We start from the raw sequence: 288,358 nt of genomic DNA on the forward strand, positions 1-288,358 counted from the left end.
GTTAGGAGGATAAAAAAGAGACATTTGTAAAGATCTTTGTAAACATCAAAGGACCCTATCCATGTTACCGTTCTCCTGATGATTGTGTCAGGTTCTGGAGCCTGCAGAACCTCCTAAATGAGATCTGTAACGTCTCTGAAAAGTTGTTCCTAACCTTCCACACAGGGGAACTAAGGGGACTGAAGAATGCCTGTTTTCCAGATGATAATGCGCAGTTAAATGGACAAACCACCAGAACTTAGAGCCTGGACAGAGGTGCCAATCAACACTGCACTCATTCATTCAATCCCTGGCTCATTCACTCATTCCTTCATTTATTCCTTCACTGGCTCATTCGCTCATTCACTCATTCATTCACTCATTCCTTCGCTCATTCTTTCATTTGCTCATTTCTGGTTTGGACTTAGCATTTCAGTGGTATAAAGGACCACCAGTGAGGAGAGTCGGGGTGCAGATCTCCAGTTTTTCTAGAGCTTAAGGTTTTAGAGTTGTCTGGAGCACTGACTCAGGGGAGTAAGGGATTTGCTTAACTAAGGTCATTCAGTCAGTATTTGTCACCAAGGGGACTTGAGCTCAAGTATTCCCACAGATAAGTAAAAACTCCTCAATGGCAGGTATGGTTTCACTCTCCTACTTGTGTCTCCATTGCCTGGCACTGTGACTGACTAATAACAGATGCTTGATTGACAGATTGACTCCTAATTCTAGAGCTTGTCTTTTAATAATGATGATGATGATGATGATAATTAATTAATAATAGCACTGGGCTTGGAATCAAGAAGACTCATCTTCCTGAGTTCAAATCTAGCCTCAGATGGTTACTTTACTAGCTGTGTGACCCTGGGCAAGTCACTTAACTTCTTTGCCTTAATTTCTTCATCTGTAAAATGAACTGGAGAAGGAAATGGCAAACCACTCTAGTATCTTTGCCAAGAAGAGCCCAAATGGAGTCATGAAGAATCAGATATGACTGAAAACAACTGAATAATAAAAAACATTTGTATAGCACTACTATGAGTTGGGTACGGTACTAATACTTTGCAATTAATATCTCATATAAAATAATAGTTCAGGGTCCCACAGTGCTTTACAATCTACAAGATATTTTGAGGTAGGTAATACCAATATTATTGTCTCTATTTCCGAGAAAGGAAAATTGAGCAAACTTGAGAGGAGGGAATTGACTTGGTGGCGTCTGCTCTCAGGACTGTGACACAGTCCCAAGTCTTCTGAAACCACCATCATGCTTCTCCAAGTGGGTTAGCCAGCACATAATCATCTGAAATATTGTACTGTTATGGAAATGTTTGTTTTATTCCAAAAATTTAAGATAAAATAAAAAAAATGGTTAGTCTTACAGTGGTGACCTTGGTGGCTTTTTTTCTTCCCATTTTCTACTGAATAAAACTCACACTGACTGTGGAGGGTCAACTCCAAAAGCTCAGGATATGACTTTACTGAGTATGTCCAGATCACAGATTAACCAGAGGGGGCTTTGTGCTTCTTGGAAGAAAAGGACAGTATTCTTCTGGCTGCCTTCTCCTCAGCTGGCCTTTCTTAGGGTTCCAGGACTGAATGCTCCCACTGTGTTTCAAGATAGGATAGGGAAGATAGACCAGCTTCTCCCTGGCTCACCACTTCATTGGCCCTCCAAGGCTGAAGTACCTCCATCTTCAACAGTTCCACGTTGTAAGGGTCCTGGTGGTGGTGAAGTTGTTTTCCTTTCCATTAACTGAAGAGTTTTAGAAATCTCACCTCCTTTCCTTAGGATTGAAGCAGGTTTTCAAAAGAAGCACCAGGCCTCAAAAGGCATGAGAGTCAAGTCACTAGCTAGGGAGGTGAAAGGCCTGTGTTTTCTTCTAAAGTTTTTGGGTCTATCTGGTGAGAATGAAGCAGTTCATATCTTTGTGTCCTGAGTGTACCAGGTAACCTCCTTTCTTGAATTTGACACCCATCATGCAACAGCCAAAAAAAAAAAAAAAGAGCAAGAACACAGGCTTAGTCCTCAAATGGAACTGTTTGTCCAGGCCAATTGTATGACATTTTCAATGTAGTTACAGTTTTGCCCTCAAAATATATGCTTGACGATTTCTGAGAAAAATGATTCAGGGAAGAGAGTTGGAGACTACTCCAGGCCTACAGTGACCAAGGAGGGAGGAGAAAGACTTTTTATGGAAGGAAAAAAAATTCTCAGCATCGACCATCCACTTTAAATTTAATCATTTTAAGCTGTTTCTTTTCCTGCTTTCTTGGAACACAGCCCAGAGGGGGAGGAGCCTTTAGCATCTAACTTTTCCCTGAAAAAAGAATCTGTCAGTGTTCATTTTCTAGACAGATTCCAAATATGTTCTCACCACCTAGTGGCCTGCAAAAATCTCCTTCAATGAACTTTATTAGCCTACATGTACAGTTTAACTATTCTAGGAGGCTGGGAATACTGTCTTCTGGTTTATTGTTTAACTCAGGTATTCATCTCATTTGTCAAATGCAACTTGGTGTTAAGCAATTTCAGAAAAATGGGATTTTTGAAGGAATATCCCTGCCCCTTTGTTTCTTGGTGCCTGTTGTAACATGCAGGTTTTAAAGGTCTGTCCTTCCCTTGAGGGGGTTGGGGAAATTCAGGAGATCAGATACACTATAGGGGTTAAGTTGTTGAGGCTTGTGGCCCTTAATCCTGACTCCATGGCTAAACTGTATGATCCTCTACCGCTGACTATGGCAGAATTTGAAGATAATCTGTCAAGCATTTATTAAGTACCTACCATGTCCATCAATCATTTGTTAAATACCTACTGTGTGCCAGGCACTGTGCTGGTCACCGGGGCTATGGAGACAAAAATGAAAAAAAAAAAGTCCCTGCCCTAAAGGAACTTATATTCTATTGAAGGGAGACATGTTCATGTATAAATATGCATTGTTGTGCAGAGTTTTCAGTTGTGTCTGACTCTTTGTGACCCCATTGGGGTTTTCTTGGCAGAGATCCTGGAGTGGTTTGCTATTTTCTTCTCCAGATCATATTACAGATGAAGAAACTGAGGCAAACAGGGTTAAGTGACTTGCCCAGGGTCACATGGCTAGTAAGTGTGAAGCGTCTGAGGCCACATTTGAATTCAGATCCTCCTAACTCCAAGGCCTGTGCTCTGTCCACTACGCCACCTAGCTGCCCTTTCTGGGATATTCTTTTGGCATCTGTGTGGAGGATGGTTTGGGGAGACAAACTCCCCTCCAAGCAGTCAGACAGGTAGGAGAGCCAGGAAGACAGAGCCACAGTGTATCTAGCAAAAATCATTGCCTTCATCTTGTTATGGGGATCTCAGGTCACAGCAAAGAGATGAGAGAGAGTGGAACTGGGGATAGAAAGCCTGGAATTTGGCTAGTCCTGAAGGTTAGAAGCTTGCTTGGGTGGGAAAGAGTGTTCCCCTTTCCTTTCCTTTAATTTTTTGAATCTCTACCCTCAAATCCTCAGCTTCTTCAGACCCAGAACTCATTCTCTTCCCTATGGCCCTTTACTTCCCTAGCTCCACTATCAATGAGGACCTGGGTCTCCTTATTGCCCTACAGAATGGTGGTCTGGTTATGACCTGGGCCACGTGCCCTGATTTTTGGTGTTCCTGTTGCCTAAAGCTCTCCAAGGATCCAGGTTACCTAGCACCCAGACTGAGAGTTGGAAATATGGGCCCATTAGATGTTGGCAAAAAAGGGGTAAGGAGAACTTTAGCCCCAGGTGATGGGTGTGCACCGCATTTTTTTTTCCTATGGGGTAAGATTGGGAACGCATGAGAACTCCACTGGACTATTAGAAAGTTAAGGTCCAAGAACAGGGCTGACCCAGAGCACAGGATTCAGAGATGGAAGGGACCTCAATCAATCAGCAGGACTTTTGGGACCCCTTGGCAGTTTGGGAAAGCTTAGGGGCCACTTCGGAGAACCATGTTTGCTTTCATAATTGAAGGAAACAGTAAATTTCAGTTTGAGGTTAACTAACATTAAAGATATAATTTTTTTCCCTACCCAAGTTCATGAAGCCCTTGAAAATCTATCCACAGGCATCTGTGGACCCCAGATTAGGAAACCCTGGTTTTACAGAAGAGAAAACTGCAGCCAGGAGAGACAAAGGGAAGGGGTCCAGGACAGTCAAGTTAAGTAATAAATCATAAAATGGGAATTCAAGCCCATGTCTTTTCACTCCAAGGTCAGGGCCTTCTCCACTATAGGCTGCTTAATTCAATGGCATGTAGTATCAGGGTAAATTGTTAAATTGAAACAGATTATAATGCCCTAGAGAACAAAATTAGAGGAAAACCAGAGATTTGCTTTGGCTGTTTAATGGTAATGCTAATTACAGTCATTTCTGTGAACTACTTCCTATTTCCATTTGTGCCTAATTACCATGCAGTACGGTAAAAATCACACACACACATATATGTGTATGTGTGTGCGTATATGCATATACATAATTAAATGTGTCAGATTAACTTTGTTCTAAGTTTAATGTGGTTATGACAGCAAACTATAAAAGCTTAGCTTAGTAGGATCACTAGGACGGGTAGCACAGGACAGTTCAATGCTGGTCATCAGCATCTTCAGCCTGTCTCTGAATTCTTCCTCATCCTCAGATGTTTTCCAGTTCTCTTTCCAAATTTACTTAGTACAACATTTTGACCAACAGACTTATGAAAATGATGGTGATAATGGAGAATACAATGAGCTCCCCACCCCACACTTTTCTCAGGTTGTTTCAATAATTCCTTTGGATTATTTCGCACATAGATTGAATTTACTTCTGCGTCTTCCTAAACCCCCCGCATTGTAGTTTGAAGGCAAAGATGAATTCATTTTTGTCTTTGGATCTCCATAGTGCTTAGTGATATCAGCCTTGCATAGAGCAGGTACTTAATAGATGTTTGAAGGCCCAACTCAGATGGCCGCCCCCCCCCCCCGCCCCCATTTCCCTTTCCTTTAAATTTTAATATCTTTTGTTTGCTTCTTTTTCCTATATCCTTTTCTTACCGGTGATATGCTTCTTAGGGTACACACTGTACACGCTTCATCTTCAGTAAACCCTTTAAGGGCAGGTATTACATCATTTTTAACCTCTGTACCTAGCACACCACAGGTCCTTAATAAATGATTGAGTTGAAATGCAATTTCTTTCCTTCTCTAGGCTTCTTTCCTAGAGAGGAACTGGAGAGAATATTTGCATGCAAGTGTACTTTGTAAAAAGTCATATAAGCTTTAAGACATTGTTATTGCCTATCTTAAAAAAACCCAGCCATTGTCTAAGAAGCTGCTGGGCCTCTGGCCTGAGCCCTTCCCTCTCTGCTCAGAGGCCAGGCCTAGGACAGGAAGAGGCTACTCCTCAGCCCTGGGTCCTGAGGGAGCTGGAAATGTAGAGAAAGGGCAGAGGCTGGGTGGACACACACAAGTAAAGAGGAGGGATGGGGTCTCATCCCATCAGACATTGGATTTTGCTTGAACTGCTGGCTCACTGCCAGAATTCTTGTCCTGGTCTCTCATGACAGGAACTGGGCTGCCTGCCAGCTCTAAATGACCCATGAGCCAATTCCCTTCAAGGGGTCTGGCTATTCCTCTCCTTGGTGGGGGGTGGGTAGTAGGGGTGAAGAGGGTTCTGTAGAGTTGTTCCCCAACCCCATGGGCATCTTGGTCCTGTAATAGATTTCTTTTTAACTTTACTGGTCTTTTGAGTTGGCAGAAGATTCTTCCAGTGCCTCATTGCTGGTATGGGAGGTGATGCTAGGTTCTTGAAGGCTCTAACAGGTCCTAGCACACCAGAAAGGTCATGAGCTGTGCCACCAAGTCTGAGGACCAGGCAGAGAGGGACTCGAGAGGTTGCTTACTTGGTGGTTCATCGGTTTGGGTTACTAGTAAATACAGTCTACTAAGGTGTGAAGGGGGTGGAACATGGTAATGCTGATGACATGTCACATCTTCTGAAGTAAATCATATTGAGTTCCAGGGAAACAAGTGAGCCTTACTCTGTTTCTCCAGCCTGGAGAAGCATGGGAGCTCCAAAGGCTATCCCAGTCCACCCTCAGGCCAGGGCAAGCAAGGGAAACTAACCCTTCTTTTCCCTTCCCTTCTAAGGAAACCATTGTTAATTCTTACTTGGAAAAAGTAGTATAAGTCCTCTTTACAGCCTAAACCAAACTTGAAGAAATGCAATGTCTAGTCTAGATTCCATGGGAAAGTTGTGGAGGTGGGGTAGGTAGGTAGAAACCTTCATCATTCATCCTGACTCTTTTAGGCAGGTACACGTCATCTTGAGAAATGGTAGAGAAGGAATGGGGGTAGAGAAGAGACTTGATTCTCAGAAGGGGTAACTTTTCAGCTAAGATGGGGGCTCACTCCCTCTACCCCACACTTGTAGCCTTGGCCTAACCTCTGTGCTTGTGCACCCTGTGATCAACTCAGTGGCCTTAGGTTTCCTCCCTGGGAATCATGTCAACATTCCGAAGGCAGGGTCCCTCCTTATGCTGTGGGTCTGGCAGGCTCTGCTAGGCCTTGTTCTTCCCACTCCAGGCTCCCCTTCTGCCTCCTGTTCTACTCAGGTGATCCATGTCCTGTCAGGGTTCTGCTCATCTAATGGCACATCTGGGCCCCAAGACTGGATGATTCCTCCCTGCCCCATCCTTAACAATAAATATCTTGGCAGTCATGGCTGTATTAATGGGAGTCTAAATAAATGTGTGCTGAAAAAAAATCCAACTGATGCACAATTCATTTATATCAAGGGAAGAAGAGGGTGTTTTTTCAGTGCTGGAGAAGGGAAGATAGGATGGCAAAACTGACTCCTTTCTTTGTGAAATCTATGGGATATGTAGATATACGTGAACATGTTATTATTTGTTATGTTTAGTATTTGTAGAAAACACCAATAAACCAGAAACTAAATCAAACGTGGGGGCAAATCTTCAGGAAAAACTCTCAAATGTGGAGTATTTTGACAAAATAGAAAAAAAATTACTAACATTTTAGCAAACCAAACCAAATCTACATACTTCTACATAATTGTAGTCAACATGTAAGCTACTTACTCCATTGACTTCTTTTTCTACCATTTGAGGTCTATTTTCTTATACTCTTCCTTAGGTCATCACAGTATTTCATAATATTGATACTCTTCATTCAATCATTCCCATTGTTGGTTGCAATAACTGCTTATTAAAAACCAGCTGTATTTTTGTATAGACAGAGTAGAATATTGATGTTATTTTTCTATGCATTAAGCTCCCCCCACCCCTACTCTCACCCATCCTTACAGCTCTCTTTGGGCCATAGAGATTTTCCAGGGTGTCCCAAAAGTCTTAGTGCAGTCGTTCGTTTTTAAGCTATTAAGGAACTTTTCAAAAAATCCCCAGCGGTCCCCAGGCCTGCAGTCTCCCTGAAGATCTGTCACTGTTTTGCTGTTTGTTAACTGTTGTACATGAAACAGTATTTCAAAATCTTGATTTGTACTTCTTTTCATTAGGGTATCTGAACTTCTTTTCATGGAGCTATTAACAGTATGAATTCCATCCTACAGAAATCATCTGGGGTCTCTGGCCATTTCTCTAATAAGGAATATTTACTGAAAGCTGTCAAGTAGGTACAGCCCCAACCTCCCCATCCCTAAGTCAGAAGCTGAGTGGTGATACACCCTCCCTAACTTCTACAGTCCTTCTTAACTCTGTATTTTGATGATATCACATTAAGTCCACATATATTAAGATGACTCTGTAAGTTCATTAGGCAGCAAAGTATAAAGTTACAAATGAAACAAATTAAGTACTTTCACTGGAAAAATTGAAAATGTTTATAGGCCCTTAGAAAATCAGCCAAGCTCTTAGAAAAATTTTCCTTGGTAATTTTTAGAAGTTTTGATGCTAATATGTAAAATCTATTTAGAAACTCAATTGCTTTCTAAATATGAAACTTTAGTTGAGAAAAATAAATATGGAAGCAGGTTTGTCTGCAGTCTGGCACTTGGGTTTTTTGGTTTGGTTTCATGGCTAGAACAGCGGTTTCAGTTAAAGAGCCACTTGTGGTCTGATTCCAAGGTCCTCTACTCTACCGACTGAGCTCTGTGACCTGAGCAGCGCTCTAAGAGTACTGTACTCAGCTTCACAGTTACTAAACAGGGTCAACACCAAGTACCAGCTAATATTTATTAGGCATTCAGAACTCATGAAATCAAAGACAATCAGTACTAGGATTTTACTTATTTATTAATTTGGTCTAACTAGGTCAAATTAAGTCATTAAAAAACAAAAAAACAAAAGCCCAACCCAAAACAACAAAGATGCTTTCTAAAAATCAAAATTTGCACATGGTCCAATAATGATATCTGCAACTCTGGGACCTCGGGAGGGACAGCAGGACTTAGCTGTTCATTTTTAGGCTTTCCTTACCACTGGAGAACCTGTGCTGGCTTTGGTGAGAAAACTTCATACATCTGTACACAGACAAATCCATCTGTTGCAAAGTGAAATATGCCACCATTTGCTTATGAGAAATGGTTTTGTTTCCTTATTCACAACAAAGCAATTTAACCTCCTCCCTCTTCTCAAATCCCTGAGACTTTGATAGGATAAAGAAACCAATTTGAAACTCTTTGAAAGGATTCCTTTGCCGCAGAACAGCTTGAGTCCAGCACTGAGAAGGGCCCTAGATTTCTGGGTTTAAAAGAATCCTGCTGTGTCACTTCTATACTGTGCCAACATGAAAATGGCAGTCCCTTTCCAAGCATTCAACATGCAGTCAACAAGGTCATGTCACAAAGCTGAACTCAACAGTGCTGAGGTATCTAATGACAGAAAATACAGCTAATGGTTTTTTTTTCCTGTTCTTTATTTGGACCTGTCTTCATAAGGAACTGCTATCTTTCGGACCTCTTTATTCTGATCATGACTTGGTGAGGTGCTCTAGGTCCAGAATGACTGACAAGGTGGACTCTTCTCAAGTGGAACATTTTGGGCACACACACTGCTTGGTGAGTGAAGTTTCCTAAAAACCCCCCAAACCCCACACGGATACCTTCCAATTCTCTGAAACTGATTGTCTCACTTACCCCAATCTCCAGTGGGTTCTTAGGGAAGAAAAATGTTCCCCTGTCAGATAACGTAGTTAAGTTGTAGTTGTTTTTTCCCCCCAAAGGCTTTCTAGCTTACATGGAATGTTTATTACAGAGGCACCAAGTGTGAATATGAGCAAATCATTTCATATTTGGTTCTGACTCCCTGGATCCCAGAGGCTGTGCAGAAAGACCCTCCCCAGCTATGTCCTTGCTTGTGTTCCAGAGGTAATCCCAGCATTGTCAGCCAGAGGAGGGTGTAAAGCCCAGCAGCTGTTCAATGGGTTTGTATCGCCATTCATCTGCCTCGAGCTCTTCTACCAAGCCAGCCAGCTTTTCCATCCGAGCAACTTGCTGATCTGGAAGGAAATGAAGAAGTAATATGTGGCATGACAATATATCTTATATTAAATACTCAACAACCACAGAGATGCTCCTTAATAAAATCAATAAACAATTTTCAGTCAGCCTTATTGTAGTCATTAAAAAGAAGCTTTATTTTGTGCTGGTTTGACATTCTACAAAGTTTTAATTTGCACAACTGATGCTTCCTAGCAAACACACAACAATTCTCATGACAACAAAACCACTAGGTCTTTGCTCTGTTTTCAATTTTATTAGTCTGCTACAAGTCAGAAGGTCTAGAAAGACACAGCACATATTTTCTTTTCCATATATCAATCCTATTTAATCTCAATGAGTCATTGTATGTTTAGAGCTCAGGCTGGGAGGGTAAGGGAGTCAGCCTAACTGGCCTGTATTCAATGAATACTCATGTTAACATATTTGATTCATACATGTGAAAGCAACAACAATGATGAGGTTTCTCTTCAAAAGTCATCATTTATAGTTCACTCTTGAGGAATTCTAAGTCTTTGCTTCATCTCACACTACTCTGAATGCTCATGAGCCTAATGTCAGAGGTAACAGGTGCCTGATACTGTTCAAATCTAATTCTCTTGGTGGAGAAATAGCCTGGGGGGTGGGGTGGGGAAGAAGTATCATAATGATGATGTTTACTGTGGATAATGTGACACTCAGATAAAGGTCAATAACCAACGACATAAAGAAACATAAATGAAGTGACCAGGACTTAAATTACTAGCATCTCAGGCTTTCTACACCAGAGAGTCTCAGTAAATGGTAATCAAGATTATGATAATTAAATCAGGATTCCACAGATAGAAGAGCATGGAAACGAATGGAAGAGAAAAAAAAACCTAAGGTGCAGACTACATCAGTGCCCTAAGAAAATCTGACTTACTCCAACTTTAGCTTTGGGCATTCATTATGTTTGGATCAAGACCTCAGAATGCCCTTGCTGACTGGTAACTGAAGAAGTCTGATTATAGCCCTCTTGGCTTCTGCTGACGTGTCACAGAATGCCCTGACCTTGGGAGTTCTCTTTCTCTGTGGCCTCCACAGTCAACTGACTCTCATATAGTCAAGCATGTCACACTCCATCTGTGCACTTACCATGTTTCACCTGTTTAAGTGTAGATGCCACTTGATAGCTGAAAACAGACTCACAAAGGAATCTCTCTGAGCCATCTGTGAACAGGAAAAGAACACACTTTATCTGACCCCAAGACTGTTATAGTTCTTGACAAACTGAAGAAAAGTTGCTGATCTGTTCATGGTTTTCTATCCCAGAGCTAATTTCTATGTGTCTTTCTGGAGCTTCTACATTTTTCAATTTCTTCACCTTTGGTCAGTCTTAAAAACATTTCTTAAAAAAGCAAAAGCAAATAACCCAACCCTGATGCCCTGGTCAACAGCTTTCTCTCACAGATGAACAGATTCTAAAGGACACCCAAGTGACTAATGGACCCTCAGGATATCTCTATCCCACCATCCTGTAAAGCTTCCTGAGACACAAAGAGCACAGGGGTGGTACCTTAAGTTCAATTCCCTTTCATTCTAAGAAAAATAAGGCTGGAAAAACAGCTGTTGTTGACCTCTGAGATGACACTACTACCCCTCCCCCTGACCATCACAACACACTATTGGGTAATTTTATCCTTTAAACGAAGACTGTGACCTTGTTTCTCCAAATGAACCAAAACACGACAATTTTGATGGAGATAAGAATATGGTGTAATTTCTGAAACTAGCACTATGCCAGTCCCAAGAAACAACATACAATGGAGTGGCTGACTCATTCATGAAGTCAGTACAGAAATTGGTCTTGCAATGACATAGGACTTGGAAACAGATTATGAAACTGGTATGAGTGCTTGCTATCCTGTAGGGGCTGTCAAAGAATACAACCCTAACACATGTATATGAAGTAGAATATGACATTCCCATTCCTTCCCAGGAGAGCTGAAAGTATTTGCTGCAATTATTTTATTGCTAAATCCTAAGCTGTGTGAAGGTGGGGGTCCAGGTGTGTTTTATTAGATGGCCATTCATAACAGCATCCCAGGGTCACCAACTCAAACACAGATCAATATTATGCTGTTGCATCAACCTGGTATCACATGACAAAGAGATGGGGCTCATCTACTCTGTTTCACATGTCATTTTTACCTTATTTAAAAAACTCAAAGAAACAACAAAGAAATCAGCACATGATATAGCTTGACTACACAATGAAAACGTGTAAAAGAATTTCTGAATTGGAAAATTATGAAGCATGGGTGTTAAAGGCAACCTCTTCCCTGCATACTGTGCAGCAGACTGAACCCCTTTTTCCTTCCATTCTCAGCAGCCAGCACAGCACCCTGCACACAAAAGGCAATACATGCCTCTTGGACTGACTTCAACACTACTACTCTTCTATTCTTTTGACTGTATGCAGACTACTCATGAACTACAATGAATCAACAAGCATTTACGAGGTCCCTATGTCTTAAGTGGTAGGGATACAGATACTTCTATTGGAGTCTTTTGACTAATTTGGGTAAAATACTGCAGTACTTATAGATCTTTTATGAAAATGAACTTAAAAGCTAACATAATCCTCCAAAAAGCAGAACAATCCCATTCCAACCATCACTACTCCTCTACACTAATATATCAGAAAGAGTTGCTGAGATCTGCAACTCAGTATTAAACCTTTACAAAGTCCATCACTGGGGGGGCGGAGCCAAGATGGCGGAGTAGAAAGACGCACATACACATAGCTCCGAACCCACAACCCACAGAACGGCTAGAGGGGACCAACTCACGGTGAATTCTGCACCCAGAGGCCACGGAATATTGGAGCGAGGGAGATTTCTGTTCCGGAGAGACCTGCAAACCTCTCGCGCTGCGGACTGGGTGCCGGGACTGGGAGCAGAGGGCAGCCCTCCAGCGGCCGCGACACCGTGAGGAAAAGATCCGAGTGGGCTACGGGGACAGGATCTCCAGAGGCCACGCGGGTCCCTCCACCCACAGAGGGACCTGCAAACCTCTCGCAAAAGGTCTGTCGCGCTGCAGACGCGGAGCCCAACCCAGACCTGCGGCGGCCGCGGCTCCGAGAGGTACAGATCCGAGCAGGCTTCAGGGATGGGATCTCCAGCGGCGGCACAAGCCCCTCCACCCACAGGTGATGGGGGTCGGTGAGAGAGTCTCTTTGGCGGGTCGAGAGGGGAGTGGGGTGCCCCCATGGCTCGGGCCCCCCCCCGGGAGATAGAAGCTGAGAGGCGGCTACAGACAGCGGCTCCCCAAGCAGGCGGGAGCCTGGATCCATTGTGGAAGGTCTGTACATAAACCCCCTGAGGGAACTGAGCCTGAGAGGCAGCCCTGCCCCGACCTGACCACCTGAACTTAATTCTCACACTGAATAGCAGCCCTGCCCCGACCTGACCACCTGAACTTAATTCTCACACTGAATAGCAGCCCTGCCCCTGCCAAAAGCCCTAAGGCGGGAAGCAGTATTTGAATCTCAGTCCCCAAACGCTGGCTGGGAGGACCAGGAGGCGAGGTGGGTGCGAGGAGAATATTCAAAGGTCAAGTCACTGGCTGGGGAGAATGCCCAGAAAAGGGAAAAGAAATAAAACTATTGAAGGCTACTTTCTTGGAGAACAGACATTTCCTCCCTTCCTTTCTGATGAGGAAGAACAATGCTTACCATCAGGCAAAGACACAGAAATCAAGGATTCTGTGTCCCAGCCCACCCAATGGGCTCAGGCCATGGAAGAGCTCAAAAAGAATTTTGAAAATCAAGTTAGAGAGGTGGAGGAAAAACTGGGAAGAGAAATGAGAGGGATGAAAGAGAAGCATGAAAAGCAGATCAGCTCCCTGCTAAATGAGAACCAAAAAAATGTTGAAGAAATTAACACCTTGAAAACTAGCCTAACTCAATTGGCAAAAGAGGTTCAAAAAGCCAATGAGGAGAAGAATGCTTTCAAAAGCAGAATTAGCCAAATGGAAAAGGAGATTCAAAAGCTCACTGAAGAAAATAGTTCTTTCAAAACTAGAATGGCACAGATGGACGCTAAGGACTTTATGAGAAAGACAGATATCACAGAACATAGCGAGAAGATTGGAAAAATGGAAGATAATGTGAAATATCTTACTGGAAAAACAACTGACCTGGAAAATAGATTCAGGAGAGACAATGTAAAAATTCTGGGACTACCTGAAAACCCTGATCAAAAGAAGAGCCTAGACATCATCTTCCATGAAATTATCAAGGAAAACTGCCCTGAGATTCGAGAACCAGAGGGCAAAATAAATATTCAAGGAATCCACAGAACACCGCATGAAAGAGATCCAAAAAGAGAAACTCCTAGGAACATTGTGGCCAAATTCCAGAATTCCCAGGTGAAAGAGAAAATATTGCAAGCAGCTAGAAAGAAACAAGTCAAGTATTGTGGAAATACAATCAGGATAACACAAGATCTAGCACCCTCTACATTAAGGGATTGAAGGGAATGGAATAGGATATTCCAGAAGTCAAAGGAATTAGGACTAAAACCAAGAATCACCTACCCAGCAAAACTGAGTATAATACTTCAGGAGAAAAAATGGTCTTTCAATGAAATGGAGGATTTTCAGGTTTTCTTGATGAAAAGACCAGAGCTGAAAAGAAAATTTGACTTTCAAACACAAGAATGAAGAGAACCATGAAAAGGTGAACAGCAAAAAGAAGTCATAAGGGACTTACTAAAGTTGAACTGTTTACATTCCTACATGGAAAGACAATGTTTGTAACTCTTGAAACATTTCAGTATCTGGGTTCTGGGTGGGAGTACACACACACACATGCACACACACACACACACACATACATAGAGACAGAGTGCACAGAGTGAATTGAAGAGGATGGGATCATATCTTAAAAAAAAAAAATGAAATCAAGCAGTGAGAGAGAAATATTGGGAGGAGAAAGGGAGAAATTGAATAGGGCAAATTATCTCTCATAAAAGAGGCAAGCAAAAGACTTATTAGTGGAGGGATAAAGAGGGGAGGTGAGAGAAAAACATGAGGTCTACTCTCATCACATTCCACTAAAGGAAAGAATAAAATGCACACTCATTTTGATAGGAAAACCTATCTCACAATACAGGAGAGTGGGGGACAAGGGCACAAGCAGGGTGGGGGGGAGAATAGAGGGGAGGGCATGGGGAGGAGAATGCAATCCGAGGTTGACACTCATGGGGAGGGAAAGGATCATAAGAGAATAGAAGTAATGGGGGACAAGATAGGATGGAGGGAAATATAGTTAGTCCTATACAACACAACTAGTATGGAAATCATTTGCAAAACTACACAGATTTGGCCTATATTGAATTGCTTGTCCTCCAAAGGGAAGGGGTGGAGAGGGAGGGAGCTAAAGAAGTTGGAACTCAAAGTGTTAGGATCAACTGTAATGTTCTTACCACTAGGAAATAAGAAATACAGGTTAAGGGGTAAAGAAAGCTATCTGGCCCTACAGGACAAAAGAGAAGACGGAGACAAGGGCAGAGAGGGAGGATAGAAGAGAGAGCAGATTGGTCACAGGGGCAATTAGAATGCTTGGGTTTGGGGGGGAGGGGATAAAAGGGGAGAAAATTTGTAACCCAAAATTTTGTGAAAATAAATGTTAAAAGTTAAAAAACAAAACAAAACGAAACAAAAAAAAAACAAAGTCCATCACTTCCTACCCACATCCTATTAGATATAATGACTATACCAATCTTAAGCCTGGAATTTCTCCAGAGAGGAGCTTGCCTATAATTCTCCAGCCCTGATTTAGAAATAACAATCAAATTCCCATATTACATACCAAGTAGAGATAAATTAGCTTTCTTCTTAAGGAACAGGAAAGGTTATGAAATAGGGAAAAAACCTCAGCTAATTCTAAGAGAGTACTAAAATATTGATTTAGGAGAGTATCATCTGATAATAGGAAACTAAACAATAACTAACAATTTTTGTTTGCCTTGTATCTTGATACAACATTATATAGTGTTCCAAAAAAGCAGCCACTTCTGGGCTAGGATATAAAAGGGAAGGAAGAATTAGAGCTTGGGGCATTGGAGAGCCCACTCCTGTACATTTTATGGGAGGTTTCAGAAGTCAGACAGTAGGTAAGGATATCTCACCTTTTCCCAAAGGACAAACTGCAAGATATCTGTCTTGTCTTACAGAAGGATATAAGATTTCAGTAGAACCTGGGAAGCCATAATGACTTAGTGGAAAGTAAACTGAATGTGGAGTCAAGATATTTGGGGTCTAGACCTCACTCTGCCACTAAGTCACTGGTTGAGTTTGGCCAAATTACTTCCCTCCCAGGCCTATTTTCTCATCTTCAAAATGAAGGTGCTAGATGAGAAGATTCCCAAGGCTCTTCCTAATTTCTAACCATCTACTGGACGTTTCTATTGAGATTTTAACCCATACTTCTGACATCAGTCCTTGCACTTTTATTCAAGAAACAGACAAATCTCATTCATACATTCTGTGATATTAAAGCAAAAAAAAAACCATGGGTGACTATAGATGAAGACTAATAATTTTACTTATTTAAAAAGCTAAATGAAAGAAACATGTGAGAAGATTCTTATAAATTCCTTCTTAGCCCCTATTTATAGGTGCTGTCTTCATTCTAATGCTCTCAATTTGGCTTTTTTTCAATTCACAAAAATTTATTTTCTGTCCTCCCCCCTCATCACTGAAAAAGAGAAAAACAAAACTCTAAAATAAAGGCCAAAAAATGTCTCAATTTATACTGTGAGTCTATCACCTGTCAGGAGGGGAGTAGTTTGCTTCTTTGTCAGTCTTTTGCAGTCTGAGTTCTTAAGTCTTTCCAAGTTGATGTCTTTACAATGTTGTTACTGTGTAAATTGTTCTTCTGTTTCTGATCACTTCATTTATTCTGCATTTACTCCTGTGTCTCTCTGAAATTGTCTCTAACATCAATATTTACAACATAATAGTATTCTAATACATTTATATGTCATAATTGTTAAGCTACTTCCCAAATGATGGGTGTTTTCTGAGTTTCCAGTTCTTTTCCACTACGAAATGAGCTGCTAAGAACACTTCTGTGCATGTGGGTCCATGGTGGCTTTCTTTGATGTCTTTGGGTTATTGGTCTACTAGTGAATTGTATTGCTAGGTTAAAGGGTATATGCACTGTTCATTCACTTTTCTTTCCAGAAGGGCTCTGCTAATTCACAGCTCCACCAGAAGTGTGTTAATGTACCTGTTTTCCCACAATTCCTCTAACATTTGTGACTTAAGGTGCTCAAACTGGCAAAAAACCATCTTCTGATTAATTCTAACAGTTTGCTCTCTGAAGTTTTACAACTAAGAAAATGAACTACTAACACACTATGAATGGAAACTTAATGGAATTAGTTTACTTAAATTCTGAGACTCATAAATTTTATATTAGAAAACAACCAAACCTTTCTATAAAGTGTAATGGGATGGGAGAGGCCCTGATGAAACCATAACTTAGAAAAGCATCAACATTTAAACTCAATTTAGAGGGCTTTCTTTCCTCTTGTTAATACTTGAGGGTAAAATGATGCTAATGATCTTAAGTACATGAAGATATTGTCTTTATTAAAAATTGTTTTTTTCTCTTCTTGGCTAGAATGAAATGCTGCCAATTAGACTTACTTATTTCTAAATCTAAATGGAACCTCTTCTGCCCACATGGAAGCTACTGAGCAATTAAATTTTTAATTTGTTTTGAGGCCAAACTCCTTCATTCCACATAACTCATACTAGCATATGGGGTACTGTGCTTAACATAACAGAACACTAGCTCCAAGCTGCCTACAGGGTCAATGGTGCTAACACGTGCATCCTGGTACACAGCTCTTCTTCTCGCTCCAGATCTCTGTAAGACTAGAAGGACAGAAGCCCACATCAGAACTGTTATTAATTACAATCCCGGAACAAATAGAAATTCTGCTGCTTGACATTTAGAGATCTTCATGACCTGGCTCCTTCTCCATGCTCTGACAACCAGCCCCATAAGCTGGTCTTTGTACAGGCATTTTCCCTGGAATTTCCTTCTTCCTCATCTATGCCTCCTCCTCCTCCTGAAGTTTCAGCTAAAATCTCACTTTGTACAATCCTCCTAATTCTAGCATCTTCCCTCGGCTGATCATTTCTGAATTACCCTGCTTATGTCTCATTTGCCTGTCATCTCCCCTGCACTGGACTGTCACTGAGAGCAGGGATCATGTTTTTGCCATTCTTTATATTCTCAGAACTTAGCAGTGCCTGGCACAGAGTAGGGGCTTAGTAAAGACTGTTCACTGGACTATACTGCTAAGTTATCCACTATATTAATAATACAAACCAAGTCTAGAAGTCTTCATGGGCTTCACAGTTAACCCTCCTGCATTTTTCTTTCACAAATTACCTCTCTGCTTCCCCAGGTTAAAAGCACTGATTCCACAAGCAGATTCCTCAAGCGGCAGATTTCACCTTTCTCATGTGTGTAAGCAAAGAGAAATATCCAGATAAGTTTATAAATGTGAATACTGAAGGCTGTAATAGCCAAAAGGATGATGAACTGCTTTGGGAGGGGGAACAACTCTGCACCAGATAATAACCTTACGCATTTGCTTACATTGTGCTTTAAGGTCTACAAAGTACTTTTCTCATACCAACTCTACAGACGTAGCTAGGACAAGCACAATTATCCCCATTTTACATATGGAGAGAATGTGACAAGAAAGGTAGAGTGAATAGCCACACTGCCACTAGGTAGCAGAATCAGAATGGGAATTGAGGTCTTCTGATTCCAAGTTGAGCCCTTTTTTACAGACTATATAAAGCCTGCCTCTCATACATACTAACACTTCCAAGGGTCTGCCAAGGGGCCCAGATGCACTGGTGAGATTAGAAATAGAGAGATAAAGGGCCAATATCCTATATATAAGCAAGAGGTTAGCGGTGATCAGAATGGTTCCCATACCCCCAAGGGATTAGCTCAGTTGGTTACTGCATTATGCGAAAAAGGCTGAGATCCAGGGTTGGTTTTCCCATATGTAGAGTTACCTTTGCTCTTTTCCATGGCCACAGACTGCATCCCTAACCTTGGCCAGCTGTTTTGCAAATGTCTGTTGTTGGTCACAAGGAGGTCTGAATGAGAGAGTGAGGATGGTTCAATGCAAATCCATCTCTACCACTGGAAAAACTCAAAGCACATGCCCTGGCAGTGGAGTTAGTAATGTTAATTTTACATTTAGTCTATTTTAAAATTAAGTTTATATATACATAATTAAGTCTATATTAAGATTATTTTCATCTCCTAGAAACTAGGTAATGGGGTTTATTTTTCTTTAGTATGGTAAGCTAAAAAAAAAAAAAAGATACAACCTGCTAACTAGAGGACAGAGAGTTCCTTGGACATTAGGGACAAAACAGGGAACGTGAAAAAGAGGTTATTCTGTTTTGAGGCTGGTATACTTCTATCTACATTCCTTTTAATAGATACTTTACTATTTTATTATAAATTTGAATCTAATTATTCAGCAAAAAGCAGAGTATGTTCACCTTCTAACATTTCTCCAGCTCCTTTGGGGTAGGTGAAAAGGGCTTTCCGTGGTGGGGCAAGGTCTGAGACACTAAAGCCAGATCCAGTTACAGAACTTCCACTGACCCCTCCAGCTGAGGACGAGGATGAAGAGGCAGCCATTTTCTTTCTAGTCAATGAGAGAAAAAGAAAAAGAAAAACACAACAGCAGTTAGCAGGTTTATGGAAACAGAACCAGACAAGACTGAATTCAGTTCTGGGCAGCAGTCAGATCTCTCACAACCTCCCCATTCCTTATGTCCTGGGTGAAATCCTGACTCTAGTTCGGAAGAGAAAATAAATTTGCTGGTAGTTGGCTTTCTCAAAAATAACAAAAACAACAAACCACCACTACACCAAAAAAACACAACCACCCCCCAAAAAAACTTCCCACCTTTTAAAAAGTATCATTACTGATGTTAAAAGGAAGCTCCAGACAGAAGGTGTGAACAGTTTATAGGCTATAACCCAGGTGCCAAGGCAGGCAGTGCTGATGCAACAATGTGACTGGAGAAGAAACCAAACTATGTCACTGAGACAGCAAGTATGCCAGAAAGAACAATCTGTCCTGGACACACACTTATCACTCTGTGCCAAAACCAAATGTTATCAGAACTTCCAAGTAAACCTTTAGCCTCCCAGGTGAACACTGGGTTTCATTCCTGAGGTGAGGCAATCAGTCTGAAACACAACTTTTCATTTTTTGAGCTTTGCACACATTTAAAGCAAATGTAGTACTCAAAGTCATCACCTGGTGGCGTCTCCAAACTAAAAATACTCCCTAAAATCCATCAATTCAATAGCCTGGTTATGTTTAATATGGCTCCCAATGAGAATTTTCTACTTAAATTCACTACTCACTAACGGTATATGTAAAAAAAATAATTTTTGCTAGGCATATTTCCATAGTGCGTTGCATATAGTTGGTATCTAAATGTTTGCTACTGGAACTGAATTGCATTTAATCTAAATAACCCTGGAGAAAAGGTAGGAAGTTTGCCTATTTTCTGAAAAAGACTGTCTACTTTCTGGTTTTCCACATGAGGAAAAAAAGCCCAACAATCACCTCTGAGATACCATTCTGCTTCCTCACTGCTCTGATGTCCAAAACAAGAAGCCTGGTTTCTGGTTTATATGTGCAAGGGATACTGAGAAAGGTTACAGGTCTGTAGGCTAGGGGCTGTAGAGAAACTGGTACAGCCGGGAGCTCCTTAAAAGTGTCTCAATGGAATTAGCAATCTTACTATACCCTACATCAAAACCCTTCCTTACTTCTCACTAAGTTGATGACAATCAGTCATAAGGAGAAATTCATATGATCCTAAGTTTCAGAGTTTGAAAGAACGTTGAAAAGGAAGGGAAGGAAACCAGCATTTATAAAGTACCTTCTATGTGCACAGTGCTAGGCACCAGGCTAAGTGCTTTTCACAAGTATCTCATCTGGTTCTCACAACAACCCAGCAAAGTAGATACAATTATTACCTCTAGTTCACAGCTGAGGAAACTGAAGCAAACAGAGGTTAAGTGACTTGCCCAGGGTCACCCAGCTACTAGGTGTACTAAGTGTCTGAGGTAGCATTTGAACTCAGCTCTTCCTGACTCCAGGTTCATCATTCTATCCACTGTACCACCAACAGGTTCTGGTCATTTTGTCTAATCTTCTCATTTTACAGATGAGAGGGGAAGAGGGGGTCATGTGGAACTGAGGCCCAGAAAGTGTAAATGAAATGTCAAAAAGGTAAGTAGCCAAGCTAGAAGTAGAACCCAGGTGTTTTCCCTGTAAATCTATTCTCTTTTGACAACACCACTGCCACCTTCTTAGTAATGCTGATGTATTGATAATAAGAAGGATAATGATGGATGATGAAAATGATGTTTATGAGGTATATAATTTAAAGCAGAAATCTTAGCTAGCCTGCACAAAAGCTGGGTTGGCAAAAAGTTACTGGATCAAAAGAGGGCTTCACAATATGTTTTGAATGCCATTGTCCTAACACAGAGCCTCAACAGACCAAGTCTAAATCTCCAAGTGGTCTTGATGTTAGTTTGGATAATATGTACAAACAGGAAATAAGAGTCCTTAATTTTCCACTGGTTCCACAACCACACCCACTGTATATAAAATATTTTTTGTGTAAAGGTCACAAAAATTCAGAATTTTTATCTAACCTTTTTTGAATCATCCAGGTGAATACTTTATTCTCCAAAAGCAAAAAAAGGAGCTTCTACTTGCAGATCAGGGCACCCAAATGACTACTATGCATATAGCTTCTAAAGCTTGCCAGTGAATTTTTAACTGAAAATAATCAAAAGGGATTCCTTTTCATCTAGTGTATTTCCAAATGAGTAACAGTCCTACTATCATCTAATTCAAATGACAAACAATAGGTCCCATGTGCATTCCTAACAATCATTACTGAAGAGAGGGCATTCATTTAAGTAAATTCTAACTCTTTAATAATAAGGGTTTTTTTGAATGCTATTATTTATATTAGAAGAAAAATTTAATTAAGAGTGGATTTCATAATTCTCATATCTCATATAAGTCATAGTATTTTGGAGCCCTTCATTTTTCAAAACTGAATTTATCTTTTAAATTGCTGAAAACATGCCTTTTTTTCTTTCCATTGACCCTCCCCTACCAATGGAGAAAGAACAAAGAATAAAATCTGTTATAAATATTGAGCAAAACAAATTCCTGCACTGAGCATATGCACAGAAATTTGTCTCAATCTGCACTCTGAGTCCATCACTCCTTTAGATGGAAGCATACAGCATGTTTCATCCTGCGTCCTCCGAAATTGTGTTTGGTCAATGCATTTATTATAGAGTTCCTAAGTCTTTCAAAGTTATTTGTCTTTACAATATTGTACTGAGAACAATAAAAATTGTTCTCCTGCTTCTGATGACTTCACTCTTCATCAGTTCACAAAAGTCTTCCAAGTTTCTCTGAAACCATTTCCTTCATCATTTCTTACAGCATGATAGTATCCCATCACATTCATATATCGTAACTTGTTCAGTGATTCCCCAATTGATGTTCACCCCTAAATCTTTTTCACTAAAAAAAAAGTTGCTATTAATATTTTTGTATATATGTGGTCCTGTCCTTTTCCTCTTTTTCTGATCTCTTTGGGAGTTAGTAATTGTCAAAGAGTATATGAAGTTTAAAAGCTTTTTGAGCCTAATATCAAACTGCTTTCCAGAGTGGCCAGACCAACTTCCAGCTCCACCAACAGTGCATTTGTTAATGAGCCTGCTTTCCCCTTGCCTCTCTTTGTTTAGTCATTTCATTCATGTGTAGCTTTTTGGGTATCCAACAGATCTTCCTAATGCACAGGTCGGACCATGTCACTCCTCTATTCAATAAACTCCAATGACTCTTTACTGACTACAGAATCAAATAGGATATCTGGTTTGGCTTTTAAAGCCCTTTATGACAGTGCCTTCCTCCCTTTCCAGTTTCTTACACTTAACTTCCCTCTCTATACTCTATGATGCAGTGACTTTAGTTTCCTCACAAAAGACACTCAATCTCATGCATTTTCACTAGCTGTCCTCTCCATGCTTAGGAATGTTCCCCCTTTAGGCCTTGTCCTCCTGGCTTCAAGTCTTCACTAAAATACTACCTTTTTGGGGGGGGGGGGGGGGGGAGGGGAGGGAAGGGAGGAGGCAATTATGGTTAGGTGATTTGCCCAGGGTTACACAGCTAGTGTGTCAAGTGTCTGAAGCCAAATCTGAACTCAGGTCCTCCTGACTCCAAGGTTGGTGCTCTATCCACTGGGCCACCTAGCTGCCCCAGAATACTACCTTCTGCAAGAAGCTTGCCCATATGAAGTTCTGAGTCACAGTTTCAGGGTAGAGCACTTGTGATCTATCACAAAGGAGTAGGGGCCCTAGTCACAGTCCCAAAGCAAAGAGGAGCACTTGTGGCTGCAGGGGAGCAGTAACGCTTCCTGGGTAAAGACCAAAAGGCAGATAGAAGGGCAATGACCATACCCTGGATCATACCACCTTAAAAGCACTGAAAACAACTACAGGAAAAGGCCTCAAGTTTGGAATAATGTCTCCCCACATTCAGGTGAGCAAAGTCCAAATTTAATATAAAGTTCAAAGTCAAGAAATAGGCTGGCAAAGGAGTAAACAACAACTTGACCATAAAAAAAAAAACAAACCAAACTACTGCAGTGGCAAGGAAGACCAAGACATAGACTAAGAAGACATCAATGTGAAAATAGCTACAATGAAAGCCTCAAAGAAAAATGCCAACTGGACCTAAGTCCAACAAGATTTCCTGGAAGAGTTAAAGAAAGAGATAAGAGTGGTGGAGGAAAAAGAGGGAAAAGAAATGACAGTGATACAAGAAACATATGAAAAGAGAGCTAAAAGGCTGAGAAAAGAAGTCCTTAAAAGGTAGAATAGGTCAAATAGAAAAAAAGAGGTACAAAAGCTAACTGAAGAAAAAATTACTTAAAAATTAGAATTGGGAAAGTGAAAACTAATGACCCCATGAGACATCAAGAAACCATAAAACAAATTCAAAAGAATGAAAAAAAAAAAGAAAATGTGAAATATCTCACTGGAAAAACAACTAACTTGGAAAAGAGACTGAGGAAAGATAATTTGAAAATTAATTGAACTACCTGAAAGCTATTATCAAATAAACAGCCTAGACATCATATTTCAAGACATTATGAAGGAAAACTGCCCTGATATGTTAAAACCAGAAGGGAAAACAAATGGAAAGAACCCACTGATTACTAACTGAAAGAGATTCCCAAATCCCATGTCCAAGAGAAAATACTGCAAGCAGCCAGAAAGAAAACAATTCAAATATTGTGGAACCACAGTCAGTATTACATGAGATTCAACAGCTTCTACATTAAAGGACTGGGAGACTTGAAATATGATATTCTGGAAGGCAAAGGAGCTCGGATTACAGCCAAGAATCACTTACCCAAGCCAAACTGCGTATAATCTTCCAGAAAAAAAATGGGCATTAAATGAAATAGAGGACTTTCAAGCATTTCTGATAAGACCAGAGCTAAACATAAAATCTGACATTCAAACACAAGACTAAAGAGAAGCATAAAAACGTGATTAAAGAGTAATCATGAGGGGCTCCATAAAGTGGATGTTTACATTACTATCTGGGAAGAAGATACCTGTAACTCTAAAGAACATTATCAATATTAGGGCAGTTAAAAGGAGTTTACATAGACAGAGGGCATGAGTATAAGATATTATGCTGGCATCATCTCCAAAAAAAAAAAAAAATGAAGGGGTGAGAAAGAGGGATGCATTGGGAAAAGGGGGAACGGAGAATAGAATGGAGAAGAGCTTTTATGCTAGAGATGCAATGGGGGTAGTGGTGGCAGGCAACACTCATCAGAATTTGTTTAAAGAGAGAAGAAAATACACACACACACACACACACACACACACACACACACACACACTCTCTCTCTCTCTCTCTCTCTCTCTCTCTCTCTCTCTCTCTCAGTTGAGCCTAGAAATCTATCTTCCCAATAGGGAAACAGGAGTGGAAGGGGATAAAAGAAGTGGGGAGGGGTGATGACCAAAAAGGAGGGCAGATTAAAGGAGAGAGCGGTCAGAAGCAAAACAAACTTTTGAAGAGGGACATGATAAACAGAAGATGATACGATATAGGGAAATACACGGTTAGTCATCATAACCATGAATGTGAATGGGATAAGCTCATCAATAAAAAAGCAGATAGCAGAATGGATTAGAAACCAGAACCCAACAATATGTTGTTTACAAAGAGACATATTTGAAACAGAAAAACCCACAGAGTTAAAATAAAATAAAGCAGAATCTATTTTGCTTCAGCTGAAATAAAAAAGGCAGAGGTAGCAATCATGATTTCAAACAAAGCAAAAGCAAAAACAGACCTAACTAAGAAATAGTCAGGGAAACTTCATTTTGCTAAAAGACACCACAGACAGTATTAAATATTTTAACAGTAAGTTTCTCTGATAAAGGCCTAATTTCTCAAATATATAGGGAACTGAGTCAAATTTATAAAAATAAGAGCTATTCCACAATTGATAATGGTCAAAGGATATGAATAGGTAGTTTTCAGAAGAAAAATCAAAGCTATCTATACTTATATGGCAAAATGCTCTAAATCACCAGTGATGAGAGAAATACAAATTAAAACTGAGGTTCCACCTTACACCTATCAGAAATGACAAATGCTGGAAGGGATAAGGAAAAATAGGTACACCAATAAACTCTTAGTGGAATTGTGAATTGGTCCAACCATTCTGGAGAATAATTTGGAACTATGCCCCAAGGGTGATAAAACTGCACACACCCTTTGATCCTGCAATACCACTACTAGTCTGTATCCCAAAGAGAGCAAAAGAAAAAAAAGGAAAAGGACTATACGTACAAAGATATTTATAGCAACTCTTTTTGCGTTGGTAATGAATTGGAAATTTGAGAGGATGTTCATCAATTGGGGAATGGTTGAATAACTGTGGCATATGATTGTGATGGAGTACTATAAGAAATAACGAGGGTGGTTTCAGAAACACATGGCAACACCTGTATGAACTGATGCTAAGTGAAGTGAGAAGAATTGGGAGATCATTGTGCACAGTAACAGCAACGTTGTAATAATGATCAACTGTGAAAGACTTGGCTACTCTGATCAATATAGTGATCTAAGAAAATTCCAAAGGACTTATGATGAAAAAAAAGCTATCCACCTTGAGAGAAAGAAATGATGAATTCTGAGTGTGAATTGAAGTATAATTTTCTTGCTTTTTTTGGAATTGTGTGATATGGCTAATATGGAAATATTTTCCAAGATCTCGCAGCTATAATGAATTGAAGTCACATTGCTTACCTTCTTAGTGGGTAGGGAAGGAGGGGGAGGAGGAGAATTTGGAACTGAAAGTCTAAAAAAACCCCAAACCACTAAAAATAAATAAATAAGCAATTGGAAACAACATCATCATCATTGTCAGGTTTCATGACTCTCAAAATGATTTTTTATCTCCTCTCCCCACTCCAAAATTAAGAAGCTCTGTATTATGAACAGGCATTGTGCTAAGCATTAGAGAACAATTCAATTCTAGCTGAAATATTTCTCAAAAATGTGCTGAAACTTTGTCGTATATAACTAATTATATCTGCTTACTTTGTTGACATATGAATCATCACATGGAACAAATTTTCACTGTTCTTATTTTTTCCCCCTATGAGAAGCCTCAAAGCCCTTCACATATTTTTCAACACATTTATAGGAAAACATTTATTCCTTTTGAACTCCAGACTTTCTCTACCAGAGCCCAGAAACCTTTCATCCTGGAAGCTCACTCTAGCCCTAGAATTCATGCAAGTACCCACTGCCCCTGTAGCCTCTCACTTGGATTGGGTGGCTCACCTCACAACCTCCATGTAAAGAGGGTACCTGGGCCAGATAGGTCTGATTTCTTTCCAGGCTGTACTAAGGACGCTCTACAATCCTGCCTAGAGGGCATCCAGTCTGAAACGTGGTGCTTAGAGTAGTGTTTGTCCTTCGTTTTCGAAGAGGACCATGACATCAAAGAGATGATGACATGACTTGCACTTGACTTTGTTTTGAGTGAGGTAGGGCTATGCAAGGCCACACTCACTTTTTCCTCCTACCCCATCTGTATCCAGTGACCAAATATTCATCAGGATGACTAGAGATGGCCCAGGATGCAATGGGAGACCTTGGCTTTTTAGGTTAAGGCTTTTTCAGGTACTCACTTAAAGTGAGGTAATGCACATTCAGTGAATAGGCCTCTTTAAAAGGAAGTCAGGGGGATGGTCCCTGGAGAATGGAGTACTAATAGGAAGTTAAGGAAGCAGGCATAGGTTGGGTACCACAATTCAGAATGAAACAACATAAGGGTGAAAGTGGTTTAAAGAGGAGGGAAGCTGTCAAAAAAGATGGTAGCCAATTTCAGGTTTTCAGAGTGGAAAGAATTATCCAGTTCATAATTTTATCTAAAGCTAGTCCAATCCACCTTTTTCTCTACTGATAGGATCTCTCAACATTTCTTCAAAGTACTTGCTAAATTTGCGTTTTGATTCTAAGCTTAGGAGTAAGACTAGGGCTAGATACATGAATCTGGGGGTCATCTGATAAGGTGATCAAGTAAGAAAGTACCGAGACAGAAGAGAAAGAATCCTGGGAAAGAACCTTCAGGTACATTCATAAATAGGTCAATATATGGAGGATGGTTCAGCAAAGGAAAGTGAGGTCTGGTCTGATAGGAGGATAATAAGAGTGTCAAAAATTCCAAAGACAGGAAAGGATCCAGGAGGAAAGGGTGGTCAATTTTATTAAAGGCAATAGAGAGATTAAGAAAGATAATGACTAAGAAAAGGCAGGAGCGGAGTAGGATTTAAGGGACGCATAGGAATTTAACAGTTAAACTAGTCTACTTCTGATTTCCTTTAGATATGTCCCATCTCCTGCTTCTAGGCCTCTGTACAATTGGTCACTGGATGGAAGTTATGTGCTGTTGTTCTTCCTGTATAAGGTACTAAAAAACTGTATGAGGGGGTGGGGACAGAGTACGTTCTGGAGGGTTTTAAATGCCAGAGAACTTTGTATTTCGTCTTGGAGGCAATAGGGAGCCACTGGAGTTTACTGAATTGGGGGTGGAAGTGACATGGTCAGATCTGTGCTTTAGGAAAATCACTGTGGTGGCTGAATGGAAGATGTATTGGAACAGGGAGAGACTTGGGGCAGACTGACCCACCAGTAGCTATTACAATGATTCAGGTGTGAAGTGATGTGAAACTGCACTAGAGCGGTGACTGTATCAGAACAGAGAAGCGGAATATTTGAGAGATGCTGCAAAGGTGAAATCAACAGACCTTGGCAATAGGTGAGATATGGGGAGTGAGAGACAGTGAGGAGTCCATTATGAGTTTGTGTGACTGGGATGACAGTGTTCTTGACAGTAATAGGAAACTTAGGAAGAGAGGAGGGGTTGGGGAGAAAGATATTAAGTTCAGTTTTAGCCATAAGGTGTCTACCAGATGGACTGGATGGTAGATTTGGGAATTATCAGCATAAAACAGATGAGATCACCAACCTGAGTAGTATAGAGAGAGAAGAGGGCCCAGGAGAAAGCCCTGGAGACAACCAAGGCTAGTGGGTGTGACCAGGGTGAAAATCCAGTAAAAGAGGCTGAGGAGTGGTCAGAGGGGTAGGAGAACTGGGAGAGGACAGCATCACAGAAACCTGGAAAAGAGAGTATCAAGGAGAAGAGGAGGATCCACATCATTAAAGGCTGCAGAGAGGTAGAAAGGATGGATGAGGGTTGAGTACAGGCCATGAGAGGGACAATTAAGAGATTTCTGGTAACTTTGGAGAGAGTAGTTTCAGTTGAATGATGAGATCAGAAACCAAACTACAGAGATGAAGAAAAGAATGAGAGGCATGCAAGTGAAGGCACCACTTACAGACTAGCCTTCCTATAGCCAAAGGAAAGATGGATTAAGTAAGGCAGATACTGATGTATTTGTGTGGATTGGAGGTAAGCAAGCAGTGGCAAGACTTTCAGGAACCTTTCAGTTGCTAGCTCTCTTCCCCTCTGGAAATTTTGATTTTTCCCTATTTGTTTAAATGTCACATTTCTCCCCTCTCCCAGTAGAGCAAAAACTCCTCCAGGGCAGGGTTTTTTTTTTTGTATGCTCCAAGCCTAGCACAGCATTTGCACCTGTTTGTTTAGATGAATCTGTTGAATAAGGAGAAGAGGTAGGCAAAGACCCAAAGCACAACAGGACCTAGGGCAGGGAGGTGGGGGAAATGTGAAGCTGAGAGGGAAGCAGTAAGAGGAAAAAAAGACAGGAAAGTCTCAGAGGAGAGTCTGCGCTTTCGGAACTTTCATAGAAGAGTAACGGATAGCCAGGTAAGAGTTGTGCGCAAAAGAGGAACAAGTTTACTTCGTGGAAGGATGCATGAGGGAGGAGGGCGGAAGCCAGGGCAGGGTTTTTTGTTTCTTTTTCTTCACTAATTATGATGGATAGCCTGTACTAGGATATAAAGGATATTTCTGTTGGAGAGGCACTGGAGAAATACCCTGGGGTTCTGACCTCAGAGCAACACAAGGTCCCAAGGACTCTTAATGGAGCTAACGAAGGGGCATCTTCTTAAAGGACTTAAAGCTCTGTGACTTCAATGGGCAAAGGCCACGCAAGCCAGGGCCACAGGCAAGGGATCGTTCAGCCATCAGGAACCACGTGGCAGAAAACGTGGAGCTCGGGGACAAATGAATAAAGCACCTGGGGCAGAGCAGATACTACCACAGGGAGGTGAAGAGGTAGGGGTTGAACTTCTAGCTACACAGCCCTCCTAAAGGTGCTGGAGTTTAAGGCGGTGCCACGCCCTCCCCGTCTCCCTAGGGGCAGGACACAGGGAGCACATCGCGCACGCGCCAACTGACGGGGAGGGGAAAGAACGGGTCTGACTCCGCATGCGCAGTAAGAGTAGCGCGGCCTGAAAAAAATGTAGCTTAACACCCGCCGTTGGGACGGGTTTCCTCCTCTCAACCCATTCTCCTTCCACTTCTCCCTCGTTTCCATCTGGACGGTTAAAGCTCCCGGGATCTCCGTCTCTCCTCCCCCCATTTCCCACCGTCCCTCTTCGCTCAAGCTCCCGAACACGCCTCCGTTAGCCAGGCCACTCACCTCAGCCACTGGCCTGACGGCCGCTCCGGCGCTCGCTGCTCCGGCCCCTCCCCCGGGGGCCGCGGGCGGTAGTGACGACAGCGACGTAGGGTAGCGCTCGCTTCCGTGCTCGCGCCCGCGCGGAGAGCTGGAGGCAGCGGCGGCGTGCTTGCGCCCGTGCTGGGAGCGCGGCGGGGGCGCGCACGTACAGGACGCGGTCTCTTACGAGGCGTTGCGCGCCAGTACCGGTCCGCCGTAGGTGTTCTCTTCCCGATTTTCCTTCCCCTGTCGACTTTCCTCCCTTCCCGGCTTTGGCTCCTGTGGCGCGGCTCACTGGGTCGCCTCGGGTCTTCTCTCCTCTTCCCGCCCCTGCTGGGCCTCAGACTCGGAGGTCCCTTGTAGAGGAGAGCCGTCCCCCTGAGGGGAGGAGGGGGAGGGGAGGCCGCGGCCTGCCCAGGTTCGGGAGAACTCCTCCCCCACCCGGCCCGCGAATCGCGGGGACGCGGTGCCAGGGTTCCGTGCTGGGCTCCGGCCAGCGAGAGGGGTAGATGGTCCGACAACGTCACGGCCACGACATGGTGCCCGGGAGCGGGCTCCCCTCCCCCCAAGGCCCCACCACTCACTTGGCTTAGCAGCTTCTTTAGGCCTCGGCCTTCTAAAAGGGGAGGATAAGCCTGGAGAAGGCAGGGTCCCCCCTCAGCGATTAGACTTGGTATAGAAAGTGAATTATTGACCCGGGGCAGGTAGACCCCAGCGTGGACCTGTTTCTACTAGGTTTTTCGATATAGTGTGCTCTTCTGTAATACTGGGGGATGACCACGCATGGATCTAGTGAGAACCCTGGTTAAAGTACTCATTGGTTAAGTGGAAAGCCAAGTGACTCCATGGTGTGAATGTAGCTGTTTAGAAGCCCCACAGAATGGTGTTGGAGTCTCCTTACCTCATGGTTACAGAGAAGGATGCGAGAAAAGGCACCAATTAAAGTGTAGTGAGGTGGCAGAGAGCTTTATGTCAGTCCCAAGATAACGTTTTGGCTAATTTCCTTTTAGTTTACATGGAGAAGATGGTAATCCTTTGAAATATTTAATTATTCCTGGTGACCTGGGCTGGGATTATGTTTAGGGAGGATGAATTTTTCCCTGTAATAAGAATAATAAATACAAATGGTGTATTTTTTTAGGTTAATAATACCCCTGGGACCATCTCATTTTATTTTTTAAACAAAGGAACTGTACTAGATACAGTTACCCTCTTATTGGGGTAGTAATTGAAGATACAGATAAGCTGTTTACAGCAGAGCGGAAATACAGGATATGTTGACAAAGTTAGGAAATAAAAGTGACAACGTTCAAATGTTAGATATCTAATGGGAGTGGTGGGGCTTTTTTGTTTCTAATGGTCAGATGTATTTGAATGGATATTTATTAAAATTCTCAACTTTCCTCTGTTGTATACAGGGAAGAGTATGGGTTTCTTTCTTTCTTGGTGAGAGAGTGATTTATTTTCCAGAATTTTCCTGGAAGATCTTTTGGAAGAAGCATTATGGAAGTCCTCCGTCCACAGCTTATAAAAATTGAAGGGCGCATTTACAGGAAGAACTTTATACAAGAACAGACCTATCTGCATGAAGATGAAGATGAAGATTTCTATGGAGGTAATAATACGGTATACCCTGTAGTCAGGTTAGACATAAGCTATTCTTTCACTTTCTAGATTCAAGGGAAGACTATTTCATATCAAAAGCAGTGACTCTTTGTTTTAGATATTTTGTTAGCACCTAGGTTTGAGGATAGGACTTAGCTAGGTAGCCTAATTCTTCAGGCTTTAATCCTTTAGGGGATTGTTGTCAGGTTTCACATAGATCTGTGATCTGAACAGTTAGGAGTACTTAATCTTGGTGGAGGCTGACTATATTGTTTATAAATAAAGTTGTATTTCGTGTTTGGTAATTCAGCAAAGGATAGTTTCTTCAGACCCCTATTGATATTCTTTAACGAAATTGGGTTTCCTGAAATGTTCAGTATTTACTAAGTAACTATGATGTATGGAGTACTGTTCTAGATTCTGGGGGAGATGACAAAGGTTAGGTTAGATGTTGATCTAATGTTCATCTGTGAACATTTATTAAATATTTAGTATATACCAGGCACGCTGTAAGATCTGGAGGTACAAATATGAAAAAACAAAGATAGTCCCCATTTTCAAAGGGCTTGCAATCTAATGGATGAAGATATCCTAAAAGGGAGCTGGAGGGTGGGGGAAAGGCACCTAATGAGGTCAGAGATATCCCAGCATAGGGTAGCCACATGAGGAATTATCTATGTCTATATCTCTCTGTCTGTCTAACTATCTGTATATCTGTATGTATGCCAATAATTATAGTATAACATCTTAGATATTGTTTAGGATTAGGATACTCTTGAAGGTGACTACCATTGTAGGATTTGGAGCCAGGTGAGGCATTAGGATTCTAGCCCCTCATTTTACAATATATAAGTACATTGGGGCAAATGTTCTGTGAAAAAGGAATGAAAGGCCATTACCTAATTTTGGGATGACATTGTTTAAAACTTTAAGGTGTGTTGGAACACTCCAAGAATAGGATTCAACATGAGCAAAAGCATGGAGAGAGAAAAATGTGCCCTGAAATCTACTTTTTGACTGTAACTAACAACATATGGTAGGAGAATAAAGTAGTATGAGAACACTGGAGTGCTAGGGTAGTCCCAAATTCTGAAGTATCTTCTTTACCTGGCACAGGAATCTGAACTTTACTCAGTAGAAAATAGGGAGCCAGTGAGAGAAGAAGAAGGGGCTATCACATGGTTAAGTGGATAAAGTACTGGACTTGGAGTCAAGATGTGGGTGCAAATCCCTCCTCAGATGCAGATGCTGTGTGTGTTAGCATTGGCAAGTAGCTGTTCTCAGCCCCAGTACCTTACCTCTAAAATGGAAATAGGAATAGCTGTGGCATTTGCCTTGTTAGAGTGGTGAGGATCCCAAGAGAAAATGTATATAAAATTCTTTGCAAACTTTAAAAAAGTGCTGCATAAATATTAGCTGATATTCTTATTATGGAGAAAGTGGTGTGAGCCTGTGTCTCTTCTGTTCCCTTCTTCTGCTGGGAGCCTTACCTTTTGGAGAGCATCATGGGTCCCTTTGGTAGTCTGGTGAAGCCTGTGGATCCCTTCTCAGGATGATGATTTTAAATAAATAGTTGAAGAGAATGCTTAATTTCAGTTAAAAGTTAGGGAAAATGTGTAATTTTTTTTCCTATCCATGTTCACAAATTCCTGAAGTCTATCTCTGAAAATCTTGGGAGTCTGTGGACCCCAGTTTAAGAACCCCTGAATTTGAGAAGCTGGATTTGAGTCCTAGTTCTGGTACTTAATAAACTACACGATTTTGGACAATTCTCTTTTCTTTCTTTTTTATAAAAATTAAATTATTTTATTTGTTTTCAGTGTTCTACAATCAATTCCATACATCTTAGATTTTTTCTTCTCTCTCCTCCTCCTTCCCCCATCCCTCCCCACTTGCTCCCTGAGAAGGCATACAGTTTTATATAGGTTCTATACATACATTCCTATTTAATATATTTTCACCTTAGTCATGTTGCATAGAAGTATTAAAATGAATGGGAGAAATCATAAAACAAAACAAAACATACAAAAGAAAATGGTCTGCTTCATTCTGCAATCAAATTCCAGTTCTTTCTCTGGATGTGGAAGGCATTTTGCCTCAAGTTCATTGGGAATTTTTTAAGTCTTTGCATTGTAATGAAGTACAAAGTCTACCAGAAAATTTCCTTACACATTGTGATTGTTGCTGTGTACAAAGTTCTCCTGGTTCTGCTCCTTTCACTCAGCATCAGTTCATGTAAGTCCTCCCAGGTCTCTCTGAAGTCTTCCTGTTCATCATTTCTTATGGCACAATAGTATTCCATTGCATTTATATACCACAGTTTGTTCAACCATTCCCCAATTGATGGACATTCCCTTGATTTCCAGTTCTTGACCACCACAAAGAAAGCTGCTATAAATATTTTTGTCCATGTGGGACCCTTTCCCATTTTTATGATCTCTTTGGGATACAGTCCCAGAAGTGATGTAGTTGAATCAAAAGATATGCACATTTTTATAGCCCTTTGGACATAGTTCCAAATTGCTCTCCAGAATGGTTGGATCCGCTCACAGCTCCACCAGCAATGCATTAGTGTTCTAACTCTCCCACATCTTCTCCAACATTTATCATCTTCCTGTTTTGTCATGTTAGCCAATCTGATAGGTGTCATGTGGGACCTCAGAGTTGTTTTGATTTGCATCTCTCTAATCAGTAGTGATTTAGAGCATTTTTTTTATATGACTATAGATAGCTTTAATTTCTTCCTCAGAAAACTGTCTGTTCATATCCTTTGACCATTTGTCAATTGGGGAATGACTTGTATTCTTGTACACTTGACTCAGTTCTCTATATATTTTAGAAATGAGGCCTTTATCATAGACACTAGTTGCAAAAATTCTTTCCTAGTGTTCTGCTTTCCTCTTAATCTTGGTTGCATTGGGTTTGTACAAAAACTTTTCTGTTTAATGTAATCAAAATTATCATTTTTGCACTTCATAATGTTTTTTATCTCTTGTTTAGTTGAAAATTTCTCCATTCTCCGTAAGTCTGACAGATACACTATTCCTTGCTCCACTAATTTGTTTATAGTATTAATCTTTATACCTAGATCATGTACCCATTTGGACTTTATTCTTGTGTATGGTGTCAGGCATTCTTCTTTGCCCAGTTTTGCAGTTATCCAGTTTTGTAATTCCCTTTTTTTTCTCTAGTCCTTAGTTTCCCTGTTTATAAAATAAGAGCACTGCATTAATGTGCCCATGTTATTTCTGTGGTTCCTTGCTGCTATGAGGATAAACTACCACCTCTTCTGTTGGACATTTGAAGTCCTCCGTAGTCTGACTGACTCCAGCTCACTTTTGCTGGTTCATCATGCATTGCTTTCCTTCCTGCACTGTCTTACTCACTCTCCATTTATAGTCTCTATATCTTTGCACAGACACTCTCTCATGCCTAGGTTGCATTCCTTCCTCTTAGGGCTCCTGGCTTCCATCAAGGCTTAACTCAAGTGCTGTTTTCTAATTCTAATTATATGAAACCCTCCCTCCCACCATCCCGTTGTTAATGTCCTCTTCTTCTGCCTTCCTCAAGTTACTTTATGTACATTTTTTTTGTTTATTTATTATTTCTCCCTAAAGAATGTCTGCCTCTTGAAGGCAAAAATCCCTTCATTTTTATCTTTGCATCCCTCAATTAGAGGATGCTTAATATTTGTTTACTGAATGAAAAAATATTGAATGAATGAATGACTTTTAAAGTCCCACTCAACTCTAAATCCTGCAGTCCTTTCAGCATCTTAGAACATTTTGAGGTATCAACTTTTTGAAGCTGTGGTATGTTGCAGGTGTGGTTTTAGAGAGGCTCTTGGGGAAAGAGTTTTAAACTCAGACTCTGGAGAATCCACAATTTGAATCCTGCCTCTGACAGTAGCTGTGTGACTTTGGATATATGACTTAACCTCTGTTTCTTTCTCTATAAAATGAAAATAATTTCCATAGTTTCCACCCCGGAACTGTAATTTTTCAAACTTTTGGTTTTTTTTTTTAACTGCTTGATTTATCTCATAGTCATTCAGTTCCCAGAACTCAGTTCTCTCTTTCAAAGAACTATTTTGTTCAGTGAGCTTTTGAACCTTCCCCTCCATTTGGCTAATTCTACTTTTTAGAGCCTCCTTCTCCTCATTGGCTTTTTGAACCTCTTTTTCCAGTTGAGTTAACCTCTTTTTAAAGGTGTTATTTTCCTCAGCATTTTTTTGGTTCTCCTTTAGCAAGCTGCTAATTCGCTTTTCAAGCTCTTCTATTGCCTGAGCCTAGTTTATGTTCACTTTGGAGGTACTGGAGGCAGGGGCCTTGACTTCCTGTGACAGTATGCCTTGTTGTTCCTCATCTGAAAGGATGGGAGGAGACACCTGTTCACCAAGAAAGTAACTTTCTGTGGTCTTATTTTTTTTCTCTTTTTTGGATATTTTCCCAGTCAGTTACTTGACTTCTGAATTCTTTGTCAAGAGGATGGTCCTATTGCCCCTCCTCTCCCCAATATTATGTTTAAGGCTGAGTTTCGACTCAGCTGCTCGATTCCTGGGGCTTTGGGTGGGGGAGTGACTGTCACTCAGGGCTGAGATTTAGATCAGCTGCTCCCTATCACCAAAGGCTTTAAGTTGAGCTACCTGGACAGTGAACCCAGGTTGCTTCCTGGCCACCATAGCTGCTTGCAGTCTGTTGCTGCCATCACCTGGGGCTATTGCTGGAAGAACCCTGTTCCTCTCTCACTTAGCTGGGAAAGCCCTCCCACACTGACCTTTGGAGCTTTCTTTGTGGCTTGTGGGTTGAGAGGTCTGGGACCCTCCCTGCTGGGAACTCTGCCGTGGAGGTCTGTTCAGGTCCTGTTTCTCCCAGTGCTGTGTGACCAGGGCTGGGCTCTGCTCAGCTCAGTGTCCTGGGAGATAAACCTTTCCTGTCAGCCTTCCAGGTTACCTTTGGCTGGAAACCTCTTTTGCTCTGTTGTTCTGTGGCTTCTGCTGCTCTAGAATTTGTTGAGAGTCATTTTTTACAGGTATTTTGTGGGCTGTGGGGGAAGTGCTAGAGTATATGCGTCTTTCTACTCTGGCTTACCTTGGAACTGTTATGAAGATCAAATAAGACAAAATATGTAAAGTATTTTTTAAATTTTAAAGCACCACATATGTATCAGCTGGGATTATGATTATATTTAGTTAGATTTGAATCACCAAACAGTATCATTCAGGCACTTTGATGTTTTCCATTAGTCTGCAGGTCCTTTCATTAGGCCTGTGATATACTAGTCAAAACTCCTTCTTCCCATTGGTCCCCTGGGTCCTTTTCTAGACTTTCACTCCTAGAGTTAGGCCCCCTTGAATCTTGAGCTTCAGAGTGCTAGATGATCAGGGCCTTTGTACGGTGTCTCAGGACAGAGTGCTAAAGACCTTGGAACCCTCGGGTGCCTGGGCTGTCCTGGTCTGAGCATTGTTGTGCTGTGTTGGTCACTACTGCTCCTTGGGCTTTTCAGAGTCCTCACACTGTAGCTTTTTTATTACTCTGGGATTTTCCATCCTCCTTAGAGATTTTTTTAAGGGAGCCCTTGACTCTTGCTGCCTCATACACATGGTTTCTCTGATTACTCTGGGAAGCTGTTGACTTGGTTGCTTGCAGTGACTGTATTGCCATACTCATTTGGCATGCTTTCCTGTTGCCTGTGGGCTTCTGGCTGACTTTTTGTGCAGTTTGTGGGTGGAAGAAGTCACATACTGTAGTTTCTTGTTGGATTTCTTGTAAACAGCATGTTTTTGGATTCTGGTTTCTAATACATTCGGCTATCTGCTTCTGTTTTATGAGTTCATCCAATTCACATTCACAGTTATGCTTACTAACTGTACCTTTCCTTCTATCATTTTCTTCTGTTTATCCTTCTCTCATTTTATCCCGTCTCTCCTCTAAAATCTGTTTGTTTTTTTTTTTTTTTTACCATTTCCTTCTTTTATCTGTCCTCCCTTTTATCACTTTCTCTTTTCCTTGTCCCCTTCCTTTCTTACTGGGGCCATGTCCAGTTGTCCTGATCTTTATCTGGTCACTGTCGGAGATGGCTGTGGAGGAGAAAGTAAGGTTGATGACTTTACACAACCCTCTCTCACTTAAAACTAGTTCAAAAGTCGTGACTTTATCGTCCTGATATCATGGTCCTCTTTGAAAATGAAGGACAATCCACAACCTTTTAGTAGTCCAAGCTACCCCACTGGGGACCCAACTGATCAGTTCCAGTTGGCCAACTCTCCTCCCTTTCCCTCCCCTCTCCTCATCTCTCCTCTCCATCATGCCCTTACCTGAGGGTGCCCTCCCTAAAGAAAGATAAATTTTGAAGACTGAAACTGACCTAGATATCTTGGGGATTACTGCCTAGATTTCTTTCTTAAAGACCATGCCTTAACACTCTGCCTCTCATAGATTGGCCAATAACAGGTTCCTACCCAGGCACTGTTTAATGGTTATTGTTTGGGCCCTGGTGGATCAGAGTGAGTGTAAATAGTAATTGTTTCTTCTTTGGTCAGAAACCCTGAGGATCTCCTCCTGGATTATTTATTTATTTTAGATTAAAGGGGCTCACTTCTTAAATAGCCCTAATCACTGAAAGGGCATTGCCTTAGTCAAAGTGAGAACTCAGACCTTAATTTAAAAAGGTCAAGGTCTCCCACTGCATCCTGGGCCATCCCAGTTGTCCTAATCTATATCTGGCCACTAGATACAGTTGGCTGTGGAGGAGAAAGTAAGGTTGGTGACTGTGCACAGCCCTCCCTCACTTAGAACCAATTTACTTGCAAATCATGGGATCACCTTCCTGATGTCATGGTCCTCTTCGAAAATGAAGGACAAACTACAATCCTCTCCTACTTCTCTGTTGAAAGGAATGGCTTTCTGTTATCAGTGCAGTGTGTGTGTGTGTGTGTGTGTGTGTGTGTGTGTGTGTGTGTATTTTTTCCCCCTTTTTGAACCATTTTAGATGTCAGTGAGGTTCAAGTTTTTCCCATCTTTGGGGGGAACCCCCCATCTCATTATTTCCTCCTCCACTGTAAAAGCTCTTCCTTGTGTGCCTCTTTTATGTGAGATAATTTTCCCCATTCTTCTTCTCCCTTTCCCCTTCTCCCAGGGCATCTCTTGTCCTCACCTATCCTCTTTTTTTGCATCATCCCAATGTAACTCATTCTCTCACTCTCAATGTAGCTCCTTCTAACTGCTCCAATAATGATAAATTCTTAGATGATGCATGTATCATCTTCCCATATGGAAAGGTACACAGTTTAATTTTGAGTCTCTTATGATTTCTCTTTCATGTTTAGTGTTCTGTGCTTCTCTTGAGTCTTGTATTTGAAAGTCATATTTTTTTATTCAGCTCTGACCTTTTCATCAGGAATACTTGACAGACCTTTATTTCATTAAATATCCATTTTTTTCCTTGAAAGATTATATTTGCTTTTGCTGGTTAGGTTATTCTTGGTTGTAATCCAATCTCTTTTACCTTCCAGAATATCCTGTTCCAAGCCCCTCACTTGTTTAAGGTGGTAGTTGCTAAATTTTTTGTGATCCTGACCTTGACTCCATGGTATTTGAATTGTTTTTTTCTGGGTGCTTTAAGTTTTTTTCTTTGAACTGGGAGCTCTAAAATTTGGATATAATATTCCTGGAAATTTTCATTTTGGGATCTCTTTCAGATGATGATTGGTAGATTCTTTCAATTTCTGTTTTACCTTTTGGTTCTAGGATATCAGGCAGTTTTTCTTGGTAATTTCTTGCAATGTAATGTCTAAGCTTTTTCTTTCATCGTGGCTTTCAGGTAATTAAATAATTATTAAATCTTCTCTCCATCTGTTTCCTAAGTTAGTAGCTTTTTCCAATGAAATATTTCACATTTTCTTTTCTTTTTTTTATTCTTTTGACTTTGTTTTATTGTTTCTTGAAGTTTCATGGAATCATTAATTGCATTTTTCCAGTTCTAATTTTTAAGAAATTATTTCATTCAGTGTACTTTTGTACCTCTTTTTCTATTTGACCAATTCTATTTTTTTAAGGTGTTATTTTCTTCAGTATTTTTTTGGTATTATTTTTTACCAAGCTGTTAATTATGTGTTCATGATTTTCTTCCTTTAGTTTTGTTTCCTTACCTAATTTTTCCTCTACTACTTACTTGATTTTTGAAAATAAATTTTTAACTCTTCCAGGAATTTTTGTTCTGCTTTATGTCCAATTTACATTCTTTTCTTTGAGGCATTGCTTGTAGCTTCTTTGACTTCATTGTCTTCTTCTGAGTTTGTGTCTTGATCTTACTTGTCACCATATCACCAATTTATGGTCAGGTTCTTTTTGTTGTTAATTTACTTATTTTTCTACCCTGTTTCTTTATTTGGAATTTTATGTTAATGTTGGGCTCTGTTACTGGTGTGGAAGGGGACTCTGTCTCAGCCTTCAGGTTTTTTTCCCCACCATTGTTTTCATAGCTAGTTCTAGGGTTTTGGAGTTTTCAGTGCTTCCAAAGTGGTGTGGTTTGAGGAGAGGTGTGGTTATTGCTCCCTTGATCTTCACTCTTGTCCCTCCCCTGGAAGGGCCTTTCTTCCCTTGGTACTGGAAGTGATACTGCCCCTCAGGTTTCAGATGTAAAGTGCTACTGTATAGGCAGTGGAGTTGCCAAATAGCATCTTGTAGTACGGGGTCTCTGTAGTCTCTTTCTGACCAGTTGCCAGGTCCGCATTCTGTCTTTGGCTTGAGAGCTCCTGAAGCTGTTGTTGCTTCTGTCATCACCACTTAGTTCCACCACTGGTATTTCATCCACATGGACTCCAAGCCAACCTCCTCCTTTGTGTTACAGATCTCCCTTTCTGACCCTTGTTGCCTCAGACTGGAAGAATGTGTCACTCTGGCCCTTTGTTGGGTCTGCCACTCAAGAATTCTGTTTGAGCTATTATTTTATGAAAGAAATCGTATAACAAATCAGAACATGGTACACAAACACATACACATACACAAACATGATCTGCTACAATATGTGAGTTACTTCCACATTTCTCTCTCTGAGTGTGGCAGGCATTTTGCCTTGAGATCCTCCATTGGGATTTTTTTTTTTTTTTTTTGGTAAGAAGTTCTTGTGTTATTACAAAAATCTAAGTCTACCAGAAAAAACTCTCACACACTGTGGTTGTTGCTGTGCATAAAGTTCTCCTGGTTCTGCTCCTTTCACTCAGCATCAGGTCATATAAGTCCTTCCAGGCCTCTCTGAAGTCTTCTTGTTCATCATTTCTTATGGCACAATAGTACTCCATTACATTCGTATACCATAATTTATTCAGCCATTCCCCAATTGATGGACATCCCCTTGACTTCCAGTTTTTGGCAACTACATAGAGTGCTGCTATAAATATTTTTGTACATGTGGGACCCTTTCCCATTTTTATGATCTCTTGGGGATATAGTCCTAGTAGCGATATTGCTGGGTCAAAGGGTATGCACATTTTTGTAACCCTTTGGGCATAGTTCCAAATTGCTCTCCAGAATGGTTGGATGCGCTCGCAGCTCCACCAACAATGAATTAGTGTTCCAACTCTCCCACATCCTCTCCATTGAGCTATTATTTTAAAATTGTTTGGAAGGGGTATGTTGAGAGATCTCAGCTGAGTGCTTCTCTATTCCACCTTCTTGGCTCTGTCTCCATTTCATTGGTTTTCTTGATCATTATTTAGCCTAATGTGAATTTCAGGTTTTTTCTGGAGTGGATATATGTGAGCTGGGAAGTTTGCAGAAAGGTTTCTCTCTTGGCCAGAAGTCCCTGTAGATCTTTTAATATTTCATGTATGCCATTGTAACTCTTGTTTTTTCTCTTGCAATGATAATAATAGGTAGTACTTTTAAGTTTTGAAAGTGCTTTACATGTGCTCTCTTATTTAATTCTTATAACTGTGAGGCAGGTGCTATTATCTCTATTTTACAGATAAGGAAACTGAAGCTGAGAGAAATTGAGTGACTTGTCTAGGGTCACTTAGCTAGTAAATGTTAGACGCAGGATTTGAATTCAGGTTTTCCCAACTCCAAGTTTAGCATTCTTTACACTACTCCAACCAGCTGCCTCAAGACTAAATCATCTTTTCTGTCATGCATGTCTTTATGTGATGTATTTTACATCATTTTTTGTTGCAAGTCATTGTTAGTAATATGCTACAGCCTATTTACATCCATTATAAGTTTTTTCCAATGCACTTGTTTGACTGTAATTTTGAGTCTTCTGTTTGATGACATGTAGCCATGTGACATCACTGGAATGTTGAAAGATGGGCTTTTGTGGCAGAGAGTAGCTTGTAATCTCTAAAAGCTCTTCCTCCTGGATGCAATCCACCCAGTTCACCTCCTTAATTTGAGGTCTAATTTGTTCACTTTTAGTGTATATCTGAGGTATATGCACTTAGAGAGTAACTTGCGGGGCTGATCTTCCAACTGCATGTCAAAATCTAGGTAATATGGATTCTTCCTCCATTTGGTTTTTCCTTTATAGCTAGTTAGGCTGATCTCTTAGGTGACTATGGGCCTTATTGAGATGGCCTGTAGTGTTCTGGAGCTTAATGTACTTAGCACAACTCCTTCCATGTGCCAGAGTCTCAGTAGTCATCATCCATAAGGCTAATTCCATTTCCATTTGTACATCACATGGGGAATTCTTCATGTTTGTGGCTAACACTTTTGTTGAGCATTTGTCATTGTATTTCCCATCTCATAATAATCAGAGGTTCATTGAACAACTTATCTCTTATTGCATTACTCAGAATCTTGCATGACCTTAACATATGCATGGGAGACAGCATGTTGGAAAAGAGCTTTTAAGATGATTTTTTGCTTTATCAAGTCAAATATTTTTTGTAATCAACAGCTAGTAAACCTAGCAGTGTATTGCATTCTCTTTCAGTTGTACAACTCTAATTATGTGCTCTTCTATAGAAAATCATCTGAAAGTTTGCCAGTTCTCTTTTTGTGTTTTTATTAGTATTACCCTGACCCATGAATAGTCCACTCCATAAACGTTTTATAAAAGCTTATGGGTCAGTAGCTGCTGATGTTTTTCATTTGCCTTTGTGGTATTTGAAGGTCTGCTGTTTGTCAGGCACTGTGCTAAGTGCTTAGGATACAAAGACAAGAAGGAAAGAGTTCCTGACCTCAGTGTGTTTACATTCTATAGGGAGGGGGACACCATTCACACACAGTATATACAAAATAAATACGAAGTACTTTTTTGGGGGAGAAGATTATTGATGATAGGGAGCTTGGGAAACGTTTCTTGTAGGAGTAATACTCTGATCTTTTCCAATCTTTGGAATTCTCCCCTTTTTGTGAAATTTTGAAAACTAAGTGCTTTTAAGATTATGTTGCTTCCTGCAGAGATTTCTTCTATCAGATCTAGCCATCCTTCCTTATTTCATCTTCTTAAAATGAAGCATTTACTTTGGGGACTGAATTATTAGAATCTGAAAGCAGAGGTTTTAATGTTTTGTTTTTTTTTTCTTTTTGGCCTTTTTTGGTATACCTGGTGTTCATCACAGTGACTGGCACACAGTAGGTGCTTAAAAATGTTTATAGACTTGATGAGAGTATAGAATTGCTGGCAGATGTGTTCCATTTTGGGTTTATGTGTTATTTCCCTTTTGTTTTCTTCTATAAATGCCTTTGGGATAATTTTGCTTTTTGGATTTCAGTGGCGCACTGGCTGTTGGCTGGTTTTCTACTCCACTGCTTTTCCACTGCTTCGTGAAATAATTCTGTTAGTATCAAAGATTCAGAGCTGGAGGGAACTCTAGAGCTCATCTGGTCCAACTTCCTTATTTGACAGTTTAGGAAATTTGAGATTCAGAGAGATTAAATGATTTGCTTCAGATCTCACAGGTGGTCAGTAGCAGGTCTAGGATTCAAGTATAGATTCTTTAACTTGAGTCCAGGGCTTTTCCCACCACACTCTATCATCCATCACCCTCCTCCATAATGTTTTGTACAGAAGCCTATTTTTTAAACTAGCTTGTATTCCATTTGACAAGGAAATTGAATTTACTGCCTAAGGTGGTTTAGGACTCTTAGATTCCTCAGTATGGAGAATATTTTGTATAAATTGTGTGTTTAGACCTGTGAAATCATTGGTATGAACTGGTGAGTCCACCCCCTGGGGCATTGACAGGTTAAATGACTAGCCCAGGGTCATAAGGCCAGTATGTCAGAGGCAGAACTTGAACTCACTGCTTCTTGACTCAGTTCTTTACTCACTATTCTATGCTAGTTTTTTTTTTTAAAATCAGTTAAATTTCTATAATAAATCATGATAATTAGCGTGAATTTCTTTACTTTTTTCTGTTTCTGGCTTTCCATTTCCATCTTTCTGTTTCAACAGCTTATTTAAGTAAGGCTGTCATAATTGAATATAGCTTTCTTTTAATTTGGTACTGATTTTTAACCTTTTACTCTAACCAGTTAATGATCTGACTGCAAATAGATATCTGTTTTTGAAATAATACCTGGATTAGTAACTTTTTTTCTTTATAGTTTGTAGTTGGAAGTATATAATGTGGTTTAAAAGCTAGTCCATTGACTTAATACAACAGGACATATGCATATCTGGACCTGGCAATAGATCTGGACAATGAATTGGCCCTTGAAAGAAGATTGCTGCCTGGACTACATTTGGGAAATTGCACATTCATTTTAACAGTCCCAATCTGCTTCCCAGTGCAAAAGTCCTGTCATTTTAACTCATTCGTTCTGGTTGATACTGTATGCTTGTAAATCTTACAATATCCCTATATCCAAGGAATCATGTGGATGACTCAAAGTTCATTGGAGAACTTATGGTATAGTTGAACGTAGGCTGAAGTGAATTTTCAGTGATGACATGCATTAAAATTGGCATAAGGACTATCATTCAGAAATGGATGATCAGAAAAAGGGAGTGAGCTGGTCATAAGAGTCATCATGGTTTGGTGGGTAGAATGTTGAGCTTGGAGTATGAAAACCTAGACCCTAATCCTACTTCAAATTCCTACTTGTTGTGAGAAGCCATAGGCAAGTCATTTAGCGTATCATAGCTTCAGTCTCCTAGATATAAAATGGGTATATTTCAGAGCTGAAAGGAACTCTAGTGCTCAACTAGTCCAACTTCCTCATTTGACATTTTGATAATGTCAAATTATCTAAGATAGAGTTGTGAGGAACGCAGGTTGCAAACCTCAAAGTGTTATATAAATGTGAATGATTACAGTGATGTTTGATGGTGTTGCAAGATTAAGGCATTAACAGGTGGAAAGCCTGAGTACAGACACTGATAAATATAAATAAATAAAGGTAGAGGAATTCTTCCAGTGTATTAAGTAAATCCTCTGTGGCGGATCTGTAGGACAACATGGACATGAATCATACAGGATGAAAAGACTTGGGTGAGTTGTGATCTCTGATGGAGGGATGAGATCTCAGGTCCACAGGAGCATTTAAGATAGAGTCAGTTTCATTTTTTTGGGTAGTCATCAGAGTTCTGTGTCCAGTACCTTTTAATTCTATTCTTTTTTAAATAGTGTTTTATTTTTTTGAATTACATGTAAAGACAATTTTTAACATCCCATTTTTAAAAATTTGAGTTTCAAATTTTTCTCCTTCCCTCCACTCCCTTCCCTAAAATGGTAAGCAATTTGATATTGGTAGTTCTATTCTCAAAGAAGGTATTGATGATATATAAGACTTGACCCTTCTTAGTCTTTTATAATCCTTTGCTTTCTTTTTTTTTTCTTCAGCCCAAGTCACTATTTTGTTGTACTGATCTTAAATGTTGAAATCATCAAGAATCAAATTACACCTTGAATTGGTTTGGAGTAACTCATCAATTTCTTTTTAGAATTTCTCAACGTCTTCCTGTTAAGTGAATAAAGTAGAATTCTCTTCATGGTGACATTTTAGCTTTTGCTTATCATTAACACTGCAACTCAAAATGATCCAAATATCTTAGGAAATTGTTTCTTCTTACCTTTGATTGTGTAATGAGAGGAACCAATTCTACCAAATGTATTCACAGAGGAGAATCTGTGAGTGGCCTTCCATTTAGCTACAACTTTGTTTTCCTTATGTCCTGATAATATAGGTATAGTTTGGTTTGTCCAGTGGCCAAAAAGTTGATACACTGGTAAAGTTCTTACATTTAAAGTACATTTAAAGTTAAAAGTACATTTAACATAAAGTTAAAGTACATTTAAAGTAAAAAAAAAATTAATGTTTACAACTGGTTTAAAAGCTTTGTTGTTCCTCAAACCCTTATCCTCCCTTTCCTTTCCATCAGTAACCATTGTCATTGCAGATTGAGATGGAGCCACAGCAGACTGAGGGGGGATTTATGTATTTTTATTTGTTTCATGAGTTACTATATCAGTTTTTCATGTGGCTAATCTGGGATATTTCTAATCTGATTTATTTTCCATTGATATTTTTTAGGATATTCTACTTTGTTAAGATTTCCATAACATGTGTAGCCAGTACTTGGAATGCTAAATGCTTTGTAATGTAATCACAGCATTGTTTTTGGGACCATGCTTTGGAATGAAAAAGCCTTTTATAGTGAGATCTTTTTGATCCTTCCTTATCCCCAGGATAAAACTTTCTTATACCAAACTCTACTCTATATGAAACTGTGATAGAAAGTTCTGATGAATAAGTACAGTTATTGAGTCTATCATACTTATACTCCATGGAGAATATAAGAGCATAAAACATGTTTTCTGCCATGAAGGAGATTACTATCTATATGAGAAAATACAACAGATGTAAAGTTAAATTACTTTCAAGACAGGATGGAAAGTGCTTAATGAGTGGTAGTGAACACTTATTTAGGAGAGATGAGAGAGGTCACTACTACCTGGGATAATTAAAGGAAGCATCACAATGTCAGGTGGATTTCTTTGACCTGAAAGAGAGAAAGAAGTTTAGCTTCACAGGTAACCCCATAAGCAAAAATGTATGGATAGGGTAATAAAAGCTGTATTTGGAGAGCCATGAGTAGACCATGGAACAGTTTGTATGGTGGAATGGTGAGAAATTAAACTACAATGATAAATTAGGTCCAGATTGTAGAGAATAACTTGAATATTTGCCCTCATGGGGCTAGTCAGTATATATTTCTCAAAGGATCTTTCATGAGTTTTGGGGAGGTGTACCATGAAACTATCAGTCCCTGTCCAAAAACTGGCTCTTCTACTGTGAGTCCTGGTGAAGTAAAGAAAGAGAAAGGAGAGGAAGAGGAAAAGATAAAGGAGAAGTGGGGAATCTTAAAGCCCAGCTAATGGGTCTGGAAGCCTAACTGGAATCCTTTGTTGACACTTTAATTGTTCAGTGTGCTGCAGTTCCTCACTGAAAAGAATAGTTTTGAGCAAAAAGTAGTTTTTGAGAACTCCTCTTCTCAAGGGATAAGGTCGGGGGAGGACTCTTTTTTAAGACTATTCCGTAATTTTTCCAGTGTCTGACTTTCATCTTGAGTAACAAGACTCCCCTCTAGATCCTCAGGCCCATTTCTCCCTTTCAAATGCTCCAGTGGGGCAGACACGTAGATGAATTCCAAGGACTAATAGACCTTCCTTTCTGTCCTGTAGCTATACCCTTAAGCCTTCTGGACCTTTTGATTTGTGATGCAGCTGAATTCTCCTACATGTCTGTTGCCCCATTTAGAGGGTGACCTCCTTTAGAGCAAGGACTATCTTTTTCTTTTGTGTCCCCTATGCTTATCACAGTGCTTGGCACAAAATGAAAGTTTTTTTGAAAAATGCTTTTCATTCATTCATTTTGGGAATCAAAGCATCTTATTTGATATTAAATATTATCTCCACCCCCATTCCCAATGCATTATAGAGTGTTCATAACCGTAAAAATAGTACACGTTTGAGAGCAACTTTTACAGTGTTCTTTTTGAAAATTGAAGACATTCTAAGTTATCATCAACACTAATATAAAGCACAAATGTAGCCATCTTTTGTGATGAAAAAGTGTGCTGCCACCAGAACTACTGAATTTGGTGAGAAAATGTAAAATCTAAAATAACTAAGTTTCCCATTAGTGAATTGGAGATCCTCTTAAAACTACTGTTGGCCCATCTCACATTTCTATATTGAGAAAATTCTAAGCTAGTATTTGATAAGGCTATTAATACCTGTGATTAATTTTTAGAAGGATTTTAATACTACTATTTCAGTTCAATGCCTTCCCTAACCCCTTCTCACTTTCTTTGAGAGAATTTTTTGATCTTAGCATCTAAGATGAATATACTTCAGTTTTGAGCTGTTTTTGTCAGTATGTAGTCATTTCAGTCACATCTGACTCTTTGTGACCTTATTTGGGGTTTTCTTGTCAAAGATTCTGGTGTGATTTGCCATCGTTTCCTTCTCCAGCTCATTTTACAAATGAGAACTGAGGCAAACAGAGTTAAGTAACTTGTCCAGGGCCACATAGCTAGTAAATATCTGAGGTTGGATTTGAACTCAAGTCTTCCTGACACCAGGCCCAAATGGTCTATCCAATCTATACCATATTGCTGCTCTCTAGAAGACTTACAAGTATTTAAATTTTTTTTTTGAATTGCATGATAGTCTGTAAAGAATGTATTTACTATTTCTGCCTTTTTACATTTGTTTGCAGTATTTCTGTGCCCTAACGCATGACCAATTTTATAAAAGTTTCATGTGTTACTAAGAAATACATATTTTTAGTAATCCCTTTAGTAGATAATAATGTTTTTAAACTCTAGTTTCTTCATCAGTTTATTCACTTTTATATTTTTGTTTATCTTTCTGTTAGACTTATCCAAAACTGAGATATTTAAATCTCTTGTCACTATTGTGTTACTGACTGTCTTTTTGTAGTTCATTTAATATTTCCTTTATGAATTTAGAGACTGATGTTTAGAGCATGTAATTTCAATATCGATATTTTTGTTGTTGTTGTTTGTGGTTCTTTCAGCACAATATAATTACCTTGTTTATTTCTTGTATCAAATGTTTGTTTGCTTCTTCTACTTCTTTTCAGTCACATGATACATAGTAAATTTTTTCCCCAGCTCCTCATGATTTTGTGTATAGTAGGTTTTTTCTTATTTAATCTGTTACTTTCTTTCATTTTAATAGATTGTTTAATATATTCACATTTAAAATCATGAGAGTTAGGTTTATATTTTCCTCCATTTGTCTTTATTATGATTTGTTTTTTCAAATTAGGATTTTTTTCCCCATCTTCTTCCTAAAGAAAGTGCTTTGTCTCTTATTTTAGCTCAATCTATTTTAAGGCCATCCTTTTCACGCTAGCTTGGCTGTCTTCTGTTTACCCTCAAACCCTCCTGCTCCCTTGTTACCCTTTTCTCTAATTTTGCAGTTTTGCTTATTAGTTCATTTTTCTTTTTTTCTTTTATCTATTCATTTCTTCCTCTCTTTCCCCCTCTCAGTTAAATAGTCAAATAATATTCTTCTTTGACTCTTCCCCTTCAACTTTTGTTTATAAGTTTTAAAAATTTCATTTTCTTCACTTTTTTCTAAAAAAAAAAAAAAGATAAACCTTATTATATCGTCATCATTTATCTTCCCTTTCTATCTGTTGTAAAATTTTATTCTTTTGATTCATGGCCCATATGTTTATTAGTCTTTTAGCATCTATGTTCTTTATGGAATTAAAGCTCCTAAGATATCTCTTTTGGATTCCTTCTTCTGAACACTTGGTATTTTATAGTTTTGTTTTGTAGATCTTGTTCCCCTGACCCCCTTTTTCCTTTTGCACTTCTTTTGAGAAATACTAATTCTTGTAGATGAGAAAGAAAATATTGCTTCTTGTTAGAAATTTTCCTGTGGTCCTGATTGTTTATTATTGACCTCTGCCCTGAGCAGACTGAGTTGGAATAAGCTGTGCTATGCTTTAGAAAAATAAAATAAAAAATGTGAAGATGGGGAAAAAGTTTGTTGTTCGTACGGTTACTTAAAGATTTAATTGTCTCTGTGTAGAGTCCATGGAGTGTTCAGAGGAACTCAGTGACTCCTGTGTGGTGGAGCAGACAGAAAGAGGCTTCCAGTGTGCAGTGGCTGTCCCTAGTCCACTGTTCAAGTAAGTTCATTTAGTTTTGTGTAAGTCGCTGCTCATAGGAAATATGGCAGAAGGTAGAAATGTGATTCTTCCCTGCTACTTCCATTTCATCTGAGATACCTAATGGCCAATTATGTGTTAGTTTACCTGTATTCATTGTTTTAGGAGTGAGCATTATATTACCACCATTCTTTCTGATGCAGACTTCTTCATAGTTAGGCAAACATCTCTTCTGGGGCACTGGATAGTATGCTTTTCCCAGAACCATCTTTGTAGATATCTTCTAATCTTTATATAATAGTCACACTGATAAATCTAATGTGCCATACTAAAATATTTACTTTGCATATTGAATATTTTTATAGATATAATTATGAATATAATTTCATGTTAGAATGCAAGATAATTTGAGATTTCCTCTCGTGAGGTAAGCGTCTTTCTAATTTTGAGCTTCCTCTAAACTTAGAAATAAATTTTTTTTTTTTTTTAGAAAAGGAAAACTATTAAATAAGTCTTTTGACAGATTTCTTTCCTGATGTCATTCTTTGCATGGTTATTAACCTAGAATCTTAGGTTCTCAGGGTGGGTAATACCACCCCCTGTGGGGCATTGGAACGCTCTCGGAAGAGTAGTAGTTTCCTCTGGTGAAGTTGGGGGGTGTTTAATAAAAATAAGGGTTAACCTAACTGCTTGCATTTTTTTTTTTTTTGAAAAGGGGGTGGTAGGCCAAATGAGCTTGCCAATCTCTGACCTGGATGTTCCTTTCTCTTTTCATCTGCTTAATGGCTCTACCTTTTCTTGGTCATATCCTAGTTATATCATTGTTTTACCTCGTAAGTCACGTATTAAGACACATATTTCTTGGTAGAGAAAAGAACATTGTCAGATCTTTCTTTTGTAAATTCCATAATGCCAAACTATTGCCATTTTCTTAGGTTCTGGGGCCCTACGGCAACACCATTTTTTTTTTTTTACTTTCTTTGGTATTTCTACTAGTATCAGTGTCAGTGACCATAAATAGAATGCTCATCATGTTGAGGGCTTTGTGGTAGGTGTTGAGAACACAAAGTCAGTCTAAAAGTCTTTGCCTTCTTACATCTCATAATCTAGATGGGGAGCTAGAAAGTATGCAGTATGCATAATTAATAACTAACAATACAAGGTGGCATATCCTCGGACACAGATAAGTAGCCCAGAACTTTTTTTGTTTTGCTTTGCTTCAGCCTTATCATAACAATAATAGCTAGTATTTATGTAGTGCTTACAGTGTGTCAGGTACTGTGCTGAGGACTTTACAGCTATGATGTCTATTGATTCTCCCTACAACTCTGGGAGGTAGGTGCAATTAGTATCCTCATTGTGCAGATGAGAAAACTGAGACAAACAGAGGTTAAATGACTTGTCCAGAGTCACACAACCAGTACATGTCTGAGGCTGGATTTGGACTAAGGTCTTCCTGATGCTAGGCCCAGCCCTCTGTCTGCTGAGCCACCTCGCTCCTTAAGTTACAAAACAAATCAGTTCTTTCACTAACATTTTCTTTTTTTTTATAATCTTTCATGTGCTTTAAGTATCTTTCTGTTCTTCCCTTTTGTCCCTACATAAATCAGTTACTCAGAGGCCTCTCAAAGTGATGACGGAAAGTTGATTTACTAGATTCTCGAGAATTGGGACAGTCCTACACCAGTTCATCTGGAGTAGGAAAGACAAAGACAAAGAAAAGGGCAGTGATTTATATAGACCCTAATGCAAGTCCCTCCTCCCCCCACTGACCATTATCCTCATTAGCTGAGAATATGATCTTACAGTCTAGACACGAAATCTAACCAATCCCTTTTGAAATGAAGACATCGAGGAATTATGTAAGTTTTATCCAATTATTGAGACCCTAATACACTACACAGTTTTATATCCTTATATGGAACTATTCTATTCTAAAAATATTGTAACCTTGAGCCTCTGGGTCTTACCTCACCCCTGGGAGAAGAATTACAATCTGAGAAGTCTTCACTAAACCTATCCCATTCAGTCCCTCCTCTTATTTATTAACCTGAAGACTTCTCACGGATATTTCAACCAAAGTTCTGTAACATGATCTCACACTGTTAATCTCCTCATCCCAATCAGGGTCATTCCTGTCTTTTGTCTCCACAGATGCCCATCCTTCCTTCTTTAGTATCATCAACCGAGAATTTCTAACTATTTTAGTAATAAGTGAAATCAAACGGTAAACAAATAGGAAGTAATATGATATCACTAATTGCTATGAGGCCAAACCACAGTAATCTCTTCCACCAGCTCCCTTCAAACCAGGACCACCAAGACATACTGAAAAGGGAGTTCCAAATTTGTACAGGAACGTGGACAGCTTTCCTGATATTCTTGGTGATCTCTTTCACTATCCTTCCATTATCATCAATTTTTAAGCAACATATAGGTATATTGAGTTTCCCACAAACTCCCCTTTCTTCTGCAAGTAAATAATCTAAGATCATTCTATGTTGCAGTACTGCTTCCCTAGTTTGTGTGGCTTGATCAGCCAGTAAGTCCAAAGCCTTTGCTGTTTGATTGGTTATAATTTCAACTACTGCTTGGAGTCTGATTAATCTATTTAATAGATATATCTGGGCCTAATGGTCCGCCTTACATGATCTCTGACTTACCCTTCCATAGTTGTTGTTTCCTCTTCCATATACAATGTTGATAATTCTCCCCAGTTCTATTGATTACACTCCAGAAAGTATCAAACATCATCCTATGTGTTCCATTCTCTCACTTTCATACCCATTCTTTATATTCTGTGTTATTCTTAGTACTATTCATATATATACAACTCCACAAATAGTCATGGTTGTGGCCCCCTTCACATGGTTTTCTGGGATCAGAGGGGTTGTAAAACTTATACCCACAACTTTTGTGATATTCCCCTTTTGTTCTCTCTTTGTACGAAGAGGATGGGAAAAATGAATGGGTACAGGGAATCACCCTACCATCTGAGCAGGTAATACTGTTCTGATCCCATCTGTTTGCATACTGGGCACAATCAATACGAGCCAGGGTTTCTGGTCTTCGTGTGAATGTCCACTTACAATTACTTTCTCCCAGCCATGTCTCCTGCAATTCAGGTCCTGTTTGGTTTAAACAATGTTCACCTGGAACTGATTTGGACAAAGACCATTGGTGTTTCTCTTGGCTTGTCCAGAATCTTGTTCCATCATGTACTACAGATCTATTACTTAAAATGTAGACTGAACTCAGCGGTACTGCTATCCATGGCCATTGACTTAATGGCTGAGGTCCCCCACAAATCCAATAATTGGACACTTCAAAGGTATCCACAATGGTCTGAATTAGGTCCAGGAAACTATTTTCAAGAGGGGGGGCGGTTGATAACTGGGGCCTGGTGTCCTAGCAGTGGGAGCAGGATCATGCCTAAAAGGGACATTCCCAAGGTATTACATTTTGGTTGCATTGTTCCCAAGGTTTGTCAAGTCCACACAATCTTAATAGAAGAGTCCTGTTTAGATATTGTGATAATGGCTTAGGACAATTGCTGAGCAGAGAATCCTGTTAAGAACAAACAATAATAATCCTAGTATAGTTCCCCAAATAACAAACTTATAATGAATTTGCCTCATTGGCTATCCCTTTCCAAATTCTGTGTGTTCTCACACATGCTTCAAACAGAGCTTTTAATACTGACAAAGTGTGTCTCCCAAGCATGAGGCTTGGGAGTTTAATAACTAATAGTAATAATTATAAATGACAGTAAACAACTTTGAAATTTTTAAATGCAATAACCTTCCATAACTTTGTCTACTGGCTTCCCATTCATACTAAACATTTTCTGAATTGGGATGGGGGAATAGATAGTTCAAGGTTCAATCTTACCCATATTCCTCTCCTCCTCTTATTTGTTCCTGTTTGCACACCTAAATCCAATCAATAAATACCTCTTCACATTCTTTCCCTTATGAATCCTTCCCTTCATCTATCTCCCTTTTATATGAATATGGGAAGGAAGCAAAGTTGACTGACACATTAGCAAATTACAGGGGGCAGTCCCCTTGTCATAAGTACAGATACAGAGATTTAAATTAATGAACTGTCCATTTAGAGGTTCCATCTCATACAGCAGTCTGGGGAAAAATATCATCTTATGCAGTTTTCTGATCTGGTTGCTCCTTCAAACAGTCGTCAGCACAGCATCTCAGCATCTTCTTCTCTTTATCTTCTTGTAGAAATCCAGATGTCCACTCTCCTACAGAACTGAACTTAATACCATCTTAGATTACCATTCCTATCATTCTTACAAAAATCAAAATTGAAACTTTGACAAATTGTCAATTTTTTTTTTTTAGAAAAAAAAAGAAAATTCACATTAAAATGCGGCTTCTACATTTCACAGTAAGTCATTATTCATTCCCTCATTAGGAAGATGAGATTTCATTAAGGAGTCAATACCAGGCTCCAGTACTTATATAAATACAATAAATAATCATTTTTAACACAGTGCATATCATATCATAAAACAATTCCAACTTCTGATCATTTGATGCTTCTTTTAAAGCATTTACAATATAGTCCACAAACCATTTTTCATTTAGCATTAACCAAGACAAAATAATAACTATGCATGCTAGTCTCATAAGCCCTTGACCTGATTGTCTTCACACTATTACTAAGAATTAGAGGACCCTAACTTGTTGTTGGTCTAAAGTCCTAAACCTGTTAGCTCAATTTTAGACTTAACCTCAAATGTTCCCCTACCAACAATCTATTATTCAACAGATCTGGTGTTATTACTTACAAAACTTCTGATTTTAGGAATTTGCCACTAAGAGTAGGGACATTGCAGGGAAACAACATCTCCCTCACTTCATGTCAGTTCCAGGCAGGAGTAGATTGTCAACTGGCATTCAGCCAGGCTTCAAGTCTGCCAGGTGTCAGTGGGGAAATTGAGTCAGGAGAATCCTACCTCAGCTCAGGCTGAACAGCTGCTGTCCTGACCTTCCCATGAGATCACCTTTTTGCAGTTCATACCAGCATCTCACAGGCTTACTGGCATCATGGATCAGTGGCTCAGACCGCCTCTCTTGCTATCCACACCTGGAGTTAGACTCAGAAGAACAGTCAGTTAATAGTCCCACAAAAATCTTAAAATAGCAAGCTCCAACAATCAGTTTCAAACATGACTAATTTCACATTGGCCAGGGAACATCTTTTGAAGCAAGTCTTAAGTAGCTTACATGCCTTTCTATACATTCTAGCTCCTGATTGAATAACAATCATAAGTCATTGCTCTAATAGATTTATATGTTTCCCAAACTACTTTATCCCTTTCTAACCCTGCTCAATCTAAAGGAATGAGCTACACATGTGATAAGTTCAGACATTAACTTGAATTTTTATGTTCATGTAATGAATTCAAATCAAAACAATCACTTAACTTTCAATGCCAAATATTACCAGAGGCTACCTACCTCTAAGAAAATTAGACTGAAATTCTTTTTCCCAAACTGAAGATGCCTTTGATTTAGTCTCAGTATTTAATTCAGTCAGTTGTTTTAATACTAATTGCTTTTACATCGTTTTGTAACATGTAAAGATCTTGTTCCAAGTTGGGACCTTTATCCATTACCCCAAAAGAGTTTTAGTCCCATTTGTCTAAAGGCCTTGGAAAACCTCACCTTGAAAACTCCTTGGTTTTTTTCCATGTGAACCGGCTCTCCTAAGGTCCACTCTGTCACTATGCCCAAGTCTATTCTACTTCCCACTCTTAATTCTATCAGTCCAAATCTCCAGTTTACTGGCCACTCCCATCAAGACCATTCCTGGAGCTCCCAGACCACCTGGGACCACCCCCCCCTTTTTTGTGTGTGTGTAAGGGATTCCTTTCCCTGAATCCCCCTGTAAATAAAATACAATTACAGTTAACTTTAAATCCCAGTCTTGTTCTATGTAACAATGATACAATATCTACTTATTCCCATTAGATTTAGAAAGAATGTTCCCAGAGATTTTATTTACCTCTTAGATCTTAAATTTGCCCTAAAGAGCCAATCACTGAAGATCATTTCTTGTACATTTTCAGATTCTCACCAAAGCAAGTTCTATATACAATCTCCTCAGCTGCTGGGGCTGTACTTGTTACTAGCCTGAGGACTGCTTCTTTTCCCCACATATACACACAGTGTACCCCTATTAGAGAAACTAAATTCTTCCCACTTTTGTAACTTACAAATACAAATTGGATAGGTAGGCCTTCCAAAAACCCATACAAAAGATTTTACAAAGTATTTCTTAATACAGCAAATATTTCCTCACTTATGAACAGTTTACATTTTATCACAATCCCCTTGAAACTACTTGACAGAAATCATAAGAAAAGCCCTAAACCCAAAGCCTTTTCACATTTGCCCATAAACTTTCTTTTACAAACATAACTTTAGAGTAAATGCTTGATTCATGGCAAAAACAATTTTAGCTAAAATTTCCTTTTCAACAGCAGAAATAAACTTTTAACATAATACATCCTCAGATGGAACAGGCTGACAATCACACCTATATATATACACACATACATGTACATTTTTAAAGCGTTCTCATTTTCTTAATAAGAATGCTACAACAAGGAAACTCTTACAAAAAAATTCATAACAGCTCTTTTTTAACCAATTCATTAATGAACTTAACAATGCAATTTCTAATACACTATTTAGATGAATTACCTAAAAATTTAAACTTATTTAAGTTTACTTAAAACTTAAAATAAGCCATTAACCTATTCAACTCCTTTTTTATATAACAAATATGTTTCAAATTATCAAATTTCTATCACATCTTTTTAAAACCCCAATCTATATGTAATAAATTACAAAATTTAAAAATTGTGTAACAGTTACATTAGATTAATGTTGCATCTAACAAATACCTATCCTTTTGTTACTGGATCTAACATTTTTGGCAGAAATGCCACTGGGTGTCTCTGCCCTCCTCTTATTTGTGCCAGGATTCCCAAGGCCACCCCTTTCTGGCCCTCCCACTCTGCAAAGAAAAAGAAAAACCTAAACTTATTTTTTTACTTTAAGTACATTGTCTGGTGTCAAATATATATATTGATCTAATTAAACCTAAATCCAAAACTCTCAGCTCTAAGTTGCTTATTTGAGATTTTTTTACTTTCTAATCTTCTGCTTTCTTCCACCAAACTTTAATAAATTCTAACCTATCTGAAACATTAAATTAAGAATGACACATTTCACCTATTTACAATTCCAAATATGACCAGAATAAATTCACTTAACTTTCTGTTATTTCCCATTACACTAAAATTTCTTCTTTTGGGTGAGGCAGGAAATGGTTAAATGCTTGCTAGCATGCCTCTTTGGTCTGAGGGACAAAGATAAATTCCCTCTCTCCCTTTTTTTTTTTTTTCAAGTCTTCTGATTACACAGTACCCATGCTCCTTTCATCATCTCTACCTGCTTAAATTCTCTTGCCTTTCCCTCAAGCCACTTTGAAACTGCACATAACTTATTTCTTTCTACTCCTAACCTGACACTTCTCCTACATTCTTTTACTTGCTGTTACCAACCATATAAACTGAACAGTAAAATAATATTATTTTTTTTTTTCCCTTTCTCTCCCTCCTTGTCCCTCCGCCCCTCTGAAACTAGTCTGGAGGGGTTGAAGAAAGGGAGTCACAGGAATTTCAAGGACAGTTCAGCTCAGCCTTTCTGCTCCTGCTGGCTGGCTGGCTAAATTTATAACCTTATCAGATAAAAACAGAGACACACAGACTTTCATTCACACAGAAATACCAACACAACATATACAGACAAAACATTTAGCAGAATAGAATAATATATATAGGTTTAAATTTTTGGCAAACCCAATCCTGGAGGAACCATATTTGGGCCAGATTGTGCCTCCTCCTCCTATATCTTTTCACCCCATATGATACAACATTACTTAATCATCTTCTTCTACATTCTTTTTTCTATAATTTGGTAATTCATGCCAATTTGTAATCGGTTTCCCAAGGGACTATTTACTAGTATTTCTTCCTGACTCCACTTCGAAGCTCTATTCTTGGACTGCTTTTGTCCCATTTTGGACTAGGCTTGTCACCAACACCTCCGAGTCTAAGACTCAACAAATTATGCTAGCTCTCTTGCTGGCTGTCCTGCTAGCTTTTTTGGACGAGGGTTGTCACCAACACCTCCGAGTCTAAGACTCAACGAATTATGCTAGCTTCTTTGCTAGCTCTCTTGCCAGCTCTCAAGTGGGGGTCGCCCCCCACCAGCAGTCACCCAGCAAATGTTTTTGGGGGGGCCCTTCACCCTGGGGTCCCGCAGTCCACTAATTTGGTTGGGAGTCGTCACCTTCTCCCCCAGTCTATCTAAGACTCAACGAATTGACCCCCAGACCCGCCGCCCTCCCCCCCCGTGCTTACCGCTGGGTCATATACGCGTACAAGTTGCCTGACTGCAAACTTCAGCACCAACCAGTTGGCATTTTTACACACTTCGTGGCTTCGGAGCCTTTGGAGTCCTTATCTCTATTCTGTCCTCACTGAGTTCCTCTGCTTCGGGTCGTTACCTTGCGGAGAGGGAGTCCTGGCAGCCCTTTTCAAGGACCATGGGGGAATCTCCCCACGGGTGCCCAGTCTTTGAACTGAGCTGTCAGCCTTCTCTCAGAAAGGTCACAGATCCTGGGCGAAAGCCCCCAAACTGTGTGGGATGGCTCAGGTCCCTACATAAATCAATTACTCAGAGGCCTCTCAAAGTGATGACAGAAAGTTTATTTACTAGATTCTCGAGAATCAGGACAGTCCTATACCAGTTCATCTGGAGTAGGAAAGACAAAGAAAAGGGCAGTGATTTATATAGACCCTAATGCAAGTCCCTCCTCCCCCCACTGACCATTATCCTCATTAGATCTTACAGTCTAGACACGAAATCTAACCAATCCCTTTTGAAATGAAGACATCGAGGAATTATGTAAGTTTTATCCAATCAATGAGACCCTAATACACTACATAGTTTTGTGTCCTTATATGGAACTATTCTATTCTAAAAATATTGTAACCTTGAGCCTCTGGGTCTTACCTCACCCCTGGGAGAAGAATTACAATCTGAGAAGTCTTCACTAAACCTATCCCACTCACTTTCAATTTTGTTGTTGATATTTTTTCAGTTTCTGATATCTGGTATCTATCTATACTGACTTTCAGTAAGTTAGAGCCTGGGATTATAAAGGAAAATCCTACCATACCTTCTTTACTGCAGCACAAATGAAAAAGGAAGATAACTCAGTAAATGCACAGAAGGACCTGTGAAGATGGTAAGGTAGGGGGCATACCTTCAAGAGTGACATTAGTTGAGTCCAGGGTAATAATCCCACTTTCTCATGTCTTTAAGACTTATGTGAAATCTGTGTATAGATTGTATTATATTATGTTATGTTATATTAATTATAGACTTTTTGACTCTTGTTAACTTTTTTTTTTTTTTTTACTAATACAGAGTTTAGGATATTGAGTGAAACAGGATTTCTGAAACTTTTTCTGGTTTAAAACATTTTAGCCACTTATTTTGCAAACATTTGAATTAGTTTCTAATCACTATTAAATTTTTCTTTATGTTGTAGATATATAATTGGAAAGAAAGGTGAGACCAGAAAGAAACTAGAAATGGAAACTCGAACTTCTATTAACATTCCTAAACCTGGAATGGAAGGAGAAATTGGTGAGATTTAGCATGCATGTGTAACAGTCATTTTCACTTTTGTGTATATGTGAAAATAAGGTACATCCAGGAGAATGTAGCTATATTCTTTTTTGTCATTTTTAAAAAATTAAAGATTTTTTAAAAGTAACAAAAATCTATTTTCTCTCTTTACTCCACCCTCATAGAGGAACAGTAGAAAAACCAAAGATTTGTAACAAATATTTAGCAAATATGTAACAAATATAGTCAAACAAAGCTAATTCCTGCATTGGACAAGTCCAAAAAACATGTTTCAGTCTGTATCCTTAGTTCATCAACCTCTCTTTCACAAGGCGAGTTTCATCATGTTTCATCATGGATATCTGGATTCCTTGGCTGATCATTGTGTTGATCAGAGTTCTTAAGACTTTCAGAATTGTTTTTGTCTTTACAGTGTTGTTGTTATTGTACATAAAGTTGTTCTTCTAGGTCTGCTTACTTCATTCTATCAGTTCATATGAGGCTTTCTAGGCTGAAATTGTCCCTTTCGTCAATTTTTACAACACAGTAATATTTCATTACATCAGTATGCCCTATTTGTTCAGCCATTCCCCAGTTGATTCCTCCTTTAGCTTTCAGTACTTTTTTACCACAAGAAAAACTGCTATATTTTTGTACATATGGGTCTTTTTCTTCTTTATTTGATCTTTTTGGGGTCTAGGCCTAGTAGTTGTATTACTAGATCGAAGGATAAGCATAGTTTAGTAATTTTTGGGCATAGTTCAAAATTGTTTTCCAGAATAGCTGTAGCCATTCACAGCTCCACCACTAGTGCAGTAATGTGCCTGTTTTTCTATAGCTCTTCCAATTTTTTTTTTCTTTTTGGTGGACTTTGTTAATCTAATGAGTATGAGTCACTCTATTACTGATTAAGAGCTTTTTCTTTTTTTAACATGGCTATTGATAGCTTTGATTTCTTCCTTAGAGTACTACCTATATGTATCTTTTGACTATTTTTCAGTTGGGAAGTGGCTCTTATACTTATAATTTGAATCAGTTCTTTATATATCTTAGAAATGTAACCCTTATCAGAAAAACTTAGTACAAAGATTTCACCCTCCCCCCCCCAGTTATCTCTTTCCCTTTTAATTTTAATGGCATTGGTTTTTGTTTGTGCAAAAATTTTAAAAATTTTATGTAATCAAAATTGTCTATTTTATCTTCTGCAATTCTCTCTGTCCCTTATTTGATCATGAAATCTCTACTTATATGTATAAAGGAAGGATAATTTCTTCCTTGCTCCTCTAATTTGTTTATGATGTCACTGTTAATGTTTAAGTCATGCATATTTTTAGAGCCTGTATCGTGTGAGATACTGGTCTGTATCTAGTGTCTGGCAGACTAATTTCTAGGCTTCCCACCAGTTTTTAACCAAATATTTATTGCCTTGTTAGTCTTACTTCAGGAGCTGGTGTTTTTGGGTTGATCATATGTGAGGAGGCTATTGTGTTCATTTGCTTTTTTATATTGTTTACCTTCTCTGTTCACTGACCAACCTCTGTTTCATAGCCTACTAAGTCATTTGGATAATTACTGCAATGTTTAAGATCTGGTACTTCTAAACTCGTTTCCTTCCCACTTTTTTCATTATTTTCCTTGAGATTCTTGATCTTTTGTTCTTTCAGAGGAATTATCATTTTTCTTAGCTCTGCAAAGTAATACTTAGGCAGTTTGAAGTGTCACTGAATTAATTTTTATTGTATTTACTTAGCTTATCTATGAAGAATTAATATTTCTCCTATTTTTTATTTGTATGAAGTGTTTTGTGGTTGTTTTCATGTAGTTTTTATGCTGTCATATTATTGCCTAGTGTTCTTCTCTTCAGAGATTTAACAAAATAGTGTATTTTAAAGAAAAAAAAGAAAAAAGAGAAAAAATCAGCACAACTGATCAATAGATTGGAAAAGTCTGAGAACATGTGCAGAGTGCAACACCTTTGCACCTCTTCTTATTACCAAGAAAGGGTGAATTGGGAATGTTCTCTCTTATCTCTTCTTTTGAGCTGTTGTTGTCCTTTCTAATTTTATAGCATTCACTTTTGATTTTTTATGTGTATGTATGGTTGTCCTGTTCATTTACATTGCCATTTTTGTATTGTTTTCTCAACTCTGCTTACTGCATTCTACGACAGTACATATATATCTTTTCATACTTCTCTAGCTTTATCACATTCATCATTTTTTTACAGGATAGAAAGATTCCTTTATATTCATATACTGTAACTTGTTTAGCCATTCCCCATTTGATGGACATCTGCTTTGTTTCCAATTCTTTGCTATCACAATTAGTCAATCAATAAACATTTATCAAGCTCCTATTATGTGTCAGAATGTGCAAAGCACTTGAGATATAGAGAGGAAAAAGGTAGTCCCTGCCCTCAAGGAGCTTAACTGTATGGGAGAGATAACATGTAAACAGATATATACAAAACAAACTTTATGCAGGATAAATAAGAGAGAATTAATAGAGGGCAGACACTAGAATTAAGAGGAGTTGGGAAAGGCTCCCTGTAAAACATGAGATTTTACTTGGGACGTCAGAGAAGTCTGTGGGCAGAGGAGGGAGAGCATTCTAGCTATATAGATCAGCCAGAGAGAATGCCCAGAGTTGAGAGATAGAGTGTCTTGTTTGTGGAACAACCAGGAGGCCAGTGTTATTGGACTGAAAAATTTGTATTGGGGACTAAAGTCTAAGGGACTAAGACTGGAAAGGTAAGAGGGGGCTAGGTTATTCTGGGCTTTGAATGTCAAACAGAACATTTTATATTTGCTCCTGGAAACAATAGGGAGCCACTGGAGTTTATGGAGAGTAGGGCAGTGCATGGTTGGACTTGTGCTTTTGGAAAATCACTTTAGTGGTTAAATGGAGGATTTGATTGGAGTGGAGAGAGACTTAAGGCAGTCTGACCCTCCATTAGGCTATTGTAATAATTCAAATGTGAAGTGATAAGAAACTGTACTAGAGTGGAAGCTGTATCAGAAGAGAGAAGAGGGCATATTTGAAAAATGCTGCAAAGGTGAAACAGATTAAACATAGAGAAGTGAGAAGTTCAGGGTGAGGATTCCTGGGTTATGAGCCTGGGATGTTCTTGATAGTAATAGGAAACTTAGGAAGAGAGGAGGGTTTGGGGAGAAAGATATTTAAGTTCAGTTTTAGCCATAAGCTGTCTTACCAGATGGACTGGATGGTAGATTTGGGAATTATCAGCATAAAACTGATGAGGTAACCAACCTGAGTAGCATAGAGAGAGAAGAGAAGAGGGCCCAGGAGAGAGTCTTGGAGACAACCAAGGCTAGTGGGTGTGACCAGGGTGAAAATCAAGTAAAAGAGACTGAGGAGTGGTCAGAGGGGTAGGAGAACTGGGAGAGGACAGCATCACAGAAACCTGGAAAAGAGAGTATCAAGGAGAAGAGGGGGATCCACATCATTAAAGGCTGCAGACAAGTAGGAAGGATGGATGGATGAGGGTTGAGTACAGGCCATGAGATGGATAATTAAGAGATTACTGGTAACTTTGGAGAGAGTAGTTTCAGTTGAATGATGAGATCAGAAACCAAACTACAGAGATGAAGAAAAGAATGAGAGGCATGCAAGTGAAGGCACCACTTACAGACTAGCCTTCTCAAGCAGTCTAACCACAGTAAGGAGGAGAGACAAGGGATGATAGCTATAGGAGTGATGGATTAAGTGAGGCAAGTGTATTTGTGGGTAGTAAGGAAGCAACCAGTGAACAAGAAGGCACTGAAGACCTTTCAGGAACTTTTCAGTTGTTCTCTTTCCCTCTGGAAATTTTATTTTTCCTTATTTGTGTAAATGTCACATTCTTTTCTTCTCCCAGTAGGAGTTTTGCTGTTTAAGTTATTCTTGACTTGCCTTCTGAAATTCCATGTTCTAAGTTCTCTTTCCTGTAGTGGCTGCTAAATCATGTGTGATCTTGACTGTGGCTCCTCAGTATTTGAAGTCTTTCTGACTGCTTGCATTGTTTTTTTCTTTGACTTGGAATTTCTGGATTTTGGCTATTACTTTCATGGAAGTTTTCATTTTTTTTTTCAGGAGGTGACTTGATGGATTCTATTTCCACTTTGCCCTCTGTTTCTAAGATGACGGGCAGTTTTAAGATTTCTTTAAGCAGGATATCTAGGCTCTTTTTTTGTTATGGCTTTCAAGTAGTGCAATGGTTCTTAAGTGTTTTCTTTTTGTTCTGTTTTCAGTTGCTTTTGCTATATGATACTTCACATTTTATTCTATTTTTTTCATACTTTTGACTTTGTTTTAATACTTTGTGTCTCATATGGTCACTGTCTTCTCGTTGATCCATTCTAATTTTCTAAGAGTTTGTTGTTCAGGCAAGGTTACAAAGTTACTTTTGTACCAAGTTAGTTCTTTTCCAGTTCTTCCATAGCTCTCATTTCTTTTCCAGTTTTTCCCTTTAACACACTCATTTCACTTACAAAAAGATTACAAAACTCTTATTTCATTTCTTCTAGTAATTCTTGTTCAATTTATTATGCTTGAGCTATGTTTTGCTTTGAAACTTTGCTTATAGATGTTTTGGAGTCTTTCTCTTGTTCTGGGTTTGTGTCTTCAGTGTCCCTTTGACTATCATAGCTTTTTATGGTGAGATTCTATTTTTGTTTGCTTGTTCTTGCAGCCTGCTTCCTGACTTAAAACTTTATGACATAGGGACAGACTCTGCCACTTCTGTGGGAAATGTCTGAGTTGAGTTTATTTTGCTTTCTCAGGATATTGAGTGTTGTATTATTCCAGTATCAGAAACAGCTTGGGCTAGGGACCTGCAGGCTTTCAAAAATGTGCTTTCCAGATGGTCTGATCCAAGGTAAATTCTGATCATTGTCCTGCTTTGAGCTCTATAAATTCTTGGACTAGGTTGAGCTTGCCCTATTTGAATTTCAGTAGATTGCTGCTGGATTCAGCCATTGTCAGTGAACTGGAAAGTTCTGTTGGTTCAGAGGGACAGAATTTTCCTTTTGTAGATTTCCTTTTGATCTGAGATTCCTACGCTGGATATTCTACTGCAGACTTCAGACAGGGCTGGAGGCTGGAACTGAGACCTTGCTGTATTCCTGGCGTCAGAGTCAACACAGCTCCTGCTTGCTTTTGACCATCCTCCTCTCTTGGTACAAGCCTTAGGTCCTGCAACCATTAATTATCCCGGAGTGCCACCTCTAGGTTTATATCTTCTTCTTACTCACCCTGGATCTGTGACCCAGCACTGGAAAGCTACCAGTTGATAGCCATCAAAGCTACCGCATCTCTTACTCTGGTGCACAGCTGTGTTGAAACTCTGTCCCCAGTGTCCACACACTTCTCTTTGTCTCCCTATACCTGTCTGGTTTGGAGCAGTTTTGTCGGAGGGAGCTCACTTTTCTTGCCATTCTCTAGCTCGTCTGTAATTATTTTAAATGGAATTTCTCCTTTTATCTCTTTGGTTTTTGTTGGTAATGCACAGAAAAGCTGACATTTATATGGATTTATTTTTTGTCCTACAACTTTGCTGAAGCTATTTAAATTAATTTTTTAGTTGGCTCTCTAGGGTTCTTTTAGTAAAACACTATATTATCAGCAAAAAGTGATAATTTTATTTTCCCCTTGCTTATGCATATTCCTGTTTTTCTAGTATTGTGTCAAAAAAGAGTGATGATAACATACATCCTTGCTTTATCCCTGATCTTACTGGAAAGTTTGTTTTTGATCATTACTATATATAATGATGGCTCTTAGTTTTCAATGGATGCAACTTATATTAAGAAAAGGTCTCTTTTGATTGTGATTATATTCTTTTTTTTTAGAAGGCCAATGCAATAATTTTTTTCTTATTTAATATTTTTTCCCAATTACATCTCAAAACAAGTTTAACATTTTTTTCTTCAAATTTTGAGTTCCAGATTCTCTCCCTCCCTTCCCCCATTAAGAAGGCAAGCAATTTGACATAGGTTATATATGTGTAGTAATGCAAGACACATTTCCACACAAGTCATTCAGTGAAAGAAAACACAGACAAAAATAATCCAGGAAAAGTAAAGTACAGGAAAAAGTATCTTGGTTTTGCCCTCATTCTCTACCAGTTTTTTCTCTGGAGATGAACAGCACTTTTCATCATAAGTCCTAAAGACTTATTGCTGAGAATAACTAAGTAGATCATCATACCATATAGTTGTTACTGTGTACAATGTTCTCCCAGCTCTCATTTCACTGTGCATCAGTTCATGTAAGTCTTGATTGTGATTATATTCTTAAAGTGTTTCTAGAATCAGTTGATTTCATCTCGGTGTCACTAGTTTTTTCCAAATGTGAAAAACTTACAGGTATATCACCTATATTTTGGTTATATATCTTAGCCTTAGTTTCTCTCTAAATAAAGACTACCAGAATCAGGTTCCTAGCTCTCCTTGCATTTTATATTTCTGTTACGTTTAGCAGCTTGAAATTAAGTGTGTGAATTGATTTCTGTCATACCTAGATAAACCCAGTGAGGTCAGTAGGTTTGAATTAGATCGTATCCCTTTTGATAAATATTCTCTTAAGTTTATTCGTCTCAAATTGAGGAGCAGATAGTAAAATGTCATAATAGTGATGACTCGAATGACATAATCTGACTATACTAGTTCAGACCAAAATAGAAATATGTTTGCATTTGGAGATCCTTTGACCTTTTGGAAATATGTGTCTAGTACTGGTATTGCTGGATCAAAAGTCATATTAATGACTTCCAAATTGTTTCTTGGAATGGTTGAAACAATTAGCTTCACCAGCATGCATTAATGTGACTCTTATCTCTCAGCCCCTCCAGAAGTAGTCGTTTTTTTTGGTTACATAGCATATTGACCAAATCAGACTGCATATACAGCACCCAACATGCATAGTCCTTCATTTTGGCAATGAGGGCAGGGAGGTATAATTTTTTAGCTCTTTTCTGTTGCCAGACTTGGTCACTGTGTAGTTTTTTTAAATCGTTTTTCCTATTACATTGTTGTAATTACAGATGTTATTTTTCTAGTTCTGCTTATTTCATTTAATAGCAGTCAATTTTAAGTCCTTTCTCTGCATTATTCATATTTAATGTTTCTTATTATACAGTAATTTTCCAATACATTAATGTATCACCATTTGCTTAGCTATAATCCAGTTAGTACCTACTTTTCTTTTAGTTATTTGGTGTCACGAAATAATGCCATAATTAATATTTTAGTTTATGTCAAACTTTATTATCTGTCTTTGACTTCCTAACGGTATATGCCTAGCAACGGGATTTCTGGATCAAAGAATATGAATATTTTATTTCATTTTGGGGAGAGGGGAGACGTAATTCCAAATTTCTTTTTAGAATAGGTGGACCAATTCACAGCTTCAAATGTATTAGTAAGGTTTCTTCTATCCCTTTAAACATTGATCATTTCCATCTTTGTTGTCCTTGATAATTTACTGTGTGAGAGGTGAAACCTCAGAGTTGTTTTCATGTGCATTTCTTATTGTCAGTGATTTGAAGCAGTTTTGTCACGTAATTGTGATAGTCTCCTTTGAAAACCATTCACATATTTTGGCCATTTATGTATTGGGGAATAGCTATTGAATTAAATATTTGTGTAAAATTTCTGTATGATTTGGATATCAGACTTTTATTAGATATATTTTATGCAGAGATTTTTTTGAAACTTGTTTCTTCACAACAAAAGGGACATTACTTTTGTTTCCCAGGGTAGTTTGAGAATAAAAGGGCAGTGTTTCTATTATTAACTGACTTGGGAAAATGTGTTAGAATAAGTACATGAAATTATTTCTCATATATCTCATTTGAGTATGTTACAAATTTCTGTAAAGAAAGGAAAATATTTCTGTTAAAACCTAATCATTTAATACTTTTAATATTCTTCCTATTTATTGAGATTCCCTCATTTCATCAGTATGTGGAAACTTCTACTGCTGATGTTTATTGACCACTTTTCTGAAACTGAGAGTCTTAGAAACGTGCTTCTGCTGGGAGACAGTTGTTATAGCCAGTGTCTCTGATAAAGGCCTCATTTCTAAAATATATAAAATATATATATTTATATATAAAAATCTATGTAAACATATAAATCTATAAAAATATATATATTTATATATAAAAATCTATATATAGTGTAGAACTGAGTCAAATTTATAAGAACACAAGTCATTTCCCAGTTGATAAATGGTCAAAGAATATGAACAGGCAGTTTTCAGGGGAAGAAATTAAAGCTATCTATAGTCACATGAAAAAATGCTCTAAATCATTATTGATTAGAGAAATGCAAATCAAAACAACTCTGAGATACTACCTCACACCTGTCAGATTGACTAACATAACAAAACTGGAAAATGAAAAATGTTGGAGAAGATATGGGAAAATGTGAACACTAATGCATTGTTGGTGGAGTTGTGAACTAATCCAGCCATTCTGAAGAGCATTTTGGAACTATGCCCAAAGGGCTATAAAACTGCATACCCTTTGTCTCATCAGTACCACTTCTATGTTTTTTTTCCCCACAGCTTCCAAGATTCTATCAGGGTAGACCAGTTGTAAAAATAAATATATACAAAAGAGATTTACAGTAACTCAGAGATGGGAGTGGATTGGGGGAAAGCCTCATGTGAAGAGGTGGCATCTTATGTCTCTGCCAAGCCAAGTTCCACTTCTCCATTGAAAACTGCCCACTCTACATCTCTATCTAGCTGTTTCACAAGTATATCAAACTCAACACATATCCAAAGAACTCTGGTTGAGGGGCTCACCACCTTTCCATCCCTTGGTTTCAGGACCTTGGAGTTATCCTCATCTCATATGCACTTAAGAGAAGCCAGACACGAAACTAAGACCTGGAGATCTCAAAAAGTGAGGAAGTCCTTACCCATGTGGAATTAGTCCACCAGGAAAGTAGTAAGGCAGCTCAGCCTAGCAGCTGGCTCACATCCCACTTCCTGCCAAAGCTTTTTGAGGTTTTCTTCCATTTATACTTTATATATTCTGTAGATACTTAGTTTTGCCAGCAATGACTAAGAGAGAGATCTCCCTGTGATTGTCACAGGATAATCTATTCCCTTTACCTTTAAAGAGATGGTCAGTGGAGGCATCCTTGAACTCCTGGGGGATAGCCTCCTCTTGCCATATAACCTGGAAAATTTCAGTCAGCTTTTGTATGATCAATGGTCCCCCTACCTTGTAAATCTCACCTGGAATAGAATCAGCACCAGGTGCTTTGCCGCATGAAAGGAGCCTAATGACCCCTCAAAACCTCTTCTTCAGTTGGAACTTCAGCTAAGGAGGGATTGACTTCAACCTGAGGTAAATGGTTAATGGCCTTATTGATGATGGTCTGTTGAGAACACTTTGGAAGTGTTCAGCCAATCCCTCTAGGATCATGTCCTTATCACTAATCAATTTGGCTCCATCAGCCCTGAGTAGTTGTGGTGCACGTTAGGTTTTTGGTCCATAAGTAGCTTTCAGGGAATCATAAAAGTGCTTTGGATTGTTACTATCAGCACAAAACTGAATTTCATCTGTCTTCTTACTGAGCCAGGAATCCTGCATCTCTGTAAGCTTTGCTTGTACTTTGCTTTTGATGGAATTAAATGCTGCCTTCTTAGAGGTGGATGAACTATCCTGCTGGTAAACCCTGTGGAGTTCTTGTTTTTCATTTAGCAGCTTCTGAATTTCCCCATCATTTTCATCAAACCAGTCTTGGTGTTTGCAAGTGTTCTGACACAAGTGAACAAATGCAGTGCTGCACACCAAATGTCTGAAAACCAACCTCTCCTTTTCTGCTCCACTGTTGCCGACTGTGTGTGCTAGAGTCCTCCTTAATAAGCTGAGCCTTCATTTGGAAGATGGTCATATACCTGAGAGCCAGTGTGGCTTCAGAAAGGGACAAGGAACAGTTGATATGGTGTTTGCTGCCCGACATCTCCAGGAGAAATGCCAGGAACAGAACAGAGGTCTGTATACAATGTTTGTAGATCTGACCAAGGTCTTTGACACTGTTAGTTGTGAGGGCTTATGAAAAATTATGTTAAAATTTGGTTGCCTGGAGAAGTTCATCAGTATTGTATGTCAGTTTCATGATGGCATGTTTGCCAGGGTTCTGGATAATGGACAATGCTTGATGCCTTCCCAGTCACCAGTGGAGTGAAATGGGGCTGTGTGCTAGCTCCCATGCTTTTTAACATGATGTTTTCAGCCATGTTGACAAATGCTTTCAATGAGGATGAACATGGCATCAAGGTCATCTACCATACTGATGGTAAGTTATTCAATTTGAAAAGGCTACAGGCCAAGATCAAAGTGGAAGGAGTGTTGATGCATGATTTTCTGTTTGCAGATGATTGTGCAAACAGCCCAATTATGCAGCCTCTGAAGCTGAGATGCAACTAAGTATGGACCAGTTCTCTTCTGCCTGTGCTAATTTTGGCCTAATAATCAACATCAAGAAAACACAGGTGTTCCGTCAGCCACCACCACACCATCCAGGGGCAGCTAGGTGGTGCATTGAATAGAGCACCAGTGCAGGAGTCAGGAGGACCTGAGTTCAAATCTCACCTCAGACATGTGACACTCAGTAACTGTGTGACCTTGGGCAAGTCACTTAACCCCAATTGCCTCATCCTGGGTCATCTCCAGTCATCCTGAGGAATATCTGGTCACTAGATTCATATGGCTCTGGAGGAGAAGTGAGACTGATGACCTGCACAGCCCTCCCGCTCTCAGAACAGAGTCAAGTGCGAGTCATGTCATCATTTCTCTGATGGCATGGTCTTCTTAGGCAATGAAGGATGAACATACCACAACATCCATATGTGAATCGTCGGTTTCAACAAATGGAGAAGTTTTGAATGCTGTGGATAAGTTCACTTACCTTGGTAGTGTACTTTCCAGGGATGTACACTTTGACAATGAGGTTGATGCACAAATTGCCAGACCTAATTCAGTGTTTGGGAGGCTCCCCAAAGAAAAGTTTGGGAGAGAAGAGGTATTAGACTGACTACCAAACTGAGGGTCTGCAGAGCTGTTGTGCTGATCTCATTGTTATATGCTTGTGAAACATGGACAGTCTACCAGCGCCATGCCAGGAAACTGAATCACTTTCATTTGAACTGTCTTAGGAAGATTTTGAGGATCATCTGGCAGGATAAGGTACCAGACACTGAAGTCTTTGCTTGAGCTGAACTGCCAAGTATTCAAACTATGCTTCAGAGAGCACAGCTCCCATGGGCTGGCCATGTTGTTTGAATGCAAAATGTATGCTTGCCAAAAAGACTGTTTTATGGAGAACTCGCATAGGACAGGTGATCACATGGTGGCCAGAAGAAACGATACAAGGACACTCTTAAAGTCTCTCTCAAGGACTTTGAATTTGATTGTGCACCATGGGAGACACTTGCATAGGACCTCTTAGCACGGCGTGCCCACATCAGAAAGGGTGTTGCGCTCTTTGAGCAAAGCAGAATTGAGACAGCACAAAGTAAACATAGGATGCATAAATTTGGGATATTCACTCCAAATAATCACACAGACTATCTGCCCAACCTGTGGTAGAGCGTTCCAAGCTCGTATTGGTCTGATCAGCCATAGTTGGACACACTGAAATTTCACTTTATAATGGTGATGTCATTTTGATCCTCTTCAAAGATGGACAACAGCAACTAGCCAACCAGATATGTACTTATTTGCATATTCCTTCCTCCATTAGAATGTGGGCGCTGCTTGTAAGCAGGAACCCTGGTTTTGCCTTTCTTTATATTCCCAAGTGCTTAGCGCAGTTCCTGGCACATAGTTATCATTTAATAAATGATTGTGGACTGACTGAAGATAACACTTTAGGTGTTCACAGTGCCCTATGCAATGACATAAAGTGGGAACTAGTCCTTGAAAACTTCAAGGACTACTCTGTAATGAGGGGAGCTAGGTTTTGTCTCTGTCATGAGAGAAGGTACAAATGGTAGGATCCAGATAGTCCAAAGGAAATTCTTTTGTCTTCAAAATGACACTGCTTGACATCATTTATTTATTATTTATTAATAAATGTAGTAAAAGTAGTAAATAGTAACTGCTTATCTTTTGAGCAGGAACCTTGAGGGTCTTCCCTTCCCAGTTTGAGTTTTTTTTTTTTTAAATTATGGGGGCTGACCCTTGATTAACTTCTCCCTCCCCACATTCATTAATTTATTTGTTTTCAATTTTTAACAATCACTTCCATAAATTCCAAATTTCTCTCCCTTCCCTCACCTCCCTCCCCAAGATGGCATGCAATGGGTTCTACACATACATTCCTATTAAACACATTTTCACATTAGTCATGTTGCATAGAAGAATTTAAACAAATGGGAGAAACCATGAGAAAAACAAAACAAAACAAAACATAACAAAGGAGAAAATTGTCTGCTTCATTTTGCGTTCTGACTCCATAGTTCTTTCTCTGGATGTGGATGGCATTTTGCATCTTGAGTCCTTTAGAAATGTTTTAGGTCCTTGTGTTGCTGTGAAGGGCTATTTATCGAAAACAGTCCTCACACACTGTGGCTGTTACTGTGTATAATGCTCCCCTGGCTCTACTCACTTCACTCGGCATCAGTTCATATAAGTCTTTCCAGGTTTTTCTGAAGTCTGCCTTTTTGTCATTTCTTATAACGCAGTAGTATTCTATTACATTCATATACCACAACTTGTTCAGCCATTCCCCAGTTGATGGGCATCCCTTTGGTTTCCAGTTCTTGGCCACCACAATAAAGAGATGCTATAAATATTTTTGTACATGTAAGAACTTTTCCCATTTTTATGATCTCTTTGGGATAAAGAAGCAGTATTGCTGGGTCAGAGGGTATGCACATTTTGATGCCTTTTGGGCATAGTTCCAGATTGCTCTCCAGAATGGTTGAATCAGCTCACAGCTCCGCCAGCAATGAGTTAGTGTTCCAACTCTCCCACATCTTCTCCAACATTTATCATTTCCCTATTTTTTGACTAACTCCTTAAAGAGGCCTATTCCCTGAATGGGTGTTACCTCTCTCAAAGTGAGAACCTAAAAAGATCTTAACCGAAAAAGGTCAGGGTCTCCCATTGCATCCTAGGCCATCTCCAGTTCTGATGAATATCTGGCCACTGGATCCAGTTGGCTCTGGGGGAGAAAGTGAGGCTGATGACCTTGCAAAGCCTTCCCTCCCTCAAATCAAAGTCAACTGCAAGTCATGTCATCATTTCCCTGATATCATGATCCTCTTCAGGAACAAAGGACAAACACAACAGCAACCACTTCTCAGTCTGTATCCCAAAGAGGTTATAAAAACAGGAAATGGACCCGCATATACAAAAATATTTACAGCAACTCTTTTTGTGATGGCCAAGAACTGGAAATCAAAGAGATGCCTATCAGTTGGGGAGTGGCTTAGCAGATTGTCGTGTACGAATGCAATGGAATACTATTGTGTTATAAGAAATGATGAGCAGACTTCAGAAAAATCTGGAAAGCCTTATATGAACTGACACTGAGTGAAGGGAGCAAAACCAGGAGAACAGAAATTACTGTACACAGTAACAGCTGCACTGTGCAATGACTGACTTTGATAGACTTAGCTCTTCTCAGCAGTGCAAGGATCTAAGATAACTCCAAAAGACTCATACTGGAAAATGCCATCCACATCCAGAGAAAGAATGACAGAGTCTGAATGCAGATTTAACCATATTGTTTGCTCTGTTTTTGTTATTGTTATTTTGTTTCTTCTTTCTTGTGGTTCATTAGTTCTGATTCTTCTTTACAACATGACTAATGTGAAAATATGTTTACTATGGATGCAAATGTAGAGTATCAGATTATATGCTGTCCTGGGGAGGAGGAGAAAATTTAAAACTCAAAATCTTATGGAAGTGACTGTTGAAAACTAAAAATAAGTTAATTATTAAAAAAAGGAAAAAAAAACTGTCCCAGAGAGGTGAAGGCACTTGCCCTGCTCACACAGTTGGTATGTGGCTGAGGCAGGGTTTGAATATAGGTCTTCTTTTCTGGTTGATCTTTCATCTACTTCATTATGCATCTTCCTGTCTTAATGTTCTTTATTTATCATATCTTCATTTAGAGTGTAGTGGATAGAAAACTAGCTTAAAGCCAAGAAGACCTGGGTTTAAGGCTTGCTTCTGATCCATCCTGCCTGTGTGACCTAGATGTATCATTTATTCTCTCAGTGCTCTAGGCGGCTATGACTGTGAGTTACCTACATTGGTAGAGGGGGTGTGCTACATTAGTGGCATTGCCCCTATCCTTATATCTATCCCTGTCCTTTAGTCAGGGTCTTATCATTAAGCCTTTTAAAATGGTATCTGGGAGCTGTCTGCTGATTTTTGATTTAATTGTTCACATTTCTTCTTTCTTCTTTTAGATTTTCTTCCTTTCCGATCTATGCAGGTTGTGGAGCCAGGAGGGTTCCATGTACCATCTGCTTAAACAGTGGCTATGACCTGTTCACCTTCATCAGAAAAGATGTTCCAGTATTTTTTGACTTCTGCACACTTTTCTATCTCACCGGCTTGTCTCCAAGATACTCTCTTTGTAGTCTCACTTTTCTCAGATTGATTTTGTTGTCTTCTAATCCATGACATGTTGCTGTCCTAAATTCTTTGAACAGGTGGATAATATTAAAAGCAGTTGGACTTGTTAATTAGTTTTAGCTCTGTATCACCACAGGCAGATACTGTATATTTTACACATCCTAGGACAGTCCATTTAAAAATGCATCTAATTGCAAGCATTGTGATGTAGTCAGGAAGACTTGAAATCATATTCTGCCTTGCACTCTTATTAAATGTGTTACCCTGGGCAAGTGTGTTAGCCTCTGTTTCCTCATCTGTAAAATAAGGGTAATAGGATCTACCTCACAGGATTCTGAGGGTCAAATGGTATAACATAAGTAAAGTGCTTTGTAGATCTTAGAGGACTTTATAAATGCAAATTATCATTGTCATTATCATCATCATCACGTTTTTTTAAAAAATGTTTTTCTGTTTGCCCACAGTAATCACGGGCCAGCAACGAGGTGGTGTCATCTCAGCGAAAACTCGAATTGATGTCCTTGTGGAGAGTTTCCGAAGAAAACAGCCCTTCACTCACTTTCTTTCTTTCTCCCTCAACCAACCTGATGTTCAGGAAGGGTTCTTGAAGTTCCAGGAGAAAGTCTTGGAGAAGTGCTCAATGGTAAGCAGCAGCTGAGATGTTAGCATGATGCTGTTCATTTTAGGGCTTCTGTCTTGAGGAGATCAAGGCTTATTGCATGAGAAGACTGATTTTCTCCAAAGGTGGAAAAAAATGTGTGATAGTGAAGTAGCTTTAGGGCATGTTAAATTAGTTCATCTATATTAAAAAATAACTATGAAACTTACCTGGATAGACTGTACTAAATAGTACTCCTGGGTCATTTAAAATAAATATCTTTCAGGTTAAAACTTCAAAGAGGCTCTTGAATTTATGTAGAGAAGAAATTAATGAAACAGAAAGTAACTGAATTCAGACAGAGGTTAATTACATATTCTGGTTATGGAGAATATATATAAAAATAAGGATCAGGTCTTCAAATTGAAGTTATATTATGTTGGAGATCTAACAGCATGAGGTAGGAGACCTTGAATAAGTTTTATTTTTAAAGTAAATTTTTATCAGTACCTTTTGTTTTCACATTACTTACATTTTCCATTATATCTCCTTCCATTCCAAGTGAGCTATCCTTAAAGAACAAAAAAGAAAAAAAAAACCCAAGGTAGCAAAACTAACCAAAACAGCAAAATAATTTGACAGTGTCTGCAGTGGCATACACCTGTGATCACTCACTTCTACGTAGAGGGGAGGGGTGTGCTTTCTCACATGTCCTTGCTGCTGAGTTGTTGATCCTTATAATTTCATAATACCCCGTTTTGATTCTTTTGTTTTTTCCATTTATATTTTACAGTTGTGTACAGTCTTCTTGGTTTTGCTTACTTCATATCCATTCATAAATCTTTCCATGTCTCTCTGTATTCATCATACTCATTGTTCCTTATAATACTGTAATATTCCTTTACATTCGTCTCAGTTTGTTTAGCTGTTCCCAAATTGGTGAGCATCTATTTTGTTTCTAATTCTTTATTGCTATAAAAAGTACTATTATAAATATATTGGCTTATATAGGGGCTTTTTGTGATTGACCTCCTTAGCGGTATATGCATAGCTTTGGACATTGTGGATCAAAGGATACGGACATTTTAGTCACTTTCTTTGCATGATTCCAGATTACTTTCCAGAATAGTTGTACAAGTTCATAGCTTCACATGAGTGTATCTATCCATAAATTGCTCCAACACTATTTCTGTATTTTATCATTTTGCCAATTTGCTGAATGTGAGGAGAAACTTGAGGTTTGTTTTGATCTGCATTCTCTTATTATTAGTGATTTGGGCATTCTTTTATATGATTGTTAATAATTTGCAAGTCTTTTTTTGAGAAATGTTTGTCATTCTGACCACTTATCTGTTGGGAATAACTTTTTCTACAACATATTTCTATTAGTTGTTTATATATATTGTCAATCAGACTCTTGTCAGTCAGTTAACAAACATTTATTAAGCACTAACCATTGTAAGTGGGAGTTCTGGTACTGAGCAAAGCTTGGGGATACAAAAAAAGGCAAAAACTCAGTCCCTGCCCTCAAGAAATGCACATTTTAATGAAGGAGACAACATGCAAAAATGTACAAGATGTACCCAGTATAAATGGAAGGTAATTGCATTGGGGTTTGGGGTAGGATGGGATGGAGACTGGTAAAGGTTTTTGCAGAAGGCAGGATTTGAGCTTTCCTGGAGGAAACCAGAGAATCAAGGAGGGAAAACCCTTGAAGTGAGGTGAGTGGTGTATGTGAGGGTCAGCATGTAGGCCTGTATAACTGGATTGTTGAGTTCCTCTAGGCAGAATAAAATGTAAGAATGCAAAAGAATGAAGAGCTTTAAATGCAAAACAGATTTTATAATTGATCCTGAAGGTTCTAGGAATTGAAGGAGTTTATCCAGTGGGAAGTGATATGGTCAAATCTGCATTTTAGGAGAAGAGCTTTGGAGAATGGAGTGGATCATATGAGGTAGGGAAACCAATTAGAAAGCTATTGCAGTAGCACTGACAGTAGGTGATGGGGCCTGTGCTAGTGTGGTGGCTGTGTGAATTGAAAGAAGAGTATATATAGGAGAGATGTTGTGAAGGCAGAAATAACCCTTGAAATAACAGGATTTCACAAAAGATTAGATATGTGGAGTGAGTGGGAGTTGAGGATGATTAGGATTGTTGGCTTGAGTGACTGGAAGGTTGGTGAAACATATGATAGAAAAATTTTTTTCCCAGTCAGCTGCTTCCTGTCTTATTCTAAGTACATTAATTTAGTTCATGAAAAACTTTTTAAATTTAACATAACAAAAATTAACTAATTGCCTCTATCCTTTGTTTAGTTAAAAATTATTCATGCTCTAGCTGTAGATATGAAAGATACCTGATCTGATCCTTTTTTGATTTTTATGATGTTAATCTTTAACATGCAAGTCATGTAGCCATTTTAAATTTATTGTAGAATTTGGTACCAGGGGCTCACTTCTTAAATAGCCCTAATCACTGAATGGGCATTGCCTCAGTCAAAGTGAGAACTCAGAAAGACCTTAGTTTAAAAAGGCCAAGATCTCCCACTGCATTCTGGGCCATCCCAGTTGTCCTAATCTATATCTGGCTGCTGGATACAGATGGCTCTGGAGGAGAAAGTAAGGTTGGTGACTTTGCACAGCCCTCCCTCACTTAGAATCAATTCACTTGCAAGTCATGGCATCATCTTCCTGATGTCGTGGTCCTCTTCGAAAATGAAGGACAAACTACCAACTAGAAGATGTTATCTTAAACCTAATGGGAAGTTCTTACTTAAGAACTGTCGCCCTGAAAGTTTGATTAAAAGAGGCAAACAGGCTAGATTCATATTGTTTATTCCCTTAAAGTTAGCATTTACATGATCACGGAACCAGAAGAAAACTTCTGATTGTCTGATACAAGAATGACCAGTCTTAAATCTGTTTTAGGACAATCCAAGAATGTCTGTGTCCCTCAGATTTATGGTCTCTATAATTAACTATACCATGAGAAAGGAATTTCTTAATTGAAGTTGTAAATACAGTAGGAGAGTTGAGAAAGTGTCAACTGAAATTACGACACAGGATATCTGTTTTCTTTACCATTAATATGCCATAATATAATATATGTCCACAAAATATTAAGATAAGGAAAAAGTCCCATTATTCAAGATGGTGTCTCAGGTTAAGGGTCTCATGAAGTATGCTAAGTCAGCCCCATCTGGCCTTGTTGACATAAGTAGAGGAATTCTCTGAGTTTACTTCAGAGAACAAAGAGGCTGTTAGGTCTAGGCTCTTCTTCTGGTTGATTTTTTCAGGCTCTGGCACTTATTAAAGTCCAAAAATGATATTAAATGATTATCAGAACTTAAGTTAGTGTCCAGGTGTTTATTTAACACTAGGCTATGCTCAGTTAATGGTGTTTTGCTTACCTATTCTGTTACTTTTGTAAATACTTCTTTTTATCAAACCAGTTTCAATGATTATATTACTTTATACTATAGTTTGAGATTGGTGGTTGTCACAGATGATTTTCATGCTCTAAACCCTTTTATTTCCCTTGAGGTTCTCAACCTTTTTGTTCTTCCAGGTGAATTTTGGTATTTTCCCTAGTTTTAGAGGTTCTAACTCTTTAAGTGTCTATTATTTAAAGTGCCAGACGCTGTGCTAAGTGTTGAGGAGATAAAGACAACAAAGAGTCCTTAACTCTCCAGATGCTCACAGTATAATGAGGCAGAAAGCATACAAAAAACCGATGTAGACAAAATAAGATATACACAGGATTAATTGATGGTAGTGTCTGAGGGAAGGCACTAACATTAAGGAGGACTGAGAAAGGCTTCATGCCTTTCCATGCCTAAGTTCAGACTTTGGTTGAGATTTGAAGGAAGTCAAGGAAACTGGGAAGTAGAAATGAAGAAGGAGAGTCTTCTAGGCATGGGGTAAGCCAGCTAGTGAGAATGATTGTGGTTGGGAGGTAGAGTATGGCACCTGTAAATTATTTTAGTATCATCATTGTGTTGGCAAAACCAACCATGAGTATTGGCAAGCTCTCCTATTAACTTCCTATATTTCTGTAAACAGTGTTTTGTAGTTATGTTCATGTAAGTCTTAGGTAGGCTGAATTCAAGATAATTATGTATGTTATACTTAATTTTGAGTGGAATTTTTTTGTGTATTTCCTCTTACTGGCTTTTGTGAATATTACACAAAAAGGCTGATGTTTGTGGTTTTATTTTATACCCTGCTACTTTTCTGAAGTTACTAGTTGTTTTGATTATTTTTTCATTGAATCATTGAGATTCTTTAAGTAAACCATCATATTGTTTGTTTATAGAGATAATTTTGGCTTCCTCTCTACCTATGCATATTACCTCATTTTTTTCTGCTTATTTTCTGTAGCTAACATTTCTAAAGCAACATGTTTTGTCCTGATCTTATTGGAAAGTCTTCTAGTATTTATATGATTTTTGTGTTTTTAACAGAAGTATTATGTTTTTAAAAATTTGATGTTTTACTTCTGAACTTAAACATTAAAAAAGAAAATTTCCATATGCGTAGCAGAACACAAAAAAGATGTGTATGTGAAACTATGAATCCCATTTCATACTACTGGCTTTAAAAAGAATTAGGTAACAAATTGAGCAAGTTACTTCAAAATCTGTCCTGTTTATCATTCTTTCTGAATTTGCTTTTTTTTTTTGGTGCATTTAAAAAGTTTTAATGGCTCTGTTAAATTTCCCTCTTTACCAAACAGCCCACTCTCTCCTAAAAACATAAAGAAAAAACATAGTTAGGCAAAACAAATCCACAGAAAGGCTCTGTCCACCTTGAGTCTTTCATGTCTGTCAGGAAATGAGTAATGTACTTCATTCTAAGTCCTCTGAAAACATGATTAGTCATATTTATGAGAGCTCTGAAGTCTATCAGATTTGCTTTTCTTTACAATGTTATTGTCTTTGTATAAATTGTCCTCCTCCTTTTGCCCTTTTTGCTATTCTTCAATTTTTATGCTGCCCAAGATTCTGATATTATTTCTTTTGTCATTTCTTATGGCACAATAATATTGTAATTACATTCATATATCAATCAGTCAGTAAATATTAGGTACCTACTATGTTCTAGGCACTATGCTAAATGCTCGATATACAAATAAAGGTAAAAGACAGTTCCTATTCTCAGGGAGGTCACAACGTAATGAGAGACACCACATACCAATAGCTGTGTACAAACAAACCATAATCAGCCAAGGGAGAGCACTAGAATTAAGCATTAGGAAAGGCTTCCTGTTAAAGGTAGGATTTTAGCTGAGATTTAGCTGAGGAATCCAGGAGGTGAAGATAAAAAAGGAAAGCATTCCATGCCTGGAGGACAGCCTGGAAAAATGCCCAGAATTGGGAAATGTAGTATCTTGTTCAAGGGAGAGCAAGAAGGCCAGTATCGCTGGATTATAAAATATATAGTTGGGACTGGGGGGAGGGGTACTTCAAAGTATAAGAACATTGGAAAGGTAGAGTGGGGGAGAGGCAGATTATAAAGGTCTTTGAATGCTAAAGGATTTTATATTTGATATGGGAGGTGATAGGGAACCACTTTAGTTTTTTTGATTGTTGGGGTGGGGTGATATACTTAGACTTATGACTTGCAGAGATCACTTTGACAGCTGGATGGAGGATGGACTGGAGTAAGGAGAGACTTGAATCTGGGAGACCAATCAGCAGACTAGTTTAGGTGTGAGTTAGTGTCTGGCTCTTCAAAATGGCATGGGTGATAGAGGTATGGAAGTCATTACCTTCACAGAGGAAGTCATTCTCAGTACCAGCTGAGATATTGGAACAGAGGGTGCACTTTACACGTTCTGTAGTGGAAAAACACAACAGATAACTGTTTTGTTCCTAGTGATTTCCTGCTTTTGATTGTGCTTGAACTCAGCAATGGCATAATTAACTTTATTTTTGTCAAAGTCCTACTCTGTTCAAGTTGGTATCCCCAGCTATGGACTTAACTTCAAAGATGCCATTCTCCCTGGTGAGGAGTGGAGATATTGAAATGAAAGTACCACTTCTGAGGTCAAAAATCAGTGCATTTCTCTTATTATCAACCTTCTTGTTCAAGCTATTAGCAATATCAGCAGCAGTCAGCTCACTGAGAATTTGGAATATATTGAGGCTAATGATAGTTCTAGCATCTTTGTCGGCCTGATGTTAGGAGTCCCTGAAGTAGAATCATACTGTGACCACAGCATATGTAGCAAGTGTTCCCAAGAAAAGCTTCAGCATTTTCTTTTTTAAGTTATATTTTAAAAAAATCTGTTTCTTGGGGGGGTGGAGACAAGATGGCGGAGTGAAAGCAACGACTCACCTAAGCTCCTGGAAAAACTCCTCTGGATATCTCTGGGGGGAGAGTCTGACCAGACTTTGGAGGTGTAAAATCCAGTGGGTGACGGACTTTGACGGATTCGGAGCCCAGGCTGGACCGGAGGGTCCACGGGAGGGATCTGTTCCGCGGGGGTAAGACCCCGGCGCACAGCGCAGCGCGGTCGGCGCGGCAGGGCGGATGGGACTAGAGGAGCCGGAGAGTGGCGGGCGAGACCAGCGGAGCAGGAGATAAGCCAGGCCGAGCCGGTGAGAGCCGCTGAGTGCCAGACATCACCGCAGCAGCCCTTGAAATATTCAGCCTGAAGACGGACTTCGGTGGGTCACTACTTGAACTTCCAGGAACTGGGATGGCAGAGTGATCAGTAAGTGCTCTCTCCTCCCCCCTGATGACCGTGAGGGAACCATAAAATTCTTCCCCAGATTAATCCTGGATCAGCGGGAACAGCAGAAGGGGGCGGGTGGTCTCATAACACCAGAGGCTGGAAAAGTGGCAAAGGGGGATTCTTCCTACTGTGGTGGAGGCGATCTGGAGGGACAGACGACCCAGGGCAGAGAAAATTCGCACTGAGACCCAGGCAAGCCTCAGAGCCAGGAGACGAGCCCCAGGAGGGGCGGGAACACGCGTTAGCTTCTAGGCGTGCCCCAGCCCTCCAGGGGAAAAGGGAAGACAATAGGGAAGCTGGGATTACCATCCCCTGACCTTGCCTTTGCCTCAAGTCAGCTGAGGAGATAGCCTGAGACCAGACCACACCTCCCACACACCTAACAAGCTAACCCCAGGGTTGATCGGGGAAACAAAAAACAAAAGCCTGCTTTTAGCCCAGACACACATCAGCTCAACTTAAAGATCTGTACCTTCTGACTGAAAGAACCAAAAGCTACAACACTCAGCCAACATCATGAATCGGAAAAAGCAGACGAAAAGTGAAAAAACCATAGAATCTTTCTATGGGGATAAGGACCAAAACACAAACACCAAAGAGGTTAGGGCTGAGACTGTACTTCCATCTGAAACCTCAGATGGGACTATGAATTTCTCGCAAGCACAACTAGATTACCTGGAACGTCTGAAGAAGGATATAAAAGAAAAACTGGCCAATGATTTTAAAACTATAAAAAAAGAATTCACTGATGAGAACATCACCCTGAAAAAGAAAATTGAAGAAATGGAAAAGGAAGTTCAAAAATTAACTGGAGAGAATAACTCCCTAAAAGGAAGAGCTAATCAAATGGAAAAGGAAACCCAAAACCTAATTGGGAAAATTGATCAGATGGAAAAGGAAACCCAAAACCTAACTGGGAAAATTGGTCGATTGGAAAAAGAAGTACAAAAATTAAATGGAGAAAATAGCTCCCTAAAGGGAAAAATTGGTCAGATGGAAAAGGAGATGGAAAAGCTTACTGAAGAAAACACTACGATGAAGATTAGAATTGGGCAAGTAGAAACTAATGACTCAATGAGGCAACAAGAATCAGTCAAACAAAATCTAAAGAATGAAAAGATAGAAGAAAATGTAAAATATTTAATTGGAAAAACAACTGACCTGGAAAATAGATCCAGGAGAGAAAATCTAAGAATTATTGGCCTGCCAGAAACCCATGATGAAGAAAAGAGTCTGGACAATATCTTCCAGGAAATCATCAAGGAAAACTGTCCAGAAGTACTAGACTCAGAGGGCAAAATAGTCATTGAAAGAATCCACCGTTCCCCTCCCGAAAGGGATCCCAAACTCAAAACCCCAAGAAATATCGTTGCCAAATTCCAGAGCTATCAAGTGAAGGAGAAAATACTACAAGCAGCCAGAAAGAAACAATTCAAATATCAAGGACACACAGTCAGGATCACACAGGACCTTGCAGCTTCTACATTAAAAGATCGAAAGAATTGGAACCCAATATTCCGTAAGGCAAAGGAGTTGGGACTTCAACCAAGGATCAACTACCCAGCAAAGTTCAGCATAACATTTCAGGCAAGGAGAAAGTCATTCAACGAAATAAGGGATTTCCAGAGCTTCCTGACCAAAACACCAGAACTAAATAGACAATTTGATCTTCAAATGCAGGTCTCCAGAGAATCATAAAAAGGTAAACAGAGGGGAAAAAACAAAAACAAAAACTTGCTACTCAATTAGGGCAAACTGTTTACCTCCCTATAAGGGAAGATGATACCTGTTAATCTTGAGAACTGTGCAGCTATTATGATAAAAGGGATATATGTAGAGGGAACGGGCATAAAGTAAATGATGTCATGTCAAAAATATGATTTAAGTATGAGAAGGGAATGTAATAGGAGGTGTGGAAAGGGGGAAGCAGAAAATGGCAAATTATATCACAGGAAGAAGTACAAAACTATAGTAGAGGGAAGGAGGGGAGGGAGATGAGCATTGTTTGAGAGGTACTCTCATCTGATTTGTTCAAAGGAGGGAACAATAATCTTAAGTAGATAAGCCTAACTAGATCTATAGGTAGTAGGAGGGGAAGGGGGAAGAAAGGGGAGGGTGGCTAAAAGGGAGGAAAGAAGCAATAAGAGTAAAGGGAACTAAAAGGGAGGGGGGTCAAAAGAAGGAGGGGAAGGCTGCAGGAGGAGGGGGAGAAAAGTGAATACTATTGAGGAGGGGAAGGGAGACGGGAGAGCTAAAAGCACAAATGGTGGGAAAGAGGTTGGAGGGAAATACACAGATTGTAATCATAACTGTGAATGTGAATGGAATGAACTCTCCCATAAAACGGAGACGGATAGCAGAATGAATTAAAAGCCATAATCCAACAATATGCTGCTTACAAGAAACACATTTGAAACGGGGGGATACACATAGGATAAAGGTCAAAGGATGGAGCAGAATATATTGTGCTTCAGCTCATGTAAGAAAGGCAGGAGTAGCAATCCTAATCTCAGACAAAGCAAAAGCAGAAATAGATCTAATCAAAAGGGATAAGGATGGAAACTATATCCTGCTAAAAGGCACCATAGACAATGAAGCAATATCATTACTAAACATGTATGCTCCAAGTGGTATAGCATCCAGATTCTTAGAGGAGAGGTTGGGGGAGTTGAAGGAAGAAATTGATAGCAAAACTATACTAGTGGGGGACCTCAACCTCCCCCTCTCTGAACTCGATAAATCCAACCTCAGAATAAACAAGAAAGAGGTTAAGGAGGTAAATAAAACTCTGGATAAGGGAGATATGATAGATCTTTGGAGAAAATTAAATGGGAATAGAAAGGAATATACTTTTTTCTCAGTGGTACATGGAACATTTACAAAAATTGACCATGTACTAGGACATAAAAATCTCACAATCCAGTGCAGAAAGGTAGAGATAATCAATGCATCCTTTTCAGATCATAATGCATTAAAAATTACATGTAATAAAAGGCCATGGAAAGAGAAACCAAAAATCAATTGGAAACTAAATAATCTAATTCTAAAGAAGGGTTGGGTTAAAGAAGAAATCATAGAAACAATCAACAATTTCATTCGAGAGAATGACAATAGTGAGACAACATACCAAAACTTATGGGATACTGCAAAAGCAGTTATTAGGGGAAGTTTTATATCTCTGAATGCTTACATAAATAAAATAGAGAAAGAGGAGATCAATGACTTAGGCTTGCAGTTGAAAAAGCTAGAAAAAGAACAAATTGAAAATCCCCAAATAAATACCAAATTAGAAATACTGAAAACCAAAGGAGAGATTAATAAAATTGAAATTAAGAAAACTATTGAATTAATAAATAAAACCAATAGTTGGTTTTATGAAAAAACTAATAAAATTGATAAACCTTTGGTCAATCTGATTAAAAAAAAGAAAGAAGAAAACCAAATTACTAATATTAAAAATGAAAGGGGTGAACTCACCTCCAATGAGGAGGAAATTAAAACAATAATTAGAAACTACTTTGCCCAACTTTATGCCCACAAATTCGATAATCTAAATGAGATGGATGAATATTTTAAAAAATACAAATTGCCCATATTAACAGAAGAGGAAGTTGAATACTTAAACAACCCCATCTCAGAAAAAAGAAATTGAAGAAGCCATCAATGAACTCCCTAGGAAAAAATCTCCAGGGCCAGATGGATTCACAAGTGAATTCTATCAAACATTTAAAGAACAGTTAATTCCAATACCATATAGACTATTTTTGAAAATTGGGGAAGAAGGAGTCCTCCCAGATTCTTTCTATGATACAAATATGGTTTTGATACCCAAACCAGGAAGAGACAAAACAGAGAAAGAAAATTATAGACCAATTTCCCTAATGAATATAGATGCAAAAATTTTAAATAAGATTCTAGCAAAACGAATACAGCATCTTATCATGAGATTAATACATTATGATCAGGTAGGATTCATACCAGGACTACAGGGCTGGCTCAATATTAGGAAAACTATTAGCATTATCGATCACATCAACAACAAAGCTAACAAAAACCACATGATTATCTCAATAGATGCAGAAAAAGCTTTTGACAAAATACAACATCCATTCCTACTAAAAACATTGGAGAATGTAGGAATAAAGGGAACTTTCCATAAAATAATAAGCAGTATCTATCTAAAACCTTCAGCAAGCATTATATGCAATGGGGATAAGCTAGATGCATTCCCAATAAGATCAGGGGTGAAACAAGGTTGTCCGTTATCACCACTATTATTTAATATGGTACTAGAAATGTTAGCTGTAGCAATTAGACAAGATAAAGATATCCAAGGAATTAAAATAGCCAAAGAAGAAACTAAGTTATCACTCTTTGCAGATGATATGATGATTTACCTAGAGAATCCCAGAGATTCAAGTAAAAAATTACTAGAATTAATAAACAACTTTGGCAAAGTTGCAGGGTACAAAATAAACCCACACAAATCTTCTGCATTCCTATATATTAGCAACAAAGTCCAACAGCAAGAGATAGAAAGAGAAATCCCATTTAAAGTTAGGGTAGACAGTATAAAATACTTAGGAGTCTACCTGCCAAAACAAACCCAGGGATTATACGAACACAATTACAAGACACTTTTTGCACAAATAAAGTCAGATTTAAGTAAATGGAAAAACATTAGTTGCTCATGGGTAGGCCGGGCTAATATAATAAAAATGACAATTCTACCCAAATTAATATACCTATTTAGTGCCATACCAATTAAACTATCAGACAATTACTTTCTAGAGCTGGACAAAATAATATCAAAATTCATTTGGAAAAACAAAAGGTCCAGAATATCAAAGGGACTAATGAAAAGAAATGCTTGGGAAGGTGGCCTAGCGCTACCAGACCTCAAACTGTACTATAAAGCAGCAATTATCAAAACCACTTGGTATTGGCTAAGAAACAGAGAGGTAGACAAGTGGAATAGACTTGGCACTCAAGATGCAGTAGGCAAGGAATATAGCAACCTCCTGTTTGATAAACCCAAGGACCCCAGCTTCTGGGATAAGAACTCATTGTTTGACAAAAATTGCTGGGAAAACTGGATAACAGTGTGGTGGAAATTAGGCATAGACCCATACCTGACACCGTACACAAGAATAAAGTCCAAATGGGTACATGATTTAGGTATAAAGATTGATACCATGAATAAACTGGAGAAGCAAGGAATAGTGTATTTATCAGATCTATGGAGAAGGGAAGAATTCTTTACTAAAGGAGAGATAGAATGCATTATGAAATGCAAAATGGATAACTTTGATTACATTAAACTGAGAAGTTTTTGCACAACCAAACCCAATGCAACCAAAATCCGGAGGGATGTAGTAAATTGGGAAAGAATTTTTACAGCTAAGCTCGGGGATAAAGGCCTCATTTCTAGAATATATAGAGAACTGATCCAAATGTATAATCATACAAGTCATTCCCCAATTGATAAATGGTCAAAGGATATGAACAGGCAATTTTCAGAGGAAGAGGTTAAGGCTATCTATAATCATATGAAAAAATGCTCTAAATCACTATTGGTTAGAGAGATGCAAATCAAAACAACTCTGAGGTACCACATCACACCTATAAGATTGGCAAACATGACAGAACAAGAAAATGATAAATGCTGGAGAGGATGTGGGAAAGTTGGAACACTAATTCATTGTTGGTGGAGCTGCGAGCGCATCCACCCATTCTGGAGAGCAATTTGGAACTATGCCCAAAGGGCTACAAAAATGTGCATACCCTTTGACCCAGCAATATCGCTACTAGGACTATATCCCCAAGAGATCATAAAAATGGGAAAGGGTCCCACATGTACAAAAATATTTATAGCAGCACTTTATGTAGTTGCCAAAAACTGGAAGTCAAGGGGATGTCCATCAATTGGGGAATGGCTGAATAAATTATGGTATATGAATGTAATGGAGTACTATTGTGCCATAAGAAATGATGAACAAGAAGACTTCAGAGAGGCCTGGAAGGACTTATATGACCTGATGCTGAGTGAAAGGAGCAGAACCAGGAGAACTTTATGCACAGCAACAACCACAGTGTGTGAGAGTTTTTTCTGGTAGACTTAGATTTGTGTAATAACACAAGAACTTCTTACCAAAAAAAAAAAAAATCCCAATGGAGGATCTCAAGGCAAAATGCCTGCCACACTCAGAGAGAGAAATATGGAAGTCACTCACATATTGTAGCAGATCATGTTTGTGTATGTGTATGTGTTTGTGTATCATGTTCTGATTTGTTATACGATTTCTTTCATTTATCTTAGTCTGACTACATAGCATGACTATAGTGAAAATATACTCAATAGGAAAGTATATGTAGAATCTATACAGAATTGTATGCAGTCGTGGGGAGGGAGGGGGGGAGTGGGGGGTAGGTGGAGGGGGATAAAATCACAATTGTATGGCAGTGATTGTTAAACATTACAAAATAAAAAAAAAAAATCTGTTTCTTCCACTATCCTATGCCCTTTTTCCCATTGATCAATTTTTAAAAAAGAAATCCAAAACACAGGTCCCTCAGTACATATATACATAGTCTGGCAAAATAAATTTCCACATTAGTCATGGCGAAAAATATGTATTTCTTTCTGTATCTGATTTTCATCATCTCTGTTAGGATGTGAATGATGTGTTTCATCTTCATTCTTTTAGACTCATGGTAGAATTTCATCAGTTTCTTTCATTATCTTTATTAAAACCATAAGACAGAAACTTTTAGCTTTCCTTTTGTCTTCCACTTAGAGTGCCATTCACCACTATGAAGGATTAGTGCCTCATGTCTTACTGTACAGTTGCATCATCAAATCTGTGAACATATGCTTGGAATTAAAAACTTTTTTGGTATGATTCATAGCAACTAGATTCTTTGCAGCATTGACAATCAAGTACCTTGAGGGTGGTATAGCTCAGTATGGTCCTCTTTTCTTGGTCATTAACAATGGTCTTTTTTCAGTAGAAGTTTTTTATCATGATATGTTTCTGGGACAGACAATAAAAATGGACAAGTTGAGTCCAGAATTAAGCAAGAGGTTGAGAGTTGGTTATTACTGCCTTTAGGAAATTGCAAAGTACCTTTAATGATCGTTAAATCTCTTTCAGAGGCAATGGCCCATCTTTTTAAAACCTGTATTCTGCTACTATTGTTGTATGTCGTGAAGTGCTCTGAAGTAATAAAAATCAATTTTGTAGAGAGCAATGGAGAGGCTCATGGAGGGCATGAGCAAAATGTGTCCTATAAAAAGTGAGGATTTTTGAAGAAGAACTAGAAAACGAACTAGAGTACTAGAATACGAGAAGAACTAGAATCAGGAAAATATATGATTGAAAAAGAAGATGAGCTGTTCCAGGCAAGAATGAGAGATAACCGATGGATAATCCTTGTACTTCACTGGTATCCTCATGATGTCAGGAGAAATAAAGGAAGGCTTCTAACATATTTCATGGAACCACTGAAACAAACTTATGAGAAGACATGGAGAACAGTTGCACTGAATGGGGTGTCATAAATCATAGCTATAGATTAGGAAGGAATTTTGACAGAGGCCATGTGATCTACTTTATTTAATATGTGAGTAAGCAGGCCATAGAAGGTTAATAAATGAGTTCCTGTGGTCATACAGGTAGTGTCATAAAGGTTATTTGAATTCCTATCTTTTGATTCTGGAGCTAGTATTCTTTCCATTGTATTGTGCATAGATGAGTTGTGATTTTCATTATTGTGGGTGACATCTAAAGTAATGAGATCACTAATCTATTTGAATATTTCAGTGTCCCTTCCTTTAGTTATTTTTTTTTTAAATTCTGTTTGTACAGTTTTTTAAAAATGTATACTGAATTTGACATGGCTGTCCTGTGTGTATTCCCTTTTGAATATCTTTTTGTTTTCTTCTGTGTATTACAGAAAATTTTGACACTCTTTTCTCATCTATATTGTTCCCCTATTAACTCATCCCAATCCCTCTCCACCTTTATAGAATCCCTTTGCGGCAACAAATAAAAAGTAAAACAAATGAACACATTAGTGATACCTCTTTGTGGAAACCACCCTGGTCCTTGAGGAAATGGGAACAGAGAGATGTGATTGAGGGTTAGTATGAACTGAAGGCTTGATAGGAATCACCAGTATGACACAGCAACCAAAAACCCACAATTAAATCTTTTTTTTATATTTCTTTTTCTTAAATTTATTTTTAGTTTTCAACATTCATTTCCACAAGATTTTGAGTTCCAAATTTTCTCCCCATCTCTCCCCTCCTCCCACCTGAAGACACTGTGCATTCTGATTACCTCTTCCCCCAATCTACCCTTCCTTCTATCACACCCATTCCTTCCCTTATCCCCATCTTCTCTCATTTCTTGTAGGCCAAGATAGATTTCTATACCCCATTACCTGTATTTCTTATTTCCCAGTTGCATGCAAAAATAATTCTCAGCATTCATTCCTAAAACTTAGAGTTCCAACTTTTCTCCCTTCCTCCCTCCCCACCCATCCCCACTGAGAAGGCAATCAATTCAATATAGGCTATACATTTATAGTTATGCAAAAGACTTCCTCAATAATCATGTAGTGAAAGACCATATTTCCCTCCATCCTATCCTGCCCCCCATTTCTTCTATTCTTTCTTTTGTCCTTGTCCCTCCCCAAAAGTGTTTACTTATAATTGCTCCCTCTTCCCATTTGCCCTCCCTTCCATCATCCCCCTCACCCATTTTATCCCCTTCTCCCCTACTTTCCTGTAGTATAAGATAGATTTTCATGCCAAATTGAGTGTGCATGTTATTGTTCCCTCCTTAAGCCAAATATGATGAGAGTAAGCTTCACTTTTTCCCTCTCACCTCTCCCCTTCCCCCCTCCATTGAAAAAGCTTTTTCTTGCTTCTTTTATGAGAAATAATTTGCCCCATTCCATTTCTCCCTTTCTCCTTTTAATATATTCCTTTCTTACCCCTTAATTTTATTTTGATATCATCCCTTCCTATTCAACTGACTCTGTGCCCTCTGTCTATATGTATGTATGTATGTATGTATGTATATAATCCCTCCAACTCCCCAAATACTGAGAAAAGTTTCAAGAGTTACAAATATTGTCTTTCCATGAAGGAATGTAAACAGTTCAACTTTAGTAAATCCCTTATGATTTCTCTTTTCCTGTTTACCTTTTCATGCTTCTCTTGATTCTTGTGTTTGAAAGTCAGATTTTCTATTCAGCTCTGTTCTTTTCATCAAGAATGCTTGAAAGTCCTGTATTTCATTGAATGACCATTTCTTTCCTTGAAGTATTTTACTCAGTTTTGCTGGGTAGGTGATTCTTAGTTTTAATCCTAGTTCCCTTGACTTCTGGAATATCATATTCCAAACCCTTCTATCCCTTAATGTAGAAGCTCCTAGATCTTGTGTTATCCTGATTGTATTTCCACAATACCCAAATTGTTTCTTTCTGGCTGCTTGCAATATTTTCTTGTTGATCTGGGAACTGTGGAGTCTGGCTACAATATTCCTACGAGTTTTTCTTTTCAGATCTCTTTCATAAAGTGATAGGTGGAGTCTTTCAATATTTATTTTTCCCTCTGGTTCTAGAATATCAGGGCAGTTTTCCTTGAAAATTTCATGAAAGATGATGTCTAGGCTCTTTTTTTGATCATGGTTTTCAGATAGTTCCATAATCTTTAAATTGTCTCTCCTGGATCTGTTTTCCAGGTCAGTTGTTTTTCCAATGAGGTATTTCACATTGTCTTCTATTTTTTTGTTCTTTTGGTTTTAGTTTTATAATTTCTTGGTTTCTCATAAAGTCATTAACTTCCCTCTGTTCCATTCTAATTTTTAAAGAACAATTTTCTTCAATAAGCTTTTGAACCTCTTTTTGAACCTAGAATTTGGCTAATTCTGCTTTTAAAAGCATTCTTCTCCTCATTGGCTTTTTGGACCTCTTTTGCCATTTGAATTAGTCTATTTTTAAGGGTGTTATTTTCTTCAGCATTTTTTTGGGTCTCCTTTAGCAAGCTGTTGACTTGCTTTTCATGGTTTTCTTGCATTGCTCTCATTTCTCTTCCCAATTTTTCCTCCACCTCTCTTACTTGATTATCAAAATCCTTTTTGAACTCTTCCATGGCCTGAGACCATTGCATATTTATTTTTGAGGTTTTAGATGCAGAAACCTTGACTTTTATGTCTTCATCTGATGGTTATGCATTGTTCTTCCTCATCTGAAAGGATGGAAGAAAATACTTGTTCACCGAGAAAGTAACCTTCTATAGTCTTATTTTTTTTCCCCTTTTTTGGGCATTTTCCCAGCCAGTTACTTGACTTTTGAGTTTTTTGTCAAGTGGAGGGTATACTCTAGACGTGTTAAGTTTTTAGTTCCTCCAAGGTGGCTCAATCAAGGGAGAAGAATCTACTCCTCTCCTGGCCTGCGCTCTGGTCTGGGCATTTCTGCTCAGAATCTGTGAGTGGAATCTCCTTTTCAGAACCTCCACCAGTTTCACCACACCAGTACTCCTCCTCACCCCAGGGTGGCCACTCAGGACTGAGACTCAGCTCAGCTGCTTAATTCCCCTAGGTTCTTTAGCCTGAGGGCTCCCAAAATGGACACTGTCACTGCCTGGAGCTGGGACTAGGGCAGGACGCTGCTCCCTTCTCACCCAGGTGAAAGAACTTTCCCACTGACCTTTGAAGCTGTTTTTGGCATTTGTGGGTTGAGGAATCTGAGAACTTCAACTGCTACCGGAGATTACGCGCCCTGAAGCCTCTTCTGCTCCTCTCTGTGCTGCGCCCTGTATCCAAGGCTGAGCTGTGCTCTGCGGGCTGTGCTCCGCTCCGAGCCCGGCATGATAGACCTTTCCTGTTGGCCTTCCAGGCTGTCTTGGGCTGGAACTCTCTTTCACTCTGTCGTTTTACAGGTATTTTATGGGCTATGGGGAGAGAGCTTCTACAGGTCCATCCTTCTACTCTGCCATCTTGGTTCCACCCCCTCTCCCCCCTTTAAGTCTTAAAGCTTTTTGCTCACTTTAGGGATTTCTTGCATTAGTTTCATTCTAATGTCTAGGGAGTCATTCCTTGTACTTGAGGCTGTGTTGGGTAGGTCTGGTATCAGAAGTTATACTGCTTAGAAGTGGTGCCGAATCTGAATCTGAATTTCCTTTTCTGAGGGTGAGATTACTGGTGTCTAGAGCTGTGGCCCCAGGAAGAGGCCTGGGGGTGGGAGGTTTGGTGTTTTAGAATTTTGTCCTTGGTGGAGTTTGATCCAACAGTGGCATCTTCTCCCTCATCTTAGCTCATGGAAATATTGGAGGGCTTATTCTAATGAGCCAGGGCAAAATAGTTCTAGACTCTTAAGTCAGTGAGGATTGGGGAAAGAGGGTCTTCAAACACAGTCCTAGTGGATGGATCAGGGTAAGGCATCCATTCACATTGCTCAGTCTAAACTCCATTGATGGCAACTCTCAGGAGCAGTCCTTCCCTATGCCTTGTGATGGTGGTGTTTGCTCTCCTCTTGTCTAATGCATTACTTTATGTTTTCAGTCACATGTACTCTCTGGGAACCTTGCAGTTTTGATTGTGTTCTCGGAACCCCTATCTGGGGTCATTTTCCTCTTCTTCTTAGTAAGCTCTTTTTTTCTTTTCGTGTTTTTTTTTTTTTTGCTAGTACAAATTTTTCTATAATCTTATGCTTCAGAATATCTAAAATTCTTTTTAAAATCTGTATTACTTATTTATTAAGTCTTTGCTTCACTTGTTCCAAGTAATTCTTTTAATTGTATCTGGATTTTTCTTCAATTTGATTAATTTCCTAGTTGGTGATTTAAAAAAATTTAAATGGACCCATAGTCGTTTTTCTTTTTATATTTTTAAGGGGGGGATGTAAAGAGCCTGGCTATCCTGGAACCTCTCATTTCACTGTCTTCCCACAAAGTTCAAGTTTGTGTGATTTTTAAAAAAGCACATCATCATTTGCCTTTCAGAAGATTGAAGTTTTTTCTACTCACTTGTCCCCTGTTTTTTAAAAACAGTTCTAGCTTCTTTTGTTCTGTGTCTTTATTCTGCAAGGTATCATTACTAAATGTATAGTGTTCTTTTATAAAATGATAGTAGAAGATTATATATTTTTTCTTGCTGCTTTCTGCATTGATGACTGCTGTACTATCATATATTTCTCTGTCTAGGGAGAAGGTTCAAAATAACCTAAATGAACTATTTGCTTAAAAAACAGAAATTGTAGTTTTGTCGTTGGTGTTGTCAAATCAACAACAAACATTTATTAGCACTTGCTATGTGCCAGCTGTTGGGATAAGCATTTGGAATTCAAATACATGCCCAAAGAAAGGTATTCTTTGCCCTCAGCTTATGTTCCAGTAGAAGATAACATCTAAAAGGAGAAGAGGTGGAGGTAGAGGCTTCCCTGAGGGGGCGTAGTGGAGAAAGTCTAGGGGGTTAAGAGTAGAGTTCCAAGAGAAGTGAAGAAATGTGTCGTGGCATTTCCTTACAGTGGGGGAAGGGAGGTTTGGGAGGAGCCAATCAATCAGTAGAGAAGGCCACAAAGACATTCTGTACTTCCTGTTAGAAGGCCAGGGATTGAATGAATTTCCAGGGTGGGAAGGCTGCTTTGGCATAGTGAGAACAGTGCAGGGAATCAGGAATGGAACCTGGGGAGGCTCCAAACTATCCTGAAGTGCAGCTGACTTGCAGTGGTACTTGGGTGGCCTTGTAGCAGGAGTTCCTAGTGAGACAGAAATTGATTGAAATCATTAACCAGATCATTCAGATATCGTGAAGGGGCATTGTCTCAAGTGAAGGTAAAACTGCTGTAGACATTATAGCTAGTTCAGATTCACAGAACTTTTTGTAATAGTGTAATTTAGAATCTGTTTTCAGATTTCGCTGAAGGAATTTTCTTCTGATTGAGATTGCTTATTCTAGATAGTTTAATTTAGGGTTGGACTTTCTATCAGAATGCTTTCAGTTTTGCTTTTATGCATTTGTTCTTAAGGAATATATGAAAAATTATCTCTTTGTATAGTTCTACAATGTTTTCCAATGCTTTGGGAATTAGGGGTTCTATTGAAATGAACGAATTCATTTCACCTTTCACTAATCTGGTAGAGAGTTTGACATGATGTGCTCTGACCTTTAGTAGGGTTAAAGCTAATCAATATCTGTTCTAAGTCCCAAGCCAATTATGGTTAACCCTGGAGGGGAGGGGCACCAGGATCCCTAAGGAGGAACAAAAGAGCCCAGTTCAGAAACAAAGTAGGTCAAAGCTTTCCTTCTGGTCAGCAGTTGGTTTGACCCAATGAGAAATTAAGAAATAGGGAGACCTAGTCTCCCTTCCTTACCCCTCCCAAAAGGAAGTATAAGATAGTTGGAAGAGCATTGGATTTCGAATTGGAATGGTACTGTCTCAGGGTCTGCTGTGTGACTTGGGGATGTTCCTCATTTGTAAAATGAAGATAATAATACTATACTAACTTCTCACAGGGTTGTAAGGAGCAAATAAGATAATGCATATAGGAAACTATAACTCAGAAATGCACGTAAATGTGAGATTATCATCACTGAATTTATTTAGTAATAAATGAACACTATATATACCATAAAAATAAGAATTATTACTTTACTTCGTAGTCTGCAACTTCTAACATTATATCTCTAATTGTATATACTTTGAATATCCTTGAATTTGGACTGTACTTATGTAACATGAGTCACCTTCCCCGTCTCTCTTTGAAATGATAGGTCTGTATTATACTTCTTGGAGCAGTTGCTTCTAAAACTTTTCTAGTGTCTTAGATCACCTGTCTCCATACTCTCTTAGCAGGGACCCTTACCTGGTATTTTATTGAGAAGATAGATTTTCCCCTTCTCTGTATTTGAAAGCCCCTTGATATCATCCCCCCATTTTCCCTCTTTCTGATCTTCAGTCTCCCTTTGAGTGTGTGCAGGTTTTCTCTATCCTTAAAAAAGAAAAAAAAACTCGGTTTCACGGTACCTTCCCTTAAGTTGTCTACGTCTTAAGAGTTTGTGGCTTTTTTCCCTTTCATTGTAAGCTTCTAGAAATATCAAATCTACTCCCATTACCTCTGCTTCCGCTCCTCTTTTCAATTTGATGACCAATTTCATCATTCAACCAAAATTCCTATCTTTGTAGTTTGTCATGAAATTTTTTAAAAAATAAATTTTTCTCAATATCTTTTGTTTTTACATGGCCTAAATTTCTCCCAGTGTGCTTTTTCTACCTTCTCCCAGAGTCATACCATATAACAATATTTTTTTTAAGAATAGAAAAGAGGAAGAAGAGGGAAAAAAATCAGTCAAACCTAGTAATCCATTGATAAAATCTGAAAATTACATGCAGTGTTCCATATCCATGGACCTCCCACCTCTGCAAAGAAACGTGTCTTCTGGATATCTCTTTCTGGGGGGGTGGGGGGTGTCATATTTGTTCTTTGTAGTTTTGCATCATTTACTTTTGATTGCTTTGTGATTGTTGATCTTTCCATTTACATTACTGCAGTTATTGTGTATATTTTCTTGGTTCTGCTTAATTCAGTATAGCGGTTTACATATTTTCATGCTTCACTGTATTCTTTATTTTTTGTGGTAATATTTTATTACATTCATGTATGACAGTTTGTTTAACTTTTCCCAATTTCATGGGCATCTGTTTTGTTTACAATTCTTTGCTACTACAAAAAAGTGCATCTATAAATATTTTGGCATATATGGGAGTTTTCTTTTTATCAGTGGCATCCTTGGAGTATATGCCTAGTAGTAAAATCTCTGGGTCAAAGGGTTATAAATATTTTAGTCACTTTATTTCCATAATTCCAAATTGCTTTCTTACATGGTTGTACTAAATTGTAGCTCTACCACCTGGAGCCTACTGGTGTGCTTAGCTTCTTACAACCCCTCCAGCACTGATTATTTCCATCATTCCAGTGAGCTTTTCAATGAAAAATTTGATTTCCTTTTCTTAGTGGTCATTTTTCTTAACCATTGTAGCAGTTGACACTATTGACCACTTCTCCTGGTTACTTTCTCCTTTCAGGGTTTGGGGGACATTGCTCTTTTTTAATTTTGCCTTGCTGATATTCCAGCCAACAAGCATTTATCTTAAGCCCTTACTATGCCAGACACTGTCCTAAGCCATGAGGATACAAAGAAAGACAAAAACCAGTTCCTGCCCTCAAGGAAAGTAGATTCTAGGAGAGGAGACAACATGTAAATAATGAGGAATTCAGAATAGGTTTGGTGAATAGATGAAGGTAATTGAAAGGGGGGAGGCATTGGAATCTTGGGGGACTGAGAAGGGCTTCCTTTAGAAAGTGAGATTTGAGCTGAACCTTGAAGGAAGCCAGGGCAGCTGAGAAGTAGAAGTGAGGAAGGAGAGTATTCTAGGCATTGAAGATAGTCAATGCAAAGGTACAAGAGTTGAAAGATCAGAGTACTGTGTTTGAGGAACCTCAGGTAGGTCAGTGTAACTAGAGGGTATGGAGAGGAGAAAAGTAAAAGTTTAAATGGGAAGCAGAGAATTTTAAATTTTATTCTGAAGGTTATTTGAGGCCTTTGGTACTCATTGAGTTGGAGTGAGGAGTAAGTTATATGACATCTTACCTCCACTTTAGAAAAATTAAGTTAGCAGCTGACTAGAGGATAGATTGGAGTGGAGAGAAAGACTTGAGATAGGAAAACCAGCCATGTTTAGTTCAGTATTCCAGGTGTGAGGTGATCAGGGCCTGAACTAGTGCTGTGGCTGTTTTAAAGGATAAAAGGGAATGTGTAGGAGAAATATGAAGGTAGAAACTACACAAGATTTGACAATAAATTGGATTTGTGGGATGAGTGAAATTAAGGAGTTAAAGGTGACATTGAAGTTGTGAGACTGGCTGGTAGAGCAATATCAGTGCCCTCAAAAATAAAAAATGACATTGTGGTTTTAAGACTGGTTGATTGTGGGGTGGGGCAGGGAGCAGCATTAGGGAAGTTAGGAGGCAGAGAGGGATTGGGGGTTCAGTTTTGGATACATTGAGCTTAAAGTGGCTATGGAACTACCAGTCTGAGATGTCCAAAAAGCAGTTGGAGACTCATGACTAACTCAACAGAAGAATTGAGGCTAATAACTATGACCAGAAAAAGAGCCTAGATATCCAATTTCAAGAAATCTTAAAAAAAACTACCTAGATTTCTTAGAAACAGAGGACAAAGTGGAAATAGCTACGATTCTGTGATCTATTGGCTCCTGATTTATTCTAGGATCAATTTATCAACTCTTGCATTGTGAAGATCAAATGAAAACCTATATAGCATTTTGCAAGCATTAAATTGCTGTGTAAATGAAAGCTATTAGTGTTCTTTACGTCACTTTACAATGAACGCTGTTGTTATTGTTCTCCTGGTTCTGCACATTTTACTCTGTATCACTTTGTTAATGTCTTCTCAGGTTTCTCTGAAGCTGTCCTTTTCATAGCCTGCCATTACATTCATATAATTTGTTTAGCCATTCTCCAATTTATGGGTACCCTTTAATTTCCTTTTTTTTTTTTTGCCAGTACAAAAAGAGATGCTATAAATATTTATATGTACATACTCCTTTTTTCTCTTTTGTTGATCTCTTTGTAGTACAGACTTAGTAGTAGTGTTGTTGGGTCAAAGGGTATCTACAATTTTGCAACTTTTTGGACGTAGTTCCAAATTGCTTTCCACAGTAGCTATACTACTTAATAGCTTTGCTAACATTACATTAATGTGACTGTTTTCCCACAGCCTCTCCAGCATTTTTTGTTTTCTTTTCTTGTCCATTGTTAATGGTTTAAAGTTCACAGTTGCTTTAATAAGCATTTTTCTCATTATTAGTGGTTGGAAATATTTTTACATGACTATTGATAGCTTGAATTTCTTCCTGTGAAAAATCTGTTCATATGCTTTGACCATTTATGAACTGAGGAATCTTATAGACAACTTAAGATTCAGCTAAATGACCTTAAAACATTCCATCTTTCATCTTAGAATCTCTAGTTTCTTTCACTTTAAGACTCATCTTTTTTTAATATGTAGCTTTTTTGGTCACCTCCCATCTGTTAGTATCTTTCCCTCCTCCAAAATTGCTTATATTTTGTATGTATTTTGTAGCTACTTAAGTGTTCATTTTCTGTCTCTTCAAATAAAGTGTATATATTTTGAGAGCAGGGGTGGTTTTCATTTTTTTTCTTTATCCCCAGGTCTCAACATAGAACCTGGCCTATAGAAGGCATTTAATAAATGCTTGTTGACTTTTTATCCCTCTTTAGTATCTCCCTTGTCCTTGTTCTTTTTTCACTACTCCCATACCAGCAGATGTTTTCCTTTCTCTGTTTCTTTCCTCGAAATAATTTCTTTTCATACCTATCAGAGATATTACATGTTGTTTGTTTGTCTTCATTATCATACTTCGTCCTACTAAGCTTCTCTGTAAGGATTACTGTTTAATGCAGGATTCAGATTATCTTAGACTTTTATGGGATGTTTTTCATCTATGTGTGATCTGGACATGGATTGTACCATATTTCTCCCCTCTTCTCTAACATTAGAATTCATAGATGTTTCCTTTGCTGTTAGCTCAAGAGATATATTGCAACCCAGTATGTCTCTCAGTCATTCCATAGCTGCCAATACCACTTTATTTCCACTTTGTCTCACAGCAGGGTGCAGTAGAGAAAGCATATCAATGATGAAAAATAGTAATTCAAAACTATGTTTGGTGGAACATTGAGGAAGCTTAAAGATTTGTGAAGGAACGGGGATTTCTCAGGCAGCTTAGAGAACGTGAGTAGTTATAGTGAATAGAACTACATATCTCTGCCCCTCTTGTACCATACAGCTGTGGAATACAATAGAAAGAACTAATGTCCTTAATACCTTAAATAAGAATTTGTCACTGACAAAGAAAAACATTTCTAACAAAAGGCCTTGGTGTGCATTTCAGGATTTTTCTTGAGTAGGTAAAATTTTAGGATTTTTTATTTTAGTGGATATCTTGAGAATCTGAATATTTTAGATATTTGATTTTTGGTATAAGATTGGATAATTTTAGTTAATTAAAAGAAGAGTTCAGTTTGGTCAACATTTGTTGTTGTTGTTTTTTCTGAGTTGTGCCTGACTTTTCATGACCCTGTAGATCATCAAGCCCGTGGGGTTTTCTTGGCAAAGATACTGGAGTGGTTTGCCATTTTCTTCAGTGGATTAAGGCAAACAGGGTTAAGTGATTTACCCAGGGTCACACAGCTAGTAAGTGTCTGAGACTGGATTTGAGCTCAGATCTTCCTGACTCCAGGCCCAGTACTCTATCCACTGAGCTATCTAGCTGTGTTTGGTCTTTATAAACCTGTAATCATCTAAGCTGTGTGTGGCATTGGCTAAGAAAGCATAAGCAGAGGAAGGAGTCTTTTAAAAAGTATGTATTTCACTGAAGGGTTGGAGAAGATGATCATGAAGAGTCTGCTGTACAGGGCCTCAAATTGGTTAGAGTGATGGAAATAATCATCAGTCATCACTTATCAAGCAGTGCTATCTTTGGGAAAACTTGGGATCAGTTATGGAGGAAAATGTACATGTCAGAATGATGACTTTTAAATGCTCCTTGTATTCAGCAGCAGTGTGCTATCATGGCAAAAGCATTAGAATTAAAATCAGGAGACTTAGAGTGAGACCTGGGGCAAGTCGAGCCTTAGTTTCCTTACATGTAAATTTAAGAGAATAATAATTGTATTATTGCCCATCTCACTGAGATGAGGAGAGGATCAAATGAAGTCATATGTGCAAAGCACTGTTTAAAAATAAACTATTACTGTAGCAAAATTGAGGAAGACAAACCTTGATGAGATTCTCAGGCAGTATGATATGGTGGACATAGTGTTGGACTTGTAGTCAGGAAGACTTGGATTCAGATCTTGCTGTGGAAATTTACTAGATGTGTGATTGTGAACAAGAACTGTTTTTACCCTTAATTTCTTGATAGTGATGAGGGCTGAAAGGGGGGGCGGGGCGGGGGTACAGGAACTCCAAGACTGGAGCTCCCTACATGGGCCCTCGGGAGAAGAATTCACAGACTCAAGCATTGTTGAGGTCAAGCTAAAGGTTTATTATGCTTTTCAGCGGGCAAGAGTTCTTAGGGAACCTGCAACCTTGGAGGGGTATAGGTAAAGTTTATATAGGATATTCCATAGTAAAGCATGTGCCAAATATGCTAAATAAGTGATTCAGGGCAGAATTTAGGGAGTGGTTAGTTCTTAAAGGAACATGCACTTTTGTTATTTACTGCATAAGAATTTTACCCAGAGTTCATGAGGAAATAGCCCAAGGTGGGGGCTACATTGAGGTGTGGTTTTAGCCCTGAAACATCATTAAGTCAACTAATGATCAGGACTGACTGAAAATACCCAGGCTGCTCTCATCAGTGTCTTGTTAGATAAGATAAATGTAAGGGAATATATGTATGTCTAAGTCTAGGATACATATGATTGGTATGACCCAGTGCACAGTCCATTGACCCAGTGCACAGCTGGTTCAGACTAAGAATTTCTATAGGTGCAGCTGGCTACTGTATCAGGAATGGAGATAATGGTTGTTGCTGGGGCAGGGGCAGGCTGTGTCCTTGGGCTGGAGAGAAACTATCTGGGATAGTGTTTTGAGGCTAGGAAGAAATGTGATTTTTAGAGAGAAATGTGATTTTAGAATTGGGGTCCAGGCACCCCATTAGTAGTAGTGGATATTACATATCTCAGAGGAGTATATTTTGAGGCTCAAATGAGATAATGGGTAAAATGTTTTGTACTATGCTAGGTACTGGGGTTATACAAAGTTTAGATAAGACATGTTCCCTGCTCTTAAATGACTTACAGTCTGAGGGAGAGGGATGTAACATAAATACAGACAAGTAAGATACAGAATAATACATCCTGAGCACATAAGAGGGATGTAAAGTGTGCCTTATGAGCTGTAAGATGAGGAAAAGGACATTATTGTTCAGACAGGATCAAAGAAAACTTCATGAAAAAGGTTGAATTGAGCTAGTTTTTTATTTTATTTAATTTTGCCATTCTTAAGAAGAGAATGTTAAATAAACTAAAACAAACACTTCCATATACATAGAACAAAAATTATTACATGAAACTGAATCTCTATTATGCACAACTTTTTTTACTTTTAAATAATAAATTCCGCATATTTCAAAGTTGTCTTGCTTGTCAAGTTAATAAGCATTTATTATGTCTTACTACATCCAGACAAAGTACTAATCATTTGGGATACAAAGAAAGGCAAAATGATCCCTGATCTTAAGGCACTCACATCCTAATGAGGGAAGACAACATGCATACAACTATATATATACACAAGATGTACATGGGGTAAATTGAAAATAATTTCAGAAGCATTTCATGTGACTTCTGTTTTTTTCTGTGTATTTCAAAAACATGTTTCAATGACTTCTGTTTGGCAATCCTATCCTTATCTTTTCTCTTTCTTCCTACTTTCTTGCCCCCCCTTGAGAGAAAAAAAAAAAACCCCAAAGTTTCATAACACACTAGGCATAGTTAGGTAAAACAGATTTCATGTTGGCTGTGTCATAAAAAATGTCTCCTTCTTTGATTTGATTTCATTACCTCTCTGTAGTAGGTGAGCATCATTCTTAGTTACTAGTACTCTGGAATCGTGCTTGGTCATTTCATTGATCAGAATTCTTCAGTCTTTCATGTGGTCAATTTGGGATTTTGTTTTACTTGATTATACATGTTTCTGACAGAGGTTTGCTTTTCTTGCTTTCTCAATGTGGTTTGGGTAGGGTGAGAAGGAGAGAAGGTGGATCTTCCTTTGGAAAAAAAATAGAAATAAAAACAAGTTGTTTGTCTTTATTGTCATATAAATTTTCCTGTTTCTGCTCATTTCACTCAGCACCAGTTCATATAAGTATTTTCAGCTTTCTCTAAACCATTCCTTTCACCATTTCTTATGGTGCAGTGCTGTTCTATTACATTCATATACCTTAATTTGTTCAGCCATTTCCCAGTTGATGAGCACTCCCTTAGCTTGCAGAACTGCTATAAATATTTTTGTTCATATGAATTTTTTTTCTGTCTTTGATCTCTTTGGGGTATAATCCTATCATAAGTTCAAAGGATATGCATAGTTTAATGACTGTTTGAGCACAGTTCTAAATTGCTTTCCTGAATTGTTGGAGCAATTTGCAGTTCCACTATCAGTGAATTAGTGCACCTTTTTTTTTTTCCTGAAGCCACTCCCTCTGCCAGTTGTAGTTTTCCATTTTTTTGTTGAGTTAGTCTATTCAAAGGGTGAATTGGAATTCACCAGGCGATCTGAAGAGAAACAAAAAACTTTCAGGTCATAGGGAATATTGTGAGCAAGGATGTGGAGGCAGGAAAGTATTGGCTGTACATAGGGATGATGATGTCTAATCTGGCTGAAGTATAGGGTTTGTATGGGAGGGTAATAATTTGAGAATTAATCAATTGACAAGTATTTATTTAATGCTTACTATGTGTCTGACTTGTCCTAACTGCTAGTTAGTATACATATAGGCAAAATCTAACAGTTTCTGTGCTCAAAGAGTTTATAAGTTTTCTCTGGAGATACAACTTAACCTTATATAAATAGATACAAAATAAATGCAAGATCATTTTATTAGGGAGAGGCATTGTCAGCTTGTGGGATCAGGTATTACCATTCTTTTGGGTTTATAATCTTGTCCTTATCCTGACTTTCTTCTCCCCTCCCTCAAACTATTTCTCCCCACACAGATTTGGCTTTGTCCTTTCATATAGCTAAACCACCTTAGTTCAGACCCTTATCAGCTCTTGGGTAGACTATTTTAAATGTCTTCTCATTGTTCTCTCTTCTTCCAGTATCTCTGTACTCCAATCCATGCCACACATTGCTACTGAAATGTTTTTCCTAAGGTACGGATCTGATCAAGCCACTCTGTAGGCTTCCCTCTCTTTCTAGGATTGAATATAAACTTCTCTGTTTAATTTTTAAAGACTTTTACAACCATGCTCCAACCTGTCTTTATAGCTTCATTGTACATTCCTCCCCATTCTGCACTGTGATCCAAATGGTCTTTCTCTCTGTTCCTCACATATGAGCTCCATCTCCAGTCTTCGTGCATTTGCTGTACCTCAAGTTTGGAATGAGGTCTCGACTCTCATCTGCCTCATAGAAACCAAGCTCAGGCATCATCTTTTTGTGATATCCCTTTAACTGCTAGTGTCCTCTTTCTCAAACAACTTTTTAATTACCTTGTTACTTATACTATCCTCTTTATGTTCATTATGTGTATATGTATCTAGGTTCTTGTTTTTTATTCCTTTTTAGAATTTCTTTTGACACGTAGAAGCTTAGTTGATGTAGAAGATGAAACTTGATTGATCTTTAAAACTATGGAAGTGAGGACAAAGAACAAAACAGTCCCTGTGCCTACATGGCTTCTGGGTCAAGCATTTGATAGGTTGTTACAGAGCCTGGCTTCTTTTGGCTTCTGGGGACAGACTGAATAGCAATACCTAAAAGTTGCATAGAAACCAAATTGAGGCTAGATGTCAGGAAAAATCTCTTCACATTTTGATCAGTGGTAATTCTTTGTCTCCTTAGAGGTTTTCAATCAAAACTTCCATGATCATTTGTGAGTTACATTATAATGGGAATTTTATGTGTGCCTTAGACTGAATGGCTTCTGGGGTTCCTTACAGCTCTTAAATTCTCAGATTCTGTGAGAGTAAATTCCTGACATGGGAATGGCTTATACAGAGGCATGCAAATAAGACATGGAATTTTGTGTGAAGACCACCAAAGTGCTTTTGACTGGATTATTGAATGCATGAAGGAGTAATTTATAATAAACCTGAAAAGGTAGCTTTGAGCTGTGTTTTAAAGGGCTTCCAGTGGCAAACAGGAATTTGTAGTTGATCTTAAGAGTCATTTTGGAGTTTATTGAGCAGGGGAAAGGTGTAGTGATAATTGTGCTTTAGAAAGAATATCACTTTGCCAATTGTATGGAAGATGGAGCCCCATTTAGAGCTGTTTGCACTAGTCAGGGTGAAAGGTAAAGTGTACCTGAACTAACGTGTTAGAGAGATGGAGTAGAGGAATAGTCTACTAGATTTGACAACTGATAGGATTTTTGTGGAGAGGGTGGGATAGTTGAATATCATACTGAGTTTTTGAACTAGGAAGACTGAAGGATGGTAGTGTCTTTATTATAAATAATGATGTCTGGAAGAGGGGTGGGTTTTGGGGGAAAATTAATTCTATTTTGTACATGATGAGTTTGAGGTACATTCAGGATATCGGATTATGAATGTCCAGTAGACATTTGGTAATGTAGGGTAGCTAGGTGGTGCAGTGGATAGAGTGCTCTGCCCAAAAACTCATATCCCTTAGTTCATATCTGGCCTCAGACACTCACTAACTGTGTGAACCTGGGCAAATCACCGAACCTTGTTTGTCTCAGTACCTCATCTGTAATATGCATTGGAGAAGAAAATGGCAAACCACTGCAGTATCTTTACCAAGAAAGCCCTAATAGGGGTCGTGGAGAGTCAAACACAACTGAAATGACTGCACATTGACAACAGTTTAGGCCTGGAGATAAGAGAAACTAGGACTAGAGAGAAGGTTGAAAAGGTAGTGGGGTATCTGATGGTAAACTTCGAATGCCAGCCTAAGGAGTATTGAAGATCTTAAATATCTGACCACAGACTGGACTTGGGGTGAAGGTTAAAGTTACATTTGAGGAATCTGTCTTCTAGCTCTAGGCAGCTTTGTTAGAATGGGAAGGTAGGACCTTAGTGTACTTGCTTATCAGTGGTGAAGCAGACTAGGTATGTATGAAAACTCAAGGTGCTTTGCTTCTTCCAGATGTCTAGTCATGGTCAGCAGACTTGGGTTTATAGTCTAGAGTCTCTTCCAGAGAGGTTTTATCTGTGCACATTTCTGCTTGTTGGAGAGTAATGGGAAGTGACATAGCATTTTCTCTTTTGTAGTTTTGTATTATGCTACAGAAAAGCAGGTGACTCATTTAGTAGTTTGCATACCTTTGTCAGCAGCAAAAAAAAAGACTGTCTCATGTGAATAAGGATGATGTCACATGCCTAGAAGTGGTTATATGAGGCCTTTGAGATTAAATAAAGGGGGGGGGGGGGGGAAGTTAAAGCTATTTGGAGGAAGAGAAGACATACTACATTTTTCTCTTCTTATATAGTTCTCTCCTAAAATAGGGATGGTGAGTTTCTCAAAAAATAGGATTGGTTAAAACTGATTTACTTATATATTTACTAGGGATATTTAAAGGGGAGGAAAAATCATAGTATTTAAACTATTAACATAACATATTTTAGAGCAAAAAGGAATAAGAGATTAACTAGTTCTTTTATTTTACACAAGTTTAGTTTCAGATCATTTAGCTATGGCTTTCTTCTAGTAAGATGTTCTTTCTGTTATACTACATTGATTAGTGCTCTCAAAACTTTGGTTACACCTGGAATGCCTAAGAGGTGACAAAATGGTAGCCATATTTTGTAAGTTCATTTTTTGTCTCTGGCTCTTAGGATGATATATACCTCCATCACCCAGTCTTCTGAATTATTGACCTTTTAAGCTTTGTAAATTGTGATCTCTGTCCTTTGTAGTTCTACTCTTGAGTAATAGATTCCAGGGCTTGAAAAACTAACTAAATGAATTTAGCATTTATTAAGCATTCTCAAGCATTTATTAAGTACTTGCTATGTACAAAGCAATGTGCTTTTCCTGATCCTTCAACTGCTCATGCCATCCCTTCCAAATTATCTTAGATTTAACTACTTAATATATATGTATACTTAATAACTATAAATTTATTCTATACATATTTTTATATATATTTGCTTTCTCCTCCATTAGAATATAAGCTCATTCTAAATAGGGATTGTTTTATTCCTTACATTTCTATCCCTGGCACTCAGCATAGTGCCTGGTGCATATTTGCTAAATAAATGCTTGTTGATTGGTTGAATTGCCGGGCACTTAAGATACAAATAGAAAAGCAGAAATGATCTTTGCTTTCAAAGTGCTCATGTTCTAATATGGCAAGATAATCCATATCAAGACATTTACATATTGATCTCATGTTCTGTAGGGTGCAGTGGCAAAACAGATAGTAATGGATCTTTTAAAATGTCTTTTCAGTTGATAAAATCAAATCTATTTCTTGTGTTTAACCACTTCATGCTTGCAAGGACTTTGGTTGTCAAGAATTTTTTTTTTCAGGTCTTCAGTTGTTGTGGCTACCGTGGGAGTTGCCAGATTGTTTTCACTGGATGATGGCTGCCAGTTTGGAAACAGACTAGGTGGGGGGAGGAGAGACTCTTCCTAGAACTCTTGGGCTTTTTTGTTCATTGGTAACAGCTGGCTAGTGATTGGTGTTCACATTAATCAGAAGAGTCCTTTGCCATCAGACTGAAACATAAGGTTGTAAGCTACGTTTTAAAAATTGTGTATTTTCCCTGCTTTTGTGATATTGCTAGCCATCTGGATTGGAAGAATAGTGAAAGATATTTCTTTTGCTGGGTGTCAGCATTGGCTGAGCTATCTGGATTAGTTCTTGTTTGTGGTCAACAGGCAGCTGATTTCCAACTTGAATTTTATATCAGCTGTGATTGAAATGTAGAGTGAGGAGTGATCTATAACACCTTTCACAATCCCTATTTCAGGTTTGACTTTTTCAGTTTCTGCTGAGCTTTATTTCCTTATTAATTGTTCATGCTGATAGCAATGCCAGCAGTTCTGTCCCCAGTGGAGTGCAGAGTACTGGATTAAAAAATAAATCAATCAAGCATCTGTGATAACATGGTGATTGCTAATGGTACATCACAGAACTGAGGATATCAACAAGAAGGATGAAGTAGCAGTGTAGCCCTACACTGAGGACTTCAAAAGCAGGAAATAACCATTAACTTATTGCTGTGTTTTTTATTTCCTGGAAGATTTAGAAAAATGGCTTCTGCCTTTTACATTGTCTTCTATTTTTTCATTCTTTTGGTTTTGTTTTCTAATTTCTTGGTTTCTCATAAAGTCATTAGCTCCCATCTGCTCTATTCTAATTTTTAAAGAACTATTTTCTTCAGTAAGCTTTTGAACCTCCTTTTCCATTTGGCTAATTCTGCTTTTTAAAGCATTCTTCTCCTCATTGGCTTTTTGGACCTCTTTTGCCATTTGGGCTAGTCTATTTTTAAAGGTGTTATTTTCTTCAGCATTTCTTTTGGGTCTCCTTTAGTAAGCTATTGAATTGCTTTTCATCATTTTCTTGCATTGCTCTCATTTCTCTTCTCAATTTTTCCTTCACTGTCTTACTTGATTTTCAAAATCCTTTTTGAGCTCTTCCATGGTCTGAAACCATTGTATATATTTTTTGGAGGTTTTGGATGCAGAAGCATTGACTTTTATATCTTCCTCTGATGATATGCTTTGTTCTTCTCATCTGAAAGGATGGAAGAAAATACCTGTTTGCCTAGGAAGTAACCTTCTATAGTCTTATTCTTTTTTCCCCTTTTTGGGGCATTTTCCCAGCCAGTTACTTGACTTTTGAGTCCTTTGTCAAGTGGAGGGTATACTCTAGGGACTTGTAAGTTCTCAGTTCCTCCAAGGTGGCACAATCAAGGGAGAGGAGTTTACTACTCTCCTGACCTGTGCTCTGGTCTGGAAGCAACTACAAAGCTTTTCGGCCCAGGATTTGTGAATAGAATTACTTTTCCAGAGCCTCCACCAGCCCCACCACACCAGAGCTCTTCCTCACCCCAGAGCTGCCACTCAAGGCTGAGACTCAGATCAGTTGCTTAATTCCCCTAGGGTCTTTAGGCTGAGGGATGTGCTGCTGCAGTGGCTGCTGCTGGGGCTAGGGCAGGACCCTGCTCCCTTCTCACCCAGGTGAAAGAGCTTTCTCACTGACCTTTGAAGCTGTCTTTGGCATTTGTGGGTTGAGAAATCTGGGAACCTCAGCTGCTGCCCGGGATTCTGTGCTCTGAAGCCTGCTCCAGTCCTGTCTATGCTGTGCTCTGCTCTGAGCCGAGCATGATAGACCTTTCCTGTTGGCCTTCCAGTCTGTCTTGGGCTGGAAATCTCTTTCACTCTGTCGTGTTGTGGCTTCTGCTGCTCTAGAATTTGTTTAGTAATTTTTTTGCAGGTATTTTATGGGTTATGGGGGCAGAGCTAGAACAGGGTCCATCTTTCTACTCTGCCATCTTGGCTTCACCAGCATTTGCTTTTTCTTAGTTGATGGAGCTCTTAATGAACAGATTGAGCAAACTGAAATCCTAAGAAGTTGCTTATTTTATTTCCTTTACTTAGACAAAACTTCCTTGGTGGTCCATTTAGATAGCTATATGTTACCTCATCACTTATCTGATGGAAAACTCAGTAAGATCTTCAAGTGCAAGCCTTGGTAGACAGCATCCCCAGGTTGCTGCAGACGCCAGTCCCTCAGTAGTCACAATTACTAAAGACCTGGAAAAGGAAGTACTCACCAACCAAAGTCCTTGCAACCATGAAATGGTTTAACCCAAGAAACTGATTAAATTTTTACCAATTGAAGAGATATTTTATTTTTTTAAAATTAATTTGTTTTCAGTTTTCAACAAACACTTCCATAAGTCTTGAATTTTCTCCCCTTCCCTTCTCTCTACCTCCCCTCTCCCTCCCTGAGATGGCATGCTATCTTATATGGGTTCTACACATACATTCTTATTAAACACGTTTTAACATTAGTCATGTTGCATAGAAGAATTAAAATAAATGGGGGAAACCATGAGATAAGCCAAACCACAACAAAACATAACACAAGAGAAAATAGACTGCTTTGAAGTCCTCCTGTTCATCATTTCTTATAGCACAGTAGTATTCCATTACATTCGTATAGCACAATTTGTTCAGCCATTCCCCAATTGATGGGCATCCCCTCGATGTCTAGTTCTTGGCTACCACAAAAAGAGCTGCTATAAATTTTTTTGAGCATGACAGACCTTTTCCCATTTTTATGATCTCATTGGGATATAGTCCTAGAAGTGATATTGCTGAGTCAAAGGGTATGCACATTTTTGTAACCCTTTGGGCATAGTTCCAAATTGCTCTCCAGAATGGTTGGATGAGCTCACAGCTCCACCAACAATGAATTAGTGTTCCAACTCTCCCACATCTTCTCCAACATTTATCATCTTCCTGTTTTGTCATGTTAGCTGATCTGATAGGTGTGATATGGTACCTCAGAGTTCTTTTGATTTGCATCTCTCTAATCAATAGTTATTTAGAGCATTTTTCCATGTGACTATAGATAGCTTTAATTTCTTCCATTGAAAACTGCCTGTTCATATCCTTTGACCATTTATCAGTTAGGGAATGACTTGTATTCTTATAAATTTGACTCAGTTCTCTATATATTTTAGAAATGAGGTCTTTATCACAGACACTGGTTGCAAAAATTCTTTCCCAGTTTTCTGCTTCCCTCCTAATCTTGGTTACATTGGGTTTGTTTGTGCAAAAACTTTTCAATGTAATGTAATCAAAATTATTCATTTTGTACTTCATAATGTTCTCTATCTCTTGTTTGGTCATAAGCTTCATTGAAGAGATATTTTAAAAGATAACATTATTTTCTGCTTTGCCTCTGTACCCTGTCCTGGTTCTGGCCTGAACTCTTCTCTCTTCTCCTTTATACTGTTTCACTTGGTGATCATATTAGCTTCTAAGAATTCTATTATTATATACCAGTAATTCTCATTTTTTTTTGTTTTATTGATATGCTATGTTTTTAAATTACATTTACAGATTATCTCCCCTCAATGAGAGGTCTCTTGCAACAAAATAAAGTGATTAATTAAAACTAATAATATACCTGTGCATACAACACTACATATCTGTAGCACCCTCATCTCTGTTTCAAAAAATTAACAAATCTATTTTTCTCTTTTAGTCTTTACCCCGTTGGGAAAAAGAGAAGACAGATTCCTTGTAACAAATATATATAGTCAAGCAAGACAAATTCCCTCAGTTGTTATATCCTATACATATATGCACACACACATACCCATATATGGGTGGGTGGGTGTGTGTGTGTGTGTGTGTGTGTGTGTGTGTGTGTGTGTGTGTGTGTGTGTGTGTGTATATGTCTCATTATTTGCCCTGCATCCCAACCATCACCACTCTCTCGTAGGTAGAATGTTTTATCATTGGTCCCCTAAAGTTATGGATGGTTATTGTGTTGATCATAGTTCTTACAGCTTTCAGAATTTGCTTTTTATAGTGTTATTGTTTTCCTGTTATTATTGTACATTGTTTTCCTGGTTCTACTTGTTTCGTTCTTTATCAGTTTATAAAAGTCTTCAGATTTGCTCATTTTTACAATATTGATGTTATAGTATAAAACAGTAGTGTTAAACTCAAATAGTTCTGGAGGCCACTAAATTGTACATAAGGATCTGTGAGGGTGGCATATTGACTTAGAAAACCACATATTAATATCATCTAGGTTTTATTGTATTTTTATTTATTTTATTAAATATTACATTTGATTGGTTTTGTCATGTTGCAATCTTTATTAATTGTTCTTCTGGTTCTGCTTGCTTCAATCTGTAACAGTTCATGTGTGATTTCCATGTCTTTTTAAAAATTATTATTTCTTCATTTCTTACAGCGCAATAGAATTTCATCACATTCATGTGTTATAGTTTATTTACCTATTCTTCACATGATGGACATTGCTTTAGTTTGTAGAGTTTTGGGTTTTTTTTGCCCTCATGACTATGAATATTTTTGTCCAAATGAGGTTTTTTTCTGTTTTCTTTTATCTCTTTGGATTATAGGCCTAGTGGTGGTTTAGCTGGATCAATTAATAATTATAATTATTATCAACTAATAATTATAATTACAAATTGATTTCCAGACTAGTTATATCACTTCATAGGTTCACCAACAATGCTTTAATGCACCTGGTTTCCCCACAGATCCTGTTATGTTTATCATTTTCCTTTTTTATCATCTTTTTCATTGATGACTGTGGGGTGGAATCTCATAATTGCTTTAGTTTGCATTTATCAGATTAGTAGTATCTTGGAGCATTTTTTCATATGGCTTTAGATAGCCTGGGTTTCGCCCCTTGAGAATTGCCTGTTTGTAGTTTTCAGACGAAGAAATCAAAGCTATCTATAGGCATATGAAAAAATGCTCTAAATCACTACTAGAGAAAAGCAAGTCAAAACAGTTTTGAGTTACCACCTTATACCTATCAGATTGGCTAGTAGGACAGAAAAGGAAAGTGATAAAAGTTGGAGGGGATGTGGAAAAATTGGGATGCCATTGCACTATTGGTGGAGTTGTGAACTCATCCAGCCATTCTGGAGAGCAATTTGGAACTATACCCAAAGATTTATAAAACTGTTCCTACCCTTTGATCCAGCAATACTACTACTAGGTCTGTATCCCAAAGAGATTTTTAAAAAAGGGGGGGAAAAGCCTATTTGTACAAAAAATATTTGTAGTATCTTTTTTATGGTGATAGAGAATAGGAAAATGAAAGACTGCCCATCAAACTGGGGAGTGGCTGAACAAGTTGTGGTATGTGATTGTGACAGAATACTATTGTGCTATAAGAAATGATGAGCAGGATGATTTTAGAAAAAAACCTGGAAAGACCTACATGAACTTATGCAGAGTACTGATTGTTGCCGTTCATTTTCAAAGAGGACCAAAATAACATCACTATGCTAATGTCAGATTGCAGTGATCAGACCAATATGAGGTCAGAACATTCTGTCTACCACAGGTCAGGCACATGTCCATGTGAACATTTGGGGTGGATTCTCTAAATTTGTTCATCTTGTATGTCTTTTGAGCTACTTCAATTCTGCTTTGCTCATAGAGCACAGCACCTTCTTTGATGAGGGCATGCCGTGCTGAGCAGTACTGTGCTAGTGTCTCCCATTTCACAGTCAGTTCCAAAGTTGTAAAGTGACCTTGAGAGTGTCCTTGTACCATTTCTTCTGACCACTACATGAACACTTGGGCTGTGTGAGTTCTTCATGAGTTCTTTGGCAAGTGTATGTTTTACATTTGAACAATGTGGTCAGCCCGTCATGCTCTCTGGAGTAGAGTTTGAACGCTTTACATTGTAATATTGTAATGTAATGATGATCAACTGTGAATGACCTAGCTGTTTTCAGCAGTATAATGATCTAAGACAGGGGTAGGGAACCTGTGGCCTGGAGGCCACATTTGGCCTTCTAGGTCCTTGGGTGTAGCCTTTTAACTGAGTTCAAATTTTACAGAACAAATTCTTTTATTAAGGGGATTAATTAGATTCGAAGATAATTCAAAAAGACTCATGATGAAAAATGCTATCCACCTCCAGAGAAAGAACTGATGAGCTCTGAATGCAGATCAAAGAATGTTATATTAAATTTTTTTTTGTGGAATTTTTTTTTTGTTCTGTTTTCTTTCACAACATGACTAATATGGAAATACATTTTGCATAATTGTACATATATAACCTATATCAAATTGCTTACCATTTCAGGAAGAGAGGGAGAGAGAATTTAGGGAATTTAGAACTCAGAATTTGCAAAAATGAATGTTAAAATTGTTTTTACATGTAATTGTGGAAAAAATAAGATATTAAAAAATAAAACAAAAGAGAATTCTCTCTTCATATCCTTAGACCATTTGTCAATTATGGCTTTTTTTTCTCATAAATTTGAATCAGTTCCTTATATGTATTAGAAATGAGACCTTTATAACAGAAACTTGCAAAGATTTTTCCCTAGTCAATTGTTTCTCTTTTAATTTTAGCAAAATCTTGGGAGTTGTTTGGGTGAAAACTTAAATTTTATGTAATTAAGATTATTCTTTTTGTTTTCTGTAATAACTTTATCGCTTATTTGGTCATGAACTTTTCTCCTATTCATGGATAATTTTTTCCATGTTTTCCTCATTTGTTTATGATATGACCTTTTATGCCTAAGTTGCACAGTCATTTAGAGCTTATATATGTACAAGATGTATATTAGTCTAAATCTTTCATCCATATTCCATTTTCACAGAAATTTTTGTGAAATAGTCCTTATCCCAGTAGCTTAGGTCTTAACTTTTATCAAATACTGGGGTGCAAAATGCATTTTTTCTTATATTGTATAACTAATCTCTTCCACTGATTAATTTACTTTTTCAACCAGTACCAATTTTTTTTTTTAATTATTACTCTTGCAGTATAATGTGAGATCTGGTACTGTTAGATTCCTTTTATTCCCATTTCCTGTAATTATTTTTCTTCAGTTTCTTGACCCCTTTTAACCTCCTTAATGAGTTTTCATTGTTATTTTTTCTATTTCTAAACCATAATATTTTGGTAGTTTGATATAGCATTGAATAAATTAATGCAGTTAGTTTTTTCTTTTTTGTTATAGTGACTTATCCTAGTCATGAGCAATTAATACTTTTCCAGCTATTTAGGTCTTTATTTTTGTAAGCAGTTTGTACTTGTATTTATATAATTCTTGTAGGTATCTTGGAAAGTAACCTTTCCGGTATTTTATGCATTCTGTAGTATTTTAAGTGAAATTTCTTTTTCTCTCTCTGCTATGTTTAAATGCCATTATGTAAAAGCACTGATGATTTGTGTGAATTTATTTCATATCCTACAAGTTTCATGAAATTATTAATTGTACCAATTAATTTTTGAAGTTGACTTTTTAGGAGTCTTTAAGTACACCATCATATCATCTACTAAAAATGATCATTTTCTTTCTTTTTTACCATGTAAGCAAAGGATAAAAAGTTTCCTTATCTTATTGCTATTGTCAGAATTTCTAGCACAAGTGAAATGGAAACAATGGACATCCTTTTTTCACCCCTGGATATATTGGATTTATAGTAATGGACCTTTCATTAAAATAATAAATGATGTGTACTATTTATTATTTTAATGAAAGATCCATTTACTCTTATATTTTCTAGTGTTTTTGACAAAAATGGATGTTGTATTTTTCAAAATCTTTTTCTGTATCTATTGATATAACCATATGATTTTGGTTGATTTTTGTTATTAATATGGTTAAGTTTATAGTTTTCCTAATATTAAACTAATGCTACATTCCTGGTATAAATCCAGCCTGGTCATAGTGTATAACTTTATGGTATGTTGTTTTAATCTTTTTGCCAATATTTTATTTAACATTTTGCATTTATATTCATTAGGGATACTGGTATATAATTTTCATTTTCTGCTTTATTCTTTCTGATTTATGTATTAAGACCATATTGCATCATAGAAGGAATTTGATATCCCTTCTTTTGCTATTTTTGTACCAATTTATGTAATATTGGAATTAATCATTCTTTGAATGGTAGAATTCAATTGTGAATACAACTGGTCCTAGAGCTTTTTCCCTTTGGAAATTAATTTATTGCTCTTTCACTTTAATCTTCTGAAATTATATTGTTTAAATTCTTTATTTCTTGTTCTGTTAAGTATTTCAGATTTTTGTAAATACTCATTTATTCATTTAAGTTGGTATTTTAATTGGCATGTAGTTGGACAAGATTGTTTCTAACAATATCCTTTGTATTTTCATTTGTTATTAATTTTTTTATATTGGTGGTAATGTGATTTTTTTGCTTTTTTGTTAAATTGGCGTATCTATTTGTTTGTTTTCAAAAAACCAGCTCCTATTTTCATTTATTAATTCAGTGTTTTTTGTTTTTTTAATTTTGTTAATTTCCCTAATTTTTAAGATTTCTATTTTAGTATTTAATTGAGGTTTTAAAATTTGTTGTTTTTCTAGTCTTTTTTGTTTATTCCCAATTCATTGATATTTTTCCTTTCTCTTTTTGTTAATCAAAGGATTTAGACACCCAATTTTTTTTTCCTTTGAGGACTGTGAAATGTTGTCTGATTATTGTCATTCTCAATAATGAAGTTATCCTTTCCGTGATTTGTTACTTGATGTGCCAGTCTCTAGGATTAAGTTAGTCTCCAATTGACTTTTAATACTTTTTGAAATAATCCTTTAATATAATTTTTTGCATTACGGTAAGTAAGGACGTGTATAATACTTCTGCTTTTCTGAATTTGTTTGTGAAGCTTTTATTTCTTAAGATATGATCAGTTTTTGTAAAGATGCTATGTGTAGCTGAGAAATATCTATATCCCTTTCTAGTTCTATTCATTAATCACCAGAGGTTTATTATATCTAGTTTTTCAAAAATTCTGTTCAGATCCCTAACATCTTTATTTATTTTTTGTTAGATTTATCTGCAGTTGATGGGGATAAATTTAGAATCCTGCCATTATAATTTCATTTTTTACTTCTTATAATTAATTTAGTTTTTCCTTTAAATGTTTAGAAGTTAGGCCCTTGGATGCATATATAGTAAGTATTAAAATCAGCTCACTATTACTTTAAGCAAAATATAATTTCCCTTTTTATCTCTTTTAATAAAGTTTATTTTCACTGTTGATTTGTCTGAAGTCACAGTTACTACCCCACTTTGGGTTTTTTTTGTGTGTATGTTTAGTTGTGGCATAATTGATTTTGGGTTGATTTCTTATTTTAACTGAATCTTTTTATTTCAATTTTGTTTTCTGTGAATAATATGTTGGATTTTTTTTCTTTCTCATCCATTTTACCAACCTCTTTTATGGGTGAGTTTATCTAATTTACATTTATAGTTATGATAGTCAATTATTTCCTTCCATTCTACTCTCTTGTACTTTATACTCCTTTCTCCCTTTTGATTTCAAGTTATTGCCCTCCTTTCCCCACCCGTCTCCCTTTCACCTTCTATATCTAGACTTAGAGTTTGTTTTGCTTTTGCTTATGGCTAATTCTTCCTTGAATCTATCCTTCCTTTTATATTCCCCTCTTCCTCTTCATATCCCTGCTGGGTTAAATATGCTTCTATGTCAAACTCTTGGGGGTGGGGTTGGGGCTAGGGGGTGTGTTTGTGTGTGTTGCCCCCTTTTGACTAGTTTAAATGAAATTGAAGTTGACAGTCCCCTCCCCCATTTCTTCTATATCTGTATCTATTTCTATTTGTCAACCCAATTATGTTAACAGAAGCCCCCCCATCTTTTCTTTTTGCCCTGAGTGTATCATTCCCTCCCTCTTCTTATTTCTTATATCTTCAAAACATAACAAAACTATTTATAGGTCTTCTGTCTCAATTGACTACAATTAGGTTAACCCTAACCTCTATCCATTAGAATGTAAACAGTTTATCCATAGAAGGTCCCTTCTTATCATTTTGTATCATTATAAATTATACGTATTATATATAATGATATATAGCATTTTAGTTTCTTTTTTCTTTTTCTTCTTGTCTTCTATATTTCTATTTCAGAATTCCTTTTCAGCTCTGATATTTTCATCAGAAATATTAGAAAATTCTTTATTTCATTAAAGATCCATATTTTTTCCTTTTAGGATTATATTCAATTTTGCTGATTAAGGTATACTTGGTTGTAGACTTTTTTCTTTTGTCTTTTGGAATATCTCATTTCAGTTTCCTACTTTTTTATGATAGCTGCTAAATCTTGTGCAATTCTGATTGGATTTACTTGCTATTTGAATTCCTTCTTTTGGGCTGCTTATGGTATTTTTTTCTTTTCTTTGGAAGCTGTGATTTGGCAGTGACACTCCTGGAAGTTTTCATTTTGAGGTTTCTTTCAGGAGGTGATCAGTAGTTTTTTCTATTTTCACCATTTTCTCTCTTTTTAATATTTCTGGAATATTTTCCTTAATAATTTTTTGAAATAAAATATCCAGTCTTTTTTTGGCATAGATTTCAGGTAACCCTATGATTCTTAAGATATCTCTTCTTGATCTGTGTTTTAGGTGAGTACATATTCCTTTATTTTCTCATTCTTTTGATCTTGTATTTAAGTATTCTTGTCTCTTGGAGTTATTAATTTCTTTTTGGGTCATTCTGATTTTTAAGGAGTTTGTTAATAGGGTAAGGTTTTATACCTTTTTGTTAAACTGTTAACCCTTCTCCTAGTTCTTTTCTGTTGCACTTATTTCTTTAATAATGCCCTTTTAAAGCTCTTGCATCATTCCTTTGAACAATTCTAATAGTTCTTGTGGGCAGGCTGTTTTTTTCTTTTATGTTTTGATTAATAGTGTTTTTGAGTAGCTCTTCTGTTCTGGGTGTGCGTCTTGATCATCCGTGGCTTCATAAAAGACATTTATTCATTCAGTTCATTCATTTATTTAGCTGCTCATTTTTGTTGCTGAGGCCTTAGGAGTTGAGTTCTAGGTCTCCCTTACTTTGGGGATCAAATTTAAGTAGAAGACGTTTCCTTTGCCTCAGTGTCCTTTCTTTAGGTCAGAGTCTTTCTTTAGTTGGGTTAGGCATAGTTTCAGTCTGACTTTTTCTTCACCATGGACACCAAGTTCTCTTTTCTCACTTCCTAAGTTGAAGCCCTTTCCTTTGGATGAGGTGAGAAAGGAATTAGAGGACTTTTCTTTAATCCTTTGTTGAATCTGAGGTTGCCTGCCTCTGGTGGTAGCTGAGTTCTTTTCTTTAGGAGAGACAGGGGAGGGAGGGGGAAGAAGAGGAAAAAGGAACTTTTTTATTTTTATTTACCTCTGTGTATTAAGGTGCTTTTCCAGTCAACTGTCACCTTGAGTTGTAGGCTTTTTTCTTCAAGTTGAGACATTTTTTCCCTTTAAAGCATGTATGAGGTTTATATATATATGAAATGCAAGTCTTTCAGTTTTGTTTTAGTCTCTCAGAGGAGTTCTTCCTTTAGTCTTCCCTTTCATCCCTCATGAGATCTGAATCATATTTGCAGTTTGTATAAGGTGTGAATTGTTTAGTTTAATGTTGAGATGAAGCTGAGCTATACTATTTTCTTCTCTGCCATCTTGGTTTTGTGTCCAGTTAGGTAATAAAATGATTCCAAAGTGTAATTAAATCTCCAGAGTAAAGAATTGGAAATTGGTCTTTACTCATTGCAGCAAATAGGTTTACCAGTGTAAATATTATATATTCTTAGCAAAGGAAAGTAGTGACTCCAGAGACTTATACATAAAGAAATTACTTATAAGCCATTTCCTCACGCGTTAAATGTTTGAATCTGTTGTATATCTGGAGAATTCAATCAGAGGTAAGTTTTTGGTGAATGATTATGGCAAGCAGGATAAAAATTAGGGTGTTATATGAATATTCTGTAACTCGTTACTTATTGAGATTTCATAACCAAGAGCTAAAAGTTGAAGGATATTTTGACTTTTTAGGACTCAAGAATTCTCCGAAAAGCTTCAGTTTGTGTGGCTTCTCCATTGTGCTTCCTCTTTGAATATTCCATTTTTTCCACTTTTATATTCCTTCTCACTTGTTTTTTTTGTTGATCTTTCTCTGGGTGTTTTTTGCAGTGAGCTGAAACTGACTAGATGTATAGGTTTCCAGAGCCCCAGAAGGTCATAGTTTCAGAGTTGACCTTTTTTTGTTCTGGTATAAGACAGTCTTTGTAGAGTGAACAGGGAAGAAGAAGAGAAGAGGAAAAAAGAAGGCAATAGGCAGCGTGAAAATAGCTGAAATAATAAACTGGCCATGATAGGTTTTTTTTGTTTTTCTGGATTTCTGTTTAGTCATTTTTATGTATCTCCACTACTAGTGTACTTATGTTGATATAGGGAAAGTCTATGAAAATGTATTATCAGGAATTTGGAGTAATAAGTGGTCTTTCTTTCCTTTCTTGGAGAAGAATCATTTTCCCTAAAGTATAAGTCTGACCATTTTAATTCCAACCCCCTTCCCATTTAATAAATTGCAGTGGGTTCCTTTTATTTTAGATAGAAAATATTAAATCCTTTGTTTGGCATTCAAAGTTCTTCACAACCTGGCTTAATCCTGCCTTTCTCTTCACAGACTTTTTTTAAAAGAAAATTTTTTTCATTCATCCATTCGTTTTTATTTTTCACTTATATAAGATTTTGAGTTCCAAATTTCTTGCCCCTCCTTCCCCTTACCCCTTCTCAAGATGATATGTGATCTGATATAATCTATACATGCAACATCATATTAAACGTATTTTCACATTAGTCATGTTTTGAAAGAAGAATCCAAACAAAAGGGAAAAACTGCAAGCAAGAAAACAAAAAGCAAATCAAAAAAGTAAAAATAGTATGCTTCAATCTGCATTCAGACTCCATAATTCTTTCTGTGAATATAAATGGCATGTTGCATTATGAGTCTTTTGGAATTTGCTGAGAAGAGCTGAGTCTAGTTGGTCATCAAATAATGTTGCTGTTGCTGTGTATGATATTGTCCTGGTTCTTCTCACTTCACTCAGCATAAGTTCATGTAAGTGTTTACAGGTTTTTCTGAAATCTGCCTGCTCATCATCTCGTATAGAATGATAGTATTCTGTTACATTCAGCTTGTTGCATCCAACGCAACTTGTTCAGCCATTCTCCAATTGATGGGCCTCCCCTCAATTTCTAATTCTTTGCCTCTACAAAAAGAGCTGCTATAAATATTTTTGCACATGTAGGTCCTTTTCCCTTTTTTATGATCTCTTTGGGATATAGATCTAGTAGTAGTATTGCTGGATCAAAGGGTTTGCACAGTTTTATAGTCGTTTGGGCATAGTTCCAAATTGAAGTAATTTTTGATACTTGTTGGTGATTTCTCTGATTTCTTCCTGTCTCCAGCTTTAGTTCCTAAGTTGGGACTGTGTGCCAGGGTTTTCTTTGACTCTCCTGCTTCACTTTTGAGGATGGTCCTTGATCTCAATGTGGGTCTCCTCGATCCTTGCATTGACTTTCACCTTCCATGTTAAGTCTTTGTGAGATACTTCAAAGGAATTGATAATTCTGTGTAGTAGAGATGAAAGATTTCATTAAAGATATGACAGGAACCATTATTCAGAGTCATGAATGCAGGTGATGGAATGTCACAAAGTGAAAATAGCTAGCAGGCCAGTTTGAATAGAATATAAGATATATGAAGAGTAATATTATGAAATTAGACTAGAAAGATAGATTCAAATAAGATGGCTAGGCCAAGGAATTTATATTTTATTCAGGGCCAGTAGGGAGCCACTAAAGATTTTTGTGTAGAGAAGTGATGTGTTCAGGATTGTGTTTTAGGAATATCAGTTTAGCATCTGTGTAGAGGATAGTTTTGCAAAGGGAAAGACTGAAGACAGGGATACCAAAATTAGTATATTCTTAGAGATAATGAGGATTTGAAATAGGGTATTGTGGAGAGATGTGACATATTTGTGAAAGTGGAATTGACAAAATTTAATTTAACTAGAATTTAAAATTGTGTACCTGGGTAACTGAAAAGATGGTGGTGCAAATGTTGTGTTCATCCTTCCTTGCCAAAGAAGACCATGCCATCAGAGAAATGATGACATGACTTGTGCTTGACTTTGTTTTGAGTGAGGAAAGGCTGTGCAAGGGCACCAGCTCACTTCTCCTCCTGAGCCATCTGAATCCAGTGACCAGATAGTCATCAGGATATTCACTAAAGGGGCCATACCCTGGCTACTTCTTAAAGAGGCCTATTCACTGAGTGGGCGTTATCTCCCCCTAAGTGAGTTCCTGAATAGACCTTTACCTAAAGGGACCAAGGTCTCCTATTGCATCCTGGGTCATCTCCAGTTATGCTGATGAATGGATTTGGACATAATGAGTTTGAAATGCCTGTGGGACATCCAGATAGAGATGGACAGTAGCTAGCAGTTAACAATAGATTGGAGAATCATCAGCATAAAGATGATAATTGAACCAGTAGGAGCTAGTGAGTCATCACCAAGGGAGAAGGTACATAGAGAGAAGAGGCCAAAGGACAGATCCTTGGGGAAGTCTACTCAGTGAACAGTAGAAGGAAGAAAGCCCAGCAAAGGAGATGAGGAGTGGCCAGGCAGAAAGAAAATCAAGAGAGTAGTATCACAAAAGTGAAGGGAGTACAGAGAATATTCAGAAGGAGAGAGGTAGTGAACAATATAAAAAGCTGCACAGAAATCAAGTAGAATGAGAACTGAGCAAAAGTCATTGGATCAAACAATTAAGATGTTGTTAGTAACCTTGAGAGAGCAGTTTCATTGGTGTGAAAGCTTGATGCAGGGGTTTGGGAAGTGAATGAGAAATGAAGTGGAGACAGGAAATGCAGACAATCCTTTCTAGGAGTTTGGCTGTGAAAGGAAAAAGAAAGAATTACGGCTTTCAAGAATGACAAAGTCAAATGAAGACTTGTCCATGTTTATAGGAAAGGGTGATCGAGTGGAAAGCAGCCAGTGGATAAGGAGACATTAAAGATGAAAGAGGAGAAAAATAATAGAAGATGGGAAGTGTTGGGATTTGGAGCCCAAGTGATAGGGTTAGCTCTGGTAAGGAGGAAGTCCCTTTCTTCATCAGAGAACAATTCAAAGGAGGAGAGAATGGAGAATAAATAGGACAGATTTTTGAGGTGTGGAGTAAAGGGAGAAAAGGAAACCTGAAACAGATGGCCTCTCTTTTCCTCTTCCTCAGTAAAATATGAGATACAGTCTGGGAGGGGACAAGGGAGGGGTCTGGGAGATCTAAAGAGATAGGAGGTTTGGTTATCGCTGTTGAAGAGGCTGTGATAGTCATTCAGGAAGAATAAAATCTGTGCTGTGCATCAGTTTAGATAACAGATTTGTTGCAAATCCACACAATAGACTTGTAATTTTTTCCAGGATTTTTTCACAGCCTGTGAGTAGGAATGAGACTAGTGATGACTAGAGGTGAAGAGCAGGCCCTCATTTACCTCTCACCTGGATTTTTTATTTCAGTTGCCTTTTCATTGGTCCATCCTCCACTCAACTTCCAAAGTGATTTTCCTAAAGTCTGACTAGGTCAGCCCCAGCCCCTCAATCCTTCCTCCTTCTCAAGTCACAGTAAACTCCAGCGACTCCTTATTACCTCCTGACCAAATCTTCTGTTTAACATTTAAAGCTTTTCACAACCTAGCCCCTTCTTATATTTCCGATCTGAGAAAGTGCATTCTGGGGAGGGGAGAAACTTATGTTACTGCATAGAAGTGGGAGATTAGAGTGCTGAGTTTGGTGAATGGCTGACAATTTGGGCAGTGTGAAATGTGTAAAATAAGTCTGGAAAGGTAGGTGGAAGCTCAATTGTGGAGGGTCTTAAATATCATACTTTAATTGTTTTTATTTTATTCTATGAGGGGTAGCTATTGAAAGTTTTTAACAGAGAGTGACATTGTCAAACCTGTTACTTAGAAAGAGTCTTTGACAGTTTTATGGAGAACGTATTGTGGAAGAGAGACTGAAAACAGGGAGACCATTTAAGAGGCCTTTATTACATAGTTCAGACGAGGTAATAAAGGCTTGATGGAGAGTAATGGCTCTGTGAGTGACTGTAGAGAAGGGGACAGATGTAAGAGATACTGTGACAACCTACTGGATGTAGGGAATGAGATAGAGAAAAGAATCAGGGATCATCCCAAGTTTAGAAGTTTGGGAGAGTGGGAAGATGGTGCTGCTCTGAACAGAAGTAGGGAAGCTTTTGGTGTCAAGATGGTGAATTTGAGACAATCACAAGATACCCAGGAGAAGATATCTACCAGTTGACATTGTGAGATCACAATTTATAAGAGAGATTAGGACTAGACAGGGCTTTATGTAGAGATAATATTTGTACATGAGGTCACAAGGGAGAGCCATGTGGAGCATAGAGAAAAGAAAGCCCAGGACAGTGTCTTAGTAGACATTTACCCTAAGGGGGCAGAAGATGAATGATGATGTAGTAAAGGAGCCTGAGAAAGAGTGTTAAGAGGAGAGCTGGAAGAGAACAAGAAGCCAAGGGATTAGAGTTTCCAGGAAAAATGGGACTGTCCAACAGAAGAGAAGTAAACCAGGATGAAGACAAAAAAGGCAATCAGATTTAATAGTAAGTCTGAAATTCCATGGTAAGGTGTCCTTAATTGGTATCAGGAGAGTGGTAGCCGTAAGTATAGATGATTCTGTTCTTTTTTAGGTACAATGGATAATTCACCTAATAGGTATTAAAGGTATTCCTGGATCGCCAAAATTGGTTAAGAGCAAAAGATTTTTAGAAGCTACATTTGGTATATTATCCACCTTCACATAGAGAGCTAATGGATTCAGAGTACAAATTGAAGCATAATTCCTTCCTTCCTTCCTATTCCCATAGGTTCAACAGAGGGAGTCCACCTAATGTGTTAGTGACCTTCTTCACTTTTCTCCTGACATCATGGGTATACCAATGAAATTGTCCACTGCTTATCCCTTGTTTTTGCCACATAACTGGTCCATTTTTTTTCAGTCTTGTATTTCTTTGATAATATCCTTTATTTCATTTCTTCTTCATAGTTTCTGGTTTGGCCTGTGTTACAGACTGCTTACACCCATTGTACTTTGCTCTTTTAGTAGTAGTAGTAGAGACTAGTAGTCTTATTATGCATAGTTAATAAAAGAAAGGGGGTGGAAAATTGGCATGATATATTTTTCTTTTAGCCTAGGTGTCATTTGGTAAATTTCTCGAGTGCAACCCATTTTCTCATAATACCATTCAATTTCCATATTGATAAGGCTTTTTCCTTTCCTTCCTTTGGCAATAGGATCGTGGGGTCAGCAGTTGCCTTTTCCAGAATCCAGCAAAGCTTCATCTAACTGTTGGAACTCTGGTACTTCTCAGTGATCAAGAGATCCAGTGTGCATGTGAACTACTGCAACAGTGTAAAGAAGATTTTATCAAGTAAGTAATCTAAATGTGTTAGGGGAAGGATGGTCTTTGAGTATACTCTCTTTTCAGAGAGCCATAGTATAAGGGAGAACAGTATTAATTGATTCACTCCTCTGTAGTATCTGAACTTTGAATCACTAAACTGTGATTCACTAATTTACTAATGAAGTAAATTTTAAATATACATACATTATTAAACATTTTGGTTATATCTGGAGTATGAGCAGTGTTTTAAAGTTGAGAAATTTAGTTCATATGATGCAAAGTACACTTTCTCTGAAGTAATTTTCTTGTGTCTACCAGAATTTGTCTGTTATCTTATCCAGAAATCTTTCCATTACCTTTCACCGAATTCATTCTGTTCTAGGAGAATCAAATATAACTTTCTCAGTAAAATCTTTTCTTCTTCCTCAAAAGACTCAGGTGTCTAGATACAGGTAGCTATGTGTGACATGCTAGGTAAGTGACATACTAGATAAGATACTAAGGAGAACTGTCCAAAGAATTGGATTTGTCTAAGGAGGTTGGGATGCCTTCATTTCAGGACTGTCCTTTTATTGATGTTCCAGTTCAGATGTAAATGTAGCATAATAGTTTTCACTTTTGAGTAACTAATCTCCCTCCCTCCCTACCTTCCCCTGCCCTACCCCATCCAGTGGTGGGTAAAGAGGGTTTTGAAAATAGACTCAAAATAGTTTCATTTATTCCTTTATAATTTCATTTTCTCTTTTTCCCACCCTCATAACTTGGTGTTATAGAACTGAACTTTGGTCTTGAGTTGAAGAAGGTGAAGGTTTAAAATTTGGTTATATAAAAGGCCAAACTCTGTAATGTTGGTTGGTTTTGGACCTTGTCTGGTTTTTTCCCCCTTTATTAGTTTTCCATATCAAGACAATTTTCTTAAAAATAATCACAAGCTGACTTTGTTTGCATTATGCATTTCATTTGTAGTCTCCAGAGATAAAATAGACCCTGTATGTTGTGCTTCATTCAGTTAAGGCTGGGTAAAACTGCTTTTTTTGAGCTCTTTACCTAGAATTCATAACAGCTTGATAATTCTCAATTCAATATTTGCAAACTTCTAGTTCATATATATGCTTTTGCTGTAAAGAATAAGATAGATTTTAGCAAGTTGAAAGAATCATTTTTTACTCTTTAATTTTTACCTAGAACAACTACCCTTAATCCAAACAAATAAAATCCAATAACATAAATTTCTGGTCACAGATTTATTTTGCAGCCTCTTTCACAACTGTTATAAGTGAGCCCATCTAACAAGCCCCCAACATACTCACCTTAAACAAAGAACAATGCCTGTAGTGAAATCAGGAAAGACTTTATTAATCTTTACTTCCATTCCCCCTGAATGGAGGAGTAGCCTCCCTAGTAAGGTTACAGGAAGACTACAACACAACAGAAAGATGGGGCTTCTTATACTGTTTTCTGAACTTTGGATCTCCCATGATACTGTTTGTTGGCCATGTGACTCCATGTTCTCCTCTTTGATAGGCCCTTCCTCACACAGCTCCTTGAACCTGCGCATTAATTTCTGACCTCTAACCTGTCCATGCTAGATCACAACCCTTATCACCTAGAAATGCACTTTCTTGCCTCCCACAAAATCCCCCCTTTTTTCTTTATAAAAATTTCTCTTTCCACACCTAAATTTAATCCATACCTCCTCTATGAATTTTTCCCCCCATCTTTCTCCCCTTTATATGAATATGGGAAGGGAGCAAAGTTGACCAGTGCACTGACAAATTATAAGGGGGCAATCTCCATTCATAAGTACAGATACAGAGATTCAAAAGGAAAAGGCAAATTAATGAATTGTCCATTTAGAAGTTCTATCTCATACAGCAGTCTGCAGAGAAATGTCATCTGATGCAGTTTTCTGGTGTGGATGCTCCTTCAAACCGTCTTCAGCATATCATCTCAGCATCTTCTTTCCTTTGTCTTCTTGTAGAAATCCAGATGTCCACTCTCCTACAAAACGAACCTTGATACAATTTTAGATTACCATTCTTAAGCTTTGTACACTTATCACTGTTACAAAATCAAATTGGAACTTTGGCCAATTGTCATGTTTAAGAAATTCACGTTAGAACCCAACTTTTACATTTTACATTAATTCACTATTCATTTTCCCCATCAGGAGGATGAGATTTCACTAAGGAGTCAATAACAGGCTCCAGTACTTACATAAATACAATAAATAATCATTTTTAACGCAGTACATATCTCATCATAAAACAATTCCAACTTCCGATCATGTGATGCTTCTTTTAAAGCATTTACAATATAGACCACAAACCATTCCTCTTTTAACATTAACCAACTGAGACAAAATAATAACTGTTTATGCTAACTTCACAAGCCCTTGACCTGATTGTCTCCATACTGTTTCTAAGAATTAAAGAACCCTAACTTGTTGTTAAGTCTGAAATCCTAAACCTAATAGCTTAATTTTAGACTTAACCTCAGATATTCCCCTACCACCAATCTATTATTTAATAGATCTGGTATTGTGCTTACAAAACTTTTGATTATAGGAAATTGCCACTGAGAGTAGGGACATTTCAGGAAAACAACATCTCCCTAACTTCATGTCAGTTCCAGGCAGGAGTAGATTGTCAACTGGCATTCAGCCAAGCTTAAAGTCTTCCAGGTATCAGTGGGAAAATTGAATCAGGAGAATCCTACCTCAGCCCAGGCTGAACAGCCACTTTCCCAACCTTCCCATGAGATCACCTTTTTGCAGTTCATACCAGCATCTCACAGGCTCACTGGCATCATGGATCAATGGTTCAGACAGTCTTTCTTGCTATCCACACCTAGAGGTAGACTCAGAAGAACAGTCAGTCAATAGTCCCATAAAACCTTAAAATAGCAAGCTCTAATAATCAGTTTCATATATGACTATAATTTCACATTGGCTAAGGAACATCCTTTGAAGCAAGTCTTAAGCAGCTTACATGCCTTTCTATACTCTTCCAGTTCCTAATTAAATAACAATCATAAAATCAATTTTTCCATTAAAACCATAAGTTATTGCTCTAATAACACCTATTTCCCAAACTGCTCTGTCTCTTTTTAACCCTGCCCAACCTAAAAGAATGACCTATACATATAAGTTCAAGCACTAACGTCAACTTATGTTCATGAAATGAATTCATATCAAAACAGAAACATTTAACTTTTCCATCAATGCAAAATATTACCAGAGCTTACCTGCCTCTAAGAAACTTAGAATGAAATTCTTTTCCCCAAACTTACAGTGTCTCCGATTTAGTCTCAGTAACTTGATTCAGTCAATTGTTTTTACTCAATTGGTCTTTGAAACATGTAAAGATCCTGTTCCATTTTGGGAGCTTTGTCCATTACCCCAAAAGAGTTTTAGTCCCATTTGTCTAAAAGGACCCTCAAAAACCTCACCTTGTCCCATGTGAACTGGCCCTCTAGAGGCTCATAAACTTTTCCCTATCACTTTGCCCTATTAGTCCAATTTACCAGGTTACTGGCCACACCCATCAAGACCATTCCTGGAACCCCCAGACCACCTGGGGCACCCTGGACTCCTTCCCCAGAGTCCCTCTGTAGGTAAGATAACAAACTTTGACCTTCTTTAGCTGAAAGAAGGCTTGAGTTGAATTCATTTGAGCAGGAGCCAGCAAATTATTATTTTGGGGTCTCAAGTACCCCTAAACCTCAACAGTTCCATACAATTACAGTCAACTTTAATCCCAGTCTTGTTCTATGGAACAGTGAATACAACATCACATTTATACTTCGGTTTCCTTTGCTTTATCTAATTATTCCCATTACATTCAGAATGAAAGTTCTGTTTCAAGGATTTTATCTTTCACAGGACCATACCAGAGTACCTATTTACCCAATTAATTGAAAACAGCAAGATTCCACTACTTGCGTTGTGCTTACGTTTTAAATTATCTCCTTTGATTATACAAACATGCCATGTAGATGAAAAGCAAGGAGTTAATTAGATATCATCTCCACTTTATGGTCAGACTTAGAAATAGTCAAGTAGGAAAACATTCCTTTTCAAAGGAACACAATGGGGAAACTGAGCCAGAAGATTCCCATCCCAGGCTAAGGACACAATTGTCTCCTGAGGCTTGTACATTAGATGGCAGGTTTCACTAATCAAAAATTTTACTAGGATTCACATCTTAAATTTGTCCTAAAAACCATTCACCAGAGATTATTTATCATCAATACAAATTCTTTGTTTAGGAACTGCATAGTCAAACAGTTTACACTTTACATAGAAGATTACAATTCTAACAAAGTGAGGAGCCATACCCCTTGGCCTTTTCAAGTCTATAGGGGTCCCTGGGTGGGGCTGGTGCACTCCTCTTGTTCAGTAATAGGAAATAGTTGATATCTCTTCTCTAAGCATCTCCAGTTCACATTAGATCTTTAAAAGTCCTTCTGTAATGACTGGACTTCAAAAGGAAGGAGGGATGGGGCCAGGAGACTGTCTTAAAATTTATCATAGGGCTTCCTGGAGCTGTAAAATTCCTGGTCTCCCTTATCTTGTCCCTTACCTTTCAGCTCCTCATAAAACCTCAAGTTATACCAAATTAACTTAGAAATATAAATTTGATAGGTAGGCCTTTCAGAAATCATACAAAAGATTTTACAAAACACTTCTTCATACAACAAATATTTTCCTGTTCTAAGAATAGTTTACAATTTGTCACAGAACCCCCATGTACCTAATTGGCGAAAATTACAAAAGATCTAAAAACCAAGGCCTTTTCACATTTGCCCATAAGCTTCCTTTTACAAACATACTTTTGTAAATGCTTGATTCATAGCAAAAACAATTTTTGTTACAACTTCCATCTTAACAGCAGAAATAAACTTTTTAACTTGCTTAATACATCCTTAGATGGAACAGGCTTGGAAAATCACACCCATATATAAAAATATATGTGAATTTTTTTTCAAGGATTCTCATTTTCTCAGTATGAATTCTACAACACAGAAACTCTTACACAGAATTCATAACACCTTTTTTAAACCAATTCATCATTAATTTAAAAATGCAATTTCCAATATAACAACATTTAGATTTATTTAAAAATTGAAACTTCTTTAAGTTTCCTTAAAACTTAAAATACGCCATTACCCATTCAGCTGAATGCATTTCCACATCACCTTGCACAGTAATTCATCTCCTTACCACCCACATGAGCATAGAGTCATCTCAAATTTGATTGAGCTATTAATCCTCAAATCCAGTTACATTATTTTTCTGTCTTCTTAAAATACTTTCTCACACCCTCACTACTTACTAAAACCATCTGAAACTGACTCATCCAGAACTACTCAAATCTTCTTACCTGACTTACATGTCTTCAAACTTTTTATCTTTCCAAGTCTCTCAATCCCATTACTCAGAATATCCAGTTCCTCCACATCTGAACTATAACTATCTGCACTGGAATCCCCTTCTAGCTTAAAGCAAAGAAGTTAACTCTACCATTATATAGCAGATATTAGCATTTTCACTGCTTATAACAAAATATAAGTTTCAAGTTATCAAATTTCCACACATCTTTTTAAAACTCCAATCTATATATAACAAACTCCAAATTTAAAAATTGTGTAATGTTGCATCTAATATATACCCATCCTTATGTTAAGCACTTTACAATCATAAATGCCAAATAATAATGTCTTTTCTGCTTAATTCTGATAGGAAGAGTATTCTCAGAAGCTGTTCTGTATTCCTTCAGGACAGATTTTAATTTGAATCATATCAAACCTGGATTTATAATTGCTAATGATAAACATTTTAGTCCTTTTTTAAAATTTTTATTTATTTTTTTGTTCTTCAATGTGAATCTTTTTTTTTATTTTTTAAATTTATTTGTTTTCAATGTTCATTTCCACAAAATTTTGAGTTTCAAATTTTCTCCCCTCCCCCCACCCCAAAATGCCAAACATTCTAATTGCCCCATCACCAATCTGCCCTCTCTTCTAACATCCTTCCCTTCCCTTATCCCCATCTTCTCTTTTGTCCTGTAGGGCAAGATAACTTTCTATACCCCATTACCTATATTTCTTATTTCCTAGTTGCAAGAACAATACTCAACATTTGTTCCTAAAACTTTGAGTTCCAACTTCTCTTCATCTCTCCCTCCCCACCCATTCCCTTTGGGAAGGCAAGCAATTCAATATAGGCCATATCTGTGTAGTTTTGCAAATGGCTTCTATAATATTCGTGTTGTGTAATACTAACTATATTTCCCTCCATCCTATCCTGCCCCCCATTGCTTCTATTCTCTCTTTTGATCCTGTGCCTCCCCAAGAGTGTTGACTTTAGATTGCTTCCTCCTCCCACTGCCCTCCCTTCCATCATCGCCCCAACCCTGCTTATCCCCTTCTCCCCCACTTTCTTGTATTGTAAGATAGGTTTTCATACCAAAATGAGTGTGCATTTTATTCCTTCCTTTAGTTGAATGTGATGAGAATAAGCTTCATGTTTTTTCTCTCACCTTCCCTCTTTTTCCCTCCACAGAAGTCTTTTATTTGCCTCTTTCATGACAGATAATTTGCCCCATTCCATTTCTCCCTTTCTCCTCCCAATATATTTCTCTCACCCCTTAATTTCATTTTTTTAAGATATGATTCCATCCTATTCAATTCACCCTGTGCTGTGTGTGTGTGTGTGTGTGTGTGTGTGTGTGATCCCACCCACTACCCAGATACTGAAAAAAGTTTCAAGAGTTACAAATATTGTCTTTCCATGTAGGAATGTAAACAGTTCAACTTTAGTAGGTCCCTTATGACTTCTCTTTGCTGTTCACCTTTTCATACTTCTCTTCATTCTTGTGTTTGAAAGTCATATTTTCTTTTCAGCTCTGGTCTTTTCATCAAGAATGCTTGAAAGTCCTCTATTTCATTGAAAGACCATTTTTTTTCCCTGAAGTATCATACTCAGTTTTGCTGGGTAGGTGAGTCTTGGTTTTAGTCCTAGTTCCTTTGACTTCTGGAATATCCTATTCCATGCCCTTCGATCCCTTAATGTAGAAGCTGCTAGATCTTGTGTTATCCTGATTGTATTTCCACAATACTTGAATTGTTTCTTTCTAGCTGCTTGCTATATTTTCTCCTTGACCAGGGAATTCTGGAATTTGGCCACAATGTTCCTAGGAGTTTCTCTTTTTGGATCTCTTTCAGGAGGTGATTGGTGGATTCTTTCAATGTTTATTTTAACCTCTGGTTCTAGAATCTCAGGGCAGTTTTCCTTGATAATTTCATAAAAGATGATGTCTAGGTTCTTTGTTTGATCATAGCTTTCAGGTAGTCCCATAATTTTTAAATTGTCTCTCCTGGATCTATTTTCCAGCTCAGTTGTTTTTCCAATGAGATATTTCACTTTATCTTCCATTTTTTCATTCTTTTGGTTTTGTTTTGTGATTTCTTGGTTTCTCGTAAAGTCATTAGCCTCCATCTGTTCCATTCTAATTTTGAAAGAACTATTTTCTTCAGTGAGCTTTTGAACCTCCTTTTCCATTTGGCTAATTCTGGTTTTGAAAGCATTCTTCTCCTCATTGGCTTTTTGAACCTCTTTTGCCAATTGAGTTAGCCTATTTTTCAAGGTGTTATTTTCTTCATCATTTTTTGGGTCTCCTCTAGCAAGGTGTTGACCTGCTTTTCATGCTTTTCTTGCATCTCTCTCATTTCTCTTCCCAGTTTTTCCTCTGCCTCTCTTACTTGATTTTCAAAATCCTTTTTGAGCTCTTCCATGACCTGAGACCATTGAATATTTATTTTGGATGTGTGGGATACAGAAGCCTTGACTTTTATGTCTTTCCCTGATGATAAGCATTGTTCTTCCTCATCTGAAAGGATGGGAGGAGATCTATTCACCAAGAAAGTAACCTTCTATGGTCTTATTTTTTTTCCCTTTTTGGGGCATTTTCCCAACCAGTTACTTGACTTTTGGGTCATTTGTCAAGAGTAGGGTATACTCTGGGAATCTGTAAAAATCTCAGTTCCTCCAGGGTGGCACAATCAAATGTGTACACTGATCCGGGAGCAGGAAAAGATTTTTGTGCCCAGAATCTTAGCAGAGTTTCCTCTCCACAGCCAGCTGGCCTCCAGTTCCGACAAGCCAGCACTAGGGGAGTGGTATTCAGTTAAGCTGTGGGGGCAGAGCTGCCATTCATTGCAAGACAAAGACCAGCTCCTTCAGGCCTCTACACAGGGCTGAGGTAAGACTCAGCTCCTCAGTGCCCCCAGGGGTTTTTATGATCCAACAATGGTCGTGGGCTGCTGTGAGAACTGCTGCCGCCTGCCTGATGTGGCCCTTGCGGGCTGCTGCCTGAGGCCGGAGCTATGGGAAGGCCCTTCTCCCTTCCTGGCCAGCTGAAAAAACCCCTCACTGACCTTTGGCACCTGTGGGTTGAGGAGGGATCTGAGAACCTGCTGCTGTTGGAACTGGGGATTCCTCGACTGGAGATTCTGCCTCCAAGGGCTGTTCAAGAGCCTCGCGGCCAAGGCTGGGCACTCCGCATCTGGTGCAACAGACAACAGACGTTTCCCATGGGCCTTTCAGGTCACCCTGGGCTGGAAATCTCCTTCTCTCAGTTGTTCTCCACTTCTGCTGCTCCAAAATTTGTTGAGAGTCCCTTTCTACAGATATTTTATGGGCTGTATGGGCAGAGCCTGCATTTTTGTGTCTTTCTACTCCGCCATCTTGGCTCTGCCCCAGTCCCTTTTTTTTTTAATCAAATACTTTTGTTCCTTAAAAGAAAACTTTATAACTTCCCATAATCTCTTTTTTTACTCTACTTCCTTAAGGAGCTGAAAAGCCATCTTCCACCTCCCCTCCCCCCTCCAAGGCCCACCAGACCAGGAGCTTTCTCTCTCTCACTCTCTTTTAGATTAGACCAGTCAAAATCCAACTATTTGAAGAAAAGGTTTTTTTCTATAGGTTTGAGTGTTTCTTTTAGACCTGGGAATATGTTTAAAGACTGATACTTGGTTGGAAGCTTGACCTTGTATTTTAGCTCTTGCTCTGAGAGGTCATGTAGCTATATAGACCCCAGATGAATTATTCACTGTGGTTAGTGAATTTTTATGTCCTAAATATATTTCTAGTAGGTACCTTTTTCACTGAGAGAAGTAGAATTGGAGGGATGCCAGTCTAACAGAATATAAAGCAGTCATTATACACCTATGCCAGCAGTGCCCTTATATCCCATGTGAGCAACCCTTTCAGCTGTTGATGCCACTCTAGGTGCTAATCACATCAGTCCCAGTAAACCTTTTTTGAATGTCCACTGTGTTTTCAAGCACAGTGCTAGGCACTGTGGATGCAAAGCTACAACACAAACAGTTCCAGTACTCAAGGAACTTACCTTCTGCTTGGAGGCAGGGTGTGGAGGGCAGGGCAGATAAATATAAACACTTGTTTCCTAGGTGCGGAGCATAAGGGGAAGGGAGTGAGGGTAGAGATTAGTAGCAAGTGGCACTCAGCTGACCTGAGAAAAAAAAAGTATGGAAATGAAAATAAAGTAGAAAAATAGAAAGACAGAAATCTTGAAAGAAAAGGAGGAAGAAAAGTACATAGAAAAGGAATATTATTAGAAATTGTCACATTTTCTCTTCATTAGGATCATATCCTAGGATAACATATACTATTTTGGACATCATAGTAAAGAGGAATTTTTATTTAAGATTTTAAAAATTTCCCCCCTTTTAAAAATTGCCACATGGATGAAAATAACCAGAAAGGTGTTTCGTATCACTGCATATATAATTGCCATTCTTACCTATTACTAGATTTTTATTAGATCATTATCCAGGGACATGGGGGACAGCTAGGTAGTGCAGTAGATAGAGCACCAGCACTAAAAAACCTGATGTCAGAAAGACCTGAGTTCAAATCTGGCCTCAGACACTTCGTAACTGTGTGACCCTGGACAAGTCACTTAACCCTGTTTGCCTTAGCTTCTTCATCTATAAAGTGAGCGGCAGGAAAAGACAAACCAATCCATTATCTTTACCAAGAAAACCCCAAAAGGGGTCATGAAGAGTTGGATACAACTAAAATGACTAAATATCAACAACAAAATTTGGGGATATTGCCATATTCATTTCAAAATTGCACAAAATTATATCTCTGTTGTGGTTTGATAAAGGAAGCTGTGTGTAGCTGGCAGGTTTTGAGAATTATATGGGCTTTGCTTTGACATAGTGTAGTATTCTTACTGGGGAAAATGGCAGTTAATTTGGGGTTGGCGTATCAAATTATAAATTTTCCAATTGATAGAGGTAAGGAGGACAAGACCTGAGGAAGAACCAGCAAGATATTTGTATTAGTCAATTCATATAGATATACATTGATAATAACCTGCAGTGGGACTTCTAGCCAAGCTGGCAGCCTAAATGGGGTCAGACCTCCTAGCTCGCATATACTTACTCTAGAAAAAACAAACAAACTTGAAAGTCACACCAGACTGAATAACATTCAGGGAAACCAAAGAGATTCTAAAGTTAATGACTTCTTTTAGCTCAGAACTTAACAGCAATTCTTCTGGAAGCCTATGGAGAGTAGAAAAGGAGGCTGCCAAAAAAGACAGCCTAGCATGGCTAGGGGCTGACCAGAAATACATTGAGCTTTCAGGACTCTGTGTCCAGATGCAGCTGGTACAGAGGGCTCCTCTGAGAAAGTCTGAGTGATGGGAAACTAATAGCAGTATAGCACAGCAGTGGTCAGACCATGACTACATGAACTGCCAGGGGCTCTGAGGTCCCTGTCACTTTGTTCTAAGACCCTGAAGAGGGCCCTGAAGATTTAGCACTCTTGACCTCCAAAATCCAGATAGACCTAACTCCAGAAAGTAGAGTTAGGACAAAAGCCCAGGAAGATAAGAATGAGACCCAGTAGGGACTACCACTCCACCCTGAAGCACAACATAGGAAGGAACCGGACCTTGACACGAAGTGCCAATTCAGGAATAAGGCTGGAGAAATTTATAAACAAAAGAAGACATTGATCAGTATGGAACATTTTTGCAGATCTAGAGATGCCACCAAATCCAGTGTGGATGGATAGAGTAAACTTTGTAACAATGATAAGCAGAAATTTAGTAGGAAAAAAACGGAATTGAAGCAAGGTATAGAAAATAACTCTCTAGAGGAAAAAGTGGGCAGGAGAATCAGTAGCTTGGAAAAGAAAGTGAAAAACCTAGCCAGTTAACAGGCAAGAAATATTAGGACAAAAAGATTGAAAAAAAGAAGAGAAAATGGAAAAAAAGAAGAGAAAATGTAAGCTATCTGATAAAAAACCAGCTGACCAGGAAAGGAGGTCAGAGAGAAATAGTTTAACAATCACTGAATTCCCTGAATACCATGATTAAAATTTTAAAAAGACTTGGCCATTATATTTCAAGAAGTCACAAATGAAAACTGCCCAAATCTATTAGAACTAGAGAGCAAAGTAAAGACAGAATCTACTGATCAGATACCCATCTACTGGAGACTAGCCAAACAAATTGTGATATAGGAATGTAATGGAATTTTTCTGTTCTGGGAGAAACAAAGAATATATATGATGAATACAGAGAGTATAGTAAAGTAAAGTAAGCAGAGTTAAAAAAAAATATACATAAATGACCGTAACAGTGTAAATGGCAGGAACATTCACAAAACAATCAAAAGTGAGTGTTAGAAAATTACAAAGAATAAGTCTGATTCCAAAGAAGAGGTTGAGAATACACCTCCACTCTATTCCCTTGAAGAGGTGAGAGGTCACAAATATGATATATTGCAAATATTCTTGGACTTTTTTTCTTTTAAAAAAATTAATATTATTTTTAAAATTTTCTTACAATTTTTAGCATTCTTTTCTTTTTAAATTTTGAGTTTGAAATTTTCATCCTACCCTTAACCTTCCTTTCCCACTAAGAAGGTAAGCAATAGGATAGCAATTATATATGTGAAATATGCAAAACATTTCCATATTAGCCATATTTCAAAAAAAGCAGGAAAAGTAAAGTGAGAAAATCGTATTTCAATTTGCACTCAGAGTTCATAATTTCTTTCTGGAGGTGGATAGCCTTTTTTTTCATCATGAGACCTTTGGAATTATCTTGGATCGTTGTATTGATCAGAGTAGCCAAATCTTTCACAGTTAATTATCATTACAAACGTTGTTACTGTGCACAATAATCTACCGATTCTTCTCACTTCAGTTTGCATCATTTCATACTGGTCTTGGCATGTTTTTCTGAAACCATCCACCCATGTCATTTCCCACAGTACAGTAGTACTCTTCACAATCATATGCCACAACTTGTTCAGCCATTCCCCAATTGATGAGCATCCCCTCTCTTTCTAATTCTTTGCCACCGTGAGAACTACTATAAATAATTTTTGTATGTATAAGGCCTTTTCCTTTTTCTTTTTCTTTGATCTCTCTGTGATACAGACCTAGTACTGCAGGGTCAGAGGATATGCACAGTTTTATAGCCTTTTGGACATAGTTCCAAATTGTTTTCTAGAATGGTTAGATCAGTTCACAACTCCACTAGCAGTTCGTTAGTGTATCTATTTTCCCTCCTACCCTCCAGCATTTATCATTTCTGATTGGTGTGAGATGATACCACAGAGTTGTTTTAATTTGTATTTTTCTAATTGATAGTGCTTTATAATGACTATAATTAGCTTTGCTCTCTTCTGAAAACTGCCTCTTTATATCCTTTGACCATTTACCATTTGGAGAAGTGGCTCTTATTTTTATGAATTTGACTCAGTTCTGTACTCAGTATCTCTTCGAGAAATTTGGCCTTTATCAGAGAAACTTGCTACAAAAAAATTTTGATTCTATTGTATTGTCTATAGTACCTTTTAAAATATAGTTTCTTGATTATCTCTTTTAGTTACTTCTATTTTTGCTTTTGCTTTCTGAGATCATGATTGCTACCCCTGCTTTTTTTTACGTTAGCTGAAGCCTATTATATTCTGCTCCAGCCTTTTATTTGAATATTCATTGTGTGTTTTTCTATCTCAAGTGTATTTCTTGTGAACAATATATTGTTGGAATCTGGTTTCTAATCCATTCTGCTATTCACTTCTGTTTTATGGGTGAGCTCATCCCATTCACACTCACAGTTATGATTACGGTGTATTTTCCTACATCTTACTTTCTTCTGTTTCTTTTTTTAAAATTATTTTGTTTTCTGTTTTCTACAATCACTTCCATATATCTTAGATTTTCCCCCTCCTTCCCCCTCCTTCCCCCTCCTTTCCCCGTCCCTCTCTCCTCCCTCCCTGAGACAGTGCGCAGTCTTATGTAGGTTGTACACATACATTCTTATTAAATATATTTTCACCTTAGTCATGTTGCATAGAAGAATTAAAATGAATGGTGGAAACCATAAAACAAAACATAACACAAGAGAAAATAGTGTGCTTCATTTTGTGATCCAATTCCATAATTCTTTCGCTGGATGTGGAAGGCATTTTGCCTGAAGAGTCCATTGGGAATTTTTTAGGTCCTTATTGCAGTGAAGGACTAAGTATACCAGAAAAATTCCTCGCACACTATTGTTGTTGCTGCGTATAGAGTTCTCCTGTTTCTGCTCCTTTTACTCACCATCAGTTCATATAAGTCCTTCTAGGCCTCTCTGAAGTCCTCCTGTTCATCATTTCTTATTGCACAATAGCATTCTGTTACATTCATATACTACAACTTGTTCAGCCATGCTCCAGTTGGTTCACATCCCCTTGATTTCCAGTTCTTGGCCACCACAGAGAGGGCTGCTGTAAATATTTTTGTGGGACATGTGGGGCCCTTTCCCATTTTTATGATCTCTTTGGGATATAGTCCTCGAAGCAATATTGCTGAGTCAGAGGGTATGTACATTTTTGTAGCCCTTTGGACATAGCTCCAAATTGCTCTCCAGAATGGTTGGATGAGCTCACAGCTTCACCAACAGTGACTTAGTGTTCCAACTCTCCCACATCTTCTCCAACATTTATCATCTTCCTGTTTTGTTATGTTAGCCAATATGATAGGTGTGATGTCTTCTGTTTCTTTGAATGTCTTTTTACCATGTCCCTGTCCAAAAGTCTATTTTGCTTCTAACCACTGCCTCCCTTAATCCACTCTCCCTTTAATAACTCACCTCCCCTTTTCTTTTATCCCCTTCCCCTCCTGTTTTCCTGCTGGATAAGTTAGATTTCTTTGAACAAATTCTGATGAGAGTGAGGCTCAAACATTACCTGCCACCCTCATTCTGCATTTTCCCTTCTACTGTATAAGCTTTTCTTTGAGATCTTCTTTTATGTGAGAAAATTTTCCTCTTTCTACTTTCCCTTCTTTTTTACCCCTTCACTTTTTTGGAGATCATTCCAAAATAATCAACTCATATCCATGCCTTTGGTCTATGTAAACTCTTTTTAATTGCCATAATAATGATAAAGTTCTTTTTTAAAAGAATATTTTTTCCAATTACATGTTGTTTTTACATTGTTAACATTCTTTAAAAAAACAATTTTGCATTACACGTTCTCTGCCTCCCTCCTGTATTGTTAATGTATTTCTGCATAATAGATTAATGTATTTTTGCTTAAGGGTAAATCTTTCTCATCCATTGATATATCCATGTGACCTGCTTGGGTCACATAGAAGCCTGAATCACATGAGTCTAAGTCACATGGAACAGGAAGGGGTGAAACAGGAAGTGTGGAACAGGAAGAGGCTAGGTTAGAGCAGAACTGTGTGGAAGTTGGTCAGAGCAGTCAGAACTGAGGGAGATAGAGAAAGCAGGCAGTTGTGTATCATGAGTGAGAGAGCTTGTTTGTGATTTGTTTGAGGTACTTGGTTTGTGGGAAGCCTAACAGAGGGAAGGCTTGGGGATGGTATTGCAATCTGCATTGTTATTGTGTATAGATTTTTTGTTACCATGATGGATTTGGCTTTCTGATATCTGGATAAATGTTTTGGTTTTGTCTTCCATGTGGAGAGTCTGTTGTATCTTGGAATTCAGAACTACATGGGCATGTTCATGGCTGCTGTGGGCATTATAAATATCACATTGACGCTACACCTCCCTGCATCCTTCCCTGAGAAGGCAAGCAGTTTAGTATAGACTACACATGTGCAGTCATGTGAAACATATTTCCATATTAGCCATGTTACAAAAGAAAACACAAACCAATGCCTCCCCAAACCAAGAAAAATAAAGTGAAAAATAGTATGCTTTGATTTGTATTCAGACTCCATCAGTTCTTTCTCTGGAGATGGATGGCATTTTTCATAAGACCTTTGGAATTGTTTTGGATCATTGTAGCTAAGTCATTCACAGGTGATCATTACATAATATTGCTATTACTGTGGACAATATTCTCTCTGTTCTGCTCACTTCACTCTGCATCAGTTCATGTAAATCTTTTCAGGTTGTACTGAAAGCATCCTACTCATTACTTATAGCATAATAGTATTTCTTCATAAACATTTACCACAGCTTGTTCAGCCATTCTGCAATTGATGGGCTTCCCCTTACCTTCCAATTCTTTCTCACCACAAAAAGAGCTGCTATAAGCATTTTTGTACATATAGGACCTTTTCCCTTTGCTACAGATCTAGCACTAATGTTGCTGGGTCAAAGGATATGCACAGTTTTACAGCCCTTTGGGCATAGTTCCAAATTGCTCTCTAAAATGGTTCGATCAGTTCACAACACCAACAGTGCATTAGTGTTCCTGTTTTCCTACATACTCTCCAACATGTCATTCCGTCATGTTATCCAATCTGATAGGTGTGATGTGGTACCTCAGAATTGTTTCAATGCATATTTCTCCATTTAGAGAATTTTTTCATATGACTGTAGATAGCTTTGATTTCTTCTGAAAATTTCCATGTCCCATCCTTTGACTATTTGTCATTTGGGGAATGACTTGTATTCTTATAGATTTGACCCAGTTCTCTATATATTTGAGAAATAAGGCCCATTTTTTCCCTTAAGGATTATACTCAGTTTTTCTGGCTAGGTTATTCTTGGTTGTAATCCTAGCTTTTTTGCCTTCTGGAATAGCATATTCTAAACCTTCCTTTAATATGGAAGCCACTAAATGTTGTATGATCCTGACTGTGGTTCTACATGTTTGAATTGTTTCTTTCTGGATGCTTAAAGTATTTCCTCTTTGATTTGGGATCTCTGGAATTTGACTATAATATTCCTGGGAGTTTTCATTGTTGAATCTCTTTCAGAAAGTGATTGGTGGATTCTTTCAGTTTCTAACCTGTCCTCTGGATATTGGGGTAATTTTCTCTTTACAAGAAATAATTTCTTGAAATATGATACAGGCTGTTTTTTTTCTTGATCATGGATTCAGTCCAATAACTCTTAAATTCTTTTTCCTCATTTTATTTTCCAGGTCAGTTATTTTTCTAAGAAATATTTCACATTTTCTTCTATATTTTTCATTCTTTTGACTTTAATTGTTTTTTAATGTCTCATGGAGTCATTAGCTTCCACTAACCCAATTCTAATTTTTAAGAAATTACTTCCTTTCATTTTGTACCTCTTTTTCTATTTTCCAGTTCTGCTTTTTTTCAATGAATTTTTGTACCTCTCTTTCCATTTGGACAATTCTGCTTTTTAAGGACTTCTTTAGTGAATTTTTGTGCCTCTCTCGTGATTAGACCAATTCTGTTACTTTCTTCAGTTTTTTTTGTGCCTCTTTTGCCAAACTGTTAATTAACTCTCTTTTTATGGTTTTCTTGCACCACTCTCATTTCTTTTCCCAATTTTCCCTCTACCATTCTTCTCTTTCTTTAACTTTTCCAGGAATTCTTGTTGAGCTTGGGTCCAGTTAGCATTTTTCTTTGAGGCTTTAACTGTAGTTTTTTCACATTGTTGTCTTCCATTGAGTTTTTGTCTTGAATTTCCCTGTCACTATAGTAGTTTTTGATGGTCAGATTCTTTTTTGTTATTGTTTGTTTGATCACTTTTTCAGCCTATTTCTTGACTTTGAACTTTATGGAAAAATTGGGCTCTGTTCACCTGAGAGTAGGGAAGCACTATTCTAATCTTTGAGCCCTTTTTGTGCTAGTTTTGGAAGTCTCTAAATTTTTAGTGTTTCCAAGGTGGTGTGAGGCAATGAAAGGAATGGTCTCTATTTTCCTGATAATAGTGGCTGCATGAATACACTTCCCATCAGCAGCATCAGCACTGTCCGGGAAGTTATTGAGGCCTTGCTCAAGAAATTTCTAGTGTCTGAAAGCCCAACCAAGTTTGCACTTTATAAGTGTTGTCACACAGAAGACCAAGTTTATGCATGCAAGCTCTCAGACTGAGAACACCCCCTTTATCTGCATTTGGTAGCAGGGTCAAGGACAGAAACTGAGCTTTGTTCTACGTGAATGTGAAACCGGAGAGTGGGAAGCCTTTAGTCTTCCTGAGCTACATAACTTCTTGCAGATCCTGGAGAAGGAAGAAGATGAACAGCTTCAGAACCTTAAACGGCGCTATGCAACTTACAGGCACAAACTTGAAAAAGCCCTCGAAGAGGGATTAGGAAAAGCTCCCTGTAGAAAATGAGATTTTAGTTGGGGCTTAAAGGAAACCAGGAAAGGCAGTAGGTAGAGATGAGGAAGGAAAGCATTCCAAGCACAGGGGAGGTCCAGAGAAAATGCCAGGAGCATAGAGATGAAATGTCTTGTTTGTGCAACAGCAAGGAGCCAATGTCACTTGTAGGGTATAAGGTGTAAAAAGACTGGAAAAGTAGGAGGGGACTTGGAACACCAAACAGGATTTTGTATTTAATCTTTGTGGTAATAGGAAGTCACTGGAGTTTATTGAATAGATAAATACTATTAAGGTGACATAGTTATACCTTAGGTTTAGGAAAATCACTTTAGTGGCAGAATGGAGGATGGATTGGAGTAGGTAGATACTTGAGGCAGGCAGATCCACAGCAGACTATTGCAGTACTCACGGTGTGAGGTAAGGAGGTCCTGCACTAGGGTGGGTGGCAGTGCCAGAGGAGAGGATGGGACATATTCCAGAGGTGTTGCAAAGGATAAAAAGGGACAGATCTTGGCTAGAGATTGGATATGAGGGATGGGAGATAGTGAGGAGTTGAGGATAGCTCTTAGGTGTTGAGCCTGAGGGCCTGGGAGGATGGTGGTGCCCTCTACAGTAATGGGGAAGTTATCTTGGAGAAAAGGTTTAGGGGAAAAGATAGTGAGTTCAGTTTTGGACATGTTGAATTTAAGATCTTCATTGGCCAACCAGTTTGATATATCTGAAAGGCACTTGGAGATGTGAGCTTGGAGTTCAGTAGAGATTAGGGTTGGATAGGTAGACATTAGAATCATCAGCATAAAGATGATATTTAAATCCCTGGAAGCTAAGATCTTTAAAAAATATTATTTGTTATATAGAATGACTCTCCAGGAGGGGAGAAGAGAAATATTAGGAGAAATTTTGGTTATATAAAGATATATCACTAAAAAAAATTCTTTTTAAATGTTTAATGATCATTTCCCGAAGGAAACACCAAATGATTTTCCTATCAATGTCATAGACAAAATCCAGCATTCTCACATCAAAGAAGAAAACTATTAAATGCATCTAGAAAGAAGTAGTTCAAATACCCAAGGAACCATACTCAGGATCACCAAGACCTAGCAGCTTCTACTAAAAATGAGAAGAACTCTTTGAACACAGTTTTCCAAAAGGCAAAAGATACAGGCTTATAGGCTGGAATAACTTACCTTGCAAACTAAATTCAATCCTATAGGGGAAAAAAATAGATCTTTAATGGCGTGGAAGACTTTCAGGCATTTTTGATGAAAAGAGCAAAACTAAGAACTTTGAAGTGCACGCACAAAGTCTAGAGAAACCCATAAAGGTAAATTTATTTGAGTGATTGGAAGGAGCTGTATGATAATGTAGTTTTAGCATTCTAATGGGAAGAGAGAAAACAAGCATCTGTTCAGAGCCTGAACGTCTTTAAAGAGTATTTCAAGAGATAAATAAGAAAACCAGAGACCCTGGTAGCTTGGTTCTGTTCTGAGGGTTTTCTGAGGTATTCTGAGGGAGAAGAAATGAGAAGGTAAGAGAAATGTACTAATGCAGGAAGGAGGAAGAAGGAAGTAGAACTTGCAGTTTTTCATAACTGCCATGTGTGAAAGAAGGGAGAAGAGGGCTGTGGGAACTGGCATCAGATGAACCTCATTCTGATCTGAAATGGTTAAAGGAACATGAGTAGCAATATATCAAATTCAACAGGAAAACAAGAGGGAATGGGTATTAAGAGAAATACCAGGAAGAGGGTATAGTCACAAACAAAACACATTTCAAGATCCTGAACATCAGATTAAAAGAGAAAAAAAGAGAACTAGAATATATAAGGGGGTACCTTAGATGACCTCTTTGACAGTTAGGGAATGGCTGAATAAATCATGGTACTAGAATATAATGCACTATTTTTATGCTGTAGGAAATGATCTAAGAGATGATTTTAGAGAATCCTGGGTAGCATCACTTGACATAATGAAGTGAGCAGAGAACCAGGAGAAAAACAACTTTGACAGTAATTTAGATCATTGCAGTGATCACCTGTATTTTCAGAAGATCAATAATGAAGCATTTTACACACTGCCTGATAGCAGATGGGTGCCAAAAGTTCAGAGATACACATTTTTGGACATGTGCAATAATTTTGCTTGAGTATGAGTTATAAGGTCCCCCTACTTTATCTCAGCTAAATGTGAGGGGTCTTAGAGGGAGAGAGATTAAGATTAGTAATAGTGAGGCCAAGAAAAGAGGGTCATTGAAACATTTTTTAAAATGCACAGAAGAGAAGACAAGAAAGTTCAGAAGAAAGCACACACCAGCAGGTAGTTTTGAATGTAACGTGTTGAATTTATTATACCCTTAAAAAAAACAAGTGTTGTAAAATGGAGATTCATGTTTTCATATATAATCCTAATTTTGTTTTCTGTTATGTACAAAGATGTTCTTTTTAGGTATTTAAAGTAAGAGTAAAATAAATTTTTTTAATTCAGTGTGAGCTGAAGGAAGTTCAGAAGAAAGCATAGATAAGCAGAGTAGGTGAAAGTAATATTGAAATTTATACATTTTCTTTAAAAAAGCAAGCAGTATGAAATGGAAATTTCCAGTTTCTTATATGTTTCTTGTATTCAAAAATATTCCCTTTTTTTGTATTTAAGTTCAGAATAAAAAAAAAGACAAAAAATAACCCATGATAAATAATGTAAGTTTTACTTGACTTTGCTTTTAGCTCTAGGGAAATGTTTAGTAGTCCCGGGTTTAAGTTTGGACCAATGACATTAAGAAGTACTACTGTTTTGTTCTGAATCTGTATATTGAACATGTCTCATTTTGTAGAAGACTCTCTTGGTTTAATGACATGAATCTTCCTTTACTTTTTTTTCTTCTTTGAAGCAAAATTGCTGGAGGTAAACCCCTGTTAGCAGAGATGTTGGGGATAGAATACATGAATGATGATCCTAGCATGATGGATGTTCTTTATGCTAAAGTCCACATGAAGGATGGCTCTGACCGGTGAGTGTCTTGTTTGTGTTTCCCTTCTGTTTTCTTTGGACAGTGTCTACAAGTATTACTGGAAATCAAAATTAATATTGCACTATTTCATTATTGATCCTAGTGATAAACTGTTTTAACTTTTGGATCTTATTATGTTAGTGAGAGGTAAGGTCACTAAAATGAACAGACTTTCAATCACGTCAGTATACTCTTTTGGATCGATTATTATTGTTTAGTCGTTTCAATTGTGTCCAACTCTCCATGACCCCAAAGATACTGGAATAATTTGCCATTTTCTTCTCCAGCTTATTTTACAGATGAGGAAACTGAGGTAAACAGGTTAAGTGACTTGCCCAGGGTCACACAGATAGTAAATGTATTTGGCCAGGTTTGAACTAAGGAGTCTTCCTGACTCCAGCACTGTATGCACTGCACCATCTAGCTTTCCCTATTGGATTGGCAAAATTGGTACTTTTGCAAGGGACTTTTCCTGGAGTTATTGGATATGTATTTCATTTTTCTCTTTACATAGTCTTTAGGACAGGACCTAGCATGTTGTAGGTGCTTAATGAATGATTGTTGATTGATTTATGTGTTCTTCAGCCTCCTTGTCTTGTTGCCTAAAGTAGCATGTATGATATAGGTGTGACAGTTCATGGAATTTTAAATGTTTAAGTAACTGGAATTAGAGGATAATTTGAGCACAAGTATTAAAATCATATGGCCAAGCAGATAGGAATTTCTAAGTGATCCTAGAACTGACCTGGCATCCTAGTGACTTTGCAGATCATAGGGGGATCACTGTAGAGAATTAATATTTTTTGGAATGAGTTTAGAGTGGATCTTGGTTATGAGTTTAACTAAGTTTTAAAAGTAAAAAAAAACCAAATTAACACATTCAGGCTATCCAAGAACCATTGTATGGAGTAGACTCTCTAATCCTGCATGTGAGGGCTGCATGGAAGAAATGAGTAATGGATTGTAAGAAAATGAATTTACCTTGTTTAAGTATGCATAGCTTCTGGGGTTTTGGGAAGAGGAGGTACCTTTGGAGATGTTTAGTTTGGGTAGAGGGACAGATTGTGTTCCAGTGCTGATTCTTATAGTAAAAAGTTTTGTCCCGTTTAAAATGAAAGAAATACGGTTTATTTCCTTAAATAGTTTTAGAACATAACAAAGCACCATTTTTATTTAGGGTCTTCTCTGTCAATTTGCTTAAGTGTCATCTACAGTGATATCATTTTCATCTTTGTCACTGCTAATTTTTAAATTCACTGGTAGAAACACACACACACACATATATATATATACATATATATGTATGTATATTTCTATATGAAGTTTTAATCAATAAGGGGAAAAAAGATTCTGCCTCCCTACTTCCAATTAGCATGTGACCTTATGAAAAAATTTATATGCATCATAGAATACCTGGACTGAATATTGAAATTTTTTCTGACCTAGGAAACCGGTGGTTATGATGTTTCTCCTTCCTGACAGTAATATCAGTCCTGGACTCTAATTTGTTTTATTCAAAATGAAAAGATATGGTTGGTGATGTCCCCTGGTAGAAAATGAAAGAAAAGTGAATAGTGGTCATAGGGACAGTTGACAGAATAAAATCAGTTGCCTTGGGTCCAACAGTCCTTTGGTTATATCTTTAGAGTATTAGTTCTAGTAGATTTGACTGTTGTGGACATTATAGATTTTTGAAATAGGAGGGGAGCAGGAGATCTCTAGGGACTAGATGTTGATTTAAGTCTCAATATATAGATGTGGTTTGTATATACGCTCAGTTGAATAAACCCTTTAATTTCTAATAGAATTAGCCTTGCTAAACTCTGTAAACTTAGTATTATCAAGGATTTGTTAAGTTATAGAGATCTTATGAATTATCCACTATGGCATCCAGAGACATTTCTGAGCAGCTACTATCTCCCTAAAGTTGCCTTTTCTCTTTAACCTTTTTGTATAGTCTTCATTCTCCTTTCCTAAGTAGAGAGAAAAGACCCTTTCCTTGACTAATTTTCAAAAAGGAATAGTTGGAGTAAATATGATACAAAGAAACCTGCTTGGTATGAGAGACTTGAGTTTGTGTCTGTTTTTTTGTTCTCTTCATGTATGAAAATGCCTCCCAGATGAGAGCCTATACTTTCAGAAGAATAGAAAAAAACTGGTTTATTGGCATCTTTATGTCTCCAGCCTGTGCCTCACACTTGCAGTCAGTGTTTTCATATGTGACTTTGTGTTTAATATAAGTTGTTTTGTTTTTGGGAAATGTCTAAATCCTTTGGAAGTCATTGGCTGATCATCAAGAAGTTTTAAAGACTTATCCTAAAGGAAAAGTGAGGTAATAAAGGTTTTTACATGCTTAATCCTTAAAGTATAGTGTAGTATAAAAGACAATGTTATGAAGTGGGAAAAAACTTCTGTGCCTGGGAGTTCAGGGGATTTGGGGTCTGGCCCTAAATCTGCTACTCAGTAGCTATATGACCTTAGGTAAGTGAACTTACCTGTCAGTTTTAACATCTTTAAAAGAGGAACTAGTTAAACTAGATGATGTTGAAAGCTCTTGATTCTGCTTGTTTTAAATTCTGTGATTCTGCTTGTTTTAATCTGGCTCCTTAGTGATCCTAATGTTATGATGGGATATTCTGGCTGAGAAATTAATTTTGTAGTAGCCTTATCTGAAATAAATAAATAGTATGAAATTTACTATTCATTTTCCATTTATGTCAGACATTTCAAAGATTTTTCCTGAGGATTTAGGAACCCAGCTAAGTAATAGATAGATCTCTTGGTAATGAGGTCTCTTTATTGTGCACTGTTTTACCCCTGTATGTCCTCAACTGTTTTAGGCTGCAGTTGATAGCTGATCAGTTGGTGGAACGGTTTGTGTTGTCCGGATTGATGATGAAAGAATGGGACAAAGTGAAACTCCATGCTACAGTTATGAACACTCTATTCAGGAAAGATCCCACTGGTATGTACCTTGGAGGATGTAGCCTCTAATTGGTTGAGTACATAGTGAACTCCTAGAGCTTAAATTGGACAGGCTATCATAAGATGTCAATTCTTATAGTTTTTGAGATCTAATACTGAGTTGTGATGATTATAGGAGGAAATAGTTGGGATATTAAATATATCCCATAGATACAGATATATATAGGTATAGAGCTAAGAAGTTTTCATATTTCTACTTTTCCATTAGAACTCAGAAAGTACAATTGGGGTGGGTAGGGAGAAATGATCATTTATATTTCAGAAAGACTTTTGTCTTACTAAAAGAGTCATTGCAATATATCTTCAAAGAGTAACCTCTCCCTCGGTAAATCTAGAATATGGTTCATTCATTTCACACAGGTTATTGTGAACACACATTGCATAATATCTGTTTTATTTTACTTGGTGGCTCCCTGACTTCAGTTTTAGAAGAAACGAGATAGGCCATTCTTATCAGGCTCTAGGACCATGTACCATTTATGGAATTGCAGATTCAAAATTTTAGAATTAAAAGTGTTAAAGGATCCCCTGAAGTTCTTTTTGAGTTGCTGTATTTTCCAAAAACATTGTACCTGGAGTATGTAGGAGGCCTTAAACATGTCAAGGACAGAGTTCCCCCCGAGCTGACATAATTGTTGTTTGCCCCCCAAGCTGAACTCCCTGTGTGTCCTTAGGAGTCAAGACAGTTGCCAGTCAGTCTGCTGACTGAGAACTTTCTGCAGCTAGGACCCCTGTAGATAATCAGGCCATCACGTCTTCATGGTCTAGCAGTTCCCAAGGTAAAAGAATGTTGCTTTTGCCATTTTACTTATTCATGATTTTTCTTGCCCTTCAGGAGGGTTTAGTCCTTCCCTTTCTCCCCTCCTCCCCCATGACTTCCCCTTTTCCCCTGTAACTTAAATACCAAGGCTTTCCCTACAATGATGGGCTTCTTGGTATAGTGAGTTCCCACATGCATATGCCTTTTTCTTGTAATAAATCATGGACTTGTGATTCTGTTTTGGTTAACAAGGATATAGTATTACTAATCTCTTTTATTATGGCAACCATCAGTTATGTTTCTTTTTATTGTTCTGAGACATATAGTATGATCAGAGACCCTGTTGGGAAACTTTTAATAGCTGCACTGTTTGGTTAGAATCATTGCAGCACACCAGGATGTAACTCCTTATTCATCTTACAGTTCTTGTGTTTTGAGATTTTATATTATATTTTATTTAAGAATTTCTACTTCCTTCCCCCAACCCCACAAATCACTATTCAGCTACTGTTTTACATTTGAGGACACTGAGGCAATGAAAAGCCTCAAAGTCTCTCTTTGACTTAGTCAGAGTCCTTAAAATTCCTTGCTTGAGTCTGGTATAGAATCAAGGGTTCTGAATTTTATTTTATTTTTCTGATAGAATATTCTTACTTCCTTTAAATAGCATTATAAAATGCTTAAAACATTTGAGATGTCATTATAAAATTTATCCCAAGTTTTACAGAGATGTTGTAGACTTTGCTCAATATACATAGATTAGGTTCTTTAGCCAGGAGAACACTTCTGTTTGCCACAGTTGTTAGGCAGCTAACCATCTGTAACATCAATGGGCTGACTGAAATAGACAGCAGTTGGTAGTTGCTGCATCTGTTAATATATCAACTCTGGCATAGCAGTCTGTGTCTGTGTCATATATCAGGATGTACTCAAAATGAGAAGGATTTCCTGGGGAATATCAGAAAAATAATGTGTGTTTTCATAAAATAACTGGAAAAATAATCTAATATTTAAATGATCTTACAAATTTATCTCTGACTTTTTTTTAGAACATAAAAGGAAGCAAAATTTTATGCCTTTCTTGTTCTTCCTTTTCTTTAACAGTATTTTGATAGAAGTCATTGTGTTAAATATCTTGGCAAACTCCATTCCAAGCTTTCTTGAACAAGTTGATATTAAAGGGCGTGATCAAAGGTTTACCAGTGTCTTGAATTTGTTCCCCTGGTAATACTGTTTGCCTCTAGCACTAGGGAAATCTGCCTTGCTGACTCTAGTTGGCTATCATGTAGTGCTTGCCCTTGGCCAGGAGAGGGAGGTGGTAAGAGAAAGTGTGTTGTGAAAATATGGGGGGAACACTCAAAAAAGTCTCTCTAATGGTGATGGTTTTATTCAAAGGGCAGTGAATTTTCATATTTGTGGTAAATTTTTAAATCAAGATGCTAGTCATGCTAGATGAATGTCACTGTAAGCTAAGGTCTAAAGGTCTAAAGCATATGTATGTGCATTTAAAGTTGCATCAAAGCCATACCATCATAGAATGGAACTAGAAGGAATCTTAAAAGCTCATTTTATCCAACCCTGTCCTTTTGCACATGAGGAAACTAGACCCAGATCTGGTATTTTAGTGACATAGCTTAGCCAGGATTCAGATTTGGATCACTTGACTTCTCTAGTACCAGTATGTGCTCCCAGATGTGCACAAATATTTTGAAAATTGGCTTTTTTAAGATTGAAAGAGAAAAAAAAACCTCCTACCACCTCTTCTAATTTTCAGTTTGGTATGTTTACAGCTGAAGACAGGAACAGTGCCACAACAGGCAAATCTGGCCCTCGGGAAAGAGAATCATTTGATGGCCGAAATATATTAAAGGTTAGTATGGAATAGAACGATGCTGAGATTTACTGTTGTTGAACTGTTGTTAAAATGAGTGGAAAATAAGTGGCTTCCCTTTAATACTAGAATATTTCTATCCTCCTACTTTTCACAGGAAATATTGATGGAAAAAAGCTGTTTTCAAATTTCTTTCGAGATTTAAAGAGGAAATTTAACATTATTTGACATTTAAACATTGACATTTAAACATTAACGTTTAAAGAAGAAATGTAACATTATGCAGTGTTAAAGTTATGGCACTTCCAACATGAAGTAGTCAGGAGACCTGAGTTCAGATCTGGTCTCAGACACATAATAGCTGTGTGACCTTTGGCAGATCACTTAACTTTTGTTTAACTTAATTCACAGGAGAAAAAAATATTAAATCACTTCAGTATGTTTGCAAAGAAAACCCCATGGACAGTATTAACATTCTTTTTTTGTCCACGGGATCATGAAGAGTCAGATATAACTGAACAAGTATAACAACAACTCCAGCATGCTTAAAGCTGGTCAGTGATTTATGAAACATTTAGGTGTCCCTACTACTTGGATCCACAGGAGAGAGTCATTGTGGCTCTGGTAGGATTTACTATTAGACTTCCATTTTTGGATTCTTGGCTTTGCATTTTATAAGTGAAAATGAATTTCTTGTTGTCTTCTGGTGATTTTTTCTTGTCACACATAAAGATACTTTTTATAGTTATATTATCTGTTTCTACTCAGGAATAACTTAGGTTTTGAAAGGTGGGTTGTCCTTTGCTGACTTATCAGGCTTCTGCTTTTCTGAGGACTAGGCTGATCTGTAAAATTTAAATGAAAAACTTACTTGAGAATTGCATTAGTCTTTCTTCCACAATTCATGTGGAGTGAGAACTGCTTTTTCTCTGTGTCATACATGTTTTCATGCCATTTTGCACCCTGGCAAATGGAAGCCTAAGTCAGTATGAGCACTAGGAGTTTTTCATTTACCATTCTTCCATTCTCTGGAATTCAGTAGGTTTTTAAATCTCCTAACTCATTCTCTTGACATTAGAGGGGACTGGTATTTGCAGGTCAGGTAGAGATTATGAGTAATAATTTCAGAGCCAACTGCAATACTAGAAATGCTTTCTCTTCCTCCTTCTCCAAACCATTTCCTAACTGTTACTTCATAGCTTTCTTCCTCTGCCACCTGCCTAGAGTGATCCCCTTGACAATTAATGATTGATAGTTATACCACAGAGCCCAGCCTGGCAGGGGGAGCTGTTCACCCAGGTAGGTGTTCTAATGTCTTCATCCTGGGACTGGGTGGGGCTCCTTCCTTTCCTCTGGTCTTGTGTCTTTTACAGTAATAAGAAGTTTTCTTTTTTGCAAAGTAGTCATGGTATCTTTGTACTTAAGTGACAGGCTGCTAATTAACATAGTTGTGGTAAACTAGCGTTTTGCCTGGGTCACAGCTGTAAATATGCTTGGTGGGTCCTTCTGCATTTCCTCTCTTCTCCTTCCGATGATATCATCATCATCCATTAGTTTTCTTTTTATTACTTTTATTGAGGAAGACAAAAGACTTGAATGGGAAAGTACCATAGAACTGTTTCAAGGCAGCTCAATTGTCTTGTTGGACTAGGGTTGGGACCCAAAAGGAAGTGCCAGTTGGGTGGGAAATGGCTTGACTGCTCTATGTGGAAAGTGATGGGTGAGTAATGTGCAGTGATCTGTGACTGCTCTCTGTGGCCTTGATGAAGATGTTCTCTATCAGTAACCTTGTTAATTACTATGGAGAAACATAAAATTTTGGACCTGGAAAAGACTTGCACCATCCTAAGATCTAGTCCCTTCACAGTATAGACAGAAAACTGAGTTTTAGAGTGGTTAAGTAACTTTTCCAAGGCCCTGTAGCCATTTAGTTGGCAGAGCTTGGACTAGATCTGTCAGTGGCTTCCTGTTATTGCCTCTTAGGACAAAATACAAACTCCTTAGCTTAGCATTTAAAGCTCAGTGCTTAGCAGAGTGCCTGGTACATAGTTGACACTTAATAATTGCTTATTGACTGACAGACTATTCTGCACCCCAACTAAATTCATGTAGTAGTTGTTCCTGAATTTGGCAGTCTGCTTTCCATCACTTTCATTTCAAATAATTGGTCTCCCAGGCCTGGAATGCCCTCTCTTCTCATCTTTCACATCCAGAATCATTTTCTTTTTAAAGCTTAGTACAGGTACTACTACTCTATGAAGCCTTTTCTAATTCTGCCCTTTCCCCATAGTTTTTAGTACACACACAACAATTTCATTTTTGTCTTTGTATTCCTAGCATCAGGCACAGGGTTGGCACTTAGTAAATGTTTGTTGAGTTGAATGGAAAGCAGGTCTTTTGATTCTAAATTCTTGCTTTTCTTTTATTCCTCATTGAATACCAATTAGATGAAGTTAATTAATGCAGAGTGCTATATTGGGGACAGAATAGCAGGCAATATATATCCATTAATCCTTTTATACTGTGCTGCCTACATAAGGTGTTTCCTGTGTTTGGAGGGGAGCCATCTGGAATGTGAGGTTGAGAATACCTTTGTACAAGTAGGTATTGTATTATTCACATATTGGGCACAATGAGAGTCCAAAATTTTAATTGGGAATTTGACTTTCTGTACGAGCCCTATAACATACATGGATTATAGGATGTGCCTTCCTTGTCTCTTGTGTGGCCTAGCCTCTCCCAGGAGGAGGTCCTATGGAAATCTAAGGAATAGGGTATATCCCCATGAAGCACTCTGTTGTCAAATATTTGATATGAAATTAATGTGGGGCTGGTTTTCATTATTTGCCCATCATTAGAACCACATAGCTTTAAAAATTATGCAGGTAGTATTTAAATAGTGATGAGCAAGAGAACTAAATTTTCAATGAGAACAAAAAGGAGAGATTATAATCAACAGCAGTTGCTCCTAGAAGAGACAAAACAAAGGACTTTGAAGCAGTTATGTTCAGAAGACACATTGGGGCATCATCCTTAGTAAGGATTACAGTGTGAAGATCATTCAAGTATATAGACCTCGAAATAAAGGGAGCATTCAGCGAACCAGCACTGTCATATTGTGATGCTAGGTAAGTATTCTTTTCTGAAAGAAAACAAAGAGACCACTTAATATTACTAGGAGAGGAACTGGAACAAAAAGGCGAACTGTATTAGTCACTGAGCCCAAGCGTCTGTACAAAGCAGGCCAAGGATCACGTAGGTGGGTGAGGGGAGACAAGCTTAGGGGAAAATAAAAATAGATAAAGAATAAAGCGTTTATTAAGTGCTTGTTATGTGCCAGGCACTGTGCTGAGATCTGGGGATAGAAATACAGGTAGAAAGAAGGACAGTCCCTGCCCTGCCCCCAGGAAGCTGACATTCCAGTGGGAGAAGAGGGAGCTGGCATGGGGAGGGCTGGGAAGTGGAGAACTAGTGCAGAGAGCCATAGTCTAGGTGCTGCTATGGAGGCTTCCTTGAATAGTTGGCTGTAGGGAGGAACTCACAAATTGGAGGGGGAAAGGTCATCTGGGGAGTCATAGACTAGTCTGGGTTTGAAGTGACATTAATTAATCTGATTGCTATTTACTGAGGCATAAAAAAGAAGCAGTTCAGTGCCTGTTGCTGTGCAAATGCAATCCTGTATGTACTATGCTATCCTTACTAAATAGAATGGTAGTCATTTAAAGTTTGCACGCTTGGGAATGCAAGTTTGCATTTTTTCTTTTATTTTTGGAGGAGGTGGTCATAGCTGCTTTATGAGCAGCCTTTTAAGAAGTGGTGAAAGTGTTGTACACTATGTCTGGTAACTAGTTGGTTGAACCAGAAACTAGCCAAAATAAGGTTATAGAAAAGAAGATATAAAAAGTTAAGAGATCATTCTTCATATCTCCAAATAAAAAAAATTGGAGCATTTAAAATCAGTATCTGAAGGAAGGATGCTTCAGTGGCTACTCAGATCGATGAAAGTTTTTGAACAGAGGAAATGAAGGAGAAATGATAGAAATAGATTTCTATAAGGCAAAATCATGAACTTGTCACTGAGGAAAACCCGCAGAACTATAATGAAATCAGTGTCAGACAGGAATAGAGTCAGTCAGTCACTGAGCATCATCAGGTAGCATTGAGTGCCTACTATGTGCCAGGTACTATATGCTAAGTGGGGAATACAAAGAAAAGTCCCCCCCCCAAAAAAAACCAGTTCTGTTTTTGAGGAGTTTGCAGTCTGAGGAGACAATATGCAAACAAGATATATACAGGATAATTGGATGTTGTCTCAGAGTGAAAGCACTAAAATTGGGAGAACTAGGAAGGCTTCTTGCAGAAGGTGAGACTTGATGAGGTCGATTTCTGGAGGTAAGGGCATAGAAGTCCACAAGTGAGTGCAAACTCTTGGAGGTAGGAGATGGAGTGTCTTTTTCCATTGTTACTGCATTTGGAAGTATGTAGAGGGGAGTAAGGTATAAGAAGATTGGAAAGGTAGGAGGGGGCCATATTATAGACTTTGAATGCCAAGCAAAGGATTTTATATTTGATCCTGGAGGTGATAGGGAGCTTGTGGAGCTTGTTGAATAAGGGTGTGATATGGTCAGACTTACCTTTTAGGAAGATCACTTTGATATCTGAGTGAACAAAGGGTTGGTGTGGAGAGAGACTTGAGGCAGAGAGATCAATCAGCAGACTATTGCAACAGTCCATGTGTGAGGTGATGTGTTCCAGCACCAGGTAGTGGCAAAATACAGTCATCACTAATAGTTAACTCCTGGAAGGAGAAGTAATTTTAATAGCAGTTAGTCCAGTGGGTAACAGAATTAATTTTTCAACTTAGTGCTATCAGCAGATTGAATAGAAGGATATCTCTGTACCTGGGATTAACTCCACATTATAAAATTGTCTAGTGATATTAGAGCCCAAGATCACATTCATTTACATACGTTAGTTAGGCTCTTCTGGACTCCCCTTTTGTGTCCAAATACCCTCGTCCTTGTCCGTTCTAGTCTCCTAGCTGCCAAAGCTATTTTCCTAAAGCAGAGGTCTGGCCATGGCACTTCTTTGCTTAATAAACTCCAGGATCAAATACAGACACCTCTAGTGGACATTTGAAGCCCTACATAGCTTGACTTCAATCTGCCCTTGCCATACATTACTTCCCTGCATCCTCTTGAGTGCAGAGTCCTGCGGTCCATTCTGCCACTGTGCCATGGGGACCACTGGGTCTTTCCATCCCCCCTGCATCAGAGCCTTCCTTTATGTGCTGTCCTTCCCTGTGAGGGTGGGGGGCTCTTGGAGAATAGGAGTCGTCTTGATTTTCTCTTTGTATCCAAAGTGCTTAGAACAATGCTTGGCACAGTAAATACTTAATACTTTTCCATTCATTTACTCATTTAGGCCAGACATTCCAACTATATCTGATGCATAACATTTCAACTTTCCTCCATGCCTTTGCACAGGTTGACCCTCATGCCTAGAATTCACTTTTTTCTCACCTGTGCCTCTTAGCATCCCTTTTTTCTTTCAAAGCTCAATACAGATGTTGCTTCTTATTGGGGACCTTTTTGAATTCCTACTTGCTAATACCTCCCCCCATCACATTGTATATATTTTGTATTCAGCTTGTCTCTTTTCAGTAGAATATAAGTGTTTTGAAGTCAGGAACACTTTAATTTTTGTTTTTGAATACAGAGTGCTATATCTGGGATAAAATATTAAGATATATATACATATATATATGCATCTGCATATGTATGTGTATATATATAAATTATTTTTGGTAATTTAATTTAAATCTTTTTACAAAATGTCTTAATAAAAATAATTCAACTAAAAATATAGCATGGTGGCACTGTGAATAGAATGTTGGGCCTGGAGTCAAGAAGATCTGAGTTCAGATCCAGTCTTAGACATGTACTGGCTGTGTGACCCTGGGCAAGTCATTTCTGTTTACTTCAGTTTTGTCATTTGTAAAATAGGTAACTATAATAATAGATATAATATGTCATATATACTTATATATGATACATGAACATGCAGACATATAGCTTGATGTTTGATCCCAAATATACATATATGTGTGTATATATATATAATATGTAGATGTATGTATATACATACACATGTATATGTTCATTAATCAAAAGAAGTGGCAGGAAACCATAAATAAATGAAAAATCATTTATTAAGTACTTAAGTACAAAACACTGTGCTGAGAATTCAGAGAGAATATTGGAGATAGTCACTGATTAAAGGAGATTACATTCTATTGGGGGATGAGAGAATTGTGACAGGTGAATGTCCTGAGGAAAAGCTGTGGGGATGACCTTGGCATGACCTGTGATAGACTTCTCTTTACTCATTTTCTCCATTGTGATATTTCCTTTTGGAACAAGAAATTCCCTGCCTGGTTAATAATGAGCCTGGCTTTTGATACCTTCTGACTACATGATTGGCTATCAGATACGACTCATGCCTGGAATCAAACAGCCAGGGGAATTTTGCCTTGTTACAATGTTATAGCTACGTCCCTCCTTTTCCTTTCCTAGAAATTTCTATAATCAGAGCAGGTGAGAAGTAGAAGTTTTGTAAGTACAGTACTAAATCTATTACTTAATAGATTGACACTGGAACATCTCTGAGTTACTATAATAGAATGCAAGTATGAAAAAATCTTATAATTTTAATTTATATTTGTGGTTAAATTTAATATAGGGATGATATCCTCCTAAAGAGGGAATTAATAAGACAAAAATATAATGTAAAAGCTTCCTAATTAAATGGAATAGTAAATTTTAAGAAAGCAACAGGATTAGACTCTTTTCTCTAAGACCTGTATTCACATTGATTTCCAAATGTACCTAGCATGGAAATTCAGGCTTTAAGTATGTTTTAGTAATCAGTTCTCAAACTTGGACTAAGGATTTTGCATATAAAATTGTACTGATAATTGTAAAGAAAGTGAAATTATTTCCCCATTTTAAAGTGTTTTAAAAGACAGAAGAGTTCAGTTTACAAGTTAGACACTTTAAAATTTTTTTTATGATTCTTATATCAGGTACAAGTTTAGGTAAAGATGAAAACAGCAAGTGGTATACAAAAACCAAAATTCTCTAAAGTTTCAAGTTTGGGGAGCCAAATTTAAGAGGTTGTACTGAATTAAGTTTTTTTGCTAGCAGAATTTTCTAGGCACCTCTACAAGTGATTTGAAATCAAATAAGCAGAACCCTTTTAGAGTTGCCCTGAGAATGAAGCCTATTCCAGAATGTCCACGAGAAGATAATACAGCGACCAAACAACTACATGAGACATCTGGGACTCAAAATGTTCTGATTTAATGGACCGTGGGAGTGGCTACTAGGACACAAGGAGATTTGATGTTAGTTAATATTTGGATTATTATATTTCTTTGCCCTTTTGTTTCATGGTGTTTATGTTCATGTTTAAGTTTTCTTGGTTACCTTGGTGACATATAAATCTCTCTCTTCTCAAAGTTACTCCATTATGAGCCCTCTGAGTAGTTTGATCTGTAACCTGATTTATGTAATTGTGATTATGTATGTATGAAAAACACTTGTGGATTTGGCTGGTAGATAAGTGATAGATGGGAGTAATGGACTGCCTAGTCCCCCATGAATCAAAAGGGGGAAACTGAAGGAATTGAGAGGATTAAGACAGCAATTGTGGGAATTGAGTAAACCATACTGACTCTACCTTGTGTCTCAATTCTGGAGCTGTCTCAGTTCCCTTTCTATTCAATTCTGGATCAAGTCCAAGTTCTGTCTTGTGAAAAAACTTTATTCAGTTTTGGAGATTAGGAGAAAACTTTACTGTGTTGTTTGAGCCTAGCCTAGAGTGGCTGCGAAACTGGACCTCCTCTACCTGCTCTTTAGAAGAGACCATTAACTAAGGGGCCTAAGGTTACACCGACCAGAAACTCAGTCAGATCCAAAGATTGGTGCAAGGAGTTTTCTCACAATTTGTGCATCTCAAGTAACCCATATGTCTTATCTGAAAACTGGCCTCCTACTGATCAATAAGTTGTTTCCATGTTCCTTTGATTATTCACAGGGTGGGAGTGGTATGCCCCTCTTTTTCTGATTTCAGGGAATTATACCTGTTTGCTCTCCCCCTTCCAACTTGAAATGTCCCTGGTTTTTTTGCCAGTTAGAAATCAGATTACCTAATTTTGTATCCTGCTTAATTGTTTCCTTTTAATTAATTGGTCTTATTTGATTAATTGTTTTTAGTGTATAAAAATCTATCTCTACTCCACTCCTCTTTGTTCAGGATCCAGCCCTAAGCTGAGGAAGGGTCCTGGTTCTGATTTGTTGGGCAGTTGCCAAGCATTGCTTAATAAATCAAAATGCTCGGAAGCTCAAACCTTTGTTTCCTTTGTTTCTTTCCATTTTTCATGCACCACAGGGAGACAATACAGCTGCAAATCATCCTTGACCCCTTATTATCTCTCACCCCCCATATCCAATCTGTTACTAAGGCTTGTTGATTTTATCTTTGTCCCAAATTTTGAATATGTCCCATTTCTCCTCTCACACTTCCACCCCCACCCCAATGCAAGCCCCCATCATTTCATACCTTGATTGTTGCAATAACCTGCTGATGGGTCCACTTGCCTCAAGTCTCTTACCTCTTCGTGAATGATTCCCCATGGAGTTGAATTAGGTAGTTGCTAAGATCCCTTTTAGTTCTGAAAGTCTATGCTTCTTGAAGCTATGTCTCCATCTTTGCTTTTCTCCAGTTAGTTTTTGTACTTCCTTTTCCATTCATCCAGTTTTCCCAGTTAGGTTTTGTGCTTCCTTTTCCATTCATCCAGTTTTCCCAGTTAGGTTTTGTGCTTCCTTTTCCATTTGTCCAATTTTCCTTTTTAAAGAGCTGTTCTCTTCAGTGAATTTTTTTCATACTTTTAAAATCATTGGCCAGTTTTTCTTCTATTTCTCTAATTTTTTGGCTTTAAAATCCTTCTTCAGCTCTTTCAGCAGTGTTCTTTGTGCTTGCGACCAGTTCATAGTCCCTTCTGAAGTTTCAGATAAAAGTACGATCTCATTGGTGATCTCTTTGGTATTTGTATTTTGGTCCTTGTCCCCATAGAAAGATTCTATGGTCTTTTTTTCCTGCTTTCCTTCTTACTCATGATGATGATAATCACCCTTTTCCTGGCTTTTAAAGTAGATCTCTGCTTCTAGGGCACTAGGGGTTCTGTCTTGCAGACTTTGTGCCTTGAACTTGAGGCTTTGTGTGTTATGTGGCCTCTGGTTCTTTCAGCTAGAAGCCAAAGTGCTGCAGCTTACCTGGTGTTGAGCTGGCTGGTGTGAGAAAGCAGAGGCCAGGTGAAGTCTTTCTGTGTTTCCCCGGATTTACCCTGGAGCTAGCTTGTTAAGTGTGGGAGAGGGATTGTCTGGCCACAGGAGGTCTCCTCTGCTGAGCTAGAGCATAGGGCTCAGGATCTCCTCCCAGTTTGCTGAGGTAGGGCTGTCTGGGACAGCTCTGGTCCTGTACTGGTCCACTTCAGCCACAGCAAGAGGAAGCCTCCTTAGTGATTTTCCTAGCCTCATGTGCTAAGAGACTGTTTGCCCCTTCTGCTGATCCCACTGTTCCAGCATTTTTCTGGGAAAATATTTTATGGTTCTTTTAAGGTCAGCAAGGGGAGCGGGGAGAGAGCATTTACCAATCACTCTGCCATTTTGGCTCCCGGAGCTTCAGGTAGATGACTTACAGACATTTAATCTGTGGGCTGATAGTCTCAGGAGCAGTCACTGCAGATACCTGGGGCTCTGTGGCTCTCACTTGCTCAGTTCTGCTGGACTCCCATCCTGGCCTGAGATTCCGCAGTGCAGTTGCTGCCTCAGATCTCCCGGGGCTTCCTGCTTGGCCCTCCCATGGTGGGGACTCTCTGGTACAGCCTGTACACTGTGTGCTTGTGTGCTCCTCTAGCCCTGCGGAACAGATCCTTCCTGTTGATCTTCCAGTCTGTCCTGGGCTGTGAATCTGCCACAGTTTGTCTCCTATTGAATTCTGCCCCTCCAAAATTTGGTCAGATTCTCTTTTTTAGAGGTATCTGAAGGAGTTTGTTTAAGAGCTTAGCTCTCACTCCGCCATCTATCTTTGCTTTTCTAGAGCACTAGTGGACAGCTGCAGCTTTCCTGTCAATTAGATTAGAAATCTCAATCATCTTTAATTTTTTACTTCTCTTTTTGCCCTGCCCCTGGCCACCAAACCCTTTCTTCCTCATATATCCTTTGCCTCTGCCTTGTCCTTAGCTTTTCTACTACCATCACTCTCAAGTGGGCCTTGTCACCTCACACCTGGCTTATTACCTCTTAAATGATCTTCTTTGTGGATCTCTGCTTCAACTTATTTTTCACAATGCTATCAGGTTAATTTTCCTAAAATACTTCCTTCAGCTTGGTGTTTAAGATTTCTGAAGAGAGCTGTTTGAGAAAAGCGCTTGTACAATGTTAAGTTTTATATAAGCAAATGATTATTACTATAACAAATTCTTGTTTTTTCTTTTCTAGTACTTATATTATTGTTTTTTGCATCAAGAAAAGGAGAACAACAAATTGAATTTACTTAGAGTTTATACTCAAAAATCCTCCATTAATAATTGAAATTCATTTGTCAACTAAAATTTATTGCAGGTTTATTATTTCACAGAGGTAAAGTACAACTGATTTGTATACTAATGTTAAATTTGAACTTGTTTTCTTTTTAAAAACAATTTGTGTTTCACTGTGCTTTACACTAGTTAACTTGAGATGTGAATAGAGATTTTTAGTAATTTGATATATCTTTTTACAGAATGTCTTAATAAAATGAACTAAAAATAAAACATTGTTTGGTGGCACAGTAGACAGAATTCTGGGCCTGGAACCAGGAAGGTCTGAGTTCAAATCTAAATTCTGATACTTACTGGCTGTGTGACCCTGGACAAGTCAATCTCTGTTTGCTTCAGTTCGCTCCTTTGTACCTTCCTCGCAGGGTTGTTGTGAGGACAACACGAGATAATATTTGTAGGTTATTTTATTGTTCTATATGAATGCTAGTTATAATAATAATTAGTATTACTATAGTATGCTAATTCTACAGTAGCATGGGATAAGAGAAGAATATGATATTCAGGTATAAGCATGATCTAACATGAGTGCCTTTGACTTTGTCATCTTGCCAAAATAAATTCATAGGCTCATAGATCTAGAGCTGAAGGGGACCTCTGACACCAGCTAGTCCCCTGCCTTCATTTTATGGAGGAGGAAACTGAAGCCCAAGGAAGTTAAATGACTTACTTAAGGTCACACAGCTACCAAGTGCCAGAGGCAGAGTTGGAACCCAGGTCCTTTAACTCTTAAACTGTTGATGTCACAATAAGTTATAAATGAATACATGACCTAGATATTACAAAGTCATAAGGCTAGGAGATATGTACTGTACCTGTGATTTTATTAATTTAAGAATGTCCTAGATGAGGAAACTCTCTCTACCCATTCAGTTAGGCACCTTCTCTTCAACTTCTCATTTTAGAGTTTTCCTTGAGCTCTAAGAGATTCACTGATTTCCCAGGGTCACACAACAAGGATAATATAACCTAAACAAATTATAGGATGAGAAGGTGGCTTTTACAGCTGGATAGAGGAAGAGTTCTTGTGCTTAACCAAATGAGAGATCAAGATGATCACAAGATAAAATGGACAATTTTATTTCCCTTGAATTGTTAAGATTTTTGCACAGACAAAACCAGTGCAGTTACAATTAGAAGAGAAGTAGTCAGTGGGGGAAAAACCTTCATAGCAACTCTGTCTGAAAAAGGTATACTATCCAAGATGTATAGGAAATTATTGTTCAGTTATTTTTAAAGCTGCGTCTGACTCTTCATGACCGCATTTAGGGTTTTCTTGACAGAGATGCTAGAGTGGCTTCTCCAGCACATTTCCTTCTCCAGCACATTTTACAGATGAGGAAACTGGGGGACACAGGGTTAAGTGACTTGCTCAGGGTCACACAGCTAGTTAAATGTCTGAGGCTGGATTTCAACTCAAAAAGATGAGTCTTCCTGACTCTGGACACAATACTCTCTCTACTCCCTACCTACCTGCCCGTAGAAAATTATATTAATATATATAAGAACAAGAGCCATCCTCCAGTAGATAAATGGTTGAAGAATATGAACCAGCAATTCTTAAAAGAAGAAATGCAGGCAGTCAGTCATATGGGAAAATGCTCCAAATCTCTAATTAGAGGAGTATACATTAGAACAACTCTGAGGTTCAACCGTAGATCTACATGATTGTCAAAGATGATAAAAAGGGAAAATGACAGTTGTTGGAAGGCCTTTGGGTAAGCAGGCTTGCTAATACACTGTTGGTAGTACTGTGATTGTTCATATTATTCCTGGAGAGCAACAAAAAGTCACTGAATTATGCTTACCTTTGACCCAGTGGTACCATTAACTTATACCCCAAAGAGATAAAAGGGAGAGGACTGAAGAGGACTCATATATGCAGAAGTATTTATAGCAGTATACTTTTTTGTGGTGAAAATGTGGAGCCAGAGTGGATGTATATGAATTGGGGACTATTTGAACAAATTCTGATATATGAATGTAATGAAATACATTTTTGAGCCTTAAGAAATGATGAAAGAAACAGATTCCAAGAAACATAAGAATAGTTGTATGAACTGATACAGAATGAAGAGAATAGGATTAGGGGAACAATTTATACAGTGACTGTAACATTGTAAAGAAAATTACTTTGAAAATCTTAAGAGCTCTGATCAGTGCAGTTATTCAGTTGTGTCTGACTCTTTGTTGACCCCATTTGGGGTTTTCTTGGCATAGATACTGGAGTGGTTTGATATTTCCTTCTCCAACTCATTCTACAGATGAGGAAACTGAGGAAAATGATTTGTCCAGTGTCACACAGCTAGTAAGTGTCTGAGGTCAAGTTTGAAGTGGAGTCTTCCTGATTTCAGGCTTAGCATTCTATCCACTTTGCCACCCAGCTACCCTAATTAATGCATTAACTAATCACAACTCTGAAAACTGGTGATAAATCATGCATCTTACTTCTCAGCAATTAATGAATCAGAAGTGCAGAATGAGACATAGATTTTTATACACAACCAGTTTCTGGATTTTTAAAAATTTGGCTGCTTATTTGTTACAAAGGAAGACTTTGTGGGAAGTGAGTTGACAAAGATTATTGAAAATGATGATGAAAAAAATTACAAAAAACTGAAGACAGGAAGGAAATTCGGAAGGAGAGACAGAAATGCAGGGCTGCATTTGTGCTACTGTGTTAAATTTAAACTGTACTTTAAAAAAAGCTGTATGTAATAGAGATTCATAGTTCCATCTACATAGCTCTTGTTTTCTATTCTTTGTATATGGAAGTGTTCATATTTTTTGGTGTTTTCAAGTTCAAAATTTCAAAAATAAATTAAAATTCTCTATAACCAGTGCTTTTATGACTGGGCCATAACCCCCAGGACAGTGCTGCGTTGATTTTAAAGTGTAAACTTGTTTATGTTACAAGCCATTTCAAAGGAAAAAAACAAGTCAAAAAACCATATGGCAAAAAGCTGGGAGAGTGCAGGAAATGTGTTAGGAGCTGTTCATATTTTACAAATAGCGGAAACAGCATCCTGTGCATTATGGTATTGGAAATAAATAGAATCTGAGCTTAGTAGCTCTTCCTTGCATGAGTTTGAGAAGGTGCTTCCTTTTGATTTGGTGAGTTTTTCTTTAGGAAGAAGAGCATTTCAACAGAACTCTCCCCAAAAAGTGTTTATTTGATGTAGCTTTTTAACCAATAGAGCTAAGTCTCAAAACACTGATGCTGGCCTCTCAAGCTTGGCTTTTGGCTTGGTGAAACATAGAAAACAAAACCAAACTTTAGGCAACTTGCTTTTTTGACAGAAGCTTTGTTTTGCGTCATCTTTCTTTGGACCAGTATCTGACTGTCAACTCAGGTGCGTGTATCTCAGTATTTGTTTCTTATGTTTCCTTCTTATGCCTTTAACCCTTTTTTCCCTCAGCAAATTCCTCCTCTTTTCTCCCCGCTAATTTGCCCTCCTGCTCATATTCTTTCTGGTTATTCAGCTCTTCATTGGAGCTGGAATGCTTCCAAATGTTACTTTTGTCCACCCAGGTAATGGATATTTTGGGAGGGTCCAAAATTCCCCTTATAGCATAAAGTAGAGAGGAGAAAATATAGAGATTGACAGGTTCTTTACTTTAATCCTGCCTTCTTCTAATCTTTAAGTAGCATAGGACATATTTGTTATATGTGCATGGAATTATGCTGTGCATTTTGGGGGATATATTTAGTTGTTTTGATCTCATAATGAACATTTAAGACAGAGTAGCTGGTTTATGAAAATTTTTATCTTCCTTTTAATGCTCATCTCTCTTAGAACTCAGACACATTGTTTTTTGACGTGGATTGCAAATGGAATGAGTTGTGTTGTGGCTCAGTATAGATTCCAGTGTGCTTATTTGGTTTATCCAGGTCAGCAGGTCTTCAAAAAACAGACCACCAAAAGCTGTATAAATTGGTACTGAGGTGCAGTGACAAGGCTTTGAAAACTCTTTGAGGTGGTTTGTTTTGCAGAGGCTAGACCACATGAGACCAGTCTGAATTGGGTTACTTTGTGTTTATAGTTTAGGGTGACATTCTTAGGTAGGTAAATAAGGGCAGTTAGGTGTTGGTAGTGAAGAGAGTGCTGGGTCTGCAGTCAGAAAGATCTGAGTTCAAATCTGCCCTCAGACACTAGCCGTGTGACCCTGGGCAAATCACTTGACCCCCATTTGCTCCAGTTCCTCATTTATGAGAAACACTGGGAAGGAAATGGCAAACAACTCCAGTATCTTTGTCACGAAAACCCCCATGGACAAAGAGTTAAACAGGTCTGAACAGCAACAGCAAAACGAAGTTGTAGGGAATGAATGAATGAGTGAATGAATGAATGAGAACACATGATGAGCTTATTGTGCAAAAATACTGTGTTAAGCACTGGAGATACAAATGGATAGCAGAGTCCCTGCTCTTAAGCTCCTATTCTTATAGAGGGAGACAACAGCTATACAGGATGGGTCAGCTATAAGGTGGATTGCGAAGTCTAGGGGCCCTTATAGTACAACTGCAGGGCAAATGATAAGACCTGTTGATCTGGAGAGTTCAGTCCCTGAAAAATGACTTTGGATATATCAAGTCCACATTGACATTTGTGCAGTAGACATCATGATGCAAAACACTATTTAAATGACTTGTTTTGTTCATATGTTTCAGTTGTGTCCAACTCCATTTGGGGTTTTCTTGGCAAAGATAATAAATTAGTTTGATATTTCCTTTTCCAGCTCATTTTTACAGATGAGGACACAGAGGCAAAAAAGGTTAAGTTGCTTGCCCAGCACCAATAGTTAGTAGGTATCTGAGACTAGATTTGAATGTAAGTCTTCTTGATTCCAGTCCTGTTGCCCTACCCACTGTGCCACCTAGCTTGACCCCACCCCCTTTTTTAGTTTCAATGACTACACATTAGGTATAGTAAGTAATGCATGCATACTTTGCAACAGTATACTATCCATAATATACAGTCAGTAAGTAAGCTAATATTCATAACTAGCAAGGAAAAGATAATGCAGTGATATAATATTAATGCATGTAATACCAATACGTACATAATGCTAGATATATACATCAGAGGAATATATCAGTAAATAATAATACAGTAGCAGTAGCACATTATATAGGAAAATAAGCAGTTCATATATTGGAAATTTTGACACATAGACAATAATTGCAAAATATATCATAAATGAACTGTGGTTGCAAAAGAAGAGATCCTTGTGATAATCTCTTAAGATTTTTTAAAATGACAGCTTCCTCTTAGAATTTCAGTGATGAAAAAACTTACAAATTGGTTTTTTAAAGTGCCATTATTACTTCAAGTTAAAAAGAAAACTGAGGCACAGGGTACTTTAATTTTAGCCAGGGTTCTCACCTAAGGGTTTTTCTCTCAGTTCTAAGCCTAAGATCAGTATAAATGTCTCAGCCTAGAGTTATCATATCTTAGAGTTTTCAAGGTGATGGCCTTCCCATTCTTTTTCAGAAGTATTGTCATGGCCATTTGGCATTCATTCCTTGACTTCCAGAATTCCTAAGAGGCCAGAGACAAGTAGAATGAGGGTGAAGGAGTATGGGTGGGTAGGTGAAAAGAGAGAGGCAGCAGAGTCTCTGTGTGTAAAATTAAAACAATACCACTTTAGGCTATGTTGTTCTCTGTGATTTAGGCTGAGGGAGAAAGTGTTTCTTTAAAAAAATTTTCTCCAGTTACACATAAAAACAATTTTTAATATTTCCAAAAAAGTTTTGAGTTCAAAATTTTATCCCTCCCCTCACCTCTCTCTGGGACAGTAAGCATGTGTAATCATGTAAAACATTTCCATATTAGTCATTTTGTGCAAGAAGACTCAAGGAAAAGGAAGGAAGAAAAGAAAGAAAGAAAGAAAAATAGTGTGTTTCAGTCAGTATTCAGACAATGTCAGTTCTTTCTCTGGAGGATTTTTCATCATGAGTCCTTTGGGATTGTCTTAGATCATTGTATTGCTGAGAATAGCCAAGTCATTCACAGCTGATCATCTTACAGTATTGCTGTTACTATGTAGAATGTTCTCCTGGTTTTGATCACTTCATTTTGTATCAATTCATGTAAGTCTTTCCAGGTTTTTCTGAAATCATATCTTGATTTGTCATATCTTATAGCACAATAATATTCCATTAAAATCACATACCACAATTTACTCAGCTGTTCCCCAGTTGAAGGGCATCCCTTTGATTTCCAGTTCTCAGTCACCACAAAAAAAAAAAAAAGCTGCTATAAATATTTTTGTGCAAACAGGTTCTTTTCCCTTTTTAAAAAATCTCATTGGAAAAAAAATCTTCTTGGGATACAGACTGAGCAAGTGGTGTGGCTAATTCAATGGGTATGCAGTTTTATAGCCCTTTGGGCAGAGTTCCAAACTGCTCTCCAGAACAGTCGGATCAGTTCACAGCTCCAACAGTCCAGTGGTGTCCCAGTTTTCCTACATCCCCTCCAACAGTTATCATTTTCTTCTTTTGTATGGGAGAAGTGTTTTTTTAAAGGACTTCACAGCATGTCTTTCAGAGATAGAGTACTGTATATGAGAAATGTTTTATACATTTATCAGATGAAGCCACTTTGTTGGTGTTGCTCAACTTTTGTTGTTATAAGGGCTTGTGGCAGTGGTATATTTGGAAATAACTATAATGTAAAAACAAAAGACATCACTAAAAAATAGCTATTCAGTATTTAAAGTTACCCTGGCAACTCTTTTTAATAAGTTTATGATGTTTCAGATTACATGAGATATGAGACCTAGTCTATAAAATTTCTTCAGATAAATAAATTTATTCTATGCACTTGTATTGAGGATTTAAAAAAATATTTGGAACTAGGAGACTAACTTTACCTTCACTGCATATGTTAGAATTAATGACTTATTTCAAGATCCAAGGCAAGTAACACGTAGCAATTTTTCCCTATCTCTGCTAAGGCTTAATTCAACCACCAGTTATTTTTTGGGAAATATGTATTTGTATGAGGCTAAGCAGGTCACCCTGGGGGTATATTACATTCAGTGCTACCTTCAACACTACATGGATTTTTTGTCAATAGGACTTTAACTTACTTTTCTTTTCTGTTCTTGTTGTAGGAATAGTTGGAGTAAAGATAGAGGGATATTCTTATAAAAATTTTAAAAATAAAGTTTATTGATATATTTTGTTTTAACATTACCTCAGTTTCCTTCTGTGCCCTTCCTGCATACCCTTGCCATGGCACTATCCCATAAAACAAGAGTTTATTTAAAAAAAATAGTCACTTAAACTGATCAGCGTATAAAAACAAAACAAAACTGACAATGCATGCAGTATTCCACACCTGTGGATTCCACCTCAGCAAAACAGTGTCTTTTCATATCTGTTTTTTGGGGCCACACTTATTTTTTTTGTAATTTAGAACTTTAATTTTCAAGTCTTGTGATTTCTTTTTGTGGTTCCATTTACTTTGTTTTAATCACATCTTGTTTTTCTAACTCTACTTTGCATCAGTTCATACAAGTCTTTCCATACTTACATGTATTCATCATCTTCATTGTTTCTTACAGCATAATGTTATACATTATGCTCATGTACCACAATTTATTTAGCCATTCCCCACTTGATCGGTATTTATTTTCCCCCCAGTTCTTTGCTATCATAAAAAATGCTTCTGTAAATATTTTGATGTATCTATAATATACAAGGCCTTTCTTTTTATCAGTTACCTCTTTGAGATGTTCCAGTAGTAGAATATCCAGGTCAGAGATTATGGGTAGTTTTAGTCACTTTATTTGCCTAAGTCCAGATTGCTTTTCCATAGTAGTACTAATTCACAACTCCATCATCAGTGCCTTCCTGTTTCATTTGTTCTTTATCAGGATTTGGCGACCTGCATCACAAGTGGGCCTTTCTGAAACCTCTTGCCCACAGACCTTAACCTAACCTAATAATACATACACGTCCTCCCTGCCACCACAGTGAGTCAAGGGTTCATTTCTGCTGTAATGTAGCTTCCCTTTGAATGCTTATGCCAAACAATATTCTTCAGATTTTTCTTTCATTTTTTTAAGGATTATCATGAGTAATATCTGAGTTAGCATAAAATAAAAAGGACATGACACATTAACTGGCATGTAATGATATTTTTCTGTAAGGATTAGCTTGTAGACAAAGTCATTTTCCAGGTTTTAAAGGCAAATGCCTTTAGATTTGCTGGTCATGGGCTAATGGTATTAGAATGTCTCTGCTAGCCTGCGAGCCACAAGGGACAGTTTTGTCCTAGTAAATCTATAATGCTTTTGCCCTGGGGCAGGGCTTTCTGTGGAAGGATTTTTCTGCAAACTAAATTCCCTGCATACTAGCTCTGATGCTAATTCTACATGCTGCTGTGGAAACTGACTGTGAGAGTGTCTATGTGCCTGGATTATATATGTGTTCTCCAGCTGGTGATAGGTCAGCTCTTCCCTTCCCCCATCTCCCATTTTTAATTGAAAGCCATTGCAAGGAGGCGAGTTCCCTTGGTACTTTAGTATTGAAGAGTTCAGCAGAATTTCATGGCATCTTGTTTTTGTTTAGTGATTTTAATTTACTTTACAATAGGTCATTTGGCCTTACCAGCATAGCTGCAGCAAAGTCTTAAACTTGATAATCCTGACATCAGCAATGAGATATGGGCCAAAGAGCTGAAAGTGCAAACCTTTGTGATCATTTGAAGGAAGTCTTAATACTTTCAGTCTCTGACTATATTTGCTAGATTTCTTCCTGGTGCTTCCTTAAGCTCAGGCAGTTAGCATTATTTATGCTGACTTACTACACTTAAGATACAGTGGCCAAGGTGAGAGAGAAGTTCTACTCTTCCATTTTTTAAGTGCAACTTGTATAACTTGATAGAGCAGAAAGTGGCTTAACCTCTTATTGCTGGATTGTTTTTTAGAATTCAAGTATTTTTTTAAATAAACTTATTTTTACATCTATTTATAATCTATTCCCGCCCTCCACCCCCCCAACCCCCCCAGTTGAGCAAGCAGAGAAAAAAGAAAGAAAGGAAAAATGAAATAATAAGGCTTTCATTGTAAATGTTTAAATTCCTATGTTGGACACACCCAAAAATATTTCTCTGCATTTTAAGTTCATCACCTCTCTGGGAAGAGGTGAGTGGCATGTTTCATCTTTATTCTTCTGTACTCAGAGTTTATGATTACAATGATCAGAATTCTAAAGTCTTTCAAAGTTATTTTTCTCTATAACATTGTCACTGTGTAAATTGTTCTAGTTTTGCATACTTTATTCTGCATTCAGTTCAAGAGGTCTTGTCAGTTTCTTCTGAAACTATTTCATTATTTCTTATGATAATATTCTGTTGCATTTCTGTACATAATTTATTCAGACATTTCCCAATAGGGAGACAGATCCTTAGCTTCTAATTTTTGGCTACTTTGAAAAATACTGCTATAAATATTTTTTTTACAAATAGATCTTCTTTCTTCTTTCTTTGATCTCTTTGGATCTCTGTGCCTTTTTTATTTGATGGATTGGATTTCCACTTTTCAGCTTTTTTTGTGCCCCATATTTGCTGTCTTTAAAGGAAATTATGTATGCAGAAAAAAGATGAAAATCTGAGTTGCATCCTACCTTGGGCAGAAATTCAGTAGGGTTAGAGTACCTGAACACCTTTTTTAAAAAAGGAAAAGAAAGCTTAATTGAAATTCTAATATTGAATAAAATTCTCAACATAACATGCAGATCTCAAAGACCTTAACTATTTGGAGTATAAGTCAAGTAGTGGTATTGCTGTGTCAAAGGATATATAGTGTTTATTAACTTTTTGGAAATAGTTCCAAATTGCTTTCAAGAACAGCTAGATAATTCACAGCTCCACTAACAGGGCACTAATCAATCAGATAGTCAGCTAGCATTTATTAAGTACCATTATCTCTGCTAGGCCCTGTTCAAAGTGCTGGGGGCAAAAAACAGCCCCTGCTCTCAAAGAGCTCACTCTAATTACTACATGCAAACAGCTATGTAAAAATAAGGTATATTTAGGAGAAATTGCATGTAATCTCTGAGGGAAGAGAGTTAGGAATAATGAGGACATCCCTTCTCCCTCTATACTACTTCACTTGGAGATCTTATCAGTTCCCATGGATTTAATGATCATCTCTATGTTGATGGTTCTCAAGTCTACTCATCCTGCCCTTATTTCTCTGCTTCCAGTCTTGTATCTTCAACTGCCTTTCAGACATCTCAAACTGGATGACCTTTTGAGATAGGCAAAGTAGGTAATAGGGATAAAATTTGGACTCAGTCCAGTAAGATGCTATACAGTGAAGATTTTAAAAATGTATAGAAAGCCATTTGACTTCTTTATTTGATTTTATGGATTGGATTTCCACTTGCTTTTCAGCCTCTTTTGTGCACCAGATTTATTGTCTTTAAATGAAATTATGTATGCTGAAAAAAAGATGAAAATCTGAGTTTCATCCCATGTTGGGCAGAAACTTAGTAGGGTTGGAGTACCTGAACATCTTTTAAAAAAAGAAAAGAAAAGATAGCTTAATTAAAATTCTGATGTTGAGTAAAATTCTTAACATAACATGCAGAACCTCAAAGATGTTCATGGACTTTGCAGTATTTTTATTGTTTTAGAATATACTGACCACATCTTTTGGCAGTCATTATAGTTTTATGCATCCCTTTCTCTTAGAGGTTCTTTTCATAAAAGCAACAATATTTTATTTTTCACTTAAAATATTCAAAGAATTTTTTGTTTGGGGATTTCTGTAGCATTTCATTCTCACTCACAACTACAAAATGGTGAATAGCTTTGTAATTCTATCTTTTGCAACTCTGCGTGTGTGTGTGTGTGTGTGTGTGTGTGTGTGTAAAATACATGTTCTTTGGTGTTATTTTATAAGCATTTATATTTCTTGAATTCAGTACTCAAAATCCAAACAGATTTATGCCTACCCCACAGAAAGTAGCATCACCTAGAAGTTGGTACTCAGAATCAGTTGCCAACAGTTCTAAAATCTGGGCCCTGATTTTCATTGATTTTGCCTTGACTTCTGTCTTAGTTTTCCCTTTTTTTAAACCTAGGCCCTTGTTTATTTCATAGGAATTCTTTGGAGGGTTAATGAGCTGGGGTGTGTGAAGCACTTTTAGCTTCTTGAATGAAAAGTATTATTTGTCCATAGCAGGGCTTTGTACTAGGAATATTTGTGTGAAGAGCTCAGACATCATTTCATTAATCCCCATAATATGGTGGGGGGAGGCATTTGGCTTAAATATTATTATTAAGAACAATGTTATTATCATTATTTTATTTCTTGTAAATTGAGGGTAGTCGTATTGCCCTACCTCACTGTGACATTGTAGGAATTGAATGTATGTTAGACATTAAATTTGAGATTTGTGGAAGAAAGGCATGGAGGAAGTATCGAAGTCATGTGAGTAGCTTTGCTTTTTATTCTGGCATTTGGTTTTCATAAAGTCCAAACGTATATTAAAATAAAGGAACCACCCTTTGAGGGAAGTGGCTCACAGAGTATCATTTGAAATACTCAGTTTAATCAAATGCTTATGTATATTTTGTGAGTGAGTGAGTTCAGGAGTGAGGATAGTTCAAGCTGATTTAAGACTTGTTTTTCTACATGATTTTCAGATGAACAGAAGAGCAAGAAAAGAATGGGTCTGTGAGGCTTGCAGCATGGCTTCAGGCATCTTATTCTGTCATTCTCTGGCCACTTTAGGCTTCAAAGATGGACATTTTCTTGTACTGAAGTGATATTTGACAGCAAGCAGTTTACTCACTGAAATCAAATAGCAAGTTTTCATGCTAGGAACAAGTCTTTAGAGAGAGACCTATTTCCACCATGTTTACTTCCACAAAATTGAGGAAAGAATAAGCCCAGAAAAGCTAGGTAGGACCATTGGGGATTAGGGGTTGGGAGATAAAGTGTTCACAGAGTCATTATGCTGCTGACTGTTGACTATTTAAGCTTTTATAGCAGGAGGTCCTAGACCCTGGGAGGCCCCCTCTAACAGTTGCAGAATTTCTTTTATATTCAAGTCAAGGTCTGAGTTGTTTGTGGCCCTTGATGGCTGGTGCCATATGCCTGCCTGGGGAGAGGGGAGCTGTCAATCAGAGTAGAAACAAGATAGAAAGAAATAGCTGCAGTTGACCCTTAATCTCACCCCATGTTGACTCTCAGAGCATACAGCTGCATTACCAAAAATCACTTGTTCTGGCAATATTCTCCCCAGGAAATAAACATGCCCTAACTAAAAATGTAGACAGTAGGTTTTTGATTTTGCTTATTTAAAAAAAATTATTTTTTTAAAAAAAGAATGACAAGCCCAGGAAACAGAAGGGTGCAGAACAGATATATTTCACCTTGTTTTCCTCTGTTCAGGGAAACTTTTATCTTAATCAAAACCTTTTTTGTCTTGATAATTACTTTTTCCTCTTTTTCAATAATGGAAAAATTAAAGTTCTTTAAATATTAAGTTAGTTTTGTTTAATTATTATTTAATAAAACAAAAATAATTTAAGTAAAATTTCAAATATAATACATTAATAAAATAACAAAATGAAATACAAATTATTTAAATATTAAATTGTAAGTGTTTAGTAAAGGGTGTGAGGCAGGCATAGTGCAGCTAGCCACAGAATTAAAAAGCCCTATGTTCACTTCCTGCCTCTAACTGGTACTGTGACCTAACGTACAGAGAAAGTGCTGACTGGCATTGGCAGAAGGAATTTCTTCATCTAGGAGTTCTTTATATCAATAAAATCACAGGTTCAGTAACTCTATCCTCCTCCTCCTCCTCCTTGCATTTATATAATGATTTAAGATTTGCAAAATGCTTTACCAATATCATCTTATTTTTGTCCTCACAACAACCTTGGATGGTGGATGCTATTATCACCCTCATTTTATAGATCAGTAAACTAAGCCAGACAGGTTAAATGACTAGCCTAGGGGGGTCATACAACTAGTAAGTAATTGAGGCTGGATTTGAACTTAGATCTTCAGGACTCCAGGTCCAGTGTTCTTGCCCACTAAGCTATCTCTGTTCAGTAAAGCATAGTGTTAGTTTGCATTTAAGTAAAATGCTTCCTCAGGTCTTGTAATTGTCTCCTCTTCCTTCTCAGTGCCGATAATTTACTAAGGATTTTGTGAAGGTTGTAAGTCTTGAATCTGGACCTTTTTATTTCCCATATCAATATTTGCCAAATGTTGTATAGCTCTTTATTTTGTCAGCAAGTATTAAGTCCCTACTTACAATGTGCCAGGCATTGCGCTAAGCACTAGAGATAAAAGGAAAAACAAAAGCAGTCCCTTACCTCAAGGAGCTTACTTTATAATAGGGAGACAACATAAAACAACATAAAACATATGTTAGTTATATGCAAGGTGCATAGAAGGTAAACTTTGAGGATGGAGCAGTAGTGACCAAGAAGAATGGGAATAGCCTCTTAGAGAAAGTTGTTTTGGAACTGAGTCTTGAGGTATCCAGGGATTCTAAGAGATGAAAGTGAGGAAGGAAAGAACATTCCAAGCATTGGGGACTGTCCAAATGTACAGAGTTGGGAGATAAAATAGCTTTTAGGCCAATACACCTGGACCCTAGAATATATGAAAGAGAGTAATGTGAAAGAAGATTGTAAAGATAGAAGGGGCTGGGATGTTAATAGTTTTGCCAAATAAAGGAGTTTTTGTTTGACCTTAGAGGTAACAGGGAACTACTAGAGTTTATTGAGTAGGAGAGGGTGACATGGTCATGCTTACATGTTAGGAAAAGTATTTTTAATTATTTGTTTTTTAGCATTCATTTAAACACTTTTTTGAGTTCAAAATTCTCTTCCTCCAGCCCCTCCTTCAACTCATTGAGAAGGCAAGTAATATGATATCAGTTATACATTGTAAAGTTATGCAAACTGTATTTCTGTATTGGCCATATGGCAAAAAAAAAAAGCAGGAAACATAAAATGAAAAAAGTGTACTTTAATCTGCGTGCAGAGTTCATCAGTTCTCTCTGGAAATGGATGACATTTTTCATTATGAGTCCTTTGGAATTGTTTTGAACCATTGCATAGCCAAAAATAGCTAAATCATTCACAGTTGGTCATCGATACAGTATTGCTGTTACAGTGATCTCTTGGTTCTTCTCACTTCACTTTGTATCAGTTCATATAGGTCTCCCCAGGTTTTTCTGAAACCATCCCCTTGTTATTTCTTACAGTGTGGTAGTATTCCATCACAATCATATACCACAACTTGTTCAGCCATTACCCAGTTAACGGACATCCTCTCAGTTTCCAATTCTTTGCCACCACAAAAAAGAGCTGCTAGAAATATTTTTGTACATGTGGGTCCTGGAAAGAGCACTTTAGCAGGTGTTTGGAAGGTATATTCTGGATTGGGGAGAGATTTGAGACAGGGAGACCAATTAGGAGGCTATTGCAATGGTCCAGGAGAGAGGTGAGGAGAGCCTGTATTTTTTTAAAATTTGAGTTTAAAAAAAAATTGGGCTTCCATAACAGCAGAGTCGTATGAATGGGACAAAAAGATTTGTGTTTCAAGATCTCCCAGAGGAATATTATAAAATAACAATGAGGAGGGAACTCTTTCCCTTTGCTCCCCTTAGCGGATTTAAATACCTTGACATGGTTCTTTTTTAATTAAAATTTTTTCCTGTTGAATGTATTACTTTCTGAACAATAACAAAATGCCTTGCTTTTCTGTGTACTAGACTTTAGATTAAGAAAAGAAATAGTTACTCTTTTTTCATCTTGAAGTTTGGGCTGTTTCTCAAAATCCTTTTTGAGCTCTTCCATGGCCTAAGACCATTGCACATTTATTTTGGAGGTTTTGGACACAGAAGCCTTGACTTCCTCTGATGTTATGCTTTGTTCTTCCTCATCCGAAAGGAAGGAAGAAAATAGCTGTTCACCAAGAAAGTAACCTTCTATAGTCTTATTTCTTCTCCCTTTTTGGGGGCATTTTCCCAGTCAGTTACTTGACTAATGAGTCCTTTGTCAAGAGGAGGGTATACTCTGGGGATCTGTAAGTTTTCAGTTCCTCCAAGGTGGCATAGTCAAGGAAGAGGAATTTACTCCTCTCTTGGCCTGCACACTGGTCTGGAAGCAACTAAAAACTTTTCTGCCCAGAATGTGCTATTAGAATTCCCTCACCACAACTGCCTCCAGCTCCACCACATCAGACCTCCTTATCCCAGGGCCAAGCTCAGGGCTGAGATTCAGATCAGCTGCTCAATTCCCCCAGGGGCTCTAGGTGGAGGGCTCCAAAAATGGAAGCTGCCACTGCAGTGCGTGCTGCCAGTGGTCCAGACCGCACTCCCCTCTCCTGGGTGAAGGAGCCCTCCCTCTGATCTTTGAAGCTGTCTCTGGTGTTTGTGGGTTGAGCAGTCTGGGAGCTGCTGCTGCTGCTGGTGGCTCCTTGAAGCCTGTTCTGGGTCCTCTCCCCGCTGGTCTCGTCTGCGCTCCACTGTTTCTCTAGGGGCTTTTTTTCACATTCGAATGTCTTATTAAATGGGGTTGTTTATTTAATTTGTACTGCTTGGTTCCTAGGATTTGGCTAAATTTCTACTAGCTGAGCTGTAGCCACAGCAGAGGAATGCTTTTGTTCCTTATGCCTCACCCATCTTAAACGTATTCTTTTAAAAATACACATTTTATTATGAACTTAACTGAAATCAACAAACTGGAATATTTTAATATATAAAAGAAGAAAATGATTGCCTGTGAAACTGAATTTATGTACTTAAAAATGTGTGTGTATATATATATATATATATATACATATACATATGTATATAATGAAATAATATAAAAGTGTCCTGCTTGCGTCCCCTTCTGAACTTCTCTTTGCTCTTTTGTATATTTTATAATGTTTCATTGACAGTTTTTCTTCGTGTGTGTTTGTCACTAATCCTACCTACCATCTCCCCCAACTGTTGTGCCCACCCTCCCACCCCCAAAACTCTCCTTTAACATCCACATGTTGATTGTGCCTTAAAATGTGTGACTAATTCTACTCCTCTAGTTTATCATCTCTTTGCCAAAAGGTCAGAAGCCTGTTTTATCATCAGTCTTATGATATTGCACTCTTATTCTTCCTCCCTCCCAGGCCCTCCAGTCTCTGTCCCTTAGGACTTTCTCACCTATCACCCTTTCTCTAACCTCACTTTCCTCCTATCCTAGTGTCAACCCTGTAGTTAACCAGTTGGTTCATTTCTTCATTGACTTATCCTTTTGAATTGTTTACTTCCCTATCTTGTTGAAACCCCAGTCTTAGATTACTCTTGCCATTTGCTGTTATCTGCTGCTGAACAGAGCCGGGAAATCCTGTAACCAAGTTGATGAGGTTTGCCATAAATTTCTTACAAGCTTAGTAGCCCATCTGATCTCACCTTCTCACTTAGGCCTTCACCATCACTGTCACCGTCAAGATAATCCTTTTACTCCTTAATTGTTTTTCTGTTCCTTTCCCTACAGAAGCAGTACCAGACATTAAGCTTCTCCTACCATTTTCTCCCTACCCATCTCAGTTGAGGACTTCCCCTCATGCCTGAGAAAATAGAGACCATTTGCTCTGAACTCACTTTTCTTCTTCCATCCACCTTTTGAAAACATGTCACAACTCCTTCCTTCATTCTCTCTTCCTTTATTCCAGTCTCTCCTGAAGAGGTGACCTGTGTCTTCTTGAAGGGCAACCTTTCTGCATAATTCTGTTCTCTCTCATTTTCTGCAGTAGATTGTCTCAACTGTGGTTTCCCTTTTATCTTTAATCTTTTCCTTCTGTTGATTCCTTTTTTGCCTGCCTGCACATCCACCCAAATCAACTTCACTTTGGGAAAAAACTCAAACCCAACAACCTTACTAGACCCCACTTTCCATTTAAGCCATCATCCTATCTCACTTCTTCCATTCACAATCTCCTTCACTTCTTCACCCTTTTGTAGTCTGGCTTCTGCCCTCATTGCTCAACTGACACTGCCCTTTCCAAAGTTACAAGTAAGCTTTTAATTGCCAAATCTGATGGCCTGTTTTTCAACTTAATCCTTCTTTACCTCTCTATAGCTTTTGACACTACTGACCAGCCTCTCCTTCTGGATATTCTCTTTTTTTTCTGTTTTTTTTTTTTAAACACTCATCTCCCTTGGTTCTCATCCCTTTTAAAAACTGTTGCACCCATCCAAGGGGCAGCTAGGTGGTGCAGTGGATAGAGCACCAGTGTAGGACCCAGGACGACCTGAGTTCAAATCTCATCTCAGACACCTGATGCTTACTAGCTGTGTCATTTTGGCACAAATGGGCAAGTCACTTAACCCCAACTGCCTCATCCTGGGTCATCTCCAGTCATCCTGATGAATATCTGGTCACTGGCTTCAGATGGCTCTGGATAAGAAATGAGGCTGGTGACCCGCACAGCCCTCTCTCACTCAAAATAAAGTCAAGTGCAAGTCATGTCATTATTTCTTTGATGGCATGGTCTTCTTTGGCTATGAAGGATGAACACACACACCCATCCATCAATGATGTACTCCAAGGCTCTGGCCTGGGCCCTCCTCTTTTCTTTCTCTATACTCTCTCATCTGGTAAATGTATCAGCTGTCCTGGGTAAAGTTATAATTTTTATGCTGGTGACTCCTAAATCTATGTATGGTTTCTCCCTTGAGCTCTCTAGTCTTTCATCTCCATCTGACTGTTGTGTATTTCAAACTGGTTGTCTCAATCTCAGTATGTCTAAATAGAATTTGTTATCTTTCCCCCACTACCCACCCCCTTTTAATCTTCTCTATTTCTGCTGAGGATAATTCTTCCAATTACCCAGGGTCATAACTTTGGCATTATCCTTGACTTCACATCCTCTTTTACCATATACTTCCATTCAGTTGCCAAATCTTGTTGTTTCTACCTCCACAATATCTCTCATATCCATATTCTTCTCTCTCTTCATATGATCACCCTATCTCCTGGTCCAGGCCCTCATTGCACCTTGTCTGAACTATTGCAGTAACTTAATAATCAGTGTCTGCTCAAGTCAGTCCTTGTCCCGGACCATTCTTCACACAGGTGCTAAAGTTATAGTGAGTCAGTAAGTTAAGTCAATAAGTACCTCCTGTGTGCCTGGTATTGTGTTAAGCACATACCCAGAAAGGTAAAAGACAATTTCTGCTATTAAACAGCTCATCATATAATGAGGGAGACAACATTGCAAATAACTGTACAAATTTCATATGCCATATGAAATTAATTGTAGTTAATCAACATGGAAAACACTAGAATTAAGGGGGATGGGGTGGAGAAAGGCCAATTGTAGAAGGTGGGACTTTAGCTGGGACTTGAAGGAAGCTGGAGATATTCAGATAAGGAAGGAGAGAATTCCATGGGGAACTCTATGAAAAAGCTTGGTGCTGGGAGATGAAGTGTCTTGTTCCAGTAATAGCAAGGAGGATAGTGTCAATGGATTGCAGAGTACATGAAGAGGTGAAAGGTGTAAGAAGACTAGAAAAGGTGGGGTAGGAATAGGCCAGGAAAGGCTTTGAATGTCACCCTGGATTTTATCTGTGATCCTAGAGGTGTTAGGGACCCACTGCAATTTATTGTTTGTGGGGATAGGGTGGGTAACATAGTCAGACCTACACTTTAGGAAGGTCACTTTGGTAGCCAAGTGGAAGATGGAATGGAGTGGGGAGAGACTTGTGGTAGGCTGACCAACCTGCAGGCTACTGCAGTAGTCCATTGCTAAAATTGATTATCTGAAATAAAAAGGAAACTGAGAACAAAGTTACTGAGTCATCTATGATTTGATTTGCAAAGTTAGCATTTGCGTATCAAAGCTGGTCACCTGACTCCTCAGAGGTCAGAGACAAGGAGTGATTTACAGAAATGGTTTTTATAGCAAAAAAGAATTGGAAAAATTACAAAAACCTGTTTTGAACATAATTCTTTTGGACAAGGCAAGTCACCTGGCTAGTTAGTTTCTTCCAGACTTTCTTAATCCTATGCCAGGTGTCCTTTTCTCCAGGTGGCACCTTTTGTAACCAGAAAGTATAATAAGAAAGAAGAACTTGTGGTCACTGGTTAGCAATCACCCTCATCTTCCTTAGAATAGTCCATTACTCACCTTAGACTCTAGCTTAAGAAAAAAGGGGGCTTAATTTAGCTTCTGGTTAACCTTTCTCCAGCTGCCAAAAAGGGGAACTTAAGCCTCTGGTCAATCCTGCTTTCTATTAGAAAGGGAGATTTGCCTTTTGAAAAACCTAATAATCTTGTGATTATTTTATTCTTCTAAATTATCTGCTACTAAATGATAAAGTCTTCTCAGTTTATCTAGTCACTAAATGTATAGGTAACCTAGACTTAAGTGATTCTGTTACTCTGGCTGTTTGGGCCTCGCTCTTCCTAAAGAGGGAGCCTAATTCTATAATCAAATTAAAAATAAATAAAAAATAGCTGATATCTTTTTCACTATTGAAGTGTGAGAAGATGAGGACCTGCACCAGGGTGGTAGTAGTGTCAGTGGAGTAAAGGGGGCATAAGTGAGAGATCTTATGAAGGTAAAATTGTCAGGCTTTTGCAACAGATTGGATGGATTGGGGTGGGGGGGCAGGATGAGAGAGAGTAAGGAATCTGGAATTATACCTAGGTTGTGAGCCTGAGTGACTGAGAGGATAGTAGTATCCTCAACAGTAATAGGTAAGTTAGGAAGGGGGAGAGGGTTTTTGGAGAAAGATAATGAATTTAGTTTTAGATATACTGAGTTAAGCTGTCTGTAGCACATCCCAGTTTAAGATGTCCAATACACAGTTGAAGATATAAGACTGGAGGTCAGGAGAGAAATTAGCACTGGATAAATAGATCTGAGAGACATTTGCATAGTGATGATAATTGAATCTGTGGGAATTGATGAGGTCACCAAGTGAAATAGTGTCAGAGGACAAGAGAAACTGGTCTAGGAGAGAGCCCTAGTGGGACACCCATTGTTAATAGGCATGTCATAGATAAAGATCCCATAAAGAAGACTGAGAAGGAGCAGGCAGGCAGTTAGGAGAGTCAGGAGAGAAAAGTGTCATCAAAACCTAGAGAGAAGAGAGTATCAAGGAAAAGCAGTTGATCAGTAGTGTTAAAGGCTGCAGAGAGGTCAAGATATATGAGGATTGAGAAGAAGTCATTAGGTTTGGCAATTAAAAGACCATACGTAACTTTGGAGAGAGTGATTTCATTGAAATGAAGTGGGAAGCCAGACTACAGAATTAAGAAGAAAGTAGGTAGAGGCACTTATTGTAGATAGTCCTCCCAAAGAGTTTAGTCACAAAAGGCAGGAGAGGTATAGGATGATAGCCTAGTGGGCATGGATGTATCAAGTGAGAATTTTTTGTGGATGAATGAATCATGGACATGTTTGTAAGGAAGCAACCAACAGAGATTGAAAATTAGTGAGAGAGTGAGGGCAATCTACTGGAGAAGACAGGACGAAATGGGATAACTGGTGCATGTAGAAGTGTTTACCTTGGCAAGGGAAAAAGTCACCTCTTTATGTGAAACTAGAGTGAAAGAGGAGATAGTGGCAGCAGATATAAGCATATGAAATGAAGAACATGGGAGAAGAGGGAACTTTCTGTGAATGGCTTTAATTGTTTCAATGAAATATGAGGCAAAGTTCTCAGCTGAGAGAGTTAGGGGAGGAGGAGCTATGGGAGGCTTGAGGAGGGATAGAAAGTTTGGAAAAGCTGTTGTGGTGAGTGAGGTGGTAAGTTAATTATGGAGATGGATAAAAGGGCCCAGATGAGGTTATATAACATGAATTTTCAGATACCCATTTAGTAGGTTTCTTGATTTTCTCCAGCATCATTCAGTATGTATATAGGAGTGAAAGCAGCAGATGTAAACAATGATCCAAGACAGGGAAAATATGGTAAGGGTAAGGGGTAAGCAATGCAACAAGAGAGTTAAATTGGTTCATCAGGGAGTCAGGATGGGGAAGGCAGAAAAGTTTAACTAGTGCTTGGATCATGAATTGAGAAAGAACTGAAGGGTTGAGGGATTGGATATCAGGGTATAGATCAGGGATGGAGAACCTGCAGCCTTGTGGCCACACGTGGCCTTCTAGATCCTTGGATGTAACCTTTTGATTGAGTCCAAGGGGATTTGTTCTTTGAAGTTTGGATTCAGTCAAAAGGCCATACTTGAGGACCTAAAGAGCCACATGTGTCCTCAAGGCCACAGGTTCACTAACCCCTGTTATAGATAAAGAATAAGACATGGGATTATAAAGCAGAGGGAGAGGTAGAATGACAACATTGTCATCAGATAAGGGAGTTTCAGAGTTCACAAACTTGGAAGTAGTACATTTTTGGGTGCTGGCATGATCAAAGGTATGCTCATCTCTGTGGCTAAGGTAGGGTGGAAGAATAGGTCATATGAAATGAGTAAATCGAGGAACTGTGAGGTTAGAGTATTTGAGGTAGTATCAGTATGTATGTTGAAGGCCCCTAGAACAGGTGAGATAATATTTGTAAAGTATTTAGCACAATACCTGGCACATACTTAATAAGCTCTTGTTCCTTTCCCTTCCCTTCCCACTGGTATGAGGGCAGGAGTTGAGGAAAAGAGAGCAACTTGATTTTCCAAAGTGCAGGTTTGACCAAATGACTCCCTATTGCTTTTAACATCAAATATAAGTTCCAAAGTTTTGATTTTCTTCTTTTTTAGAAAACTTTTTATTGATATTTTTAATTTTTTTCATCACCATAATTATCCCCAGTATCCCTCTACTTTCTCCTGCCAGAGAACCATACTACTTGACAATTATATTTTTTTCCAAATTTATTAATTTGTTTTCAGTTTTCAGCAATCACTTCCATAAGTTCCATATTTTCTCCCCCTTCCTCTCCAAGATGGCATGAAATTTTTTGCGGGTTCTGCACATACATTCCTGTTAAACACATTTTTCACATTAGTCATGTTGCATAGAAGAATTAAAATGAATGGGAGAAAGCATGAGAGAAATAAAACATAACAGGAGAAAATTGTCTGCTTCATTCTGCATTCCAACTCCATAGTTCTTTCTCTGGATGTGGATGGCATTTTGCATCATGAATCCTCTGGAAATGTTTTAGGTCCTTGCGTTGCTGTGAAGGCCTAAGTCTATCAAAAACAGTCGTTCCACACTGTAGCTGTTACTGTGTATAATGTTCTCCTGGCTCTGCTCACTTCACTCAGCATCAGTTCATATAAGTCTTTCCAGGTTTTTCTGAAGTCTGCCTGTTCATCCTTTCTTATAGCACAATAGTATTCCATTACATTCATATACCACAATTTATCCAGCCATTGCGCAATTGATGAGCATCCCCTCAATTTCCAGTTCTTGGCCACCACAAAAAGAGCTGCTATAAATATTTTTGTACATGTGGGTCCTTTTCCCATTTTTATGATCTCTTTGGGACACAGCCCTACAAGGGATATTGCTGAGTCAAAGGGTATGCACATTTTTATAGCCCTTTGGGCATAGTTCCAAATTGCTCTCCAGCATGGTTGGATCAGCTCACCAACTCCACCAGCAATGCATTAGTGTTCCCAGCTCTCCCACATCATCTCCAACATTTATCATCTTTTTATTTTGTCATGCTGATCTGATAGGTGTGATGTGGGACCTCAGAGTTGTTTTGATTTACATCTCTCTAATCAATAGTGATTTAGAGCATTTTTTTTATGACTATAGATAGCTTTAATGTCTTCCTCTGAAAACTGCCTGTTCATATCCTTTGACCATTTATCAATTGGGGAATGGCTTGTATTCTTGTATATTTGACTCAGTTCTCTATATATTTTAGAAATGAGGCCTTTCTCATAGATACTAATTGAAAAAATTCCCAGTTTTTTGCTTCCCTCCTAATTTTGGTTGCATTTGCTTTGTGCAAAAACTTTTCAATTTAATGTAATCAAAATTATCCATTTTGCATTTCATAATGTTCTCTATCTCTTGTTTGGTCATAAAGACAATTGTATTTTTTTTTAAAGAGAAAAAAGCAACAGATTGATACATTGAAAAACAATCCTAAAACGTGTAATGTTTTAATACCCCTGGAGCCCTCACCTCCACAAAGGGGTACTTTGGGGGTGTTTTCTCACCTTTCTTCATTTGAGTCTCACTTGATCTTTATAATTTTGTTACATTTACTTTTTTTTGGTGTGTAGTTCTTTCCATTTACATTGTTGTACCCACTGTTTATATTATTTTCTTGGCTCTTTTTACTTCATATAGGTATTTCCATGTTTCTGTGTCCATCATATACATCATTTCTTACAGCACAGTAATATGCCATTACATTCATGTACCACAATACCTGTTCTCCAGTTGAAGGGCTCCTTTGTCTTCATTTCTTAGCACAAAAAGTGCTGCCACAAATATTTTGAAGTATATGGGGACTTTTTTTTTTCTTATTAATGGCTTTTTTGAGGTATAAGTCTCTGTTTTGATTTTCTACCTTTCACAACCAGGTCCTCACCTTTCCAACCTTATTATGCATTACTCCCATTCCTGTAGTCTTTTGTCCAGTCAAACTGGGTTTCTTCTTACTCCTCACACTCCATTTCCCATTTCTAAGTGACATGTTCTACGTGAAAGCTTTTGAGATCTCCCTAGCTACTAATGCTCCTCCTAATTTTTCCTTGCACTTTTTGTATATAATTTCTACTTACATATATACAAATGTATTTATATGCACATTTTCTTCCCAATAGAATTCAGGCTCCTTGAGGAGAAAGACTATTTCCTTTATGTATTTGTATTTTCAATGCTTTGCAGAGGGCCAAGAAATAGGAAGTGCTTACTAAATGCTTGTTGATAGATTAATTCATTCATTTCAGACTTTGATAGTCAGTTATGTTACAGCCTGTCATTGTAACTTAAAGGTAGTAGAATTGAACCTTATATTGGGCCATGTTTCAAAGAATCTCATATGAGTAGCTTATCATTATCATTGTTTTTATTTTCATTACTTTAAGAATCTTATGTAGCAGCAGTCTGGACATCAATCATGAATGCAATACTCTTATTGGAGATAGATATTGTGAGAGCTTTCCTGAAGCACTGCCTTCTATTTCTGAAGCTATCAAATAATGAAACACCACCATTTATTTTTCCAAGGAGTTTCATGACTGAGATGTTAGATGCTAGAGATACAAAGACAAAAAATAAGACAATCCTTGGCATTAAGAACCTTATATTCTGAATAGATCACAAAAGATAAAATGTATTGACTGGAATGATTTTACTTAAATGTCCCTTGGTCTCCATATTTGATTTATCTGCTTTTCATTTTCCATGTAACTAGTTCTTGGCATGTACATTATCATTGTTGCTATTGCTATTAAAACTATTAATTCATATTTAATATATTTTCTTGGTGAGCAATGAGACTGGGAAGGGTATCATTTAAAGAGAGAAAAATTTCTGGTATAATTAAAATAATATTTCTACTCTAAGATTTTTGGATGGGGATCTAAATGTTTTGTGTTTCCATAGGTCATTTATTAAATGCTTGCTGCATACCACAACTGTGCTAAGCTCTAGGAATACCAATACAAGTAAAAAGGACAATACTTGTTGTCAAAGAGCATGCATTCTAACAGAGGAGTGACATAGTACTTAAAGGGAGCTAGAAATCAAGCAGAAGAGGAAGCTTTAAAACAAAGAGGCAGAGGAAGGAGCTTTGGAAGACATTGCTAGTGTGAGAAGGCCCTGAAGCAGAGGCAGAGGAATAGTGTGAGGAATCAGAGGCTGGTCCAGAGTGAAAGTTAACCTGGCTGTATGTATTGGTACTTCCTCAAATGAGACATTGTCAGAATTATCATCATCATCATCATTAATAATAATAAATGACATCTATCTCACTTGATAATTCCATGATAATACAGCAGTACCATGAATTAGCTGCCACCAGTCATGGTATTTCCCCTTTCCATTGATAAAACTGAGGTTTAGAGAGGCTGAGTGACTTGTCCATGATCACCTAGCTAATCATCTTCGGAAGTAGGATATGAACTTGCATCTTCCTGACTCCAATTCAGCACTCTGTCCATTATGCCATCCTGTCTCCCAAACACAGCACCCAGTAGTCATGTGACCAGTCTTATACTCTCCCCTTCCTTCGTTGTACTATATCTGATATAACTCTTTAAAGCAAACAAGAAACCTCCCTAGCTTGCAGGAAATTCTCAGATGGAATAGAGATAGAGGCCATCTCGGGTCAAGGATATTGGCATATAAGAGCAAAGCAGGAGAACTACTTGCTTTGGCATCTCATACTCAACATGTCCAAGACAAAATTCATCATCTTCCTTCACAAAGTCATCCTCTTTTTGTTAAGGATACCACTATCCTTCCAGTCACTCATTTCCTATATATGATCATTTTCCAAGTGTTTTCTCTGAAATCTATTCCCTTCTCTCCACTCCCACAGCAACCACAACACTTTAGAACCTCACCACCTTTCCTTGAATACCTTCTTCGTTGGTTTCTCTGCTACTTATCTTTCCATAGTAATCTCAACATTACTTTCCTCACACACTTTCTATCCCATCCACTCTGGCCAACTTGATATATTCTGTACACCACATTTCATCTCTCACCTTCATGCTTTTGCATGGACTATTCCCTATTCCTGAAATGCACTATTTCAGCACCTCTAATTCTTAGAATCCTTCATTTCCTTCAAAGATCATTTAGGTACCACCTCTTATGGGATGCTTTTTTCTACTTCCTCAATTATTAGTGGTCTTTTACTCCCCCAAAATTACTTTGTATTTACTTTGTATAAATTTTACATATTCTCATCTCTATACATGTTGTTTTCCTTTATTATATATTTGTTTTTCAATTATCTGGCATTTATTTTTCTCCTAGTCGCTTCCCTATCTCCCTCCTTCTCCCTCCCAATTGGTGATTGGCTTTTATTGTACAAATTTGAATCAGGTTCATATTATGTATCTTGGAAATGAGAGATTCATACCCTATAAACTGAACTCTTAAATATTGTAGAGAAGTGTCTATCTCCTCTTCTCTAAGCACTATAATTCTGACACCTGCAATACTTCATTTTACTTGTGATCACTAGCATAATTTAAACAGAAGGAAGAAATTTTAGAGAAAAAGTTAAAAGGAAGGACAAAAAAAAAACACCTAGAAGACTTAACTCACCAAGAATGATTGAGATATTATAGTATAGAGAATGCCGATTTACAAGGTAACCATGAACAATTATTGTTAAGTAATCTGTAGCTCAAACAAAAGAATACAAGGAAGGGAAATTACTTATTAAAGGATGAGAAGGTAAAAATAGAGATAAATTAAGATAAATGCTGGTCTATAGTCTTTGAGATGATGAGATCTATTGGATTGCTGAACGATTTATCAATGTGGAAAGTAGTCAATAGACTGTCTGTGGAGATAAAAGTAGAAAAGAATTCAAATGGATAAAGATCTAGAAAACTTAGGGCAGTGCATTGGTAGTTGTAATAGGCTTAACTATGATCTTTCATAATTCTGCAGTTCTTTTAAATCACATTCTGTTTAGCTTCATCCTTAGTGTTAATACTAACTTTGAAACTCAAGAAGGACAATTTTCTTTGAGCCTCATATCCTTCTGATTTACAATTACTCAGGCAAAAAGCAACTTGTGCTAGAACCAGTATAACTTTTACTTGTTCCAGAATGTCCATAACTTGAAAAATCAAAGCAGAGGGAAAAGACATGTCAGCTCTAAAAAAGTGACTTGTTGAAGTGAGTTGTTTATTTTTACTCTTTCTGATTATGCTTCTTCTGTATGTAATTGGAAGACTTCAGGTCCAGAGCTCAGTTTGTCATCTATCACCAACATTGCTTTCACATAAAATTAAAAGCCAGCAAAGAAGAAGTAGCATGCAGTCATTTCAAGCTGAATTTGTTCCACAAAGAGGGTAGATGTGATCTGGACAGGCTGCCAAAGACAGCAAGAGAAGTTAATTGTGTAAATCAATGCAGGCAAGAGCTGGACTCCTTTCTGAAAAAAAGACATAATGAACTACAGACTCTAAATAGATCTTTGGGGTTAAGTTGATGTCATATATATAGAAGAATCAATATTTCCTGGGTTTTGTAAAGTCATCCTTTAATGAACCCCAGGTGCTTTGCTTGGCCATCAGTGGCAGGAAGAGAAAAAGGTGATGATGACAGGAGCCTATGTCTTAGAGACAGATCTAAAATTCAGTAGAGACTCAAACGAATGAGAGGAGGTAACTGTTCCTCTGAAATGGATAGACATCACCACCTGGATTGCTGTTCAAACATTAGCCTAAGAATTCAATTGGAAAAGGCAATACATTTATCAAAAGACTTTCCTGAGGCCTTGTTGGCTTTCTAAAGAACAGTTTTCTCCATCTTAAAGGACTGGGAAGAGTACTTTACTCCTCAACATTTTACTTATCTAAATGGTACGGCTGAACTTTCCTGTGATGAATTCTGATGAAATATTTGGATCTGCCTTATCCATGTGTTAAAAGGTCATGTCCTTCCTAGATCAGACTTATCCCTTCTTCACATACTTGAAAGCTTTTATGGAGTAAAGGAAGATTGCAGTAAAGAGCTTTTTACCTCTAGAAACACTAACTTGAATCTGTGCCCAATAGAGGATAATTGAAAAAGGTTACCACCTGTACTTGTAAAGGCATTCTTTGGCTGTTTTGTTGGGTTGCATACATATTTGTGTTTTCCACTAAGTTTTTGGGGTAACTTGATGGCAATTTGTCTTATATTCCTTTTGTAAGGGTGTGGGGCACTACTCAAAGTATGTAATAAATGTTGTTGACTCAATATGCATTTTGTAAAATTCTCCATTTAATTATCATTCCAGCTGTATTTTAGTAGGTATTTGTAGATTTATTTGGTGCAAATCTGTAATTTCATGGGTGGAGAGAACTGCTGTGGATGAAATTTCCCTCTAGCAATACAGATCAACAAGTGTCCTGAAACTTAGTCTTTGATAAATTGCCTAGGGTTCTGTGAGATTAAGACACTAGGCCAGGGTCGCAGATCAAGTATGTCTGAATTGAGACTTCAAAGGGCTTCATAGTGGTTACAGAGCTGATCAGGAAGACCTAGGTCTTTGTATGTAGTGATTAAAAAAACACAGAGGCTGATTCTGTCAGTTCTTCTAAACTAATGCTGAGAATCTTTAACCCTCCCTTCACCTTACCCACTAGTGGTAACTATGCTAGAAGCCTTCATGACTACATCTGCTTTGTGGCTAAAAATAAAACTGGATTTTCCAACCATTTTTCCTTATTTTTTTTGTTGACACATTTTAAAAAAGAATTAGAGGTTTCATACATGTTGACAAGATGAAAGCAAGAAGTTGAAACAAGCAATTGGACTTGATAGCCAACAGAAATAATGCAGTTAAACTGTATTAAGAAAGACAATGTCTAGAACTGTGGAAGTGATAGTTGCACTGTAGTCTGTCTTAATCAGATTACATTGGGAGCATTGCAGTCTGTTCTGGACACCTCATTTAAGACAGACATTGATAAATCGGAGGGTGATTGGAATGATGGATGAGCCTTTGTGTCATGTCGTATGAACATTAGTTGAAAGAATTGGTAGGGGTGTGACAGCTGTATTTAAGTAGTTGGAGGACTTTCTGGTAGAAGAGGGATCAGAGTTCTGCTTGGCCTCAGTGGATGGAAGGTGTTGAGTGAGACTTTGACTCGATGGAAAGACACATTTCCTTAAGAGTTTCAAAGCATCCTTAAGGATGGCCCCTAGAGATGGTGGGCGCCCCCAATCCTTCGCTTGAGATCTCCAAAGAAGGAAAGAGTGACTGCTTTGGGAAGGTAGGTTGTAGAAGGGATTTTTGCTTCGGTTTATGATATGAGAGGTGAGCTCTTTCTGACACTTGTTAGGGGATTGTTATAGTTTGGTATTTTGTCCCTGTGAACATTCAAGTGTTATCTTTTCACCTAGAAGTTGCTTTGGTTCTCCTAAGAGAACTCATTCTGGATTCTGATTCTCCTTTCAGCTGTTTGAAAACTTCAGTTTTGGTGATCTGTGCCTCAATTCAGTTTACATCTCTCAGAGGTTCTCCACAGACAGCTCTGGATACTATGCTTCCTCTGGACAAGTTGACTTCTCCTGAGGTGATGCTTTTTCTTTTTCTTTTATATTTCTTTTATAATATCTTTTATATTCTTTTACATGTTGAATATTTTCATAATGCAAGTGTCCAAGGGATTGTCCTTGTTCTACTTAGCAAAGATGATGTAGAGTCCAGGGAAATGTGAAACAATAACTTATTAGGGTAGGTCCATGGAAAGTAGATTTAGCATGGCCTTTCAAGTAAATCCAGAGCTACCAACCTGACTGCCAAGATGGGCTATTAGGTCTTGTCCCAGGTGAAGCAAATGTTGGACATAGAGTCCTTAACCTCTCAAATGCCAGCAAGATCCACTTTCTTTTCCAAAGTCCATCTCTACAAATGAATTTCTGGGACCCTTCAAAGAGATGCAAATGTTAATAATGAATTAAATAATAAAATTCTTAAACATGTATCATGGACCTTTATTTCTTGAGTTCCCTAATCTTAAATTATGTATCCCACCGTCAGTCCCCATTTCCATTTAACTTGACTGATTTTGCTTGTATTTATTGGGTTTTCCCAGTGCTTTGAAAATATTAAAAATTTTCAGTCTTTAGCAAATGATTGCACCTGTTTGAAATCCATTCCCTTTTAGGTGCTTACTTGCTTTGTTTACTTCTTTAGGTTTTAATATATAATTTTTTTTACAGTTACTGGATAGAATGTTTTAAGATGAAAGAATTTTAAAAGTTTGTTGTTGTTCTCCACAAGGCTGAAGGGCTTTTCTTTCCTACAAGTTTGATACCTTTACATTTCTTTTTCAGATCTTCATTTTACCCAGCCCCTTGTATCTAATGGAACTGCAGTCAATGTGGTGGCTTTTATTTATCTCTCTGGACAACAGCAGTGAAAACATTAATGATATCAGCAGGATTGTGCAAAGTTCCCTGGGAGAATGAATGTCAGTACTAGAACCTACTCACTTCTTGCTGCAGACCAGCAGAGGGAGAAGTGATCATAGCTCTGACTTTGACCCACCCCAATCTTCCCTCCTTATGCAGGTATACTGATTGATGGTTAATTTGTTTTTCTCTCACCTCTTCCCTCAATCCAAGCCCCTTTCCTTTTATTTTTTTTCTTGGGAACTCAGAAGTTTCAAGGCTATGTGAATAATCAAGGTCTTCTCCAAAGTCTTCCCATAATATCCTTTTCTCACTCTTTCTTCTTTCCCCCAAAGTCCAACCACTCATTTTTTTAAACAAAATCTCTTAATACATGAGGAATGCTTTCTAGAGTTGTATAATAATGTAATTCTATAGCTCATTTGTGAATAAATTAATTTCCAAAACTAAATGTGTGACTTTTTTCCTTAGTATTTCTAAACATCCTTTTCATGGCTGACTTTGGTCAGACTGCTTTTGTTTAGAAACTTGCCACATTAGAAAAAACCCACTAGTATTTAAAAATATTGCAACTCTTTTTGTAGTGGCAAAGAATTGGAAATTGAGGAGATGTTCATTAATTGAGGAATGGTTAAAGAAGTTGTGCTGCATGATTGTAATGGAATATTGTTGTGCTATAAGAAGGGTAAACAGGTTGATTTCAGAAAAACCTGCAAAGAATCCTATGAGCTGATGCAGAGTGAAGTGAGTAGAACGAGGTGAGCAATGTACACAGTAACGGCAGTATTATACTATGATCAATAGTGAGTGACTTGGCTAGTCTCAGCAATACAGTGATCCAAGACAATCCCAAAGGACTGTTGATGAAAAATCCTATCCATCTCTAGAGAAAGAACTGATGGAGTCTGAATACAAATTGAAGCATACTATTTTTCACTTGCTGTATTTTTTTGTATATTTTTTTCTTTAGGTCTTTGTCTTTTTTCACAGCATGATTAATATGGTAATATGTTTTGCAGGATTGAACATGTATAACCTGTATCAGATTGCTTACTATCTCTGGGAGGGGGTAGGTGAGAGAGAAAAATTTGGAACTCAAAAGCTTTAAAAAATGAATGTTAAAAATTGTCTTTACATGTAATTGGGGGAACATAAAACATTACTTTAAAACTATATAAAAAATAAAGCTGGTATTAAAAATGTTTTTATCCACAATATCTAGTACATAGTAAGTGCTATATAAATATTAGTTGTTACATAATTAATTCTGTATCCAGGAATTCTGTGGTCAGTCTCTATGTGGCCTATTTTATTTTGTTTTTTCTCTTTCCTAACCCATTTGGCAAAGGACTTGGTTTTCATAATACTCATTTTTAGTTTGCAACATTCATTTCCACAAGATTTTTAGTTCCAAATTTTCTCCCCATCTCTCCCCTCCCCACATCCCAGAAGCTGTACATTCTGATTGCCCCTCCCCCTAATCTGCCCTCCCTTCTATCACACCTCTTCCTTCCCTTATCCCCATGTTCTCTCTTTTCTTGTAGAACGAGACAGATTTCTGTATCCTGTTACCTGTATTTCTTATTTCTCAGTTGCATGCAAAAACAATTCTCAACATTTGTTCCTAAAACTTTGAATTCCAACTTCTCTCCCTTCTTCCCTTCCCACCCATCCCCACTGAGAAGGCAAGCAATTCAATATAGGTTATACATATGTAGTTATGTGAAAGACTTCCATAATAATCGTGTTGTGAAAGACTGACTATATTTCCCTCCATCCTATCCTGCCCCCTATTTGTTCTATTCTCTCTTTTGAACTTGTTCCTCTCCTCAACTGTTTACTCTAATTGCTCTCTCCTCTCATTTGCCCTCCCTTCTATCATCCCCCCACACCCCACTTATCCCCTTTTCCCCTACTTTCCTGTAGTGTAAAATAGGTCTTCATACCAAATGGAGTATGCATGTTATTCCCTCCTTAAGCCAAATGTGATGAGAGTAAGCTTCACTTTTTCCCTCTTACCTCCCCCCTTTTCCCCTCCATTGAAAGAGCTTTTTCTTGCCTCTTTTATGAGAGATAATTTGCCCCATTCCATTTCTCCCTTTCTCCTTCCAATATATTCCTCTCTCACCCCTTAATTTTATTTTTTTAGATATCATCCCTTCCTGTTCAACTCACCCTGTGCCTTCTGTCTATATGTATATAATCCCTCCAACTACCCAAATACTGAGAAAAATCTCAAGAGTTACAAAAATTATTATCCTTCCATATAGGAATGTAAACAGTTCCATGTTAATAAGGCACTTATGATTTCTCTTTCCTGTTTACCTTTTCATGCTTCTCCTGACTCTTTTCTTTGAAAGTCAGATTTTCTATTCAGCTCTGGTCTTTTCATCAAGAATGCTTGAAAGTCCTGTATTTCATTGAATGACCATTTTTTTCCCCTTAAAGTATTGTACTCAGTTTTGCTGGGTGGGTGATAATTGGTTTTAATCCTAGTTCCTTTGACTTCTGGAATGTCATATTCTAAGCCCTTTGATCCCTTAATGTAGAAGCTGCTAAATCTTGTGTTATCCTGATTGTATTTCCACAGTACTCAAATAGGTTCTTTCTGGCTGCTTGCAATATTTTCTCCTTGACCTGGGAACTCAGGAATTTGGCTAAAATATTCCTAGGAGTTTTTCTTTTGGATTTCTTTTAGGAGGTGATCAGTGGATTCTTTCAATATTTATTTTCACCTCTGGTTCTAGAATATCAGGGCAGTTTTCTTTGATAATTTCATGAAAGATGATGTCTGAGCTCTTTTTTTTTTGATCATGGCTTTCAGGTAGTCTCATAATTTTTCATTGTCTATCCTGGATCTATTTTCCAGGTCAGTTGTTTTTCCATTGAGATATAATTTACATTGTCTTCTGTTTTTTCATTCTTTTAGAGGTTTTGTTTTGTAATTTCTTGGTTTCTCATAAAGTCATTAGCTTCCATCTGCTCCATTCTAATTTTGAAAGAACTATTTTCTTCAGTGAGCTTTTGAATCTCCTTTTCCATTTGACTAATTCTGCTTTCTAAAGCATTCTTCTTCTCATTGACTTTTTGGAGCTCTTTTGCCATTTGGGTTAGTCTATTTTTAAAGGTGTTATTTTCTTCAGCATTTTTTGGGGTCTCCTTTAGCAAGCTGTTGACTTGCTTTTCATGATTTTCTTGCATTGCATTGCTCTCATTTCTCTTCCCAATTTTTCCTCCACTTCTCTTACTTAATTTTCCTTTTCAAAATCCGTTTTGAGCTCTTCCATGGCCTGACACCATTGCATTTTTTTTTTTTTGAGGTTTTGGATGTAGAAGCCTTGACTTCTATGTCTTCCTTTGATGGTATGCTTTGTTCTTCCTCATCTGACAGGATGGAAGAAAATACCTTTTCTCCAAGAAAGTAACTTTCTCTAGTCTTATTTTTTTTTTTACTTTTTTGGGCATTTTCCCAGCCAGTTACTTGACTTTTGAGTCTTTGTCAAGTGGAGGGTATGCTTTAGGGACCTGTAAGTTCTCAGTTCCTCCAAGGTGGCACAATCAAGGGAGAAAAGTATATTCCTCTCTTGGCCTGCTCTCTGGTCTGGGAGCAACCACCAGCTTTTCTGCCCTGGAACTGTGAGTAGGGTTTCCTCTCCAGAGCCTTCACTAACTCTACCACTCCAGTGCGCTCCTCCTCACCCCAGGACCACCACTCAGGACTGAGACCCAGCTCAGCTGCTCAGTTCTCCCAGAGTCTTTAGGCAGAGGGCTCCTAAAATGGACTCTGCTGTCTCAGTGGCTACCGCCACCATGAGACCAAGACCAGGGCTGAACTCTACTCCCTTTTCACCCAGGTGAAAGAACTTTCTCACTGACCTTTGAAGCTGTCTTTGGCATTTGTGGGTTGATAAATCTGGGAACCATAGCTGCTACTCATACTGCGCCCTAAAGCCTGCTCCAGTCCTATCAATGCAGTGACTCTCGGCCCAGCCTGGGTTGCGCTGTGCTCTGAGCCTGGTGTGATAGACCTTTCCTGTTGGCCTTCCACACTGTCTTGGGCTAGAAATCTCTTTCACTCTGTTGTTTTGTGGCTTCTGCTGCTCTAGAATTTGTTTAGAATCATTTTTTACAAGTATTTTATGGACTATGGGGGTAGAGCTAGAGCAGGTCCGTCCTACTCTGCCCCTCTTTCTTAACAAATATCATTCCTGTTTATTCCCTACCCACCCTTATCATCAGCTTGTTATCTAGTTGGTAAAGACATTTTCAGAATTCTTAATGTGTCACATTATATGTCATGTATGAACAATGTGGAATAATGTTCCTAGGCTTTAGTCATTAACCTACAATATATGTCATTAGAGAAATTATAACAAATACTAAAATCCCAGCAGAACACCACACAGTTTTTGTCTTTGCAGTTCCCTTCTAGAAGGTTGCTAATCTGCTTTTCCTATATCTAGAAGGAGCATTAATAAGCCAGCATTCCTTTCGGAAAGTGAATAGAGCTGCTACTTGAAAAAGGAGAGTGACTGGTAGTTTTGGTAAGGACTTGATATTTATTTTTTAAGTAGTGACATAAGGAAGCTCCCAAAGTGTCTTTGTGGAGGATACCAGAAATATGTGTTCAAGATTCAGAGGGTCCCCCTTCTCATCAGATCATGACTTGGCTGGTGTTTTCTATATGACTTCATTTGCCTATTAGCATTGTCACTTTGTAATTCATACTTTGTGTAGATGGAGATGTGAATAAATTGTGTAAAGTACAACTTTGTGTTTTGAATCACTGACTTTACCCACAATACCAGGATCAAACTGACCACAAAAGGTTTAGCGAAATCTGTCATCAATCTTGAATGGTCATGAGACATGTGGTGCTATAGTATATTTGGGATTTCCCAGAGGTTCTTTGGTAATGTCCATAGAATAAACTCCATATCCTTGGTAAGTACTTAATATTTATTCTTGATAGATAAGGGGTCAATATCTTGAATATGGGCCCTAGTATATTTTTCTTTTCTTGACCATGTTGTAATGTAAAGTTTTATTATTTTGCTTCATTTAAAATTGTGTAGAAATTTTATTAAACCTGGTTCAGATTTAGTCTCATGCTTATTGTTTCAGGAGTACCTGAAAAGGGTACCAGATGCTTTGATGAAGTTCCCAGTTAAACCTTCAGGTAAATTGTAAAAACCTGGTAATGGTAACAATGGAGCAAGTTTTGAAAATGGGGTCAAATTTATTTCCTTCTAGGACACAGATTGGCTTAGTAGTTTGAACAGCCCCTCTTACAGAAAATTCTAGTGTTTTCTTTCCTTTTAAAACCAAGCTATTAGCCATTTTGTGAGGCTTTCTGTCACTCGGTCTGTGTCATCTTCTCTCCTCCACCCCCAATTCCAAATCAGTCTGGAAAAATGAAACATCTTTTCTTTTACAACTTTGGTTCTGGCTTATTTAAAGACCTTGATCTTATACTTCCTTTCAGCATAGAACTTGTATTGATTTAACTTAAAGGTCCTTTAAAAGGGGGTTCATCATTACAGATCTATGCAGAGGATTATGGGAAATATCTTATGGCCTTTGAGTACTTGGACCCAAATTTCTTGATGGGATGGGTGGCCTGTTGGCTTTTCCAGACCCACAGCTGAACTGTTGCTCCTTACCCCATTCTGGGAACGGATTTCATTTAAAATTGGAATATATTGGAGGAGAGCTATGACATCTAGAATTCCCATCTCAGATTCAGCCCAGTATGTTAGCAGTTTAACAATTGGGGAGCTGACATGTACAGAAATGGGTTAAGTATTCCTTACTGAAAAAGCAAGGCCAGTAATAGAAGTGGAATGGCTCAGTGATCTCAAGGATTGTGTGGATTCTCGGTTCTCCCCTTCCCTGCCAAGTTGGAGAATAACTTCTTTAGTTGGGATTAGATGAAGGTATCAGTGCCTAGGACTTTTAATATAGTACTACCACCTCTTAATTAAATTGACAAAAAAATAAAATAAAATTCAGAAATGGATCTATTGTTTTCTGCCTTCCCAATGGAACTCCAGTCGAGCCTGCTGAAGTATTCATATTTAATTCTCAAGCAGACCAAACCCAGGTTAAATGTAAAAATCTTGATCCGTGTTTTTTCCTCTTTCCAAAGATTGTGATCATGTTTGTCAGTTCTGCTCAAATTTTTTTTCAGGTCATAATGGCAGTTAAATTTGAATGAAGATATAATTGGATCCTGAGAGTTAATGTATTTTATGCTGCTGGATTATCTGCTTCCTTTTAAAATTTATTTGTATTGTAAACATCATCTTATTCCTCTTCTGATCTTGAGGTGGTGCTTAGATTCCTGCTCTCCCAGATTCCAACAAGCAATTTACAGAGGCCACAATAAATAAATAAAATGTATATGTATGTATGTATACAATTGGTCAATCTTTACATTTTCCTTTTTGAAAAAAAAATAACAATATGCTTATTCTCTTCCTACCCCATTTCCCTAAATTAACGAATGGTTCACTGTGTCCAGTTTGAGGTGAAGTCCAGTAAGGACAATGAGGAAATAAAGACCATCCAGAATACCAAGGATGCAGCCTCTTGGCATGTGAAGTGGGCAGACTTTTGTCTTTCAGAATTGTCTTGGTGATAGCTGACAAAAGGACTAATAGTCCCCAAACAGCTGGTTGGGAAGGGAGGACATCTGCCCCTGTTTTCCATCCATTCAGTTTCTAGCTCTTGTGCCTTGAAAAGAGCATGTGAGTCTGAAGACCAACAACCAGTTCTTAGACTCCTTTTGTCTTGATGGAGTCACCCGTTACCATAATTTAGCTGAAACCAGCTGCCATACCCTGGGACACCACTGAAGCTTACCTGTCCTAGAGATAGCTCTAGTCTTAGAAGTCTGGACTTGGGGTAAAAAGGAGAAAAAGAGGAGGACTGGAACAAAATAGCCTTTTAGACAGCTGCTCTTGGTTTTACCAGGTCTAGAAACCCCTATGGTTTCTTCCAGAGTCCCATCCTTGCTGGGAAGGTGGGCCTTGCACCCTCCTACCCTTTGTCCTTCTGGGAAGCCTCTAATCCTTGTTAAGTCAGGGCAGTGCCCTCCATGGAACTTGGATTCCCTAGTTTTCAACTCCATTCGTGAGCTTGGTTGAGCTGAACTGTGGCTTAGGTTTGGTTTTCTGATCTGGCCATTTGCTTGGAAATCGCAGCCTGTAGTTTTTCTGGGCTCCTGTGCTGTCTCACTATCTCAGTCTCAGTCTCAGTCTCTCTTCCTCTCCCTTCCTTTCCTCTCTCCCTCCCCCCCTTTTTTTCCTCAAGCCAGGTATGATGATGTCAAACATGATGCTGATGCTACAGTTACAGACACAGCCCCTCCTGGCGCAGCCTCTGATTCTCTTTGCCTTTCTGCTTCCAGCTCTGGGGGTTTTCAGACAAGTGCATCTCCTAATCAGGTCACATTCCATCTAGGACCCACCATCCATCTCTTTACCCAGTCATTTCAGAGGTGGAGGAGGAAGAGAGAAGAAGACTTGACTGCATTGTGGTGGGAGAGGGAAGGAAATTAAGGCAAAGAAAATTTTAAAAAAACGACTAACCAACCCTAATCCAGATCAAAGATGAGTGCTGGGGGCTTCGGGCTGCGGCTGCTGCTGTTGCCCCTTCTGCTCATTGCCGCTCCTGCCCCCGGCTCGGCAGAGGGGGATCTGAAGGGGGTCAAGGATGGCGAGACCCCTGGTAATTTCATGGAGGATGAGCAATGGCTGTCGTCCATCTCCCAGTACAGCGGCAAGATCAAGCACTGGAACCGATTCCGAGACGTGAGTCTGCAGAGCCGCAGCCCCGCGGTGGCGTGGGACTGAGCTGGGCTAGAGTGGGGTGGGGTGTGGTGGGGTGGGGAGGACAGGACCAGCGGAAGGTGAGGGCCCGTCCTGGATCGGGGGAGCCGGCTCCCAGGGGATGGGGATTTCAGGTGCAGCGAACTGAAGCTGGACGAGGGGAGTGGGCTCCTGCAGTGGCTTGGGGTTTTCTAGCAGCGGAGGTGGCCCGGGGCACCGGGCACAGGCTGCCGAGAGGCTGGCGGCCGGGAGCCGGGAGCCGAGGAGCGGCAGCAGCGGGTGGCAGCCAGCAGCTTTCGCGGCAGAGCCTCCTAATTGCCTCGGCAGTGAAAGTAAACAGCATACACCCGAAGCTCTTGCCAAGCTGCCAGCTCGCAGCCTCCGCAGCTCCTCAGCCCCCGCGGGAGTAGAGGTGACCCTCACCCTGACTCTCCTCTTTCCTTGAAGGGGAGGGAGGTGGGAAGATCAGGCACCGGCTCCTCGTTCTCATCCTGGGCAACCCCAGAGATTCAGACCCTCGGGCAAAGGGGGACACTGGGTGGGGCCAGTTCTTGGGGCCACTTAGGGTTAGAGGAAGGGGACAATGGGGAAGAGACCACGGGAAGGTCTTTGCTCACCTTTCCAAATAAGGATGGAGAGCTATTTTCTTTTTCAGGAGGGACAGCAGAAATGGGGGTTGTCGCAGAGGGCAGTGGAAAGAGAATCGTGTATTATCCACTAAGGTCTCTCTCCCCGGCTCCTTTTGTGAAGTCGTAGTTTCCTGTCCTTTCCAGAATACCCAACCTTAGACCCTGCGTTGTACCTTCCAGCCCCTCAAATGACTGAGAGACTTTGCTCAAACAGAAGTAAGAAGGACCAGAGGGGATCTGTTCTGTTGGTAACCCCTGCTTAGCTAGGGGCTAGAGGGACATTGAAACAACTAGGATAAGGGAATGGGGTTGAAAATGTGTGGGGGAAGGGAAACTTCCCTGGGCCATCCTGGGCTCCTTTGCTCAGGCCCTAATGTAGATAAGTGACAACCATGGGCCTGATTTTATATTTTCAATCTTTGATGAGGGAACCAGCCTCAGATAAAGGACAAGATTTGAGACAGATAAAGAGGATTTGGTTTGGGAAAGGACCTGCATAACTGAGGGCCTGCTTGAACTGAAGCAGATTGGAAGAGAGAGGGAGATCCTTTCTTTCTACACTACTCAGTCCCCAGTTTCCCCTTGGTCAGGGCTTTGCAGTGAAGGAGGGGCTGGGGGTGGGGATTGTGCAGACAGACTCCTGGGCCAGTGTTGATGCAGCACTTTGTTTACTGGCACCTGTAGATCAAGGAGGAAGTGATAGAGGGCAGTTTTCCCAGAAGTGCCATCTTCTTGGAACCTTGGGGTTGTAGGAAGGGGATAGGAGTATCTGGGACCTTGAAACTGGGAGGACTTTTGAAGGAGAAGACATAATCCCATGAAACTGACCCAGAGACAGTGGACCGCTTGATGCCAAATCAGCATCCTCACCCTTTGGCTGTCACATTCTTCAGGCTTTCTGCTGCAATCGATTTAGGAGAATAAGCATGAAAATACATTTCTCCACATTCTCCCCTTAGTAAATACTGCTCATCTGCAATTTGGTATGAAATATGTTTTAAACACAGGGCTGCACACATACATAACACACAACATAAGAGATCCTGCTGTAGAAGGGGAAAGGCCTAAGATTAGAGATTTTATGAAAGCCCAATAGATATAGTTCTGGACTAGAATTACGTGACAGCTGCCAATCAGCCCTGCTTGGGGCCCTGTGTTTAACTGGAGCAGTAGTCTTTGTGTTTTGCCTTGCTCAGGACTGGATCTACAAAGAGAACTGAGGAACCAAAGTCAGGTCAGCTCTACTTTCCCTACTCAGTTACTGTTACCTGAACAGAAAGGGTAGATTAGCTGCAATCTCCTATTACTGCACTGAAAATGGTCAGCCCAGTGAGGGGGCAGGAGCTGGGATGGTGTGATTCAAAAACCATGTGTCACTGTGCTCAGAGCCTCACTTACAACCTCTCTGGGAATCTGCCCCTCTGAGATGAAATCTGTGGAGGTCAGAGGAGTTAGGGGGAATAGGGGTACTAGTAGATGCACAGGTAGGTAATCAAAATTTTAATAGTTTTTTAAACAAGTGTGTAGGGTATCTTCACTTTTTACCTTCTTCCATTTGCTAGATCACTTGATGGGAACAGATGATTAGTCACTTGGCCTCTAATCACACAAACCCCTAATCCTTTTCCCATCATTTTCCTACTTCTATCAGAAGACAGGTTCTACCTTTGAAATCCTTTGGGATCCCACCTGATGGAAGCTGTAGGGTGTATACCAATTTGGGTGGTCTTAAATCATCTCTTCAGGGCAGGAGGTCCCTTTAAAGCCTCATTACATATCAGGTGCCAGGCCCTGGCAGTGAGAACAGAGGCTGCCTTAGCTGCTAGAGGAAAGGGGTGGGGAATTGATCCCTTGGGATCTGTTGGCAGATTCTGCAGGAAAGCTGAAGTATGTTCCTATTGCAGCCTGTGCTGCTTCCTTTATCCATTCTGAAAACCAGTACCTGCTGTGAAGGCAGATAGTCACTGAACCTGGTAACAATGAACTATATTTCAATATTGACCTTGGGCATCTGTTGGGCTCTTGGAAGCTGGTCCTGTTATTGAAAATATATCCTCTTTATTTCTCATAGGAGATAGAGATTCCTTTTTTTAAATGACGGTTGAACCTGGGTCACAGATGAGATGTGATGAATCTAGACCTTAACCCTGTCCTTAAAAATGTTAGCCACAGAAATCCCATCTTTTGTGCTATAGTAGGGTATGTGTGGGGTGGAGGAGGAAGGATAGGTAAAGGAGAGGACTTGGGGAATAGGACAGAGGGAGCTTATATTAAAGAGGTGCTAAGGAATAAAATGGAAGAAGCCTGGGATGGAAAATTTCGTGGAGTCTAGAGTCTGAATGGGGGAAGATTCATAGACTGGAGGAGTTTGTGGGTAGAGCGCTTTTAGAGTAAGTATGAAGGAGTCTGGGGAAAACAAGAAATACCCTTGTTTGGGATATCGAGGGACTGGGATGAGATCATGTGGCCTGAACTGATTGAGACCTGTGTTCAAATCCAGCCTTAGACGTTTGCTAGGTATTTGGTTCTGAGTCAGTCACTTAACCTCTGTTTATCTCAGTTTCCTCAACTGTAAAATGGGGATAACAATAGCACCTTCCTCTCAGGGCTGTTGTGAAGATCAAATGACACAATATTCATAAAGTACTTAGCACAGTGCTTGGCACATACTTGGGATGTAATACATGCTTATTTCCTCCAAGAGGAGCTCAGGATAGTTTGGGCTGTCTACTTTGCCTTTCGTTAGTACTAGGATGAAATGGACAGCGGCATTTATCAGATAATTAAATTTTCTCCCCTATAATAGAAGAGTATTCTGTATTTAGTATTACCCCTTCCTATGTAAGAATGATTTTTGTAACTTTTTTCTTTCTTTTTTCCCCCCTATAATTCTTAATGCCCTGCTGCCAATGGTGGAGAAATTTAATGGCCAAGTCAGTTAAGAAAGACACCAGGGATGTGTCTGGTTCACTAACCTTGGTCTGTCTATCCTTGCAGTAACCCTGACTCCTAAGAAGCTGGACACCTGCCACCCCCTCCCAATTGTTCTGATGTTAAGAACCTGAACTGGACTTGACTGTAAATTTTCAGGCTTCAGAGGCATCTGACGGAAATTTAAGAAGAAACAGGCCCATTACACAGCATTCTCATCAGAATGGGGGTTTTTAGGACCGTAGCTAGAAAGACCTTGTGGTTGGTTCCCTCTTTCCATAGTTCTCTACTTTAATTAAATTCCTCTTTTTCTTGTTTTTCAGGAAATACTAGTTGAAACCTCAGTGAAAGTGAGAAAGTTAGTGGAGGTCTTTTACTAGTGGAGGTTAAAGTCCATTCCTTCAATCGGAGCCTGGGAGCTCTCCCCATTGAATGGCTAGCCCTGGTGGTTTGGGAAAAGGAGAAGGCCATTTATTCCAACCTAAATCTGCTTCTCTCCAGCTTCCACCTACTGTTTCTAGTCTTACCTCCTAGGGAGCTGGGGTGAAGCAGAACAATAGCCCTTCAAATTCTTGAAGACAGCTATTAGTTCCCAAAGTCTGAACATCCCCAGTTCTTTAAACTAACCCTCATGAGGCTGTAGGGAAGAGGTATGGGGAAGAAAGTGCTGGGTATGGAGTTAGAAAGACTAGAATCAGTCCTGATGTCTCAGACACTTTCTAGCTGTGTGACCCTGGGCAAGTCACTTTCTCTGTGCCTCTTTCCTCAATTATAAAATGAGAATTATAGTATCAACTATTGCACATGGTAATATTATAAAGATCAAATGAGATAATGTGTGTTAAATACTTTGCAACCCTTAAATCTCTATGTAAATGCTAACTACAAGGATGACACCTTGTCATCATCATCTTGAAGTCCATCTATGCCATCTTCCTCTCACACCCTTCAGCTTATCAATATTCTCCCTAAAATGCAGTGTCCAGAGCTGAACACAATTACTCAGCTATGGCCTTCTCAGGGACTATTACTTCCATAGTTCTTGCTGTTATGCTTCTTTTATTGCTGCCTAAGACCAGATGGGCTTAGTTAATGAAGAGTAATTGTCATTAAGATATAGTACTTTCTGGATGAGAGAGTGCACTTTTGGAACCTGCTTGGTAGAGTAGAAAAAGCCCTGGTTTTGGAGTGAGGAGAGACTCCTGGATCCTATGTTAACTACGCTAGTATGATCTGGAACAAATCTCCTAAGTTCTATGAGCCTCTGTTTCCTCCTCTATAAAATGTGGATAATAATATTTTCACTACCTATCTCTCAGGATTATTGTCTTTGGAAGCCTTAAAAGTTCTATAGAAATGTGGGCTATCATTGTTAGCCTGATTTGGTCCTCACAACTCCTACGAGGTAGGTAACGTTAAATGTTATTTTCCCATTTTATAAACGAAGAAATCGAGCATTTGATTGCTGCGTGACATATCCAAGATTCTGTAGGTAGTAAGTGCCAGGGCTCAAACTGGAATTTAGGTCTTCTGAGTCCAAGTCTAAAGATCTTGCCATTAGTTTTCACAGTTGAGGGCAGCTAGAGGCTCTCTGCACAATCTACACTTATGGAATTTGATATTTCTAAGGTGGCAGGCATGGGCTGAAAATATTTATAAATTTAAAAACATATAATTAATGGATCACTAATTTATATGATATTATTAAAAGGAGCTCAGATGTTTGGGAATTATGACTGAGGTTGATGATTATGGTCTTCTCCAAACTTTTCTTTAGAACCCTGGGCTAGATGCCCTAGGAACTGACACAGCATGGCAGTTCTTATAGTCTTATGAACACCAGATGGTCTCAATTACAATTGCTGAGCCTGAGAGACTCCCTTTGTATGTGGTTCTGGGCTTGTAGGTGGGTGGGTGAGATGGAGCAGGTCAAAAGATCTCAGAACTCAACCAGCACTGATGCTTTATGGCTAAATTTAGTGAATTCTGGGAAGGGATAAAAGCAGGAAGACAGGTGGGTCTACATCCTCCTCAACTTGATAAGGCTTGCCAAGTAAGAGCCCCTCTCTCCACTTTAAATCCAGCTTTAAAATAATTTCCTTACTGGAGAGCATTGGTACCTCTCAGAAATCCCAGATATGAGACGTGATGTGTCTATGTCTCTTGGCCTGTGTAAGAGTATGAGCCAAGGAAGGAAATAGAATGGACTAAATGTTCTCTTGTCCTGTTCGAAGGAGGCATGGGGAGAATGTGGTCTAGAAAAAGAAGTACCAGACCTAGAGTCAGATTTCTGCCCTATTACTGACTAGTCATGTGACTTTGAACAAGTCCCTTCCACTCTCCAGTCTTTATTGTTGTTAAGTCATTTCAGTCGTGTACAACTTTCCATGACCCCAGTTGGAGTTTTCTTGACAAAGATACTGGAGTGGTTTGCCATTTCCTTCTCCAGCTCCTTTTACAGCTGAGGAAACTGAGGCAAACAGGATTAGGTAACTTGCCCAGGATAATACAGCTAATAAAGTATCTTAGGCCAAATTTGAAATCAGGTCCTCCTGACTCCAGGCCCAGCCCTCTCTCTGCTGTGCCACCTAGTTGCCCTCCAGTCTTTAATTTCCCCATCTGTAAATTGAAGGATTAGACTAGATGATTTCTAAAGGTCCCTCTTAACTCTAAAATCCTATTATTCTAAGATAGAGGTTCTTTGCCTTTTTGTGTGTCATGGACCCTTGTGCCCATCTGGTTAAAAATTAGGACCCCCTTCTCAGAATAATGTTTTTAAATGCATAGGATAAAATACATAGGATTACAAAGAAAATCAATTATATTGAAAATACAATTATCTGGATATTTTAAAAACACTTTCATGGACACTGAAACACTTGCGCTAAGATTAATCCATGAAAGATAATCAAAAAAAGTGAAAGAAGACCAAGAGCTACCCTTGTTGGCTTGGGAAGCTCTGATCTCAAATTTGTCAGATCTGCAGCACATGAAGTGTTAAGTGTTCCCCCTCCCATTTCTGAGAGTTGGAGGAGTGGGAGGGCAGGAGAAGCCCTGGACCATTAGAGCCCTTGTGTGACACTGATGAAAAGAACTGTAGGGAAATTTTTCTCTCTCTTGCTTGAACTTAAAGCTTTTAAAGATGCAAACCTGGCAATTTCTTCTCCCTACTCCCCCATGCCCACTCTCCAGGTCTCAGCTGGAAGGTTGTTTAGGAAAAGCATTTCCATTCTAGATCTCCAGGAAGAAGACATCATTCTTCCATCCATGGCTAAGTCATGCTAGGGGCATGGTGACTGGTGGGGGGTGCAATAGAATATCAACATCTCTTTACGTGAAGGGAGTGTAGGAGCTTACGTTTCAGGCTACTGACCTGTGTTTCTTTTCATGCAAAAATAGATATTTGTATAATTGTACACATCTACATGTATCTACACAGGTTCATACCTGGATAAAAAGTTTATCTCAGTCAAGGGAGACCTGTGGGTGGGAAGGGTGGGCAAGTCTGGGCCCAACCATTGGCCACATGTATCCACTTGTACTTATGGCATAAATATTTTCATCCGCCAGGGCTCTTGTCCAAGAAGCAGACACAGGTGCAGCTCCAGGAACACCTTTTTAGTTCTGATTTTATTAATAAGAAGATCTTAGAGCCATTCTGGTGTTTTGAGATGGAAAAGGAAAGAGAGAAGTCCTTAAAAGAAGCCAGCTCTCTTCTCTTCACAGTTTGTAGCTAATGGTGGGAATGGGGCAGTGATGGTGGTAGGGGCAGACAGCTAGGACTTGCCTCCTTTCCCTGGAGGGGCTGGGGGCATCTTTTTACCTTCTCTGTTCCTTGGCTTTGACATCCATAGGTAAGGAAACCTCTCTCTGTTTTCAGAAGCAACTGCTTCTGCCTTCTCACATCCTGATGCCAGATTTGGAATGGGAGCACTGGGCAGAACTTCCATTCAAGTTCTTCTTCCTTTGTGAATTCTTTCTGACTAGACCTTTCCCTGCCCTCTAGTGCCATATCCCTTATCATCTTATTGGCATTTATCATATATTTTGTGTTTTGTAAAAGTTTTGTGCTGTTGTTTAACATCTAATGTGAATAGTGTGCTTTGCCTCTTCACCTAGGCTAGAAACTCCTAAAAAAGCCAAAACTGAATTATATCTCTGTGTAACCTACTCAGTGCTCTACACACAGTAGGCTCTTTCTTAATAATTATTTCTAGGATCACAGAATTTTAGAGCTTAGTAATTGTCTGCATCTCCCTTTATTTTACAAATGAGGAAACTGAGACCTAGGGGGATCAAGTGACTTGCCCAGGGTTGAACAGCTAGTTAGTGAGGAATAATATTAGTGGTCCTTTGCACTATGCACCCCCTAGTTTAGGTGTGGAATGAATGAAGCAAAATTGCCTGTTTCAACAAGATGCAGCTTTGACAGATCTTCTGGATGGCACCATTTGGTTTCCTCTCTTTTTCCTGTGTAAGTTCAGACCTATCCTCTTTCAGGAGAAGGCTCTTTACCCAACCAGATATACTCTGTGACTCTGTGATGATCCTGCTTTCTAAGACTGCAGTAGGATGGGGGGAATTTCCCCCCTATCTTTGTACCTTTCTCTCCTACAATATTGGAGTTCAGTGGTAGGAACAAGGTAGAACACTCAGCCCCAATCTGGCTCTCACTTTTGAAAGGAGTATTTTTTCTTTCTATTGTGACAACTTACAAGTAAGGGATAAACCAGTCCCAGACTAGGGACCTGTCTGTCTTCCTAGTTCTTGTTTATAGAGTTAATACTCCTTTACTAGGCCCCAAATCAGGAGAAGTAGGACTTTAGCTCTCCCTAACTTTTAATACATTTGGCAGCTCCAATCTGTGATCCTTCCAGATGTCCTAGGACTTTGGGAGTTATTTATTTTCTTTATTTTTGCATTTTATTTTACCTCCCATGGATTTTGGAATGATTTCCTGGATTGATAAACAGAGGCTCAGAGGGTGTCACATAGTGAAAGTCAGAACCTTAATTTCTTAGCTTGTGGTTCTAGATCTTTCTCTCTCCTGTACCCATCCCTTTCGGAGCTGACCTCTGGAGTCACAAGGGAGAGCAAAGGTTTACATTGTGGATGACAGCCCTCACTGGTGCAGATGAGGCAGTGGGAGTAGATGAAAAGTTGAGTGGCTGAGGCCCTTGTACTGATGCATCAGTGCTGCCTGGCATGTGATTCTAGCTCGGAGCTGTGCCTGGCACCAAAGGAGTGAGTGATAAGCACATTCTTACCCTAACAAAAAATTCCTCGGAGTGGGGAGTGTAGAAGATTGGATTTCCAACTTCATTCTGTTTGCTTGGCTTCAGCAGAAACCCTCTTCCAGCTTCTCCAAGAGGGGAGTAAATATTTAATTACTTGCCTTCCCTCCCTCTTCCCTACCACCAGTCTACCTCAAAGTTAGCTCCCATATTTAGTTCCTTCTCCAATCTCTCTTTTCCTCTTTTGCCCCACGGAAAGGTAGCTTTTCAAGGTATTTCTAGTTCTGGTTCTAAGTACCAATTATTTACAAATCCTCCACTATGAAGGAGTTAAGAACAGAGACTGTTCCAAACCTCAGGAATTAGGGAAGGGATGGCATGGGAAGAGAGAAATGTTTGGGGTTGTCCTGCCCTACAAGATATCTTGGCCACCTTTTTTCTCCCCAGCTCCCAACTTAGGACTATTTCTTTGGTGATCTGTATAATTTGGGAGTTAACCCTTTCTCTGAAGGCCTGTGTTTGGGCAGATTTAGGAATCCCAAGCTGGCTTAATTTCCATGCCAGGAAAGACTGTAGTCTTTGGAAAATAGAAGGCAGGTTCCATCCAGTCCACAGGATATGTCATCTACCCCCCTCTTCTCTACCTAGTACTATAGGATGGGACCAGTTAGCCTTCAGAGGGTCCCTTAGTCTGTGGAAGCTGGAAAGGCCAGAGAAAAGGGGGGGGGGGTTGATTTAGGCTGTGAAGGTGTCAAAGTGACTTGGATATTAACGAAATGAAATAAACAGCAGCAACTGAAAACACCCACTGTATGGCTCTTACCCATCCTGCCTGACTGGGGGGTGGGAGGGGGGAATCTCCCAAGCCCAGGCTTTCTCTGAGCTTGCAGCAGTGGGCCATGTTTCCATGGCAACAGAGCAGAGCTGCAGAGATCAAAGCTGGAGGTGGGTTAGCTTCAAACCACCACACAAGAGTGTGGTGGGGCTTCTGGAAAATGATTGTGCGTGTGTATGTGTGTGTGTGTGAAAGAGAGAGAGAGAGGAAGAGAGAAGGAGAGAGGAAGAGATAGAGGAGAGAGGAAAGGGGAGGGAGAAAGAAAAAAGAGAGGAGGGGGAGGGGGAGAGCAGGGGAGAGGGAGAGGAGAGGAATGGAGAGAGGGGGAAGGAGGAAAGGGGGAGATAAAGAAGAAGAGAGGAAGAGAGAGAGAGGAAGAGGGAAGGAGAAGCAGTAGCATGTGCCTCCCTCTTGCCTCCCTTCCACCTATACTGAGGTTCCCCTTTTCCTCTGGTGCTGTCCAGGAGTGCTCTGATGGAGAGGGTAGTGTCCCTGACCCTGTCACTGCCTTAATTCTTGTTAGCCTAGGCTATCTATCTTGAAGAAAAGAAGGCTTGGGTAACTAAAGCTTGATAGTTGCTTTACAAGTATCTGAAGGCTTCTCCAATGGAAGAGGGAATTCTGTTTCACTTGACCTAGAGGGTAGAGCTGGGAACGGTAGGTGGAAGTTATGAAGGGATAACTTTGCTTTGATGTTGGGTAAAATTTCCTAAAGTAACAATGATTGGCATTTATAAAGGTTTTACAGTTTCCAAAACATTTTGTACATGTTTTCTTGGGCAAATCACTTTACCTTTGTAGCCTCAGTTTCCTCTTCTGTAAAATGAGGGATTGGAAGAGGTAGCTTCTAAACTCCCTTCTAGCTCTAAATCCATAATGCAGTGATTTCATTTGATTCTCATAAGAACTTTGTGTGATAGGGCACTACTGCTATCATCCTCTCTTTATGGCTGAGAAAATGGAGACTCATCTTAAGTCATGGTCACACAAAGTGAGTACCATAGTCTGGAGTCAGTCCCTGACCTGAGCCCTTTTCCTTAATACAACACAATGCCTCTTGTGACCACTCTCTCCCCTTCCCCTGCCCTGAGCATTTAAACCTCTGAGAATAGGCTTCATCAAGAGCTAATGATTTCCTTCTCCTGAGAGAGCTTCCCCTGAGACCTGGATGACCCCTCATCAAGGCTGCTATAGATAGGAGTTCCTGTTCAGATTCAGCAACCATATGATAAATGCCGTACCATATACAAAGGAGGATTAATTTAGCTATGAAGGTACCAGAGTGATTTGAATATTAACAAAAATGAAATGAGCAGCAGCAACTGAAAACAAAGCACTATGCTAGATTTTGGGGGTACAAGAGCAATTTTAAATCTTAAATAGTTCCTGCTTTTGACCACCATGTGTTCTCCCAGGGTCAGAGAAATACAACATGAACATAGATAAGTCAGTAAGAACAAGGTAATTTGAAAAGGGAGAGACAGCATTAACAATTAGGGAAATCTGGACAGGTTTCATGGGGTGAAACAGCCTTGAAGTAAATGAAAGCCTAAGAAACAAGTCAGAAGGGAGAACGTGCCAGTGTTTGACTGGGTGATACTCGAGGTCCTTTCCAATTTTAACAAGTTCTTGTTGTTAATCATGTTTGACCCTTGGCAAAGAGTGGTTTTGCCATTTCCTTTTCCAGCTCATTTTACAGATGAGGGAACTGAGTCAAACAGAGGTAAACAGAGTTAAATGACTTTCCCAGGGTCACACAGCTAATAAGTGCCTGACGCTGGATTTGAACTCAGGTCTTCCTGACTTGAGGTCTAGTACTCTGTACAGAGTCATCTAGCTGCCTCCATTAAAGTTCTACTCACTAATTCGGTCAGCTATCTGAGCACTAGTTGTATTCAAGTTTTCTGTTTTAGACCCTGAGGTTTTGAAGAGTCTGGAGTTAGTCCCTTCCTTTCAGGAGCTTACAGTCTTAGAAAGTAGTTAGACATATACCCATAGAGCGTGTAAAGGCCAGATAGAGTTAGGGTGCCATCGTTAACTGTGTGACCTTAAACCAATCACTTTACTTAAGTCGTAACATTCTGTGATCTGTAAAAAAAACTATCCTATTTACCTCCGAGGAATTTTGTGAGAATAAAATGAGATAATGAGATAACAGTGCTTTTTGCAAAACAAAACAGAGACAAAACTATGCAGATATGAGATATTCTGTTATATGGTAGAGTTCTTTCTCCTTGGAAGATGTTCAAGCAGGGGCTGGATGGTACCTGGTTGGGATGTTATAGCCCATGGGTTGGGCTAGATGACCTCTAAGATCCGTTTCAGCTCTCATATTCTGGGATTCTGATTCTGTAACATAATATCCACAAGCATGATCACCATCCCTTCCTTTGCATAGTGTGTCCTTGTTAAAAGAAAAATGTGGTATTTAAGTGACAAGACTGCTAGACCTGGGGTCCTACGACCTGAGTGCCTGACCCAGTTCTACTACTTCCCTGTAAAGCATACAGCTGGATATGTCACAAAATAAACACCCAAGTTAACAATATGTATATTTATTCAAAAGTTTAAAAGGCAGATAATTCAGAGCAAATCATTTTACCTCACTGGGGCTTAGCTTTCATATTTCTGTAAAACAAGGACATTGGATAAGATGATCTTGAAAAATCCTTCCAAATCTATGATTCCATGATTTTATGGTATGGTCCAGCTCTTAAGGAATGACTAGTTAAAAACTAGAGCTTTGATTTTAAAGGGTCTTAGAGATCAGACTCATGCTCCTTTGAGCCATATGCTTAATTCCCTTGCTTCAGCCACAATGGTAGGTTGACATGGATAATGGGCTGAGGAGAAAGGCTGGTGTGATTTCTACCCTTTTTACCCAACAACATGGTCATTGGCACGGACCCTTGGAAGTCTTGAGAAACCACCTTATGGACCCCTTCTCAGAATAATATTTTTAATTGTATAAAATAAAATACATGTGATTACAAAGCAATTATATTGAAGTATAGGCATCAAGATATTAAAAAAAAAACCCCAAGTTTCCATATATTAGATTAAGATCTACTGTCATGGCACTTAATAAAATGCTGATTGGTTGGTCAAGATCTTTGCTAAGGAAATGCTGTGTTGGCCAGTGCAAGGGTGATGAGCAGTTTTCCCGCTATCCTCCTCCACAACCATCTGGAGTGACTTCAAATCAGAAGCAGAATATTTTTGAGCTATATGAAAGTGACCTTGGAGATCACTTAGTACAAATATATCATTTTTTTGGATGAGGAAACTGGAGAAACAAAGGGGCCTGCTGAGTGGCAGAGCTGGGAGTGGGACTGCAGTCTCCTGATTCTCCTGATTCCTTAACACGCTCTGGTGTCATTATTTGGTCATTTTTCACAAATGTTAATGAGCCCACTTTGGTGATATAAATAAGCACATTCCAGTGGCATTATTCACACTTGCTAATGAATCTTTCCTTTTGGTTCATAAATGGGACAAGTCCAGTATGTGACTAAAAAGGTATAGAAGTGAGTTATGGGGCTGATATGTAATCCTTGCGCTAATGGCACTTAAATCTGGCCTCTCTGGTCTCCCATATATTGGAGGACTAGCCCCTAATCTGGCCTGATGTTCTACTTTAATCTTCTATACTTATTTCAGTCTTCACTGTCAGCTAGTCCCAACCTGGCAAGCCCACCAGCTTTTCAAAGAAATTTCCTCCTTCCCAGGAAGCTGTTTTTTCTTTTGCTATCACTGTGACGACTCATTCCACACCCTCACTTCTGATTCCAGTATTTTTGTTCTTTTCTCCCAGAAGTAGAATCGACCTCATCTCCCTGGGGCCATTCTCTCCCTTTATTCCCAGAATGAAGGTTTCCCAAAGCTTCAAGCTTCCTTCTTGCCCAGCCCCACCCCACTAACTGCCAAACAGAAATCTTTTCACTTAGATTTAAGCCCTTTGCCTGATTTTTACTTTGTATCTCAGCTATCCCTAGGGTGTGCCTTAACAAAAGTATATATAGTACTTCTATACCTAAGAATCTGTGATTTCTTCAGTATGGGTAGTCCCTCTATCTTTGTACATGACAAACCCTCTACAGGTAATTTCATAAATGGTCTTTGAGAGTTGCCAACCTGGTGATGAGTTTCTCCAAATTTAGTGAGGCTAGTCCTGAGGCAAGAGATATACAAACTGTCATTGGATCCATACTTGAAACTTTTCCAACATCTACTCTGATGACACAGCCTTATAGAAGCCAGGGTCCTGAGGTGTGGGGAGAGCATAGTTTATTTAAAGTACAAATAATATGCTCTAAATAAACATTTGTGGATTGATTGTTGGGAATGAGTCAGTTTCCCCTTCCTCTTCTGGGATGGTCAGAGGACTCTTCTTATCCCCAGGCGCTTGGCAGAAGGGAATAGTCTAGGGCTTTTGATGAAAAGTCTATTCTCATGCACCTGCCTGCCTTCACAGTCATTCATGAATTTCCCATCTGAATTTCCTGGCAGGACTTCCTGAGAGAATTCATCCTCCCTGCTGTTTAGTATTGACCATCAATAACTTACTTTGTACTGAGTTCCCCTAATGTCTCTATTGGAGATTGAGGCATCTGGGGGTGACTTGGGGACAAGGCCATAGAAAGCCTGAAAGGAAAAGTCCACAGCAGAGTTGGGACAAAGCACTTACGAGGTGAGCAGGGAAAGTAGGATACCCTGTATGTTTCTGTCCACTGCCAGAGGTTTTGAGCCTTTCCTAAAGTCAGGCATGCACCTGCACATATCATGATTCAGTTGAGTTCAAGGAGAATTTTTGGATCTTCTTCTATCGGCCAGGTGGTATGTTAGGTACTGGGAATTCAAAGACAATATTGAATAGCCTCTGCCCAAACAAAACTTAACACTGTTCATTTATATTGAAAAGTAATGAAGCGAATTGGACTCGATCTTTAAGAGTTTCTCCAGCTTGAACAATATATGGTTCTATTAAAGAGTCTCCATGCATTTTATGGCTCCTATATGTCATGCCCTTGTTTACTCCCTATCTGTAGAGACCCTGATCCAGGGTGAGGGGTGGAGTACAGAGCAGAAACCCTAGTTCCTTTGAACCTATGGGAGCCCTCCACTCTCACCTCAGATCATCAAGTGGCCTAGAGTCAAGAGAATTTGGATTTAAATTCTCCCTCTGACATGAGGTGTATGATCCTGGACAAGTGGCTCACCCTCTCTTCACTAGAGTTTCAACATCTGTGAAATGGGGATAATAATAGCACTTACCTTGCAATAGTGTATGAGACATAAATGTGTGTGTATCAAACTTGAAAATACTCTAGAAATGTCCATTGTTGTTATTATTATTGGAGGTACGAAGGACAGCCAGGGGATCATTGCTGTCCAGTGATGATCAGTAGTTTTTAATAAGCACCAACCCAACCCAGGTCACTTGGAGGCCTTGTATTAGTCACCTTCCAGACCCTTCCCCTTTATGGTTACCATCCATCCACTCTCTCTATATACACACTTATTTTGTTTATATTGTGTCTCCTTATTAGAATTTAAGGTCTTTGAGGGCAGGGATTGTTGGGGGTTTTTTTTTGTTTTTTTGTGGGGTTTTTTTTTTTTTGCCTTTATTTGAATCCCCATTGCTTATCACTGTTCCTGGCACAGCTTAATAAATACTTGTTGACTGACATCTTGCTTTTCTCTACACCTGGTAACCAGGCAGCTTCTTAGTAGGTACAGATTTGCCTATTTACACATTATTTCCCCAACTAGAAAGTAAGTTCCTTGAGAGCAGAGACTCATGATCTTACATTTTTATCCTCAGTGCTTAGCACAGTGATCATTGGTACCTAGTAAGTGCTTAATAAATGCATTTCTATTCCACTTCATTCCCAGACCCAACCTCAAGCACCTGCTTTACTCCAGACTTAGAGCACAGAGGCTTTGCAGTAATCACTACTTCCAAGAGTGAAGATGATAAGAGGAAAGAAGGACAGAGCCCCTTGCATAAGAAGAGGCCATACCTCTTCTCATCTCTTCTTCCTTTCCTTGCTTCTCTTCAGGTCTCTTCCCTCTCTTGCTGTCTAGACTGTCATACCCTCCTACCACCCAAAGTTGTAAGGCTTAGTGGGTTCTAAGTCTTCAGAGACTTAGAACAGTATCTCCTGAATTAGTACTGAAATCTTCTCAGTTCAAGTATCATCTTCTACTTGAATCTCATGTTTGAAGGGATCCAGGAGTCAGCTAGTCCAAGTCAACTCCATGACTGGTCATCTGTGAACTTTGCCCTTGCTAGGGCACTTCTAGTGTAGTTTTGCTAATTTTCTCTTACAAAGCAGATGCATAGGTAGGGGTGATGAAGGAAGGAAAGAGAATTCTCACACCCACCTAACCTTCTTCTAGTCCTTGCTGCGTCAGTTCCTCTTAGTCCCTACTGGATCTTAGCCCAAAGACTGTAGCTGGCAGCTGGCTCCTCAATGCAGCAAGCCTCTGGCCCCAGACAATCCCTGCCTGGCAGCCCTCCCACCACCTGTCAGGGAATCATGAGTCGCAACAATAAGGTCTCTCTGGGAGCCGTTTGTCAATTTTCCATGGGTGACTCAGTCCCCTCAGAGGCTGGGCCTGGTGATGGCAAGGGTAGTGGAAGGAGTTGAAGTCCTATGCCAGGGGGCTAGTGTGGGAGAGAGCAGCTGGGGGATCAGCTGGCACAGGATAGCCCCCTGGGGCAAGAGCACACAGCAGTTTTCCAGAGTCTCTTTATCTAATGTGCATTTTCCGTTGCTCATTTCCCTCTCTCACTGTTTTGGAAGTAGTATGCTGCATTGGAAAGACCACTGGGCTAAGGATCTTGGCTTTGAACCTCAGCATTTGATGGTATAACCATGGGCAAGTCCCTCAACTCCTCTGGGTCTAAGCCTCCTCCTTTGTAAAATGAAGGATTGGATTAGATCTCAAAGATATCTTCCAGAAATGGTATTTTTTGCTTCTGTGGTCTTGTCACTGGATAGAGCTGGACCACAGTGGCTAAGAGGAGGCTAAGCATCAAGGAAAGGAACAGTCCTCTGCCACCTGCTTGACTGAGAAAGTCTAACTTGTTTCAGTAATTATTTCATTTGTGTTTTCTTAATTCAGTGGTTCACCTTAAGGAAAGGGCCCTTTCCTTTCACTCAAATCCTAGCAGTCAGGATTAGTTCCAGGCAAAGGAAGTGAAGGAAAAGGGGAAAGCCCTTGTGGAAAGATGATGGGGAAAGTGACAGGGCTGGGATGGAGGTTATTGCCAGTGCTGTTCCTGAGACAGTAAGTGAGAAGGTGCCATTTCTCTTGCCCTAGGCAGTCCAGGCGATGTTACTTCCCCTTGGGGAAACCTCTCAGATGGTGTTGATGATGAGGATAATGTCCCTTAATTTACTCCAGGGCCAGAGAATTAAGAATACTTATTAGACCACCCTGAAGCCCCAGGCATCCCTAGACTCTCTTCTAGCTTTGGTTTCTAGCTGGAGTCTTTTACTTGGCCCAATTCCCTACCTTGAAATCAGAGAGCTATTGTAATCAGCTGTTGTTTGTCTCTGATGGGCGCCTCGCTTTGTAAATGCAAGTGAGGCAGGGAAAGAAGACTGGAATGCATATGTTACCTTTCCCAGCCCTGGGAAATGGACTGCTGCCTTGTCAGTTAAGGATTACAGGACCGTAAATTTCGAGCTGGAAAGGGTCTTAGAAGCCATTGATCCCTTGATTTTACAGATGAAGGAACTGAAGCATAGAGAGGTTAGATGACTTACTCAGGGTCATACAACTAGTAATTGCTTGAGACTGGATTTGAACTCAGGTCTTCCTGGCTCCAAGTCTAGCACTGTAGCCAATAAAATATGGGATGGCTATTTGATTCTATCAATCACCCTCTCTGGGGTGGACCTCACTCTTAGATTTTTCTCTTTTTTTTTTTTCTTTTGCCCCATGTTCTGTGGCCTACTGTCCTCTGAAAGACCAGGAGGTAGAGGTGAGTACTGGTTGAGTCTCCAGTGACTTTCATTTCTCTGGTATTGGATACCCCCTCCTCTTCCCTTGTTCTCCCTGCTCAGTTCTCTTTTCCCAACAGGGCCCAAGGGCCCAGTGTGTGTGTGCGTGCATGGTATGTGTGTATGTATGTGTATGTGTGCATGCATGCGTGCGTGTGTGCATGCACCAAGGGCAGCAAATTGAAGGGCTCTGTGGATAGAGTTCAAGGAGATTATGAAGGTAAAGTACAGATATACAAGGGTACTTGACGAAGATTGGAAATGGGGTAAGTGAATAGGGGAAGAACTAAAAAAAATTCAAGTAAGATGGAGGTCTCTTTGGTAAGGAAGAGGCAAAGTTTGAATGGGGAATAATTGCACAGGGAAGCACCCCGTTCCTTTTGCTTCTTCTGTTTCCCTCCCCTTCTTTTCCTTTACCCCCAAGCCTTTCCATTCTCTAAATCTGAATTTGTCCACCCTCAGCATTGAGTTTGACCATCCACTTTTCTAGGATTTCAATATTTCATTTCTCTGATCAATTCCTCCTTCCCCCTTCCCCTCTCCTCCTTCCTAGGATGACTACATCAAGAGCTGGGAGGACAGTCAGCAAGGAGATGAAGGTAAATAGTTGCTAGTGGATGAGGAAAAGGGTATGTGATACCAATCTGAGTCGAGGATAAGCTGGGGAGTCCCAGGCTCTGACCTGAAGGCTCCTCAGGGATCTCAGTCTGGGAAAGGGAGATGACAGGAGTTACCAGCATCTAGAGCGCTTGGTACCAGAGGGATAGGATGACCAAGTAGTGTCTTTGGAAGTCAAGGTTCTTTGGGTTCTTTCCTGTGGACTCCCAAGATAATTTCTTTCCCAATCCTGTGTCTTGCCAGCTCTGGACACCACCAAGGACCCCTGCCAGAAGGTGAAATGCAGCCGACACAAGGTGTGCATCGCTCAGGGCTACCAGAGAGCCATGTGTATCAGCCGGAAGAAGCTAGAGCACAGGTAGGAAAGATGAGTTTCAGATCATTTGTACACTTGGGGCCTTTCTCCCAGAAAAGTCCCTGGGTAGGAAGTCATTGTGGGAGAAGAACAGGTTTAGGGAGCTGCTTTGGGAGGGTTCCTCGGCCTTGGTGGAGGTTTTTACACAAAGATTGGGTCTGATATAAAGGAATCTAATTTTGGGTGTGGGTTAGGTTGGTTGGCTGCTGAGATTTCCTAAGATTCTGAAATTCTGTGGTCCTAGGAGAGAGGAAAGAGGACGAATGTATGTGATTAGATACCCCTGATTAAAAAAAATCCACATCAGATGGTTCTTCAGACATCCTGCCCTATGCTTCCTCTTTGGGTCCCCTTCTGTGTTCCTTAATCATCTCTCCTGTCGCTCAACACTTCTTTTCTTTTCTCTTTTTATTTACCTTTTAGTCTGCTTTTCCCATGTCCATTTTGTTATTCTACTAACTACCAACAAGGCAGCTAGGAGGCACCAGAGTGCCCACAGTGCCAGGCCTGAAGTCAGGAAGACTCATCTTTCCGAGTTCAAATCTGACTTCAGAAGCTTACTAGTTTTGTGACCCTGGACAAGTCCCTTAACCCTGTTTGTCTCAGTTTCCTCATCTACAAAATGAGCTGGAGGAGGAAATGGCCAACCACTTCAGTATCTTAGCCAAGGACACCCCAATGGAGTCACAAAGAGTCAGACATGCCTGAAAACAGCAACAATTAGCCACAAATTACACCCCGTTTCCTGTTTTCCTTTCTCCTTCCTTCTCCCGATTTCTCTAATTCTTGTTCCCCTCCCTTTTTATCCTATAGGATCAAGCAGCCTGCCTTGAAACTCCATGAAAACAAAGAAGGCTTTTGTAAGCCATGTCACATGACCCAGCTTGCCTCTGTGTGTGGTTCTGATGGACATACTTACAACTCTGTGGTGAGGACACCAGTGGTCTTCAATGGCAGTGGTGGGGTGGTTAAGTCTAGGAGAAGCAGAGATTCTCCATCTTCTGTTTCTGATGTTGAACTTGGGGGCCCAACTCCCCAGGGTGCTTTCATTGACCATCCACCCATTCCTTCTCTGGGATGCTGTGCCTCTTAGATATGGACAGTCACTTGGGGTGGCCATAGCAGAGTCTGACCTCAGGTATCCCTACCTTCAGCCTGGCATTAGACCACACAGCCTCTCTATGGTTGTCTGTGCATGGTGTCAGCCATACCTCTGAGTGATGGAAGTTTACAGTTCTGAGATTGGTATTCAAGGTCATCCACAAGCTGGCATCAATTTTCCAGCCTTATCTGACCTCTGTTGCTTACTTTATGATTTAGTGAAACTTAATTCCTCTCTGTCCCCTGAATGTATGCTGTACTCTTGTATTTCTGATTTTGCCTATGTTTGCCCATATGTATGGAATGCCCTGTCTAATCCATCCCATTCTCTAAAGTTCAAGTCCAATGGTGCTTCCTTCAGGAAGCCTTCCTTGATCTCCTAGTCAGATTCCTTTCAGCATTACGTAGCCCTTTGATTTTATCTTATTTTGTAATAGATTTACTTGTCTAACTTTCATATCCCCCATCAGACTTTAAACTGCACAACTGAAGGAACCATATTTTTCCTGGTTGAAGCTGGGAAGCTGATTAGGATGCTGTTGAAGTGGTCCTGAACTAGGGGAATGGCTGTGTGAATGGATAAGAGAGATAGGTTTAAGAGATGCCTTAGACGTAGAAGTGATAAGACTTGGCAACTTATCAAATATGGATGATTGAGGAAGAAGAAGGAATCAAGGATGACTTGAAGGTTTTGAACCTAGGTATTAGAAATATCATGGCTGCACTCAACAGAAATAGGAATGATAAGACCAAGCTCAGAGAAGGGGGCAGAGGATTGTCTTCTGCATATGAGACAGTATTATCTCCTTTTCCTCCCCTTTCCTTTTTCTCTCTTATCTCCTATATTTTCATCCACACCATGCCCCCTAAGAATGGGTGTGCCCCAGCTCTGACTTGAGTTTCATTTGGTGACCTCATCAGCTACTATGAGCTCACTTATCCTCATTAGGAATGACTCTCACTCTCCTGAGTGTCCTTTTTGCATCCTCCACTGCCAGTTGGACATTTGGATCTCTTGTCAGTATTTAAAATACAACATATCTCAAACGAATCCCAGTGTCCAAATCTTGTCATTTCTACCTCCACAACACCTTTCAGTCCATGCAGCTGACAACCTTGTTCAAGCTCTCATGACCTCTTCCTCTGGACTACCTTTCTATTTTCTAACGAGTATAAAATTGTTCTGATAATTATGGATATTGTTTGAGGTATAGAAATACTATTTCCCCTTCTGTTCTTACTTTTTTGGGATTTCCCTTGACATTCTAGATCTTTTCTTCTTCCAAATCAGTTTTGCTATTTTGTCTATCTCTCTAAAGTATTTCCTTATTTGTATAATTGGTCTGGCACTAAAATCCAGGTAGTGTTGCTATTTTTATTATATTGCAATGGCTCAACCATGAACACTAATATCTTCCCAATTATTTAAGTTATACTTTATTTTTAAAGGAAAATTTTGTAATCACATTTCTATAAATATTAAGTGTGCTTTGGTAGACTTTTATGAATTTTGTAGTTATTTTGAATAGAACTTCCCTTTCTATTAGTACCTTCTGGATTCTGTTATTATTAAATAGAAATGATATTGATTTTTTTGGTGGGTTTATTATTTTTTTTAATCTTGCTCCTTTGCTGAAGCTATTAGCTATTTCAATTAGTTTCTTTACTGATTCTCCAGAGTTTTCTAAGTAAATCATCATGTCACTAGTAAATGGGCTACAATAGCCTTTCTAACTGGTTTCCTTGTTTCAAGTTTGTCCCCTTCCTAATCTGTCTTCCATCTAGCAGTTAGACTTGTTTTCCTTAAATACAAGTCTGATCATATCATTTTCTTCTTCAGTAAACTCCTATGATTCTTTGTTACCTCTAAGATCCAATATGAAGCCTTCTGTTTGGATCTAAAGCACTGCACACCATGATGCCAACCTACCTTTTCAGCTTTATTATGTATTACTCCCTTCTGTGCACTCTATCATCCGTCCAGAATGGCTGGGTTGTTTTTTTTTTTGCTGTTAATTATGCATCATATACTTTATCTCTCATCTTTGTGCCTTCATTGTGGCCATCCCCCACAGCTAGGGAATGAATGTACCTGCTCACCCCCACCTCTTAGAGACTCAGTTTGATGCCACCTTTTACCTTGTCTAATCTTCTTCCCCAAGCTGCTAGTGTGTTCTCCTCTCTAAATCACCTTGCCTCTATTGTGTGTGTACATGTATACCAATGTATATGTATAAATTGGTATAAATATGCATGTATATATATAGGTATGTCATATGTATGTAGATAGCTATATATTACATGCACACATGTACATACATGTACACACATATCTTATATGTATATGTATGTTCTCAGGACAGGAGGAAAAAGTAGACAGTTTGGTTTGTGACTAGCAAGCCATGTTAGAGTCTGGTACTAATGGACCCCAGTCCACACAGGATGCCTATGTGGCCTGGTTAATTTTGTTTATTCCCCAGCCACAGACTTGTCCCGCTCCCCCTGACCAACCTGTTACTCCTCCTTAGACAAATTGGGAGGGTGTGGATGGCTCACCCACTAATGACAAATCTCCTGTTGCTGTTTTGGGAATGCTCTCTTCCTATTTGGATGTATGTGGTTGAAATGACAGGCTTGGGCACTATCTTGTCCAAGGATGCTCAGAGTAGGAGGGATGGGATCCCAGGCTCAGTGGGTAGCTGTCTGGCTCTTCCCTTCTCTACAGTGTAAACTGGAGCAGCAGGCCTGCTTGACCAGCAAGCAGCTGACAGTGAAGTGTGAGGGTCAGTGTCCTTGCCCCACGGAGCAAGCCCCAGCCTCCACCACAGATACTAAACAAGGTAAGAGCTGCTGAAGCACCTTCCACCTGGGGCCCAGTCTACTCTCTGACAACAATAGCGTCCATCCTCTCCAGAGTTCAGCATTTCCCCTGAGGTCAGGGACATTGTACACTGTCCTCAGGATCTGGCCTCTTCCCTGAGAGAGGAGACAGTTTCTGCTTCCATAGGACTCAGTCTCATCCTAGAGATAGAGACAGTATCCACATTCCCCACTCCCGTAAGTGGAGGACTCTTTGAGCCTTGGTTGGAGTGGGAAGGATTCATGACCGGCAGAACAAAGGGAAGGAGATGAGAAGTTGAAGGAAGCAGAAGGGTAGATGAGCAATGAAACCAGGGAGAAGGGAGGTGAGGGCAGAGCTATAACCAGCACTAGGCAACAGGTGCTTTGTCTCAGGGCTGTGACCTGAGGGGTTGGGCATAGGAGAAACCCAGCCACTACTTGCCCCTTGGTCACCTCCCCAAGGTCACCCTGTAACATTCTTCTTGCTAGCTAGACTGTCTGATTATCCTGTCAAAGAGTTCCAACCCTGCAAGACCCCCAGAGACAGTCTGACCTTGGAGTTTCCCAGGTCTTCAGTTTCACTACCCTCTTACCAAATGAATGTGCCCCAAGGCTAAGATTCTCACTTATGGCTCTGGGTGAGGGATTTGGGAAGTCTGAGGAGCCCCAGGCTCAGGTGGGCTGGCAGTAACACAGAATTAAAGCTTACCTTCAGGTCTTCTGCAATTGTTTTTCTGGGTGTCTTGAAAGGAGTAGCTGATGAACACAATTGTAGAGGGTTTGAAGGCTAAACTCCTGAATTTGATTAAATCCTGAATTTTTTTTAATACCAGGAAGGAGAGAGAGTTTTTGGGGGGTATAGGACTGGTGATGGGTGGAGTTTGAGGGAAGAGGCGGGGGAGGTGGGGCGGGCAAGAAAGTGGAGGTGGAGGGGATGTCTGTGGGGGGAGATCTGACCATCCCACTTCCTGGCTGTGCTCCCCATCAGTGCTCCCCTTTATCCGTAATTATTATCCTTATCCTTTTGGGTCTCGGGGCAGGGAGCCCATGTTAAGAGAATGTCCATTGACCTCCCTTCCAATTCCCCACCCTCTGCTTCTACACACATTGTGCTGGCCACAGAAACCTGTACTGGGCAGGATCTGGCAGATCTGGGGGACCGGCTGCGGGACTGGTTTCAGCTCCTTCATGAGAACTCCAAACAGAATGGCACTGCCAGCACTGGAGCCAACCCTGCAGGCGGTATGGACTGAGCCAGGCTGGGCCTGGGCAGGAGGGGGATGGGAATGGGAGGGCAAAAGGAGGAAACCATGAGGGCATCGTCCTTGTGTAGGGGCTGGGAGAGGAGGCTTCACCTCCATTTCTCCTGCTGCCTGGGGGCGCTCCCATTTCAAGCCCCTAGAGAAGAATCCAAATCCAGGAATAAAAGGAAGGAACTTTCAGCTGTGGCTGGAGGGAGGCAACCTAAGTGTGGGGAGAATTGAACAATGAAACAGGTGATCAAGGAGAGAGCATTTTCTTCAGGGTTTGCTGAATTTAGTCAGAACAACGTGGGCTTGAATCCTGCCTCACATACTTACCAGTTGTACTACCCTGGACATGTCACTTAGCCCCTCTAACCCTCAGTTTGCTCATCTGTAAAATGGGGATAATAGCAGCAGCTACTTCCCAGAGTTTGTTGTTAGGATCAGTTGTCATCATATTTGTAAAGTGCTTTGCACAGCACCTGGCATATAATAAAGTTGCCTAGGTAGTGCACTGCGCTTGGAATCAGGAAGACTCACCTTCCTGAACTCAAATGTGGCCAGACACTTACTAGCTGTGTGACCCTGGACTAGTCACTTAACCCTGTTTGCCTCAATTTTTTCCTCTGCAAAATGAACTGGAGAAGAAAATGGCAAACCTCTCCAGTATCTCTGCCAAGAAAACCCCAAGTGGGGTCATGAAGAGTCAGACACGACTGCATAACAACCTAAATACTAGATATTATTATATTTCGCTAACCTTTCTGACCCTTAGTTTGCTCATCTGTAAAACGTGCATAATAACAGCATCTGTCTCCCAGAGTTGTTGTGAAGATCAAAAGAGCACATGTAAAAAGTGCTTTGCAAACCTGAAACATAAACAGTTGTTTTGATTTCTTGAAAAACAAGAGAACCATGTGGGTTTTGTCTGAGTTAGGAGTACTGCATTCTGGAGGTAGGTTGGTAGATGAAGTAAGCCTCCTGGAGTCCACGAGGATTCCCAGACATTGTGTTTAAGCTGTTCCCAGCAGAGGTAAATGGGAGAGGGTGGGAGACATTTAGTAAGCCTGGGGGGTCTGAGAGGAGGATGGAGAGGGCACGTGGAGGGGTATGAGTGGGGATAGAGTCAGCAGGTGGCTTGAGGGGCCAACCACAGCATCCCTTTTCTCCCCAGGGCTGGACAAGAGCCTGGGGGCCAGCTGTAAAGACTCCATTGGTTGGATGTTCTCCAAGTTAGACACCAGCAATGATTTGTTCCTGGACCAGTCTGAGCTCGCGGCCATCAACCTCGACAAGTATGAGATCTGCATCCGTCCCTTCTTCAACTCCTGTGACACGTACAAAGATGGCCGCGTTTCTACTGCCGAGTGGTGTTTCTGCTTCTGGAGAGAGAGTGCGTGGCCCTTTACCTTCAGAGGCTCGTCCTTGGGGAGCCCTGGCCCTGAGGGTGGGAGCAGGGAAAGGGGCCACCAGAAGTCAAGGGGCTCTGGAAACTGCAGGCCCGTCTACTTGGCCACTTACCTGACTCACCTTGCAAATGCTGTAAAGACAAAACATTTGCCACCTCAGTCAATTGCAATCGTTCTCCCTTTCAGACATTCCCGTGGGTCAGATAAATGAAACCAGCGGTCTTTCCTAATTATAGGGGTCTCAGAAGACAGAGTGCTGGGCCTGAAGTCAGGAAGACCTGATTTCAAATTTGGCCTCAGACACTTACTGACTGTGTGTCTCTGGACAAGTCACTTAACCCTGTTTGCCTTAGTTTCCTCAATGGTAAAATGAGGATAGTAACATCGCTTACCTTTACCTGATCCTGTTGTGAGTCTCAAATGAGAAAATATTTGTTAAAGCACTTAACTCAATGTCTGGCTCCTAGTAAGTGCTGTAAAAACGTTAGCTGTTATTATCCCCAGAAGCAGATTGTTTATTTGGTTTTATGACCAGTGATAACAACATCCCACTTTTTATAGGGTGCTCTCCTCCCCCTCCCCATCGCCATACCTTTGGGACAGCTTCCATACCTTATAGTGCCAAAGCACACAGTAGGTGCTTTAAAATTGTTTGTTGATTGATTAGTTGATATGTTCTGTGTCCTCTTCAGAACCGCCTTGCCTGGCTGAACTGGAGAGGATTCAGATCCAGGAGGCAGCTAAAAAGAAACCAGGTGAGCACTTGGCAGGAAGGAGACTTCTCTGAAGGAGACTTATGGCCCTAGTCACTCAGGGAGAGCTTTGGTCTGGGGAGCCTGGAGAAAGGAAATCCTTCCTTTGCTTTTCTTCTGTGGGAAGAAATGTCGCCCCATCCGATTAAAGAGCATTGACCACATGCGGAATGTCTAACCCTGGCTAAGATTCTCTGGGGATAAATAGGAAACATATAAGATGTGGTCATTCTCTGCCTTCAGTGAGTTTCTAATCTAAATGAGATGCCTAATAATGAATTAAATGCTGCTAAGTGCAGTAGGAGGCAGCTGGGTGACAACATAGTGTTGGGCTGGGAGTCAGAAAGACCTGAGTTCAAATTTGACCTCAGACACTAGCAGCGTGACCCTGGGCAAGTCACTTAACCCTATGTGCCTCAGTTTCCCCATCTGTAAAATGAACCGGAGAAGGAAATGGAAAACCACTCCAGTACCTTTGCCAAGAAAACCTCACATGGGATCATGGATAGTCTGAAATGACTTAACAACAAAAGTGCAGTAGGAGCTCATCAAAGTGGCAGGTTAGTGTGCACTAGGATTGGAGCTGACTTGGTGGAAGACTTGAGCCAGGCTTGGAAGGGTGAGTGGGATTTGAATAGGGAAAGGGAAAGGAATAAGCATTGCTTAAGTGCCCGCCATGTGCCAGGAGCTGTGCTGAGCATGTTATAAGTATTATTTCATTTGATCCTTACAACAACTCTGTGAGGCCATGATCCCCATTTTACAATTGAGGAAACTGAGACAGACAGGTTAAGTGACTTGCCCAAGGTCACACAGCTAGGAAGTGGCGGAAGCTGGATTTGAACTCAGGGTCTTCCTGACTCCAAGCCCAGCACTCTATCCACTGTGCTCTTTAGCTGCTATAGGGGCAGGAGGGGAACGTGGGAGAGCAGAAAGGATGTTCTAAGCAAGAGAAACAATAGCAAAGAGAGAAGTGGGTCAGAACATGCAGGGGATGGTCAGAGGTTCACATTGGAAAGTTGTAAGAGATTAGGCTGAATCAGGTAGGAGCGTTCTAGAGGAGTTTGGACTTGGCTAGGTGGGCAATGGGCCTTTCTCTAAAGCAGCTGGTGGCACTGGGATAGTGTTGGATCTGAGTTCAAATGTGACCTGAGAGTGTGATGCTGAGTGAATCACCTAACCTCAACCTCAGTTTACTCCCCTGTGAAATGGGCAAATTGAGGGTGTGATTACATTTTTATAGTACTTTAGGCTCGTAAAGTCCCCTTCTCACAATTCTGTGAGGTATGAGGTGGTGGAGAGAGTCAGGACCACCTGAGTTCAAATCCTACCTGATACTGACTAGCTTTGTGAAGCTGGGCAAGTCATTTCATCAACTTGAGACTCAAGTTTCCTCCTCAGCAAAATGAGGATCACAATTGAGAGAAGTGATTATTAATAACGAATATTTGGGGAGATCCAGAGTTCTGTCCTTCTAAAGTCCTGATTTTAAAAGTTCAGCCTCTTGAAAGGCATTGCTGATAATGACCACCATTGCCTCCTGCTCAGGGTTGGGTAAAGCACGATAGAGAGCCCAAAGATGGAGGGGTCTGGGTATAGAGATAGTTTCTCTGTCCAAGGGTGACATGATACCACTCTCAGCCCCTAGTCTTAATACAGCCTGCCTCCCATTGTGTTAACCAGAGTTGACTGCCATTCATTCCTCTTCCAAAAGACCATTGAAGCTTTGAGCCTGCCACCATGATTGTCGTAGGTCTGAGAGAGAGGCGCCAAATGACCATCCTTTTATTAATAACCTGCTGGCCTTATTAATACAATGATTGAATTACCCAGAAACGACCTCTCTCCAACCTTTTTAATCATCACACAGTGCCTCCCTTACATGTCATGAAATGGCAGTAGGTATCTAAAGGACTTGCCCAGCTTAAAGCCATGTATAAATGTAGACTTTGTTTGCAAGTGTTGACCCTGAAGAAACTGAGACTCAAGGAGTGAGGAGATTTAGACCACAAAATCAGAGTCTGTTAGGAGGATAAATCATCTATACTAGGGGTTTTTAACCTTCCTGGTGCCGCCAACTTCTGGGCCCACAGACCCCTTCTCAGAACAACGTTCTTAAATGTGTACAAGACAACACACAGGATTGCAAAGGATGCCAAATACATTAAATTTGTGTCATCAAAATATTTTTTAAAAAATGTTCCAGGATCCTAGGTGAAGGAAGGACTCTTGATTTAATTCAACTCTAGCTTTCTACAGAAGAGAAAAGAGAGAAAGTGCTTTGTCCCAAATTGTCCAGCCAATTGGTGGAAGGCCAGAACTCAAACCCAGGCCTCTGGACTCGTGGCTCCATGTTTTAGAAAGATTAGTCTCATTACTACTGTCTTGTAAGCCTTAAGGAAGGTTGGTCATCTAGATTGGCTGTGCTGAGTGCTGGGAGAAACCCCAGTATAGCTCCCTAAGCTATGGCCCTAAGGTGAAATAGGAATTTCATTTGACTGTTAAGTCAACCTTTTACAACTTGGCCTCAAGCCACCTTTCTAGCCTCATTCCTGTACTCTGCAGGCCAGACAAACTGGCTTCCATGTTGTTCTTCCCACATAAGGTGCCATCTCCCAGGCTTTGGAATGTCCTTCCTCTCCTTCAGAGTCACTTAGTGGCTTTCAAGCCTTGGCTCAGCCTCTACCTTCCCCATGAATACTTTGTATCTCCCCACAACTGCTAGTGACCAACTTGCCCAAAACTACCTTGGCTTAATTTGTATCTTAACAATGTGCTTGGATATGACCTGTGGTCAACCCTCATAGAAGTAAGCTCCTTGAAGGCAGGGGCTCTTCCACTTCTGTCTCTGTAGCCCCACTGCTTAGCAAAGTCCTGACACACAGTAGACCCTTAATAAATGCTTGTTGGTTGATTGATTTATATGATACGTGTCCCTATGGTTCCTGTTACATCTGCACCCTCACCTCAGGGGCTGTTTATACCCACCACTGCTGTGATCCCTTCACTTAGTCTCTTTTGTGAGAGGCTAAGTACCCAGTCCAACACTTATGTCTTCTCCTTCCTCCTTCCTAGGCATCTTCATCCCCAGTTGTGATGAGGATGGTTATTACAGAAAGATGCAATGTGATCAAAGCAGTGGCGACTGCTGGTGTGTGGACCAGATGGGTCAGGAACTGACGGGAACCCGGATACATGGGAGCCCAGACTGTGGTAAGCTGGGTGAGGGAGGTCTGGAGACCCACTGGGAGGTGCCTGCCGGTCCTGGGATGAGGAGTCTGCTCTGGCAGGGAAGATGGGGCTCTGTTTTTCACTCCCACTAAGACCTGAGACTCTTCCGCTCTTGGGAAGGGTTTCTAGGTTAGGAGGCTCCCAAGGCCTCCCTTCTGAAGTCAGGATTAGTAATTCTAACCCACTCTCTTTATTGTCACCCCACAGATGACATCGTTGGGTTTTCCGGGGACTTTGGGAGTGGTGTTGGCTGGGAGGATGAGGAGGAGAAAGAGACGGAGGAGGCTGGCGAAGAAGCTGAGGAGGAGGAGGGCGAAGCGGGCGAGGCTGATGATGGAGGCTATATCTGGTAGAAGCCCAGTGAGGGAGGCCTGGGGGGAGGGGGATATTGGGGTACTGACATCTGGAAAGGGACAAAAAGGCAGTGAACTGGGCAGAAACAGGGCAGCTTAGTGAGCTGATCAGGAAAACACAGTCGAATGTAACTTGACTCCAGTGGGGAAGAATGAATGTGTGTGAGTGTGTGGCATGTTTGTGGAGTTTGTGAACTGTGTGTGTGCGTGTGTGTGTGTGTGTGTGTGTGTATGTATGTGTATGTGATGGGTGCGACAAATGAGCATGTGCATGACCTGCAGCTGTGGGCAGTGTCATTGAATGATGCCCCTCCTGGCAAACCAAACCACCAAAAGTCACCTCCAGCCTTCATTTATTATTATTTTTTAAAACACTACATTGAAAATTGGTGAGATATGATACTCTTCTCCCCTCCACACCCTGACACCCCTACTCAAAGCTAAAAGTTGATCTACCCATTCATCCCAAATGCCCTGTCATTGCTGTTCATTCTACCTGTCCCTGTCCCCTCTAGAGTCACTGGCTGCCATTTATACTAGACTCAGCTCCTCTATATTCTGGGTTCAAGTAGCCACAGCCTTAGCTCCAAAACGAGAATGTCTTACGGTCCACCAAGATGGAGTACGCAAATTGTTCTCAGGGTGTGCATCCTTCCCAAAGACCAGAAGCCATGACTCATGAGCTGTTTTGGCAGTGAGATTGTCAACCACATTGTCACTAGCCTCAGAATGGAGGAGAAGACCTTCCATCTGAGAGTGAACCCTTCCCATGGCTGGTTTCTTGCAAAGCCAGAGAGTTTCTTCCAGCCCAGATTGTGGGAGAGGTGGGGGGAAGATGGGGATGGGGCAGGACAGAAGCTCCCACAACTACTGGAAGAAGCTTAGGATTGGTGGTGAAGAGAAGGCCTTGTTTACCCAACAGCTCCTACAAAGCTATGCTAAAGTTATCACTGGGGTGGGCACGGGTCCCCGCTGCTCGCTGTCCATCTCCTTGTCCCTAGGATTGGGAGCACTTCCACAGAGTTGAAAGACTGGATACTTTTGGGTTGAGGATTGGAACAGTTCTGACTTGGAGATCATTGGTTTAGGGCCTCTTGGATCAGAGCATGACCTAGCCTCTTCTTACAGCCATGATTTTCCCTAAAGTTTCAGCTGGCATTTAAAGCCAGGACTGCTTTCTTTGGGGAGCAGTTCCAAGTTCCTTCCTGATAGTTGGTCTGTGGTGACTTGTTGCCCTGATAAATTGACATTGAGCATGTTGGGTCTTTCTGGGTATAGAAATGAAAATACCTGGAGCATGTCTGTACTTCTTCCCTGGCCCCTTTATCAGAATTTCCCACACTTTTCTTGGACCAGTGGAAACAGGCAATCCCCTATCAGTTTTTTGAAACAAATTTCAAAGATGACCAGATGACTCTGGGGAGTGGGGGTGGTAGGAAGGCATTCTACTTTCCTGCCTTCTCTGGGCCTCAGTTCTCCCTCTCCCCCACCCCCATCCATTTATTTAGCAAGCTGTTATTAAGCACCTACTATGTACTCTAGGCACTGGGCATATAAAAATGAAAAAAAAATCAGGATTTTACATTCAAATGGCGAAGGGAATTGATATGTACCTCTGTATTCCAAATATAGAGGTGGAAAGAGAAAGTAATTTTAGGGTCGATGCCATTAGCACCTAAGGGAGTAAGGAGAGGCCTGCTGTAAGACCTGGTCCTTGAGCTGAAAGGAAGCCAAGGACTCTGGGAGATGGAGGTGGGGGCAGCCTGGATGCTCATGTCACAGACAGTGGCCATGAGGCTGGTTTTATACTCCTAGGTGACCTGCTGTCTGTAGCCCTGGCTCTTTTGACTGGAGCACAGAGGGGCTTGGATTCTTTCCGTTCACTGCTTGTGGTTATGAGGGCATTTGGAGATGTAACAGCATCACTGGGAAGATTAGAGGGCAGGGGGAGGAGAAAGGGAGAGTCAGGGTCCTGGGGCAAGATCCCTCCAAGATGCCTAGCCAGTCAGTAACAACCACATTCTGCTGGCCCAGGAAAGGCTCCTACTAGGACAAGTTACAGGCCAGGCTGGGAGGGGACCACTACTTCCCTCGTGGGTTTTTTTCCTTCTGTTCAGTTCCCTTGTAATTGAAGGAATTTTCCTATTAATGAGAAAAGGTTCCCTGTTCATGTCCTCACCATCCTGACACCCAGTGCTCGCAGATGCCTGTGCATGTGTGTGTCTGTGTGTGTTTCTAAAGACAGTCAGTGGCATGTGTGAGTGTGTGAGTGGTGGAAGCCCTAGACTGAGTGAGTATATGAATATGAGTGTGTGGATGTGTGTGTGAGTTGGGCACAGGAGGGAGTGGGGGGTGGGAGGAAGGGTAGGCCTGCCCCATGTCTCTCTGGACTGCCTACCTTTAACTTTTCCCTACACATCCCATCACTTCGGCTGAGCTCAGCTTTGAAAGACCCTCCCCGACATTCCCCCTTGCCCTCCCACTGAAGGACTCCCTTTGCTTCTCTCCTGGGAGGAGTCAAGCTCTGAAATGCCAGTCATCCCAGCTAACTGCTCGCAGTGGTACCACAGGAAAGGACACTAGCTCAGCTCTGATAATAAACATGTCTTGCCTTCTGAATCCTCCTCTTCCCTCCTGGCTGTCTCTCTCCCCATACTACCCACTCCCCCAATACCTTCTTCAATGGACTCTCTCCCTCTGTCCAGGCAAAGCTTGTTTGAGGTTCCCCCTGCCACCCCCACATTTCCCGAGGGGCCCACCCTTGTGTCCCTGAGTTACCTTCGACCCTCCAGTGTCTTTAGGGTTGCAGTAACTCTCTCCCCATCCCCCCACCCCAAACATGGACTGTTCTCTTGACTGCTTTCATCCTCAGTCCTTGTTCTGGCGGCTTGGAGGGAGGGGTGAGAGGGCAGGAAGGCCTCTGTCCCCCTCCTCCCTCCCCGAGGAGGCTTGTGCTCTCTATGTCTGCTTGTCCTGGGTCTCTCTCTGGTTGTGCACGTTTATATAACCTTGTAAATATGTTTTAGAAAGCAAAAGGCGCCATGGTGGATGCTGGGAACATTCCCAACATCCAGCACTCTCCTCTGTCTGAGGTCCTGCTGTTGCCCTCTCTTCCAATTCTCGCCTGAGGTTCCCCAGGGTAGCCATTTCTCACTGCTATGGGTAGGGTTGGGGGGACACAGTGGCTATGAATATGTCCCTGTGCTCGAGAAAGGTTCAGGTTTCTCCTTTTCAATGGTTTTCAAATCAAACCTTTGTCTGGCATTTCCTTCTCCATGAGCCAGAGCTTTGAGGAGCTGGGGTTGGGGAGGAGAGGAGAAATTGTCTCACTCTGGGGTAAGAGAGTTTGGGCCTTGGCCTGCTTCTCTCCCACTGAGCCGCTGGGCCACTCCAACATCCCTCTTTCTACACCTGACTGTTCCCACTGTAGCAAGGCAGCTGCTGGGCCTCTGAGCAAGGTCAGCCTCGTTGGGGACAGAGCTTGATGATTAAAAGGACAGTGTATTGAAGGGAGGAAGCCTGGAGCCCAGGCAGCTGCAGAAGGGGAATAGGGTCAGATGGAAAACATCCCCAAACAGTGTTTTGAAAGTCAATCATTTGCCTCCCCTGGTCTCTTTAGCCCATGGATGCCAAAAAGGTTGGAATAAGACTTGGTGGGGGCATGGGAGGAAGAAGGGAAGAAGACTTGTGCCTTGTTGAGAGAATACCCAGGAATCACTTTGTCTGTCCTCCCCCCTAGGGAGGAACCGTAAAGGGACCCCTCTGAGCTCCCCTTTTCGGTCCAGACCTGAGAGAGCCTTGAGAAGGGAAAAGCATGGGACTGACCCATGCCCGCACATGGGGCCTTTGGGGCACACATGTATGTGTATGTGGGAGCCACATTTCACACTTTTAAACTGGGGCTGCCCTCAAAGCCCCACCCCTACCACTTGTACCCTCACCATGGACTGGGTTTTTTGAGATTGTTGTAAAGATTCTCTTCCTTCCCAAAAATCTTAGGCCCTGAGCCTTGAAGAGAGAGACTGACTGCCCAACCTCACCTGAAGCCCCTGGGGTTGCTGGGGTACCTGCAAAGGCCTGGTGTGGGATATTTCCCCCAAGGGATAGAGAAAGGGGGGAGGGTGGATGTGCAAAATCGTGATTGACTTCTAAGAGGAGTGGACTGCTTTTAACCTGAAACATATTCAGACAGTCTTATGTGCAATAACTGACCTTAGAGTTAAGAATTGTGTTCAAGTGCTTGGATCTCAGTCTGTATATTTAAGTGCTAACACTGTATATCTCAGTAATTTTAGATGTTTTTACAAAAATCACAAAAACGAAAAACCAAGTGTTAGAATGTGTGTGTGCATTGACCGGGCACTGAAGCATCCGGTGGATCAGCTTTACAGAGCCCCTCTTTCCCGCCCCTTCCCTGCCCCACCTTGTGTGTCCCCCATCCCCCCTCGGGAACACAGCCTTGTGTTGTCTTTATCTGCCTAATACTTAAGAAGCTAAGGAAACAAGTACATACACATACATATAAGTAAATAAGACGTTATTTTTAAGAAAACGAAAATAAAAACTTTATAAACGCTATCTTTTGCCTCTACTTTATTCTTATTTCCCACCTTCCAAACCCCAATGAAATTTCCAAATCACAGGCATTTTACAGAGAAACAACTCACATTTATTTAGTATTTTAAGGCTTATAAAGTACTTCCCTTGAAACAAACTCATAATGTTGGTGACATGAGGAGAATCCTCATTTTATAGATGAAGAAACCAAGACTCAGGGAGGTTTGCCAAGAGTCACCCCCTGAATGGCAGACCCTGGGTTTGAACATGAATTCATGTGACTCCAAATCCAGCGCTCTTTACCTCCAGAGTCTCGGCCCCAGGACTGTGCTTTGGTTATCTTCATGTGTCAGAATGTGAGAGTGGGGGGAGATGGAACCCAGGAGAAAGGCACTGTCTGGGAAAGGGAACAGAAGCCAGGGCTCCTTTCCTGCCATTACCCTCCTCGTCTCCAGCATGGCTTGGCTCAGTGTCCTACAAGATAGCATTTCCCTGGTATTCTGGAACTTTCCAAAGGAGGACCAACAGGTTTCCAGGGTGAGGAGGGTGCTGATGTTTTCTTGCTAGGTGCCCTTCTAGTTGCCACATTTAGGCTGCCATGGCTCTGGAGATTCTCCCCATCAGAGAGATTAGAGGGAAGGACTTAGAGGAGAAACAGGAAGAATGGTTAGCTGTCTGCTCAGTGAGAGGTCACTTTGAGCAGAGAAGATGATTGAAAAGGAGATGTAGCTGAGCAAATAAGTGATGGTGGGGAAAGACTGGCCTGAAAACTGATTTGCTTGAGAGGAAGATGAACTGGACCAGAGACTGAGGATGAGGGAGGTGAACTGACCCATCAGTCAATCAATACTCATATTTATTGAGTTGCCTCGGATGCATGAAGTGCTCTGTGTTTAGCTCTGTGAGGGATGCGTAGATGAATAAGAACTAATCCCAGTCCTCATCGAGCCTGCAATATAGTTGGGGGGAGGAGACAGAAACAGGAAAAGATAACTAACAGGAGAGGATGGCATTTGTCAAATCTCTTATGAATGGTATCCAGGAGGTTAGAGGAGGGAGAGATCACTGAGAAGCCTTCATGAGGGAGCTGGGCTTTGAAGAATGGGTAGGAATTAGACAACAAAGAGGGCAGAGGACATCCCCAGGTGGAGGTGGGAGTGAATGCAGTGTGGACAGGGAGGCAGTGAGGATGTTATCAAATGAAGCTAAGGGGCTTGGGCTTCCTGCTTGTCTTCTTCTCCTCTTCTCCTTCCCTCTTCCTTTTCCACTACCTCCTCCCTCCCTCCCTCCCTCCCTCCCTCCCTCCCTTCCTTCCTTCCTTCCTTCCTTCCTTCCTTCCTTCCTTCCTTCCTTCCTTCCTTCCTTCCTTCCTTCCTCCCTTCCTTCCTTCTCTTTCCTTCTTTATAATTATAATTATATATACTTGTATGTTATTGTTAATTTAATCTCATTCATTTGGAAAAGTTGAGTACAATCCATTCACTCCCCTCCAAGCTTTCCATGTTAGCACTTCCCTCTGTGACCATCGCTTGGCCCAAATGATGAACATATTTAAACCAGAGTTTCAGAACCTTGTATAAATACAGTAATTACGATTGTATTGAGTTTTCCTCTTCCCCTGGGCCAGTGTGGGGGATCACGGAGGAGGCCCCTCGAGAGCTGTCCTAGCTGTTAGCCAGCTGCTCATCTTTCTTCCTGTCTCTGAGAGCAGCATGTGTCTCCTAGTTGAGAATGACAGAATCTGATGCTGATGGAGGAAACTACTTTGTAAAAATCTGATGGATGGAGTTCCTAATTGTTGTAGTTGGTGCTGCTAAGATCAGGGGGAAAATTAATGCCTGCTGAACATGAACATATCATGAGCAGGCTTCCACAGACAAGCCAGGAAGGACTTTGAAGAACAAGAATAAAAAATGTCACGAGAAAAATGCATGGTAGAGAGAGAAGGGGGGCTGATCCTGTGACAAGAGATGCCAGGTGGACAGTGGAGTTTTCTATTGGTACCCCTGAAATGTCAGGAGAAAGCAAAAAGGTCTCCAGCACATTGAGCAGCCTCCCTGTTGTGAATGGGTGGCAGGTTATGGACAAGAGGCACATGTAATAATCAGGGATGGATGGTTTGCAACTTGCATCATTGGGAGCAGCACCTAAATTGATGTGATCCCAGATCCATTTGACCATTGGAATACCCAACTGTGTTGGCCTTAACTGATTATGAGAGGCTTGGCTTGGTAATGTACTGTTTGGCGAAGCGGGGAAAATGGACTTGGTCTAAGTCACAGTGTGGACAAGCAGATTGTATTGTAGACTCTTGGTGTCAGCTGGGAACCTAAGGGGTGATCTAGACCAATCCCTTTTTTACTGCAGGAATCCCAAGAGAGTTAAGAGGCAGCCACAGAGATCATCCAGACCTGTTGACCTTCGTGATCCAGAGTTTTCCTCTTAAGAACAGAAATCTGGAGACTGGTGAATGTCTCCCTCCCAGACAACATGGTGTAATGGAAAGGGTAGTAGGTTTAGATTCAGTAGAGACTGAGGCTCCAGTCCTGCCCCAGCACTTACTAGCTGTATGACTATGGACAAGCCATTTGACTTGTCCAAGCCTCAATTTACCTATTTGTAAGGGGATGATAATACTACTGAGAAAAGCATTGTACAGAGCAGAGGCAAGAGCACTCGATTTGGGATCAGAGGAACTGTGTTCACATCCTACTTCAGTCATTTATTACCTGTATGACTTTGGGCAAATCACTACCTCATTGGCCTTAGTTTCCACATCTGTAAAATGAAGATATTAACCTATATGGCTCCTAAGGTCCTATTTAGCTCTAAATCTATGATTCTGTGACCTATGGTACTTACTTCACAGGGCTATTGAATGGTGTATCCAATCAGTCAGTCCCCGTATGCTTGGCATTGGGGATACAGATGAAAATGGAATGGTCCCTGTCCTCAGGAAGCTCATAATTTCATCAAATGAGACAGTATGTACAATGCAAGTACATGAAGCACAAATACAAAATAATCACCGTCTAGGTTGGGGGTGGAGAGCACTGGCATTTGGGGAAGGTGTAGCCTGATGGGAATCTTGAAAACACCAAGAGCCCTCATGACGTAGAGGGGAAAAGAGCATTGGGGGCAGCCAGTGCAGAAACATGAAGATGGGAGACAGAATGGAATGGCAGGGAGCCCAGTTTGGTTGATCTGTAGAGTACAGGAAGAGAAATAATGGACTTAATGGGGCTCGAAAGGCAGGTGGGGCCAGGCTATGATAAGCTTATTTAAAAGCCAAATGGAATTTATAGTTTAGCTTAAAAATTAACCAGGGCCACTGAAGTGCTCAGCATAACCCATCTAGAGAGCCAACATTCCTCAAAGCTTAGAAGACAGTAATGAAAAGAATCTTCCTAAAACAGTGAGATGCAAATACCATTAGACTAGGAGTCAAGGGATCTGGGTTCCAGTTCTGCCCTTCTACTAATTTGGGGCAAATCATTGCCTCCCTATGAAAAATGACACGGTTTGACTACATCAGGGGTTCCTGACCTTTTTTTGTACCATGGACCCCTTTGGTGAAGCCCATGTACCCTTCTCAAAATCATGTTTTTAAATGTATAAAGTAAAATATAAAGGATAATGAGGGAAAAGCTGTTATATTGAGAGGCAGTTAGCTATTAAAATATTAAAAAGAATCAAATTCACTGACTTCGACTTAAGGACTTCTGGATGAGTTTATTTCTTCCAACTCTAATAGTCTATGATTTTATGATCAAAGTCACTTTATTAAAATACTTTTCAACCTAAATGGTATGGGAGTTGTCTCCATTAAACTGATCCCAACTCCCCGGTGACAAGACAAAAGTTCCAGGGAGTTATTTTATGCACATAAGAGAGAAGTTCAAAGACTTGCCCAGGGTCACTCAGCCAATGTCAGGAGCAGAATTTGAACCTTGGTCTTGCCTATATGCCCAGCACTCTCCACTTTGCTCCTACTGTGTATAAAAGGAGTCTATTTATGTAATAAATATCAACTATTATTGTTATTAACATCCAAACCTGGGAGTGGAGTGAGGAGAGCTGAGAGGGGATGGGAGAAGGGGGAAGCTCGAAGAAGCAAAGACACCAGACCATGATATCTGGAGGTTCCAATTGGCTCATCTCCAGGAGGATCCAGATCCATTGTCCTCAGCTTCAAATTTTGCTTTGGTCACATGTCCTGGGGTGGGGGTGGGGGGTCCCCTATGCCCCTGCACTCCAGTTAGTGACCCTCTTTGTAGTTAAGGTTTAGAGACTGTAGGAAACCAAAGTTGGAGGAATCTGTACCTGGGGAGAGGAAGGATCCTCTTGATCCACTCTCTCAAACCACCCCCACTCCTATTGTGTCTGGCAACTGGCCCAGGGTTCCATTTCTCATATGTACTCTTTGCTGGAGGGAGCCGCCTAGGGGCTGGCAACTCCCAGATGCCCAGCGTGGAGTACATCTGCTCAGGAATGAGTGGGAAATGAGCCCAGAGAAGGGGATCTCAGCATGTAATAAGATCTCAGGGCCCAAAGCTAAGTTTCCCTGTCCTTGTGGGTGAGCTTTGTCCAACTGATGGGAAGGTCTCTCCCCACCCTTGGTGCTGCCAGTGATACTAGGCCCTGCCCAGCCACCCACACTCTCATCCAGGCAGCAGTGAGCTCCCCTCCTCTCCTATGAACCTTGCCTTAGCTCCAAACTTCTTTCTGCCTACCTCTATCACCATCTCTCTTTCCCACTGAAGTTGACCTTGCTAAGGGCCCTACCAGCTGGCCTGCTATGGAAACTGGCTTGTGACTTGTGTCCATCTAGTACTTGGAACTTTAAAACTGAGCCCATTCCATTCAACAATTGGGTGCCTACTATGTGAGGAGCATAGTGCCAAGTACTAGGGGTACAATGACAAAAACAACTTCTGATCCAAAGGAGCTCACAGTCTACTGAAGGGTTAAAGCACCTAAACAGGCAAACAGATGCCAAGTAATTTGAGGAAGAAGAAGTCGCCAAGAACTGAGGGTGGTGGGGGCTGAGATCAAGAAAGACTTCCTGTAGGAGTTAGCATCTGAGACCAGCCTTGAATGAAGCATTGGGATTCTGTGGAAATAGGGTTGGTTGTAGGCCTGTCCTTTCTGTTGTAGGCCTGTCCTTCTGTTATCATTGTAGATCTTGACATTGCTGCAAAGGACTCTGGGTAGATGAAATATCACTACCCCAAGGGATTCTAGGAAGTTGTCTCTCCTATGGGGAACCTTGTTGTCTCCAGGCAGAGTGACAGTTAACACATGCTCAATAGACTATAATCAAGTTTCCTCTTAACATGTTACTTGTTCTTGGAATGTTCCTTCTGTATGTACCCCATTTTCTGTACTACCCCCATTTGTCTTTCAACTTTGTTCTAGCCTTACTTGAACATTGTGTTCTCAGTTCATTTGTAAGATTAAATTGAACTTCCTTTTCTTAACTTAGAAATGACCTTAAAAATGGTGTCTGTTGGTATGCCTGGGAATTGGCTTTTCCTTTGTCACCAAAAGAAAGAAATGTCTTGGATAATTAAGAAAATAAAGAGTCAATTTTTCAACAAGTCTAAGAGGCAGAAGTGAAGGAGTGCATCCAGGCATGGAAAACAAGACTTTGCAAAGGCCCAGAGATGGCTGAGTTTGAAGACACAATTAGATCAATTTGACTGGAACATGGAGGCACCCAGGGGAGTATTATGAAATATTGTTGGAAAAGGTAGGATGTAAACACCAAGCTGAGGTGTTTTAATGTTATCCCAGAGGCAATAGGGATTGGCTTGAGCAGAAGAGTGACTTGGTCAGCTCTGTGAGTATGGCTTAGAAAGGGGGGGAAACCAGTCAGGAGGAGGCCCAGGAGAGTATGGATGAGGCCCATACCAACATAGAAGCCATGTGAATGGGGAGAAGAGAGCTGACAGGAGAGATGTTGGAGAGATTGAAGTGGCGAGACCTGGTCATTGACCAAGGTGAAGGGTAGGAAAGCAGGGGAAATTTGGGTGGCTGAAGAATCGTGGTGCCTCTAAAAAATGGAGAAGTTTGGTTTGTTTTTGTTTTGCTTTGTTTTTTTTTTTATTAATTTTATTTATTTTCAGTGTTCTACAATCACTACCATATAGCTTAGATTTTTTCCCTCCCTTTCCCCTACCTCCCTTCTCCCTCCCCGAGACAGCATACAATTTTATATAGGTTCTACACATACATTCCTATTAAATACATTTTCACTGTAGTCATGCTGTGTAGAAGAATTAAAATGAATGGGAGAAATCATCTAACAAATCAAAATGTAATACACACACACACAAAATGATCTGCTACATTCCGCGATTGAATTCCATAGTTCTTTCTCTGGATGTGGAAGGCATTTTGCCTTAAAAGACCATTGGGAATTTTTTTTAAGTCCTTGCATTGCAATGAAGCTCTAAGTCTACCAGAAAAAACTCTCACACACTGTAGTCGTTGCTGTGCACAAAGTTCTCCTAGTTCTGCTCCTTTCACTCAGCATCAGGTCATATAAGTCTTTCCAGGCCTCTCTGAAGTCTGCCTCTTCATCATTTCTTATAGCACCATAGTATCCCATTACATTCATATACCACAATTTATCCAGCCATTCCCCAGTTGATGGGCATCACCTTGATTTCCAGGTTTTGGCCACCACAAAGAGTGCTGCTATAAATATTTTTGTACATGTAGGACCCTTTCCCCCAAAATGGAGAAGTTTGAAAGAGAGACAGATGGAAGGAGAGAAGAAAATGAATGCAAAGCTCCCATGCAATGCAGGATTCTCTCTCAGCATCCCTGAGAGCTGGGGAAGAAGAGCCTCTTGGGAGAAATCCACACACGTGGGTTCTAACTCTAATGAGTGAGGAGGAGAGTACCATGGAAGATGTGGCAGTGTATCCCTCCACTTATGCAGGACACAGCCTGCCTTTGGAGATGGTCTTGTAATGGAAAAATATTCACTTCCTAGAGAACAGCCTTCTGGTGATGGAGTTCTCCAAGCTGGGTCAGGCTGACTCTTGGATGGTAGACACAGACCACGCCATTGCTGGGCCAGCTCACTAAACCTTTCTAGCTTGGTAGGTCCTGCTAGAGTTTGTGTTTCTCAGGTTTAAGGTTCAAGAACCCAGGGATGTCTCTATGTTTCAGTGAGATACTAGTGGAGAATTTTAGTGAAATAATATCAATAATGTATATATACATACATATACATATATGCGTGTGTATATAAATATATACTGGGACATTTGACAGCACTGGGAAGGTTTCATTGTTATTCAGTCTTATGGGACTCTCTGTGACTCCATTTGGGTTTTTCTTGGCAGAGACACTGGAGTTTGCCATTTCCTTCCCCAGCTCAATTTTACAGATGAGGAAACTGAGGCAAACAGGATTACATGACTTGCCCAGGGTCATGCAGTTAGTATCTGAGACCAGATTTGAATTCAGGAACATGAGCCTTCCTGACTTCAAGCCCAGTGCTCTGTGCACTATGGTGCCACCTAGCTGCCTACTGAGACAGTTGTGATGTGTTCATTCTGACACATGGCATATCTCCTTACCATGAGTTATCAATCCTCATAATAAATTATGATAGGATCCATGCTATTTTTAAGGTTTACAAAGCCCACCTGTGATCACACTGAACTTCAGAGTTGGAAGGGGCTTCAGAGGTCATATGCCTGATTGGGAGTCTCCTCTACAACAGAACCAATAAATAGCTAGCCAGTTTTGACTTGGTCTCTGTTTGAAGGGAAGCCCACCTTCTGCAGCAACCTCTTCCACTCAGGGAGAGCTCTGGTTGTTAAAAATTTTTCCTTATATCAAGTCCAAATTATGTCTATAATACCTCCTTTCTCTATGACCTTCCTCCTTAATCATCTCCAACTCACTGGAAACTTAGACTAAACCCCTGGATTTCCCACCTGTGATAGGGGAGCTTTTGTTTTATCTTGCCAAGGCTCAAGACTCCATGACGCTTCTCCACTATTTTCTTGCTATCTCCCTGTGCCACCATACCTTTGCCCCGCCCCTCTACTTTTCAGCATGTTGTCTTTCCCCATTACAAAGTAATCTCCTTGAGAGTAAGGACTGTTTTGATTGCTTTTTTTTTATCCACAGCATTTAATAATGTTCTGGCATTCCTAGAACAAAGGAAATGTTTAATAAATTCCCAATTTATTTAGCTATTTCTTTTTATTATTTCTCTCCCTCTCTGTCTCTCTCTGTCTCTGTCTCTGTGTGTGTCTGTCTCTGTCTCTGTCATCTCTCTCTCTGTGTCTCTCACATGCTTAACACAGTGCCTGGCAATAGTAGGCACTCTAGAAATGTGTATTCCCTTCTGCTTGCTCCCATCTATCTGTCTGTCTCTCTGTCTATCATTTCCATCTGTCTAAATTGGTTTCTTTATAGCTTCCTCCCACTGTATCTAGTTCTATGCTCTGAGGTCAAGCAGAACAAATCTCCCCTCTCTTCTGTATGATAGCCCTTCTGAAGTTGAAAGGAGATATCAAACCACCATCGTGTGATGCATATGAACTTGAGGCTCTTTACTGTCCTGAATACCCTCCTTTGGATCCATCCAGCTTATAAATGTCTCTCCTAAAATATGCCACCCACAACTGAATCTGATACTCTAGATGTCATCTGACCCTGGCAGAGTACAATGGGATTATGACCTCAATCGTGCTGTATCCTGAGCCTCTCAATGCAGCCTAATTGTCTTTGTTTTCCGGGCTGCCATATGACACTGTTGATTCATTTTGAACTCATAACTTTGTGATGTTAGGGGGTGCAAGTATGATAATATTTATTTTACAGGTGAGAAAACTGAGGCTGAAAATGATTAAATAATGTGCTGATGGCCACACAGCAAGTAAATGTCAGAGATGTCGGGAATGCCAACTCAAACCCTGGTTCCTAGTTCCATTTTCCTTCCCCAACCTGCCACACATTTTCACAATGAATTTACACAGCTTCATCTGAACCAAAAAACCCCCAGTATAATTATAATAATAATTCAAGTAGTTTTCTATATGTGAGTAAAAAAATCTCTTTAAGGAAGTAAAAATTTATTATAGACTAATGTGAATTCAGAGAGTAGGACTGACATATCAGCAGGGTTAGAATTAGGAAATATGATAATATTTCTAACTCAATGACAGATAATTATGGGATTTAGAGCTGATTGACACCCTAAAGATCACCCAAGCCAATCTCCTCATTTTACAGGAGAGACTAAAGTGCAGAGGTTTAGTGATTGGTCCAAACTGGGTTCTGAACCTAAGTTTTCTGATTCTGAATCTAGCCCTCTTTCCATTTCATTTCAATCACACTCTATGTGGGTAAGGTTACAGAGACCTTGAGAGTTAGATGAGACCACCCCAGCAGCCACCTAATCTAGCCCCATACATGAGAGGAATCCTCATTAGAAGTGACCTGTCCATGGTCACAAAGCTAGTGCACTGTCTATGAGGCAGCACCTCTGACTTAGGCTGTTGTCCTCAGCATCTCTGATCTAGAGTTGGAAGGAAATTCAGAAGCCATTTAGTTCACAGATGAGGAAACTGAAGACAAGGGAGGTCTTTTTTCTTATAAAGTCAGATGAATCTGAGAACCAGAGTCAACCAACAAATTCTTATGAAGTTTCAGACTGTGGGCTAGGCAGTGAAGGCACAAAGGCATATAAGAAACATTTATTGCCCTCGAGGAGCTTATAATCTATCATAAGATACAATGTGTATGCATGTAAGTAAATGAAAATAAATACAAAGTAATTTTCAAGGGGAAGACACTAGTAACTGGGAGGATGAGGAAAGGTCATTTGAACTGAGTTTTTAAAAGAAATATGGGACTCTGAGAAGCATCATGATCATCATTATTGTCAGAGCAAGCATTTATGTGGTGTCCATCATTCTGCAAAATACTTTGAATATATACTGTCTAATTTGATTCTTAAAATAACTCATGTTTGTTGTTTTGGGGTCATTTTCAGTGATGTCTGACTCTTTGTGACCCCATTTGGGGTTTTCTTGGCAAAGGTATTAGAATGGTTTGTCATTCCTTCTCCAGCTCATTTTACAGATGAGGAAACTGAGGCAAACAGGGTTAAGTAATTTGCTCAGGGTTACACAGCTAGTTAAATGTCTGAGGTCAGAATTGAACTCAGGAAGATGAGTCTTTCTGACTCCAAGTCTCGACTTCTGTGCGTTATGTGCTCCTGGGAGACTCCCTCTACCAAGGTAAATGAGAGACAGAGTTGTGTGTAAGGAATAGTCAGAAGGCCAATTTGGCAGGACTGAAGAATGTGTTAAACCGAATAATGGTACCTAGGTGGCACAGCAGATAGGATATGGGGCCTATAGTCCAGAAGACCTGAGTTCAAATCCAACTTCTGATAGTTATTAGCTGTGTGACCCTGGACAAATCATTTAGCTTTTATCTACCTCAGTTTCCCCAACTGTAAAATGGAGATAGTAGCACCTATTTCATATGTTTGTTTTGATGATCAAATGAGATGATATTTGTAAAGTGCTTACAAAGTGCCTGGCACATCAAAAGTGCTATATTAATGCTAATTCTTATTAATAACATATAATAGGGTTGGAGCCAAGGTCTAAAGGACTTTGAATGCCAAACAAATAAACCAGGAATCCAATTTCCTTATTCCCCTCTTCCTTTCTAGATCCTACCTGAAACATCAGAGATGTTTGGAATTTGAGAGCAGATCATTGATAGAGGCCTAACATGAGTGATTATATTTATTTATGGCTGAAAAGGGCCTCATGTCCATCCTACGTAGACTTTGCTTGAAGGAACTGGAAATGTTTAATCTAGGGAAAAGAAGACTGCGGGGAGGAAGGAAAATTGTCTTCAGGTATCTGAAGGCTGTTATGTCAGAGAAAGATTTAGCCTGCTCTCCTTGGCCCCAGAGGGTGGAACTCAAAGATAGAAATTGCAGAGAGGTTGATCTAGGTGTGATGTCAAGAGTAAATTCTTAATGATTGAGAGGGGTCCCAAGATGACACAGGCTGCCTGGGGAAGTAGTGGGTTCCCTCTCACTGTTGTCACTGGAAATGTTGTCGAGGGATTTCTTTTAAAGGTACTGGGTTGGACTCACAGCCACTGACTCAAGTACCCCCTCCCATCTCTGAAATGCCCTGATTGACTCAGAAATGCTGCTCAGTTCTTCTGACTGGCAAACCATAGCTCTGACAGATGGGCATCACTGCCCTTCTCTCCACAGCTGCTCCCCTTGTGTGGTTGCCAGGTGATGAAATGCCTCCTCCCAGGGATAGGAGCTTTCCTCAGCCTTCTGCTTTCTAGCTTGGAACTCTCTAGAGATTTGACTTCAGTTGCCTGGGCCCATGCCAAGCCCAGTGGAGCTCACCTTTTTCTACAGGACTCACACCTCCCCTGGGAATGTCCTCGTATTCCCGTTCTTTCCTTGAGCCATTCAGCTGCCCATGCAGCTTTGGTAGAGAGTTTGTTAGTGTAGGCATTCATATATGTCTTGTTTGATTTTATTTTTGTGTCCATTCATATATGTCTATGCAAATGTCTGTATTAACCAAAGCAAGACTAAGGGAGATGAAAGTCTTGCTGCTCTGTGTCATGGTCAGACCATATCTGGAACATGATGTTTAATTCTGGCCACAACATTTTAGGAAAATGACAAATTGAAGGCCAAACAGAGGAGGAGGGCAGCTAGGAGAGTGAGGTGACTAGAAACCAAATCCTGGGAGGATCACCTGAAGGACTTGGGGAGGAGGGAAGACTCAGGGGACCTGAGGTAGCTGCATCCAAGTACTTGATGGACTTTATATGGAAGAGGCATTAGATGCCACAAAATCTCAGGGTTGGAAGGGACCTCAGAGGCTACTGGTCCCAACGCCATCTGACTAAAACATGCCCTACAACACATACAATCCTCCAGTGAGGGAGGATCTCTTTACTTCCTTTGGCAGACTATTCTACTTTTGGACAGCTCCACTTGCTAGTAATTCCCCTTCAAGCCCCATATCAAGCCCAAAGCTGCCTCCATGCACCCTCTATCCATACAGATCTGCTCGGCTCCAGAAGACAGGGCTAAGGAGCAACAGGAGGCTTTTTAGAAAGTAAGTTTCCTTCTCCAGAAATACAATAGCTTTGCACCTTTCCTAAAGCGAAACAGGTTGTCTTGGAAGGTAATGAGTTCCCCATCATTGAAGGTCCTTCAAGCGGAAACTTCATGACTGCTTTTTAGGGATTCCTATCTGGGTAGGGGTTGGACTAGATGACCTCTGGGATTCCTTAAAAATCTGGAATTTTGTGACTCTAAGGGCTTGATTTGCAGTGGCCAAATATGACCACCAGGGGGCAGGGTTGGCCCATTCACCCGGGATAAAGCCAAGCTGGACTGAGGTCAACCAACTGTCTATCTCCAATGGGCTGTAGGGTCCTTTTCCCTTTGGCATCGTCCTCTTCCTTTCCTCCTGCCTTTGTCTGATTTCCTGTCCTGTTTTCTCTTGCTATGCATCTCTTTACCTCCAACATTCTCATTAGAGCCCCAGCCGGAAAGGAGGGATGTGGGTGTATGTGTGCTGAAGCCACATTTGACTGTCTTTCAGACTGCCACAGTGAAAACAGCCTGGCGCTCACTCTACTCCCACTTGTTCAGACAAAACAGGGGGAGTGGGTGGTCCCCTACAGGATGTGTGAATTGGGTTTCATGGGACTCCTCCTCCTCTACCTCCAAAGTCTCCCCTCTCCCCCAGGTACCGGCATGTGACATTGCCATTCCTCGGCTTTGGGCAATTTCGGTTCTAACAGGACTGGAAACTCTTCTCTGAACTCCTCATGCCACCTCCTGACTCCACACATTCACATATTCCTCCCCTCTCCTTGTCAAGGCCACGCTGGCTCCTCACCCTGGACTCTCATATAGTAGACTGTCACAATCCTTGTCTTCCTTCAAGGGTTCATGGGGGGGAGCCCCTCCTCCTTGAAGCCTTGCCTGTGTGTCTCGCCTGAAAGGACTTATCTCAAATATTCCTGGACTTCCTTGTCTGCACCTTTCTTTTGCCTCGCTCACTCCCTATGCTGCATTTTACTAATCTGTACATGGGTCATATCCTCCCAAAAGAATGTAAATTCCTTTAAGGGAATGATTATGTAACTTTTAATCTTTTAATTCCTAGCTCCATGCAAGGTGCCATTTATATAATAAGTGTTTAATAAATGCTTATTGCTTGGAATTAAATTGTGATTCTTTCATTTGGGTCAAGTATCCCCCATTCCTTGTTTCCTCTTTACTCTCACACAGTAGAATTGTGTTTTTAAAGGAGCCTTTTGGAGACTCAGTTCCTTAACCCAAAGGAATGCCTTGAAAATGGCAGGAGTTTCAGGATTTGTGGAAGAACCCAATTTAGTGGAAACAGTGCTGGAGTCAGGAGATGTAGACTCTAGACTGGGTCCCTTCCTAGCCTATCCATTCTATAGGGGAGATATTTTGGCAGCAGGATAACCTTCAGTCCCCTTTCCATCACTCTTATCCTATTCACGGAGGGCAGGCTGTCTTGCTTGGGGGCCTAGAATTCATAATTTTTCTTTTTTGGTAGCTTCTCCCCCAGTCTCTCAGTGTCTAGAACAGGGTTAGTTCTTTAATATTTACCTGTTTTGACAGCACCTGCTACCAGGGGAGGAAGAACTGAACAGAGAAAAGATGTTACTCCTAGGGAAGCATTGGGATGTGTCTGATTAAGAGTAGGCTTGAGAGGTCACTCTCTCTTGAATAATTTTTGGCTGATTGAGCTAGGTCCTAAAGACCTTGTGCTGTGAGAAAGGAAGAAAAGAAACAAGTATTTATTAAGGGTCTTATGCTAAGAACCTTACAAATGTTATCTATTTTGATCCTCACAACCCAAGGAAATAGGTGCTATTATTACAACTATTTTTACAGTTAAGGAAACTGAGGCAGGGGTTAGGTGATTGATCCAGGGTCACACGAGGTTAGATTTGAATCTAGGTCTTCCTGACTCCAGGCCCATGGCTCTATCCCCTGCCAGGAATATTTAAATAACTATATTTGACACTTATGTAGTTCTTGCTTTGAGGTAGCTGGTGACAGCAGTGGATAGAGCACTGGGTCTGGAGCCAGGAAGACCTGAGTTCAAATTCGATTTTAGACATTAAATATCTATAGCACCCTAGGCACGTTGTCTGTGAAAAATGGGTGTAACAGTAGCACCCGCCTCAGAGTTGTTATGAGGATCAACTGAGATAATAAACAGGGATCAAGTGAGATCATAATTGTAAAAGATTTTAGCACAGAGCTTGCTGCATTAGTAGGAGCTGTATAAAGGCTTATTTCCTTTTCCTCCCCACCCCAAGCAATTTACATACGTGACCTCATTTGAGCTACACAACAGCCTTCTAGGCATTATCTTGCCATTTTACAGATGAAACCAAAGATCATAGAGATGAAGGGAGCCATCAGCTGTAGGATTCAAACTCAGGTCTTCCTTCCAAGTCTAACAACAATGGCAGCATTCTAGTCACTAGACCATACTGCTACTTAACCTGGAGAGGATTTAGGGTGGGTGGGTCCATGGTAGCTCTCTTCTAGATATTTATAAGGCTGCCCTGTGGAGGAATGGGATTAGACTTAATGTAAGTGGATCCACAAAGAGACCTAGCATTGGTGGGTAGAAGTTATTGCGAGGCAGATTTTAACTGAATATAAGAAAGAACTTTCTAATAATCATGAAATAGATTGCCTTTGGAGGTAATGAATTTCCTATTTCAGGAAGGCTTCAAGAAAAGCCTATATGAACACCTTTCATGGATGCTGCAGAAGGAATTCATCAGACTGGATGAAATAATGGTACCAAGTCCCTTCCAACACTAAGCTTCCAGGATACCATGAGGTACAGATCTTCATGCAGCCACTAGAGGGAGCACAGACCATTTTTGCCTTCATTTTATCCTAGGGCTGTCTCCAAAGGTATTTTTCAGTTGAAGGGATTCCTACCTGAAGAGCTCACAGAGGTAAGGGAGACAAGGCTGCTGCCCTGCGACTCCTTCGCACTCAAGTGATGTCACACTGGGAAAGTATTCTGGCCCCCAAACATTTTCCCATTGAACTGATAGGGTTAGGATTATGTGACCATGATGGAGTCAACCTCTTAGGGTTTCATTTTCCTTTTCTGTAAGATGGTGATACAAAGACTTGCTCTACCTTTTAAGGACAGCTCAACAAACATCTGATGTGCCAAGCATGTGCTAGGTATTGGGGATGCAAAGTAGTTCCTGCCCTCAAGGACCTTGCATTCTATTCATGATATGACATGGTTAAGGGATGGAATTCTATCCCCTTCCACTTCAACTAAGCAGATAGTCTATACCTGGACACCTTTATCAAAGCAGATGAATACACTAGATAAAGCAGTTTGGAGTTGGGAAAGACTGAGTTCAAATCCAGCCTCAAATATTTATTAGCTGTATAGCCCAGCCTTAGTTTTTCTCATTTGTAAAATGGGGATAATAATAACATCTACCTCTCAGAGTTGTTGCAAGGATTAAATGAGATAATGTTTGTCAAGCTTTCACAAATCTTGAAGTGCTATGTATAAATGCTAGCTATTGTTAATATCATCATCATCATCATTATTCTCATCACATGAGAATCCTTACTTTGAATTATAGAATCAATTAACCAATCAAAGGGCATGATTTTTTAAAAATTATGTAAACAAGTTTATCTATACTCTGTGATCCCTTTGTAAGGTGAGAAATTCTTTGACTGGATCAAGAAGAGGAAAATTCTGTTGAGTCACCAAACAAGCTAGCCATCTCTGGGGGCTTTAAAGAGAAGAACTGCTTAACTAGTTTCTAGGTTCAAGTCTTGAAGCTAGGCTCCTGAGAAGGAAACCCTCTTGGCAGGAAGGACTGAATTTTTCTTTTTCCTTTCCCCTCTTTCCTTTGATTATGTTATGGAAAAAATGGATGATTTGGAGACAATATATCTAGTTGGAAATAGAGAGAGATATATACAGAAGGCAAGTAAAAGGTCTTCCAAGAAAAGAAGAGTCTATATCTCTCTGGAAGCTGCCAAGCTGAGGGACTAATGTTTTGAGGGAGCCAAAGGGGAAAGCTGGCTGCACTGTATCCACCTAGTCAACATGTGTCCACTAGCACATGGCAATTCTGTTTCTTTAGTGTTTATTCTTTCCTGATCTTAAGCTAAAGGGTATTCTGAAGGGATCACATCAAGTGATCTGGTCAGTACAGGAGATCAAGAGGCTTCATTAGAATTCTCATCAGCCTTGGTAGTAGTGTCCCTGGTAGCTAATTGTAGCTTCTGCATTGGAAGCATGGAGACATGTGAGAGCCACGATGGACATTAGAGAAAAGGCAGTTTTAGGGGATCCCTTGAGAGCAGAGAAAATTATCAGTTGTGGACTTTCCAGAGGCACAAACCCTTCAAGCCCAGCAGAGAGTTACACCTAAGAAAAACTTCATGAGGATTCTATGAAGTCAGAAAAGGACTTTCAGTCACCAGGACCTGTAAATCTGGGAGAGATATTTTTGTACCACTTTCTTCTACTATGCCTCCCAAAGTAAATACTTTTGCTAAATGAAAATTGAACCTCTTGGATGATAATCAGTGGGGAACACACCAGTAGGCCCAGTCAGTGACAGTAATGGAAATCCCATCCCCTCAAGATATATCCCTATAAGAGTAGCAGTTGCCTTCAGGGGGTGGGATTTGCAAGGCCAGCATAATTTGAGAAAGTAACCTTGGAAGGGTTGGCAGATATGGAAACAGATAAGCAAATACAAGATGATTTGAGGAGGGAGAGGATGCTAACAACTCTAGGTTTGAGGAAAGGTTTCCTGTAGGAGATGGACCTTGAAGGAAGCTAAGGATTGCCATGAGCAAGTATTTGGTAAATAGCTACTGAGCACAGTGCTGAATGCTTGGGAGATGCACAAAAGGGGCAAAAACAGTACCTGTCCTCAAGATGCTTATATTCTAATGGGGAGACAACATGTACATATCTGAGAATATACAGAATATGTATACAACAGTTACAATGTAGTTTTGGGAAGAGGGACCCCAGAAGCTGCAGGGGAATCAGAAAAGGCTTCATGTAGAAGGTAATGCTTGGGTCGAATCTTTAAGGAAACCATAGATTCCAAGAGACTCTAGACAAAGGGGATGCCAGCTGGGTGGTACCATGGAGAGAGCACTGGGCCTGGAGTTAGGGAGACTTGAATTCAAATCTGTCAGACACTTACTAACTGTGTGACCCTGAGAAAGTCATGTCACCTCTTTTTGCCTCAGTTTCTTCAACTATAAAACAAACAGTATTACAACCTAAATGAGATAATATTTGTAAAGCAATTAGCATAGTACCTGACACATAGTATGTGCTTAATATATGCTTGTTTACAGTCCTTTTTGTGATGGTTAAGAACTGAAAATTAAAGGGATGTCCACCAATTGGGGAATAGCTGAGCAAGCTATTTGATTGTGATGGAATGCTATTGTGTTATAAGAAATGACAAGCAGGATGATTTCATTCGTGCAAAAAGTGTCTTCTAATTTTGTTCACATAGTCCCTGGGTTTGTTTTGGCAGGCAAACACCCAAATATTTTATGGTGTCTACCCTAGCTTTAAATGGGATTTCTCTTTCTATCTCTTGCTGTTGGGCTTTATTAGTAATATATAGAAATGCAGAAGATTTGAGTGGGTTTATTTTGTAACCCGCAACTTTGCAAAGTTGTTTATTATTTCAAGCAGTTTTTTACTTGAATCTCTGGGATTCTCTAAGTATATCATTGTATCATCTGCAAAGAGTGATAACTTAGTTTCCTCTTTGCCTATTCGAATTTCTTCAATTTCTTTATCTTCTCTAATAGCTACAGCTAACATTTCTAGTACCATATTGAATAACAGTGGTGATAATGGACATACTTGTTTCACTGCTGATCTTATTGGAAATACATCTAGCTTATCTCCATTGCATATAATGCTTCCTAAAGGTTTTAGGTAGATACTGTTTATTATTTTATGGAAAGTTCCCTTTATTCCTATGCTCTCCAGTGTTTTTAATAGGAATGTGTGTTGTATTTTGTCAAATGCTTTTTCTGCATCTATTGAGATAATCATGTGGTTTCTGTTAGTTTTGTTGTTGATATGATCGATAATACTAATAGTTTTCCTAATATTGAACCAGCCCTGCATTTCTGATATGAATCCTACCTGATCATAATGTATTATTCTCATGATAGGCTTCTGTATTCTTTTTGCTAAAATCTTATTTAAAATTTTACATCTATATTCATTAGAGAAATTGGTCTATAATTTTCTTTCTCTGTTTTGTCTCTTCCTGGTTTAGATATCAAAACCATATTTGAATCATAAAAACGATTTGGGAGGATTCCTTCTTCTCCAATTTTCCCAAATAGTCTATATAATATTGGAATTAACTGTTCTTTAAATGTTTGATAGAATTCACTTGTAAATCCATCTGGTCCTGGAGATTTTTCCTAGGGAGTTCATTGATGGTTTGCTCAATTTCTTTTTCTGAGATGGGGTTGTTTAAATATTCCTCTTCTGTTCATCTGGGCAATTTATATTTTTAAAAATACTCATCCATCTCATTTAGACTGTTGAATTTATGGGCATAAAGTTGGACAAAGTAATTTCTAATTATTGTTTTAATTTTCTCCTCATTGGAGGTGAGTTCACTCACCCCTTTCATTTTTGTTATTGGTAATTTGGTTTTCTTCTTCTTTAAAAAGTCAAATAGGCCAAAGGTTTATCAATTTTATTAGTTTTTTCATAAAACCAACTATTAGTTTTATTTATCAGTTCAATAGTTTTCTTAATTTCAATTTTATTAATCTCTCCTTTGGTTTTCAGTATTTCTAATTTGGTATTTACTTGGGGGTTTTCGATTTGTTCTTTTTCTAGCTTTTTCAGCTGCGTGCCCAAGTCATCGATCTCCTTTTTCTCTGTTTTATTCATGTAGGCATTCAAAGATATAAAACTTCCCCTAAGAACTGCTTTTTCAGTATCCCATAAGATTTGATAGGTTGTCTCATTATTGTCATTCTCTTGAATGAAGTTGTTGATTGTTTCTATGATTTGTTGTTTAACCCACTCCTTCTTTAGGATTACATTATTTAATTTCCAATTAATTTTTGGTTTATCTTTCTATGGCCTTTTATTACATATAATTTTTATTGCATTATGATCTGAGAAGATGCATTGACTATCTTTGCCTTTCTTCACTGGATTGTGAGGTTTTTATGCCCTAGAACATGGTCGATTTTTGTATATGCACCATGTACTGCTGAGAAAAAGGTATATTCCTTCCTATCCCCATTCAGTTTTCTCCAGAGATCTATCATATCTACCTTATCCAGAATTTTATTTACCTCCTTAACTTCTTTCTTGTTTATTTTAAGGTTAGATTTATGAAGTTCAGAGAGGGGGAAGTTGAGGTCCCCCACTAGTATAGTTTTGCTGTCTATTTCTTCCTACAACTCCCCCAACCTCTCCTCTAAAAATCTGGATGCCATACCACTTGGAGCATACATGTTTAGTAATGATATTGCTTCATTGTCTATGGTGCCTTTTAGCAGGATATAATTTCCTTCCTTATCTCTTTTGATTAGATCTATTTCTGCTTTTGCTTTGTCTGAGATTAGGATAAGCAAGATGATTTAAAAAAAACCTGGAAAGACTCACATGAACCGATGCAAAGTGAAAGAGCAGAACCAGGAGCACATTGTACACAGTAATATTGTATGATGCTCATCTGTGAATAATGTAGCTATTCTCAGCAATACAATGATCCAAGATAATCCGAAAGGACTAATGATGAAGCATCCTATTCACCTCCAGATAAAGAACTGATATTGTTTGAATACAGACCAAAGCATGCTATTTTTGCTTTCTTTCTTTCATTCTTTTTCTTTTATTTGAGTCTTCTTGTACAAAATGACTAGCATGGAAATGTTTTATGTGATTGCACATGTATAACCTATATCTGATTGTTTACCATCTCAAGGAGGGTGGAAGGGAGGGAGGGGTAGTATTTGGAACTCAAAACTTAAAAAAAAACCCCAAATGCTAAATATTATTTTAACATGTAATTGAGGGAAATACACACACATATATACTCATATATATATGTATATGTATACATATGTGTGTGTGTGTGTATATATATATAATAAATACTTGTTTAAAAAAAGGAGATTGGAGATGGAACACACACTTTATTCAGATCAGTAAGTAGGATAGTATGATAAGAATGTAGAGTGTGAGAATATGACTAAAGTATAAGTAGAATGGAAAGATAAGAAAGGACTACTTAGTGAAAAGACTTACAGGGCAAAAAGAGGATTCTATGGACACATTGTCTTCCTTGATAAAATGCCCACTTATTAAGAATAATGGTGCTTTTATCTTAGACAACTAGGTGGCATAGTGCTAGATCTGGAGTCAGGAAAACCTGAGGGTAAATCCAGATTCAAAACAGTTAATAGCTGGGTGACTCTAGGCAAGTCACTTAACCTCTGTTTGCCTCAGTTTTCTCATCTGTAAAATGGGGATAATAGCACCTTCCTACCAGGGTTGTCATGAGGATTAAATAAGATCCTAATTGTTAAGCACTTATATAAATGATAGCTGTTAGCTGTTTTACACTCAGTGCCTAGGATAGTACTTGGTACCTAACAGGTGCTTGATAAATGTTGGTTGATCTTTTGTTTGTCCCCAAAGAAAGGAAGAGGAAAATCATCCTACTCCTTTCAATAGAGAGATGGGGATCTATGGGTGCTGAGTATTGTATATATTGTGAAACTCAGTGCCTATGCTGGTTGATTTTGCTTGAGCATTTTTCTCCATTACAAGAGGGTGGATAGGGGTCATATCCAGACTATGAAATAAAAACAGAAGCCATTAATAGCAGTTATTACTATTGCTTCAAAGTCCTCACAGAGTTGCTGTATAGAGGAGTGGCTGTGGTAGGAGAAAGAGGGAGGGAGAGAGACACAGAAAAAGAGAGAATTCCAGAGATACCCTAGGGCAGGAGCACTTTGAGCTGTGAGTCATATACACTCCCTAGGGAATAGACATAGTCACTGTCCAGGATCATACTGCCCCTGTGATAGGGATGAACAATTAAATTAGTACTGACCTCTCTATGAAGGAATACACAGAATCCATAAAATGGGAGAAACGCAGGCAGAGATAGCATCTTTGAGTGTGAATCATTGAATTATAAATCACTGAGCTTGAAGGGATCATTAGACACCAAACCTGTCAGCTTAGGAAATTGAGAACCAGACAAGCGAAGGGATTGGCCCGGGATAAATGATTACTGCTGACAACTCAAAGAGCATCTGGAAGAAGGCGATCAAAATGATGGAGCGCCTCAAGATCAAACATCATGTGAAGGCTGGTTGAAAGAATTGAAGATATTTAACCTACAGGAAGGAAAACATGGGGGATATGATGGCTGTCTGCAAGTACTTGAAGGGCTGACAGCTTGGAAGAGAGATTTGATTTGTTGTTGTTGGCCCCAGAGGGCAGAACCAGGAGCAGTGGCCAGGGACCTCAGAGAGAGGCTTATTATCAGGACAATGAGAGCTGTTCAACAGTGTGGCCAGCTCCCTAGGGAGGTTATCAGTTCCCCTCCTCACTGGAAAGTTTCAAGAAGAGGGATGCAGCAGGAACTCTAGTCCAGGGGAGTCTTATTTTAGGGACACTTTGGACTACATGGCCTCCAAGATTCCTTCTGTCTATTAGAGGCTGAGGTTTTGTTTAATCTTAGTGCCTTCCTTCTGAGATTATTTTCAGTTTGTTCTGTCTATATCTTGCTTGTACATAGTTGTGTGTATGTTATCTCCCCCATAGGACCATGGACTCCTTGAGAGCAGGGATTGTCTTTTTCCTTTCTTTGTATCTACAGAATGTAGTATAGTGCCTGACTTATGTTATTGTTCACTTGTTTCAGTCATGTTCGACTCTGTCACCTCTATTTGGGGTTTTCTTGGCAAAGATATTGGAAAAATGTAATAAGATGCTGGAGTGGTTTATCACTTTTTTTCTCCAGTTCATTTTATAGATGAGGAACTGCGGCCAACAAGGTGAAGTAACTTGCCCAGAGTCACACAGCTACAAGTGTCTGAGATTGGATTTGAGCTCATGAAGATGTGTTTCTGATTTCAAGTTCAAGCTCTATGCACTGTGCCACCTAGCTGTCCCCCCTAACATATAACAAGGCCCTTAATAAATGTTTCTTGAATGACTGGAAATGATTCCTCAGTCTTCTGGATGGTGATTGAGGAAACAATGCATTGGCCCATCTGTTGTTGACAATTCATCCAACTCAGACATGATTAGACATCTTGTCACCCACCATGTTATGAGGGTCTTTTTCTCCCTCTATTTCCCATCTTATGGAAGGGCCGGGAAAATTGACTGCTTTATGACGAGTGCCCATTTCTGTAACAAACTAGGGGGAAAGTCTCTTCTCTGGCCACCAATCCTTTATAGGCAGCTGGATGAAACAGTGGATAGAGTGCTGAACTTGAAGTTAAGAAGACCTGAGCTTGAATCTAACCTCAGACACTTATTTGCTGTGTAACTCTGGACAAGACACTTAAGTTCTGTCTGCCTCAGTTTATCCATCTGCAAAATGGAGATAATAACAGCAACTGCCTCCCAGGGTTCTTGTGAGGATCATATGAGTCAATATTTGTTTTTTAAAATAATATTTTATTTCCCATATGTAAAAACAATTTTGAACATTTAAAAACAATTTTGAGTTCCAAATTTTCTCCCTCTCTCCCTTCCCTCTCACCACATCAACAAGTGATTTAATATAGGTGATACATGTGCAGTCATGCAAAAAGTATTACCAAATTAGTCACAGTTGTGAAAGAAGATACAGATCAAAAGGAAAAAAGCATGAAAAAAATGAAGAAAGTTAAAATAGCATGCTTTGATCTGCATTCAGACTTTATCAGTTCTTTCTCTGTATGTAGATAGCATTTTCCATCATGATTCCTTTGGAATTTTCTTGGATTATTGTACTGCTGAGAAGAGCTAAGTCATTCACATTTGATCGTCCTTATAATATTTCTGTTAGTGTGTACAATGTTCTCCTGGTTCTGCTCACTGGTTCTGCATGGTTCATATAAATCTTTTTAAGTTTTTCTGAAATCTGCCTGCTCATCATTTTTTATAGCACAGTAGTATTCCATCACAATCATATACCACAACTTGTTTAAACCATTCCCCAATTGATGGGCATCCCCTCAGTTTCCAATTTTTGCCACCATAAAAAGAGGGGATATAAATATTTTTGTACAAATAGCTTCCCCATCCCCGTTTTTAATCTCTTTGGGATACAGACCTAGTAGTGATACTGCTGAATCAAAGGGTACGTATAGTTTGATTACTCAAATTGCTCTCCAGAATAGTTGGATCAGTTCACAACTCCACCACTTTAGTGTCCCTATTTTCCCACATTTCCTCCAACATTTATCATTTTCCTTTTTTGTCACATTTAATAAGTGTGAAGTGGTACCTTAGAGTTGTTTTAATTTGCATTTCTTCAATCTTAGTGATTTAGAGCATTTTTTCCTCTGACTATAGATAGTTTTGATTTCTTCATCCAAAAACTGCTTGTTCATATCATTTGACCACTTCTCAATTAGGGGATGACTTGCAATCTCATAAATTTAACTCACTTCTCTATGTATTTGTGAAATGAGGCCTTATCAGAGATACTTGCTATAAAAAAATTTCCTCCACTTCTCTGCTTTTCTTCTGATTTTGTTTGCATTGATCTTGTGCAAACCCTTTTTAATTTAATATAATCAAAATGACCCAGTTTACATCTCATGATACTCTCTATCTCTTGGTTGATCATAAATTCTTCCCTTCTCCATAGATCTGACAGGTAAACTATTCCTTACTCTCCTAATTTGCTTTTGGTATCACTCTTTATGTTTTGATCATGTACCCATTTTGATCTTGTCTTGCTACACAGTGTAAGCTGTTAGTTTACACCTAGTTTCTGCCATATTGTTTTCCAGTTTTCCCAGCAGTTTTTGTCAAATAATGAGTTCTTGTCCCAGAAGCTGAAATCTTGGGTTTATCACACACTAGATTACTGTGGTCATTTGCTACTGTGTCTTGTGTACCTAACCTATTCCACTGACCTACCACTGTATTTATTAGGCAGCACCAGATTGCTTTGATGATTTCTACATGAGTTAATATTTATAAAAGGCTTTACAAACCTCAAAGTGCTATAAAAAGTGCTAGCAAGTACTATTATTGTTATTACAGGCATCCCTTCCTATAAGATTATAGGCTCCTTTAGGGCAGGGGACATCTTACTTTGTTTTTCTAGTACCTAACCTAGTGCCTAGCACACAGTAAGTACTTAATAAATGCTTTTAAAAATTCAGTTCATTCCTGCACAGTTCACCTCAGAGGAATGAAGATTGATATATAAATATCTGTAAATGAAGTTTCTGGGAAAAGGGAAGGGTAAGTTAGCATTTATATAGCGTCTACTACTAAGTGCTTCACTAATATCTCATTTGATACTCACAACACCCTGCAAAATGGATGCTATTATCCCCATTTTACAGTTGAGGAAACTGAAGCAGGAAGAGATTATGGGACTTGGCCAAGGTCACCCAGCTAGTGTCTGAGACCAAATTTGAACCCAGCACTTCCAATACCCGGCCCAGTGTTCTAGTCACTGCACCACCTAGCTACCTCTAAGGAAGAGGAAAGGAGACAGTAGAGATTTCCTGGGATTTATTTCTAAGCCCTCCTGGTACTTAACACATCTGCCCCACCCCTATCCTTATTTCTTCTTCTGTAACTACATGTATTTTAAACTACTTTCTGAAGAAACAATGGAAGGCTCAGAAGAAATAATGGCCTGTTTTTAAAGCTCCTTTTAGACTGAGCTTACACTAATCACCACACTGGCCACATCCTAGCCATGTCTTAGGCAGTACAGGCAGCTGAGGCTCAGATGAGAATCAGCAAACTGATGGGAGAGCTGGGAATGGATCCCTCAGCCTATTTCCTGTCTGCCACAGAGTCATTATCTCCCCTTTCCACACAGCATTTCTGTTAGCTCTCCCTATGTCACTTCTTCTACCGGATTGGCATGAGCCTTTAACTACTTCCTTCCATAGCTTACAGACAGTGTGGCAAAACCTGGGACTGGCTACCTTGGTCCCTGGCCTTTATTTACCTGTTTGACAGTTGTGAGATTGTCTGGTGCCCTGAACTACAAACAATTTATAGCCCTCTTGTGCCTTGGGAAATAACCCTCTCCTTTTCCATCACTGACTCTATTCTCAATTTCCACCCCAACTGCTGGCAGAGGTCATCTCCCCACTACCCGGTAAACAACATCTGGAGCCCTCCCAGTAGGGGCAGACAGGACCAACCCTGAGGATCAGCCCAATTAAAACAGCTGCTGGAGAAAGGAGTCTTTATGAGCAGGGGTGGTGGTGGTGGTAGTGGTGGTGGGCATGGGACTGTAGATAAATAGAGAAGCCATCTTGGTCAGCAGGGCAAGCTGCCTAAGGATGGGCAGGCAGAGAGGAAGGTGAACCAGCCAACTGCAGGTGTGTGTACTTCTGCCCATGCATAAACACTGTCAGATTTCTAGGTTGAGGTTGAGGATCATATCCGGTGAGCAGATACTGAGAAGTACCTGCCAGTTCTCTTTAAAGAAGAGCTGCTGTCTTACTGGAAAAGCAAGCAAATTCTAGATACTTCTCTCTCCAGTTGGTTAGCGGATTGTGGAATTAATGGAGAAAAAATTTAGAGCCAGATGTCAGTTGGAATGTAGGATAACTCCATCAGAGCTTCTCTCAGGGAGAAGAGCTATAGAAACACAGGGTGATATGAAATGTACAGATAAGTTTAGGGACAATAATTGCATATTTCCTGGGTATATTATTAACATAAAGGTTGCTATCAAGAATAACATTTGTGACCTTCTCTAACATATTTCTAGCTATTCCTTTCAGAGGCAGGAGTCTAGCCTGAATGGGCCATAAGGATGATCCTGGGGGACATTTCTTACGTTCTCAGTCATTCATATATCAACATATATATGATGATATATTTGTTGTCATTCAATTGTTTTCTTTTTTATATTTTTTTTTATTTTCAGTGTTCTACAATCACTACCATATAACTTAGATTTTTTTCCTTACCTACCCTCCACCTTCCCCCTCCCTCCCAGAGATGGCATACAATTCTATATAGGTTCTACACATACATTCCTATTAAATACATTTTCACTATAGTCATGCTGTGTAGATGAACTAAAATGAATTGGAGAAATCATATAACAAACCAAAACATTATACACACATAAAAAAATGATCTGCTACATTCTGCGATTGAATTCCATAGTTCTTTCTCTGGATGTGGAAGGCATTTTTCCTTAAAAGACTATTGGGAATTTTTTAGGTCCCTGCATTGCAGTGAAGTTCTAAGTCTACTAGAAAAAATCCTCGCACACTGTGGTTGTTGCTGTGTACAAAGTTCTCCTGGTTCTGCTCCTTTTGCTCAGCATCAGATCATATAAGTCTTTTCAAGCCTCTCTGAAGTCTTCCTGTCCATCATTTCTTATGGCACAATAGTATTCCATTACATTCATATACCATAATTTATTCAGCCATTCACCAATTGATGGGCATCCCCTTGTTTTTGGCCACCACAAAGAGTGCTGCTACATATATTTTTGTACATGTGAGACCCTTTCCCATTTTTATGATCTCTTGGAGACATTCAGTTGTTTTCACTTATATGTGATTCTTTGTGACCTCATTCAGAGTTTTCTTTGCAGAGATATTGGAGTGGCTTGCCATTTCTTTCTCCAGTTCATTTTATAGATGAGGAAACAGACAAATAGGGCTAAGTGACTCATCCAGGATCCCACAACTAGTTAAGTGTATGAGGTCAGATTTGAACTCAGGAAGATGACTCTTCCTGACTCTAGGTCTAGCACTGTGTGCACTATGGCACCATCTAGCTGCCCTGATGATATATACATATATGTATATGTGATAAATATGATACATTATCTCATAATATAGAAATGCATACATATACACCTGCATATCTATATGCACTATATGTGTTTGTTAATTCTTAGGTTAAAGCTGGAATGGACCTTAGAGGTTATCAGATTCTAATCTCTTCATTCTATAGCTGAAGACACTAAAACCTTGAGCAATGAAATAACTTGTCCACTGTCACCCAGTGTATGTGGGTTCTCCTTTCTCTGACAAAGTACAGAACTTACTCTTAGCTGTGGTTTCTGAAGTCATTGTGGCCCCAAAAACCCTCAACACCAAATGGCCAACCAGAGGTCATGTGCTTTCTACCCTTAGCCGGATGAGAGGTTCACAGTCCCAGCCTGCCCTGATGGAGTAGAAGAAGTACTAAATGTGGAGTCCAAAGACCAGGGTTCCAATCTAGTCATGGCAAATTAACTGACTTTGACTGTGAAAAAGTCATTTAACCAATCTCGGCCTCAGTTTTCTCATCTGTAAAATGAATAGATTGGACTAAACAACCTCTAAAGTCCATTGTAGCTCTAAATCCTGTGATCCTATGTCTGTTCTCTCTATTCTTTTCTGCCTTACATCCCTTCCACACATGCCAACCCTCCTTCCAATTTCCCTGCTGAAAGTACAAGGGTTTCTCTTTGTACTTTATGCACTTAATGATGGTTGAATTGATGTGAATGAATGAATTAAACTTTGCCAGTATTTGCAGTGAAGTCAGCCCACAAAATGTCAGAACAATGTGTATTTCACCCCTGCCAAGTCTCCATCAGGATTCTTTGTCTCTTCATTCTTGTTCATTTTTCATCTGAAATGGTGGTGATTAGTGAATACTTGGTTCTCTTGGGTCTGCTTTTTTGACTGTACTATTTCCAAAAGGGTTTTCACTATATTTCCCTATAATCCTTGTATTTGCCTAACATCTAAAATATATTTTCAAAATTGTTTAAAATGAACAAATCTAAGACTCCTCCTTGTCCTCAACAGATAAATGGTTGATCAAAGGAGATGGATCATTTTCAGAAGGGCAAACATAAATACTTAGTAATTACAAATACTTGACCTCATTACTAATTGAAGAACTGCAAAAGAAAACACAAAGTAGGGTTTTCTTAATCATATGAATATAAAACTCTGCCCTGGGTGGAGGCTGGAGTTGGAGGGTGAATGCACCCAGGATGACTACACCTTCATTTGGGAGATTTTCCTTCCAAGGAAGCTTCTTCCCACCTCCCTTCCCTCCTCCCCACTCCCACCTGCCTCATGCCTGGCAGAGAAAGCCACAGTCCATGTTTATAAAAGTACCCTGGGAAGTGTGTGGTCCCCCCCTTCCATCTTACCCTCCCTCCTGCCACCCCATTTGGTTTTACTTCCCTGTCCTTTGCCTCTGCCTTCTCATTACTCCACCCTGTAATTTCCCTGTCTGCACATTGCAAGGTAAGTGTTTGGGGGAGAGTGTGTTTATAGCCCTGGCTCTTGCTGCTTGGCTGCCTTGCCATTGGTCTCTAGTGGCCATCTCTGCAGCCCACTGAGGCTGGAGTGATTAGGACCCAAGGTCAAGGATCTGAGCTTTTAGAAACTGAAGAGAACTTCTAGATCTTCAACTAGGATTGTCTAACTATGACCCATGGGCCAAATCTGGAGGCTGCCTCTTTTTGAATGGCCCTGGTACCCTTTAATGCCCTTCTTTTAATTACAGGAAAACAAACCCAGAGAGAGGAACGGACTTACCTAAGGTCACACAGGTAACACGCTAGCAGAGTTGAGATTTGAACCCAGGACCTCTGATTCCAGAGGTATTGCTCTGTATGGGTATTTATCCTTCTGGTAGAATGTAAGCTCTTTGAGAGAAGACGTGGGTCTGTAATTTACTTTGTCTCAAGTGTCTAGCACAGTGGCTGAAATTTATTAGGTGCTTATTAAATACTTGTTGAATACAATTAAATTGAATTGCTCTCTGCACTCCATTCCAGGCCCCTGCAAATGTTCTTCTATGAGAGTTTAGAGTCAGAGTTACTGGTTCTGCTGGAGGAGAAAGGGAGAGGACCGTGAGTCAGCTAGAACTCTGGGTTCTAGTTACTGACTCACTATTGACTGACCAAGTGTCCTTGGACAAGTCACTTACCTCTCTGGGTTTCAGTTTCTTCTCTGGTAAAGTATGGACTACATGACTCTAAAGCCGAACATTCTACGATTGCTTTGTCATTCTTAACCTATCCCTTTGGGGGTGGGTTGAGGAGGAGGTAATGGAGAGTGATTAGAATTCAGGCCTCTTGGTAGTCAGTACAGGACTCTTTGCCTTGACCCATCATGCCACTTCAAACCTTGACTGACAGGTAGAGATATTCAAGATCTTTCCATCTCAAAAAAATTATCCTTCAACCAATTTCCTTGGTTATTAAACTCCTTAGTAAAGTATCAATCACTTAACAAGCTCTTATGATACACTTGCTATGTTTTAGCCACTATTCTATTTACGGGGGATACAGAAACAAAAAGAAAATCCTTTTGTGCCCTTGAAGTTACATTCTATGGGGCAGAGATGAGAATATATGTAAATATAAACAATGTACATAGGAAATAAATTCGGGGTAAGTAGTAATCACATTTTGTATTAAATGTTGATAACTACTTTCTGAAGCAGTAAAAACTGAGAGCAGAGTAGATGTTCATCAGTTGGGGAAGGGCTAAACAAATTGTGGCACAGGAAGGGAAGATGGCTTGGGAAATGATGAGTATGAGTAGTACAGAGAAACAAGCAAAGATTTAAGTGAACTAATACAAGGTAAGTAAGCAGAACCAGGAAAATCCAGGAATTCCTTTACTAAGGGAAACAATGAAACAATTGAAACTGACTGCCGTGAAATTGTCATGACTAAGCTTGTTCCCAAAGAAGAGATAAGGGAAAATTTCTCTTTCTGCTTTTTTGTAGAGCTGAGGGGCCATTGCAGCGGAACTGCTCATCATGTCAGAGTTTTAGATGTGTTGGTTAGTTTTGTTAATTTTGTTTTCATCTTTTTTTTTTCTTTTCTTCCTCCTTTTTCCTTCTTTATTATATAAGAAAAGACTTAGAGGAAGCAGCAGAGAAGGGAAACAGGGAAACATAAGTGATGGAAATACAGAAGTATCAATAAAATTTATTTTTCAAAAACCTGCATTGTGTTCACAGGGGTCTTAGAACTTGCCATTGACTCTCAAATGGCAAGTGAACAGATTATGGTCTCTCTTTCTCAAATGAGGGAACTGAGGCACAAATACATCATATCTTGTTGGGGATGTCAATGACCAAAACCTTTGCCCCTAGCTCTCTTTTTTAGGGCACTGATCATGAGATCACAGGTCTTTCTCATTTTCGAAATGTACAAAGTCACAGGATGCTGCAGCGTGAGGTCAGATAAGATTGAGTTGGGAAGAAAATCTCATCCAGCTGTAATGAATTCATTAGAGACCTTAGAGAAGGCAAAGGAAAGAGACAAAAGCCATTTTGTATTTTTCTTGAGTAGTTTCTTGCAATATACCTTGTAACACAAGGGATATAATAATATCATGTCATATCATACAATATAATACAATATAATAATATAATACAATACAATAGGTATATTGCATTGTATTGTATTATATTGTATATGTATTATATTGTATGATATGATATGATATAGCATAGTACAGCATAGCATAACATAACATAATATAAGGAAATTTCCTTGTGACTTAACAGATAAGGACATTTCCCTCTACACAAGGAAATAGGGATGGAAGGACCTGAAAGATCTTCAAGTTAGACTCAACCCAATTCTCCCTTCCTAATCAAGCAATCAACATTTATTTCTTTCATATCTATTATAGACACTGAGGATATAAAGAGAAAAATGAAACAATCCCAGCTGTCCAGGAGCTTATATTGTACTGGGGAAATCAACACATGTGTACGTGTGTATATGTATTTATATTTACAAGCATATTGTACACACACATGCATGTACTATGCCCACAAAATAGATACAAGGTAAATTTGGGTGAAGGCAGGGAAGGCACAAAAATTTTGTGTAGAATGTGATGCTTGAGCTGAGTCTTGGAGGAAACTAGGAATTCTAGGAGGCAGAAGTGAGGAGAGAAGGCATCCTAGGCATGGGAGGCAGCTAGTACAAAAGTATGGAGACAGAAATGGAATGTCATGGAGGGGGCACAAGAAGAATAATGTATCTGAAACAAAGAGTTCATCAGGGGAATAAGGTATGATAAGGATGGAAAAGTAGTTTGAGACCAGGTTGTGAAAGACTTTTAAATGTCAAACAGAAGAGGTTCTACCTGATCCTCGAGGATCACATAACAGGAAGCCATTGATGGTGACTGAAGAAGTCAGTGTTGATTCTGCTTTCCAGAGTAGCCTCTAAGAAGGCTGAATGGCTAATGGAGATGTTTTTTAAAGTGTGTCTGGATGGAAAGCCTAGAAGGGACCTGGGACTGAGAAGGAATGGGGTACAGGAGTCATTCTCTTGCTCTGGTAACTTGGATTGTGGGGGATCGAATGAGGTCAGTATGGACTAGGGAGCCAAGGAGAGGAAGGGAAAAAAACCCCAGATCATTTCCTGGCTGGTCAATCAGAGTCAACACTAACTATTTTTGTTGGTGAATAAATTCCACATTTGAAGAGATGCTTGTGTGTATGTTTTATTTTTTTCAAGAAAAACCATTTATTCCTGGGTCCTGAAGCAAATTCTTCATGTCCAGCTCCTGGGTGACATCAGCCAAAGTCACCTAGGAGAGGATTTTTCCCATCTCAAATGGTTTTCCTTTGGAAGGTACTGATTGGGAAGGTAAGGAAGTTCAGGGACATATAGAAAGATGTGTGAGAGGGCAAATGTGTGAGATGGCAATCAAACGCAGAAGAGAAGAATATATAACAAAGAGAAGGGCAGCATGGCCACATGGTAAAATGGAACAGACTATAGATTTGTAGTCCCTGGTCCTGGGTTCCAATCCTGTCTCAGCCATTTACTTAGCTAAGTGACTTGGGGCAAGTTCCTGAATCTCTCTGAGCCTCAGTTTCTCCTTTGTAAATGGGGAGGAGCTGGATTAAATGGCTTCCGAGACAGCTTCCATGTCTGAATCTATCATTCTATGGTTCATTCAATTATTCTGGTCAAGCCCTCTCCCAGTACATCCCACTCTGACGTTTCAAAATGATAGTGGCAAAAAAAAAAAAAAAAAAAAAAGAGTACATGAAGTCACTGCCAATAGGGGAGGAGGGTCTGTTCTGTCCTTAGGTTTAACTCTACTTACCTGATGCTCAGGTTGTGAAAAAGCCTCAGGGCTGTGAGCAGCACAAAAGAGGGGGCTGAGTGTATTCTCTGGGGTGGGCTCAGGCTGCTGCCCTTGGAGAATTCTGTGGGCCTCGTGCTTGGGCAGCCCCTGGTTTCAAGGGCCTCTCGGGCCCTTTACCTAAACTCTGCCCCTCCACACCCCTTAACAACTCCCTGACCAGATGACTGGGAAGCAGGCTGCTGGCCACCCCAAGGTCTCCTTGTAAGGATTTCCCCCACTCTGTGGTGACATGAGTTGGCTAAGCTAAGTGGAACCAGGTGAGAGAAACAAAAGAAGGGAAGCTGAGGGTCATTCCTCTTCCCAACAGGGAAAAATCAGTAAGTGGGATAATGGGATTGTTGATCTACAGTGAAAAGGGATCTAATCCAATGCTTTAATTTACCCAAGACCCAATGAGGTTAAGTGATTTGCCCAAGGTAATACAGGCAGTAAGCATCAGAGGCAAGATTTGAACTTATATCCTTTGATATTGATTATCTACCCCACCTTACCCAACATTTTTAATTCATCTACTACTACCACCACCACCACCATCACCACATACCACCACCACCACCACATACCACCACATACTACCACTACCACCACCACCACATACCACCACCATATACCATCACCATCACCACCACCACCACCACCACTACCACTACTACTAAATAGCTCACAATTTTGTAAGAGACTTCAAGTTTTGCAAAGAGTTCATATATTTTATCATTTGAACCTTACAACAACCCACAACAACTTATCTATAGTGTAGGTGCTTTATTATTTCCATTTTGAGATGAGAAAACTGAGGCTCAGGGAGTTTAAGTGACTGACCCAGTGTCAAACGTCTAAGAAGTGACAGAGGCAGGATTCATACCAATGTCTTCCTGCCTTCGAGGTCTGCCCAGCATGAGCACCCTTAGGGGAGAACAGCTTTGTAAGCAGCTTGCACCTTCATTTTTCAGTTAACAAGCATTTATTTTCTCTCCCTTTCACCCACCCCACCCTTTGGGGGAAAAAAAGAAAAACTAAAACAAAAGCCTTGTAACAACTACGTGTAGTCTAGTAAAACAAATTCCAACATCAGTCATGTCCAAAAATGTGTGTCCCATTCTGTGTGTTAGCTTATACTTTGGATGACAATGCCAGGGGAATACAGTAGAACAGCAGTTAAGGCAGTTAAGTGTGGAGACGTGTGATAGACTGTAGCCTAAATACTATGAGAGTTTAGAGAGGAGAATAGTCATAAGGAAAGAAGACTACAGATGGTTCTTTAGAGAAGAGGAAAATGGATTGATCCTTGAAGCATTTCATTATATTATAGACCTAGAGCTGTAAGGAATCCTAGAGGTCAGGCAGTCCTACCCCTTCATCTGTAAAATGAGGAAACTGAGGCCAAAGAAATTAAGTGGCTTGCCCAGAGTAACACGGATAGGTAAGTATGGGGTGGTGGTGAAGGAGGGCCAACTTTGGGGCCTCTGACTCCAGAACTAATGATCCTCTTACTGTATCATCTACTAACTCAATATATAATTCAACTTAAGTCATCTTCACTGATGGTTAAGGGTATCCCATGCCCTTTGCCTAAACTCTGTTTAGGGAAAGCAATAGTCAGAAAAGTAAACTCTCAGAGTTGGAAAAGACTTCAGAGGCCACTGAGTCCAAATCATGTCTTCTACAGAATCTCCAACAAGTGACTGTCCAATCATTGAATACTCCTAGTGGGAGGGAACCCTGTACGTCCCAAGGCATCCCATATCTATTAGGAAGTTTGTCCTTACATTAAGCTTAAATTTAACCCTGAAACTGTCACCCAATGTGCCTTGTTCTGGCCTCTGAGAAGAAAGTCTCATCTTTCTGCCATATGGAAACCATTTACAAAAATTATCAAGTCCCCTCCCCCCACTCAAGTTTTTTCTGAGAGAAAAATTTCCAGTTCCTTCCACTGATCCCTGTATGGCATGGGTGCCAGGTCTTTCACCTCCCCAGTTGCCCTCCTCTCTCATTTCTGTCTTTCCCCAAATTTGAAGCCCAGAACTAAACACAGGACTCCAGGAGAAGCTTTACTAAGGAGCTTATGGATAGGTTTTTTGGGGCCTTTTTCGTTCTCTACTTTCGAAGCTGAGTTGCCTACCATGTTGACATTCATAGAAAGAGGTCTTTGCCACCAAATATAGCAATTGAAGTGAATAAGAGAACCTGGTCAAGTGTCCTTATTTTAAAATTTCTAGATGCCACATAGAGCTCTCAGTCAATGTGCTGGAAGCCTGACTCACCCTTCCTCTAACTTTCTGGATCAAGGCAGGTTCATAGTTTCTTCATCAGTTAAATGGAGATAATCGTGCAGTGTGACTGTGAGGAGAGAATTTGAAAATCTTAAAGCCCTCTATAAATGTGAGTCATTATTCATAAATGGTAGACTGGTGTCTTTCGTCCTCATTCAGCAAGCCAAGATGGCTCTGCTTTCCAGTAGCCCAGCAATCCTACTGAGACTGTCTATGGCAGTATCTGAAGTCTATTGAGCAGAAGTTAGAGCAAAAGCCTTGGGTCCAGTAGAAGTTGGTCAGCCAATCAACAGTTTTTAAACATTTTTAAATATTTTATTCTATTTTCCAATTACATATAAGAACCATTTTTAACATTCATTTTTTAAAATTTTGAGTTCTAAATTCTCTCCCTCTCTCTTTGAGAAGGCAAGCAATTTGATATAGACTACACGTGCCCAGTCATGCAAAACACATTTCTTTTTTTCTTTTAAGTGGCATTTAATTTTTTCAATTACATGTAAAGACAAATTTTAACATTTCTTTTAAAATAAAACTTCAATCAACATTTATTAAGCACCTATTATGGGTCAGGCTCTGTGCTCAGTGCTGAGGATACAAATATGAAAAAGAAAGACAGCCTTGGACCTCAAGGAGCTTACAACCTAATGGGGGAAGATGAAACAAAAGAAAAACACACAAAATAAATCTGAAAAATGAGTGGAAAGCACTGGAGGTGTGATGCTGGAATTGCCAAAGGAGTCTAAAATAAGTGTAACCATGTGGGGAAAGAGGACCCTTCTGCCCTGTGCCCTCTCCTTTAAGGGGAGGTTGAGGTATAAAGAAGACATTTCCAAAAATGAAAACTGTCCAAGAAGGTAATTGGTCACCCTGTAGGGAGTGAGTTCCCAATGGATGGAAGTTTTTAAGTAGATGATGGATGACTGACCACCTCATCAGGGATATTATTCAGGGGATTCAGACATTGAACAGGGGTTTGGACTAGAACACTGTAATCTTTTCTAACTTGGAGATTCTATGATCTTGGTTAGGACTTCATTCATCTGTGTGACCCTACAAAAGTCATTAACATCTCTCAGCCTCAGTTTCCTCATTTATAAAATGGGTGTAATAAGAGCATCTGCCTCACAGAGTTTTGAGGACCACATGAGATGACATTGGTAAAACAAGCATCATTTGAAGAGAGCTGAGCCTGGACATACAGTAGACTCCTCAGGCTCTTTTCTCCCTGAGTTTCCCCTTTTGTAAAATGAAAGGCATGGACTAGGTAACCTCTGAGATCTCTTTCAGCTCTAGGGCCCTGATCCTTCATAGTCAAATAGGACCATATGCTTGGTGGAGGGTCAGTCAGACTCTGCATAGAGTTCAAATAATACCATCATGTAGATTAGGGCTGTGGAAAGAAGGCTGGGTTTGAAGCTGAAGGACCTGGGTTTCCATCCTAGCCCTGCTGGAGGAGTCACTTCTATGCTATAGGTTTTAATTTCATCATCTGGAAAATGACAGTGACCCTATCCACCTCCAGCTCTGTGATTCCCTGACCCATGTTATCGTTGTGCCTTATAGAAGGGAAGGGGTGTGTGTCAAGTTTTTGAGTTGGAGATGGGCCAAATTTTTCAAGTTGGATTCTGTTTTATAGGCAGGAAGCTGGAGCCAAGGCTCAGGGAAATCCTGGCAGCTTTGGTTGTTCCTTTTTCTTCATGGGGACTCACTTTCCTGTGTGATTAGTGAGAGTTACTTTTTCCTTATCCCTGGTACTATATAAGAGAGGGAACTAAGACCTTATTTTTTAAAAAAAAGTTGTGTCCTTAAAAACCAGTCACCATTCTAGACAAGGGCCCTTTGTCTCAAGGTGAAAGCTACAGGGTAAATATGGGAAGCTGACCAAGAACTGTGGTCTGATCAGGCATGCTGTCTCTGGCAGGCCTTTTGAAATGATGAACTGGCATTTAAATTTGAAACTCTCCTGTGTGCAGTCCACAGGCGAGGTTTGGTCTGCACTGTTCCAGAAAGGGAGCCATTAGCCCAGAGATACGGGAGAGAGAAGATAGCAGAGCCATGAAACTGGGTCCCCTTTGGAGAGGGACACATATACCTCAAGGGAGGAGTAAAGCGACAGAGGCTTTACTCCTTTAGGATCTGAGGGATGTATGCTTTAAGGAAGGACCCAAATCCCTGCTTCTGCCAGAGAAGAGGGGGAGAGGGTTCTCCTGTGGATCACTGGTACACAGTAGTGTGCCAGCAGGTGACACTAAGCCCTGAGATCCCTTCCCATTGCTAAGTGTCTTTGATGTTCTGTGAAGGCAGGAGTGCGGGTGGGTGTCACAAGCCTGCTTCTGGGCAGCAGAGGATAAACACTAGGGGAATGTTGATATATATATATGGACAACTTATAACTAGACACCATGGAAGAAGTGATGTTACTTGGCTTGGAGTGCATGCCCTGCCTTCTTTCATTGCCTAGAGTCAGATTATGAATTACCTTTACTTATTTCTTGGAGTCTGGTCTCTGTCATAACAGCCTGTAAGACCCTTGGGCAGATTTGCAGAATCACAGGCTGGAAGAGACCAAAGAGTCTACTCAGTCCAATCCTCTCATTTTATAAGCTTAGGCCCAGAAAAGTCAAGCAATTGACTGGTCCAAGGTCCCACCGACAGTTAATAGTAGAGATGATATTTGAACCCGGGTCTTGATGGATGAAAAAAAGTCTTTTATCATGGGAACATGCAAATAGGAATTGGATGACCATTTGTTGGAGAATGTGAATTCCTCAACATTGGAGGTATGAGGTAATAATAATAAATGATATTTACATGGCATTTAAATGTCCACTAAGTACTTTACATGTGTGTTCTCTTTGGATCTTCATAATTACCCTGTGAGCTGAGGCTACATGTCTCATTGTCCCTGTTTTACAGATGAGGAAACTGAGGCTGAGTGGATTGCTCAGAGTCACATAGCTAGTAAGTGTCAACCTGGCTTCAGTTCAGCAATCCATCCCCTTATGTCACTCTGCCCCAAGAGTGACTTGCCTGGTCACACAGCTGGGAAGTGTCTGGAGGCCAGATTTGAACTTAGGTCTTTTCAACTCCAACCCCAGCGCTCTATCCACAGTACCACCTAGCTTCCCTAGGCAGCTAAATGATCTCAAAGATCTTTGCAGTTCTAATATTTTAGGATGCTATCATTTTCCTTATGAGTAAACGCACTGGTGACTAAAATATGTGGACATTCTTTTAAAACACTTTCTAGCTCATCCCCACGACATCTCTAAGAATAGTTTTTTTAAATAGAATATTAGAGACCTTGAAGGGACCAGTTAGGTGGTGCCGTAGCACACAGAGTGTTGGACCTGCAACTTTCTGAATTCAAATCTGGCCTCAGATACTTACTAGCTGTGTGACCCTGGGCAAGTCGCTTAACCATGTTTGCCTCAGTTTCCTCATCTGTAAAATGAGCTGGAGAAGGAAATGACAAACCACTCCAGTACCTTGGCCCAGAAAACCCTAAATGGGGTCATGGAGAGTCGGACACCACTGAAACAACTGAACAACCACAAATCCCTAGAAGATGGCCTTCAGTTCGTTGGGTAGATCCTTTCTGGAAGATTTATAGAAGGACCTGGACAATAGTCACACAGACTGAGAAGACATGAATGGGTTGTGGTCTGCACTGGTGAAGGGGGTGCCTACATGGATGAGATCATGGATCTATTGAAGAATTAAAGAGCTCTCTCTCTAGGGAACAGGCCCAGTTATTTGACATTAGATAGGCACTGTTTATGTTTTTTTCTTTGTATTCCCAGCTCCTAGCACACTGCCCAACACACAGTAGGCACTTGATGAATGTTTTTTGATGGACTGAAGAACTTTCAATTATAGTGGTCATCTAAATAACGTCATGGGCTGCTTGGGATGGTAGTGAGAATTTTTATTTCAGTATTAAGCAGAAGCTGAACAGGCAGTCATCTCTCAGAGAGGCTGTTAACAGGATTCCTCGCTAAGTGGAAGGTCAGACGTCATGACCTCTAAGGTCCCTTCCAACTCCATGACTCCATTTCAACAGACCTATGCCGAAAGCCACTCCCTGTCACCTGTAGAATCAAATATAAAATCTTCTGTTTCAAAGCCCTTCATAACCTATACTCCCAAAGCCTTTCCAGTCTTCTTATGCTGTATACCACCATCCACATTCTATGAGATCCAATGACACTAACTTCCTTGGTTTTCCTTGAACAAGACACTCCATCTTCCAACTTTGGGCATTTCCATAGGCTGTCCCTCATGCCCAGAACTCTCTCCCTCCTCATCTCTGCTTTCTGGCTTCCTTCAAATGTCAGATAAAGTCCCACTTTCTGCAAAAAGTCTTTCTTGGTCCTCTTTAACTTTGGAGGGTCTTCCCTCCAAATTATCTCATTATCCTACCTATATCTTGTTTGCACAGAGTTCTTTGCTTGTCACCTACTCCATTAGACTGAGTTCCTTGAAGCAGGGACTGTTTATGCCTTTCTTTGCATTTCCAGGGTTTAGCACAGGGACTGGCACACGGTAGGTACTTAGTAAATACTGCTCAATTGGACCTAATGCCCACTCTCTCCCCTTCCTTCTTTTTCTTCTCATCCTTCATGGCTTCAGTGTACTATCACTCCACCAAGGCATCTCTGCTGTAGATCCTGGATATACATCTGTGGGTGCCTTGAGAGGAAGACACATCATATATGTTTGTATAAAGTGGGGAGGGTGAGAAGGAAAGCCTGGGAGGGCTGCTTCATTTGTTTAATGGAGATTTTTTTTTAAACTACCCCCACAACAGGAAGAAAAAAAGAGAGGCTGTTGATGTTTTCTTTGCAGGTGAGAAATTCTTGGGATTCTGTCCAGATCCTGGGCCTCGGGCCAAATCCAACAAGCACTGTCCACTTGTTGGCCAAGGCCCCACTCCTGAACAGAGCAGGAGTGTTTCCGAGGAGCCAGGGAGGAGGGGTGGCCTGTCTGCTGGATTCACACCAAGTCTGGAGGAGACAAGAAGGAGGGTTGATCTACCAGTTCAGGGAATATCCCAATGTACTCATTGGGAGCCCTGTGAGGAGAGGCCCCCACCCACTGGTGTCCACCAGAGACAGCTATGTCTGAAGGCTCTTGGAACTGATCACCATCCTGGGATCCTACAGTAATGACATGGGCTAAGTAAGACTTTTGAGAGATACCGTCCATCCTCTGACTTCTAGCTAAGAGTATATCTTCCTACCATCACCTTACATATCCAGAGGAGATCAAAAAACCAACTTAAAAAATTATAAATTTAATAGCTATCCACACAGATAAATAATTGAGTATACATTCCAAAAAGCAATTCTCTAGGTTTTGTTTGAGAATTTCCAGAGTACAGACTCCCTTACGCCCACCCAAGCAAGCCATCCCACCTGGGGCACAGTTCTAAGGGTTTGAAAGCTTTTCATAATATTAAGCTTAGCTCTTTCTCTCTGTAACTTCCACCCATGAGCTGGTGAACAACAATATATGGCAGTCATCTTTATTTCAGCCTCTGAGCTGCTTTCACACAGGTTCTCTTAGTTTATTTTTCTAAGAGGCTGTTTTCTCTCTGATCCTCTCTGGCTACTTTTCTCACATAGATGTTCTTTTCCCATCCCTTTCAGTAAGTAAAATATTCACATAAGAAAGGGAAAGTACCCAGAACAGGCATAGATGATAACCCATGCAAAGGCATGGAGGTGGGAGATGGAAATGTCAAATTCAGGAGATAGCAATTAGTTTGGCTAAAATAGAGAGCCCATGAGGGAGAGTAATGGGAAACAAGCCTGAGAAGATGGGCTGGAGCCAGATTGAGAAGGCTTTTTAAGGGACAACCTCAAGTATTTTTAGTTCGCCACCAAGGCAGTTGGGAACAATTTAAGTTTCTCAAGCAGGCAAATGGCACGATCAAATTTTGTCTGCTATGGGGAGGCTAGATTGAAGAGTCTGGAAGACAGAGTCCACTGCTCTGGGCTATTGATATAGCGCAGATGAGAGCTGATGAAGTCTCAAACTTGAGGGGGGTATATGGAGGAGGGAGAGAGCCATTTCAGTGGAGAAAAGGGGACTGATATGAGAAATATGGAGACCCCTAAAATGTAGAGGTATGGAGACAGAGATTCCTCTTGTCTGCATGGTAAGACACCGGAAGACTCATTTGGGTACAATTCCACCACTCTCCAGAAGGTCAACAGCCAAGTGCCAACTTAACCTAGTTGAAGAATGTTGACCCTCATTGTTGCTTCCTGCCAAAGAGTGACAAACTTGAATCACAGAGTCTGAATTCAAATTTTAGCTCTGATGCCTTCCTTGCTGGGTGACCTTTGGCAAGTCTTTCACTCCTATGGGCCTCAGTTTCCTAATCTGTAAAGTGAAGGGGATGGACTTGATGGGATCCACGGCTCTTAGTGTTCTAGAACTGTGATCCCTATGATTCTTGCAGCCACTGGCCCAGTGCCATAGAGGATGGTTCTTCCTATGTTTATTACTGGGAGGCTGGGACTGTGACCTAGTTGGGCATAACTCGACTGTTTTCACTGAAGTAGAGCTGGAAGGATTCTTAGAGATCTAATTCCACTTCCTCACTTTACAGATGAAGTAACCAAGGTCTAAAGAACGTAAGTGCCTCGCCCAGGGCTCCAGATGTAATAAACAGAACTGGTCTTTCAGTCAAATTCAGTAAGAATTTCAGTAAGAATTTATCATGCACCAGGCACTGTGCTGGGAATATGCTGGAGGGAGCCTCAGAGTCTATCTTGTCCAACTCTTTCATTTTACAAATGAGTAAACTGAGTTCCAGAGAGGTTAAATGATTTGTCCAGAATCACATGGGAAATATCAAAAGCAAGATTTGAACCTGCACTAGGCTGCCCTAGATCCTTTAATCAATTTTCCTATGGCTGATGACACATGGCAGTATGATACAATACATGGCAGTCATCAATATTTCAGCCTCTGAGCTGCTTTCACACAGGTTCTCTTAGTTTATTTATCCAAGAGGCTATTTTCTCTCTGGTCCTCTCTGGCTACTTTTCTCAAGACTTTTACCACAAAGATTTCTTTCCCCTCTAGCTTATCCATGTCTTTCCTAAAATATGTTTCTCATCTCTCATAGATAAACCTTGAGATCATACCATATGATGGTGAGAGGAAGGACTTGGGAATGTTTAACCCAAAGAAAGCTATAACTAGGGTGGGGTAAGTGGAGCTCAGCCTGAAGCATGACCAAATCAAGAGTAAGCCAAATTGATCAACCTGTATACTCTCCATAGCTTGGAAAGGTTTGGCCTGAATACTCCAGAGATGGTACTAGGGAAGAGAAAGGCAAGTCTATCACTCTTTCTTGCAATCCTCCCTCCATTCTCATCCTCAATGTCCCTTTCCTGGGATTCCAATCTAGTTTCTTTTTCTGGCATCTTGAAATGTGGAAAACATATCTTCAATTGAGCAGTTGGGGGATCTTAATCCTGGCATACTTTTATTTTTTTTCCAATTTTTAAAACATTTTTATTTAAGTTTTGAGTTCCAAAGTCTATTCCTCTCTCCTTCCTCACCTCTTCCCTGAGATGGTACACAATCAGATAGAGATTATACATGTGCAATTATGTAAAACATTTCCATATTAGTCATTTTGTACCAGAAGACTAAAATAAAAGTCAAAAAAATGAAAAATAGCATGCTTTAGTCTGTATTCGATATCAGTTCTTTCTCTGAAGGTGGATAGGATGCTTCATCATGAATCCTTTGGGATTGCCTTGGATCATTGTATTGCTGAGAATAGCTAAGTCATTCACAATTCTTCAGCAAACAGTATTGCAATTCCTGGTTCTGTTCACTCCACTATGCATCAGTTCATGTAAGTCTTTCCAAGTTTTTCTGAAACCATACTGTTTGTCATTTCTATCTCTTGCTGTTGAACTTTGTTGGTAACATATAGAGATGCTGATAATTTATGTAGCTTTATTTTGTATCCTGCAACTTTGCTGAAGTTGTCAATAATCCAAGTAGTTTTTAAGTTGATTCTCTTGGATTTTCTAAGTATAACATCACATCATTTGCAAAGATTGATAGCTTTGTTTCCTCATGGCTTATTCTAATTCCTTTAATTTCGTTTTCTTCTCTTATGGCAATACCTAACATTTCTAGTACTGTATTGAAAACAGTGGTGATAATGGAGATCCTTACTTCACCCCTGATTGTAATGGAAAGGCTTCTAGCTTATCTCTATTACAGATAATGCTTGCTGATGGTATTAGATAAATATTATTAAGGCAAGTTCCATTTATTCCTATGCCCTCTAGTGTTTTTAACAGGAATGGGTGCTGTATTTTGTCAAAGGTTTTTTTGATATCAATTGAGATAACCACTTTCCTAAGGGGCTGCTGGCTTGCAGGAGGGTGGGGCCTCCATGGTGTATTGCCCCAGGTTCAAGCCTTGCTTCAGCCTCTGCTGTGAGGCTGGCTGCTGCTGCTTCTGCTCTTGGACCTCACTCCCCTTCCACCCAGTGAGACAGACTTTTCCTGCCAGGCTGCTAAGCTGCTTCCCTGCTCCTAGATCAATTCTGAGGTAGTTTTCTTGTTGGAGGGGAACTTGGGAGGGCTCCAGAGGGTTCCTTCTTCACTTTGCCATCTTGGCATCAGAAGTTCCCAGCATACTTTTAAAAACTGCATGTCCACATTGAGAAAGCTGCTCACTGGGAGCCAAGGTATGGAGATTCTGGCCCTAACTCATTCCCTTCCCATCTCTCCTTGAGGCTGAGTGGTTCATAAGAGGAGAGTTGATAGTTTATTCCTCATCTTCTCCACAGTGGGTTTCTGGATGAGTCAGGCTTGGGAAGTATCCTCAAAAGGAATGGATTAATTAGTAAAGAGAGAAGAGATGAATAAGCCTGGAATCCCATCCTGGATGAGCCTTGTCTCAAGGAAGTGGGGGAGGAGGGAGACATGGAAATTCAAGTCACATTAGTCAGTTAGTCAACACGTATGTATTAAGCATGCTTTCTTTGTGCCAGCACTGTGCTACGTGCTGAGGATACAGAGAAAGTAAAAAAACATAATTTCTGGCCACAAGGACTTCATATTCTAAAGCAAGTATTTGTATATGAAAGATGTAGACAGTAAGAGACAGCTTTGAGGGCTCACTAACACAATGAGATGACCTCCATACATCAAAGACCGATGATTTAATTGATGTGGGGGTATGCTCCTGCAAATCATAATCCTTCCATGTCTCAGTATAGACATTGCATGGGTTTCTGTGGCCCAAGAAAATTCATCCACCAAGGGCCAACAACTTTCTCCCTACTTGGCTAGGCTGGTCTTTGGAGGATAAAGGCAATATCCATCCAGAGATAAGTGTCTCATCTTTGAGGCTTTTCAACTTGGGAGTGTCTGTTGGAGTGTGGGTTCTGCTGGCATGGCCTTGGAGAACTTGATTCAGCTCCATGCTAAACCAAGGTGAGGTACCAGAGGAGACCTTTGGGGAGTGTGTGAAAATGATATCAAAAAATGCACACACTGAACATAACCTCTAGTTTTTCTCTTGCTCTTTTAAATAGAATAATTATCATCTTCCTCCTCTTCCTAACTAGCTTTTATATAGCACTTTAAAGTTTGCAAAGTGCTTTATAAATATTATCTCAGTTGATCCTCATAACAACTCTGGGAGGTAGGTGCTATCATTCCCATTTCACAGATGAGGAAACTGAGACAAACAAAAGTTAAAAATGACTTGCTCAGGGTCACACAGTTAATAAGAATCTGAGGCCAGATTTAAACTTAGATCTTCCTGTCTCTAGAATCATACTTCATACCATCACTTCTTTCTTTTGGTGACTATAGAAATCTGATGGAAGCATGAAGGACAAAGAAAGAGACTGAAAAACAAGAGATGAGTGATTAGGGAATGACTAACAAATTGTGGCATATGAATGTGATGGGATACTACCAAATTGTGAGAATCAATGGATGGGAGGACTACCAGAAGCAAGGAGAAAATAGATGATCTGATGCTGATTGAGGTAAACTGAGCCAGGAAAATAATATGTATGATCACTACAACAGTATTAATGATAAAAGCAATAGCTATTATTTATATTACACTTTGAAGTTTACAAAAAACATAAATATGTCTTCTCACTTGATCCTCTATAATAAAGGTACTGTTATTAACCACTAATCTACAGACAGGGAAACTGAGGCTGAGAGGGGTTAGGTGATTTGCTAGGAATTGTCTGAGACAGGATTTGAACTCATGTCTTCCTGAATCCATGTCCTGATGTGCTGTTTTGGCCAGAAACCCTGAGGGTCTCTCCCAGACTGATTTTTTTTCTTGACTACATAAAAAAGGCCATTCTCTGCCTCATTTCTTACCTAGCCTTAATCACTGAATGGGTGTTGTCTCAGTAAAACTGAGACCTGTTAAAGACCTTAACTTAAAAAGCCTGAGATCTTCCACTGCATCCAGGGTCATCATCACTCATCCTGAGCCACTGGATCCAGATGGTACCAGAGGAGAAAGTGAGGATGGTGACTTTGCACAGCCCTTCCTCACTTAAATTCAATTCACTTGCATGTCATGGCATTAATTCCCTGATATCATGATCCTTTTCAAGAATGAAGGACAAACAACACCACCACTGGATTATAATGATTAAACCTTATCTCATAAAAGAAGCAAGCAAATGCACTCCCTTCCTTTGTGGGGGTTTGGGGGGGGGGGACAATGAATGTAGAATTGCATATACTATTAGGCTTGCATAGATTAGTTTTGCTGAACTGCTTTTTCTACTCTTTATTTTTCATTCTATCACAAGGTATGGCTTTCTGGGTAGAGGAGGTAGGAGAGATATATTTGAAAGTGAAGGTGATGCAAAAATATTTTTTAGAACAGGAAAAAAGAAGAGATGGTGTAAACGGACATGGGAAGATATAAGGAGAGGGCGAACAGAGCTAGAAGGCAATATTTGTTAACATCTCCTTTCCTATCACAGACTAGTTTAATATTAGCCACTAAGAGGTCAAATCATTTGGTTCTCACATATACACAGATTCATCTCTTTGACTGACAAAGACAAAAAGGACAGGCTGTCTTCCTTCTTCACCACATGAGAGATCCAGTAGAAGATTCGGGTTTCAGGGAATCTGTGAGGACTCAGGCTATAGGATTATCTGTCCTCAGATTGATATTCACATCTCATTTGAAGGGAATGTTCATTTCCTAAATTCTTAAATTCCTAAAAATTGGAAACATCCCTTTTGAAGTCAGTGTAGTACAGTTGATAGAGCACAGCCAGGAAGACCTGGGTTTGAATCTTGCCTCAAATACTTACTAGGTCCATGATCCTAGATAAGTCACTTAACCTCTTTGAACCTCAGTTTCCTTATCTATAAAATGGGAACAATTATAGTATCTCCCTCATCGGGTTGATTTTTTGGGTGGGGAGGTTTAAATGAGAAAATAAATGATAAGCCTTTGTAAGCCTTAAAGTGCTATATGTATAATAACATATATGATTAATAATATATATGATTAATAATATATTATAGTTCATCAATTTTTTAATTTCTTGAGTTTGAATGTGTTAAAAGGAGTTTTGTGACATAAGTCACCTGTCTTTGTCAGATTTGACATTTCTATCCCAAATCCAAAGGACACAGAAAGGACTGAAGGATGAAGAGATTTACCTTAGAAAGATGGGGGAACTGAGGAATGGAAAGGCAACACAGACAGCACGTCTGATTCCAGTGACTGTGTGTCAATCCCTTAGAAAGTCCTTGAAGTCAGCTGGGCAAGCATCGGCCCCCAACTCCCTCCTGATGCCAGAGCCCTGGGCTACAGATTCTGGTGAAGTCATTTTCGGAAGCATCTGTTAGGTCTTTGCTAAGTATTACCAGCCTTGGGGCAGGAGGCACAAAGGATACATTGCTAAGTGTTCTCAGATGAAAGGTTAGGGATTGCACAGTCTCGACTGCGTGATTCATCCTCAGATGGGTACAGAGCTGAAAGCTGATGGATGCTGGAACAGAAACTTGCCAGTCAGAGTGACTTATACCAGCCTGTTTTATTTAAGACTTCAGGGTCTGTTAGACGACAGTTTGCAAAGGGATAAAAAAGAGACTGGGTTCACTGACCGTCTCAATGATGAATCTTCTCAGAACTCCCCCAGCATGGATTATCTGTCCTATTCATTTTGTCACTCAATCACTTATAGACTCGATTCAGAGGCAGTATGGCCTGTTGAAGAGAGCCCTAGACTTGGGGTCAGAAAGATTTCAATTCACACCTTCAGATTTATAAGCTGTCATGACTCTAGGAAAGTCACTGAAACTCTCTGAGCCTCAGGTTGCCTATGTGCAAAATGGGGATAATAATAGCCCTTTATCTCAGAGTTGTTATGAAGATCCAGTGAGAAAATACACATTGACTTTTCTGTAAGTCTTAAAGTTCTGTTAAATATGAGCTATTTTATTAGTGTGTGGTTTCTCCAGCTAGAATGTCAATTTCTGGAGAGTAGGTATGGTACCTACTAAACATTTATAAAACTAATATTATGAGGTGGCAGCAGGAATGGAGAGAATGGAGCTAAATACTTTAAGGAAGAATCAGCTGCAGCAGGGATCTGGTGAACATGGGGTGAAGGAAAGGGGAAGATTGAAAACTGAGAGACTGAGCCAGGGATTGGTCACTGAGAGAGAGAGGGAGAGGACGACAGGGAGGAAGATGGTACGCTCAGTTGTGAAAAAATTGAGATTGAGATGGTGTCAGAACATCTGAATGGAGAAAAATTGCAGTAGGTTGCACAAAAGAGAAGAGAATGAAAATATAAATTTGAGAATTATTTGCATAGCAGTGGGAGACCTGAGTGAATAGGGGGAGAAGAAAAGAGGGCCAAGGAGAGAGCTTGGAGAATGGCCACAGTGAGGATAAGAAGGAGGAAGAGGTGACCCTGACGGAAGTACCAGTTGAAGAAGGCAGCAAGGGAGCAAGAATTTACTAAGTACCTATTATGTGCTAGGCATTACATTAAAGCACATTACAAATATCTAATTTGATCTTCAGCACAACCTTAGAGGTGGGCTCTATTATGATACCCATTTTATGGTTGGGCAAACTGAGACAGAGAGAGGTTAAGTGACTTGCTTAGAGTTTCTGAGGCTAGATTTGAAGTCAGGCAGCGTCTGAGAAAGCAAGAGAGAAAAAACTTTCAAGAACTTAGGCATGGTCAGTAGTGGCAAAGAGTGGAGATAGTCTAAGAGGTGGGTCTGATAGGTGGCTTAGATTTGTTCTGCTTGGCCTCAAAGGGTAGCGAGAAGAGAGATAAATGGAAGGTAGAGGCAGGTGTCACTCCATGGAAGGAAGCACATCTTCACAATTAGCACCATCCCCAAGTGGAAGGGGCTGCCTCAGGGAGGAGGAGCTTCTGCCCTCCTGGGGGCTCTTTCAGCAAAGGCTGGGGGACCACTTGCCAGTCAGGTTGTGGTTTGATTTTTTCTATTCACTTCATTTAATTAAAAAAAATTTTTATGTTAACAAACACCAACTGAATGAGCACTTCCATATACAGAGTAGAACAGAAAAGGATGATTTCACTAAAACTGGGGCTCTGTATTCTGCAGTTTGCTTTTCTTTTTAAGCATATAATAAATTCAACATGTAACTTTTACAGCTGCTCTGTTCACCTGTGATTCCTTCTGACCTTTCTTCCTGTTCTCTTCTATGTACTTAAAAATTCCTCAGTGACTTTTTATTTCTTTTCTCTTCTTCCTTCCTTCTTTCTTTTTCCTTCTCTCTCTTTTTTGTTTCTCTCTCCTTTTCTTTTTTCTTCCTCCCTTCCTTTTTTCCTTGCTTCCTTTCCTCCCTCTCTCCTTTCCTTCTCTCTTTCTTTTTTCTGTTTTCTCTTCCTTTTTCCCTTCCTTCCTTCCTTCCTTCCTTGTCTTCCACTTCCAGCTCTCTCTTCCTCTTAGAAAAAAACCCCCACACTAAAACCTTTGTAACAAATATGAATAGTCAACAAACCAAATCCACACATTGACCATAGCCAAAATTGTACGTCACTTAAATTCATGACTCTGTCACAATGTGGGGAGTGCACTCTTCATTGGTTTTCTGGAGAAGTATGTGGTTAAGGGGATTCTTGTTTGGATATGGACTGAACAAGGTAACATCTGAGGTCCCTTCCATATTTGAGATGTTGTAATGCTGTGAACAGTGTGGTATAGGGGAAAGAGGACTGGATTTGGGGTCTGAGGAAACTTGCTTTGCCTCCATCTTGCCCCAGAACCATCCCATCTTTCTTCAATCACACTTTTCTCTGATGGCTCGTCTTCTACTCCAGTTCTTCCTTTTGTCTTCATATTCTGCTGCCTGTTGCACCTACTCAGGTTCATGTACCTTTTCTGACCTCTTGGGGATGCTCAGTTTTAATTCTTCAGAGATTCTATCTTGGTGATGTGTAATCATACAACACTGTTAAAAGAATATTGGTATTAAAAAGAGGACCTTCATTTCAGGGGAAAGTTTGGAGTTCCTATAGAAAATCTAGTCCATCCCCCCCTACTATTTAATTCTGAGTCTAGCTCGTTGTTCATTTGCAGTGTCTATTTTAAATTATCTATGTCTATATCCGTATTCATGTCCATGCTTATGTCTGTGTCCTTATCTGTGTTTATGTCTGTCTGTTTATGTCTGTCTCTATACCTACATCTTTATCTATATCTATGTCTATGTCGTCTGTAGATATATAGACATAGATATGTAGACATCTATATATATAATAGATATAACTTGTCTATATCTTCATGAACTGTAGGGAGTAGATCTATGATTTCATTGTTGTAGGGAGTTTCTGGTGAGGAACTCCCTCTATCAATTCAGGCTGGCACCTTCTCTGAAACATATAGGCAATGAGAGCTGCTTAGAACGCTGAGAGACTAAGGACTTGTTTAGGGTCACACAGCCTGTATGTATGAGATGGGATTTGAACACAGATCTTTCTGACTCTGAGGCCCATTCTCTATCTACTATACAATTCTGCCTTTCTTCTACATCTCTACCATTGCTATCTCTATCTCTCTATATATAGTTTCATCATTTACATATACTTGTCAGCATACAAATATATGTATACTGATAGATGTTCATCTAGATATGTAGGATAATCTGGAAAACTGCCATTCCTCATTCCCCCCACCCCCCTGCTTTTTCTTAGTAGATGGTTAGGCTGCTCTTTTGAGTTGTTATAGGTCTCATCCAGGCTCTGCAGTGTTCTGGCTCTTACTGTAATAGGAACAATGTCATCTGAAAACAGGAGCATCAGGGGGACCTCTTGAGGGGTCCACTCTTGACTTGGGGGTGCATTGGCCAACCACATTTCAGGTGGTACACAGACTTCTAGTAGGTAAAGCTCTGTACTCCTGAGTGACCCAATCAAATAAGAAAGCTTCCCGCTTTTGTGCCCTGGAGTAACCAGCCTCCGCCTAAGGCCACAGACAGATGCTGGCATCCTTATTGACCAGCTGACTTATAAAATGTTTCATTATGGTTTATTTACTATACTTATATAGTATAAATATATACATATACTATAATATTACCATATTATTTACTATAGATCATTCCAGAACCACTAGCTACATTATAATATATACTCTGCCCTGATCAATGCCCATCTGGAGGACTGTGTTCAGAGAGTATCATCTTCAGATCTGGGTGCCATAGTTTTTGGAAGGACTTTAATAAGCCTGGAGAATGCCAGAGAAGGACAGCTAGGATAAGCATGTCTTGAATGGGGATTGATTGGAGAAACCTGGGAATGTTCAGCACGGAGAAGAGAAGACTCCTGGGGGCAGGAACCTTCAAGTCATGACATATGGAAGAGAGTAAGATTTGTTCCACTTAGCAGAGGAGGAAATGATAGAAATTAAAGAGGGGCACATTTTGGCCTGATGTCAGGAAGGCACTGTGCCAAGAGCTTTACAAGAGGTTCCTTTTAATCTTCCTTTAATCTGGGAAGCAGGTGCTATTATTATTCCCATTTTACAGATGAGAAAACTGAGGCAGAAAGAGATTAAGTGACTTGCCCAGAGTCACACAACTAGTAAGTAAGGGTGGATTTGAACTCAGGTCTTCCTGACTCCTAGACTAGTGCTCTATCCACTGTGCCACCCAGCTGCCTTATGAAAACCTTCCTAACAGTTAGGACTCTTCCTAAGTGGAGTGGACTGTCTCATGAGGTCAAGGATTCCTCTTCCTGTGATGTGACAGATGCAAATCATTCCAGAGCAAGGAGGGCTATATGATCCAGAGGTGGACAGGCAGCATTAACCCATCTTCCTATCCCATGGAGCCATCTTGGCAACTAACCAATGCCTCTTCCCCCAATCTGGAAGAGGACCCTCCTGTCCTCCCAAAACCAGGGGTCTCCCTCTCATACACTGGGGACTTTTAGAATTCTCTGTCCATCCTCCTGGGCGTCCCAACCAGCCAGTCATCTACCCCCCAGGCATCATTTCCTGCCCTGCCACTAATGCCTTCTCTCTTGCCCCACCTTCCATGTTGGAAGACATGTCTTCCTCATTAAAATATAAACTCCTTGAAAACAGGGATTGCTTCATCATTATCTTTGCTCCCCAAGTGCTTAGCTCAGTACCTGACATGTAGTAGGCACTTCATAGGTGCTTTTTCTTCCTTCATGTATTCATTCATTCATGGAATCTGTGACTGTAGTCTCCTTCATATTTGGCCTTTACCAAACGAATTCACACACAGGCCAGCTCTTCCCAAGGAATGAGACAGCTGAGCCTGAGCTGGAACTAGCCCTGTCATCTCTTGGTGAAGGAACTGAGTGTATTCCATAAAAGGTTTCAGTTGGTCTTGGGTAAGGAAACAACATTCAGATGTGTTCCTTAGATCTACATCATGTTCAGTAACCAAAAGCATGTGCTGAGCATGCTGGCTTGGATTAAGCCCTGTTGGAGGAATCTAGGCCTCTTTGTAAGAGGCCTGTGTGCTACAATCCTTAATGCCTGCCTCCCACACCCAGGAAGAACACAACTCCAGAAAGAAAGTGCTAATATTCAGCAATGAAAACTCTCATCTCATTTTTCTCCCTTTCTCTTCTGCTGCCCCTGTAACCCCAAGAATGTCACCATGTTTTCTTCTACTACAATTTACCCCAAAGGCCCCAAAATCATGAAGCAATTTTGAAGGACTGTTTAAAGAAAAAATAATGAAAAAATTCTGTCATAGGACCATAGGTTTGAGTTGGAAGAGACCTTAAGAACCTGTCTAATTCAACTCCCTATTTTAGAGATAAGAAAGATGAGGCCCCTGAGAATAAGGTGACCAACTGAAGATCACATAGGTTTTAAGAGACACAACCAAGATTAAAACCCAGGTCATATGGCAACACATTCGCTGTTTCTTCCAGGGCACCTTGCTCTCTCCAATGTTATTCTACACCAGTGAGTATTGTTGGATTTCTGAAAGTGGAAGCAGGGTTCAGTTCCCTAGATGCCTCTCTCTGTCTTTAGGATAAATAAAGTCCCAAATATAGGGTCCTGAAAGTTTACTCTGAGTAAGCCAGATAGGGTACATCCTGATTTCTATCATTTTATTTCCTTTTCCTCTATAAAATGAAGAGATTGGACTAGATCAGAGCTTCTTAAACTGTGGGTTGAGATCCCATATGGGGTTGTGAAAAATTTGGCAACAGTAAAAGGTTTCTGAATGTGCAATGATCAAAAATTATCTAAAAATCAAATGGGTAATGAATCCAAGGTGTTTTTGGCAGCACTTACCCTGCTGTCACACAACTTCACTGTAGCCTTGGTTCTGAACACAAAGCGTGTGCACTTTGCACAACATCTGCCCTCAAACCGCACAAACTAATGCTACTGAAATGCATAAAAGGGTCACCAGTGGAAAAAGGTTAAGAAACACTGGACTAGATGGCCTCGATGATATTATGTTGACCAGGAAGCTCTGCTTACTAAGAGATTAAGGAATATGATTGACTGTTTGGTTGCTTAAATTGACCTGATGTTAGCAGGTGTCCCTTTTAAGAATAATTCAATTACCAAGAGTCAAACAGCTGCTTACCTGGATCTTTGGTCACTTGTAGCCTTGTCCCAGAGGAGTTAATTTCTTTTAATTTGCACACATAGATCCAGTCCCTGATGGTTTCTCTTTTGCCTTAAACTCTTGGACTAAAACAAAGTCATGGGAGTTAGAATTAAAATTCGATTCAATTCAATAAGACTTTACTGAACATCTACTCTGTGCCTAAGAGGGAAGGATAAAAAGACATGAACAAAGCAGCTTTGTCCTCGAGGAGCTGAACTCAGGGATCATGTAATTCGCTGCTCTTGTCTTATAAATGAAGGGCCAGCAGCCCAGTGAGGAGATATGATTTGCCCAAAGTAGCATGAGTAGATGAGGTAGAATTTGAACGCAGGTCTCCATCCTCAAATCTTGTGTTCTTGCTCCTATGCACATTACTTTAGAAAAAAACCCCACAAAACAACTCAAAATGTAGGCATCCTAGACTTTTATTCCCATTTATGCAAAATTTCCCTTTTTCAAATGAGGTGTCACAGATTTGACCCTGATCCAAGGGTAGCAACCTTCTGCTTGTTAACTGAGCTGCTCCTGCATCTGAGGGAGCAAAGCTCAGTGGCTATAAGCCTCATGGACTTTTTCTAACAGTACAAGGTGTATAGATAGTCCTGCTTTGTAGAGGGAGCTGGGTGGCACAGTGAATGGGATTTGGAACTTGGAATAATGAAGATCTGAGTTTGAATCTTGCCTCAGAGACATACTAGCTATATGGCTCTGGGTAAGCTACTCAACTTCCTCCAGATTCAGCTTTCTCACCTGTAAAATGGGAATAGTTACAACCCCTCCCTTTCAAGTTTATTTTGAGGTTAAGAAGAGATATATCCGTAAACTGCTTTACAAATGTCAGTCACAGAAATGTTAGGTATAATCATTGTTAGTGTTTCTATCTCCCTTGCCCATGACAAACTCAAACGGCTTATTTCTGTCAATCCAACTTTTCCCCTCCTTCGAGCATCCCGGTGCAGTGCCCCCCGTGGGCCCGGCCATGCTCGGAGAAGATGCACCTGTCTCCACCTGTATGTCCATTATAATTCTTTGACTTGAATTATTTTGTGGTATTCTTCAGATAAAGTGAGGGCCTGACTATTTCTAATGATCGCCTGGAGAGGTTGTGCAAGGGGTTGTGGAAAGTTTCTTATCTTTTTTTTTTTCTGCAATAGGATAGGCTCCCAAAAGATTTCTCTAGTTTTTTGGGTTTGAGCACTCATGGCAGACTGCCTCTACTCTGGACATGCCTCCTCTTCCTCCTCTTTTCTAGAAACTTCCACGCTCTACGCCTTGCTAGCCAATCCCTATAATTTCTCTGTTTTGTCAAGACTTAAGAAAGTGACAGAGAAAATATTAATAATACAGATTAAACTTGAAAGTGTGTTATAGGCACACCCTCCAGGAGATCTGATTGTTAAACATTTAACACTCCTGACTCTCTACTTCTCCCCCATTTCCCTTCACCTTCCAGTTCCTTCCTTAGCCTGGAGACCATTAAACCAGAAGTTCTGACAGGTATCCTGGCTGTAACCTTAATTACTCCTGCCACCATCTCTGGGTGTCTCAAGTTAAACCTTAAGTCTTCCCTTGTCTGGTTAAAATGTACCATTATAAAGACCTATTGCTTTAAGAATTACTGGCTTGCTTGTTTCTTTTTATGACAACTGCGCAAAGTCCCCAAACTGTTGTTACAGACGAGGCCAGGGAACAAAAACAAAATGATGGGACGGGAGCCAACCAGTGTTGAATTTCTTTCTCTCTTTTTAAACTTTATTTTTTCCTTTTATATTAAAACAATTTTTATGCAAGCATATCTTATCTCTTCCTCCCACTCCCCCACCTTGAATAATTAAAAAAAAAGAAAAATAAATCCCTTTTAAACAAATATGCATTGTCCAACAAAACAAATTCCCACACTGGCCACAGAATTGAATTTGTTGGCAGAGGCTCCCATGTGTTTTCCTAACCATTTCAAAAGATATCTTGGAAATTGATCTCAGTGCCCTCAGAACTATGTTGCCTCCAGCACAGACCTCCTCTGTGTGGATTTGGTCCCATCCAGCTGCGTTTCCCAGGGCCGTGCCCCCTTAAAGGCCCATCTCCTTCCCTCTGCAGAGGAAGCATTGAAATGTGATGTTAGAATTTAGGAGAGGCTTCTCTATAGTTTTTGATGGAGAAAATAGTTTTTCATGGAAATGTTGACAGATCTTTTGTGCATTTTTAATCTGTTTGTCGACCTTTCAATTCCACCCTTCAATACTCTTGGAATAATTTGCCTTCAGTGGGTCTCTCCCTAAGCTTTTTGTCTGTTTGTTTTCCCTACCCTGGCTGCTCAATGATTTACAAGGCAGTGCTGCTCATCATCTGCCATCATCCTCCTCCCGAAAATTTTACAAACAAGTTTATATTCTAAATTGATGTTACCCTTGGCTGCTGTATCTATCTCCCCACTTTGCAGGGAGATCAAGTATTTTACCAGTATGAAGAATATGCCAACTTGACCATGGTATCATCCATCTAGAGCTAGAAAAGACTGTAGAGGCCATTTAGTCCAGCCCCTGCAGTTTACAGAGGAAACAGACTCAGAGAAATAAGATGATTTGACTAAGGTCACATAGGTAGTTGTGTAGATGGATAGATGACAGCCCTACAGATTTGAACTCAGGTTCTTGGACTTCAGAGCTAGTATTTATAGACTCCGTTTCTTTCTC

General features: G+C 39.5%; 3 protein-coding genes across 8 annotated transcripts; 2 read left to right on the forward strand and 1 right to left on the reverse strand.

The window, feature by feature from the left end:
- Window positions 1–8,207: 8,207 nt before the first annotated feature.
- Window positions 8,208–29,808, reverse strand: ANAPC16 (anaphase promoting complex subunit 16). 4 transcript variants are annotated; one of them, XM_072628234.1, is made up of 5 exons: window positions 29,727–29,808; window positions 19,004–19,152; window positions 18,506–18,589; window positions 10,547–10,621; window positions 8,208–9,429 (listed from the first exon to the last, which is right to left on the reverse strand). In XM_072628234.1, exons 2-5 carry the CDS (start codon window positions 19,143–19,145, stop codon window positions 9,314–9,316), a joined length of 417 nt encoding a protein of 138 aa, XP_072484335.1. In that variant the 5' UTR covers window positions 19,146–19,152; window positions 29,727–29,808; the 3' UTR covers window positions 8,208–9,313. The 4 variants fall into 4 exon arrangements, with proteins under 4 accessions (XP_072484335.1, XP_072484338.1, XP_072484337.1 ...); XM_072628237.1 differs by lacking the exon at window positions 29,727–29,808 and adding an exon at window positions 19,417–19,506; XM_072628236.1 differs by lacking the exon at window positions 18,506–18,589.
- Window positions 29,809–29,831: 23 nt separating this feature from the next.
- On the forward strand, window positions 29,832–191,268 carry ASCC1 (activating signal cointegrator 1 complex subunit 1). 3 transcript variants are annotated; one of them, XM_072628232.1, is made up of 11 exons: window positions 29,832–29,960; window positions 31,215–31,359; window positions 49,369–49,468; window positions 59,102–59,199; window positions 74,257–74,435; window positions 123,821–123,957; window positions 144,411–144,530; window positions 147,371–147,495; window positions 150,066–150,145; window positions 189,859–189,976; window positions 190,740–191,268. In XM_072628232.1, the coding sequence occupies exons 2-10, from the start codon at window positions 31,248–31,250 to the stop codon at window positions 189,973–189,975; spliced, it is 1,068 nt and encodes a 355-aa protein (XP_072484333.1). In that variant the 5' UTR covers window positions 29,832–29,960; window positions 31,215–31,247; the 3' UTR covers window position 189,976; window positions 190,740–191,268. The 3 variants fall into 3 exon arrangements, with proteins under 3 accessions (XP_072484333.1, XP_072484334.1, XP_072484331.1); XM_072628233.1 differs by having other exon boundaries at window positions 29,953–30,162; XM_072628230.1 differs by lacking the exon at window positions 29,832–29,960 and adding an exon at window positions 30,167–30,771.
- A 6,940-nt stretch (window positions 191,269–198,208) lies between these two features.
- Window positions 198,209–228,457, forward strand: SPOCK2 (SPARC (osteonectin), cwcv and kazal like domains proteoglycan 2). Its single transcript, XM_072628229.1, has 10 exons — window positions 198,209–198,631; window positions 216,847–216,892; window positions 217,155–217,269; window positions 218,080–218,194; window positions 221,093–221,207; window positions 222,331–222,450; window positions 223,627–223,845; window positions 224,554–224,616; window positions 227,689–227,826; window positions 228,052–228,457. Exons 1-10 carry the CDS (start codon window positions 198,431–198,433, stop codon window positions 228,195–228,197), a joined length of 1,278 nt encoding a protein of 425 aa, XP_072484330.1. The 5' UTR covers window positions 198,209–198,430; the 3' UTR covers window positions 228,198–228,457.
- Window positions 228,458–288,358: the final 59,901 nt, after the last annotated feature.

The sequence above is a fragment of the Notamacropus eugenii genome, chromosome 1 (assembly GCF_028372415.1).
Source record: "Notamacropus eugenii isolate mMacEug1 chromosome 1, mMacEug1.pri_v2, whole genome shotgun sequence".
In the NCBI taxonomy this organism is placed as follows: domain Eukaryota; kingdom Metazoa; phylum Chordata; class Mammalia; order Diprotodontia; family Macropodidae; genus Notamacropus; species Notamacropus eugenii.

Excerpts from the sequence above, each read along its gene's own strand:
- ASCC1 (XM_072628230.1), top strand. Across the intron at positions 49,469-59,101 it reads GTCCCTAGTCCACTGTTCAA|ATATATAATTGGAAAGAAAG; the intron begins GTAAGTTCATTT and ends TTTATGTTGTAG. Across the intron at positions 147,496-150,065 it reads ATTCAGGAAAGATCCCACTG|CTGAAGACAGGAACAGTGCC; the intron begins GTATGTACCTTG and ends GTATGTTTACAG.
- ANAPC16 (XM_072628237.1), bottom strand. Across the intron at positions 18,590-19,003 it reads AGCTGGAGAAATGTTAGAAG|ACCTCCTTGTGACCAACAAC; the intron begins GTGAACATACTC and ends TCTCTCATTCAG. Across the intron at positions 9,430-10,546 it reads ACTTAAACAGGTGAAACATG|ATCAGCAAGTTGCTCGGATG; the intron begins GTAAGTGCACAG and ends ATTTCCTTCCAG.
- SPOCK2 (XM_072628229.1), top strand. The coding sequence starts at position 198,431 with ATGAGTGCTGGGGGCTTCGGGCTGCGGCTGCTGCTGTTGCCCCTTCTG. Across the intron at positions 223,846-224,553 it reads TTTCTGCTTCTGGAGAGAGA|AACCGCCTTGCCTGGCTGAA; the intron begins GTGCGTGGCCCT and ends TGTCCTCTTCAG. Across the intron at positions 224,617-227,688 it reads GGCAGCTAAAAAGAAACCAG|GCATCTTCATCCCCAGTTGT; the intron begins GTGAGCACTTGG and ends CCTCCTTCCTAG.